Raw genomic sequence first — 288,358 nt, forward strand, 5'->3', positions numbered from 1 at the left:
CTGAGATGCTTTAAATTATTTATTTACTTACACATCTTTTTCCTGTGATGTATAGAGTTATAAAGACATTTTCTGTCTACTTCATAGGATTCTTTAGAAATGTCAAATACTGTCAACAGACTCATACTCATCAATTTCAATCATGAAATAGAAATCTTTTTCTTTACACTTACAACAGGAAAGTATGATTTTGGAGCCAATATAGAGAAACTGTGCTTCACATGTATTATTTATTTCCATGGCTAAGACTGAGGAATTAACTGTAATCCATATACGGTTGTCTGATCTTCATCCTTGCATTTTGAAAGACTTAACCTCCTTTATCCTCGGAAAGTGTTACGGATACTGGCTTACAAAACAATCAGATACTAGAGCAGAATTTATATCTATTTCATTCAAATAAATGCCACCAACTGGATATCTCTGGGGTCTTTCTGAACTTCTTTTATTCTTCCAAATATAAAGGAATGTTTCAGTCATCCCAGTTTTACTTAATGGAGTGTAAATTGCCCACCACTGTAATTATCACAGGCACATGCTGTGTATGTCTAAAATGAACTCCTAGAAAGAGTGCCCACGGGAGTTTTACTGTCGGGGTAACTTTATTCTGTGCACTTAGTTGCCACTTTTGCAGAGCACATGGCAGCTGAGGGCAGCTGAGTGCTCACAATGCAGGCTCTTGACTCAGTGGCTCGTTGCCTCTTTAAATCTTGGCTCTGATTTTTTTTTTTCCCCCAGCCTTGTGATTATGAGCTAATTACTTACGTGCTCTGTGCTTGCTTCCTGAAGCAAGCACAGAGCACGTAAGTAATGCATGCATTACTTACAATACTCTGTTTCTCCTTGTAATATAGCATGTAAGTAATGCATTCCTAAGTCTATTACCATCCAACTGGGGATGATAATATACTTACCTCATAAGGTTGTTAGAAGGATTAAGCAAAATAGTAAATGTCAAGAATTGAGTGGAGTGCCTAGCATATACCAGGGGTTCACTAAATGCTGGGTGTTACAACCTGCCTTAATAAAGTGATGGTGCAAAGGCACATGGATTAGATGGTATGTATGGAAGAGACTCTAATTAAAAGGAAAGTATGTCATGAGCCAAGCTCATACTAGCCTTAGACATTATTTTTAACTTTTCACATGGAAATACTATCAGTATATTCATTTGGAGTTGGAGACATCCTCACATTTCTATAGTAACTTCTAGCTCTGTGTTTTTGTTTGTTGGTTGCATAATTGGAGTTGCTGTATTTTCTCAGCCCAGTGTCTGGAACGCCCTCCTAGATTTTATCAAGTTGTGAGGTAAGAAGCCTAGCCAGCTGTGGCGAGCTACACTTCTTGGTCACGAGCCACTGTGGAAGGGGACAAACCACACATTTTAATGGACCGTGGTCCCTCGTCCCAGGAGAGTGCCCTGGCTCTGGAGTCCTCGCAGAGGGGAAGTTCATGTCAGGGTAGTTCCAGGACCTGCACCCCGTCCTCAATGCAAGTTAGCTATCAACACTTAAGGACCACGAGGTAAAATATAAGAAAGGATATTTTGTTTTCCAAACAATAGACTTAGTTTCAAGAGGTTTGGATCTCTTTTTACAAAATGAATGTTGAAGTCGAGTGTGAGTTTGAAAGACAAATAAGAACAAATACATCCTTTTCCATGCTGGTGGAGTGTCTGGTGTTTCTAGGGTTCCTGAAATGATTAATCATTCATGAAAATGTCTTAGCAAGTCGTTGAAGCTAAAAGGAGTGATGGTTCTGTTCCCTCATCACATCGGGGGTGCTGTCCTTAGGTCACTCTGGAGATTACAGTAACACGGTAAAGACTCAAAGTGGTGAAAATAAATTAAGCACAAGAGCTGAGAACAGGCCATTGTTTATTATTTATTTATTAACATCTCACCATATTCCAAGATCGAAAGAAGATAGAATTTCGTCTCTAGGGTTGAGAAATAGAATCATATATTTATAACTAAACTATATTTACTGTATGTATAAAAACAGAACTCCTGGAATAAGAGAAATATTCTGATACTATTTGGGATGCCCAATATCTCGACTTAAGAGTAACATCCTGGGGGCTTCCCTGGTGGCGCAGTGGTTGAGAGTCTGCCTGCCGATGTAGGGGACGCGGGTTTGTGCCCCGGTCCGGGAAGATCCCACATGCCGCGGAGCGGCTGCGCCCGTGAGCCATGGCCGCTGAGCCTGCGCGTCCGGAGCCTGTGCTCCACAACGGGAGAGGCCACAACAGTGAGAGGCCCGCGTACCGCAAAAAAAAAAAAAAAAAAAAAGTAGCATCCTGTCTGCATCTCTCTGCATGCTCCATACCAGGACTAATGCAGAAAGCTGTAATTAGTTTATATCTCTTAAACTCAGATTATAATAATTTAAAAAAATGCCACCAACAGAGAGTATTTTAGTGAAGGAACTAAAAGCTAAGTGTAAAGATGCTCATTTTTAAAGTGCTATTAAGGTTGATATGTTTATAAATTTGCTACTCATTTTAAGTAAATCATGAATAATTTAGGTTCCCCAAATCCTCCTTTGGAATTTTAAGGCACTCACTGGGGAAGTTTAAAAATTCAGTAAAGTAATTTGGGATGACTGAATTTCTACTTTCTGAATGATATTATATGTGGTAATCCCTCCTGTTCAGTAAAGAAACAATGATTATGGCTGTGGTTCTTCTTATTTTTAAATTTTTATTGGCGTATAGTTGCTTTACAATGTTGTGTTAGTTTCTGCTGTACAGCAAAGTGAATCTGTTATATGTATACATGGCAGTGGTTCTTAAACATTGATGGAGGGCTTGATCCAACACAGATTTCTGGGCTCCACCCCAGCTTTTCTGATTCTAAAGTAGGTCTGGTGTGGGGCCCTAGAACATGTATTTCTAACAGTTCCCTAAGATTTGCTGATGGCCTGGGGCCCACATTTGAGAACCACTGCTTTACATCAGAGACAATTGAGGTTAATGTTATCACTGTAAATCTGGTTGCTCAAATGGATTGGCTATGGAACACTTAACTACGGACTAAAAACAACAGAAGTTCACCAACCAGTTAAACAGCTACAAGAGAAATTACATTAAAATATCCAAAGAAAATATTACAAATTCAGAGTGTACACCTATGAATTATAAAATGGAGTTTGATGTCTTGAATGTTAGATTCATATTTACTTTTTACAAGCTTTACTTCCTATTAGTAGTTGATTTTTTTTTTTTTACATCTTTATTGGAGTATAATTCCTTTACAATGGTGTGTTAGTTTCTGCTTTATACCAAAGTGAATCAGTTATACATATACATATGTTCCCATATCTCTTCCCTCTTGCATCTTCCTCCCTCCCTCCCACCCTCCCTATCCCACCCCTCCAGGTGCTCACAAAGCACCGGGCTGATCTCCCTGTGCTATGTGGCTGCTTCCCACTAGCTATTTTACGTTTGGTAGTGTATATATGTCCATTCCACTCTCTCACTTTGTCACAGCTTACCCTTCCCCCTCCCCATATCCTCAAGTCCATTCTCTAGTAGATCTGTGTCTTTATTCCTGTCTTACCCCTAGGTACTTCATGACACTTCTTTTTACTTAAATTCCATATATATGTGGTAGCATACGGTATTTGTATTTCTCTTTCTGACATACTTCACTCTGTATGACAGACTCTAGGTCTATCCATCTCATTACAAATAGCTCAATTTCGTTTTTTTTTATGGCTGAGTAATATTCCATTGTATATATGTGCCACATCTTCTTTATCCATTCATCCGATGATGGACACTTAGGTTGTTTCCATCTCTGGGCTATTGTGAATAGAGCTGCAATGAACATTTTGGTACATGACTCTCTTTGAATTATGGTTTTCGCAGGGTATATGCCCAGTAGTGGGATTGCTGGGTCGTATGGTAGCTCTATTTGTACTTTTTTAAGGAACTTCCATACTGTTCTCCATAGTGGCTGAAACAATTCACATTCCCACCAGCAGTGCAAGAGTGTTCCCTTTTCTCCACACCCTCTCCAGCATTTATTGTTTCTAGATTTTTTGATGATGGCCATTATGACTGGTGTGAGATGATATGGCATTGTAGTTTTGATTTGCATTTCTCTAATGATTAATGATGTTGAGCATTCTTTCATGTGTTTGTTGGCAGTCTGTATATCTTCTTTGGAGAAATGTCTGTTTAGGTCTTCTGCCCATTTTTGGATTGGGTTGTTTGTTTTTTTGTTATTTAGCTGCCTGAGCTGCTTATAAATTTTGGAGATTAATCCTTTGTCAGTTGCTTCATTTGCAAACATTTTCTCCCATTATGAGGGTTGTCTTTTGGTCTTGTTTATGGTTTCCGTTGCTGTGCAAAAGCTTTGAAGTTTCATTAGATCCCATTTGCTTATTTTTGTTTTAATTTCCATTTCCCTAGGAGGTGGGTGAAAAAGGATCTTTCTGTGATTTATGTCATAGAGTGTTCTGCCTATGTTTTCCTCTAAGAGTTTGATAGTTTCTGGCCTTACAATTAGGTCGTTAATCCATTTTGAACTTATTTCTGTGTATGGTGTTAGGGAGTGATCTAATCTCATACTTTTACATGTACCTGTCCAGTTTTCCCAGCACCATTTATTGAAGAGGCTGTCCTTTCTCCACTGTACATTCCTGCCTCCTTTATCAAAGATAAGGTGACCATATGTGCGTGGGTTTATCTCTGGGCTTTCTATCCTGTTCCATTGATCTATCTTTATGTTTTTGTGCCAGTACCATAGTGTCTTGATTACTGTAGCTTTGTAATATAGCCTGAAGTCCGGGAGCCTGATTCCTCCAGCTCCGTTTTTCGTTCTCAAGATTGCTTTGGCTATTCAGGGTCTTTTGTGTTTCCATACAAATTGTGAAATTTTTTGTTCTAGTTCTGTGAAAAATGCCATTGGTAGTTTGATAGGGATTGCATTGAATCTGTAGATTGCTTTGGGTAGTAGAGTCATTTTCACAATGTTGATTCTTCCAATCCAAGAACATGGTATATCTCTCCATCTTTTCTATCATCTTTAATTTCCTTCATCAGTGTCTTATAATTTTCTGCATACAGGTCTCTTGTCTCCTTAGGTAGGTTTATTCCTAGATATTTTATTCTTTTTGTTGCAATGGTAAATGGGAGTGTTTTCTTGATTTCACTTTCAGAGTTTTCATCATTACTCTATAGGAATGCCAGAGATTTCTGTGCATTAATTTTGTATCCTGCAACTTTACCAAATTCATTGATTAGCTCTAGTAGTTTTCTGGTAGCATCTTTAGGATTCTCTATGTATAGTATCATGTCATCTGCAAACAGTGACAGCTTTACTTCTTCTTTTCCGTATTGGATTTCTTTTATTTCCTTTTCTTCTCTGATTGCTGTGGCTAAAACTTCCAAAACTATGTTGAATAAGAGTCGTGAGACTTGGCAACCTTGTCTTGTTCCTGATCTTAGTGGAAATGCTTTCAGTTTTTCACCATTGAGGACGATGTTGGCTGTGGGTTTGTCATATATGGCCTTTATTATGCTGAGGAAAGTTCCCTCTATGCCTACTTTCTGCAGGGTATTTATCATATGGGTGTTGAATTTTGTCAAAACTTTTCTCTGCATCTATTGAGATGATCATATGGTTTTTCTCCTTCAATTTGTTAATACGGTGTATCACGTTGGTTGATTTGCATATATTGAAGAATCCTTGCATTCCTGGAATAAAACCCACTTGATCATGGTGTATGATCCTTTTAATGTGCTGTTGGATTCTGTTTGCTAGTATTTTGTTGAGGATTTTTGCATCTGTGTTCATCAGTGATATTGACCTGTAGTTTTCTGAGTTTGTGACATCCTTGTCTGGTTTTGGTATCAAGGTGATGGTGGCCTCACAGAATGAGTTTGGGAGTGTTCCTCCCTCTGCTATATTTCAGAAGAGTTTGAGAAGGATAGGTGTTAGCTCTTCTCTAAATGTTTGATAGAATTCGCCTGTGAAGCCATCTGGTCCTGGGCTTTTGTTTGTTGGAAGATTTTTAATTACAGTATCAATTTCATTGCTTGTGATTGGTCTGTTCATATTTTCTATTTCTTCATGATTCAGTCTTGGCATGTTGTGCATTTCTAAGAATTTGTCCATTTGTTCCAGGTTGTCCATTTTATTGGCATAGAGTTGCTTGTAGTAATCTCTCATGATCTTTTGTATTTCTGTAGTGGCAGTTGTTACTTCTTCTTTTTCATTTGTAATTGTATTGATTTGAGTCTTCTCCCTTTTTTTCTTGATGAGTCTGGCTAATGGTTTATCTATTTTGTTTATCTTCTCAAAGAACCAGCTTTTATTTTTATTGATCTTTGCTATCGTTTCCTTCATTTCTTTTTCATTTATTTCTGATTTTTATGATTTCTTTCCTTCTGCTAACTTTGGGGGTTTTTGTTCTTCTTTCTCTAATTACTTTAGGTGCAAAGTTAGGTTGTTTATTAGAGATGTTTCCTGTTTCTTAAGGTAGGATTGTATTGCTATAAACTTCCCTCTTAGAACTGCTTTTGCGGCATCCCATAGGTTTTGGGTCGTCGTGTCTCCATTGTCATTTGTTTCTAGGTATTTTTTGATTTCCTCTTTGATTTCTTCAGTGATCACTTCGTTATTAAGTAGTGTATTGTTTAGCCTCCATATGTTTGTATTTTCTACAGATCTTCTCCTGTAATTGAAATCTAGTCTCATAGTGTTGTGGTCGGAAAAGATACTTGATACAATTTCAATTTTCTTAAATTTACCAAGGCTTGATTTGTGACCCAAGATATGATCTATCCTGGAGAATGTTCCATGAGCACTTGAGAAAAATGTGTATTCTGTTGGTTTTGGATGGAGTGTCCTATAAATATCAATTAAGTCCATCTTGTTTAATGTATCATTTAAAGCTTGTGTTTCCTTATTTAATTTCATTTTGGATGATCTGTCCATTGGTGAAAGTGGGGTGTTAAAGTCCCCTACTATGAATGTGTTACTGTCCATTTCCCCTGTTAGTATTTGCCTTATGTATTGAGGTGCTCCTACGTTGGGTGCGTAAATATTTACAATTGTTATATCTTCTTGGAATGATCCTTTGATCATTATGTAGTGTCCTTCTTTGTCTCTTGTAATAGTCTTTATTTTAAAGTCTATTTTGTGTGATATGAGAATTGCTACTCCAGCTTTCCTTTGGTTTCCATTTGCATGGAGTATTTTTTCCATCCCCTTACTTTCAGTCTGTATGTGTCTCTAGGTCTGAAATGGTCACTTGTAGACAGCATATATATGGGTCTTGTTTTTGTATCCATTCAGCCAATCTGTGTCTTTTGGTGAGTGAATTTAGTCCATTTACATTTAAGGTAATTATTGATATGTATGTTCCTATTCCCATTTTCTTAATTGTTTTGGGTTCATTATTGTAGGTCTTTTCCTTCTCTTGTGTTGCTTGCCTAGAGAAGTTCCTTTAGCATTTGTTGTAAAGCTGGTTTGTTGGTACTGAACTGTCTCAGCTTTTGCTTGTCTGTAAAGGTTTTAATTTCTCCCTCAAATCTGAATGAGATCCTTGCTGGGTAGAGTAATCTTGGTTGCACATTTTCCTCCTTCATCACTTTAAATATGTCCTGACAGTCCCTTCAGGCTTGCAGAGTTTCTGCTGAAGTACCAGCTGTTAACCTTATGGGGATTCCCTTGTGTGTTATTTGTTGGTTTTCCCTTTCTGCTTTTAATATGCTTTCTTTGTATTTAATTTTTGACAGTTTGATTAATATGTGTCTTGGTGTGTTTCTCCTTGGATTTATCCTGTATGGGAGTCTCTGTGCTTCCTGGACTTGATTAACTATTTCCTTTCCCATATTAGGGAAGTTTTCAACTATAATCTCTTCAAATATTTTCTCAGTCCCTTTCTTTTTCTCTTCTTCTTCTGGAACCCCTATAATTTGAATGTTGGTGTGTTTAATGTTGTCCCAGAGGTCTCTGAGACTGTCCTCAGTTCTTTTCATTCTCTTTTCTTTATTCTGCTCTGCAGTAGTTATTTCCACTATTTTATCTTCCAGGTCACTTATGCGTTTTTCTGCCTCAGTTATTCTGCTATTGTTCCCATCTAGAGTATGTTTCATTTCATTTATTGTGTTGTTCATCGTTGCTTATTTCATCTTTAGTTCTTCTAGGTCCTTGTTAAATGTTTCTTGCATTTTGTCTATTCTATTTCCAAGACTGTGGATCATCTTTACTATCATTATTCTGAATTCTTTTTCAGGTAGACTTCCTATTTCCTCTTCATTTGTTAGGTCTGGTGTGTTTTTATCTTGCTCCTTCATCTGCTGTGTGTTTTTCTATCTTCTCATTTTGCTTATCTTACTGTGTTTGGGGTGTCCTTTTTGCAGGTTGCAGGTTCATAGTTCGCGTTGTTTTTGCTATCTATCCCCAGTGGCTAAAGTTGTTTCAGTGGGTTGTGTAGGCTTTCTGGTGGAGGGGACTAGTGCCTGTGTTCTGGTGGATGAGGCTGGATCTTGTCTCTCTGGTGGGCAGGTCCACATCTGGTGGTGTGTTTTGGGGTGTCTGTGGACTTATTATGATTTTAGGCAGTCTCTCTGTTAATGGGTGGGGTTGTGTTCCTGTCTTGCTAGTTGTTTGGCATAGTGTCAGCTTGCTGGTCATTGAGTGAAGCTGGGTGCTGGTGTTGAGATGGAGATCTCTGGGAGATTTTCGCCATTTGATATTATGTGGAGCTGGGACGTCTCTTGTGGACCAGTGTCCTGAAGTTGGCTCTCCCACCTCAGAGGCACAGCACTGACTTCTGGGTGCAGCACCAACAGCCTTTCATCCACACGGCTCAGAATAAAAGGGAGAAAAAGTCGGAAGAAAGAAACGAAAGGGAAAGAAAAGAAAGAAAGAAAGCAGATAGAGGAAAATAAAGTAAGATAAAATAAAATAAAGTTATTAAAAAATAATTATTAAGAAAATAATTTTTCTAAAAGAAAAAAAGAAAGGAAGAAAAAAAACAGACAGATAGAACCCTAGGACAAATGGTGGAAGCAAAGCTATACAGACAAAATCTCACACACACAGAAGCATACACATACACACTCACAAAAAGAGGAAAAGGGGAAAAAATCATAAATCTTGGTCTCAAAGTCCACCTCCTCAATTTGGGATGATTCGTTTTCTATTCATGTATTCCACAGATGCAGGGTACATCAAGTTGATTGTGGAGCTTTAATCCGATGCTTCTGAGGCTGCTGGGAGAGATTTCCCTTTCTCTTCTTTGTTTGCACAGCTCCGGGGGCTCAGCTTTGGATTTGGCCCCGCCTCTGCGTGTAGGTCGCCCTAGGGCGTCTGTTCTTAGTTCAGACAGGACGGGGTTAAAGGAGCCGCTGATTCGGGGACTCTGGCTCACTCAGGCCGGGGGGAGGGACGGGTATGGGTGCGGAGTGAGCCCGCAGAGGCAGAGGCCGACATGACGTTGCAGCAGCCTGAGGCGCACCGTGCTTTCTCCCGGGGAAGTTGTCCCTGGATCCCGGGACCCTGGCAGTGGCGGGCTCCACAGGCTCCCGGGAGGGGAGGCGTGTATAGTGACCTGTGCTCGCACACAGGCTTCTTGGTGGTGGCAACAGCAGCCTTAGCGTCTCATGCCTGTCTCTGGGGTCCGGGCTTTTAGCCGTGTCTCACGCCCGTCTTTGGAGCTCGTTTATGCAGCGCTCTGAATCCCCTCTCCTCGTGCACCAGGAAACAAAAAGGCAAGAAAAAGTCTCTTGCCTCTTCGGCAGGTCCAGACTTTTCCTGGACTCCCTCCCGGCTAGCCGTGGTGCACTAGCCCCCTGCAGGCTGTGTTCACGCCACCAACCCCAGTCCTCTCCCTGCGCTCCGACTTAAGCCTGAGCCTCAGCTCCCAGCCCTGCCCTCCCTGGCGGGTGAGCAGAAAAGCCTCTCGGGCTGGTGAGTGCCGGTTGGCACCGATTCTCTGTGCGGGAATCTCTCCGCTTTGCCCTCCACACCCGTTGCTGTTTTCTCCTCCGCGGCTCCGAAGGCCCCCCGTCTGCCACCCGCAGTCTCCGCCCGCGAAGGGGCTTCCTAGTGTGTGGAAACCTTTCCTCCTTCACGGCTCCCTCCCACTGGTGCAGATCCCGTCACTATTCTTTTGTCTCTGTTTTTCCTTTTTTCTTTTGCCCTACCCAGGTACGTGGGGGGTTTCTTGCGTTTTTGGAGGTCTGAGGTCTTCTGCCAGTGTTAAGTAGGTGTCCTGTAGGAGTTTTTCCACGTGTAGATGTATTTCTGGTGTATCTGTGGGGAGGAAGGTGATCTCAGCCTCTTACTCTTCTCCCATCTTCCCCTCATCCTAGTAGTTCTCTTTTTTTTTTTTTTTTTTTTTTTGCGGTACGCGGGCCTCTCACTGCTGTGGCCTCTCCCATTGCGGAGCACAGGCTCCAGACGTGCAGGCTCAGCGGCCATGGCTCACGGGCCCAGCCGCTCTGCAGCATGTTGGATCTTCCCAGACTGGGGCCCGAACTCGTGTCCCCTGCATCAGCAGGCGGACTCTCAACCACTGCGCCACCAGGGAAGCCCAGTAGTTGATTCTTAAAACAACTTAGAGCACTTTCATATTAAATGAAAGACAAATAAGAGGCCAACATCATTTCCTATGTGTCAATCATATTCCACTCAAGGTGGAGGGTACTTCCCTGTCTCCTTCCTCTGAGCTTGACCCTTTGAAGTAACTCGGCCCAGGCATGTGGGCAGGAGTAACAAACATTGTGTGATTTCTCAGCCGAGCCCTTTTGCTCTTGCCCAGGGTAAGCACATGTGGAAGAGAACAAAGCCCAATCTATAAAAAGGAACCTTGCCCAGTGGGAGGTGCCAATGCTGGAGAGTTTTCCAGCAGAGCCCAGATGAACTGACCCTGTAGCAACCTACAGATAGCTGAGAAGAAACACTTATTGCTGTATACTACTAAGATTTTGTGGTTCTTTGTTACATAACAATAGCTGACTGATACATTTTGTTTCAGTATTATAAAAAACGTTTTATCTTTTCTAGTGATAGAAAGCTAGAAATAACTCCACAAATGTGTGTCAGATAATGATACAATTTTATATAAATTGTTTCTTAATACCAATGACATTCAGGAATGGTAATTAACTTATATACAATATCACATACAATTAATAAAGCAAATTTGTATTTGTTGTGCCTTAAATTGCACTATAGGAAAGTAAATAATGTGTTCTCATTAAGTTAGTTGGTTATGATTTTAATAATTGAATGAAAGTCAATGAAATTGTGTGACTGGAAAATTCAACGAATACGTTCATAAGTATAAATATACTTTCAATAAATATAAAGTCTATTTCTAGACAGATGTTAGACTTAATTACACATAACAACTACATTTTAACAACAGGAATATTTTATATAATCAACAGAATCAAAACATACAATTTGTGGAAAACCAAACAACATTTTTAGCAACTAGTACTTTCAAAAGGACTTGACAAATATGTTGATTATATGAAATTAAAGGCCATTAGGTTTACAAATGTTAAGAACTTTTCTCCTTCTACATTGAGTCCCCTCTAAGACAACAGAAAATTATATAAGTGAAACTATTTAAGAAAGAAAAGCTAAAAAAAATCTCATTGGGCTTTCCTGGTGGCGCAGTGGTTGAGAGTCCACCTGCCGATGCGGGGGACGCAGGTTCGTGCCCCGGTCCGGGAAGATCCCACGTGCTGCAGAGCGGCTGGGCCTGTGAGCCATGGCCGCTGAGCCTGCGCGTCCAGAGCCTGTGCTCTGGCAACGGGAGAGGCCACAACAGTGAGAGGCCTGCGTACTGCAAAAAAAAAAAAAAAAAAAAAAAAAAAATACTCATTTATAACCACTTATTTTAAATGCTCTGTTGATAAAGTAACAAAACATAAGATCTCTTCTGTTACCTTTTAGCATCTATTACATAAAAATCTTTTAAAATCTATTTTAAATAAAAGACAATGGTCCATTTTAGAGAATAACAGAGCTAGACTGTATTGAGTAACATATTGTAAGATATCGTTCCGTAAGAATAAGGAGGGCATTCTCAATTGAAACTGGCTGATTTTAGTATAGAAATATGACTCATAATCTTTTATACACAATTTAAGACTATTAAATTGAATTAATGATTATATTTAGAGATGCATTTAAAATGCTCATTTAAAAATATTCTTGAAAACCTGTTAAGCACAAGATCTTCATAATTTCAACTTTAGTATGCTTCTGATATTTGGTAAATTGCTAAGGACGTGAGTTATTTTCAACAGTTCCTATCTCTACTGAGTTCAAGAGAGTGCCCAGTCTCCATAAATAAAAAGTAAATAAAGGAAATGCATCAGAGAGTTGCAAAATAGTTTCATCATGCTTCTGAAGAAATGTCTTGATTTCTTGGTCCTCATGCCCCATTCTTGAAGCGTTGCCTTCTTCGGTTTCCTTCTGAAGAAGTTGTTCCAGAACGCAGAAAACAGAGAAAATATTTTCATAGCGTGTTACGTTGTAATTGCCTTGCACCTACAGATAAACAACAAACTAATGAGAACCTACTGTATAGCACAGGGAACTCTACTCAGTGCTCTGCAGTGACCTAAATGAGAAGGAAATCCAAAAAAGAGGGGATATATGTATATGTATAGCTGATTCACTTTGCTGTACAGTATAAACTAATACAATGTTGCACAGTGCCGTAAAGCAACTGTACTCCAATTAAAAAAACTCCTTTAAAAAAATATTGGTTGTAGCTCAGATCAGCAAAAGCCAAATAAAGAGATCAAATTTTTGAACAAAAAGTAAAATACTTGGCTTAGTTAACACCTTCTATCTTCCCATTCCTCTGATTGGAGTGGGGGGAGAGAGACCAAAAGAGAACATTTCCTCTTCCAATCTTGGTGAATGACTTTTTCTTCTCATGGTTTGCAAAGTTCTGAATCCTTTCTCTACGGTGCTGCTATAATTCGTTACTGAGATGAATCTGCGAATACTCGGTAGAGAGTCTAACACACAACAAATCTTGTGTGTTGAATTCAATGTTTCACCAAAGACTTCCAATACTCCTGTCAACGATAACAAAAGGCTCTTTGGCGGTAGGATTTTAGGAACATGTTTTGAAGTGTAACTCAGTCCTAAAGCAGTTAGGGTTATGACCTGTAAGTGACTAGATGTGATCTCATCCTGAGACTACACAAACTGGGGAAAAGGAGGATTAGATTGTGTGGAATCAGATAGATGGTCATGAGAAGAAATGCAGATGTTTCTTGTAGAAATTATTTGGCCTAGATGGCTGAAAGTGAGAAAAATCAAAGCAAGGCCTAAAAAGTGCACAGTGGAAAGCAGAACGTGAGGGGATACAGGAAGCATGTAAAGATATAAACTGGCTTTATCATTTGCTTATTAAGAAATATGTTGGAAACATTCCAACAAATTTATCCACTGTAATAACATAAATGAAGAAACATTCTGTTAGAGCCCAGAGGAATTATCTTCAACAAGGTTATCTGATAAAAGAATAAAACATATACAGATAACTGATACTTTCTTTTTCTTGACTAAGGTATAATTGACATTACATTATATTCGTTTCATGTGTATGATGTAATGATTCAATATTTGTATATGCTGCAAAATGATTATCAAAATAAGTCCATTTAAAATCCATCATCCTACATAGTTACAAAATTTTTCTTGTGATATTTTAAGATTGACTCTCCTAGCCACTTTCAAACATGCAATACAGTATTATTAACTATAGTCATCATGTTGTATATTACATCCCCATGACTTACTCATTTTATAATGAAATCTACACCTTGTGACTCCCTTCACCCATTTTGCCCCCTACCCTCACCTCAGGCAACCCCCAATCTGTTTTCCATATCCAGGAGCTCAGTTGTTTATTTTTCAGTTTCATACATAAAAGAGATCACACAGTAATTATCTTTTACTATTTGACTTATCTCACTTAGCATAAAGCCTCAAGGTCCATCCATGTGTTGCAAATGGAATGACTTCATTCTTTTTTACAGCTGAATAATAGTCCACTTTACATACATATATATGTGTGTGTGTGTGTATATATATGTATATATGCATGTGTATATATACCCCACCTTTTCTTTATTCATCCATCGACAACATTTAGGTTGTTTCCATGTCTTGGCTATTTGGCTAAATAATGCTGCAATGGACACAGGGGTGCAGTGCATATATCTTCTCTAATTAGTGTTTCAAATTAGTTAATACTAATAGAAGTGGAATTGTTGGATCCTACAGTAGTTCTTTTTTTTTTTCATTGTATATTGATTCAACACAGAGTATTTTATTTTATTATTTTTTTATTTTTAAACATCTTTATTGGGGTATAATTGCTTTACAATGGTGTGTTAGTTTCTGCTTTATAACAACGTGAATCAGTTATACATATACATACGTTCCCATATGTCTTCCTCTTGCGTCTCCCTCCCTCCCACTCTCCCTATCCCACCCCTCCAGGCTGTCACAAAGCACCGAGCTAATATCCTGTACCTTGCGGCTGCTTCCCCCTAGCTATCTACCTTACTACGTTTGTTAGTCTGTATATGTCCATGACTCTCACCCTGTCAAAGCTCACCCTTTCCCCTCCCTATATCCTCAAGTCCATTCTCCAGTAGGTCTGCGTCTTTATTCCTGTGTTATCCCTAGGTTCTTCATGACATTTTTTTTCCCTTAAATTCCATATATATGTGTTAGCATACGGTATTTGTCATTTTCTTTCTGACTTACTTCACTCTGAATGACAGACTCTAGGTCTATCCATCTCATTACAAATAGCTCAATTTCATTTCTTTTTAAGGCTTAGTAATATTCCATTGTATATATGTGCCACATCTTCTTTATCCATTCATCCGATGATGGGCGCTTAGGTTGTTTCCATCTCCGGGCTATTGTAAATAGAGCTGCAATGAACATTTTGGTACATGACTCTTTTTGAATTTTGGTTTTCTCAGGGTATATGCCCAGTAGTGGGATTGCTGGGTCATATGGTAATTCTATTTGTAGTTTTTTAAGGAACCTCCATACTGTTCTCCATAGTGGCTGAACCAATTCACATTCCCACCAGCAGTGCAAGAGTGTTCCCTTTTCTCCACACCCTCTCCAGCATTTATTGTTTCTAGATTTTTTGATGATGGCCATTATGACTGGTGTGAGATGATATCTCATTGTAGTTTTGATTTGCATTTCTCTAATGATTAATGATGTTGAGCATTCTTTCATGTGTTTGTTGGCATTCCGTATATCTTCTTTGGAGAAATGTCTATTTAGGTCTTCTGCCCATTTTTGGATTGGGTTGTTTGTTTGTTTGTTATTGAGCTGTATGAGCTGCTTGTAAATTTTGGAGATTAATCCTTTGTCAGTTGATTCATCTGCAAATATTTTCTCCCATTCTGAGGGTCTTTTGGTCTTGATTATGGTTTCCTTTGCTGTGCAAAAGCTTTGAAGTTTCATTAGGTCCCATTTGTTTATTTTTGTTTTTATTACCATTACTCTAGGAGGTGGGTCAAAAAGGATCTTGCTGTGATTTATGTCATAGAGTGTTCTGCCTATGTTTTCCTCTAAGAGTTTGATAGTTTCTGGCCTTACATTTAGGTCTTTAATCCATTTTGAGCTTATTTTTGTGTATGGTGTTAGGGAGTGATCTAATCTCATACTTTTACATGTACCGCTCCAGTTTTCCCAGCACCATTTATTGAGGAGGCTGTCCTTTCTCCACTGTACATTCCTGCCACCTTTATCAAAGATAAGGTGTCCATATGTGCATGGGTTTATCTCTGGGCTTTCTATCCTGTTCCATTGGTCTATCTTTCTGTTTTTGTGCCAGTACCATACTGTCTTGATTACTGTAGCTTTGTAGTATAGTCTGAAGTCAGGGAGCCTGATTCCGCCAGCTCCTTTTTTCGTTCTCAAGATTGCTTTGGCTATTCGGGGTCTTTTGTGTTTCCATACAAAGTGCGAAATTTTTTGTTCTAGTTCTGTGAAAAATGCCATTGGTAGTTTGATAGGGATTGCAATGAATCTGTAGATTGCTTTGGGTAGTAGAGTCATTTTCACAATGTTGATTCTTCCCATCCAAGAACATGGTATATCTCTCCATCTATTTGTATCATCTTAAATTTCTTTCATCAGTGTCTTATAATTTTCAGCATACAGGTCTTCCGTCTCCTTAGGTAGGTTTATTCCTAGATATTTTATTCTTTTTGTTGCAATGGTAAATGGGAGTGTTTTCTTGATTTCACTTTCAGATTTTTCATCATTAGTATATAGGAATGCCAGAGATTTCTGTGCATTAATTTTGTATCCTGCTACTTTACCAAATTCATTGATTAGCTCTAGTAGTTTTCTGGTAGCATCTTTAGGATTCTCTATGTATAGTATCATGTCATCTGCAGTGACAGCTTTACTTCTTCTTTTCCGTATTGGATTCCTTTTATTTCCTTTTCTTCTCTGATTGCTGTGGCTAAAACTTCCAAAACTATGTTGAATAAGAGTCGTGAGACTTGGCAACCTTGTCTTGTTCCTGATCTTAGTGGAAATGCTTTCAGTTTTTCACCATTGAGGATGATGTTTGCTGTGGGCTTGTCATATATGGCCTTTATTATGTTGAGGAAAGTTCCCTCTATGCCTACTTTCTGCAGGGTTTTTATCATAAATGGGTGTTAAATTTTGTCAAAAGCTTTCTCTGCATCTATTGAGATGATCATATGGTTTTTCTCCTTCAATTTGTTAATATGGTTTATCACATTGATAATTTGCGTATATTGAAGAATCCTTGCATTCCTGGAATAAAACCCACTTGATCATGGTGTATGATCCTTTTAATGTGCTGTTGGATTCTGTTTGCTAGTATTTTGTTGAGGATTTTTGCATCTATGTTCATCAGTGATATTGGCCTGTAGCTTTCTTTCTTTGTGACATCCTTGTCAGGTTTTGGTATCAAGGTGATGGTGGCCTCGTAGAAGGCCTCGTAGAAGTGTTCCTCCCTCTGCTATATTTTGGAAGAGTTTGAGAAGGATAGGTGTTAGCTCTTCTCTAAACGTTTGATAGAATTCACCTGTGAAGCCATCTGGTCCTGGGCTTTTGTTTGTTGGAAGATTTTAAATCACAGTTTCAATTTCAGTGCTTGTGATTGGTCTGTTCATATTTTTTATTTCTTCCTGATTCAGTCTCGGCAGGTTGTGCATTTCTAAGAATTTGTCCATTTCTTCCAGATTGTCCATTTTATTGGCATAGAGTTGCTTGTAGTAATCGCTCATGATTTTTTTTATTTCTGCAGTGTCAGTTGTTACTTCTCCTTTCTCATTTGTAATTCTATCGATTTGAGTCTTCTCCCTTTTTTTCTTGATGAGTCTGGCTAGTGGTTTATCTATTTTGTTTATCTTCTCAAAGAACTAGCTTTTAGTTTTATTGATCTTTGCTATCATTTCCTTCATTTCTTTTTCATTTATTTCTGATCTGATTTTTATGATTTCTTTCCTTCAGGTAACTTTGGGGTTTTTTTGTTCTTCTTTCTCTAATTGCTTTAGGTGCAAGGTTAGGTTGTTTATTCGAGATGTTTCCTGCTTCTTAAGGTGGGCTTGTATTGCTATAAACTTACCCCTTAGAACTGCTTTTGCTGCATCCCATAGGTTTTGGGTCGTTGTGTCTCCATTGTCATTTGTTTCTAGGTATTTTTTTATTTCCTCTTTGATTTCTTCAGTGATCACTTCATTATTAAGTAGTGTATTGTTTAGCCTCCATGTGTTTGTATATTTTACAGATCTTTTCCTGTAATTGATATCTAGTCTCATGGTGTTGTGGTCAGAAAAGATACTTGATACAATTTCAATTTTCTTAAATTTACCAAGGCTTGATTTGTGACCCAAGATATGATCTATCCTGGAGAATGTTCCATGAGCACTTGAGAAAAATGTGTATTCTGTTGTTTTTGGATGGAGTGTCCTATAAATATCAATTAAGTCCATCTTGTTTAATGTATCATTTAAAGCTTGTGTTTCCTTATTTAATTTCATTTTGGATGATCTGTCCATTGGTGAAAGTGGGGTGTTAAAGTCCCCTACTATGAATGTGTTACTGTCGATCTCCCCTTTTATGGCTGTTAGTATTTGCCTTATGTATTGAGGTGCTCCTATGTTGGGTGCATAAATATTTAAAATTCTTTTATCTTCTTCTTGGATCGATCCCTTGATCATTATGTAGTGTCCTTCTTTGTCTCTTTTAATAGTCCTTATTTTAAAGTCTATTTTGTCTGATATGAGAATTGCTACTCCAGCTTTCTTTTGGTTTCCATTTGCATGGAATATCTTTTTCCATCCCCTTACTTTCAGTCTGTATGTGTCTCTAGGTCTGAAGTGGGTCTCTTGTAGACAGCATATATAAGGGTCTTGTTTTTGTATCCATTCAGCCAATCTGTATCTTTTGGTGGGAGCATTTAGTCCATTTACATTTAAGGTAATTATCGATATGTATGTTCCTATTCCCATTTTCTATATTGTTTTGGGTTTGTTATTATAGGTCTTTTTCTTCTCTTGTGTTTCTTGCCTACAGAAGTTCCTTTAGCATTTGTTGTAAAGCTGGTTTGGTGGTGCTGAACTCTCTCAGCTTTTGCTTGTCTGTAAAGGTTTTAATTTCTCCATCAAACCTGAATGAGATCCTTGCTGGGTAGAGTAGTCTTGGTTTCAGGTTTTTCTCCTTCATCACTTTCAGTATGTCCTGCCATTCCCTTCTGGCTTGCAGAGTTTCTGCTTAGAGATCAGCTGTTAACCTTATGGGGATTCCCTTGTGTGTTATTTGTTGTTTTTCCCTTGCTGCTTTTAATATGCTTTCTTTGTATTTAATTTTTGACAGTTTGATTAATATGTGTCTTGGCGTATTTCTCCTTGTATTTATCCTGTATGGGAGTCTCTGTGCTTCCTGGACTTGATTAACTATTTCCTTTCCCATATTAGGGAAGTTTTCAACTCTAATCTCTTCAAAAATTTTCTCAGTCCCTTTCTTTTTCTCTTCTTCTTCTGGAACCCCTATAATTCGAATGTTGGTGTGTTTAATGTTGTCCCAGAGGTCTCTGAGACTGTCCTCAGTTCTTTTCATTCTTTTTTCTTTATTCTGCTCTGCAGTAGTTATTTCCACTACTTTATCTTCCAGGTCACTTATCCGTTCTTCTGCCTCAGTTATTCTGCTATTGATCCTATCTAGAGTACTTTTAATTTCATTTATTGCGTTGTTCATCGTTGCTTGTTTCATCTTTAATTCTTGTAGGTCCTTGTTAACTGTTTCTTGCATTTTGTCCATTCTACTTCCAAGATTTCGGATCATCCTTACTATCATTATTCTGAATTCTTTTTCAGGCAGACTGCCTATTTCCTCTTCATTTGTTAGGTCTGGTGCATTTTTATCTTGCTCCTTTAACTGCTGTGTGTTTTTCTGTCTTCTCATTTTGCTTATCTTACTGTGTATGGGGTCTCCTTTTTGCAGGCTGCAGGTTCGTAGTTCCTGTTGTTTTTGATGTCTGTCTCCAGTGGCTACGGTTGTTTCAGTGGGTTGTGTAGGCTTTCTGGTGGAGGGGACTAGTGCCTGTGTTCTGGTGTATGAGGCTGGATCTTGTCTCTCTAGTGGGCAGGTTCACATCTGGTGGTGTGTTTTGGGGTGTCTGTGGCCTTATTCTGATTTTAGGCAGCCTCTCTGCTAATGGGTGGGGTTGTGTTCCTGTTTTGCTAGTTGTTTGGCATAGGTTGTCCAGCACTGTAGCTTGCTGGTTGTTGAGTGAAGCTGGGTGCTGGTGTTAAGATGGAGGTCTCTGGGAGATTTCCGCTGTTTAATATTATGTGGAGCTGGGAGGTCTCTTGTTGACCAGTGTCCTGAAGTTGGCTCACCTACCTCAGAGGCAGAGCCCTGACTCCTGGCTGGAGCACCAAGAGCCTTTCATCCACACAGCTCAGAATAAAAGGGAGAAAAAGTAGAGAGAATTAGTAGAAGTATGAGTAAAGAAAGAAGGAAAGGAGGAAAGGAAGGAAGGAAGAAAGAAGCAAAGAAGGAAAGAAAGGAGGGAGGGAGGGAGGAAGGAAGGAGGGAAAGAAGGAAAAAAGAAAGAAAGAAGATACAGTAAAATTAAATAAAGTAAAGTATAATATAGTTATTGAATTAAAAAATATTTAGAAAAAAAAAAAGGGACGGATAGAACCTTAGGACAAATGTTGGAAGCAAAGCTATACAGAGAAAATCTTACACAGAAGCATACACATACACCTTCACAAAAAGAGGTACAGGGGGAAAAATCATAAATCTTGCTCTCAGAGACCACCTCCTCAATTTGGGTTGATTGATTTGTTGTCTAAAGGAGGGAAGGAAGGAAGGAAAGAAAGAAAGAAAGAATGAAAGTAAAGTATAATAAAGTTATTAAAACTAATTATTAAGAAAAAAAATTTTTTAAAAAACCATGGACGGATAGAGCCCTAGGACAAATGGTGGAAGCAAGAGTATACAGACAAGATCTCACACAGAAGCATACACGCACACATTCACAAAAAGAGGAAAAGGGAAAAAAATCACAGATCTCGCTCCTAAATTCCACCTCTTCAATTTGGGATCACTCCCTTTCTATTCAGGTATTCCACACATGCAGGTACATCACGTTGATTGTGGAGCTTTAATCTGCTGCTTCTGAGGCTGCTGGGAGAGATTTCCCTTTCTCTTCTTTGTTCGCACAGCTCACAGGAGCTCAGCTTTGGATTTGGCCCTGCCTCTGCGTGTAGGTCGCTGGAGGGCGTCTGTTTTTTGCTCAGACAGGACGGGGTTAAAGGAGCCGCTTATTCGGGAGCTCCGGCTCACTCAGGCCGGGGGTTGGGGGATGGGGGAAGGAGGGGCACTGCGTGCGGGGCCGGCCTGCGGCGGCAGAGGCAGCGTGACGTTGCACCAGCCTGAGGCCCGCCGTGCGTACTCCCGGGGAAGTTGTCCCTGGATCCCGGGAACCTGGCAGTGGCGGGCTGCACAGGCTCCGCGGAAGAGGGGTGTGGAGAGTGACCTATGCTCGCACACAGGCCCCTTGGTGGCGGCAGCAGCAGCCCTAGCGTCTCCCATCTGTCTCTGGGGTTTGCGCTTTTAGCCGCGGCTCGCGCCCGTCTCTGGAGTTCCTTTAAGCAGCGCTCTTAAACCCCTCTCCTCGCGCACCAGGAAACAAAGAGGGAAGAAAAAGTCTCTTGCCTCTTCGGCAGGTGCAGGCTTTTCCCCCCCGAACTCCCTCCCGGCTAGTCGTGGTGCAACTAACCCTTTCAGGTTATGTTCAAGCCGCCAACCCCAGTCTTCTCCCTGCGCTCCGTCCAAAACCGAAACCCGAGCCTCAGCTCGCAGCCCCACCCGCCCCGGCGGGTGAGCAGACAAGCCTCTCGGGTTGGTGAGTGCTGGTCGGCACCGATCCTCTGTGCGGGAATCTCCCCGCTTTGCCCTCCGCACCCGTCGCTGTGCACTAGTCCGCGGTCCCGAAGCTCCCCCCTCCGCCTCCCGCAGTCTCCGCCCGCGGAGGGGCTTCCTAGTGTGTGGAAACTTTTCCTCCTTCACAGCTCCCTCCCACTGGTGCAGGTGCTGTCCTTATTCTTTTGTCTCTGTTTTTTCTTTTTTTCTTTTGCCCTACCCAGGTACGTGGGGGAGTTTCTTGCCTTTTGGGAGGTCTGAGGTCTTCGGCCAGCCTTCAGTAGGTGTTCTGTAGGAGTTGTTCCACGTGTAGATGTATTTCTGGTGTATCCGTGGGGAGGAAGGCGATCTCCGCGTCTTACTCTTCCGCCATCTTCAAGGTCCCCCCCAGTAGTTCTATTTTTAATTTTTTGAGGGATCTCCATACTGTTTTCCATAGTGGCTGCATCAGTTTTCATTCCCACCAGCAGGTGCACAAGGGTTCCCTTTTTCTCTACATCTTCACCATCATTTGTTATTTCTTGTCTTTTTGATAATAACCATCCTAACAGGTGTAAGGTGATATCTCATTGTGGCTTTAATTTGCATTTCCCTGATGACTAGTGATGTTGGGAATCTTGTCATGTACCTATTGGCCATGTGTACCTCTTCTTTGGAAAAATGTCTATTCAGCTCCTCTGCCCATTTTTTAATTGGATGGTTTTTTGCTATTGAGATATATGAGTTCTTTATATATTTTGGATATTAACCTCTTAACAGGTATATGATTTGCAAACATTTTCTCCCATTCAGTAGGTTGCCTTTTCATTTTGTTGACTTTCTTTGCTTTGCTGAAGTTTTTTAAAAGTTTGAAGTAGCCCCAGGTTGATTTTTGCTTTTGGTGTCAATCCAAAAAATAATTGTCAAGACCAATGTCAAGGCACTCACTGCCTATGTTTCTTCCAGGAGTTTTATGGGTGTAAAGCAGGCAGAGTATGTCTTGGTCCCTTTCCATTTGCTTGGAGAATCTCACTTTGGGCGTGTTTAGCTCTGCTTCCAGGTGGGCTGGGGTTCCCTGTAGTGTCCCATTTCTCTACGTTGTTTGGGACTTTGCTTTTACCAGAATTTATCTGTCTTGGGTTCCACCTTTATCCCAAATGCCTATTCTCATAATATTAATTGGATAAACTCTTTTGCTCCAAGATATTTACATCTCATAGAACATTAACTTGAAACGAGCTCCTCCATTTAGAGACAGTATACATTTAACTTAGACCCCTTAGCAGCCCTCCGGCTCACTGTGACTCAGATGGCATGTCTGTGGGGGAGGTCTTTCCTGTAGTTCCCGAATTTTATCACACTGGCAGCCGTCTGCTCCGCCTAATCATATGTTCAGACACTTTCTGAAATAGTGCATAAGCTGAATAAAAACTAAAATAAATGGAATTAAGATGACAGCTGATACCCTTCTACTATATTTTGGTGTAATTTTTACATTCTCACTGTCAAATTAGACTGAACCAGCACCAGTGCTGGAAAATCCCCAACACAGATGAAACATACTCACCTGGAAAATGCCCACGTGTTTTGCCTGAACACCTACCAGAAGACTGAATGAAGCCCAGTACACAAGCATGATGGCTCTGTACATCCAATAGAAAGCTATCAATTTGTCTCTCTATCTGGGTCTTTCTGAACTGAAGGACCCCTGAGAGGCAGCTTCGATAGTCCCATGACTACTTCTTATACCTAATCCCATTTTATACAGTAGGGGACCTTCAGAAGAGGAAATACTTTCCTGGTAGGAAAATCACCATGTATTTTTGTAGGTCACTTTTAGAATTAAATATATCTTATGATTATTTTTCTATTTCTGAGTTGGGCTTGAGAAAGTCAAAGTATCCAAATATTTATTTAAATAGTAAAAAAAAAATTTCTTTACATGCTGCAAAATTTTACTTCAAAACTTAAGATTATGAAATTAAGGCTATAGACAAATGGTGCCAGTTTCCTCAGTTGAAATTCAGTCAAGGTTAACTTGATATTTTTAGAAAGACTTATTATCCTTGAAGCAGACATATCTACTTGCTTACTCCATACCCACTTCTCCCTCATTTTTCATCAACAGAACCCCAGTTTTGTTCAGAATGACAACGGATCAACAAAAAATGTATATTTTCCAGTCTCTCTTAAGGCTAATTCTGGTCAAAGAAATGGAAATATAAGTAACTGGGTGGGGCTTCTGGGAAAGTGCTTTAATAGCAGGCAAAATCTGGTGGAATGCACTTTTGCCTTCTCTCTTCACCATTGGTCCTGCTTGGAAATACACATGTAATGCTTGGAGGTCCAGCAGCCTTGTTGTGAGCCTGAGGATGAAGGCTGCCCATGGATAAGTAGGAAGGGCCAGATTCTGGATGGCATTGTGCATACCCACGCAGGATGGCTGTACCTTCCTGCACGGGGCTCCCTTCTTCCGTTTTGGTCTTTTAAAATCGGAAGCTTGAGACTTGATCTGGGCAGGAAGGAAACTCTTAAGTTTCCTTTGTCTTGGAAAGGTACTGCTTGCTGCTGTCTCTGACACAGAAGGGACAGAGATGGCTAAAGGGACAAAAACAGTCACACTCCTTGGCAGCTGGTCATGTAGCAAAAGGACTGTACATGTAAGGTGTGGCTTGCAGTTTGGATGCTTATATATAATGCTGAAAAATATGAAACTGTAAATAGTTCACTAAATTCAACACTTTGACAATTTAAGTGTGCTAACCAAGGGCATGCAGAAGTGCAGTCTGACTCTTTCAGAAATAAGCATGCTGCTACAGAAAGGGTAAAAAAAAAAAACCACGACATTTTTCTTATTGCTCCAAATGTAAGAGATGAAGGAGAAAACTGGATCGTTAAAGGGCAGAAAACCAAGTCAAAGAGCATAGGTGCATGGCCTAAATGTTAAATTAAATGTTCACGGAATACAATAGGCCATTGGCTCAGTATCCCACATGCCAGATTTTATTAGACAGAAGCAATAAGTAAGATACAATTAAAACAAGCAGTTTCTGAAAGAATGAATTCAGCACAATACTTCAAAGGAAAAGGTCAGTTGTCTACCTGATAATTAAGTGAAAAACTTACCCCTAAGTTTTAATAACTTAGCCTTCTTTATCTACTAGAAGGCAGTAGATTTCAGTCAAGGAGCTGGAGGATAAAAGTTAACTCTCTAGCAGCTGTTTACTAAGCAGCTTGCAGCTTCTGAAGCACACGAGAAGGTACTGAAAGAGCCCAGTGCGACACTGCACGTGACCATGCTAGCAACAGTGCCTGAGAACAGAGTAGGAGAACCACATGCATATTACATATCATCTATATAAAACATAAATCACACACACACTCAATGAACTTATGGTTACAACAGAACCCTGGCAACCTGGGTGCCAGACCCATACCGAGGGAGTATAAGGCAAAAGGCTGATCAGAGCAGAGTGTAGTTAGCTAATTAGGGAAGATTTCCTAGGGATGAATCGTGGGCCAAGGCCCAAAGGGAGTGAGGGGTATAGACGGTGAATCACCTTTTGATCAAAGTGTCAGGTCAAAAAGAATAAAAAGGAGTCAATGGATATTAATCCATTTTGCTTTAATAGATAATGGTATAGTTATCTGCCTAAAATGTTGCATCCTAGAGACTGGTTCTAAGAGGCTAATGTCTAATTTGTAGGTAACTTAGATGAAAAATCCTAAACTATTAAAATGACTAGCATTTAGGATCTTGATATTTTGCCATGTTTCCAGTGGGAAGTAGTTTAATCTTTCAGTATAAATCTGAAAGATTTATACATAAAAGTATCAATGAAAGGAATAGACATAACAGAATTTTTTAAAAATCTGTCATAATTAGCCTTGTTTAAAGATGATGGTTTTCTCATTAACCAGTTTTACCTACTTTTCTCAAATCTGTTTCTTGAGGCTGAATATTAAGAACACAGCACAGGATCACAAATTTTCAAATAAGTATTATCATTTATCATCATCGCCATCATTGTTGTCGTCATCATCATCATTACGTTTTTACCCAAAGTGAAAAAGATATCATCCCTATCCATAAGGTACTCTGAACCTAGAGGAAAGCTACTGGTATTATTTGAGTACTGTACTATGGTCAACTGTTGGGGGCGTTTCACGTTCACTGTGAACTGTTCCTGTAGAGATGTGTAAGAACCTTCACCTACTTTCCTCTACCAAGAAAATCCTTCATGAATAGCAGTCATCTAGCAGACAATTCCTTTTTGCATAGAAGGGTGGTAACAAGGAACCTAAATGTGAGACGATTATTTTAAAGTCTTTCTGATATGAGAAGGCCCTGAAGTAGGCGTAGGTGTGGGTTAAACACGGCGTCTTACAGGAAATAGGAAAAGGTCCAGTTAATTGGCTAGTGTGAGATGAATCAACTTGTTCATCTATTCTAGTGGTAGGTTGGTAAAAATGACCTTCTAAGCAGTACGCCCTTTTGGTGACTAACTCAATAACATCACAGATTAAACCCCAAGTGCTTTAAATTTTATATTTGCACATTTCTCTGGGAAAATCTGTGGTTTGACTCCAATTCATCCCTTTCTTGGTCATCAGAATAGCAGATTGTTGGACATAATAATAAGATAGATCCCACGTCAATTTTAATTCTCAAATCTCTTTGTGTAAAGAACAGAGAGTTCCCAATATAGGGACAAAGCATTTCTTTATTCTATGAGATCCCGAGTCAACTTGAAGTAGCTTTACCCGGCATCCCCACTGCTTTCTTAGGATCTGCACCCTTAATTATGGGGTCATCAACCCCACTCAGAGAAACTTTTTCACTACTTTATACAATATGAAACTTAGTCTCAGGCTGGAAATGCCTTTCAGGCATTTTGAGAAGCAAACAGATCATTTATTTGTCTGGACTTCCATCACAGTAGTTCTTGACAAAGCAGTACCAACCGGATGACTTTGTTATTATTGTAAGAGTCTATTAAGTGAAAGAACAGGGCTCACAGACTGGAATAAAAGTAGCTGAATTCACTAAGGATGAATTTAGCTGCGAACACTTAGCACTTTATGACGTTATGTTTCTGCCTGCCTCACGCGCGCCTCCTCTCTTGCTTCAGTCCTGTTACAAGCACTGATTGGGTACCTGCAAACGCCAGACCCCACGGTGAGTGCTGAGAACGCAGAGGTGAATAGGACAGGATCCCTACCTGTAGGAGAGCTCCTCGTAGGCCTCTAGGGAGACAAAGAAGTAGAAAATAATGGCAATGCAGAGTGCGTGCATGCTATACGGGCTATAGAGGAACTCTAAAGATAGCTGAGTCACCTGTGTGAGACGACGCTGAAGGGCAGGAAACGAGTTAGTCGTGAATGATCACCCTGTAGGCTCAGCTCCTGCTGGATGGGATGGCAGGATTCTTTTGCAGAGATGACTTGAAAGTTATCGTCAGCACAGGCCAACACCTGTTTGGCTTCCACCACAGGGCTCTCAGTCTCTGGTCGTTCAGTATGTGCTGGGGCAAGGGAGCAGCAGAGAGCTTAAAGGGGGAGTTGGGGGGTGTCAGCATTCTCTGCAACAGCTCACTCGGCACAGACCCCACCTCTCAGCCTTCTTTAAGGCAGTGGAACCAGACCCATCTGACTGGTACATGCAGTCAAAGGCCAAGTCAGGCCTATATGTTAAGAAAATCTTACAGACTGTGTTTGGTTCCGTGAGGCCTATGGTTACTTTCATGCCTGACACTTATCTTCCTGAAGGAAGGCACGGAGAACAAGAGAAATGACGAAAGTATAAGTTGTCATTATTACACCTTATAGCAGGGAGAATACACTGCTTTCACTAAGTGAAGCCACCACCACCATGCCGTTCAGACGCCGCGTGAGTAGAAGAAATCAGAGCTGGTGAAACGTCTGATATATATTAGAAACAGAGATCCAGATGGCTGCTATTTATGGCAAACACAGGTCCGAATAGGCAGTGGGGATAAAATCAACAAGAAACTTTCCTCTTTAGGACTCTAAAGACTATCCAAGACAGCATCGAAACCTGCGCAACCGGGCAGAAGGCAGAAACCAGATTCGCTGGAGTAGAATCGACGACCACCCAGACTGAAAAAGAATCTAGAGGCTACGTAGCTAAGCACTGATACACGTGCCAAAGTAAGCAAGAAATGTAGATAATTTTTAAGAGCACTGGATCCAAAGCCTAAGATGAGTGACAGCAGGGGGTGGACTCATAAGTGACCAGATCTTTTCCAATACTTGTGTTTGGAAACTGAAAGCTAACTTTGGCCTCACATCTATCTACTAATTATCTCCCAAAGCACAACTGAACGGGGTTGTATTTACAGAAATGAAAAGCCAACACATTTGTCCCTTTTTCTTCCTATGTTAAACATGTGTCACCACTGATTCAATGAAATCATTTTATCAGAACTTGCTTTCAAGGGCTAAGTGAAACGGCACAGCACCCAGGAAAGTCTGGAAACACAAAAGAGAAAAAACTGAATGTGTTCTCATGAACATTTATTGACATAGAGATTGTGTCTGTAGCAAAGTGAGTACTGCATTTCTTGTTCTTTTGTTCTTTTTAAAAAAATCAACTGACCACCATTTCTCTTTTTTTAAAAATCAGATTTTTTGAGATATAATTGACATACAGTAAAATTTACCCTTTTTAAAGTGTTTGGTATCATGAATTTGATAACTTACTTTTAAGAACAAAGAAATGTCATAATAGAAATAATCTTTGAATAAAAGAAAAAGCAATCATGCTATAGCCATGTGATATTGTTTAACAACATTTTAAATGTTTTGCTAACTTCTAGTTGATTTATTAAAATATATATAAAACATTTAGTGGTTTTTTTACTACTATATGAAATACTTCTATAACCATGATTATAATAACTATAATTTGTTACTTGAAGATACTCTAGAGAATTTTTTTAAAAGAAAAGATCCATATGCAATGCAGAAAGTTTAGGACAAGGCACTAGACTTCCAACTATGAGACAGTTATCTGGTTTGACTATTTTCGTTACCTTTGTGCTGAGAGGCTGCTGGGGAAACTTATCTGTTACAAAAGTGCTAAGTGGTTCTACAGAAAGCTTTGGTATGTTAGTGCTGGTGAAAGTCGCTACCTGATGACAAATGTAAAGAAAGGAATATAGAACCAGAGGACCTAACCTTCCGTGTCTCCTTCAAAGAACATCTCCTCAGTAACTACAGCCAACTGCATGCTGAGATGGAAATTATACAAAGATGACTAGAAGTATGGCTTCATATCCTTTAGGCATCACGGTTCAAGGTAAAATTACATATGGGAATAAGCATAATACAGTGGGATGTATATTGTAAGAGTGTTCTTGTATTTGCATTGCTCCTGGATGAGTTACAGTCAAAAACATGAAGAATGCGCTCAGCACATAACCTCAATGGAGAATGCTAAATGCCTCTGTTTTAAACTAGCAATGGCTTACAAGGAAAATTGAATACGTTATGGGGAATTAAGTTAACTTAAATGCACTGAAAATAAAACAAGTGGGAGAACAACTCAGTATACATATATTAATACACAGGTTATAAAAGTGTTTCTCATCTTTTTTAGATACATGTTGCAAAACGAAAATCAAGTATTCTGAGGAGTACCCACATTTGTAAGACAGATCAGTTAGTTTGCTTAACCAGCACTGTATGGACCTGGTTATATGCTTTATAAGCAATTATTTTCAGGGAAAAAAAAAGTTCCCAAGTAAGTCGACTATCATTGGTTAATTTCAAAGAAATGTTTAAAATAAACACTGACCACATTTTAAATGTAACTATTTGTTTCTGAATTTTAGCCTGAAATTACAATAAATTTTACCTTTTTTAGAAACTAAACTATGCCGCTAACATTAGAAAAGTGATGGATTCTTTATTCAAACTTAACCCCAAAATGTAATATCTGGATCTGATATAAAAATGACATTAAAACTTTAAGATGATATATTTCACTAATACAACCAAAAAACTCTCCAAATACTTCAAGAAAGTGGCTTCAGCAATGAACAATGAATATTTCATTCAAAAACTTTTTCATACTCTAATTTTATAATGTAAGGAAATACAGCAGTTTCTTGTAAAATGTTCCACTTTGGGGGAATAAGAAGCCAACTTCTCCGGATGTCTAACTTCCAGACATCAGGTATCTTGGAATTTGCAGACCCTGAGACAGTGAAATGTCCGCTAGGAGACAGTTCCTGGTGGACTGTGAATGTGATTCTGCAGGAGGGTCTCGGGTCCTCACTCAGATCCTCTCAACTCACCTCAGGGGCTCATTCTGAAGGTGACAAGGACAGAGGAGGAAGTCCTGCTACAGGAAAGCAAAAGAAGTGAGAACTGACAGCAAGGGAAAAACTATAAAACTCAGACTGGGTCTCCTAAAATGGAAAAGGAGCTCCGTATGCTTGAATGTGCCTCCAAGGACATAACTAACAAACACTGCACAATTCAAAAGCAGATGATGGGTATGACAAATGGATAAATGATGCTTGATACATTCAGTTTAATAAATTGAATTTACTATAGCATTCCATTAAAATGTTAAAGTTTAAAAAGTATCTTATTCATGTGGGAAATTTTCTTATGCAGAATAATTAATTTTTGTAGTGATTTTAGAAGACGTGATGTACCATCAAATAACGTTACTTATTTTAGCGTAACTGATATGTTCCTGAGCATTATCCACAGAAAATTACTACAAAATAGTTTTTCTTGGCAAGTATACTAGAAAGTTTAGTAGCAGTGTCTTTTCAAAGATACACAGCATTTTAAGAAAACTCAGAGAGGAGGCGGAGGGGAAAATGGCATAAGAGTAAGACGCGGAGATCACCTTCCTCCCCACAGATACACCAGAAATACATCTACACGTGGAAAAACTCCTACAGAACACCTACTGAATGCTGGCAGAAGACATCAGACTTCTCAAAAGGCAAGAAACTCCCCACGTCCCTGGATAGGGCAAAAGAAAAAAGAATAAACAGAGACAAAAGGATAGGGACGGGACCTGCACCAGTGGGAGGGAGCTGTGAAGGAGGAAAGGTTTCCACACACTAGGAGCCCCTCCGCGGGTGGAGACTGCGGGTGGCGGAGGGGGAAGCTTCGGAGCTGCGTAGGAGAGCACAGCAACGGGAATGGTCCAGGCAAAGCGGAGAGATTCCCGCACAGAGGATCGGTACCGACCGGCACTCACCAGCCCGAGAGGCTTGTCTGCTCACCCACCGGGGTGGGCAGGGCTGCGAGCTGAGGCTCCGGCTTCGGTTGGAGCGCAGGGAGAGGACTGGGGTTGGCGGCGTGAACACAGCCTGAAGGGGTTAGTGCGCCATGGCTAGGTGGGAGGGAGTCCAGGAAAAGATCTGGAGCTGCCGAAGAGATGAGACTTTTTCTTCCCTCTTTGTTTCCTGGTGCGCGAGGAGAGGGGATTAAGAGCACTGCTTAAAGGAGCCCAGAGACAGGTGTGAGCTGCAGCTAAAAGCACGGACCCCAGAGACGGGCGGGAGACGCTAAGGCTGCTGCTGCCGCCACCAAGGGGCCTGTGTGCGAGCACAGGTCACTGTCCACACCCCCCTTCCGGGGAGCCTGTGCAGCCCGCCACTGCCAGGGTCCCGGGATCCAGGCACAACTCCCCCGGGGAAACGCAAGGCGCGCCTCAGGCTGGTGCAACGTCACGGCGGCCTCTGCCGCCGCAGGCCCGCCCCGCACGCCGTGCCCCTCCCTCCCCCAGGCCTGAGTGAGCCAGAGACCCCGAATCAGCGGCTCCTTTAACCCCGTCCTGTGTGAGCAAAGAACAGACGCCCTCTGGCGACCTAAACGCAGAGGCGGGGCCAAATCCAAAGCTGAGCCCCTGGGAGCTGTGCGAACAAAGAAGAGAAAGGGAAATCTCTCCCAGCAGCCTCAGGAGCAGCGGATTAAAGCTCCACAATCAACTTGATGTACCCTGCATCTGTGGAATACATGAATAGACAACGAATCATCCCAAATTGAGGAGGTGGACATTGAGAGCAAGATTTATGATTTTTTCCCCTTTTCCTCTTTTTGTGAGTGTGTATGTGTATACTTCTGTGTGAGATTTTGTATAGCTTTGCTTCCACCATTTGTCCTAGGGTTCTGTCTGTTCATTAAAAAAATTTTTTTTTTATTTTAATAACTTTATTTTATTTTACATTATCTTCTTTATTTCTTTTTTCCTTCCTTCCCTCCTTCCTTCCTCCCACCGTCCCTCTCTCCCTCCCTCCTTTCCTTCCTCCCTTCCTCCCTCCCTTCCTTCCTTCTTTCTACTTTTTCTCCCTTTTATTCTGAGCCGTGTGGATGAAAGGCTCTTGGTGTTGCAGCCAGAGTCAGTGCTGTGCCTCTGAGGTGGGAGAGCCAACTTCAGGACACTGGTCAACAAGAGACCTCCCAGCTCCACATAATATCAAATGGCGAAAATCTCCCAGAGATCTCCATCTCAACACCAGCACCCAGCTTCACTCAACGACCAGCAAGTTACAGTGCTGCAAGCCCTAGGCCAAACAACTAGCAAGACAGGAACACAACCCCACCCATTAGCAGAGAGACTGCCTAAAATCATGATAAGCCCACAGACACCCCAAAACACACCACCAGACGTGGACCTGCCCACCAGAGAGACAAGATCCAGCCTCATCCACAAGAACACAGGCACTAGTCCCCTCCACCAAGAAGCCTACACAACCCACTGAACCAACTTTAGCCACGGGGGACAGACACCAAAAACAACGGGAACTACGAACCTGCAGCCTGCAAGAAGGTGAACCCAAACACAGTAAGATAAGCAAAATGAGAAGACAGAAAAACACACAGCAGATGAAGGAGCAAGATAAAAACCCACCAGACCTAACAAATGAAGAGGAAATAGGCAGTCTACCTGAAAAAGAATTCAGAATAATGATAGTAAAGATGATCCAAAGTCTTGGAAATAGAATAGACAAAATGCAAGAAACATTTAACAAGGACCTAGAAGAACTAAAGATGAATCAAACAATGATGAACAACACAATAAATCAAATGAAACATACTCTAGATGGGATCAATAGCAGAATAACTGAGGCAGAAGAATGGATAAGTGACCTGGAAGATAAAATAGTGGAAATAACTACTGCAGAGCAGAATAAAGAGAAAAGAATGAAAAGAACTGAGGACAGTCTCAGAGACTCTGGGACAACATTAAATGCACCAACATTCGAATTATAGGGCTTCCAGAAGAAGAAGAGAAAAAGAAAGGGACTGAGAAAATATTTGAAGAGATTATAGTTGAAAACTTCCCTAATATGGGAAAGGAAATAGTTAATCAAGTCCAGGAAGCATAGAGAGTCCCATACAGGATAAATACAAGGAGAAATACGCCAAGACACATATTAATCAAACTGTCAAAAATTAAATACAAAGAAAGCATATTAAAAGCAGCAAGGGAAAAACAACAAACAACACAGGGAAATCCTCATAAGGTTAACAGCTGATCTCTAAGCAGAAACCCTGCAAGCCAGAAGGGAATGGCAGGACATACTGAAAGTGATGAAGGAGAAAAACCTGAAACCAAGACTACTCTACCCAGCAAGGATCTCATTCAGATTTGATGGAGAAATTAAAACCTTTACAGACAAGCAAAAGCTGAGAGAGTTCAGCACCACCAAACCAGCTTTACAACAACTGCTAAAGGAACTTCTCTAGGCAAGAAACACAAGACAAGGAAAAGACCTACAATAACGAACCCAAAACAATTAAGAAAATGGAAATAGGAACATACATACCGATAACTACCTTAAATGTAAATGGACTAAATGCTCCCACCAAAAGACACAGATTGGCTGAATGGATACAAAAACAAGACCCATATATATGCTGTCTACAAGAGACCCACTTCAGACCTAGAGACACACATAGACTGAAAGTAAGGGGATGGAAAAAGATTTTTCATGCAAATGGAAACCAAAAGAAAGCTGGAGTAGCAATTCTCATATCAGACAAAATAGACTTTAAAATAAGGACTATTAAAAGAGACAAAGAAGGACACTACATAATGATCAAGGGATCGATCCAAGAAGAAGATAAAAGAATTTTAAATATTTATGCACCCAACATAGGAGCACCTCAATACATAAGGCAAATACTAATGGCCATAAAAGGGGAAATGGACAGTAACACATTCATAGCAGGGGAGTTTAACACCCCACTTTCACCCATGGACAGATCATCCAAAATGAAAATAAATAAGGAAACACAAGCTTTAAATGATACATTAAACAAGATGGACTTAATTGATATTTATAGGACACTCCATCCAAAAACAACAGAATACACATTTTTCTCAAGTGCTCATGGAACATTCTCCAGGATAGATCATATCTTGGGTCACAAATCAAGCCTTGGTAAATTTAAGAAAATTGAAATCGTATCAAGTATCTTTTCTGACCACAACGCCATGAGACTAGATATCAATTACAGGAAAAGATCTGTAAAAAATACAAACACATGGAAGCTAAACAATACACTACTGAATAACGAAGTGATCACTGAAGAAATCAAAGAGGAAATCAAAAAATACCTAGAAACAAATGACAATGGAGACATGACGACCCAAAACCTATGAGATGCAGCAAAAGCAGTTTTAAGAGGGAAGTTTATAGCAATACAAGCCCACCTTAAGAAACAGGAAACATGTCGCATAAACAACCTAACCTTGCACCTAAAGCAATTAGAGAAAGAAGAACAAAAAAACCCCAAAGTTAGCTGAAGGAAAGAAATCATAAAAATCAGATCAGAAATAAATGAAAAAGAAGGAAACAATAGCAAAGATCAATAAAAAAGCTGGTTCTTTGAGAAGACAAAATTCATAATCCATTAGCCAGACTCATCAAGAATAAAAGGGAGAAGACTCAAATCAATAGAATCAGAAATGAAAAAGAAGTAACAACTGACACTGCAGAAATACAAAAGATCATGAGAGATTACTACAAGCAACTCTATGCCAATAAAATGGACAACCTGGAAGAAATGGACAAATTCTTAGAAACGCACAACCTTCTTAGATTGAACCAGGAAGAAGTAGAAAATATGAACAGACCAATCACAAGCAATGAAATTGAAACTGTGATTAAAAATCTTCCAACAAACAAAAGCCCAGGACCAGATGGCTTCACAGGTGAATTCTATGAAACATTTAGAGAAGAGCTAACACCTATCCTTCTCAAACTCTTCCAAAATATAGTAGAGGGAGGAACACTCCCAAACTCATTCTACAAGGCCACGATCACCTTGATACCAAAACCAGACAAGGATGTCACAAAGTCAGAGAACTACAGGCCAATATCACTGATGAACATAGATGCAAAAATCCTCAACAAAATACTAGCAAACAGAATCCAACAGCACATTAAAAAGATCATACACCATGATCAAGTGGGGTTTATTCCAGGAATGCAAGGATTCTTCAATATACGCAAATCAATCAATGTGATAAACCATATTAACAAATTGAAGGAGAAAAACCATATGATCATCTCAATAGATGCAGAGAAAGCTTTTGACAAAATTCAACACCCATTTATGATAAAAACCCTGCAGAAAGTAGGCATACAGGGAACTTTCCTCAACATAATAAAGGCTATATATGACAAACCCACAGCCAACATCGTCCTCAATGGTGAAAAACTGAAAGCATTTCCACTAAGATCAGGAACAAGACAAGGTTGTCCACTCTCACCACTCTTATTCAACATAGTTTTGGAAGTTTTAGCCACAGCAATCAGAGAAGAAAAGGAAATAAAAGGAATCCAATACGGAAAAGAAGAAGTAAAGCTGTCACTGCAGATGACATGATACTATACATAGAGAATCCTAAAGATACTACCAGAAAACTACTAGAGCTAATCAATGAATTTGGTAAAGTTGCAGGATACAAAATTAATGCACAGAAATGTCTTATATTCCTATACACTAATGATGAAAAATCTGAAAGTGAAATCAAGAAAACATTCCCATTTACCATTGCAACAAAAGGAGTAAAATATCTAGGAATAAACCTACCTAAGGAGACAAAAGACCTGTATGCAGAAAATTATAAGACACTGATGAAAGAAATTAAAGATGATACAAATAGATGGAGAGATATACCATGTTCTTGGATTGGAAGAATCAACATTGTGAAAATGACTCTACTACCGAAAGCAATCTAAAGATTCAGTGCAATCCCTATCAAACTACCACTGGCATTTTTCACAGAACTAGAACAAAAAATTTCACAATTTGTATGGAAACACAAAAGACCCCGAATAGCCAAAGCAATCTTGAGAACGAAAAACGGAGCTGGAGGAATCAGGCTCCCGGACTTCAGGCTATACTACAAAGCTACAGTAATCAAGACAGTATGGTACTGGCACAAAAACAGAAAGATAGATCAATGGAACAGGATAGAAAGCCCAGAGATAAACCCACACACATATGGTCACCTTATCTTTGATAAAGGAGGCAGGAATGTACAGTGGAGAAAGGACAGCCTCTTCAATAAGTGGTGCTGGGAAAACTAGACAGGTACACATAAAAGTATGAGATTAGATCACTGCCTAACACCATACACAAAAATAAGCTCAAAATGGATTAAAGACCTAAATGTAAGGCCAGAAACTATCAAACTCTTAGAGGAAAACATAGGCAGAACACTCTATGACATAAATCACAGCAAGATCCTTTTTGACCCACATCCTAGAGAAATGGAAATAAAAACAAAATTAAACGAATGGGACCTAATGAAATTTCAAAGCTTTTCAATCAAGACGAAAAGACAACCCTCAGAATGGGCGAAAATATTTGCAAATGAAGCAACTGACAAAGGATTAATTTCCAAAATTTACAAGCAGCTCATTAAGCTCAATAACAAACAAACAACCCAATCTAAAACTGGGCCGAAGACCTAAACAGACATTTCTCCAAAGAAGATATACAGACTGCCAACAAACACAAGAAAGAATGCTCAACATCATTAATCATTAGGGAAATGCAAATCAAAACTACAATGCAATATCATCTTACACCAGTCAGAATGGCCATCATCAAAAAATCTAGAAACAATAAATGCTGGAGAGGGTGTGGAGAAAAGGGAACACTCTTGCACTGCTGGTGGGAATGTGAATTGGTTCAGCCACTGTGGAGAACAGTATGGAGTTTCCTTAAAAAACTACAAATAGAACTACCATATGACCCAGCAATTCCACTACTGGGCATACAGCCTGAGAAAACCATAATTCAAAGAGTCATGTACCAAAATGTTCATTGCAGCTCTATTTACAATAGCCCGGAGCTGGAAACAACCTAAGTGTCCATTATCGGATGAATGGATAAAGAAGATGTGGCACATATATACAATGGAATATTACTCAGCCATAAAAAGAAATGAAATTGAGCTATTTGTAATGAGGTGGGTAGACCTAGCGTCTGTCATACAGAGTGAAGTAAGTCTGAAAGAGAAAGACAAATACCATATGCTAACACATATATATGGAATTTAGGAAAAAAAAAGTCATGAAGAACCTAGGGGTAAGACAGGAATAAAGACAGAGATCTACTGGAGAACAGACTTGAGGATATGGGGAGGGGGAAGGGTGAGCTGTGACAAAGCGAGAGAGAGGCATACACATAGATACACTACCAAACGTAAGGTAGATAGCTAGTGGGAAGTAGCCGCATAGGACAGGGATATCAGCTCGGTGCTTTGTGAGCGCCTGGAGGGGTGGGAAGGGAGGGTGGGAGGGAGGGAGATGCAAGAGGGAAGAGATATGGGAATATATGTATATATATAACTGATTCACTTTGTTATAAAGCAGAAACTAACACACCATTGTAAAGCAATTATACCCCAATAAAGATGTTAAAAAAAAAAAAAAAGAAAACTCAGAGATACCGTATGCTAACTCATATATATGGAATCTAAAAAAAAAAAAAAAAAAAAAATGGCCATGAAGAACCTAGGGGCAAGTTGGGAATAAAGACGCAGATATATAGAATGGACTTGAAGGCACGGGGAGCAGGAAGGGTTAGCTGGGACAAAGTGAGAGAGTGGCATGGACATATATACACTACCAAATATAAAATAGATAGCTAGTGGGAAGCAGCCGCATAGCACAGGGAGATATGCTTGGTGCTTTGTGACCACCTAGAGGGGTGGGATAGGGAGGGTGGGAGGGAGGGAGACGCAAGAGGGAAGAGATATGGGAACTTATGTATATGTATAACTGATTCACTTTGTTATAAAGCAATACAATAGAGCAATACAAAGCAATTGCAACCATTGTAAAGCAATTATAGTCCAATAAAGATGTTAAAAAAAAGAGAAAACTCAGAGAAAGAGTACCCAAACTATATACACAACTTATTTTAGAAAAATTGTGTGTGTATACATGTACATGCATATATATGTTTATATTTGTGTATACAATTGCATATAATTAATATGGACATAAATACTTATTTTAATGATTCATAAGTATGTATATAATATCTTTGCAGCAATAATGTTTTATATAGATAGTCTTCAAGGAATTACCTTGAAGGAAAAACATGCATAGGCTTCCATTAAATAAGAACTTTGGTTTAAAGGTATATTATTTTTCATAAAAGTGTAGGAAAAAAAGTTCAGTAAGCACATATTGTATAATGAAGCATTTGTCTGATCTCTGTCCTTGGACTATCCTGAGTGTCTTTGTTATTCATGGTGGGCCTTTGGCTCCTACTTGACATTATGCTAATGAGATGAGTCAGTATCGGGGTTGGTCACCTGCAACACCAGCCATGTAATCAAAAGATTGAGGCTTTGAGCCAGCCTGACCTCTGGGGAGCTGGGGACTGAGTTCAATCCTGTGGCCAATCATTCAGTCAGTCACAGCTACATAAGAAAGTCCAATAAAAACTCTGGAAAATGATGCTGAGTGGAACTTCCTGGTTGGTGAACACACTGATATACCTGGAGGGCACCGCACCCTGATTCCAGGAGGGGAGGGCACGTAAGTTCTATGCTTAGGACCCTCCCAGACCTCACACCGTGTGTCTCTTCATTAGGCTGATCCTGATCTGTATCTTTTATAATAAAATAAGTGTAATACTTTCCTGAGTTCTGTGAGTCATTCTGTTAAATTATCAAGCCCAAGGGGGGAGTAGGAACTCCCCCACATATGTAGCCAGTTGGTCAGAAGTGCAGACCCCTGAACCAGTGGCTGGCACTTGAAATGAGGGCAGTCTTGTTGGAGACTGTGTACCCTGTGAAGTCTGCACTGAGTCCAGGTGGCTAAGCATCGGAACTGAACTGATCTGGAAGACACCAGTCTGTCTTGAAGTTGAGGCAAGTTACACGAAGGTATTCAAAAGATCTAAGAAGTCACAAGAATGTAAAATAAATTTCCCAAGATTTCTTCCTCATCTTTCACACTTGTTTTTACTGAGGTGTAACATATAATGGTATATTAGTTTCAGGTGTACAACATAATAATTCAATATCTGTATATATGTGAAATGGTCGCCACAATAAGTCTAGTTAACATCCATCACCACCATACAGTTAAAAATGTTTTTTCTTCTGATGAGGACTTTTAAGACTTACTGTCTTAGCAATCTTCAAATATGTAATACAGTATTATTAACCATAGTTACCATGCTGTACATTACATCCTCATGACATGTATTTTATAACTAGAAGTCTGTACCTTTTGACCACCTTAACCAATTTCACCCATCCCCACCGCCCTGGCCTGCTGTATCTATGAGCTTGTTTTTTTGGTTTGCTTATTTTGTTACCATCCATCGCCATACAGTTGACCCCCTTCGCCCATTTTGCCCACTCCTAACTCCCTTCCCCTCTGATAACCACTAATCTGATCTCTGTTATCTATGAGTTTTTTTTTTGTTTGTTTTGTTCTTTTAGATTCCACACATGAGTGAAATCATACACATTCCACTTAATATAATACCTTCAAGGTCCACCCACGTTGTGGAATATGGCAGGGCTTCATTCTTTTTAATGGCTGAGTAGTATTCCATTGTATTCATATACCACATCTTTATCCATTCATCATCCATCAGTGAACACCTAGGTGGTTTCTGTATCTTGGCTCTCATGAATAATGCCACAATGAACATTGGCATGCATGTATCCCTTTGAATTAGTGTTTTGTGTTCTTTGGATTAACACCCGGAAGTGGAATAACTGGGTCATTCTTTATTTTTCGAGGAATCTCCATACTGTTTTCCATTGTAGCTGTACCAATTTACAGTCCTTCCAAAATGTACAAGCATTCCTTTCGCTCCACAGCCTACCAACATTTGTAATTTCTTGTCTTTTTGATAATAGTCATTCTAACAAATGTGAGGTGATCTCATTGTAGTTTTGATTTGCATTTCCCTAATAATTGGTGATGTTGGGCATTTTTTTCATGTACCTGTTAGCCATGTGTATATCATCTTTGAAAAAAAAGTCTACTCAGATCCTTTCCACATTTTTAATCAGATTTTTTTGGTTGTTGCTGTGTTGTGTAAATTCTATATATTTTGGATATTAACCCCTTAACAAATATGATTTGAAAATATTTGATTCAGTTGGTGGCCTTTAAATTTTAATCACGGTTTTCCTTCACTGTGCAGAAGCTTTTTAGTTTAATGGAATCTCATGTTTATTTTTGCTTTTATTTCCCTTACTTTTGGAGCTAGATTCACAACAACATCGCTAAGACCAATGTAAATGAGTTTCTGCCTATGTTTTCTTCTAGCAATTTTATGGTTTCTGGTCTTACATTCAAGTCTTTAATCCATTTTAATTTTTGTGTATAGTGTAAGATAGTGGTCTAGTTTCATTCTTTCACATGTGGCTGTCCAGTTTTCCCAACAGCATTTACTGATGAGATTGTCCTTTCTCCACTGCATGTTCTTTGCTCTTCTGTTGTAAATTAATCGTCCATACATGTGTGGGTTTATTTCTGGGCTCTCTATTCTGTTCCATTGATCTGTGTGTCTTTTTTGTTGCACCAGTACAATGCTGTTTTTATTACTATAGCTTTGTATTACAGTTTGAAAAACACGGAGTATTAGTATCTCCAGCTTTGTTCTTTTTTCTCAAACTCTTTCACCTACTCAGGGTCTTTTGTGGTTCCATATGAATTTTAGGATTATTTGCACTAGTTCTGTGAAATATGCCATTGGAATTTTGATAGGGATTGCACTGAATCTGTATATTGCTTTGGGTAGTATGGGCAACATTTTAACAATATTAATTCTTCTAACCCAAGAACGTGGAATACCTTTCCATCTACTTGTGTCTTCTTCGCTTTCTTTCATTAGTATCTTATTTTCAGGATACAGTTCTTTCACTTCTTTGGTTAAATTTATTTCTAGGTATTTTATTCTATTTCATGCCATTACAAATGAGATTTTCTTAATTTCCCATTCTGATAGCTCATTATTAGTATATAAAAACAACATGATTTCTGTACATTGATTTCGTATCCTGTGACTTTCCTGAATTCATTTATTAGTTCTAACAGATTTTTTGGTGGAGTCCTTCAGGGTTTTCTATACATAGTATCATGTCACCTACAAATAGTGGCAGTTTTACTTCTTCCTTTCTGATTTGGATGACATTTAATTATTTTTCTTACATAATTAGTGTAGCTAAGACTTCCAAAACCATATTGAACAAAAGTGATGAAAGTGGGCATCCTTATCTTGTTTCTGATCTTAGAGGAAAAGCTTTCAGCCTTTCATCTTTGAGTATGATGTTAGCTATTGGTTTTTCATATATGGTCTTTATTTTGTTGAGGTACATTCCCTCTGTACCCAGTTTGTTGACAGTTGTTATGATAAATGGATGTTGAATTTTATCATATGCTTTTTCTGCATCTAATGAGATGGTTTTTACTCTTCATTTTGTTAATTTGACGGAGCATGACGATTGCTTTGCAGATGTTGAACCATCCTCGTATCTCTGGAGTAAATTCCACCTGATCATGTTGTATGAGTCTTTTAATGTATTGTTGGATTCGGTTTGCTAATATTTTGTTGAGAATTTCTGCATCAGTGTTCATCAGGGATATTGGCCTGATATTGTTCTAACTAAGTGACAAGAATACAAATAAATTTTGCAAAATTTTCACCTCATATTTCATACTCTAGTGACCTCACATGGTACTGTTTAATCAGGGGCCCCTTGCTGTTTAAAACCCTTTCACACCATCACTTAGATGTCTCTTCCTCCAGCTCAAAATCTTTCAATTAGATCAAAACATGGCATAAGCAGTCCAAAAGGTAAATATTTATAACTAACAAAGGTAAATATTCCCACAATATTTACGTCTGCTTGTTGTTCTGCTTCTCTGGAGCTTTTCTGTTTTTCATCAATAATAAAATCTATGTCATTCTAAGGCACAGCTGCCCCACCAGAATAGCTTTTCTGGGATAGTGGAAGTACATCAAACAGTGTCTGTTCTCTTTGCTCTGGGTTTGCTCTAGACACTTTCAGGGTCCAAATATGGATTCTGGGCGATCGAATGTGAAGCCTCAACTACTCAGGGAAGAGCAGTCCTTAAAACAGACCCTGAGGCCCTTGTTCTCATGAACTTCCACAGATCATTCCTAGCATGGCATGTCTTCGTTGTACAGATCGAATCCAAGACAACTTCTAAAACAGCAGCACAAGTCTACACTGAAGATGGCTACAAAGGTCACTGGTAGGAGGGCATTCTTTTTTCAACCACTAATGGGGCAACTGCAGCATGTAGAGAGGGACTTCTCAACCTTTATATGAGACAAGGATGCTGTTTACTGTGAAATGCTGTGAGGATGCTATGAAATCAAAGATGTAAGTTTGCATGGCCTATGTGTTCTAAATGCAGCCTTGGCACAGTTTCAGAGAAGCTCGATTTAAAGGGGGAATAAAACACTTATGATTAATTTCGAGTTTGGTTGAATTTAAGCCATGTGACTTGGTGTTTTAAGTGTCGTTGATGTGCATGGTGTTTTCTCTACATAATACAAGACAATCCCTACGTGTACTTTTCATGTCATCATTTTCTAATCCCAAATGTTTGACTCAGTTTTAGAGATGCAAAAACAGGCAGTTGATATTGAAAATTTAAAAATTTGATAGCCTATAAGTATAAAACAGCATCACATTTTGTTTAATACATTTACTTAATATGAGGAAATATTATATACATATTTTATTTTGAATTCAAAAGAAATAAAGTGTTTTGTGTGTGTGTTAATTTGTTTTGGTTAATTTGTTTTCCCAGGTTACTCATGTTTAAAGAGACATTATAGCCTTGTCATGCCAAAGGAATATCCGGTATCCTGAAAAATTCTATCCTCAGTATCACTGAATAAATTTGGATTCTAATTGTTTTTAAATGACGACAATTGTAGAACAGATATTTAGGTTACTGACTGTGGGATCCTCATGAGATTTCAAATGTTTTCCACCTTAAATGTCTATATGTTGCCACATCATACAGATTCTTACACAAAAACCTGGAGTGTAACCTAACCTTTAGGAGGTCCAGACCTAGACCTATATCCTTGTTGTATTAGGTTAAGCCGTATCAAATTTTCTATATTTGACAGTTGTGACCTACAAAAACAGCAGTTTTATATGGTTCAATGTAATACTATATGTATGTATCCCTATACCAGTAAATAAAATTTACTTTAATGGTTCGATTAAGAACAAAATGAAAACAAAACGAAAAGACAGCCTACGGACTGGGAGAAAATATTTGCAAATGATGCGGCTGATAAGGTCTTAATTTCCAAAATATACAAATAGCTCATACGGCTCAATATCAAAAAAACAAACAGCCCAACTGAAAAATAAGCAGAAGACCTAAATAGACATTTCTCCAAAAAAGATATACAGATGGCCTATAGGCACATAAAAAGATGCTCAACATCACTAATTATTAGAGAAATGCAAATCAAAACTACAATGAGGTATCACCTCACACTGGTCAGGATGGCCATCATTAAAAAGTCTACAAATAACAAATGCTCAAGAAGGTGTAGAGAAAAGGGAACACTCTTACACTGTTGGTGGGAATGTAAATCGGTACAGCCATTGTGGAAAACAGTATGGAGGTTCCTCAGAAAGTAAAAATAGAGTTGCCATACGATTCAGCAATCCCATTCCTGGGCATATACCCAGACAAAACTATAATTCGAAAAAATGCATGCACCCCTATGTTCATAGCAGCACTATTTACAATAGCCAAGACACGGAAACAACCTGAATGTCCATTGACAGATGAATGGACAAAGAAGAAATCGTATGTATATACAATGGAATATTACTCAGCCATAAAAATGAATGAAATAATGCCATTTACAGCAATATGGATGGACCTAGAGATTATCATACTAAGCGAAGTAAGTCAGAAAAAGACAAATGCCATATGATATCACTTATATGTGGAATCTAAAATATGAAACAAATGAACATGTCTATGAAACAGAAACAGACTGACAGACATAGAGAACAGACTTGTGGTTGCCAAGGGGGAGGGGGTGGGGGAGGGATGGATTGGGAGTTTGGGATGCACAGATGCAAACTATTATATACAGAATGGATAAACAACAAGGTCCTACTGTATAGCACAGGGAACTATATTCAATATCCTCTGATAAACCGTAACAAAAAAGAACATGAAATAGTATATATATGTATAACTGAATCACTTTGCTATACAGCAGAAATTAAAAGATTGTAAATCAACTATACTTCAATAAAAAATGAAATAGAAAAAATAAAATAACAAACCTCTGATCAAATATCTGTAGGTCATCTGAAATTAAAACATCCACTATAAAGTGACTATTTCTGACTTAGCTAGCTAATGGTCAACAATTAATTGCATGAAACTAACTTTTAAAGAGATTGCCATCTAAAGATTTCACCATGTCCCTTTACAATGTATTATTATGCTTACCTTTTCTGAAGACTTCTATGCTCATCTCCTATCTATTAATTGTGCATTTTAGAAATCTATTTCAAATCATTTCAAGTATTCATTAGGAAGAGTCCTATGATTATTATTTATTGTTGAACACTTCAAGTTTGGAATATTGACAATCAGTGGTACTTAATTTACTAATTAATTCCTTTTTATTTGTCACCTACAGGTAGTCAGGCTTTCAAATCAGGGGGTTATTTATTTATTCTAGTAGGGTGTGTGTGTGTGCGTGCATCTGTGCGTGCGTCTGTGTGTGGGGGGGGGTGGGGAGAGAGTGCGTGTGAGCAAGAGAGCTATAAATGACAAAACACAGGCAGAAACCCATGGAATCAGCTATTCTCCACCCAGTGACACAGTAGTGCTGCCCATGATGACCACTCAGGTCCCGGTGCAAAGCAGTCTTTCAAAAGTGGTCACAGCAAAGGAATTAATTGTTTGATGCATTTTATTGCTAATTTGCTATATTAAATTTTAATTATTAAAGAGTATCATTAAATGCTCTCTTTCCACTTACTTGCATCAGGTTCAACATGTTATGACTTCACCTCTATTTCACGGTGAAAGTAGTAATGCGGTTTTCAAAAAAGTCATACCATGGATTACCTTTTCCAAGCAATCTTCTGATTCTCACATCTTTTTTTTTTTTTAAATGGTGTGTCAATAAGAATAAGAGATTTTTGAGAGGAGGGAGAATCATTCTCACATTTTCCAGTGCCTTTTCCAATGCTCCTTACCCAGTGAGTTTTCCAGAAAAGGGGAGCACAGCGTTTTCAGCTCTCCAAATCAAACCCAGCAGGGGGACAGATTGAGTCAATGCTTCCCTCAGTCATAGCAACTGATATTTTCAAAACAGTCATTTTTCAAATGGCTAGATTTTCCATTTCTGATAATCAGTATTTAAGATGGTTATTCACGTCCTGAACTATAAGCCATCTACTTGAGTATGTATGTGAATTAAAAAGGTTAGCAAACCTAAGCGTGTGAGGAAATCTTCCCTTGTCAGCCATCAACTGTATGACGCTCAGGGAAAACGGCATAATTTCTTTCCTTTTGAATACTGGCATTTCAACCATCGAAAGATTATCTTCCTAAATATTTGGCCAAGGAAATCTGAGCAACGCCATCTGCTAATGGGCTCTTATCAGTACAACCTGGAAGAACCGTAAGAAACTTAGAAGGAAAGATATATGTATCTTCTGTTTGTAGCTAGTAACACTAAGAGTTAAGTGTGATTCCATTTTATTTGCTTCAGACAAAAAATAAGTATATAATATATATATAATTACTTATATATTATATATATGAATATATAATATACTTGAACAACATGAATAAATAAGCAGTTAAAAGCAAAGTGGGTATTTCTAGGATTTCCATCGGAATGTACTTTAAAACTCCATTTTTCCTTACATGTTCCACATTCCGTCCTGAGCCTTAAATCAGTGCTGCTTCATAAGTAGTATCCATTCTACAAAAGATTAATAGAGTCCTTGTACTGATGGGCATGACCCTAACATCTGACAGTTTCGCTGTGCACTTCCGTTTTCCTTTCTCCTCCTTCTTTCTCTCCTCTTCCCCCCCTACTCCACACTTTTTCTATTTCTCTTCCTAATTTGAGAAGCACTGCCCGAGACACTTTGTCATTGAAGTTGTTACGGTATTTTGTCTCATATTTTGCTAAGTCATTATGTTTTATATTTTTAATGGCTTTAACTGATCAGTAAACAGATTGTCTTGGCAGCAACGTTGTGGGGTTGCTATTACTGGACATGGTATGAGGAGAGGTAATATTTAGGAGAAGGCAGAGGAAACTAGTATTTATTGTCAGGCTAAGGACCTGACATATGAACTCTTATTTAAACCACGCTGGGTTAGGCAGTTAGTATTATCATTGTTATTTTATAGACCAAGAAACAGTGCAACTGACCTGGGTCATGATATAGCTGTGATCCTCCCCAGGTCTCTATGGCTCTGAAGCCTGTGTTCTTTTATATCCTGAACTCCAGTATCTGGTGGTGAGACCCTGATTTACATCATCACATTGCAGAAAAAGGATTTGAAGTCGATACATTACCTAGTCTCTCTGGATTACAGTTTCTTTGTCAAAAAATGAGGATTTCCATTCAACTATCCCTTGAATACTGTGGTTTGATCACTTCCATATGGACTAGTGGTCCCAAAGTGCCCAGATTAAGTGGTACAGGCATCTCTTATGCTGGATAATTGGCATCTTACCATGAAATACATAATTCAACGCAACTCTTAATTCTTTGAGCAGTCCTAAGATCTGTTAAATTCTGTTGCCACGGAACAGTATTGCAACATTTATTTAGTATAAAACTATATGGGTCAGTATTAATCCAGTGCCTGTCACTTCGTATAGAAATCCCTTCCAAGATTCCAAATTGCTGGACTTCTGAAGCCCGAAAAATCACTGACAGTGGTTAAAACTACTCTTTGTCTAGTTTGCAGACCATTTGCAAAGCTTGTTTCACAATTTCAGAGACGTATAGTGGGGTTTAAAGGCTCCTAGATCTTTAGCAAAAAACTAAAGCTACTGTTAAACTATGCTTTGTTCATACTTACCACACAGTCAGTTATTCAAGGAGTCATTCATGTACATAACATTTCCTAACTGCCTATGGGCCACATAGAATTCAGGGCCTCTAGGTAGTAGTGAACCAAAAAGATGTAGAATGTGCCTCGTGGAGTTTACAGTCTAATAAAGGAGAAAGAAAGAAACAACTAAATGTGCACGCACGCACGCACACACACACACACACACACACACACACAGAGTGATGAGCACCACGAAGAAAACAAGTGGAACGCTGTGACAGGTCGGCTTAGGAGATGGGGAGCTACCCATGGTGGGCCCAGTAGCGGAGGGGGAGCCTATGGAGGGGCCACCTTTGTGAAGGACGTGGGCCGAGCACGCCAGTAACATGAGCTGGGCTGGGTACCTGGGCCCATGTACACACCTGGACAAGCTGAACCCCATCCTTTAGCCATGACCCTTCAGCTTTTAAAGGAACCAGATTGATAACAGGCAAGACCTTCTACCTCCCTGCCTTCTTGAGGGCTCACAGAAGACAATTTTGCCTTCCCGTGTAACATTTCTCCTGAACGTAACTTTTTATGTTATGGTGTAACATCTGTATCTAAATCTACAAAATTAAAGTGAAGTTAAAATGAGTATATTCTACAGCATGATTATAATTTCTCAAGGTTTTTCTCAACGGACTTAGGGTTCTTTCTGGTCTTTTTTTTTTTTTTCCTAGTGGGACAAAAGAGCACCAGATGTCAAAAGCTTACAGTCCTAGCCCTGACTTTGCCATTTGCTCGATAAAGTCCTTTCTCTCCCTTGAGTTTTGTCTCTTCATTTGTAAAAAGAAGGATTGGCTGTGAGGTGTGTAAGTACTTCAAGCCATCTCCAGCTGTAAATTCTATGATGATCAGAAACGAGGTAAGGCTCTGAGTGTTAAGGAATCCAACTCACAGTGCTAAGTCTACAAATATGAAAATATGTGTAGGAGGTGTGTTATTATTACTATAGAAGTCTTCTTTAAACACAATTCATAGGCATTTGCCAAAAAAATGCTTAATTAACTGATGAAATCTCCCTCAAAGGAAACCTACAGTTTTGAACCTAATCTAAAACGACGGTATTTCAGTAGTTAATTTAAAAGGAAGAACTAGTTTCAATAATTTATTATCAGAAAGCATTACGCTAACCAGATATTCACTACAAATTCAGGACACGTTTTAGAAACTACACTTCCCTGCTGTAAAAAAAAGAACTTTTACTAACGCAACTACCTGATGAAAACCAGCATATCACGGCTTCGCTCAGTGTAATTATAGTTTTGCTGGCTCTGTAACATTCATGTTTGTAAACTGTTTGAATGGCGTGTAATTATCTGTTTGCTCCTAAAACTCTCCCTGAACCTCTCTGTTAATGTCAAAAAAAAAAAAAGTTCCAAAATTAAAGGCAGTCAAATTAAAGCGACATCCATGTAACTTCACAGTTTGGGCACATCGCCTTAGGAAGTAAAGTGAGATTCAGCAGTATTGCATAACTCACTCTACACTTCATTGACGATTCTTTTGTTCATCCCCCTTGGCATTTAAAACGTGGGTTTAGGGCTTCCCTGGTGGCACAGTGGTTGAGAGTCCGCCTGCCTATGCAGGGGACACGGGTTCGTGCCCCGGTCCGGGCATATCCCACATGCCGTGGAGCGGCTGGGCCCGTGAACCATGGCCGCTGAGCCTGCGCGTCCGGAGCCTGTGCTCCGCAACGGGAGAGGGCACAACAGTGAGAGGCCCGCGTACCAAAAAACCAAAAAACAAACAAACAAAAAAAACACGTGGCTTTAACACGCATCATTAAAATGTTTACATTCAAAGGGAACCAATTTACCCACGTCCCTTCTGTCTCTCCTCACCCCATCTGTTCTTCTGCCTGTAGCCCCTGCCCATTTCCTCTCCGGGGGATGGCAGGATCGCCCTCAGAAGCCTCCCTGCGGAGCAGTTCCACATTGTGCCCAGCCTGACCTCCGGAGCCCTCACCAGGTGGCGTGTCCGGCAGCGGGGGAGAGCGGGGGCTCCACCAGCCCCATAAATCCCGATTCGGCAGGTACGCACTGCATACCCACGTCACCCCATCCACTCAGCCATTCCCGTGCTCACCAAACATCTACCCCCTGCACTCTGCAGCCTCAGGACTTCTGTGCTTGCTGCCCCCTCTCCCTGATGGTCCCCTCACTGAATAGTCACAGGAGTCCATTCCTTTGCTTCATCCAGGCTGGTGTTCCAATGTCACCTCTGCAGGGAGGTCCACCCTTCCTGATGACAGGGCCCCATTCCGTTCCATCTCCTCACTGCATACTTTTCTTCATAGCACTTACTATGGGACATTATTTATATGTAGCTTTTTTTTTCATGTAAGGTCCAGGAAATACTTTGTCTGGCTCACTGCACAGTATTCCCACCATGTAAACTGGTCTCCAGTACGGAGTCACCATTCAGAATATAAAAGCTGAATGGGGAGTGACTTTTCTGAGGACCTCCACTGCCTAAGTCAGGGGTCCCCAACCTCTGCGTTGTGGCCTCTTAGGAACCGGGCCGCACAGCAGGAGGTAAGCGGCGGGCGAGGACCGAAGCTTCATCTGCCACTGCTTATCGCTCGCATCGCCGCCTGAGCCGTATCCCAGTCCCCCCACCGGCCCCTTTCCGTGGAAAAGTTATCTTCCACAAAACCAGTCCCTGGTGCAGAAAAGTTTGGGAACCGCTGGCCTAAGACACTGGGCCAAGTGGGAGATGCAGCCAAGAGGAGGCCGCATCCCAACAGGAGGGGAGCAGAGCCCAGACAAGGACCGGGGCTGCACCAAGCACAGGGCTCCCTTCAGGTGCCAGTCCCTGCTTTTCCACACCGGGGGCCTCACTGTGCTGCATCTGGGCACTGCTGGTGGGGATCTTGGGATGACCCCAGAGTCAGGGCAAATGTGAACACCTCCTTCATACGTGGCCTAGACGTTAATCCAGTCTTAGATTCTTTCTCTAGAGACTTTGCTCAAGAGCTCTGTGTTTTGACTTACAAGACAGGGGACAAGAACTTTGGAGGTGGGTTCTTACCTTCCTTTCTTTCTCATTACCTTCAACATCTATACTTTTTCCACTTTTGAGTAGAAATCACGTAACTGTTCTTTTGGAGAAACAAGGGGGCATTGAGAGGAGAACTGATTGCACACTGCTCTAGACTGTGCCTTTAATAGCTTGTTGGATTAATTTTGCAAAGTAAAAAAATACAGTTTTAAATATATACACACACACACACACACGTATGGACGTGGAAGACTTCATTTACATGTATATTACTGCTGGTGTGTAAGGGGTTAAGCTACCCAAGTTTTCCTTTTCTTCAAGTGTGTGCAGTGCTGCTCTGTTCACAGAGGCCCTGCAGTCTGATTGCCAAAAGCACCTAATATCAGTGTCTGAACATACACTGCTACTAGGGAAAGCAAGGCAAACTGATAAATGTTCTGTATCCTGAGTTTTCTTATATAATCTAAAAAATTAAAACTACTGTACTTACTTGCATAATTAATGAAATTAGTATAATATTTGTAACCAGAAAAATGCTACCTCTACTCATCAATTGCGTATCTTTCCCGCTATTGGCAACTTTTCTTTTTAAACTTTTCCTGCACATGTGCCTTCTGAAACTCACTGGCCACAAAACATGTCCTGGAGTAGTGTTTCCCAAGCTGTGTTTGATTAAAAGATGCTTCATCCCAAGAAAATAAAAATATTTCATGGTCAATAAGCTTGGTAATATTCATAGTAAAGGCTCTGATAAGTTCTTCAGCAAATACATATGAATAACTTTCTTTAAACCACCGTTTCCTATACTTTTATTTTGAATGCCTTATTCACAGAACAAGATCTAGTGAGACAATGATCTGTGGGGTACTGATTTGGGAAACGCTAGTTTCCAAGCCTTTTGGGTCATACTCTTCTTTCTGTTATCCTTCCCCTTTTTCCTACTCCCAAGTCTTTGCATCTGCCATGACACTACCCATCACTTAGAGCCCATTACGAACATTCTCCTGGGGGACTACCCTGCGTTCCTTCCTCCACCCTCTCTGCCCTTCCTTCCAATAATTATTTTTCCCACATCTACTGTGTACCAGGCTCTGTGCTTGGCTCCCATGATGTAAGATCAACAGACTGATTACCCTTGAGGAGTACTGGGGATGTAGAGGAACATGGAACCCAAGCTAAGCTGATAACTGGGCTGAACAAGTATGAATTAGGGAAGTGATCCAGATAAAAGGGGATACAGGACTGTATGTGTGTGTAGAGGAGTAACTGGGGGAGGGTTATTTGGTGCACATGACACATTATGTGCAAAAACAGCCTGACCTATAGGGATCTGCAGATTCCCCTCCCTCTCTAGAACTTTCTCTAGGGAGAAAGCAGGGAGGTGGGCTGCGAAGGAGAACGATGGAGAGGTAAGAATTCGTGTGATCCCAGAGGGCTCTCTGCATGTTAGGCATACTGAATTTATCCTCTAAACCAGAGGTTCTCAACCTAGACTCCGCTTTTGCATTACCTGGAGCTTTCAAGAAATGCTGATTCATGCAGCCGGCATTAATTCAGGGGGCATCGAGAGGAGAGTCTACTGCATAATGCTCTAGATCTTGTCTTTAACAGTTTGTTTAATTTTGCACAGTTAAAAAAATAAGGTTCTATGTATCTTTTTTGGCATGGAAGATTTATTTTATTTACATGTATATTATTGTTGGTATATAAGGGCTTAACATACCCAAGTTTTTCCTTTGCTTTTAAGTATCTGTATCGCTGCTCTGTTCACGGAGTCCCTGCAGTCTGACTGCCAAAAGCATGTTATATCACTGTCTGGAGTAGGGCCTGTTTTTTTTGTTTTGTTTTTCAAACTTCACAGGTGATTTAATATGCAGCCAGAGTTGAAACCGCTGTTGGATGCCTTGGAAACTTTGAAAGCTATTGAAAGATCTTGAAAAGTATGAAACATGATCAGATTTATATTTCAGAGATATTACTTTAAAGGAAAACAAAAGATGTCTATGATTGCAGAAGGATGTTTAACCCTGAGAATCCCTGGCACGCAGAAGCTATCCAAGAAACATTTGGTGCAAGAATAAATAGGAAACAAACAAAACGTTTGTGGTAGACACTGGAGCCCTTGCTTTCCAAGCTGGTCGAGGGAGGAGTGGCAGCAGCAGGAACAGAGCTCTCTAATAAGGAAAGAGAGCGGGACAGTATAATCTCAAATCTGACCCTTTTTGTCAAAACCTTTCTCTAAGGGCTGTCTGGTACCCAGGGTAGGGGCATGAGGTTGGAATCAAACAGACCTGGTTTCTAATTCCTACCTATTACATACAACTGTTTACTTTTGGATGAGCTATTCATTCTCTTTAAGCCTCAGCTTTAATATCTGTAAAATGGGGATGAAGATAAGACAAATGAGGTAATGGTTAAGAATCATTTAGTCTAATGCCTAATATAGAATGAAAACTCATTAAGTGTTCACAGAAAAAAAACCTTATGACTGACACGTACTTCCTGGGAATTCATCAAGGAGTTTCTCCCCTTTCTGTTCTGTGTGTAGCCACCAAACACACCAACTGTAAAGAGAAGTTTCACCTACAAAGTATAGCTGTTGGCATACCCTAGGCATATGCTTAGTCTTTCTTAAAGCAAACATCTTGGGATGCCAATATGGCAACACAAAAACATGTACATAGCTCAGAACTTCGCCCAAATGCACTTCTAGGTGAACAGTGAATGAGTAGCATGGTATAGAGATTGTGGAAGGCCTGGAGAGGTCAGGAAAGTAGATGGTATGGCAGGCTGCAGGACCCACTATCAAAGGGTCTAAACCAAAGAAAGCTATAGAGAATACGAATATTATAAAACTTTGTGGCTGTTTTAATCATTATAAAATGTCAACCTCATAGAAAATATAGTATTTATTCAATTGTCTATGAAATATTCACAAAAGGTGATCATATATATTATATATGATTCAATATATAAAGTAAACACAAAAAGAAATACATAGGCCGCATGATCTAACCAGAACACAATAGAAATAGTAATTAATAATAAAAATATAAATAACCAAAAATAATAGTTAAGATTAACTAAATACTACAAATACTGCTTTGGGCATTTTATACGTTTTTGTTAATTTAATGCTACCAAACACCCCTTGAAGTATTTATTACTATTGTCTGCATTTTACAGATGAAGCTTAAAAAAGACGAATGACTTGTCCAGCTAATTAGAGGTGAAGACAGCACGAAATTCAAGAAGTCTTATGTCAAAACTTTCAGTTTAACTGCTATTCTACACTGCCTCTCAAACTCTTGGAAATGAAATTTTCTTTCTCAGAGTGAAACTTTAAGTTAAGATAGTTTTTTTTTTTAAAAACAAAAGAAATGCAATTCAAGAAAGAAGAAAAAATAAAGTCAAAAGCAGCAGTTAATGAACTAAAGAGTGAAAACCAATACACATACTAAAGATTCAACATGGTTTTTTTTGAGATGTGCACAATAATAAATGACCACATACTCTGATTATAGAAAAAATAATTAGCAATACTGCTTCTACTAGTAAGAGTGATGACAATACGAGAGCCAACTGTTACGCAGAATTCACTATGTGCCAGGCACTGAGCTAAGTGCTTCAATTTGTACTGCATCAATTAATCCTCACAATAAACCTTTATGATAAATACTCTAAAAAAACTCATTTTACAGATGAGGAAACTGAGTCTCAGAGAAGTTAATTAACTTGCTTAAGTTCACGCAATTACTAAGTGCCTGCATCAGGTTTTGAACTCATGTCCTTTTGATTCCAGAGCCCAATCTCATATGATTGATTATACATGTAGCTACTCAGAGGAAACAAATATCTAAAATGAAGAACAAGAAAGTACATGTAACAAAGTAAGTGAAGAATATTAAAATTTATTAGAGAATACTAGGAAAAAAAAATTTTGTGGCACAGAAGTCAAAATCTCTATTAAATGAATGATTTTTACCAGGAAAATGGTATTGACTCAAGCTGATGTAAGAAGGAGTTTAAAAATGCATAACCATAAAAAAATGGGAGCTGCTGTTTTAAAATAAAACAAAACAAAAACCTTTCAATAAAAGAACCAGGCCTAGATCGTTTTATATGTAAATTTTATCAAGTCTTAAGAGGCAGATAATTCCATTACTATGTAAATCTTTGCAACCCATCAAAAGGGCACTAGGGAACAAGAGTGACAAATGAAGATGGCATTACAGAGGGTGAGGCAGACAATAAAGTAACCGTTACAATGAAGTAACTTTAGATAAGTTCTATGGAGGTGATGCGGTTGAGAGGAATTCTGCTTCAGATGCTACTGCCAGTACAGCCCCCTCCGAGTATGTGATATTGCTCTCGGAGCAATGATGGGACAGGCAAGAAGCGGCTGGACATGACAAGATAGGCAGAAAGCGGCATTCAAGGGAATAACAGAGAATAACAAGGAAAAACACCCTGTGGCAGGAATGTAAGGAACATGAACGAGAAACAGAAAAAAGGACAGAACAAAAATATTAACAGTGAAGAGGGAGAAGGGGATGAGATCATTCTGGAGAGGCAATTTCAGTCATCCAAGTGACAGATGGTGGTAACGGGGGAGATGGTGAGATGGGAAAGTTGTGAATTGTATTTTGGAAATGCCGACATTCAATATACATGTGTAATATGTTATATATATTGTATATGTATATATACACACACGTATAACTATTTTACTCTGTATATGGTCAGGGAGGCATAATGAAATGCAAAAAACTATTCTTCTATAAGTGGTCTGATATAATGATATGAAATGTAATAAAAGAAACTCTGAGTTTAGACTGAGAGATGTGGTTTCTTAATGAAAAGACGCTTCTTTATGAAACAAAATCATTCTATAGCATTTCAATCCATCATGATGACCCCTGTTAACCCCAATTCATCAGTAACAACTTCCTATCCCTTTCTTCCAACTATTTGCTGAATAGCAACCAAAACTAAACTGTATCTATATTTAAAAATAGGTCTTTTTCTTTTTTTTGCGGTACACGGGCCTCTCACTGCTGTGGCCTCTCCCGTGGCGGAGCACAGGCTCCGGACGCGCAGGCTCAGCGGCCATGGCTCACGGGCCCAGCCGCTCAGCGGCATGTGGGATCTTCCCGGACCAGGGCACGAACCCGTGTCCCCTGCGTCGGCAGGCGGACTCCCAACCACTGCGCCACCAGGGAAGCCCTAAAAATAGGTCTTTTACGAAGTCCGTGATTACCAAAATGAGAAATTCTGTCCTGAAGATGACTCATTGTATTATAATTTTGAGATATAGAGATGTTCCAAATTATCACAGCATAATCTGAAATTTCTGCTCATGAACCTTCTTTAAAAGAATTGCTTGAGGATGTGCTTCAGCAAATGAAAAAAGGATTCTAAAAAAAATGTGGATATAAAAATGGAATACACACTAAGGAAGGCTCCGATGACAGTATTTTTCGGCAATAAAGTATTTTTAATTAAGGTATGTACGTTGTTTTTTAGACATAATGCAATTACACACTTAACAGACTGCAGTATAGTGTAAACGTAACTTTTATATGCACTGGGAAATCAAAAAACTTGTGTGCCTGGCTTTACTGCAATTGTCTGGAATTGAACCAAGCTGGCTGTAAAGTTCACTAGGAAGAGAAAATTAAACTTATCAGTAAATAGATGAGTGAAGTTAAAAAAAAAGAACCATATTCACATAACAGCAGAGTTCTACAAAGCCTCATGCTGTCCATCAGATACATGGCAAGTCAGCTGTATTCAAAAGGCCACACACCATTTAGGATTCAGTTTGAGACACCTTTTATTCCCTCTATAAAAGCAATAACAGTAACACCAATTGGTTGTAAGATTTAAAATTTTAAAATATTCTAAAAATATCAAAATTAGTACTCTCTTTGAATTCTATATAGCCTGATTAAGTAATGTGTCTATTAATTTCTTGAATTTTCATTATTTGCCAGGTATTTTCTCCTTTACACTTAATGACCTTCATTTGAATCTTACTGTAGGGTGTCCAATGTCCTTTCACATACCTGATTTTAGCATCTGCATGCAATAGAGGCATTAAGATTATCCTGCTTTATAAAGAAACAAACAGCCCCAAAGTTTAGTTTGTCCAAATCTATGTAGCTGTGAGTGACACAGGTCTAAGCCTAGGTCTTGCACTCCACACTCCGAAGCGCTGAGGGGCCAATGCAGAAGACCTTGATTTATGGTTGGAGATCAAAGGGCATTCCCCAAACCACATAACATGCTCCTGGGCTCTGTCTCTAAATGGGTTATCATCAGTCTGTTTCCCTTCTCCATCTCTCAAATAGTTACCAATGTTAATTTCATGAAGCCTGTCCTTCCTGATACATCTGGGTAACCCTTCATGTGTACAATGACATAAATAGATGGGCTTTCATGGGAACATAAGACAGGGGTACCCAACAGAGTCTGGGGAGAGTCAGGTAGGCACCTGAGTTGAATTTGAAGGATGAAGAGTCAGCAAAGAGAAGGAAGGCTGGGGTTAGGGAATGACATTCTAGCAGCGAGGGAGTAACCAAGGCAAGGATGTAAGAAAGAGAACACCGCCGGTCAGTACACACTGTGCCAGACTGGCTGGAAAGGCCAGTTCACACAGCAGCTTGTCTATCACGCGAGGGAGCCTGGGTTTAACCACGGGACTAATGAGGTGCCGGGGGAATGGATGCAGGTGCAAGAGAAGTGCTGTTTATCGATAGAGCCCTGTGGGAGCTGGGTGAAGAACTGATGCCCAGGGTAAAATTATGAGAGTAAGGAAATCCTATTAGGAGAGAAAAAGCAACTTCTTCTCCCAAAAATACAAAGCGCCTATTTTGAATTCTAATTCTTTGTTAAAGTTATAGTTAAGCCAGCTGTCTCAATCACCAACTCCTGATTCTACTGAGATGAGTAAACCATTACAGTTATGTTTCCTTGACAGTGTGATTTCTTTCCAAAGGGAGAGTGGGGAGACTTTTTTGAAACTACCTTTTTAGTGATCGCAGAGTTTTTCTCCATTTTATCTTAGCAAAACAGAAAGTCTTGTTAAATTTATCTGCTTTGAACTCTCCCAAGAAGAAAGCTTACTAGTTAAGGGCCCTGAGTTTGGAGTCACATAGACCTGAGCCTTACTATCCATGTGACCTAAAGCAGTTTATCCACCCTCTCTGAACCTCAGCTCCTGAGCAGTAACGCGAAAATAATATATATCTTGGGGGGCTTGTAATGTTTAAATGCAGTAATTTTCTTAAGTACTTAGCACAAGTCCCATACATAGGAAGGGCTCAAAAAAAAACAGCAGCTATTATTATTATTATTATTGAGGTAGCATAGATTGATACCTAAAATCACGAGGGTTTGAAATTAGTAAGGTTTGAATTCCAGCTCAGACACCAAGTTTCTGATCTCAAAAGTTATTTATCATCTCATCTGCAAATTGGAAAAAAAATTATACCTACACCAGAGGGTTGTTTTGAAGATTAAACGAGACAATGTAAGTCAAGCGCATCTCTGGGCTGGCACACAGCAAGCAGTCAGGGCATGTTTACACTACCATGTTCACCACCACTACCACTACCCCTGTCATTAGTAACCTCTTCTCGGCTCAGTCATGAGTATTACAGGCCAGACACAAACGTCTTCACACAAGCCCTTTACATAAGCTACTGAAATATGGCTATTACTGGGGCAAACATGTATTTTGGCCAAAATTTCTTCCTTTCCTTCCTCCTTATCTTTGTTTATAACCATGTGTCTTAGTCTTTAAAGAAAAATACTACTTTTTTTCCTTATTAAAAAAGACATACCACATGATCCATGAAAGAAATAATTGGTGAGCTGGAGTTTATTAAAATTAAAACCTCTGCTCTATGAAAGGCAATGTCAAGAAAAGACAGCAAGCCAGAGGCTGGGAGAAAATATTTACAACAGACACATCTGAAAAAGGACTGTTATCCAAAATATACAAAGAACTCTTAAAGCTCAACAAGTAGAAAACAACCCAATTAAAAAATGGGCCAAAGATCTTAATAGACACCTCACAAAACAAGACACACAGATGGCAAATAAGCACATGAAAAGATGCTCAACATCATATATCATCAGGGAAATGCAAATTAAAACAACAAGAGATCGTTATGCACCTACTAAAATGGTTAAAATCCAGAACGCTGACAACACTAACTGCTGATGAGGAAGGAATCCTCATTCACTGCTGGTGGGAGTGCACAGTGGTATAGCTACTTTGAAAGACAGTTTGGTGGTTTCCTACAAAACTAAACATATCCTTATCACAAGATCCAGCAATTGTGCTCCTTGGCATTTATCCAACGGAGTTAAAAACATGTCTACACAAAAACCTGTACACAGATGTTTACTGCAGCTTTATTCATAAATGCCCAAACTTGGAAGCAACCAAGGTGTCCTTTAGTGAGTGAATGGATAAATAAACTGTGGAACATCCAGAAAGTGGAATGTTATTCAGCACTAAAAAGAAATTAGCTATCAAGCTACGAAAAGACATGGAGGAACTTAAATGCACATTACTAAGTGAAAGAAGTCAATCTGAAAAGGCTACATACTGTGTAATTCCAAGTATATGACATTCGGGACAGGGCAAAACTATGGAGACAGTAAAAAGATCAGTGGTTTGGGGAAGGGGAAGAGATGAAGAGGCAGAGCACAGAAGATTTTTAGATCATGAAACTACACTGTATGATGCTACAATAGTGGGTACATGTCATTATACATTTGTCTAAACCCACAGAATGCACAACACCAAGAGGAAATCTTAATGTAAACTATGGACTCTGGGTAATAAAGATGTGCTAGTGTAGGTTCATCAATTGTTTTTTGGTTTTTATTTTTGTGGTACGCGGGCCTCTCCCGTTGCGGAGCAACAGGCTCCAGACGCGCAGGCTCAGCGGCCATGGCTCACGGGCGCAGCCGCTCCGCGGCATGTGGGATCTTCCCGGACCGGGGCACGAATCCGCGTCCCCCGCATTGGCAGGCGGACTTCCAACCACTGCGCCACCGGGGAAGCCCTAGGTTCATCAATTGTAACCAACGTACTACTCTGGTGGGGGCATTGATAATGGGGGCGGCTGTGCATGAGTGGAAACAAGGGGGTATATAGGAAATCTCTGTACCTTCACCTCAATTTTGCAGTGACTGTATAACTGCTCTAAAAATAAAGTATATTAAAAAAAGGCATGCATAGTATAATGGAAATTTAGAGAATGTAGATTAACAAAGAATAAATAAAAATCATTCATAATGCATCACTCTACAATTACTGCTGACATTAACATTGTATTGTACATTATTTCACTCATTTTTACATTTGTTTCTGTTTTTTTCTTATTTTAAAAAAAGATTATTTCTTGGGCTTCCCTGGTGGCGCAGTGGTTGAGAGTCTGCCTGCCGATGCAGGGGACGCGGGTTCGTGCCCCGGTCCGGGAAGATCCCACATGCCGCGGAGCGGCTGGGTCCGTGAGCCATGGCCGCTGAGCCTGCATGTCCGGAGCCTGTGCTCCGCAACGGGAGAGGCCACAACAGTGAGAGGCCCGCGTACCGCAAAAAAAAAAAAAAAAAAAAAAAAAAAAGATTATTTCTAGACAAAAGCACGATGGCCAAGGCTTTCATCTCAAACACTGAAGCAAACAGTTGGGGTGAGTGATACCATCTCTCGTTTAGATTTAAAGGGTAAATTTAATAACATGTCTTTAATAGAGCAAATTCTCAAACAAAAACCTTAACTAGAATCCAAAGGATTTAGAATCCTCATTTAACTTGTTCCCCCCTGCCTCCATGCTGTGCTTTTAGGAGAAATATTAAAATAAGAATAAGAAAAGAACACATGATTTATGTTTTAAGTGGAAGTTCACGGTCACAAAGAATCACTATTAATGCAGTCTCTTTAGTTCAGCTAAAGTCCAAGGACAAGTGATATTCACCAGCATCACACTCTTCAAGATTATCTAGAAAATATTTAATTATGTTGAATTGATTTGTAGCTAAACATAAAATCCAATTACCCAGAATAGCCCATTACTTGAATATTCCAATAAAATATTACATAGTCTTTGAAGAATGAGAGTCATCAAAAATGGATCTTCTTTAACATAGCTACCTTTTAGACTGTACTTTCTAAGACTCTCATTATTTCATTTGCTAATCTTCTAACAGAACCTATTTATTTATTTTTGTCTGTGTGCCATGCAGCTTGTGGGATCTTAGTTCCCTGACCAGGGATTGAACCCATGCCCCTACCCAGTGGAAGCAGGAGTCCTAACCACTGGACCACTAGGGAATTCCCTAACAGAACCTAATTTAGACCCTGAAATAGAAAATTCCTGAGACATACATTCAAGGATTCAGGCCAGCCTTCGGATTTAACTCTTCTGGAAGAGACTGAGCTTTAGTATTTTGACAGAGAATAAGAATTCTGCAGACCTTGATCTGTCACAGAGTTTCAGTATAGTTTTCAAAGCACCCAGATACACACTGTCTCATGTGCTTTTCACAGCCATTTAAGTTATGTAGTGAAGATATTGTTATCTTTCACTTACAACAAAGACACAGATTCAGAGATATTAAATGGCTTTTTTCCTATGGGCGCAAAACACTGAAACTGCAGGGTTAGCACAGTATTCTTGTTTTTCCTACTGTGAAAATGAGCAACCTTGGGCATGTCACAGAGTCTCCTCGGAGTTCTTCTTTCACTAGTAAAATGCAGGGATCAGGCTAGATGACCTTTTATTTCCCATGAGCTATCACCCTCTAGAGCACAACGCTCTTGGGCCCTAACAGTTAGGTAGTAGGAAACCTTATTTTGCTGGAATTGACCTTTCTTACTGACTTTATGGATCCCTTTTCCTCTCAAAGTGTGGTTCACAAACTCCTGGGGGCTGAAGACTCCTTCATAGTGTCTGTGAGTTAAAACTATCAGAATAAAAGTAAGAAATTATCTTTTTCACTGTGTTAGTATCTGTTAAAATTATACAAAAGTGATAATGGGTCAAATTGTGAGCACCTAAGCACCAAATCAAAGCACCAAACTATCTAAGCAGGTACTGTTTTCTTCATCATCTAGCAGTCCAAACAAAAGTAAAAAACAAAACAAAACAACAACAACAAATGCTAGATTCAAGAATGTGCTTCATGGAGCAGTAAAAATTATTCATTTTATTAAATAGCCATGCTTGAGTGCACATCTTTTTAACCATCTATATGACAAAATTGGAAGCATGCAAAAAGCACTTCTGCTGCATGCTTAAGTATGATGATTTTCACAAGAAAAATGACTTGGGTGATTGAGTTGCAAGCTGAACTAACTTCTTTTTAGATGGAACAAATTTTTACTTGGAAAAATAGCTATTAGAAAACTATGAATGACGTGAAACCACCATTTCAAAGAAAACAAATTACAGTATTTGCTGCTGATGCTAAATTCTAGCTTTCAAGCAAAAATTAGACGTTTGAAAGATTTGTGTCCACCACAATGGGCTGGAAAGTTTTCTAATATTTAGAGACTTTTCTGATGAGATCAATGGTAATATTAACAGATATAATGGTTTCTTAGTATTGTACGATGAAATGTGTCAACATTTAGAAAGTTTATGTAACTCAGTGAACCAATATTTTCCAAATAATTAATGCATGGGTAAAAGGTCCATTCAAGGTGCAAGCTAGACCAAAGGATTTGAAGATAACACAGTATGAAAAGTTCACTGTTGTGATTTCTAATCAGTTGATGCCCAGAACAAACACGTCTGGTGTTTCTCATCTTTTTTCTTGTGTGCTTCCCCATTCCTACAATTCCGTCCCATTTTTCACTGTGTCTCTATATTCTCATTCTTTAAGGTCTATCAAATCTTGCATATAGGAAGCGCTAAAGAAGTATGTATTAATTTGTGTTAAATTATAACACAAATACACAACAAGCCAAATCTTTGAAATCTCAACCTCACTCAAGAAAAACAAGTACTTATTGCCCATTTCCCATAAGGAATTGGGGACCCAGAGGTGCATGTAATACACGTTCTCCCTGGAGGACAGACATGCTTCCTGCACACTCTCTACCTGGGAACCTCCCACAGCAGCCCAATCCCCTGTGGTCTCTTACTCCACATCTTGGGCAGCAATCACTTGAAGCCTCTGAGTTCTATGTCTATGTCTGTATGTTAATATATGTTGGCATACACTTCACTGCTCGGGAAGACCAAGCCCTTTGAACGCTTGCTTGACTGGTATCTAGTGCAATGAAAAATTCACTTGCTCCTTGCCCACGGTTGAAACGTGGAGACTTTTAAATTACTTAGTTGCTGTCTTTCTGTAAAAGTTTTTGCATTTATTTGTATCGCATCTTGATTCAAAAAGGAATCAAAGCATACCAAATTGTTACATATGTATGCTTTACACATACTTTGAATTGCGAACTTCGACTTTTTCCCAGGTAGGGACACGTGCTACAACACTCTCACGATGCTGTGCAGTGGCTGCTAGTCCCGTTCAGTTGGCCGCACCATCACAAGGGAAAACAATCAGTATACTTAAAACCATTCTGTGTCCATACGACCCTTCTGGTTTTCACTTGCAGTATAGTATTCAACAAATTATGCACGAGACATTCAACAGTGTATTATAAAACAGTATATTCTGCCAACTGTAGGCTGGTTTAAGTGTTCTGAGCGCATTTAAGGTGGGCTGGTCTAAGCTCTGAGGCTCCGTAGGGTAGGTGTCTGAAATGCATTTTTGACATACAACATTTTCAACTTATGACAACCCATCATCAGTCCAGGAATATATGTACCTCCTCCTCTGTGACCCCAAAGAAACCTGGCTCTGAACTAACAGTGGCACCTCCAGAGTTTCCCTGAGAGAGGAGCTTAGACAAAGAGAAGGGGGTGGGATAACATAGCAGATCTGGATGTGCTGTGTCATGGCCACCAAGCTCATCTTCCCAGACATCCTAGCAGAGCTGAGCCCAACGCCCACAGCAGCGACCTTCATAACGCGCCCTCACCACCCTCTCTTCTCTACTTCTCATCCAAAGATTTTTCATGCTTTCATTCATTTTCTGAGCTTAGACGTACCCAGCACTCTTGCAGGCACTGATCAAAGAGTCAGGCACCTGTCTCTCAGGCCCCTTTCCTTCTGTTTTTCTGTCATTTGACTGATTCCTTTGCCCACTGAATGAACCACCTAAGAATAATGAACCATACCTCGAATAATTTCTTTGCCTAGTCAACTGCGATAAACTTCACCACCTTCGCTATAACCAAAAGCTACAAGTGGGTGCCCCAATTCTAAAATCTTAAACTCTAAACTTCCACACGCAGGACACAGCTTTCCTTCTTTCTGTTTCTTTCTTTTATTCACCAGACTTGACACTTGACACCCCAGGCCATCCAAAACACCTCTCCTTATCACTGTACCTTTTAGTTGCTTTTGTTTTTTCCCTGTTTTACTGTGATATAATTGACATAACTTTGCATTAGTTTGTTTTGCCTATGATTTGATATATATTTTTATCGTGAAATGATTACCACAGTAAGTTTAGTTAACACCCACCACCTCAAAGTTTTTTCTTCTTCTATATATATATATATATATATATATATTTATTTATTTACTTATTTATATTTTTGGCTGCTTTGGGTCTTCATTGCTGTGCACAGGCTTTCTCTAGTTGCAGTGAGCGGGGGCTACTCTTCGTTGTGGCGCACGGGCTTCTCACTGTGTTGGCTTCTCTTGTTGCAGAGCACAGGCTCTAGGTGTGCGGGCTTCAGTAGTTGTGACACGTGGGCTCAGTGGTTGTGGCTGGTGGGCCCTAGAGCGCAGGCTCAGTAGTTGTGGTGCACGGGCTTAGTTGCTCTGCAGCATGTGGGATCTTCCCCGACCAGTGCTTGAACCCGTGTCCCCTGCACTGGCAGGCGGATTCTTAACCACTGCACCACCAGGGAAGTCCCAGTTTTTCTTTTTATGATAAGAACTTTTAAGGTCTACTCTCCTAGCAACTTTCAAATATACAATAGAGTACTGTTTACTATAGTAACTATATTGTATCTTACACCCTAGGACTTATTTATCCTGTAACTGGAAGTCTGCATCTTTTGATCACCTCTCCTATTCCCCCCAGCCCCTATGTGACAGTATGGTATTTGTCCTTCTCTGACTTATTTCACTTGGTATAATGCCCTCAAGATGCAACCATGTTGTCAAAAATGGCAAGATTTCATTCTTTTTTAATGGCTGAATAATATTACATTGTGTGTGTATTATATGTATATGTACACTGTATCTCTATATATTTATACCCTGTTTTCTTTATCCACTCATCCACGGATAGACACCTTGTTTCCATGTCTTGGCTATTGTGAATAATGCTGTAAAAAACATAGGAATGCAGATTCCCGTTCGAGATCCTGATTTCATTTTCTTTGAACACATACCATAAGTGGGATTGCTGGATCATATGGTAGCTCTATTTTTAGTTTTCTGAGGACCCTCCACACTGTTCTCCATAGTGGCTGCACTGATTTACATTCCCACCAACAGCATACATTTTCTTCACGTCCTTGCCAGCACTTCTTATCTCCTGTCTTTGGATGATGGCCATTCTAAGAGGTGTGAGGTGATGTCTCATTGCAGTTTTGTTTTCCATTTCTATGATGATTAGTGATGTTGAGCACCTTTTCACGTACGCATTGGCCATCTGTACGTCGTCTTTGGAAAAATGTCTATTCAGATCCTCTGCCCATTTTTCAAATCAGATTTTTTTTTTTGCTATTGCATTGCATGAATTCTTCATGTATTTTGGATATTAACCCTTTATCACGAATATGATTCACAAATATTTTCTCCCATTCCATAGGTTGTCTTTTCGTTTTGTTGATGTTTCCTATGCAGGAAGCTTTTTAGTTTGGTGTAGTCCCAGTTTATTTTTAATTTTGTTGCCTTTGCTTTTGGTGTCAAATTCATTTCTTTCTATTTCTTCAATAAGTACTTTTTAAAGTACCAAATATGTACCTTCTCAGAAAAATACAGAGAGCCATAGATCAGCCTTTCACCTGAAATCATTCTTTTTAGATCCTCAAAGGATTTTGGCACAAAGTGAACATGGCGAGGAGATTTAGATTCCAACATCCTTTTCTTTCTTTTTTTCCTTTTTAATTTTGAGTGAATCACAGCTTAGAAAACAAGTGGTGTGTGTTTCAGGGTCAGTGAGAGTTGCTGATTATGGGTTGATTCCTTTCTACTTAAAGTGAAAAATCCTGATTTGATCGACACATTTCTTTCTTTCATAGGTGAGTTACAGAGAGAGAACAATGGATAAGACATTGTCGCTAACCTCAGTACATTAAAAAAAAAACATGTGAATGATACTGGATTCTAATTATTTCCAATAAAATGTGTTAATGTCTATCATACAGAGACAGGAGTGGGAAGGATTTGGGTGCCCTTGCCCTTGGTGATTAGAGAAGACTTCCAAGAAGGCATTAGGTTTCATTGCATCAGAAAATTGTTCAGAACAAATATAATTGTACTTGCCACAGGGAGCAAAAGCAAAACAATCAGGAAAGGATACATTATTGAAATACATTTGGATTTTCTCATGACACTGAAGTGACTCTTATAATTTCTTTTCAGTACTGATAGATCTCAGTCTGACAGCCGATAAAACTGCAGCAATACATTCTCCCGCTTATGGAAAAAAGAAGTAATCATATTTAATTGACATTTTATTGCTAGCCTAGCCAAGTAGAGTGGAAAGAACTGGCTTTATTTTCGGTACTTACTCAAAACTTCTCTTATATTAATTGTACTGTAAGGCACAGAATTGTTGTGACAGTCACTGTTCACCTGGTCTCCCCACAACTTTTTGCTCCTGCATATAACGAATGACTCCATATACCGCCTCAGAACTTGTAGGAAGAGCCCCACTGATTCTTTTATTTAAGCACATTTAAATTTTTTTATTAATTTTCCAAAATAAATGAATAAGGAAATCTTCCCTCACTCCTTTCAACTCTTTATAAGGGCACAGAACCTTTAAAGGTGATAGAAAGTCATGTTAAAAATGACTCCCCCAAGAGTCCTCCAGTTTCGCACTGAAGAATCTGTGATGGCAAAAGAAACTCTAAGCAAGAAGCTGACTCAGCAGAATAGAGAAACATAATCCATAACCTCCCCCTAAATTCTCCCGTACTTGCCAAACAACAGGCTGGGGGATTCGGGGGCACCGGTGCCATGCACATGGCAAGATGTGGCAGAAGCTCTGGGAACCGTCAGTGCTTGACACTCTAGTCCTACTGTTTCTGGTAAACTCATCCAAACGCTATGGTCAAGGCTACCGGAGTCTGTGTCGGGTCAACAGAAAAGCACTGACCACAGGTGCCACAATCTGCTCTCCAGGACAGGAGTGGGAGGGGTGTTTCTCCTGTCATCGAGTGCACTGACCAGGGACAAAGGACACAGGCAATTGTGGGAAAATTCTGGTCAGATCCAATGATAGTTTTCTCATTAGAAGACAAGGGAAAAGGAAAAAGGCAATCAAACAAACGAAAATATAGATCCCATGAGAAACACTTAGGTGACACAAGAAAAGGGATAGCATCCTAAATACAAGGAGGAAGGGCACGACAGAAAAGACTGACTAAGGAGACCAGACTAAACAGAGGGAAGCGGATGTGGTAAGCTCAGTGGTAGGCAAGGATGTGTACCATTATGAGAGGGGGAAGCCAAGAGAAGATAAAAAGGCAAGCATATGTAATTATGGAAAGCATATAAAATCTGAAATAAAAATGGAATGTGGTGAAATGATGAAAATTTATGAGAACTAAAATTCCAAAAGGAAAACTGAAATCCACCATTGAAGATAATAAACTGAAGAAGCAATACTACAGAAAACCAAATAAACAATGAAGGAAGAACTTGAAAAGTTCCACTTGACGTATAACGGGTAAGGACAAAGAAATTAAAATAATAATAAAATATGATACATATAGAGAATGTCAACTATAAACTACAATGACTGGTCTTTTTGAAGACATAATTTTTAAAAATGTTTCCTCGAAAAAATTCTCAATGAAAATCTATACAGTTTTATTTCTGAACTTGAAAAAAATTATTCTCAAGGTCATTTAGAAGTATGAACAGGAAGAACACCTAATAAAAAGTAGTTATAACAACTGGGTATTAAAATAGCTAATAAAGCTAAGGTAACTAAGTTAATGTGGTGGTAGCATAGGAACCTACAGGTTCGATTAATAAACAAACGCTGTATGTGAAAACAAAGTATAAGCTAAAGGAGGCATCACAAACCGAAGGAAAGGCGTTAGAGTGATTCGGCAAATAACTGGGAAGTTGAATTCTTTTTCCACTTTGAGCCTCAGTTCACTCTATGCATCAATATATTTTCCAAATATATTAAATAAAGGTAGAAAACTAAGATACGAGATGAATCAATTTTTAGCAATATGATGAACCAGGCTACCAAATTAACCCTCATGCTACAGAATACCTAAGAGTATTAAATAGATACATTCCCCCTCGTAGACCCATACAGACACACAAACCTAGAATTAGCAAGAGGAGGAGAGGGGCTGAACTGTCTAGAAAATAAGGATCAGCGGTGGGAGTCCGAAATAACACGAAAGAGCCAACACCAAGAGCTGATCTGCCTGACACTGCTGAAGCTGTGCTACTGGGGAATTTACCAATTCCTTGCTGACAAACATTTTGGGTTTTACCTGGCTACCTCCACACAGGATGGAAGACAAAGGCTGCTGCCTGTACAGGGTGAGATTTTGGAACTGAGGCAACCACACGAGACTGAAGCCATCAAAAGTCACCGTAAGTAGGTGAACTAGGGGAGAAAAACAAAAGGAGAGTGTGAAATCTTCTCTGCTTCACTTGGTTCCCAGTGGATAAGACAAAAGGAAAAAGAATTTCTGAAAAGTCGGAGTTGTAAACCAACCCTCACCCCGGTTGAAGACGAAGTTCGCATCTATTTTAACACTAATATGGACTGTCTTATTCCTTGAAGGTTACGCAGTCGTAGGTCCTAAAGCCACTTGCATGTTGCTTTGTCCAGGAGTCTAGGAAAGGGTGTGGAGATCTTGGCTTCCCTTTCATTGTTTACTATCCATATGATATAAATATATTTATGGATTATATTAAATCCATATAATATAAACCTATATAATAAAATATAAAACCATTGCCTTTAACTTCCTTCCTCAACGTGTGGCAAGGAGTGGGGGATGGATTCAGGCATGGTAAGTGTTGTAAATATAACAATAAATAAATATACTCTGATATATTCACTGCGTATTTAAAATTTTTGCATCAAAAAATTTACCAAATTACCGATTTCTGTGTAATTATTTAGTGTTTTGTATTTGTCCCATCATTCTTTAACATAAAGATTTCAATTTACAATACACACTTCTGAATTAATAAGCAAAACTTTAGAGAGCTGAGAAAGCTTGATCAATTATGGAGAAATGACTAGCCTAGATCTTCAAGACAGAGGAAATTAACCCCAATGTGTTCATGTATTGCTAGAAGGCTTCTGTTAGGTTTTCAGGGTTTGAAAGATTGTGACCTTTCAAGGTAGATGGAGAGATTTGGTTTGCAGGTGTGAAAATACTCAGAAATTCCACATTTAAATTTTAGGACATGGCTTTGTGATCACGAACTCTACTCTTAAAAGAATTATTCATAGCGTGATTCAAAAAGTTATGAACAATGATTGTGTCAAGAGAAAAACAAACAGAAACAGATTCATGATCCGTTCTAACGAGCATCAGTAACGTCGCTATGCTTTGTGTGGGCATCTGCTCTATACAACCCTTGAGATGTTCTCCAAACTAAAATGGTAAAACGGCCAGAAAGGTGGAGTGACCATGATGCAATCTGGTTGAACAATACCCATAAACCACGTGTTGGATTGGCTGCCACTCTAAGTCTTTGATTCAACTGCCTGAACACAAAAAAACATACTTCTCACCAAACAGCAACGGCATCTGATTTTAGAATTAAGCTCAGAGGAGTGGATTTTCCAAAGCCACTGAACGAGTTAATGATGGAGCCAGACCAGAACCCAGGGCTCCCAGCTGGCACTCTGCTCTATGTCCCCGCATTTCCCCAATTCTATTACATCTCCGTCTTCATTATGATCAAATCATGAGTAAATTAATAATTACTTGAAAATGTCATTTCTTAAGAATAACTCATTTTCATACTTTGAGTTGCCTTTTCACAGCCTCTTCAGATACGGCTTCTGAAATTAGAACATAGAGGCCATCAAAATACTCACAAGTACACAGTAATGTATGGCCTTTAGTGATAAATCACCCTGGCCTTTATCTTTCTTACAAATTGATTACGCCCTCTAGCATGAACTAGACAGGGATTCAAATGGTTATTCTGAACTACTTGTTCTTTAATAGGTTTTTTAAAATAAAGACGTCTGCCTATGTTTTCATAGCTTTCTCCTTGGTTGTTTTTTCTCAACAGGCCTATGGCTTTGAATTTAAACAGAAAAAATGGGTAATTAAAGTTACCAAACGTTTAATGAGGACACTATGGTAATAGAGAAGATTTTGCAAAATAAGGCATCTTAAATAGATCTAAAGAAATTTTACTTTTAGACAAAAATAAAACATCCACTTATTTATCCAGTGTTAACTTCTCAGTAATATTATCTAAGGGGAAGCCATACTCCATAGAAATGCTGTAATGGTGTTTTATTTTAAATACTCACCACCTGCATGCCATTCTACCATAAAGCATTTATTTGAAGTAAGCAGTGTCCAAAACTTTAGCAGGTTTCTAAAAGGCTAATTATTTTTACATCCCACCACCGCAGAAACTTATAATAGTCAAACCTGTGAAACCAATCTTGGAAATAGAAAAAAACAAAAACAAAACACATGCTACCTAATTTCTGTCAAAGACAATCAGAATTTATGTTTGCTCCTCCCATCTCCCCCCTATCCTCTCCTGCTCTCGTTTCTCACTGCTTTTTGCCAGAGACACTAGGTGTCTCTCAGTTGTAACCACTCATGCTACTGGTGCACACTGACATGACCGTGACCATTACAGAAGGCACTGGAGAGAAAGCAGATACAAAACCAAACATCTATAGGATTCCTACCACACTTTCCAGCTCATCAAGGCCCTGCTCCCAGTCTGCTTGCCAGAGATGTTTCTGCCCAAGCTTTTGGGCAGACACTGTATTTTTTTTTTTTTTTTTTTTTTGCGGTACGCGGGCCTCACTGCTGTGGCCTCTTCCGTTGCGGAGCACAGGCTCCGGACGCGCAGGCTCAGTGGCCATGGCTCACGGGCCCAGCCGCTCTGCGGCATGTGGGATCTTCCTGGACTGGGGCACGAACCTGTGTCCCCTGCATCGGCAGGTGGACTCTCAACCACTGCGCCACCAGGGAAGCCCCCTGTCTTAAAATATAGCCTCCTTATTCCTCTCTTTCTCCCCCTTCCACTTCTTCTCTCTATAATACAATCTATTTGTTGGGAAAATAAGTTGTTTTTCCTATACAGGCTGGATTTTACCAAAGGTTTCCTCATGGTTAATTTAACATGTTCCTCTGCATTGCCTGTAAGTTTGTAACTCATTGTAGAGCCTTCAAGTTTGATGTGTTGACAAGACAGACTACTTCAGAAGTCACGTGGCATTTTAAACCAGGCATCTGATTCCAAAGCTCACGCTCTGAGCCAAAATAATTTCACTTACCCTTGGAGCCATCTCTTAAAAAGATCTAGCCTCCATGTGGCAAATGCCCCAGATAATGTTCATCTTTGTTGCCAGTTGAGCTGATAGATAGGTTTTTCTTAATAAGAAATAGCTACAAAAAGGCATTCAATGATGTGGAAACGTTTAGGCCAACAGTATATTTTGACAAATTTTAAGCCTTATTTCATCCTTACCTAATAAATTATTATTTGCATCAGAAACACTGGTAAAGGAAAAACTGCGCTAAGCTAAAATAGAGCTCATTATTGGGAATTTCTAAGTCCTTGTTAAATAATTCAAAATAAAAAGGGAAAAGCCATACTGAGGACCCCTCATCCCTATATTGTCCACTTGAGCACAGTTTGATGCAAACTCTATTCTCGCTGATGGATTGACTGCTGACTGCACCAGGCTTCCCAGATCTTAGAGATGATCAAAATATGCATCATCTGAGAAGACAATATGGTTTCTCTCTCAACTGAAATAGGTCAGCCGTTTCTTGCTCCGAGCTATGATTACTTTTCTCTTTATCTTACTAAAAACGATGATTTTGTTGCCACATTTTGCCCTGATATAAAAAGTTAGTTTACTTTGGAGAAAGTGCGCATAAACTCATTCCAGATTCAGCATCTTTAATTCTAGTTTCATAAATGAGTTGCTTAGCTTTCATTTTATTTAACAAGTTAAACAGACATTTGAAAAGTAAAAATGCTTCCTGATGTAAGCAGGTGAGCTTTTCAGCTTTCTTTTGTTAATAGGCTTTACTTCCAATTAAAAAAATCTGTTTTCATGTAGAAATTTCATTTACTTTGTAAACATTAGGCTTATAAAGTATTTAACATGAGTAGGCATATAATACTCTAAATTCAGATTTCACCCCAAGCTTATCAATATTCCAAAAGCATTGCCATTTCTAATAGCTTGGCTACTACACCCCAAAACATGCTGAGAGGTATGAACTGTACATAAGGAGGAAATATTTCTGTAAAAAAGCCATTAAAAGCTGAAGTTTCATTGTAAATGAATATAGTTCTGATGCTCAGAGACTTTTTCTTTTAGAATCTATTTTGTCTTTTTAATTGTGAAATATTTTTTCAACATAAAAATATGTCACAATATAAAAAGCATAGCTCTTGAGTACACAAACTATATATTTTCACCACTTGCTGATATTTTTCTTATATTTACTTCAGATTCTGTATTTTTAAAAGAAACTTGAGAAGTATGAATATACTGGAGAACTGTTTCGTGTGTGTGTGTGTGTGTGTGTTTGTTAAAGTTGCTTTGTGTATATAATTTTCAAAACTGGTTTATGTGAGTATCTCTCCTCCTTGGATACTTCCTTCTTCCCTATAAGTCAACATTTATGCTTTCAAAATTTATCACTGTTGACACACGAAGACCTAATTTATTCATTTTAACTGCCACAGAATATTCATTTTTGCCATACCACATCCAGCCATCATTTGAAAAGGGACAATGTTATTTCCAAGTTTGAGCTACTTCAGAAATGTTAACATGCACAGCCCTGTACAGGTGTCCTTTGTACAGTATACAAAGTATTTTAGAGCATAGATATCTTTAACTTTACCCGGTGATAAACTCCATTTCCCCACACAATCACTAACACCTGATATTGTTGCTAAGTTATCTTTTTTTTTTAAAGTTAATATCAATAGAATTGGTATGAAACATGTCATTGTTTTCTAGACTTGCATTTCCTGGAACCGCTGAGGTTGATCATCATTCAGGTTAATTTTCCTTCTGCGTTTTCCCTTCTATTAAAGTGCCTTTTCATATTGTTACCTCACTTTCCTATTGGATTGTTTAGCTCTTCTTATTGGTATGCAGTTCACTGTATAATATATAATATTATATAATTATAATGATAAATTTTACAGATTTTTTGAGGGAAATACCATAACCCTATTTACCATGTGAACAACTGAAATATATCTTTATAAAAACATTTTCTTTCTCAGCTGTCTTGGTTCCATAAACAATTCTAGCACACCGAGGCCTTGGGAACGTGACAGCCAGTTGGGAGGAAGAAGACAAAGCTGCTGGTACTTACTGGGAATATGCCCCCCGGAGAAAGACAAGAAGCTGATGACTAGGCCTATCTCCTCCTCAGGTGGACCTCCTGTATTTGCTAGTAGGAGGAAATTTTATCTATGGAACATCCTTAGTTGGACATTCCTAGCAAAAGAATTACTTATTTAAATGGACCCAGAATCTATGAGAGCTCCTTGAAGATGGTCATACAAGCTGTAAAATTCTCTGGGTTATAAAATGGAGATGCTTAACAACTTAAAGCTCCCTCTGTGTGAGACACCCCACAAAATCTCGCTTGGAGACCTCGTCTACTGTTCGAGGATAGAGAGACACATCTCTCCACAAGGACCCTGGGAAACACAGAGAATGTCCCACATCTCGCTCTGATCCACCTTTGCCCTGTGATTTTCTATCTCTTTGAAATAATTAGTTACGCTGGTATTGAATGAGGTCTCTCTGATTCACAGGATTCAATGTGACAATCCAGTCATGGGCGTGCTCACACGTATGGGTAGCGATTTCGCCTGGATAAGCCTGACCCTCACTGGACCTCTGTATTGTCTACTTTCTGCCTTGTTTCTGGACTCTATCTCTGCCTATCTGATTTTACTTGAAACAACATAGAAATGGTCTTTCTATTGATTTCAGTTTCTTCAAAAAATACTATCTTTGCCACCTTCCTACTTATTCTCGCCTCAAGGCAACTGGTTTGTTAATGAGGCCCAAATTGGAGCCAGGATTGGAGTTAGGATTCTTCAACGTTCATATAAAGTATAAACTAAAGAGTTATGCCTCTTTTTCCATGTTGCCTTTCTGCATTAACAAAACGCTCCACTTTTGTTAAAATTTAAAAATAAAATATACTGATAAACCAGCTTTCAGTAGTATAATATTTTTGTAATGCCTGATCAAAAGGATGATTCTGTGAAAATCAGGTACCATCTAGATCTAGACAAACCTATAAACTTATTAATAAAATTCTAATAAATAAAACAGAAAACTCACTAAAAACATGCATATTGTTTTTTATAGAGATATCCACCCCGTGCATTCTCTGTAACTATTTGTGTACCGGCTGGCTTTTCCTAGATGGCACCTGCTTGAATTCTATCTGAAAAGAGGAAGAAAGCTATTCAAAGGAGTTACAAAATTTTCCAACACGAAGTCCCGATGGTATAAGGATAAAAAAATTAAAATCAATGTCTTGATTTTGTTCTCTGTTTTGAACAAACAATGCAGGCCCTTAGAAAATCAATATGTCAGCAGTCTATGGACTCCTATGGGAGCCACCTTTTCAAAGTTATTTTAAAAACAAATAGAAAACCAGGGTGATTATGTCACAAGGTGGTGAATATACAGTAACTGTGGTGAGAAGATTCTGTCACTCCAAAAATGAATGACAGACACAAATTCTTAATTTTAATCAATTGATAAAGAAAAGACTCCAACAGGAGAATACAAAAAACATAATTTGTCAAGATATTAGGACAGTTTTATGCTCAGCATCATGTAAACAATTTTTTCAAGACCTAAGAAAACTGCATTCAAATAAGCAAAGCTATAGAAAAGGATAACAAAATAAGAGGATACAAGCCCACTTTATCATAAATCTGGTTCACAGATTACAGATGAAGGATATATTAAAATTGACACAAATATATTATCTACTATAATTTTACCTCTATAAAAATAGGTGAGGCAATATACATATCAGATGAAGACAAGTTAAAATAAAAACTGTGTCAGTGAAATACAAAGAACTAAGGTGGGCAGTCAGTGGCTTATTTATTTTTTAACTGGAGGTTTGTACCTCTTAATCTTGTTCACCTATTTCCCAGCTGCCCTGGCAATCACCCATTTGTTCTCTGTATCTGTAAGTCTACTTTTGTATTGTATTGTTCGTTAGTTTTTTAGATTCTCTATATAAGTGAGATCATATGGTATTTGACTTATTTCACTTAGCATAACACCCTCTAGATCCATCCATGTTGTCCTAAATGGCAAGATTTCTTTTTATGGCCAAGTAATATTCCATTGTACTGGCTATTTTAAACAAAAAATATATGTAAAAGCCCTGGAGGAGTATGAAATGTTTAGAATAGTGTTTGATATACAGTAGGGCTCAGTAAATATCTACAATAGTAATTATTATTGAATTTCCACTAATTATATAAAACAGGATCTCTCCTGCTTCTGATATACAAATACATTGGAAATTGAATCAGATTCATATCCACTGAATTATATATATTTATAGTTTTTGACTTAATGACCACTTAGAAAACTTTCTATCACTAAAATGTAGAATTGTTTCTCATGAAGTCCTTGGTGACATCTTTGCATTCGTTATGAAATCAACAAAGAAATAAAGTCTTTAGAGTGAGCTAAAGCACTCACTTTATAAAAGCACTGAGAAAATTATGTTATTATAGTTATTTTGGATTCAGAAAAAACTCTTAAATTTCAAAGAATGTATTTTAATTGAGGTATAGTTTACACACAGTGGAATGCCCAGAACTTCACAGTGCCTGTTTTGATGAGCTGTGACACTTGCAGGCGCCCCTGTAAGCACACGCCAGTCCTTCCTGTCCCTTTTTAGTCAATCCCAGGCCCACCTTCGAATCAAGCACTACTGTGGCATCTTCTGCCATACATTAATTTTGCCTGTTTCAGAACTTATTAGAAATTTAGTCAAACCATATATGTTCTTTTGGGTCTGGTTTATTTTTCTTAGTCTAGTATGTTTTAGGTTGATTCACCCTGTTGTGTGCATCACTGACTCAACACATTTTATGGTTGAATAATATTCTATTAAGTATGTTTAAGATAATTTACTCACTGATCCTCCTGTCAGTGGAAATGAGGCATTTTCAGATTAATACTCAAGATTAAAGATACTATGAACATTCACAGACAATTGTTCTTGTCAACGTAGCTGCTGAATTGCTAGGCCATGTGGTAAGCGTACGACTGACTTTCTGAGGAACTTCCAGTCTGTTTTATGTGCTCACTAGCAATTTCTGACTTCCTACAACCCCAGTAGAATTTGGTATTGTTAGCCTTTTAAATTTTAGCCATTCTTGTAACTGTCCGTTGTATTTCTCTTCTGACTAATCAAGCTGCACATTATTCATGTATTTACTGTCCATTAGTATATATTTTTTCATGTGTTTAAATCTTTTGCTCATTTTTTTATTGAATTGTTGATCCATTCTTTCCTGATCGAATTACCTTAAGATATGTCTACAACCAACTGGCTGTATGTGTGTGCTCTACTGCAGGATTATCTACTTGGTAGCTTTTTGGTAAACTCTAGGATTTTCTCTGTTCCTGGTCATGTTGATTCTACATATAGTTTTACTTCTTCCTTTCTCAAAGTACCGCAGCCTTACTGCAATGGCAAGGAGGTCCAGTACAGTGATAACTAGAAGAGATGAGAGAGGACATCCCTCCCTTGTTTCTCATCTTGGGGGGAAAGTATTTGGTCTTTCACCGTTGGTATATCTGTAGGTTTTTCATAAAAAACAAAATTTCTTAAGTTGAGGAAGTTTCCTTCTATTCATACTTTTGTATTTTTTCTAAAAAATCATGAACGGGTGGTGAATTTTGGCAACTGATTTTTCTGCATATACTCGGATAATATGGGTTCTCTGTTAATATTATGAATTATATTGATTGTTAATGAATGAGAAAACAACATTGCATTCCTGGGATAAATACCACCTGATGATCATGTAGTATTTTTTTGTATGCTGCAGCATTCTATCTATTAATATGCAGTAAGGATTTTACTTCTGTGTTCATCTGAGATATTCTGAGTTTGTTTTTGTTTTTCCTTGTAATGTGAGTCTGCTTTTGATACTGAAGTACTTATGGTCTCATGAAATGAGTTAGAAATGTTCCCTATACTTCCATTCTCTAAACAGAGTTTGTGTAAGAGTGCTATTATTTCTTTCTTAAATGCATGATCATTTGGTCCTGGACTGGGCTTTGTAGGGAAGTTTATAAATTTAAATACTTTATTTAATCAGCATAGGGTAATTTAGGTTTTCTATTTCTTCTTGAGTCAGTTTTCATAATTTTCAAATTTCAAGGACTGTGTGTTTAACCTAAATTGTTGAGATTACTGTCAAAATTTTTTTCATATTTATATTTATCTATTATATTTTTAACAGCTTTATTGGTATACAGTGCTTTTATATTTATGTTGAAATTTTCTATTTTCTCCTTATTATTCATATTTTCCTTTTTTTAATTGAATGAAAGGTTCCTTAAATTCTATAATGCTTTACAATTTTCAAAAGTTTCATACACATGACTTTAGGTAATCCCATAATAACCCTTTCTTTCTTCCTACCCCTATACTGCCGCTACCCCTTCCTTCTCCCGATTGGTAACCACTAGTTTGTTCTCTATCTGTAAGTCTGCTTAGTTTTTTTGTTTTATTCACTAGTTTTTTTCTTTTTTCGGTTCTTTTTTTTTAACATCTTTATTGGAGTATAATTGCTTTACAATGCTGGGTTATTTCTGTATAACAAAGTGAATCAGCTATATATATACACATATCCCCATATCCCCTCCCTCTTGTGTCTCCCTCCCTCCCACCCTCCCTATCCCAGCCCTCTAGGTAGTCACAAAACACCGAGCTGCTCTCCCTGTGTGATGCAGCTGCTTCCCATTAGCTATCTATGTTACATTTGGTAGAGTATATATGTCAATGCTACTCTCTCACTTAGTCCCAGCTGACCCTTGCCCTTCCCTGTGTCCTCAAGTCCATTCCCTACCTCTGTGTCTTTATTCCTGTCCTGCCTCTAGGTTCTTAGGAACCATTTTTTTTTCTTTTTTTTTAGATTCCACATATATGTGTTAGCATACGGTATTTGTTTTTCTCTTTCTGACTTATTTCACTCAGTATGACAGTCTCTAGGTCCATCCACCTCACTACAAATAACTCAATTTCATTTCTTTTTATGGCTGAGTAATATTCCATTGTACATATGTGCCACATCATCTTTATCCATTCATCAGTCGATGGACACTTAGGTTGCTTCCATGTCCTGGCTATTGTAAACAGTGCTGCAATGAACATTGTGGTACATGATTCGTTTTGAATTATGGTTTTCTCAGGGTATACACCCATTAGTGGGATTGCTAGATCATATGGTAGTTCTATGTTTAGTTTTTTAAGGAAACTCCATACTGTTCTCCATAGTGGCTGTATCAATTTAAATTTCCACCAAAAGTGCAAGAGGGTTCCCTTTTCTCCACACCCTCTCCAGCATTTATTGTTTGTAGATTTTTTGATGGTGGCCATTCTGACTGGTGTGAGGTGATACCTCATTGTAGTTTTGATTTTCATTTCTCTAATGATTAGTGATGTTGAACATCCTTTCATGTGTTTGTGGGCAATCTGTGTATCTTCTTTGGAGAAATGTCTATTTAGACCTTCTGCCCATTTTTGGATTGGGTTGTTTTATAGATATTGAGTTGCATGAGCTGCTTGTAAATCTTGGAGATGAATCCTTTGTCAGTTGCTTCATTTGCAAACATTTTCTCCCATTTTGAGGGTTGTCTTTTCGTCTTGTTTATGTTTTCCTTTGCTGTGCAAAAGCTTTTAAATTTCATTGGGTCCCATTTGTTTACTTATGTTTCTATTTCCATTTCTCTAGGAGGTGGGTCAAAAAGGATCTTGCTGTGATTTATGTCATAGAGTGTTCTGCCTATGTTTTCCTCTAAGAGTTTTATAGTGTCTGGCCTCACATTTAGGTCTTTAACCCATTCTGAGCTTATTTTTGAGTATGGTATTAGGGAGTGTTCTAATTTCAGTCTTTTACATGTACCTGTCCACATTTCCCAGCAACACTTATTGAAGAGGCTGTCTTTTCTCCACTGTATATTCTTGCCTCCTTTATGAAAGATAAGGTGACCACACGTGTGTGGGTTTATCTCTGGGCTTTCTATATTGTTCCATTGATCTATATTTCTGTTTTTGTGCCAGTACCATACGGTCTTGATTACTGTAGCTTTGCAGTATAATTTGAAGTCAGGGAGCCTGATTCCTCCAGCTCCATTTTTCTTTCTCAAGATCGCTTTGGCTATTTGGGGTCTTTTGTGTTTCCATACAAATTGTGAAATGTTTTGTTCTAGTTCTAGGAAAAATGCCAATGGTAGTTTGATACGGATTGCACTGAATCTGTATCTGTAGATTACTTTGGGTACTACAGTCATTTTCACAATGTTGGTTCTTCCAATCCAGGAACATGGTATATCTCTCCATCTGTCTGTATTGTCTTTAATTTCTTTCATCACTGTCTTATAGGTTTCTGCATAAAGGGTTTTTGTCTCCTTCGTTAACTCTACTCCTAGGTATTTTATTCTTTTTGTTGCAATGGTAAATGGGAGTGTTTCCTTAATTTCTCTTTCAGATTTTTCGTCGTTAGTGTATCGGAATGCCAGAGATTTCTGTGCATTAATTTTGTATCCTGCTACTTTACCAAACTCATTGATTACTGTAGCAGTTTTCTGGTAGCATCTTTAGGATTCTCTATGTATAGTATCATGTCACTGCAAAAAGTGACAGTTTTACTTCTTCTTTCCTAATTTGGATTCCTTTTATTTCTTTTTCTTCTCTGATTTCTGTGGCTAAACGCTTCCAAAAAGATGTGGAATAACAGTGGTGAAAGTGGGCATACTTGTCTTGTTCCTGATTTTAGAGGAAATGCTTTCAGGTTTTCACCATTGAAAATGATGTTGGCTATGGGTTTGTCATATATGGCCGTTATTATGTTGAGGTAAGTTCCCTCTATGCCCACTTTCTGGACAGTTTTTATCATAAATGGATGTTGAATTTTGTTGAAAGCTTTTTCTGCATCTATTGAGATTATCATATGGCTTTTATCCTTCAGTTTGTTAATATGGTGTATCATATTGATTGATTTGCTTATATTGAAGAATCCTTCTATTTGTGGGATAAACCCCACCTGATTATGGTGTATGATCCTTTTAACGTGCTGTTGGATCCTGTTCTACTAGTGTTTTGCTAGAGGAACTAACAGAATGAGTTCCTCCCTCTGCTCTATTTTGGAAGAGTTTGAGAAGGATAGGTATTAGCTCTTTGCTAAATGTTTGATACAATTTGCCTGTGAAGCCATCTGGTCCTGGTCTTTCATTTGCTGGAGGATTTTTAATCACAGTCTCAATTTCAGTGCTTGTGACTGGTCTGTTTATGTTTTCTGTTTCTTCCTGGTTCAGTCCATAAGGTTGTGCTTTACTAAGAATTTGTCCATTTTTTCCAGGTTGTCCATCTTATTGGCATATAGTTCCTTGTAGTAATCCCTCAGGATTCTTTGTATTTCTGCAGTGTCAGTTGTTACTTCTCCTTTTTCATTTCTAATTTTGTGAATTTGAGTCTTCTCCCTTTTTTTTCTTGATGAGTCTGGCTAATGGTTTATCAATTTTGTTTATCTTGTCAAAGAACCAGCTTTAGTCTTATTGATCTTTGGTATTGTTTTCATTTCTTTTTCATTTGTTTTTGATCTGATCTTTATGATTTCTTTCCTTCTGCTAACTTTGGGGGTTTTTTGTTCTTCCTTCTCTAGCTGCTTTAGGTGTAAGGTTCTGTTGTTTATTTGAGATTTTTCTTGTTTCTTGAGGTATGATTGTATTGCTATGAACTTCCCACTTAGAACTGCTTTTGCTGCATCCCATAGGTTTTGGGTCGCCGTGCTTTCATTGTCATTTGCATCTAGGTATTTTTTGATTTCCTCAGTGATCTCTTGGTTATTAAGTAGGGTATTGGTTAGCCTCCATGTGTTTGTATTTTTTCCTCTAATTGATATCTAGTCTCATAGCACTGTGGTCGGAAAAGATATTTGATACGATTTCAAATTTCTTAAATTTACCAAGGCTTGATTTGTGACCCAAGATGTGATCTATCCGGGAGAATGTTCCATGAGCACTTGAGAAGAATGTGTATTCTGTTGTTTTTGGATGGAATGTACTATAAATATCAATTAACTCTATCTTGTTTAATGTGTCATTTAAAGCTTGTGTTTCCTTATATACTTTCATTTTGGATGATCTGTCCATTGGTGAAAGTGGGTTGTTAAAGTCCCCTACTATTACTGTGTTACTGTCAATTTCCCCTTTTATGGCTGTTAGCATTTGCCTTATGTATTGAAGTGCTCCTATGATGGGTGCATAAATATTTACAATTGTTATATCTTCTGCTTGGATTGATCCCTTGATCATTATGTAGTGTCCTTCTTTGTCTCTTCTAATAGTCTTTATTTTAAAGTCTATTTTTTCTGATATGAGTATTGCTACTCCAGGTTTCTTTTGATTTCCATTTGCATGGAATATCTTTTTCCGTACTCTCAATTTCAATCTGTATGTGTTCCTAGGTCTGAAGTGGGTCTCCTGTAGACACTATATATATGGGTCTTGATTTTGTATCCATTCAGCCAGTCTATGTCTTTTGGTTGGAGCATTTATTCTATTTACATTAAAGGTAATTATCAACATGTATGTTCTTATTACCATTTTCTTAATTGTTTTGGGTTATTTTTCATAGGTATTTTCCCTCTTTTGTGTTTTCTGCCTAGAGAAGTTCCTTTAGCATTTGTTGTAAAGCTGGTTTGCTGGTGCTGAATTCTCTTAGCTTTTGCTTATTTGTAAAGATTTTAATTTCTCCATCAAATATAAATGAGATTCTTGCTGGGCAGAATAATCTTGGTTGTAGGTTTTTCCCTTTCATCATTTTAAATATGTCCTGCCACTCCATTCTGGCTTGCAGAGTTTTTGCTGAAAGAGAAGCTGTTAACCTTATGGTGATTCCCTTGTATGTTATTTATTGCTTTTCCCTTGCTGCTTTTAGTATTTTTCCTTGTATTTAATTTTTGATAGTTTCATTAATATGTGTCTTGGCATGTTTCTCCTTGGATATATCCTGCATGGGACTTTCTGCACTTCCTAGAGTTAATTGACTATTTCCTTCCCCATATTAGGGAAGTTTTGAACTATAATTTCTTCATATATTTTCCCAGACCCTTTCTTTTTCTCTTCTTCTTCTGGGACCCCTACAATTTGAATGTTGGTATGTTTAATGTTGTCCCAGAGGTCTCTGAGATTGTCCTCAATTCTTTTCATTCTTTTTTCTTTATTCTGCTCTGTGGTAGTTATATCCACTATTTTATCTTCCAGGTCACTTATCTATTTTTCTGCCTCAGTTATTCTGCTCTTGCTTCCTTCTAGAGAATTTTTAACTTCATTTATTGTGTTGTTCATCATTGTTTGTTTACTCTTTAGTTCTTCTAGGTCCTTGTTAAACGTTTCTTGTATTTTCTCCATTCTAGTTCCAAGATTTTGCATCATCTTTACTATCATTACTCTGAATTCTTTTTCAGGTAGACTGCCTATTTCCTCTTCATTTGTTTGGTCTGGTGGGTTTTTACCTTGCTCCTTCACGTACTGCATATTTCTCTGTCTTTTCATTTTGCTTAACTTACTGTGTTTGGGGTCTCCTTTTCACAGGCTGCCAGTTCATAGTTCCCGTTGTGTTTGGTGTTTGCCTCCAGTGGGTAAGGTTGGTTCAGTGGCTTGTGTAGACTTCCTGGTGGAAGAGACTGGTGTCTGTGTTCCGGTGGGTGGGACTGGCCTTGTCTTTCTGGTGGACAGGGCTGGGTCTGTTGCTGTGTTTTGAGGTGTCTGTGAACTTAGTATGATTTTAGGCAGCCTCTCTGCTAATGGGTGGGGTTGTGTTCCTGTCTTGCTTGTTGTTTGGCATGGGGCGTCCAGCACTGGAATTTGCTGGTTGTTGGGTGGAGCTAGGTCTTAGCATTGAGACAGAGGTCTCTGGGAGACCTGTCTCACCGATTTATATTATGTGGGGCTGGGAGGTCTCTGGTGGTCCAATGTCCTGAACTTGGTTTTCTCACCTCAGAAGCTCAGGCCTGACACCAGGGTGGAGCAACAAGACCCTGTCAGCCACACGGCTCAGAAGAATAGGGAGAAAAAATGAAAGAAAAATAAAAAAAATTTTAAAAGATAAGTAAAATTTAAAAATTAGTAAAAGAAAAAAATAATTAAAAAAAAGAAGAGAGCAACCAAACGAATAAACAAATCCACCAGTGATAACAAGCGCTAAAAACTATATTAAGATAAACATAAAAGTCAGAAACACGTCAGTCGCTGACAGCAAACCACAAGTCTACAGTTGCTCCCAAAGTCTACTGCCTCCATTTTGGGTTGATCCGTTGTCTATTCAGGTATTCCACATATGCAGGGTACATCAAGTTGACTGAGGATTTAATCCGCTGCTCCTGAGGCTGCTGGGAGAGATTTCCCTTTCTCTTCTTTGTTTGCACAGCTCCTGGGGTTCAGCTTTCGTTTTGGCCCCGCCTCTGCGTGTAGGTTGCCCTCAGGCTTCTTTTCCCACCCAGATAGGATGGGGTTAAAGCAGCAGCTGATTAGGGGGCTCTGACTCAATCAGGCCGGGGGCAGGGAGGGGTACGGAATGCAGGGCAAGCCTGTGGCAGCAGAGGCCAGAGTGAATTTCAACAGCCTGAGGCACACAGTGTGTTCTCCCGGGGAAGTTGTCCCTGGATCATGGGACCCTGGCAGTGGCAGGCTGCACAGGCTCCCCGGAGGGCAGGTGTGGATAGTGACCTGTGCTCACACACAGGCTTCTTGGTGGCGGCAGTAGCAGCGTTAGCATTTCATGCCTGTCTCTGGGTTTTGACCTGATGGCCGCGGCTCGCGACCATCTCTGGAGCTCATTTAGGTGGTGCTCTGCCTTCTGTGGGCAGACAGGGAAGGAATCCCTTCTCCTCGTGCACCCTGAAACAATGGTCTCTTGCCTCTTAGGCAGTTCCAGACTTTTTCCTGGACTCCCTCCTGGCTAGCTGTGGTGCACTAGTCCCCTTCAGGCTGTGTTCACGCAGCCAACCCTAGTCCTTTCCCTGGGGTCTCATCTCTGAAGCCCGAGCCTCAGCTCCCAGCCCCCGCCCGCCCCGGTGGGTGAGCAGACAAGCCTCTCAGGCTGGTGAGTGCTGGTCAGCACTGATCCTCTCTGCTGAAATCTCTCTGCTTTGCCCTCTGCACCCCTGTTGCTGCGCTGCCCTCCGTGGCTCCGAACTTTCCCCCTGCCCACCCCGTCTCTGCCAGTGAAGGGGCTTCCTAGTGTGTGGAAACCTTTCCTCCTTCGCAGTTCCCTCCCACTGGTGCATGTCCTGTCCCTATTCTTTTGTCTCTGTTTATTCTTTGTTCTTTTGCCCTACCCAGGTACGTGGGGAGTTTCTTGCATTTTGGGAAGTCTGAGGTCTTCTGCCAGCATTCAGTAGGTGTTCTGTAGGAGTTGTTCCACATGTAGATGTATTTCTGATGTATTTGTGGGGAGGAAGGTGATCTCCACGTCTTACTCCTCCACCATCTTGAAGGTCCCTCCCTGTTGTATTTTTTAGATTAAGTGATATCATATCTGTCTTTCTCTGTCTTATTTCACTTAACATAATCCTCTCCAAGTCCATTCATGTTGCTGCAAACGGTAAAATTTTATTCTTTTTTTATTGTTGAATGGTATTCTAGTGTGTGTGTGTGTGTGTGTGTGTGTGTGTGTGTGTGTGTGTGTGTATGAGATCACATCTTTATCCATTCATCTCTTGCTGAACACTTAGGTTGCTTCCATAACTCAGCAATTATAAATAATACTGTTATGAGCATTGGGGTGCATGTATCTTTTCTAATTATTGTTTTTCAGATATATACCCAGGGGGGTTATATGGTAGTTTTATTTTTAGTTTTTTAAGAATCCTCCATACTGTTTTCTATAGTGGCTGCACCAATTTACATTCCCACCAACCGTGCACGAGGGTTCTCTTTCCTCCACATCCTCACCAACATTAGTTACTTGTCTTTTTGATGATGGCCTGTCTGACAGGTGTGAGACAATATCTAACTGTGGTTTTGATTTGAATTTCCCTGATGATTAGCTATGTTGAGCACCTTTTCATGTGCCTGTTGACCATCTGCATTTCCTCTTTGGAAAAATGTCTATTCAGTTCTTCTGCCCATATTTTTATTCCAGTTGTTTGGTTTTTTTGATGTTGACTTTTATGAGCTATTTATATACGTTGGATATTAACCCCTTATCAGTCACATCATTTGCAAACAGTTTCTCCCATTCTGTGGGGTTTTTTTTCATTTTTCTTTTAACACACATATATATGTGTGTGTGTGTACGTATGTATATATATATAAATAACTGTCTTTGTCCTTATATGCTGATTCCACTATTTCTGTCATTTCTGGTTCTATTTCTATTAACTAATGCTTTTTCTCATGGCTATGAGTTACACATTCTTTCTTTTTCACATGCGTGATGTCTGAATGGACGTAGACATTAATGATATCATATTGTTGAGCTTCTGTATTATGTTGTTCCAGCAGGCAGCTAATCTAGCTGTGAATCAGCAAGAATCTTCAAGGTGTGTTTCCAAGCTCTGTTAGAATCCCTCCAGCATAGCCTTTTCCTAGGACTGTAAAGTACTGTACTGCTAAGTTGTAACATTTTAAGGTCTCTACTGAATGCCTTATTAAGTAAGATCTTGCCATTATATCTGGATAGAATTTGGATGGTCCCAAGCACTGTGTGAGGTCTGGCCATTATGCAGCTCACAATTTCTTTGTAATATTTCTTTCCTGAGTAGTTTTTCTTTGCTTGGCCTTGTGAAGTGTCCTCCTACACATGTACAGCTTAGTATTCAACAAATGATCCAGAAAACCTCTGTTCAAATTTCCTGAGTTCTTCTTTTCAGGGTTTTCTTCTCTCCATGACTCTGATCCAGAAATTCTCTGCATCAGTTCTCTGGAACTCCAGTCTCTGCCCCATCAGTTCAGTGAGACTGCTGGGACTTGGCTAGGCTTCCTGTGCCACAGTCCAGAAAGGGCCTCCAGGCCCAAAGTCAAGGCAATCAGGGGGCTCACATAGTTCGCTTCCCTTATTTTAGGAATTGCAATTTTGTACTGCCTGTTGTCTGAAATTCACTAAGTCATAAATTTTTCCAGAGTTTTAGCTGTTTACATTGGGAAGGCTACTCTGTTAACAATGAACTTTATGACTTTTTAAATACTTTTTAATAAGTTCCAAGAAATTTTATTTTTTAAAAATAATTAGACATTTTATTATGCTTTTTCCAAAAAGTCATCTTAATATGCAAGTTTGAGATGCAAATCACCAATAAGAGTTGAATGCAGTTAATGCAATCAAGTCAACTTCTGAAATGTATCTCCATGAATCAGTTTCAGAAAATGGTTAATGTTAAGTTTTATATCAGAGGTCAAAATGTATACAGCAATGACCTGTATGTCCAACAATAAGACTACGTCTAAGAGACATAAAGAAAACTGGAAAGTCAAAAAATATGACTTCAATATTTATTAGATTTTTTTTGCATAATCCATATTACATATAATATATATTACTGTTTATATCTGATGAAAAATTAAATCATTTAAGCCTGACATTTATAATAGTCAGCTAACATCTAATATTACAATAAAGCTTGTCTTCTTTCCTTGTTTGTACATCTGCCTCTCCCATTCCACAGTACTTTTCCCTGAGTCCCTGTTCTCTTTCTGACTATGATTTCATGATTGCCATATAGTGATATTCCCCTAATTTTTGTGTATGTCCCCTCCTTTCCCTCAAGTTTTAATTTCATATTTCCATCTGCCTATATTTAGATTACTTCAATGTTTCCTCATATTCAATATATACAAACTCAATTTTTTCTGCTCACAAAGAAGCATTGCTTCCCATTTACCTAATTCTTCTTAGTGATATTTTTCCTATCTCTTAGTTTTATAATATTAATTTTTGCACTGATTCTTCTCTCTCCTTCACATTAAATCTTTTCTTGACTCCTTTGGATAACACTTCTTATATACAAGTGGTTATTTCTACTCCTGCTTGTGGAAGACTTATTACATTGAGAGTCCCGAATAAATGGCTTCCCTGCATTCACACCCTTTGCCCTGTATTCCCTCCTATTCTGACGCCATCTCTTACCACCATGTTACTGAATTTCTGAGCCTTACATGTGATAGACACCTTGGATTGACTACATCATTAGTCATTCTATCATCCTTTTAGAGTAAAGAAGCTGAAAAAGCATAAAACTACATTTTCTGTACTTCCTTGATGCTAGGGTTCTGAATATGTTGTTGGCTTAGAAATAAACGCACTCACAAAAACTGAATTAGTTGAAACTGAATCACACAGTGAGACTGGACAACACAGGGCATATATCTGGCTGTTGCACCTTGTAGCAGGACTGTTTTATGGACGCTGTGTCTGTAGTAGTAGCTCCTTGAGTCAGCAGGCAGCTTCCTGGTCATGACAGCAAAGGCAGCAATTCCTTCGGAGCCTATTCCTATTCAGCTGGGTAGTTGCGGAGGTCATTCGTGAAAGTACGGCCTAGTCTCTTCTTCAACTATTCCATAGCTATTCATGTATCCTTTTCTGCTTAAATTGGCTGGAGTGAATTCTGTTATCCATTGTTAAGAATGCTGATGAACAGTTTCCTTGTCTTTAAACAAGGATACTAGTATCTTGAAGGGTTACTAAAAGGATTGAATGGGACAATTCGGGTAAAGCATAACACATATTACCCGCCAAAAACTAGTTCTTGTTGTTGTGTTATTGTTACTCTTATTCTAAAGTGGCTTAACAATCAGAATGCCTGGGTCTGAATTATGGCTCTTAGCATATGTTCTTTCTGCAACCTTGGTCAAGTTGCTTGACTGCTCTAAGGCTTGACTTCTTTATCTATAAACTAGGTAAATAATATAACTACTTCATGTATTTTGGTAAAAATTAAGTGAGCATATGTAAATAAAATTTTCTTTTCTGTGTTTTGTTATTTTCCACACAAATCTGATTCCATCAAACTAATTTCCCATATTGCTTCCTATTTTTAATGCCATGACCTTACCTTGTTTCCTCAGAATTCTGAGCACACTTTTTAAAACTAACACCCAAGCGCCTCAACATTATGTATTCACTCCTTTTCAATTCAAATCCATTTTTCAAGCTGTTCCTTTTTCATGAAATCTTTTCAGGGACTTGCAACCTACCTTGATCACTTCCTTGATCTTGGAGCTCCTACAAACGGCACCATGCATTTTAACACTTCACTGTTTTTTTTCCACTAGTAAATGTGCCTTATTTCTTTCTCAAATGGATTTTTAGCTCCTTGAGATCAGTAACAACTACCTTCTAAAAATACATCTACAGGGGCTTCCCTGGTGGTGCAGTGGTTGAGAGTCCGCCTGCCGATGCAGGGGACACGGGTTCGAGCCCTGGTCTGGGAAGATCCCACATGCCGCGGAGCAACTAGGCCCGTGAGCCACAACTACTGAGCCTGCGCATCTGGAGCCCATGCTCCGCAACGAGAGAGGCCGCGACAGTGAGAGGCCCGCGCACCGCGATGAAGAGTGGCCCCCGCTCACCGCAACTAGAGGAAGCCCTCACACAGAAACGAAGACCCAACACAGCCAAAGATAAATAAATAAATAAATTAATTAAAAAAAAAATACATCTACAGAGCTCTTACAAGGGTTCACCATTTAACAGTCACTTGAAAAACTGCTGACTAGATGATTTACCATGACACTGATTGAATTCAAGTAGATTATATAATATTTTGGAATATGTTATTAAATATAGAGAACTTAGATATAAGAACTTGGTTAAAAGCATTTAATATTATATAAATATATATTTCTCTTATTTTTTCTCTTTACCAAAACATTTCTGTCTCTGGTTTCCTTTATTTGTGTTTAATTCTAACCACAGAAAGAATAATATTAAGTGAGCTGAGAAAGTGAACACGTAATATGCCACTGTCAACATTAGAACACGGGAATGACTTCTGTTTCTTAGACACATTTGTCAGCAGTGACATAAGAGTTTGCACAGATAAAAGAGCATTGTTTTCAACCTTGGTTGCACACTGGAATCACCTGGAGAACTTTAACAGTACCAATACCTGCGTCTTAACCCCAAAGACCTCCGTTTAATTGGACTGGCATATGGCTTGGCAACAGAATATTTACAGTTAGCCACATGAGTGTCATGAGCAATTAGGAATAAGAACCACTGGTCAGAGGCTGTTCTCCATTTATCATCCTCTCCTGTTCACTTTTCTCTCACTGCTTTGCTTTAGGAACACACTGCCTTCTTGGAGAGGTTTAAGGCCATTCCTTTGCCATCACTAGTGACACCTGTGGCACATATATACCAGTAAGGACGATAAAATGGCATTATTTTGAAAACTATTTTCTGAAAATACCTTTCTGTAATTTCAGCAGGCAGCAACAGTATTCATGTACGTTAGAAATAAGGTAACGACTAAAATATCAGCCTGGCAAAAAGAGAGGGGAGGAGAAAGGGAAAGAAAAGTCTACAGCTGCATTAACTATAAATGAAAGTTACAGTGTCAAGTTATATGTACCTGATTGATGGCGCCCAGATCATCAGCGAAGCTGTTTACTTCTGACAGAAGCAGAGATATTATAGATTTTCTCAACAAGCTGCAACTTCCCAGGGTTACCAGACTCTGAGAGACATAATGCTGCACCTGAAACTAAAGATCAAAATGAGTAGATTTCTATTTTCTATCAAGTTAGCTCAAAATATATTTAATGGGCACTTTCTAAAATTTACTATTGAGCTCCATGCTGCAGGGAGTACAAAAAGTGTCAACATAATTCTGGGTCAGTCTCAAGCAAAACTGTGAAACAGACAGATTATCATAATAGAAGTAATGAAATTTTATAGCAGTTAATATTTTGAAATGTGTGACAAGGTGCTAAAATGGAAGTTTTAGCTGAAGAACCAAAAGATCATTATCATTTAGATAGAGTACATACAGAATGAATCAAGATGATAAAACAGGGCTTCCCTGGTGGCGCAGTGGTTGAGAGTCCGCCTGCCGATGCAGGGGACATGGGTTCGTGCCCCAGTCCGGGAAGATCCCACATGCCACGGAGCAGCTGTGCCCGTGAGCCATGGCCACTGAGCCTGCGCGTCCGGAGCCTGGGCTCCACAACGGGAGAGGCCACGACAGTGAAAGGCCCGCGTACCACAAAAAATAAACAACAAGATGATAAAACAAGACTCTCAAGCCCTTACCCACTAAATATATTGGGTGGGCCAAAAAATGCCTTCGTTTTTTTAAGTAAAAATAAAAGACACAGCTTTCCTTTTCGCCAAGAACTTCATTGAACAACATATTCACCCTTTTGCTCCACTACCTTCTGCCATTTTTCAGGCAACTTCATAATTCCATCTATCCAAAACTTTTAATCTTTTTGAGCAAAGAACTGTTCCAGGTACCTTTTACAGTCTTCCAGGGAATGGAAATTTTTTTCCATTAAGAGAATTTTGTAAAGACCTAAATCAATGGAAATCTGAAGGTGCGATGTCTGGTGAATACGGTGGATGAGTCAGAACTTCCCAGCCAAGCTGTAACAATTTTTGCCTGGTCATCAAAGAAACGTGTAGTCTTGCGTTATCTTGATAGAAGATTATGCGTTTTCTGTTGACTAATTCTGGACACTTGTCATTGAGTGCAGCTTTCAGTTGGTCTAACTGGGAGCAATACTTGTTGGAATTAATTAATTGTTTGGTTTTCTGGAAGGAGCTCATAACAGAGGACTCCCTTCCAATCCCACTATATACACAGCATCACCTTCTCTGGATGAAGACCTGCCTTTGGTATAGTTGGTAGTGATTCATTTCACTTGCCCCACAATCTCTTCTGTGCCACACAGTTGTACAGTATCCACTTTTCATTGCCCGTCACAATTTGTTTTTAAAATGGAACGTTTTCATTACATTTCAGTAGAGAATCGCATGGGAAATATGGTCAAGAAGGTTTTGTTCACTTAACTTATGTGGAACCCAAACATCAAAGCGATTCACATAACCAAGCTTGTGCAAATGATTTTCACGCTTGATTTGGATAAGTCGGACTTGAGTATGTCAGCTATCTCCCGTGTGGTATAACGTCTCAATTATTGTTTCGATTTGATCGCTATCAACTTCAAATGGTCTACCCGACCGTGGAGCAGCATCCAGCAAGAAATCTCCAGCAAGAAACTTCACAAACCACTTTAGACACGTTCAATCAGTCACAGCACCTTCTCCACACACTGCACAAATCTTTTTGTGTGTTTCTGTTGCATTTTTACCTTTCTTGAAATAATAACGCATAATATGCCGAACTGTTGCTTTTTATTCTTCCATCTTCAATATTTAAATGGATACACAAAAATTCACCAATTTTGATGTCTTTGTTTTTTTTAAAGCACGCTGATATGACAGCTGTCACATACAGTCTTAACAACATTGTTTCGAATGAAGTTAAAGACAACTAAGTGCTACTAAAGCCATCTAACGGAAAAAAATCAAACGAACCTTTTGGCCCACCCAATAGATACGGAGATACAGAGGCAGAGGTGGATAAACAGGGTAAGAGGAAAAAGTTTGAAGACGTTTTTGAGGGGAGTCCCACCTCCACGTTGCAGAGGGACAGGTGTGGGTGTGGGTGTGGGTGTTTATTCTCCACTAGTCAAAAGTCTAAAGTCATGGGGCTTCCCTGGTGGTGCAGTGGTTGAGAGTCCGCCTGCCTATGCAGGGGACATGGGTTCGTGCCCAGGTCCGGGAAGATCCCACATGCCGCGGAGCGGCTGGGCCCGTGAGCCATGGCCGCTGAGCCTGCGCGTCCGGAGCCTGTGCTCCGCAACGGGAGAGGCCACAACAGTGAGAGTCCCGCGTATTGAAAAAAAAAAAAAAAAGTCTAAAGTCACAATGTTTTAGAGTGAGGAGAAAGAAATGTGGGACTCTGAATTTTCATCTAGAGGCAGCAGAAGATTTCGTCATTAAATAAATTTCAAAGGATTGTGGGAGACAATAAACTATATCCCCTATAGTTAGTCGGAGAAAGGCCATTTGATTATAATTCACATAAAGTTGCATATAACTCATATCTGGAATTTCATTAAATCTTTCCTTTAATATATCTGGGACAAAGGAGGCTTCATGGAGTATCTCAGAACACAGAAACAGCATCTGCCTTGCCATTGTTCTCTATGGGCTTAAAATCAGATTGAGGAGACACTGCTTTTATATGTAAAATGTTTAAATGACAATGCTTAAATAACTAATGCCATATGAAACTAGGAAATGCCATCTGTGTCCTTTACGATGTATACTTAATATAGATATTTCTCAAACTAACATTTTAATAGTATACTTTAACTTTAAAAGTTAATCAGTGACACTAAGAAAGTGAATGGATTATAGACTTCAAAAGAAATTTCTATTATAAATCTGGACACGCATAACTAGTTGTTAATTTTTGAACTCTACTTACCAAATTTAAAACTAAAACCACATCAATTTATTATCATAGAAAATCATAGTTATTTATCATTGTTATTTCCTAACAATGTAATTAGCGAAGACTCCCATCTTTTATAACTCTCCAGTATGACTTATTAGATGTCACATGTCTTACAACATTTTATTTTGTACCTGAAAAAACAGTACTTTTACCTAAGTCCTAAAAAACTTCGGTTGAGTATTTCACTGATGCTTTGTTTATTTATCTTTTTTCCTCAATATTTAATCTTTAGGAGATAACATAAAGAGAAGAAAAATTTCACCATAAACTGAAAGGGACTTTACAGAATGGGGATGAAATGAAAGTGTGACGGGTAGGCTAGACTCTGGAGCCCAACACCGCCTGAGTCAAATCCCAACTCCATGCTTACTAACTTGTACTAAAACAACTGACTTAACCTTTTATGTCTCAGCTTACACATCTGCAAAACAGTGTCTGGGACAGCACCCACTACATAGAGTCGTGCATATTAAGTTAGACAGCAAAACTGATTAACATAGGGTCAAGCCCCTAGCAAGTGCCCAATAAGTGTTAAATGTTATAATGTAGGATAATAATGTAAAAGCATTGAAGGTTATACGTGTAATTCACTGACCCTTAAGAAGTTTAATACTAGAAATAAAATCCATTTGTCTAGAGTTAATACGGTCCTTTTAGAGGACATTGCTGAGAAGGAAATTTCACCACAAAGAGATTTTCCACAATACAGCTATGAACTGTGACTGTCTCCCCAGTATGACTGAGGTTCAAACGAGAGCAGACTAAGTATAGAGCCATTAAGGTGATTTAAAATTCTGTGAATATTATTATAAAATGGCCTCTCTTCTTCCTTACATTTTAATTGTCACTTGCCCTTTTGTAAATGCAGTGGAACTTTGAGAGAGGCTGACATGGAGGCCTGGGCTCACATTATGCATGCGTCAACTGCAGCGGAAACCGTGGAAGGACCTGCCAACACCCATGCCATCATTTTCTACTCTAGCACATCTTTCTGCATTTCAGGGACAGAGGAGCTAGAAATAAATTTCCCTAGATTCCTCTGCAGTTAGGATTTTGGATGAGGTTTGAGTTCTGCCAATCAGAGCACTCATTTGAGAACCGGATTTAGCAGTGTATTACGGAAGAAGAGAAGCGGGCTCAGGGCATGCGTTTTGCTAGCGCAGACTGTAGCAGAGGCGGCACAGTTCTGGCTTATCCTGCAGCTGTTTCAGAGGCTTCCTGCGTTTCCAGGTTCTTAATCCTAGTAGAAGCAGCGGGATGCTATCTTGGTGACCCACTGGTTTAGGGAGTCATTGCTGTAAACTCCGTCTTCCCAAATGTGCTTGGATCTATATATCCACCTGGAAGATTCACAGAGCTCCGTGCCGCATAGAAGTCTTGAAATATTCAGGGGTGGAAATTCCTACCACATGCCCAATAAATTTGCCTATCTGACCTGTTCAGGACATTGAAGGATCTTGGAGAATAACAGTGAATTATCACAAAATTCATCGGGTGGTGTTTGTAATTACACAGTGCTAATTCCTGTTCCAGATGTAGCTCCCTGCCTCTGATGCATATTAGACAGGTCTTGATCTGGGGGGTTGCATTCACCTAGGAGACAGCAGGGCACTTTTCCTGTCCTATTAAGGCTATGTCAACTTGCTGGCTCCGGGCCATTATTTAATAGTTCGTAGGATTCTGGACATTGAAACGTTCCACAGGATACCGTGCCAGTGCACTGTGCTGATGACATCATGCTGATATGGCAGGGGTTTTGAGGGCCCCGGTAAATCACATGCATTCCAGAGAGGGAACCCCAGAATTCAGGTGCCTGATACACTTGGGCGGTTTCTGGGTCTTAGGCATGTTGGAATACACCCCTAAAGTGAAAAACATGTTGCTTTAGATGTACTTACTATCACTAATAAACAGTGATGAGTCTCTGGATTGATGAGTCTCTGGATATTTGAGGCAACATATATTTCTTTGGTTTTCTACTCAGATGCATATATTGAGCAACCACAAGGCTGTGAACTTTGAGAAGGGCCCAGAGGAGCATATTAAGATCTCTAGCTGGTCTACGCTGGGGAACAACAGGCTCTGCCACATGGACCTTATGAACAGTAAGAGCCAATATTCCTGGAGCTAATCAGTACACCTGTAGCTGACCCTAATGAGACAATCACAAGGGTGGGGGGCACTTGGGTTTGGGAAGAAAGTCATAACTTTCTTTCATAATATTACCCTTTATAGAAAAAAGAAAAACTCCTTGCTCATGCGATTTGGCCCCAGTAATGACTGAATGAGTGCCTGATAGTGGGACACCAAGTGACTATACGCCCAGAGCTGCTCATCTGAACTGGGTGTTACCTAAGGTTAGGTATACACAGCGGTACTCCATCATCAAGTAGCTGTACTAGATACAAAATTGGGATCAAGCGGGAACTGAAAACAGAAGTAAATTTTCCTTGAACAGTTAGTTCCAACTAGAATACCATTTCTTATAAGGTTGAGTGATAGGAAACTTATGTTCTAAACCAGTGACCGATATCCGATACTCTTTCTCCCACATCCAGAATATACAGGTTCAGGAGCCAAGCTATGAAAGTCAGACTGGGAACTCCCAATATTACATCTAATGATTTATTGGCAAAGTGTTATTCCCATCCTTGTGGCATTGGATTTTGTCTTAGAGGTCTACATAACTAAGTGAAAATGGTTCCGATCAAAGGACCGAACAATGGCTTCGTGAACTGGAAGCTGAGATTTCCACCTCGCTACACGGATTTCTTTATGCCACTGTACCAATGGCAAAAAAGAAGTTCCTGTGTTGGCTGGTGCAATTGACCTCTATGGTGGAGGAAAACAGGCATTTACAATGCCATGTCAGCAGGGAAGATTACATCTGGAAGCCAGGGATTGCCCTCTATTTCTGAGACGTCCAAGTGGCAGAAATAAATAGGATACTACAGCAACTTCATGAGGCAAGATGACCAAAAGGTCAGATCCTTCAGGGATGAAACTCTGGGTAAGCCAACTAAGTGAGGTTCTGGCTGACAGCAAAGGGAGAATGTAATTGGCAGTGGAGGAAGAAAATCAATACAAATTATGGAATTATAACCAGTTACAGAACCGAAGGCCATGATGGGTTACTTTATTCCTTCTTTGTGGGTATGTGTGTGTTTATTTTATAATTTAGTCCATGAATTACAAAGTATCAAACTAGAATTGTGACTGAACTAGCACAGGGATGATCATCACATCACACTATATCACACGAAAAGATCGAGATTGAATCCTTCCTTTTGATAAGAGGTCTATAGATTTTTGTTTCTATAGAGCACTGGTGCATTATGTTTTCACAGCACGTTGCTGTTGCTACTGAGATTTGGTGGAAGTTTGAATATGGGAAAAAGGGAGTATATGAACACTGAATAACTAGAGGAGCAGTCCACAGCAGGTAGACTGGGATCACCACTCAAATATTCTTCAAGCATGCTTCCAGTGCTAAAGAGGCTAAAACTCTCTTTTAGGGAGGGTTCTGGATATAATGTAAATGTTTGTAATAAGTCGATCTTATGTAAGACATAGTCAGAATTACTTGAGCTGAAAGGCAGGTTGCAGGGCATCCCTTTTTTTTTTAAAGAAGATGTTGGGGGTTGGAGTTTATTAATTAATTAATTAATTAATTTTTTGCTGTGTTGGGTCTTCGTTTCTGTGTGAGGGCTTTCTCTAGTTGTGGCAAGCGGGGGCCGCTCTTCATCGTGGTGCGTGGGCCTCTCACTATCGCGGCCTCTCTTGTTGTGGAGCGCAGGCTCCAGACACGCAGGTTCAGTAGTTGTGGATCACGGGCCTGGTTGCTCCGCGGCATGTGGGATCCTCCCAAACCAGGGCTCGAACCCGTGTCCCCTGCATTAGCAGGCAGATTCTCAACCACTGCGCCAGCAGGGAAGCCCCAGGGAATCCCTTTTGAATGATGATATGGTTCCTAGAAGATGCAGCAGGATTCTGGAACAGATGGCAGAAGTGTTCCTGATTCGGGAGATTCCTGATGATGACAGAAGTGCTATCGGTCTGGGACTGGCAGCTTTGGTGACTTCTATCTCTGTGCTGCCTCGATCATGGCAGAAGCAGCAGCAACCCTGATTCTGTGGTGTGGTTTACAAGAAGAGATTTTAAGACAAATTTCAGAACTGTGCTTAATGTGAGCACTGATCCCAAAGATACAAGTTCAGTAGAGAAAGAGAAAAGAGTAAAAAGAACCAAGCAGAGATTCAAGAACATGTGAAATAAAAACTCAAGGCAGATGAGCTCAGGAGCAGAATGAAGATGACTGAGGAAAGAGTCTATGTACTTGAATACAGGTCAGTAGAATTTATGCAGCCTGAGGAGTGAACAGAATCTCAGGGGTGCATGGGACAATGTACACAGGTCTATCAAGCGTAATTGGGATCCAGAAGGAGAAATGGGTCAGAGAAGGCAGAAAATGTTTGAACAAATAATGGCTGAAAACTCCCTGAATTTGGCCAAAGACATACATTAAAGAATCTCATTGAACCCAAGCAATAAATATAAAAAGAAAAAATAAAGCCTAGGCATATCAGAGCCAAACCCTTAAAACTGTGGATAAAGAGACAAAGTTGAGAGCAATCAGAGAAAAATGACACCTTACAGGGCACATAATAACAAATAACTGTGGACTTCCCATCAGAAACTAGGGTGGTTTGAAAAGACTAGATTATTATCTTTAAATTGCTGGAAAAAAAAGAAATGTCAACCTAGTATTCTATATCCAGCAAAAAATCCTTCAAGAATAAAGGTAAAATAGATATTTTCAGATAAAAAGTAAAAGTAAGAAAATAGGTAACCAACAGAGCCACAGCATAAGAAATGCTAAGATAAATTATTTTTATGCTTAGTAGAAATGATACTAGTGGAAAATTTGAATCTTCATGAAGAAACGAAGGGCATCAAAAATGGTAACTATTTGGGTAAATGTAAAAGTTTATTTTCCCCTTAATTTCTTCAAAATACAAGTAAAATATATATACAATATTGTCTTAGATGTGGATTAATATATGTGACAATTATAGCATAAGAAATAAGGGCATGAGCCAATGGTCAATTTATCGCCTCTCAGCTCCAAATTCACCCTTCAATATATGATCAGCGACAACAGACAGCATTCTTTTAAATATCTCTCCTTTACATGAGCAACACAGCAGGTTTCTTAGCAGAGGATACTGAGAAAGGATTAACTGCAGGAGAAAGAAGGTTTCCTGCTGTTTCTGGCTGCTGCACAGCGGGCCGGCGGCGTGGATGGGAGGACATCTGGTGGAGCTCAGCCCCAGCTGCCCATCCAGAACATCAGGTCCCCTGAAGACCTTGCAAGCTCACCCTAGCCTGGCGATAATCCTCCCATAACCCTCTCTCCACAGAAACCAGCAGCCTGAAGTCCTCCTGCCTTGGATGCCTGCTGCAGGCATCAGGGTGGCTCGTCTGCAGCCCAGAAGGTTCCTGCCAAGCTGAGCCTTCCTCTGTGGCTTTCCTGTGACCTGGAGGGTTTCCTCTGAGCCCTCACTCCCTGTGTACACTCACTCCACTAATTGCTGACCACCTGAATCCTACTGCGTGAAAATACAACATATCGACACTTGTGTAATACAGCTGAAGATGCTCTTGGAGGCAAATTTAGGGGGGAAGCACGGGAAGAAAAGCCTATATCAAAGTAACTGATCGTTCACTATTTCTTACCTTCATTCATCTGGAAAGCAGAAGCTAAGCTGCCTTTGAAGGTCTTAGAGATTATATTGCCCACCTCTCATCAGCCAACAATGACTTTTGCAATTTGATCTTTTTTTTTTTTTGGATAACAGCTCTCCATTTGCCACCCTCCCCCAACAGCCCCTGGCAACCACTAATCTACATTCTGTCTCTACTCTGCCTCTATAGATTTACCTATCTGGACATTTCACATAATAGAATGATACTACACGTGGTGTTCGTGTCTGGCTTGTGCCATTTAGAATATTTTTTCGAAGTTCATAGATTCTGTAGCATGTATCAGTATGCCATTCTTTTTAATGGCCAAATAATAGTCCGTTGTATTTATGAATATACCATTTTTGTTTATCCACCCATCAACTGACGGACATTTGGGTTCTTTCCACTTTTTGGCTATTAGGAATATTGCTGCTATGAACATTCACGTACATGTTTTTAGATAGATCCATGTTTCAACTCTCTTGAACACACACCTAGGAGTGGAACTGCTCAGTAACATGATAACTCTATATTTAACTTTTTGAGGAAATGCCAAACTGTTTTTCAAAGTGACTACACCATTTTGTATTCCCACCAGCAACGTACAATGATGAGTTTCTCCACATCTTTGTTACATCCTCATCAACACCTGCTATCTTTTTTATTTTAGCGATCCTACTGGATGCGAAATAGTATCTCATTGTGCTTTTGGTTTGTACTTCCCTTAAGGACTAATGCTTCTGAGCATCTTTTCATGTTGTTTATTGGCCATCTGTATATTTCCTTTGCAGAAATATCTACTCAACTCATTTGCCTATTTTTATTGGTTTATTTATCTTTTTTTATTATTGAGTTTTAAGAGTTCCTTATATAGTCTGGATATAGGTCCCATATCAGACATATGACTTGCAAAAATTTTCTCCCATTCTGTGAGATGTCTGTCTATTTTCCTGTTATCACTAATAGCACAAAAGTTTATTTATTTTTTTTCTTTTGGCATCTCTGTTTCACATCTAAGAAACAAATGCCTAGCCCTAGGTCAGAAATAATTACTCCTATGTTTGCTCCTCAGAATTCACAGTTTTAGTTCTTTAACCTATGATCCGTTTTGAGTTAGTTTTGGTATATGGTCCATTTGCATGTGGATATCCAGTTCTTCCAGGACCATTTGTTGAAAAAACTATTTTTACCACACTGAATTGCTTTAGTACCCTTGCTGAAATCAACTGTCTACAAATTTAAGGGTTTACTGACAGATCCTCAATTCTATTACATTAATATATATACATATCCTTAACCCTTACTCTTTGCTATAGATTTGTATTTAGGACATGTGAATCCTCCAACTTTGTTCTCCTTTTTGAAGATTATTTTTGTTATTCTGGGTCCTTTTTTTTGCGGTACGCGGGCCTCTCACTGTTGCGGCCTCTTCCGCTGCGGAGCACAGGCTCCGGACGCGCATCAGAGGCCATGGCTCACGGGCCCAGCCACTCCGTGGCACGTGGGCTCCTCCTGGACCGGGGCACGAACCCGTGTCCCCTGCATCGGAAGGCGGACTCTCAACCACTGCGCCACCAGGGAAGCCCTCTGGGTCCTTTTTATTTCCATGTGAACTATAGTGTCAGCTTGTCAATTTCTGCAAAAAAATGTGGCTGGGATTTTAATAGGGATTGTGTGGAATCTCTAGATCAATTTGGGGAATATTACCATCTTAATAATACAATCCCTGAACATGAAATATTTTTCTCTTTGATTTCTTTCAACAATGTCTGGTAGTTTTTAGCAAGGATATCTTGTACTTCTCTTGATAATTTATTCCTAAGTATTTTGTTATTTTCATGCTAATATAAACAGAATTATCTTAATTTCATTTTAGAATCAAACCACTTTTTGAATATGTATTTTATATATAACTTCCCTTAATATATATTTTTCTTAAACATGTGCAAGAAACAACTAAATTATCAATACATACTTCCTATAGTATATAAGATAAATCAATAAACCTAAGAATTGTGGGTGGGAAGCAAAAAAAAATTACATACAGCATCTCCTTTGGTTCCCTTTTTGCTTCAAAAATATTAACTTCAGCCATTAAAGATAGGAAATGAAATTTGTAACAGAATTATATCATCAAAGTGGTACTGCTGTGTAGCATTTTCATGAATATTTGGGATATACAATACTATGGATTCTGTAATCATCTCTATATTCTCTAAAATGTCCATCACATAACCTCTCAGGAGGCTCCCATAACTTGGGGTATAACTTGCCTATCCCTCTGCTGCTACTATAGCTACTACTAAGATACTTAGAACTATTACTACTACTATCCCCACCTCTGAGAGGTGCGATAATCTGGTCACTAAGAGTTCAGACTCTGAAGCCAGACGCCTGTTCAAAACTTGACTCTGCAAAGTACTCCCTATGTGACCATTGGGAAGTTACCACACTTCTCTTCACCTCGGTTTTCTCACTTGTAAAAGGGGGATAAGAGGAGTTAAAATTTCATAGGCTTGTTTTGAAAAATAGATGAGTTAATATACATAGGTACTTGTAACAGTGCTTGGCACATAGAAATGCCCAATAAATGTCAGCTATTTTCAACTCCAAGAAAAGAAGATAACAAAATGGAATTATGGAGATGTTTTTTTTTTCATCTCACCTGCAGCTTTATGAAGCACTTACATCTCCTCTACCCTATTTCTTCTCTCAAGGAGGAGAAGTGCAGGAATGACTGGGTTCTGGACTGAAGTGCCAAAGAAGGAACAGGTTGGGTAAAGAAATAACAGGATCTGTGCCTTTGGCTCTAGCTCTCAGGGAACATCATCTCTTTGCGACTGCAGTGATAAGAGACTCTCAGAGGGTGCCTATCTCCTGACTAGGAGTACACCCCAGTTAAAAAAAAAAAAGAAGGCGGCTTCCCTGGTGGCGCAGTGGTTGAGAGTCCGCCTGCCAATGCAGGGGACACGGGTTTGTGCCCCGGTCCGGGAGGATCCCACACGCCATGGAGCGGCTGGGCCCGTGAGCCATGGCCGCTGAGCCTGCGCGTCCGGAGCCTGTGCTTCACAACGGGAGAGGCCACAACAGTGAGAGGCCCGCGTACCGCAAAAAAAAAAAAAAAAAAAGGGAAAAAGGGTGACAGGAGGAACACAGTATGGCCAAGAATGCCTAGATCAAGCAAGATTGTTGACTAGAGATATGCACATATGCCTGACGCAGGTACATCCCAGTCCTTTAAGGCAACGTTACAGGTAGGCCTTCATTATAGTAGGGCTTTTGCTCTAAAGACAGTGCATAGGTCTGTGGGCAGAATTCTGGAAATCTTCTCCTCAGAGGCGCCACTAAGGAGAAATCTACAAACTAGAGCTTAGCAGGTTTCCAGAGGAGAGACCTAGTGTTGGATAACACTGGTCGGCAGGAGGGATAACTCCAACGAAGTGTGTTTAGAAAGACAGTAATAGTAGACAAGTTCAGACCTCGTCAGAAGAACAGCAAGAAGTGACAGGCACCCTGGCAATCAAGTTCAGTACAAGAGAGAAGGGTCTGAGCAGAGGTCGTGTTTGAAAATCTATGATCAGCTGTACACTGCAGGATCTCAGTGTTGAGGATAAAGTAAGAAATTGGGAAGGCTGACAATGCAGGGAACCAAGCAGAGAGAAATAAGACAGGAACTCAGTTCCCATGCCTGCCAGACATGGGCAAAGCACAAAATATGCTTACTGGGATTAGAATGGGAGGTCTGCAGTTCTAGAAGCACTACTGATTTGAGATGAAATTATCCAGTGCTCCTCGAATCCTCGCCATGGAACAGCCGGGAGCCCAGGGCTTGAGGAAGAGTTAAGCACACAGATATGGGTCAACTGACTGCTGGGGAAATAGGTAGAAGGGGCAAAGTCCCACTATGTGAAGACACTCAAATACTTCGTGTATCACGGAGCTTCAAAATAAAGCAAGGCTTTAAAAACAATCAAAAGGTAGGCAAACGTTTGATTAAGTTTAGGGCAAGGAGTAAAAAATGTAAAAAATGGTGGTACAGGGCTAACAGATGACCCCAAAAAACCCATTTTTCCCATTCAAGGGGATGATCTTCAATCTGGAGATAATAAAAAACAGTATAAAAAGAAGATAATATAATGCAGAATTAGAAGTTCAAATTCAGTGATTACTGGGTAGAGCAGATCTAAGAGCTTTGTAAAGCTATAGATGTGATGAAAAAAAAGACATACTGTGAGAACTGAACTACTTGAACTGAGCTCAAAGTTTAAAGAATTTTATCCTAAAGTACACAAGGTACTTGTAAATGTGACGGATGATATATTCATGATAACTGTTGAGAAATCAGAAAAAAAGGCCCTAAGGAATAGAAATGGGCAAGTGACACATGGATTTAAAAAAAAATATGAGAGTAGACGTCTTGATTCATAGAATAATACATATGTGGATACTATGTAGAAAATTACTATGCAGAAAAATTTTGACAACTAAGGGAGCATACAGAGTCCAGGAGAAAAGTGCATCAGTTAATAAATGTCAGGCACACTAACCTTAATTCCTGTCCTGTTATGATAGAGTTGGTATACTCAATCAAAAGAAGTCCCAGACGTAGAATGTATTGATTTCAACAAAGGCTCTGAGCAAGCCTTTAGGATTTCTTGTGGTTATAATAGGGGCCATATGAGTTTCAGGCTGGTTGAATGAACTGCATATGAATTGCATGTGTGGATTGTAACTGCAGGGGCTCCTCTAACATCATGCCACAGTATTTGGTCCTTTGGTCACATTTTTAATGAATAATTTGAACAAAATCTTGCAAATCAAAATTTAAACTATGCAGTACTGGAAGAGACAGCTAGTGCTGTGGTAGCAAAATCAAAATTCAAATGAACTCCCTCAGCTACAATAACTAGCCCTAATTAAGTGAAATTTAATAGGGATATGTGAAAAGTTATGTTTATTTAAATTCCTATAACTGCTGAAAACAAGAATTGTAGCTAGAGATATTGAAAATATCTTTTTTTAATATGCTAAGTACCTACTCAGGTTGGTGCTAAAGACAATTAACATTCAGAAGAATCCAAAAGGTCCCAAAAGGGAACAGTGGTACCTTCATAAAGGTCTTCATATTTCCTATAAGATTTCTCACGTAGGCTCAGACATGGGATAGGCAGTGACTTGTTAGACTTTGTCATTTTGTTCAAGCCAGTGTGACTGAGAATCTGGAAAGGTGTGGGGCCCTATCCAATAAACTTTAAAACAGCCATCTGCCTAAATGCAGATGGCTTATTTATGAAACTTCTCAAAGGCAGCAGATTAACTGAACAAAATTTCATTTCCTTATCACTGGGGACGGTGTGACATTTGAATGGAAGTCAGAAGTAAATAATAATAATAACATGGCATTTTATACGCCCGAAAGGATCTGAGGGGGTTGTATAAATTCTATGCTTTGTCATTTATTCAAATGGTTCCTATCCTTGAGTCACTGACATGTGTTTAAAGATGTACATGCTAGTAAGAGACACATCATATCACACTTTACAAAAGAATAACAGCAAACATGTGAGTGCTAGCAAGTTCACACTGAATTCTGGGAAACAATCTGAAGAGAACAGTTTGAGATCAAAGGTACATAATTATCACTGAATAACCAAACAAGCAGTAGAGATTGGTTATACGGAAGGACTGCCTTGGAAATGCATTAGGATGCTGAACCACGCCTTCTATTTCTATGATATCTATTTGTATAACTCTACTAATGAAGGAAACTAAGTTAAACCAACTAAAAATGTCTATTAGAACAACAAGAACTATGCTAGTTTCTTCTGCCTAAGAATTTAGGCAAAAGAATTGGGATACTCCATTTGGTATCCTGACAACACTGATAATGGCATTCCCTATTTTTAAAAGAATTTGAAAAATGAGGCAATTAAGGCTCAAAAATGTTAAGGTAACACGGTGAGTGGTAGAGTCTAGTACTAGATTTAGATTTTTTTTTCAACTTGAATGCCTATTATCTCTGCTGCCAGTAAAGTAAAACTTACAGGATAACATGGCAACAGAGTAGCAGAAAATAATATCAGTAAAAATACACTGCAACTTATTAAGCTTTTATGTTGCATTATGCACAGTGCTTAGTGTCTATATATTATATCATTTAATCCTCAAAACAATCCTAGGAGGAGGTGTAATCTCAATCTAAATAATAGGAATTCGGTTGAGAGAGAGTAATCTGTTCAAAGTTAGATCAAATACACATTAGAATCAGAATTCTCTTGTGCTCTTAACCATTGCATACCTAAAGCTATCATATTCCAATCTCTCATGGAGGCATAATTAATCCGAAAGCCTCCAAAGAGCATTCATAGAGAATGTTCAACCACTTGCCATATATATATATATATATATATATATATATATATATATATATATATATTTTGGTTTTTTTGGTACACGGGCCTCTCACTGTTGTGGCCTCTCCCGCTGCGGAGCACAGGCTCTGGACGCGCAGGCTCAGCGGCCATGGCTCACGGGCCCAGCCGCTCCGCGGCATGTGGGATCTTCCCGGACTGGGGTACGAACCCACGTCCCCTGCCTCGTCAGGCAGACTCTCAACCACTGTGCCACCAGGGAAGTCCACTTGCCATATTTTGATAAGAATGTTATTACCACTTTGAATTAAAGATACAATTGCTGGACTATAAAGTATCGAATTCTGTTACTAGACCAACACGGGAAACAAGCTGAACTATAAGGGAAAAGAGACTGAAATACACAGGTACAGATGGTATCAGCCCTAAATCTGGGTAGACAATGCAGTGATAACTGTTTCCTACTTCCTGAAACATCTAACATTATACTTCACCCCTTTATTTCCCTAGTATTCTATAGTTAACATGCATTAATTGTATAAAACAAGAAAACCAAAGTCTATGTAGAACAAAATATATATATTCTAGGGAATGTTACTCCAGGAAAGCGGGGGAAATAAACAGGTATGAAAACCCTCTTCCCATAAATGTTACAAGCACACCTATGAAACTTCTGAAATAACCAAAATATTCAGCAATATAAACTGTAGCTATTAATATAAATCTGTATTATCAGAATGGAGGTGACCACAGTAGTCAAGTAATTTAGAGGTAGAAATGTCCAGAGGAAAAAAAAAAAAAAAAAAAAAAAAAAAAGAAATGTCCAGAGAATTGACCTCTGGAACTAATCACGGCTTTACACAAACCATATGAAGGACCCTGCCACCTCCCTAGCCCTCCAGGATCTGAGCAGTGCTGATCTGTGGAAGAGAAGCTGTTTTACAAAGATCTTAGAACTTCAGCGCAATAAGAGTGAAGGTAAGCCACCCAAACTCAATCGAAAGTAAATCACAGTAAAACATTTTCAAGGCTCTCACTCATATGAAAAAATATATACTACAAAAGTAAATACGTTGTAGAGTTTAGAGTAAAAGTTGCTGCAATTAATTACATAAAATGATTATTTTTAAACAACTGCACGTGTTAAGATTTCCTATGAGGTAGGAGATTATTCATGAAAATGCCATGATTCTAAACAACAGGACACAACAAAATTAAAGCTATAATAGTCAAAAGTAAATGGTCATACATTCATTCATTCTTTATAGCAAACTTCGACTGAGTGTAGACCTTGTGCAAATGACTGAGCTAGTCCCCACGGTCACTTAGAATTCAACAAAGAATAAAATAAGATTACTTTTGCTTTAGTGGTTACTTCTGCCTATGGTGGGCAAGATAATTTAAAAAGCTTTCAAAATGCAATCCGATTTGATCCTGATGTGAAAGGATTCTTTTCAAAAAGTTTAAAACGTGACTCCTACAAATTTGGAGTGAACACATCAGTGATGTATTTGTATCATTAATGAGAGTAAATAACATTTGAGGAATTGATCACTGGCTTTAAAGAAAGAATACTGTAATAAGACTGCTAGGTTAGATACAAAACTGGTTAATACCTTACAGAATAAATCCCTAACGTAAGCTCCAGGCTAATCTTTTTCTTTTCTTTTTATAAGGTTTGAGAGAGTTTATGCATTTATGCATTAACACAAATGGCTGTGCCTAGTAGGGCTTATCTTTTCAACTGTACAGAATCATTTGCATCTATACTAGACAAGAATCAATGTGTTAATACGGAACTTTACAGAGTTAGGGCTCTGATGAAGTACATTCCCAGACATTTCAATACTCCTTGGGTTACCCTATTAGATAAGGCCCTAGTATGTCACTAAGAGGATGATCAGCCAACCTCTTGTCTTATTTCTAGCTCTTGATAATGTATCTTAACACTAGATAGAGCAGTATATGTTAATGCATTGTTGAATTCTTAAGAAAGAAAGAGGGATCCTCAGAGGCCAAAAGACAAAGAGGAAAGAAATAAAGAGAAAAAAGATGAAATCAGACAATTAACTTTTAGAAATGGATAAGCTGGGGCTGCCTTGTCAGTAAACAAGTACTAACAGCACAGAATTCTCAACTAATGACTGGGCACTTCTGACGCAAGTGAAAGCCTGAGATTCCCTAGATTAAGTCTAAAGGGCTAAAGTACTAATGAAAGGCATCCTGGGGAACATCCACTAGCGAAAGAAACTTCCAAATTAGTAATAATAATACCACTGGAAGAACTAGTAATAATCACCTCTAAGGACGTGCAAAGTCAGCTATGTCTACATGGGGTCTGCAGTTCAAATTTATCCTACTAAGTATTCCAGGACCCCAAGCTGAGAAAGTCAGCTAATTTCTTCTGGCAACTACAAGATGCAAATATAAAAACACTTTTTTTCTAGCTTTACTGAGATATAACTGATATATAATCTTGTGCACGTTTCAGATATATAATTTGATGATTTGATGCACTTACATATTGTGAAATGATTACCACTGTAGGGTTAGTGAACACCTCCATCACCTCACATAATCACCATTTCCTTTTTTGTTGTAAAAGTTTAAGATCTACTCTCTTAGCATCTTTCAAGTATATAATACAATATGATTAACTATAATCACCACACTGTACATTAGATCTCTAGAACTTGTTCATCTTATAGCTGAAAGTCTGTACCCCTTGACGAACATCTCCCAGTTTCCTCCACCCAACAGCCCTTCATAAACACCATTCTACTCTCTGTTTCTATGAGTTCAGCATTTTTAGAATTCACTTATAAGTGATATCATATGGCATTTGTCTTTCTCTGTCTGACTTATTTCACTTTGCATAATGCCCTCAAGCTCCACCCATGTTGTCAAAAATGGCAGGATTTCCTTCTTTCTTGTGACTGAATAATATTCCATTATATGTATATATGCCACATCATCTTCACCCATTCATCTATAGACAGACACTCATGTTGTTTCCTTCCTTATCTTGGCCATTATGAATAATGCTACAGTGAACATAGGAATAAGGATATCTCTTCGAGATCCTGATTTCACTTCCTTTAGATATATAACCAGAAGTGGAATTGCTGGATCATATGGTAGTTCTGATTTTAACTTTTTGAGGAACCTCCATACTATTTTCCCTACTGGCTGTACATTTTACATTCCCACCAACAGTTCACCAGGGCCCCTTTTCTCTACATCCTCATCAACATTTATCTCTTGCCTTTTTTATGACAGCTGTTCTAACAGGTGTAAGGTGATATCTCCTTGTGGTTTTGTTTTGCATTTGCCTGTTGATCTGTGATATTGAGCGTTCTTTCATGTACCTGTTGGTTATGTTTATGCCTTCTTTGGAAAAATGCCTGTTCAGTTCCTCTGCCCATTTTTAAACAGATTGTATGTTTTTTCGTTATTCAGTTGTACAAGTTCTTTATTTTCTCCCATTCTGTAGGTTGCCTTTTCATTTTGGTGATTCTTTCTTTTGCTGTGCAGAAGCTTTGTAGTTTGATGTAGTCCCACTTGTTGAATTTTGCTTTCGTTGCATGTGCTTTGGTGTCATATCCAAAAAAATCACTGCCAAGACCAATGTTAAAGAGCTTCTTCCCTGTTTTCTCCCAGGAATTTTATAGTGTTAGCTCTTATGTTTAAACCTTTAATCCATTTCAAATTAATATTCGTGAGTGGTATAAGATAGGACTAGGGGTCTGATTTCATTTTTCTGCATGTGGTTACACGGTTTTCCCAACACAATTTGTTGAAGAAACTATCTTTTCCCCATTGAGTCCTCTTGCCTCCCTTGTCAAATATTAGTTGACCATATATGTGGAGGATTTATTTCAGCTCTGTATTCTGTTCCATTGGTCTCTGTGTCTATTTTTATGCCAGAACCATACTGTTTTAATTACTATAGCTTTGTAGCATGGTTTGGAAATGTGTGATGCCTCCAGCTTAGGATTGTTTTGGTTATTAGGGGTCTTTTGTGGTTCCATAAGAATTTTAGGATTGGGGTTTCTATTTCTGTGAAAAATACCATTTGAATTTTAATAGGGATGCCATTCAATCTATAGATAGTTTTGGGTAGTATGGACATTTTAACAACATTAATTTTTTCTGACCCATGAATATAGAATATTTTTCTATTTATTTGTATCTTTAATTTCTTTCCCCAACATCTTTAAGTTTTCAGTGTACAGATTTTTCACTTCCTTGGTTATACTTATTCCAAACTATTTTTTTGTTAATTAATTTCTGGCTGTGTTGGGTCTTTGTCACTGTGCATGGGCTTTCTCTAGTTGTGGTGAGCAGGGGCTACTCTTCATTGTGGTGCACGGGCTTCTCATTGTGGTGGATTCTCTCATTGTGGAGCATGGGCTCTAGGCACACAGGCTTCAGTAGTTGTGGTGTACAGGTTCAGTAGTTATGGCTTGCAGGCTCTAGAGCACAGGCTCAGTAGTTGTGGTGCATGGGCTCAGTTGCTCCGTGGCAGGTGGGATCTTTCCAGACCAGGGCTCAAACCCGTGTCCCTAACATTGGCAGGCAGATTCTTAACCACTGTGCCACCAGGGAAGTCTCCAAACTATTTTATTGTATAATACATTTGGGAGTGTTCCAGCCTCTTCAATTATTTGGAAGACTTTGAGAAAAATTGGCATTAATTCCTTAAACATTTGGTAGAATTCACCAGAGAAACTACTACAAAACCACTCTTGAGGAAAACATTCCCAACTTAGTTCTTCAGGATACACACAGATTAAATTCAAATATGGGCTTATAATAAAAACTGACTAAATAAACTTGAAAATAAGCCATCATCCATTAAACAGCAATAACAATGTAACAAATTTGGATCTCTGAAGACTTCAGACATAACTAGATTTATGAAATATAGGCTATAAAGTAACTATGAATAAAATGAGATTTGAAAAAATAAAAGTAATTGAAGCTGAAAAATAAAATATTAAAATTATACACAGTTAATGAGAGAAATAGCAGTTTAGTCACAGTTAAAGGGAAAAGTAGTAAGTTAGAAATGGATATAAAGAAACCATCCAGAATATAGAAATACAGAAAAGAGAAGATTTTTTTTTGGCCATGACACATGGCTTGTGGGATCTTATTTGCCTGACCAGGGATTGAACCCGGGCCACAGCAGTGAAAGAACTGAGTCCTAACCAGTGGACCACCAGGGTATTCCCAAGAAAGGATGTTTAATATGTGAATAAAGATTAAGAGACATAGAGAATAGAATGACAAGATATATATTTATAGAGTTTTGATTTTTTTTTTAAAGAGAGAAATCTGGACAGGAAATAATATAGGAAAATATAAAGGAAGAAAGTTTTCCAGGCATAAGGAACAACAAGAATTTATAGATAAGGGAAGCATAACGTATACTAACAGAAAAGAACAGACTGACAACATACTTCCTCAATAGCAACAATTAAAGCCGTAAGTATTTGGTATATTATCTTCAAGATACCTAGAAATAATTGTCTTATTTTCTCTTTGTTCTTGAAGAATAGTTCTGCTAGGTACACAATTTTAATGACTAAAACATGATTTCGACACTTAATTGTACTTAAGGGACCTCTGAAGGTTGGACTTAAAGAAAAAGGAAAATGGTTCCAGGAGTCTCTTTTTGTTTAGTATTCGGAAGAGGTCTGTTTCCCTTTTCTTATGTCTATTTATTTTAAAGATTTTTTTAGACATACTTTTATATTCATTTTAACCTGCATCCAAAGAAAGCTTATCGCAATACTGACATTTGTTGGATGTGTTAAGTAAAGCCACACACTGCGTAGTGAGCAAAGGGATAACATGGTAAAAAAACAAATAAGGTTATGCTCTCAGAAAGCTCAGTAAAAAGCAAATACAAACTTAAATCATACATGGAGGAAATAAATGAAGAAAAGAAAATAAGAAAAGCAGGTACATATAAAGGTTAGATATTGTGAAAATCAGACTTTCTTGAAGAAGAAAATAGAACAAATGAATCAGAATGAATTTTCAAAGCTCAAAGTAAATAAATCTTCCTAGAAAAAAAACAAAAGATCAGATATAGGAAACCAAAGGACCTCTTCTTCCAAACAAGATCGATACATTAAAACCAACACCAAGATATATGTAGGAAATATTAAATCCCAGTTAAAAAGAAAGGCCATTATTATTTCCTTCCTAAGGCAGTTTTTGGATCTCTTTAATCGAGGAAAGCTACCAGCCAATTTCCAGTTCTCGAGCATCACTTAAAAGTATTTCTCACATCGCAGGTTAATGTATTCATAGGGGGAAGACAAGGGCAAAGTGAAGAAAACTCTGGATGGAAAGAACTTGGGGTGATCAATGGTTAAACTTAGCCTTTTGGGGAAGAGCCTGGACTCTAGAGCAGGAACTCGCACCTCTTCATTCTTTGATCCATGAGTAAAGCTTTCCTTTGCTTCTCAACCGAACTTGGTCTCATTCTACTGACACAAGTGACACCAGACAGAAGGACCAGCTCAAGAGGATCCCATTAGACCACTGCATTTATTTTTCTCAAGTTTGTTTTTCCCTTCTGAGAAGTTCTCTTAACAAGCATGAGCACCAAAAGTACTTGTTTTTGACTTTAGTCTTCACTAGCTCTTTAAAAGAGCCATTATAGGGGAGAGACCTTCAAGATGGTGGAGGAGTAAGATGTGGAGATCACCTTGCTCCCCATAAATACATCCAAGATACATCTACATGTGGAACAACTCCTACAAAACACTTACTGAACACTGGCAGAAGACCTCAGACTTCCCCAAAGGCAAGAAAATCCCCACGTACCTGGGTAGGGCAAAAGGAAAAAACAGAGAGAAAAGAATAGGGACAGGACCAGCACCTCTGGGAGGGACCTGTGAAGGAGGAAAAGTTTCCACGCAGTAGGAAGCCCCTTCACTGGCGGGGATGGGGGGAAGCTTCAGAGCCACGAAGGAAACGCAGCAACAGGGGTGCAGAGAGCAAAGTGGAGAGATTTCCGCACAAAGGAATGGTGCCAACCAGCACTCAGCAGCCTAAGAGGCTTGCCTGCTCAACCGCCAGGGCAGGTGGGGGGTGGGAGCTGAGGCTCAGGCTTTGGAGGTCAGACCCCAGGGCGAGGACTGGGGTTGGCTGCATGAACACAGCCTGAAGGGGGCTAGTGCATCACAGATAGCCAGGAGTGTGGCCGGGAAAGAGTCTGGACCTGTGGAGAAGCAAAAGACCTTTGTTTTGGGGGTGCACGAGGAGAGGGGATTCCTTCCCAGTGTGCCAACACTAGCAGAGCACCAACTAAGCGAGCTCCAGAGATGGGTGCGAGCCACGGCTATCAGCTTAGACCCCAGAGATGGGCATGAAATGCCAAGACTGCTGCCGCTGCCACCAAGAATCCTGTATGCAAGCACAGGTCAATACCCACAACATCCCAGGAGCCTGTGCAGCCCGCCACTGCAAGGGTCCTAGGATCCAGGGACAACTTCCCCGGGAGAACACACAGCGCACCTCAGGCTACTGCAACGTCACTCCGGCCTCTGTTGCCTCAGGCTTGCCCCGCAGTTCAATTTGACAACTGTACCCCTCCCTCTCCCTGGCCTGAGTGAGCAAGAGCCCCCTCATCAGCTGCTGCTCTAACCTCCTACCGTCTAGGTAGGTAAGACTCCTGCATGCAGCCTACACACAGAGGCAGGGCCAAATCCAAAGCTGAACCCAAGGAACTGTGCAAACAAAGAAGAGAAAGGGAAATTTCTCCGTGCAGCCTCCATGCAGACTCAGGAGCAGCAGATTAAATCCCCACAATCAATTTGATAAACCCTGCATCTGAAGAATACCTGAATAGACAACGAATGTTCCCAAAACTGAGGCAGTAGACTTTGAGAGCAACTGTAGAGTTGGGGTTTGCCTTCTGCATCTGATTTGTTTCTCGCTTTTTATTTATCTTAGTATAGTATTTAGTGCTTATTATCATTGGTGGATTTGTTTATTGATTTGGTTGCTCTCTTCCTTTTATATATATATATATATATATATATATATATATATATATATATATATATATATATATATATAGTGCTTTTCCTTTTTCTCTTTTTTTGAGTGTGTATGTGTAAGCTTCTTTGTGTGATTTTGTCTGCAGAGGTTTGCTTTTACAAACCTAGGGTTGTCCTAGGTTTCTGTCTGTTCTTTTTTGTTTGTTTCTTTTCTCTCTTCCTTTTCTTCAGAGCAACGTAGCTGGCAGGGTCCTGGTGCTCCAGACCAGTGTCAGGTCTGAGACTTCGAGGTAGGAGGGCCACATCCTGGACACTGGACCACCAGAAACCTCCCGGCCCCACGTAATATCAATCAGTGAGAGCTCTCCCAGAGATCTTTGTCTAAACACAAAGACCCAGCTGCATCCAAGGGCCAGCAAGCTCCAGTGATGAACGCCCCATGCAAAACAACTAACAAGACAGGAACACAACCACACCCATTAGCAGAGAGGCTGCCTAAAGTCATACTAAGTTCAAAGAAACTCCAAAACACATCACCGGACATGGCCCTGACCACCAGAAGAACAAGATAAAGTCCACCCAGCAGAACACAGGCACAAACCCACTGGGGGCAGACACCAAAAATAACGGGAACTACGAACTTGCAGCCTGCCAAAAAGGAGACGCCAAAAACAGTAAGTTAAACAAAATGAGAAGACAGATATATATGCAGCAGATGAAGGAGCAAGGTAAAAACCCAATAGAAAAAAAAAAATGAAGAGGAAATAGTCAGTCTACCTGAAAAAGAATACAGAGGAATGATAGTAAGGATGATCCAAAACCTCGGAAACAGAATGGAGAAACTACAAGAAACGTTTAACAAGGACCTGGAAGAACTAAAGAGCAAACAAACAATGATGAACAACACAATAAGTGAAATTAAAAATATTCTAGAAGAAATCGATAGCAGAATAACTGAGGCAGAAGTACGGAGAAGTGACCTGGAAGATAAAATAGTAGAAATAACTACTGCAGAGCAGAATAAAGAAAAAAGAATGAAAAGAATTCAGGACAGTCTCAGAGAACTCTGGGACAACATTAAATGCACCAATATTTGAAGTATAGGGGTCCCAGGAGAAGAAGAGAAAAAGAAAGGATCTGAGAAAATATTTTAAGAGATTATAGTTGAAAACTTCCCTAATATGGGAAAGGAAATAGCCAATCAAGTCCAGGAAGCACAGAGAGTCCCAAACTGGATAAACCCAAGGAGAAACAGGCCAAGACACATATTAATCAACCTATAAAAATTTAAATTCAAACAAAAAATATTAAAAGCAGCAAGGGAAAAGCAACAAACAACACACAAGGGAAACCCCATAAGGATAACAGCTGATCTTTCAGCAGAAACTCTCTAAGCCAGAAGGGAGGAGCAGGGCAAATTTAAAGTGATGAAAGGGAAAACCATACAATCAAGATTACTGGATCAAGATACCCAGAAAGCATCTCATTCAGATTCGACAGAGAAATTAAAACCTTTACAGACAAGCAAAAGTTAAAAGAATTCATCACCACAAAACCAGCTTTACAACAAATGCTCAGGGAACTTCCCTAGGCAGGAAACACCACAGAAGGTAAAAACCTACAATAACAGACCCAAAACAATTAAGAAAATGGTAATAGGAACATACATAATGATAATTACCTTAAATATAAATGGATTAAATGCTCCAACTAAAAGACATAGACTGGCTGAATGGATAGAGAAACAAGACCAGTATATATGCTATCTACAAGAGACCCAATTCAGACCTAGGGACAAACACAGACTGAAAGTGAGGGGATGGAAAAAGATATTCCATGCAAATGGAAATTAAAAGAAAGCTGAAGTAGCAATACGCATACCATACAAAATAGAATTTAAAATAAAGAATATTACAAGAGAAAAAGGAGGACACTATATAATGATCAAGGGATCAATCCAAGAAGAAGATATAACAACTGTAAATATTTATGCACCCAACATAGGAGCACCTCAATACATAAGGCAAATGCTAACAGCTATAAAAGAGGAAATTGACAGTAACACAATAATAGTGGGAGAGTTTAATACCCCACTTTCACCAATGGACAGATCATCCAGACAGAAAATTAATAAGGAAACACAAGCATTAAATGACATAATAGACCAGATAGATTTAATTGATATTTATAGGACATTGCATCCAAAAACAGCTGATTACACTGTCTTCTCAAGTGCACATGAAACATTCGCCAGGATTGATAACATCTTGGGTCACAAATCAAGCCTTGGTAAACTTAAGAAAATTGAAATCATATCAAGCATCTTTTCCAACCACAACGCTATGAGATTAGAAATCAATTACAGGGAAAAAAACATAAAAAAACACAAAAACATGGAGGCTAAACAATACAGTACTAAAAAATCAAGAGATCATTGAAGAAATCAAAGAGGAGGTCAAATAATACCGAGAGACAAATTACAATGAAAGCACGATGATCCAAAACATATGGGATGCAGCAAAAGCAGTTCTAAGAGGGAAGTTTAGAGCAAATAAACTGAATCTAACCTTATCAAATAAAAAATAAAAATCAAATATATAATCTAACCTTACACCTAAAGGAACTAGAGAAAGAAGAACAAACAAAACCCAAAGTTAGTAGAAGGAAAGAAATCATAAAGATCAGAGCAGAAATAAATGAAATAGAAACAAAGAAAACAATAGCAAAGATCAATAAAACTAAAAGCTGGTTCTTTGAGAAGACAAACAAATTTGATAAAACTTTAGCCAGACTCATCAAGAAAAAGAGGGAGAGAGACAGACACCACAGAAATACAAAGCATCCTAAGAGACTACTACAGGCAACTCTATGCCAATAAAATGGAAAACCTGGAAGAAATGAACAAATTCTTAGAAAGGTATAACCTTCCAAGATTGAACCAGGAAGAAATACAAAATATGAACAGACCAATCACAAGTAATGAAATTTAAAGTGTGATTAAAAATCTTCCAACAAGCAAAAGTCCAGGACCCGATGGCTTCACAGGTGAATTCTATCAAACATTTAGAGAAGAGCTAACACCTATCCTTCTCAAGCTCTTCCAAAATAAAACAGAGGGAGGAACACTCCAAAACTCATTCTATGAGGCCACCATCACCCTGATATCAAAACCAGACAAAGATGCTACAAAAAGAGAAAATGATAAACCAGTATCACTGATGAATATAGATGCAAAAATTCTCAGCAAAATACTAGCACAAATAATTCAACAACACATTAAAAGGATCATACACCATGATCAAGTGGGATTTATCCCAGGGACGCAAGGATTCTCCAATATACGCAAATCAATCAATGTGATACACCATGTTAACAAATTGAAAAATAAAAACCATATGATCTCAATAGATGCCGGAAAACATTCTGACAAAATTCAACACCCATTTATGATAAAAACTCTCTAGAAAGTGGGCCTAGAGGGAACCTACCTCAACGTATTAAAGGCCATATACGACAGACCCACAGCAGACATCTTTCTCAATGGTGAAAAACTGAAACCATTTCCACTAAGATCAGGAAAAAGACAAGGATGTCCTCTCACTGTTATTATTCAACACAGTTTTGGAGTCCTACCCACAGCAATCAGAGAAGAAAATGAAATAAAAGTAATACAGATTGGAAAAGAAGAAGTAAAACTGTCACTGTTTGCAGATGACATGATACTATACATAGAGAATTCTAAAGATGCCACCAGAAAACTACTAGAGCTAATTAATGAATTTGGTAAAGTTTCAGGATACAAAATTTATGCACAGAAATCTCTTGCATTCCTATACACTAACAACGAAAGATCAGAAAGAGAAATTAAGGAAACAATCCCATTCATCACTGTAACAAAAAGAATAAAATACCTAGGAATAAACCTGCCTAAGGAGACAAGAGACCTGTATGCAGAAAACTGTAAGACACTGATGAAAGAAATTAAAGACAATACAAACAGATGGAGAGATACACCATGTTCTTGGTTTAGAATGATTAATATTATGAAAGTGACTATACTACCCAAAGCAATCTACACATTCAATGCAATCCCTATCAAACTACCAAAGGCATTTTTCAGATAACTAAAACAAAAAATTTCTCAATTTGTATGGAAACACAAAAGACCCCGAATAGGCAAAGCAATCTTGAGAAAGAAAAACAGAGCAGGAGGAATCAGACTCCCTCACTTCAAACTATACCACAAAGCTACAGTAATCAAGACAGTATGGTCCTGGCACAAAAACAGAAATACAGATCAATGGAACAGGATAGAAAGTTCAGAGCTTAACCCACACACATGTGGTCACCTTATCTTTAATAAAGGAAGCAAGAATATACAAGGGAGAAGAGACAGCCTCTTCAATAAGTGGGGCTGGGAAATCTGGACAGCTACATGTAAACGAATGTAATTAGAACACTTCCTAACACCATGCACAAAAAAAAACCTCGGAAGGATTAAAGACTTAAATGTAAGGTCAGAAACTATTAAACTCTTAGAGGAAAACATAGCTAAAACACTCTATGACATAAATCATAGAAAGATCCTTTTTCACCCACTTCCTAGAGAAACGGAAATAAAAAGAGAAATAAATTAATGGGACCTAATGAATCTTAAAAGCTTTTGCACAGCAAAGGAAACCATAAACAAGACGAAAAGACAACCCTCAGAACGGGAGAAAATATTCACAAATGAATCAACAGACAATGGATTAATCTCTAAAATATACAAGCAGCTCATGCAGCTCAATATCAAAAAAACAAACAACCCAATCCAAAAATGGGCAGAAGACCTAAATAGACATTTCTCCAAAGAAGATATACAGATTGCCAACAAACACAAGAAAGAATGCTCAACATCGTTAATCATTAGAGAAATGCAAATCAAAACTACAATGAGATATCATCTCACACCAGTCAGCATGGCCATCATCAAAAAATCTACAAACAATAAATGCTGGAGAGGGTGTGGAGAAAAGGAAACCCTCTTGCACTGTCGGTGGGAATGTAAATTGATACAACCACTATCAGAACAGTATGGAGGTTCCTTAAAAAACTAAAAACAGAACTACAATATGACCCAGCAATCCCACTACTGGGCATATACCCTGAGAAAACCGTAATTCAAAACGACTCATGTACCACATGGCTCATTGCAGCACTATTTACAGTAGCCAGGACATGGAAGCAACCTAAGTGTCCATCGACAGATGAATAGATAAAGAAGATGTGGCACATATATACAATGGAATATTACTCAGCCATAGAAGCAAATGAAATTGAGTTATTTGTAGTGACGTGGATGGACCTAGAGTGTGTCATACAGAGTGAAGTAAGGCCGAAAGAGAAAAACAAATACCATATGCTAACACATATGTAATCTAAAATAAAAAACAAATGGTTTCAATGAACCTAGGCACAGGACAGGAATAAATATGCAGAGGTAGAGAATGGACTTGAGGACACGGGGAGGGGGAAGGGTGAAGTGGAACGAAGTGAAAGAGTAGCATTGACATATATACACTACTAAATGTAAAATAGATAGCTAGTGGGAAGCAGCTGCATAGCACAGGGAGATCAGCTTGGTGGTCTGTGACCACCTAGAGGGGTGGGATAGGGAGGGTGGGAGGGAGGCACAGAAGGGAGGGGATATGGGGATATATATAGACATATAGCTGATTCACTTGTTTTACAGCAGAGGCTAACACAACATTGTAAGGTGACTATGTTCCAATAAAGATATTAAAAATAATGAAAAGTTTAAAAAATAAAGTAAAAAAAAATAAAAGTGCCATTATCAAAAAAAAATGGTTAATCATAATATCCACATCACATTGAATTAAGAGTAGATTAAGGAGTTACTTTTTTAATCCTAGGAATAATACCAGAATGTAATACTAATATCCATTAGAGTTCTGATCAGGTAATAATTTTTCTAAGTTTTGAACAGTAATATGATTAAGACAAAAAAATCACCTATATAAAATGTTTAAACTACAGTACCACAACTTTAAGTAAACTAAAAGTGAAAAAAAACTGTGAGAAAAAAAATCTACTAAACATGACAAAAGAGTTAATGGTGCTAGTCAAAAAGCACTTAAATCAGTTAAAATATTATTGAGTACCCAATGATTAACAGCAAAATATTAATAGATAATTCATACCGAAGTAAACAGAGATAATACAGCCTACTATATATAAAATAGATAACTAATAGGGACCTACTGTATAGCACAGGGAACTCTACTTAGTACTCTGTAATGGCCTATATGGGAAAAGAATCTAAAGAGTGGATATATGTATACGTATAGCTGATTCACTTTGCTGTACACTTGAAACTAACACAACATTGTAAATCAACTATACGGCAATAAAAATATTAAAAGAAAGAAGTAGACAGAAATAGTAAATACAGTAAATATATATTAAAAAATGTTCTACACCTCAAAATAACCAAATTTAAATTAAAACAAGGTATCACCTCATTAAATTGGAATATAATATTTAAATAATGTGAATGAATGAAAATACTGTATATTTACACTGAAACTGTATTTTCTTTTTTTGCGGTACACGGGCCTCTCACTGTTGTGGCCTCTCCCGTTGCGGAGCACAGGATCTGGACGCGCAGGCTCAGCGACCATGGCTCATGGGCCCAGCCGCTCCGCGGCATGTGGGATCTTCCCAGACTGGGGCAGGAACCCGTGTCCCCTGCATCGGCAGGCAGACTCTCAACCACTGCGCCACCAGGGAAGCCCGAAACTGTATTTTTTAAACAGCTAAATACCCAGCAATGTAGGAACAGTAAGAGTAGGTTGTATCCATTAAATAAGTACCATAAATATTAAAATTATATAATAACACAGAATACTTATAATACACAGCAGAAAAGTATAAAAAATAATGGTGTAAAAAACTAACTGATGGTTTTAAAAATAAATTTTTTAAATGTGTGTATATTAACAATGACCAGGAAGGAAATTTTAAGTTTCTAAAGAAGGATTGTGAAAATTAATTCAGTGTAATTTGAGAGTTGTATTGATGTTGACATTTCTGTTTAAAAAGCTCAATAAATCATGAATTTAAGAAGCCAATTAGATTGATATAAATGTAACTCATATACTGCTATACGTGAGACATACAAATTTTTACCTTATGAAAAGATATGAAAGATAAGACTCCTATTTTGACAGATCCTCTAATGCATTCCAAATATGATATAAAGGAAAATTAGATTCTTACACACTGGCTAGGGGCTCTGCAGCCCATGAGCAATGAGGTTCAAGTCATTATCAAGACGACAAGGCCAGTGAGCAGCAGGAGAAGGCACTGCCCGAGTGAGGGACAGGAGCGCTGCCTAGTGCAGCCCTGAAGAACACGGTAAGCCACGGGATACGTGAGATCGCTTCCCGTGTTACCTGAGCTCTGGGCCCTAAAAGCCAGTCTGCTTGCATTATTCTGGCCTATTTCAGGGAGGAAAAAAAAAGAAAAAGAATGAAAAAGTAAAATCGAGTTTCAAGAAGAATCAAAACATTGTCAGAGTAGTTAAGAGTAAGACTAGAGAAATAAGAAGAGGTTGTAGAGCCTACAAAGGCTAAGCTAATTATTGCTCTGAATATGGCACATGGCAGACTTCCTTCAAGATGGTACAGATTCATGGGGAATGAACAGAGAGCAGGCCAAGTCCAGAGACAACCCAGCTGGCCATTAATGACAGTCAGAACTCAGGTCTGCAGAGGTGTAAACAGAAAGGCAACTCTGATGAGGATTCAGGTGGCTAAGGTTACCCTGGATGTACGAATTGAAATCTAGGGATCCTAAGCTCAAGGATGCCCCTCGCCCCTCAGGGAACTTTAGCATTCAATCCTCACAAAGGGAGACATCTTTCAGAAGGATGCAGGAGACCATCAGGAAGGTCAACTTAACCCACAGGGTGCGAGAAAGTGTTGTCTTTATTACCTATATTTTTTTCAGTACCTGAGTTATACCAAGGATAATGTACATATAGTAATAATAAAACTGAGCTACAGATAAAATGCTGGAAAGCAGGAATATTTTAAAAAGTAAAACCAAATAAACAAGCACACACACACACACACACACACACACACACACACACACACACACACACACACCAGTGTCATCCAGCGACAAATACAGGATGAATTACAGCTTCACTCAATAACATGATCAGATCTTACAGACATAACATTTTTCTCAACACATTAAAGAATATTTATGGTATTTTATTTGCAAAAATGTTCAAAAACAGACAAAGCTAAACTATATTCTTTAGAAACACGTGCATAGGTAATATAACTATTTCAAAAAAGAAGGTTATTGGTGTAAAAGTCAGAAAAGTGTTTATGTCTGGTGGAGAGGGGGTGCCAGTCAAATTTTATTTCTTGACCTGGGGTGGTGGTTACATGGGTGTTCATTTTCTAACCATCTGTTAAAATGTGAATGTGTGTGTGTGTGCGTGCGTGCGTGTGTGTGTAACAAAGCACTTTTCTGTATATGTTATTTGGAAAGAAGAGGCCTAAAATTTAATAATGCCGCCATCATACTCTTGCAAATGCAAGAGAACATGACAGAAACTGAGCCCAGGAATGTGTGGGTCAGTATAAAGGGCCAGCCACTAAGAAGCTTGGTAGAAGACCCGGGCCTTTAGCACATTCGACAGTGAGTCTTCTTGTGAGATGACACTGAGCAGCATTTTAATGAGGAGAATAAAATAGGAGTCCCTGTCTACTAAACTCAAGTAGAAAACCATATGGGAAAAGCATGTACAGATCTGATGTTTGGGTGTACACTCTTTTGGATACTTCTGACAGATTTTACCCATGGTCTGAATCTAGAATTTTGGCTGACATGGTGTTGTTTCACTTAGCCACTCCACTGTCCCTTCGCCACCCCACAGGGAAAGGGAGCAACTAGGAATTTGTTTACAGCTGGAACACGGTCTAGCTCTTTTTAAGACTCCACCCATCTTTTAATCAGCATTCCCTGTAATTGGCCCCTTGTTCTTCTATAGATGAGAAAACAAAAGATAAACTGATAGTGATTATAAAAAATGGAAGCGATGTTGGCTTCTCTAAGGTACTGATAACTTCTTTTATGTATCCAGGATGCAGGAAAGTCAGAGTTTGGGGTCAAGGTAACAGCAGTAACAGTCTGGGACGTTGTGTCAGGAGAGGGGCATGGGAATGCCTGGGATGATTTCCTCTGACTCCTGGGGCTTGATCTGATTTTGTTTTTCCTCATCTGGGTCTCCACTTTAATTTGGTCTGTGGGCTGATTTCTACTGAGCTGAAGGAGATTCATTGTCCATCAGTGGCCAAAACTAATATCCAAATGTGCCCTCACTATGTACAAGACTGCTCAGAGCTCTGTAGGGTGTCTCCATAATACCTTTTAGGTCACATCTTTGAACACTTTAAGTATGGAGCTAATATTTTATGACCAAGACATTTTTATTAACAAAAAGTGTTACTGCTTCTTTTTCTTAGTGATATTTTAGACTATGAAATTCTCTTACTTATAAAAGTTTGCTTCGTTTTGCTCTTGATTTCCATTTATTCTAGTGTAGCAACTCATCACTTACTCCTTTCCATTCTCACAATTTCTGTATACTATCTTGCTGTCTTCATTAGGTAGCTTCAGTTTTATGGTTTCCTCCTTGCCCATACATAGCAATGTGCGTTGTTATTCTCCCTTCTGTAGGCACTTAACTGTAAATACAATTAACTTCCTAAATAATATAAGTAGCTGAACTAAGCTAAAATACTACCTTGCCTAGATGTTTTAATACATTGTCAACCTGACTTTGGCTTCTTATTCATTCTCTTGTAAGCAGATATTTTAAATTATTAATAGTAAATATTTAAACTACTGTTGGCAAATTTTGAGCCTAAAATTTATCATTTCATAATTAAATAACCCATATCCAATTCAATTCAATCCAAGATTCTGTTATTTAGAATACTAAATCAAAGCTTTACATCAAATAAGAGCCAAAGATGGATTGTCAATACAAGTACTCTAACATGACTTCAAGTAAGCGTTTAAACAGTTTATTCCCTAAGTGATGTTTTGAGCTGTAAACTTATTGCAGTTGTGAATACCAATGCTTGGAATATTCTAGTGTTTAATGTTCAATTCCAACTTGTCCTAATGAAATTCTCACCATCATCTGAATACTGTCATCATCATATTTATCTTTTAAAGACTACATTTGCTTACTCCTTCAGGCCATAATTCATATAACAGCTCTTTTTCACAAAAAATCAAAGACTGTACTTATTACCTGGTTAGAGAGTACAGAGAATAAAAAATAAACATTAACTTTGTTATTCAACGTAAACTCCCAGGCACCATTATAATTCTGTGCATTATTACAGATCTTCCTTGACTTACAATGGGGTTACATCCCAATAAATCCATTGTAGTTGAAAATATCATTAAGTTGAACATGCATTTAATATACCAAACCAACCAAATATCATAGCTTATGCTAGCCCACCTCAAACGTGCACAGAACATTTGCATAAGTTTACAGTTGGGCAAAATCATTTAACACAAAGTCTGTTTTATAATACAGTGTTGAATATCTCACGTAGTTTATTGAATACTCTACTGAAAGTGAAAAACAGAATGGTTATGTGGGTACAGAATTGTTGTAAATCACTAAGAACTTCAACAAGGAGAAAATATGAGAAAGTTCATAACAGAAGTAACAGACCTGAAGAATACAATAACTGAATTGAAAAATACACTAGAGGACTATATGAAGGACTATATGAACCAGCAGACTATATGAACAGCAGACTATATGAACCAGGAAAGGATCATGAAGGCAGAGGAACTCACCCAATCAGAGCAAGGAAAGAAAGAAAGAGAAGGAAGGAGGAAGGGAGGGAGGGAGAAGGTGGGGAGGAAGAAAAAAAGTGAAGATAGCCTAAGGGACTTATGGAACAACATCAAGAGGACTAACTGTCAAATTAAAGGAGTTCCTTAAGGTGAAAAGAGAAAGGGGCGGAAAACTTATTTAAAGAAATAATGGCTGAAAACTCCCATAACCTGGAGAAAGAAAAAGACATCCAGATCCAGTAAGCTCAGCTAGTCCCAAATAAAATAAATCCAAGGAGGCCCACAACAAGATACATTATAATGAAAAAGTCCAAATTTAAGGACAAGAAGAGAATCTTAAAAGCAGAAAGGAAAAAAACATCTTGTTACAAACAAGGGAATGCCCATAAAACTATGGGCAGATTTCTCAAGAGAAACTTTGCAGGCCAGAAGGGAGTGACACAATATATTCAAAGTGCTAAAAGAAAAGAATTCCAACCAAGAATATTCTACCCGGCAAAGATAAGAGTTTTCCAGCCAAGCAAAAGCTAAAGGAGTTCATCACCACTAAGCCTTACAAGGAATGTTAAAGGGATTTCTTTAAGGTGACTAGCTAATAAGTAACAAGAAAATATATAAAGTGTAAATCTCACTGGTAAGGTTAAATATATAGTATATATAGTGTATTAATCACTTATAAGGCTAGTATGAAGGTTAAAAGACAAAATTAGTAAAAGTAACTGTAATTACACACTTAGTTAAGGAATATACAAGGTAAAAGGGGCAAAGTGAGAGTAGCATTGACATATATACACTACCAAATGTAAAATAGCTAGCTAGTGGGAAGCAGCAGCATAGCACACGGAGATCAGTTCAGTGCTTTGTGATGACCTAGAGGGGTAGGATAGGGAGTGTGGGAGGGAGGCTTAAGAGGGAGGGGATATGGGGATATATGTACGCATATGGCTGATTTACTTTGTTGTACAACAGAAACTAACACAGTATTGTGAAGCAATTATACTCCAATAAAGATTTATTAAAAAAAAATAAAACATGATTGGGGGAGAGTAAAACTGTAGACCTTTAGAATGTGTTCAAATTTAAGTTTTTTATGAACTTAAAATAGACTTTTATAAATATTAGTTTTCATATAGAAGCCTCACATTAACCACAAAGGTAAAAGAATGGATAAACAAGAGATAATGAGAAAGAAATCTAAGCATACCACTAAAGAAAGTCATCAAACCACAAAGGAAGAAAACAAGAGAAGAAGGAGCAGAGAAACTGCAATACAGACAGAAAACAATGAACAAAATGGCTATAAGTACATACCTATCAGTAATTACTTTAAATGTAAATGGACTAAATTCTCCAAACAAAAGACAGAGTGGCAGAATGGATAAAAAAAAACAAGACCCATCTATATGCTGCCTATAAGAGACTTACTTCATATGTAAGAACACACACAGACTGAAAGTAAAGGAACGGAAAAAGATATTCCATGCAAATGCAAACCAAAGGAAAGCTGGGATAGCTACACTAATATCAGATCAAACAGACTTCCAAACAAAGACTGTAATAACAAAGAATGACACTACATAGTAACAAAGGGGTCAATCCAACTACAGAATGTAATATTTGTAAATATTTATGCATCCCATACAGGAGCACCTAAATATACAAAGCAAATATTAACAAATCTAAGGGAGAAATAAACAGCAATACAATAATAGTAGGGGACTTTAACACCCCACTTACATCAATGAATAGATCATCAAGACATTAAATCAATAAGGATACATCACATAATAAATAACGCATTAGAACAGATTAACTTAACACGTATATACAGAAAATTCCATCTGAAAGCAACAGAATACAAATTCTTCTCAAGTGCCCTGGTACATTCTTTAGGATAGATTATATGATAGTCCAAAATTATATGATAGTCCAAAATTATATGATAGTCCAAAATATATGATAGTCTTAACAAATTTAAAAGGAATGAAATCATATCAAGCATCTTTACCATTGTGGTAAAGATGGTATGAAACTAGAAATCAATTAGAAGAAAAAACTGGAAAATTCATAGATATGCAGCGATTAAAAAACATTCTACTGAACAATCAATGGATCAACAAAGAAAAGAAAATCAAAATTTTAAAAATCTGAGACAAATAAAAATTGAAATACAATATACAAAAACTTATGGGATGCAGCAAAAGCAGTCCTAGGAGGGACATTCATAGTGATAAATGCTTACCTCAAGAAACAAGAAAAATCTCAAATGAACAACCTAACTTTACACCTCAAGGAACTGGAAGAAGAACAAGCAAAGCACAATGTTAGCAGAAGGAAGAGAATTACAAAAATTAGAACAAAAATAAAGACTGAAAAAAAAATAGAAAAGATCACTGAAACAAGAGTTGGTTCTTTGAAAATAAAAAACTGACAAACACTTAGCTAGATTCACCAAGAAAAAAAGAGAGAGGACTCAAATAAATTAAATCAGAAACAGATGATGAGACATTAAACTGATACCACACAAATACAAAGGATCATAAGATGGTACTTTGGTATCAACAATGGTAAGATAGTATAAACAATTATATACCAACAAACTGGACAACCTAAAAAATGAAAAAATTCCTAGAAATAGACAATCTTCCAAGATTAAATCATGATGAAGTAGAAAATCTGAACAGACTGATTGCTAGTAAGGAAACTGAATCAGTAATTAACACTCTCCCAACAAACAAAGGTCCAGGACCAGATGGCTTCAAATTCTACCAAACATTCAAAGAAGAATTAATACAAATTCTTCTAAAAAGCATTAGGGAAGGGAATACTTCCAAACTCATTTTATGAGGCTAGTATTACCCCACTACCAAAACAAGACAAGGACACCCACCAGAAAAGAAAACTACAGGCCAATATTCCTGATGAACATAAATGTAAAATTCCTCCAAAAAATACTAGTGAACTGGATTCAATGATATATTAAAAGGATCGTACACCATAACCAAGTGGAATTTATTCCCACTTGGTTATTAAGATTTACTCCTAAGGTGACTTATTTTAAATGCCCTTCTAGAGAATACTTTGAAATTACTTCATTATCTCTAAATCAATAGGCTTATCATAAACAATAGCATCAAAATACACTGTAAAGAATTCATTATGCTAGATAGCATTTTGAGTATCCTCTCTAGATTAACACATTCAATCCTCACAGCAACCTTATGAAGTAGATATGATGATTTACCCTCTTTTACAAGATTAAGGAATTGAAGTTCAGAGGGGTGAAGTGACTTTCCCAAGGTCACACAGTAAACAAACGGTGAAGCCAGGATTCAAACCCAGACCATCTGACGTCTGATACAAGAGTCTCTTTTCTTAACTACATGCCAACCTACCAAATACATAAGTATACTTGAACAAATCTGTTTTCCAACACTGGAGATGCATCTATAAACAATGGAATGATGTCTCTGATACCTATTTACACAGCTTTAATCAATTGTTAAAAGAAAATTGGAGTACAACTGAGCTTTAATTAAACACTCTTGAATAACCAATCATGCAATCAATTTCAATATAAGCAGTTCTGATTTTAAGTAAATAGATTTTTTCCCTTCTCTTCCCGCTCACAGCAAGAGATCTAATCAAGAAGATATATTCAAATGCATTAATTTGGAGACAGATCATCGATTGTTACGATATAAAAGGAAACCATTTGTCACATCCAAAGTACAAACAAGGATAGATTCTGCTGCTTGTGCACTAGAACAAAAATGTATTTCATTTCTGGACCCTTCCTTCTATATTTTGTGACCTACTTATGTATTGACCTTTGAATATTAAGAATTCAGGGTGTCTATGACTTGTATTTTCCCTTTGATAGCAGTAAGACTCTACTAATGGGGCCAAAGTGAAAAAGGCCCCCCAAAATCTGAGTTTTAATTACCTTTTACATTATAAAAATAAGAGCCTAGGAGCTTCGTATAAGCTTGACATTAACAATGATGTTCAAACAAATGCTTGTGAAATGTACTGACTAACTTGCCTTTACCTTTTATTCCCTGGCACTAGGCAAATGCCTTCTTTCCCTCTTGCCACGCTCATAAACAGCTGTATTCCTATGATCATACCCCTCAAGATGCCTTCCCTGGCAGCAGCTGGCCTAGAGATCAGTGTCCAATCATGGTGTACCGAGACACACTGCTCCTATTCCCTTCTTTCCAGAACAGTTACGGTTCTGAGGTCCAAACAAGGCTGCCAGAGTCTCGACCAGGTGGCCTGAAGGAAGACTTGGAGATCCACTCAAGCGTTAACCACAGAGTTTCTCTGCTTGGCACTAAAAATGCTAGATCATCTGCCAGGTACACCTCCACACTCATGAAAACGATTTTGTCATGTCTCCCCTCACATGGGAAGGTTCGGTGGACATTAATGAGATTCCACATCTGATTGCAGGCAACACATACAAGCTGGACTTGCTCAGCATGCACTGACTTAACTCACTCTAACTTACATTCATTTATGCATGTCCAGCAACATGGCTCTTCTACTTTGCAGGTGTTACATTTCTAATGTCACCAATTGCAACTGCATATGTTATGAGGGAATTCCTTCCTCCCTTCCTCCCTCATTTTTTTTTTTTTTTTTTGCCACAGACTGTAAAGGCAGCAAATACCATCGTGTCATACAACCAGAGCTGCCAGACTTAGCAAATTAACAGAGGAAACCCAGTTACTTTGAATTTCAGGTAAACAAGGAATAGTGTTTTAGGATGAGCATGTCCCAAATATTGCATTTCATTTGGTAACTCTGAATTTAATAAAAGATATTTAAGCCCTGGTTAGTAGGTCAGCTTGATTTAACAGAAAGACTAGTGGACAATATGTCAAAAGATGGGTCTCTCAGCCTCATTCCACCTCCTCCCATATGCTAACTCTCAGTTTATCCCCTCCCTCTGTGAACTCCAGTCTTCCTTATAAAATAGGCTGAATGATGCTTTTCCTGTCAGTCTTACAGGGCAGAAAGTCAACTAAATGAACAGATGTGAAAGAATTCTAAAAATTGAATGTAAGACAACCTTATCTATGAGTCATTATTAATCAGTATGTTTTTAATAAGAATAGTTGACATATTATCTTTCCACATAGAAACAATTCATAACTTACCTGTTTGAAAATAAAGCTAGCACATTAAATGCTCAAACTACTTCAGTCTGTTTCTCTCCAAACCATGCCATCCAACTACTATTGTAAAGGTCACAAGGGCCTCCTTAAATACGCTAAGTAAATCCCAACCCAGTAGTCTCCATTACTTATCTCTGTTCCCTTCGTTCACTACAACTTATTACAATGTGTGAAATTGTTTTATGTATTTATCCACAAGCACGAAGCACACTGCCTGGCACACTAGAGATGTTCAATAAATATGTTAAGTAAGTAAACAAAGGTCACTAATGGGTCCTCATCTAGCTTGTCCTCTGTAGTCGACACTAAGATGGGTCCCCAGATCCCCGTGCAATGAAACAGCTGTTGCCCCAGCTGGTAGGAATGCTCTTGGCAGATAGCCTTCAACGGACAGTGTCTTCAGACACTGCCTCAGCTACAGGGAGCTACCTCACCCAAAGTATCAGCCCTTCTCTGGGCACCCACACTCCAGTGGGAATACAATGACCTGGCCTTTTGGCCCAAGCTGGGACAGCTCTGAAGGACCATCCTAGCTGCGGAGCTACACTGAGGGGTCAGCCAAGGTTGCTGTCGGGCCTACACAGTGGCTTCACTTCTCTTGTAACCCTCCTTCCTAACCTTTTCTTCCACAGATTCTGATCCCAAAGACCTCCTGGATAAACACCCTGCACGTTACACTTCTCCTCAGAATTTGCTTCCCAGAGAATTCAACCTGCGATAGTCTCACAATAGCTTCTAACAGAGATGGAACTCTCTCTTAGAAACAACCTCCTCCCAAGATTTTCATCTTTTGCCAGTTCTCTTTTCCCCTCTTACAAACATGAAGGTGCTAGAATTACCAGAGCCAGTCCTCCTGGCTCTCTTGCTTTTAATTTTATTTTTTAAATTGTTTTACATTCTCTCTTTAGTTGATCTCAACCATTTCTATATTTCTTGATGTTAAGGGTTCCCACACTGATCTCTAATCCACACTGCTCTTCTGAATTTCACATTTGTACACTTCATCTGAATGGCATCCCCATTTGGAACCGTCATCTGGAAGCAGGGACACCCTTGCTGCCTTTCAATTGATTCTTCACATGCCAACCACTGATCTTTAAAAAACAAATCAAACCACATTATTCTTCTACTTCAGTGGCTTTCCATTGTACTTTCAGGTAAAAATTCAAACTACTTTCATGACCTAAAAGGAAGCTGAGGGCTTCCCTGGTAGCGCACTGGTTGGGAGTCTGCCTGCCGATGCAGGGGACACGGGTTTGTGCCCCGGTCCGGGAAGATCCCACATGCTGTGGAGCAGCTGGTCCTGTGAGCCATGGCCGCTGAGCCTGCGCATCCGGAGCCTGTGCTCCGTAACGGGAGAGGCCAACGTATCGAAAAAAAAAAAAAAAAAAAAAAAGAAGCTGAATACTTTTCATATCAGTGAACATTTGCTCTTCATATTCAGTAAGATTCATAATTACCCAAACTGGGATGCTTTAGAGAGTGACACAGAGTGCTGTTAACAATTACTCCAAGACAACAGACAATAAGCAGAACAAGCCCAGGCAATCGGAGATGTATGTTCAGTCTATGTATAAGATGTCCACTACATTGTTTTCAAACTTTCTGAAGTTAGAGAATGCCTACAGCTACTTTTAGTGTCCTCATGTTCACAGCTCTTAGTACTGATTTAGGTCCCAAATGCAGTAGCTACATACATTTTGTGTGTGAAACCATAAAGATAAGATGTCTCATGGAGGCATGGTGTTTAACTAAGCTGGTGCTTCACAGCCTTTGGTGCTCTTCAGCATCACTGCTGGGACATTTTCAAAATGTATGACCGTAGGATCTTTCCAGAACCACAAATTCAAAATGTCTGGGGATAGGGCCAGGCATGTGCATTTCGGAAAGCCTTTCCAGGGTGAGAACCATTGCACAACTCTATGACTGCTTCAGCCAGTTTTGAAGTTAAAAGGCAAATGCACTAAAATTGATTGTGAACCCTTATCTGCAGTGAGAGTATTACTAGACTTAGCAGTACTGTTTACGCTTAGACTAATGCTTGGTTTTGCTTTAGAATACTCCAGCAATAGTATTTTTTAGGAGTGAAGACAGAGAAAACATGACTGGCAAATGTTGATTACTGTTGAAACCGGGGGCTCATTACATGGCTGCCCACCCTTACAGTAAGTCCCCTACATATGAACCTTCAAGTTGCGAGCTTTCAAAGATGCGAATGTGTGTTCGCATGTCCAATCACATAAGTTAGTTCACATGTCTGGTGTATGTTGTCATGTGTGTGCATCCTCTACAAGTGGTTGTGCTTTTCTGTACTTTACGGCACAGTACTGTATAGAGTACAGTAGTACAGTATCTTTATTTCAAGCCCAGGATGTCCAGAAGCAGCGGTGATGAGGCTGGTACTACTGTACTTTTCAAGGCACTGCACTGCAAGATTAAAAATGTTTTCTTTACTTTTTGTGACTGTTTGTTTTTTATGTATTATTTGTGTGAAAAGTATTATGAACCTATTACAGTACAGTACTATATAGCCAATTGTGTCAGTTGGGTAGCTAGGCTAACTTTGTTGGCCTTACCAACTGGACTTACGAACACGCTCTTGGAACAAAACTCCTTCTTATATAGGGGACTTACTGTACTTTTGCGTATACTTAAAGCTTTTGATAACTAAATGCTTAAAAAATAAGATCCACTGGTAAAAACGAACAAATGACTGATTTACTAAAATGAACAAGCAAAGTCCAGCTATTTCTATTTCTCAAATAACTAATTTAGACCCTCTCTTTACTACCTCTCTTTCCACTATCCTTATTTAAGGCTTTTATTAACTCTCACCTGAAATCTGAATTTACTTTTTAACTCACTCTAATATCCCATAATGAATACAGTCATTCATTTTCTCATTCATTCTTCAAAATGCCTCTATGAAGCAGCATATCTATTTGCAAAGAACTAGGATATGACAAGAAGCTACTATCCTCTTAATGCTGCCAACCTGATAAGTCATAAATCTGATGAAGCCATTTTCCAGGGAAAAGAAAACAAACTATCATCTGTGAAAGAGGTGGGCAAACCTTTACTGTAAAGGGTCAGATAATAAATATATTAGGCTTTGTGGGCCATAAGAGCTCTCTTGCAACTACCCATTCTGCCATTATAATGCAAAAGCAGCCATAGATAATATATAAATATATAAACAAATGTGTTGTATTTCAATAAAACAAGGTGACAGGCTGAATCTGACCCACTAGTATAGTTTTCTAACCCTGACCTGTATTAAACAACCAAATTTCTTTAAAATAGTAATCTAAGGTACTTCATGACTACCCCAAACCACATTTATAGTTGTATTTCCTACTACTACCCCATGTCTGGAAGCTCACATTTTTTACGTTGCCACAGATCTGGGTAACTCTTTGGTTGAGCACATATTAATACTCCAATACCCAGAACAAATATAACTCTGTAGGTGAATCCTGCCCCATATTTTAAACATTCCTTGAATTTTGGTAGCGTTAACAGCACCCCATAAATGTATATATAAAATGCTGTGAAAGTATTTATTACACATTACAGATTCTCTAAGTTCTTATCTCCACCACCACTGACCTGGTTAATCTGTAATCATAGGGTCTCTGAAGGGAATTTCTGGGTGTTTTAAAACATCAATAAATATAGAATCATGGACAGTACCACTTCCGCCTCTCAGAGTAGATACTGCACTTCTTCTAGGAAAAGACAACCAAACAGTACTGATAAAATTGAACTTTATTTCTCTTTCTTAAAGTCCAAAGCAATATATATGCAGAAATAGGACTTCATGGAAATTAACAGCATGGCACATGTGTACTTTATGTATGTGCTTTCTAAAATCATTCCTTTAGTCCTGTTTTTTTTTTTTTTTTTTTGCCAAGGCCCTAATGAGGTTTCTGAGCATGTTTTATCCTCACACTCAGTAACCTGAAACAGGCCAGATGAAAGGGACAGTTAGAGTCAGGTTATTCATCCCTCTTCTCTTAGGAAGAAGCATTCCTAACATACCAGGAAAAGGAGAAATCATTCTATTTTTAGGGATCTCAAGAGAAAGCGATTTTACAACCTCCTCTGGTAATCTGTTCTAACGCTTAACAAATTTTGCTGTCAGAAAACAATCTTCGTAAGTCCCTTATGCTACAGAATAAAATGATTTTTTTCTTGCTCTGTTCTTGGGGGAAATGGAAAACAGTTTATATTACCTGTGTAAGAGACCTGAATATGTTTAAAACCTGTATGAAATTATCCCTAACCTATCTGCCATCATCCTTATAGAATTTTTCATTTCTTGAAGCAATAATCCTGGTTCCAAACTGCAAGGTTTTTGAAACTTAATTCCAAATATTTATTTTTCTTGTCTAATGTACTAGTACTAAGTAACAGCTTATACTGGCTTTCTTTCCCTACATGTTATAAAAATAAGAATTATTCATCAGACTGTAAAGTTCTAATTATTATTTAAGAGAAATTTTAAAAATTAGAATTTAAAATTCACCTCCTATCTTTTGCTTAGCCCCTGAGCAATAATGTTCCCCCAGCAAAGTTTTTTTTTAACTTGAGAAGATTCTTCAAATATCCATTTTTATATAATAATATCTAACTGAAATAAATGAATATGGCATTATCTAAAGTAAGAGGTTTGAAAGCACATGAAATTATAACGATTCACCTTGAATAAGAAAAACATATAGTGGTAATGAGATAGTTTGCAGAATACTATTTCATTCATATTCAAGACACCATTGTTTGAGTTAATCAGAAAGCTAAAGGGATGACGGGGGAAGGAATTCTTACTTGTGTCTAAGTCTTATCATTCTTCACTACTTATACTTTACTTTTCCAACCTGAAGACATTTTCTTTATCTTTCGCATCCAAGATCAAAATATCTTCTATTATTTTATTCTACTTTATTGTATAATAACAAAAGTTACAAATAACACACTGCTCAACAGGATTTCAAAGTGTTTTATCATTAAAATGTCATATGCCTAATAGTGATGCTGAAAGCACAGATAAAGCCTGCTGATCGATGACCCATAAAACATATTTGATTGGCATATTATACCAATATTAAGATCTATAGGATCTCTATGAAATAAAATTGACAGATGATTCTTATCGTAGGAGACTAGAAAACTATCACGTGTAGATCAGTGCCTCTCAACCCTGGATATACTTCAGAATCACTTGGGAAGCTTTTAAAAGCAGATTGATACCTGAACCACATCACCCAGATATTTTTATTTCTCTGAGATGCATCCTAGACATCAATATGTTTAAAAATTGGCCAAATAATTCGAATACACAGCAAGGGATGTGAACCACTGATGGAGCTACACAACAGAGAAAGCACTATATTAAAAAATGGAAAAAGAAAGGAAGGAAAGCAGTAGAGAAAAAAAAGAGGAGAGAAAGAAATGGTCTGGTAGAAAGGGGCAGTGTGCTGAATTGAATAGACAGGCCAGTGAGAAATGAAGTTGTCAATGGCTAGTTTCTCTGTCTCTGCTGGGAACCACTGCCTTTATTGTTTCTACTTTTCTGTTTACTCCATTCTCCTCTGTAAAATCTGGATGCTACCATTTTCCCACAACTCAACATTCTGATTAACCCTTGGATTGTATAACCCTAAAGTTCTAGTATTCACCATCAGCTGACTTCAGTATCTTGTTCCAGTTCTAAATTCCTGGAGAGCAAACCTGTCTTTACTCACTTGAATTAAGCATCCTCTCCTGGTCAACTTATTAGTTGTAACCAAGAAGGAAGCAGGTACAAACATGGCTACCTACACCTATCCATCACCATGATCTGTGGCTAGGGGAAGATTTTCTTAAATGATGTTAGAGAGATGAACTAGAATCTAAGGACTGTTTTCTATTCTGAATATATTATTATATATTTTATTATTATATATATTATGTATAACATATTATTGTATATTATTTTATATACATATAATATAGTATATTATATATATTCAGGTTTAGCCTGAATAGGTTTGTCCACTTTGCCAAACTTTGCTATTTATGGCTGACTCTAAAACTCACAGAGTGCACAATATGTATGATCACCTTGAATTCTGCAAGCTCAAACTGCAATGTTCGCAACTGGTCCATCCGTAGTTCAGCATTCCCAAGGGTCAACTGTCTCTAGCTTGATTCTTTGGCTTTTATTTCTTCTGCTTATATTCTCAGTTATTACACTCCTACTAACTGCATAAAATCTAGTCCAATAAAGCTGGAATAAAACCTGAATGGCTGTAATTTTGGTACACCAGGTGAACTAATGCTCAAGTAATCACACTGACAGCGCAGATAACAGAATATTTCCATCATTGCAGAAAGTTCTACTGGACAGTGCTGGAATCCTGTTCTATTATCCAGACATCAGTATTTTACTGTATTGTAGGTTTTCTATGCTGTACGTAGGTATCCACAATTATTTTCTTCAATTTTAGTTTTGGTTACCGTACCAGAACATTATGAAAATACAAAATGTTTCAAATGCTTGGTCCAGATATGATCAACTCCTGATTTTTTTTTAAATTTTTTTTTTAATTTATTTTTGCCTGCACTGGGTCTCCGCTGAGGTGTGCAGGCTTCTCACTGCGGTAGCCTCTTCTGTTGCGGTGCGTGGGCTTCAGTAGTCGTGGCACATGAGCTCAGTAGTTGTGGCTCGCAGGCTCAGTAGTTGTGGCCCACGGGCCCAGCTGCTCCACGTCATGTGGGATCCTCCTGGACCAGGGCCCGAACCCACGTGCCTTGCACTGCCAGGCAGATTCCCAACCGCTGTGCCACCAGAGAAGCCCTCAACTCCTGATTTTTTGTGTGTGGATATCCTGAGAGCTTTGCCCAAAAAAACCTGTCCAATTCATCATCACTGCTTCTGATAGAACATGCGAGCAACCTGACCATCTCATATCTTGGTTTAAATTGTTTCTTAAAAAACTATGGCTTCCTCGTGTTTGGAAGCTTTAAATAAAAACGTTTTTAAAGAAAGCTTTAAGCAAAAATACAACATCTAAAATAACAGCTAGGAAATAAGCAGTCATATTATTTAAAAGTCTTTTCAATACTCACCATATATTCTTCCCAAAGTATCACAAGTCATGGCTACCTTTCTGCAACTAGAATGCAAATGTCATACTATTCTAAGTCTACACTAAAAACTACACTAAAAAAAGAAGTTTTCTTTTTACATATCTCAAATGTAATATATAACAGATGCTAATGTCCCACTTTCAAGTTGGTTTGTAGCTTGGAAATACTGCATGGAATTTTTACCACCTACGTATTTCTTTTTTTAATTATTGAAGTATAGTTGATTTACAGTATTGCATTAGTTTCAGCTGTACAACATAGTGATTTAGTACTTTTATAGATTATACTGCACTTAAATTTATTATAGGGCTTCCCTGGTGGCACAGTGGTTGAGAGTCCGCCTGCCGATGCAGGGGACACAGGTTCGTGCCCCAGTCCGGGAAGATCCCACATGTCGTGGAGTGGCTAGGCCTGTGAGCCATGGCCGCTGAGCCTGCGCGTCCGGAGCCTGTGCTCCGCAACAGGAGAGGCCACAACAGTGAGAGGCCCGTGTACCACAAAAAAAAAAAAAATTATAAAATATTGGCTATATTCCTTGTGCTGTACAATATATCCTTGCAACTTATTTATTTTATACATAGTAATCTGTACCTCTTAATCCCCTACCTATATTTTACCCCTCCCCCTTCTTATATCCAGAATAATATTCAGAAACTTGCCAACTTGATTTCATCAATAACAGGTAAATGGGATCACTCTGAATAAAAGTGTCAAAAATCTATAGATCCCTAGTGAATAATTTAAATTATGGAAAAAGATAACACATAACCTGTATATTCTGAAAGGTAAAAAGAAACTACTTAAGAGGACAGTGAATTTAATTTGGTTACTCATTTTTAAAGCAATTTCTTCTAAAACATATAAGAAGTATATTTTGAGCTGAATTTTTTTTTTACCAATGTGAGTGATATCTTCCTATTTTGAATTTGGTAACACCATTAACCATGTCAGAAATAAAAACAAAATAATACTAAAACAGTAAAGAAATATTTGTACAAAACTGATACTAAATGAAAAGGCATACATATGGTAAGTTAACCATAGACAATTTTTAAAAACATCTAAAACTGAGGAGAGGGGTTGGAGCAAATCAGTAAGACTAGTCTCATTGATTTGAACCTGCAAGTAATGACTATTGAAAACAATGTTATAAAATTCATAACTGTCTTAGCATCAAAATAAGCATTTTTATCCCAAACAGTTCTGTTAAAGACATAAAGTATTCAATCCACACTCCCTCACCACCATCCCCAGGTAACCACTAGCCTTCTTTCTGTCACTATAGTTTTGCCTTTTTCTAGAAATTTCATATAAGTGGAATCATACAATACATAGTCTTTTTTTGTATGGAATCTTTCACTTAACATGATGTTTTTAAGATTTATCTATGTTGTAACATACAAGTAGTTTGTACCTTTTTATTGTTTAACAGTATTTCATTGTGTGGATATACCACAATGTGTTTGTTCATTCACAAACAAATGTACATCTGTGCTGTTTCCATTTGGGGGTTGTTATGAAAATTCACAAGCAAGCACTATTATGGTCTAGCATATAGCCTATGTTCATGAATGTATCATGTGTACTTAAAAAGAATGTGGAGTCTGCTGTGTTGGACAGAGTTTTCTATATAAGTCAGTTGGGGTTGGTGTTTGATAGGCTTATTGATTTTCTACCTACTTGTTCTATCATTTATTGCAGGAGGAGTATTAACTTTTCTTACTCCTTTTAATTCTGAAAGTTTTGTGGTTCTGTTATTCGGAGCGTATACATTTATAAATGTTATATCTTCCTGATGTACTGACACTTTTATCATTACGAAATGTCCCTCTTCTCTCTAGTATTATTCTTCCCTTCAAGTCTATTTTGTCTGACATTAACGTACCCACTCCAGGTCTTTTATGCCTACAGTTAGCATAGTGTATATTTTTTAATCTTTACTTACAAACTATTTATGTCTTCGAATTTAAAGTGCCTCACTTATATTATAGATAGCATACAGTTGAATCTTACATTTTTGCCTAGTCTGATAATCTCTTAATTAAAATGTTTAGTCCTTCACACTTAATGTATTTAAGGTTATTTATTAATAATATTTAATAAATTTATGTTCAATGTTTAATGTAATAGTTAAATGATATTAAATATATAAAATAAATTATTATTTAACTATTCAGACGTTGGGATTTAGTACTGTCATCTTGCTTTTTGATTTATATTTGTCTCATCTCTTTTTTTGTTCTACTATTCCTTCTTTATTGCCTTCTTTGTGTCAAATGTATAGTTTTTTATTTACCTGTCAATTTTTTAGTGGCATTTATGTGTTTGTTTTTAGTGTTACACTGAAAATTATAATATGCATCTATAACTCACCATGATCTTCAAGTTACTACTGACATTTCCAGTACAATACAGTAAGCTTCCTCCAGTTTAGCTCCATTTTCCCCTTCTTGTACTATTGTTAAAACATACATATTTACTTATATTAGAAACACATTTACAGTATTTTGTACATAAGTGTGTGTTTATAATTTTTACTTTACTGAGTCATTAACAGAAGAAATTAACAGAAGAAAAATATAAATATATTTCCTCACACATTTGATACTTCCAGTACTCTTAATTCCTCCTAGGATCTCAGTTACATCTGTAGTCACGTCCTTTCAGCCTGAAGAATTTCCTTTAGTGATTCTTTTTTTTAATTGAAATACAGTTGATTTATAATATCATGTTAGTTTCAGGTGTATGGCATAGTGATTCAGTTATTTCTTCAATTTATATTCCATTATACGTTATTACAAGATATTAAATATAATTTCTGTACTATACAGTAAACCCTTGTTGCTTAGCTATTGTTTGTATCTGTTAATCCTATATTCTAATTTGTTTCTCGCTATGCCCTACCTTTGGTAACCATAAGTTTGTTTTCTGTGTCTGTTTCTGTCTTGTATATAGTCTCACTTGTATTATGTTTTTAGATTCCACATATAAGTGATATGATATAGTATTTGTCTTTCTATGTATGACTTACTTCACTAAACATAATATTCTCTAGGTCCATGCATGTTGCTGCAAATGGCAATATTTCATTATTTTTAATGGCTGAGTAATATTCCATTGTGTGTGTGTGTGTGTGTGTGTGTGTGTGTGTGTGTGTGTGTATACCACATCTTCTTAAGCCAACTGTCTGTTGATGGGCACTTGGATTGTTTACAGTTTTTGTTTTTTTCTGTATATATACCCAGGAGTGGAATTGCTGGGTCATATAATAGCTCTATTTTTAGTTTTTTAATGAACTTCCATACTGTTTCCCAATAGTGGCTGCACCAAATTACATTCCCACCAACAGTGTAAAAGGGTTCTTTCTTTTCTACACTCTCTCCAGTCATTCTGACAAGTCTAAGGTGATACCTCACTTTGATTTTGATTTGCATTTCTCTAATAATTAGTGATGTTGAGCTCCTTTTCATGTGCCCATTGGCCATCTGTATGTCTTCTTTGGAAAAATGTCTATTTAGATCTTCTGCCATTTTTTGATTGGGTTCTTTTTTCAATAGTGAATTGGATGAGCTGTTTGTATATTTTGGATATTAACCCCTTGTCAGTTGCATCATTTGCAAATATATTTTCCGATTCTGTAGGTTGTCTTATTGCTTTCGTGGAGGTTTCCTTTGCTGTGCAAAAGCTTTTTTGGTCCATTAAGTAATTCTTGAAGTGCAAGTATGCTAAAAACAAATTCTCTCCAGTTTGCTTTATCTGTAAACATATTTATTTTACTCTAGTTTTTAAAATTCTGTTATCTCCTAGACATAGAATTTTTGTTGTCAGCTTTTTCCATTCAACACTTTAACTATGTCATTCCATTGCCTTCCTGCCCCTTATTTTTGATGAAAAGCCAGATGTTCAACATGTCATTGTGTCTTTCTTCTCTTGCTGCTTTAAATATTTTTCTCTTTGACTTTGCTGACAGTAGTTTGACTATATTGGGTCTATGTGTGTTTTTATTTATATTTATCCTATTTGACATTCAGTGAGCTTCTTCAATCTGCAAGGTAATGTTTTTTTCATCAAATTTATATTTGTTTTCTACAGAAAGCCTCCATTAGCAGAAATAAGAAGTGGTTCCCAAAATTTTAACTGGAATCATTTATGAGTTGATGAATCTAGTAACCAAAACATAAATCTTGAACAAATATACATAATTACAAATCAACTGGAGAGAACTGACATCCTTCCCATATTGAGTTTTATTATTCATGAATCTGGTATAGCTGTCCATTTATTTTACTTCCCTTGTTAATGTTAATCTTTTTTCCACAGAGATCTTACATAAATCTGTGTTTCCTCCTGTTTGTTTTTTGTTGCTATTGCAAGTGGACTTTTTTCCTATCTAATTTGTTAATTAATCATTACTGGTATAAAAACCTTTGAATCTGAATAATGACTTTACATCTAAGAACCTTCCTAAATTCTGACTTTACATCTGAAAACCTTGTTAAATTCTAATATTTCTAATCTGTACATTATCTTGTATTTACTACACAGATTAATCATATTAACTACAAATATGGACAGTTTTGCCTCTTCCCTTCTAATTCTTGGTACGTATTTCCTTTTCTTGTCTTACTACATTACTTAGCACCTCCACTAAAATGCTGTATAGAAGCAGTGATACGATTTCTTATTTTAAAACAGGCATGTTTGAAATTGATTATCAAACACTTCTACTTATAGCAATGTTAGAGTGTTTATTAATATAGATTTATTAACAAATTTTTGACTGGAGACATACTCCAGCCATAGGCATTAGTTTCTGCAAAAATCCCCCAGTCAATAATGTGTTAAGGGAGACCTTCAAGATGCCGGAGGAGTAAGACGTGGAGATCACCTTCCTCCCCACAAATACATCAAAAAGATATCTACATGTGGAACAACTCCTACAGAACACCTACTGAACGCTGGGAGAAGACCTGAGACTTCCCAAAAGGCAAGAAAATCCCCACACACATGGGTAGGGCAAAAGAAACAAGAATAAACAGAGACAAAAGAATAGGGACGGGACCTGCACCAGTGGGAGGGAGCTGTGAAGGAAGAAAAGATTCCAAACGCATATATGTGGAACCTAGAAAAATGATACAGATGAACTGGTTTGCAGGGCAGAAATAGAGACACAGATGTAGAGAGCAAATGTATGGACACCAAGGGGGGAAAGTGGCGGGGGGTGGTGGTGTGATAAATTGGGAGATTGAGATTAACATATATACACTAATACGTATAAAATGGATAACTAATAAGAACCTGCTGTATAAAAAAATAAATAAAATAAAATTCAAAAAAAAAAAGTTTCCACACACTAGAGAGCCCCTTCACTGGCGGGGACGGGGGGTTGGGGGGAACTTGTCTAGGCAGGAAACACAAGAGAAAGAAAAGACCTACAAAAACAAACCCAAAACACTTAAGAAAATGGTAATAGGAACATCCATATTGATAATTACCTTAAATGTAAATGGATTAAATGCTCCAAACAAAAGACAAAGACTGTCTGAACGGATACAAACAAAAGACCCGTATATACGCTGTCTGCAAGAGACCCAATTCAGACCTAGGGACACTTACAGACTGAAAGTGAAGGAATGGAAAAAGATATTCCATGCAAATGAAAATCAAAAGCAAGTTGGAACAGCAATACACATACCAGACAAAATAGACTTTAAAATAAAGACTATTACAAGAGACAAAGAAGGACACTACAGAATGATCAAGGGATCAATCCAAGAAGAAGATATAACAATTGTAAATATATGTGCACCCAACATAGGAGCACCTCAATACATAAGGCAAAGCCTAACATCCATAAAAGGGGAAATCGACAGTAACACAATAATAGTAGGGGACTTTAACACCCCACTTTCACCAATGGACAGACCATCCAAAATGAAAAAAAATAAGGAAACACAAGCTTTAAATGACACATTACACAAGATGGACTTAATTGATATTTATAGGACATTCTATCCAAAAACAACAGAATACACTTCCTTCTCAAGTGCTCATAAAACATTCTCCAGGATAGATTATATCTTGGGTCACAAATCAAGGCTCGGTTAATTTAAGTAAACTGAAATCCCATCAAGTATCTTTTCCAACCACAACCCTATGAGACTAGATATGAATTACAGGAAAAACTCTGTAAAAACTGCAAATACATGGAGGTTAAACGATACACTACTAAATGACCAGGAGATCATTGAAGAAATCAAACAGGAAATTTAAAAAAACCTAGAAACAAATGACAATGAAAACACGATGACCCAAAACCTATCAGACGTAGCAAATGCAGTTCTAAGAGGGAAGTTTATAGCAATACAATCCTACCTCAAGAAACAAGAAACATCTCAAATAAACAACCTAACCTTACACCTAAAGCAATTAGAGAAAGAAAAACAAAAACCCCCACAAAGTGAGCAGAAGGAAAGAGCATAAATAACATACCAGAAATAAATGAAAAAGAAATGAAGGAAACGATAGCAAAGATCAATAAAACTCAAAGCTGTTTCTTTGAGAAGACAAAATTGATAAACCATTAGCGAGATTCATCAAGAACAAAAGGGAGAAGACTCAAATCAACAGAATCAGAAATGAAAAAGGAGACGTAACAACTGACACTGCAGAAATACAAAGGATCATGAGAGACTAGTACAAGCAACTATATGCCAATAAAATGGACAACCTGGAAGAAATGGACAAATGCTTGAAAGGTACAACCTTCTGAGACTGAACTAGGAAGAAACAGAAAATATAAACAGACCAATCACAAGCACTGAAATTGAGATTAAAAATCTTCCAACAAACAAAAGCCCAGGACCAGATGGCTTTACAGGTGAATTCTATCAAACATTTAGAGAAGAGCTAACACCTACCCTTCTCAAACTCTTCCAAAATATAGCAGAGGGAGGAACACTCCCAAACTCATTCTACGAGGCCACCATCACCTTGATACCAAAACCAGACAAGGATGTCACAAAGAAAGAAAACTACAGGCCAATATCACTGATGAACATAGATGCAAAAAACCTCAACAAAATACTAGCCAACAGAATCCAACAGCACATTAAAAGGATCATACACCAGGATCAAGGGGGTTTATCCCAGGAATGCAAGGTTTCTTCTATATATGCAAATCAATCAATGTGATAAACCATAATAACAAATTGAAGGAGAAAAACCATATGATCATCTCAATAGATGCAGAAAAAATTTCTGACAAAATTCAATACTCATTTATGATAAAAACCCTCCAGGAAGCAGGAATAGAGGGAACTGACCTCAACATAATAAAGGCCATATATGACAAACCCACAGCCAACATTTTTCTCAATGGTGGGAAACTGAAACCATCTCCTCTAAGATGAGGAACAAGAGAAGGTTGCCCACTCTCACTGGTATTATTCAACACAGTTTTGGAAGTTGTAGCCACAGCAATCAGAGAAGAAAAGGAAGTAAAAGGAATCCAAATTGGAAAAGAAGTAAAGCTGTCACTGTTTGCAGATGACATGATACTATACATAGATCCTAAAGACGCTACCAGAAAACTACTAGAGCTAATCAATGAATTTGGTAAAGTAGCAGGATACAAAATTAATGCACAGGAATCTCTTGCATTCCTGTACACTACTGACGAAAAATCTGAAAGAGAAATTAAGGAAACAATCCCATTTACATTGCAACAAAAAGAATAAAATACCTAGGAATAAACTTTCCTAAGGAGACAAGAGACCTGCATGCAGAAAACTATAAGACACTGATGAAAGAAATTAAAGATGATACCAACAGAGGGAGAGATATACCATGTTATTGATTTGGAAGAATCAACACTGTGAAAATGACTATCCTATCCAAAGCAATCTACAGATTCAATGCAATCCTATCAAGATATGAAATGCAATTTTCACAGAACTAAAACAAAATATTTCAGTTTGTATGGAAACACTAATGACCCTGAATAGCCAAAGCAATCTTGAGAAAGAAAAACATAGCTGGAGGAATCAGGCTCCCTTACTTCAGAGTATACTACTCAGCTACAGTAATCAAGACCGTATGGTACTGGCATAAAAGCAAAAGTATAGATCAATGGAACAGGATAGAAAACCCAGAGATAAACCCACACACATATGGTCACCTTATCTCTGACAAAGGCAAGAATACACAATGGAGAAAAGACAGCCTCTTCTATAAGTGGTGCTGGGAAAACTGGACAGTTACATGTAAAAGAATGAAATTAGAACACTTCCTAACACCATACACAAAAATAAACTCAAAATGGATTAAAGACCTAAATGTAAGGCCAGACACTATAAAACTCTTAGAGGAAAACATAGGCAGAACACTCTATGACATAAATCACAGCAAGATCCTTCTTGACCCACCTCCTAGAGAAATGGAAATAAAAACAAAAATAAACAAATGGGACCCAATGAAACTTAAAAGCTTTTGCACAGCAAATGAAAACAAGCCAAAAACAAGACAAAAGACAAGCCCTCAGAATGGGATAAAATATTTGCAAACGAAGCAACTGACAAAGGATTAATCTCCAAAATTACAAGCAGCTCATGAAGCTGAATATCAAATAAACAAACAACCCAATCCAAAAATGGGCAGAAGACCTAAATAGACATTTCTCCAAAGAAATACAGATTGCCAACAAACACATGAAAGGATGCTTGACATCACTAATCACTAGATAAATGCAAATCAAAGCCACAATGAATTATCACCTCACGCCAGTCAACATGGCCATCATCAAAAAATCTACAAACAATAAATGCTGGAGAGGGTGTGGAGAAAAGGGAACACTCTTGCACTGCTGGTGGGAATGTGAATTGGTACAGCCACTATGGAGAACAGTATGGAGGTTCCTTAAAATACTAAAGATAGAACTACCATATGACCCAGCAATCCCATTAGTGGGCATATACCCTGAGAAAACGATTATTCAAAAAGAGACGTACCATAATGTTCACTGCAGCACTATTTACAATAGGCAGGACATGGAAGCAACGTAAGTGTCCATCGACAGATGAATGGATAAAGAAGATGTGGCACATATATACAACGGAATATTACTCAGACATAAAAAGAAATGAAACTGAGTATTTGTAGTGAGGTGGGTGGACCTAGAGACTGTCATACAGAGTGAAGTAAGTCAGAAAGAGAAAAACAAATACCGTATGCTAACACATATATATGGAATCTAAAAAAAAAGAAAAAAAGATGTTGTGATGAACCTAGGGGCAGGACAGGAATAAACACGCAGACGTAGAGAATGGACTTGAGGACACGGGGAGGGCGAAGGGTAAGCTGTGACAAAGTGAGAGAGTGGCATGGACATATATACACTACCAAATGTAAAATAGATAGCTAGTGGGAAGCAGCTACATAGCACAGGGAGAGCTGCTAAGTGGTTTGTGACCACCTAGAGGAGTGGGATAGGGAGGATGGAGGGAGATGCAAGATGCACAAGTTATATGTGTACATATAACTGACTCACTCTGTTATACAGCAGAAACTAATACAACATTGTAAAGCAATTATACTCCAATAAAGATGTTAAAAAAATTAATGTGTTAAGATTTATTAAGATTGCCTCTTAAGAAAGATGCTGATAATTTATTGAACATATATTATTGTGTATATTCTACAATCAAGCTTACCATTATTACAATTTTCTGTTAATGAGAGCTTGTTGATAATTACGTAATCATGCATGAACTCACTGTCAGTTGTCACCATGACAGTCACTCAAAATTCAGTTAATTTACATATTCCTCATAAAAAATTCTTCTCTCCACTATTTCTCCCTATAGTGAATTGTCTCCCACAGTTCCAATTTTAAAAAAAATTAAGGAAACAGTTTAACTAAGTAGTTTCCAAGCTATAAGTTTTTTTGTTTGTTTTTTCTACTTTGAAACAGAAATAGTGGATACTTGAAGAGCCATTTCGGTTTGTTGAGTAAGAGACATCAAAGGCAGAAACAGGATGAAATACTGGCCGTGCATCAGATGTTTTAGTGCCTCTCATTCAAAAGTAAATATGCCACAGGTACTAAGATCCTAAAACTGTATATCTAATGGGAACTATGAGGGTGATTCTGAGGTACAGTGAGAACTGGGGATCTCTGGGCAAACCAACAAAGCTGATGATGACTTATATCAACCGCAGGAAGAATGACAGCTCCTTGCTCAATTACCTGCTTTCTATCTAGCTGCTTATTTCTCCACTTTCTCCTAATCCATTTCCTCCAAGCTACGTTTGCTAGGTTATTCTTACCCTAGGGCCAAAGATCTTCCTTATAAAGAAAACTGAAAAGTCTACTCACCTCTCCTGCCCCCAAAATACAAAACTAGTAATTTCTCCCATATTCTCACAAAAATAAACTAGCAGATGTCCAGTGGTACGTGCATACACAATCTCTGTCACAATGTCTTGCTTTTGCTTGTCCATTCTACCTAACTCCTTTATAGAATCATGTAGCAGAGTCTGATAAGAATGAAGGAAGGAATAGTGAAATGTGAGAAATTTCTAGCCTGTGTCCTACCGTTTTCCTTCTCAGTGACCTCTTATTCTACTTGCTATGCCTTCCCTCATTCCTTAGAGTTTACTGAAAATGTGTAAAGTATGATACCTCTGGATAGCAACTTAGGCCTATTATCCCCAAGCTACGACCTGTAGTTGTGATTTGCATTGAAACAAATCCTCACAAGGATTTTAATGATGAATTAGCTTTTATGTATCATCTCTCACTCCAGAGAGAGCTGCATTAATAATAAAATAATAGAATTTGCATAAAGCTTCAAAAATTTACAAAGTGCCACAGCTACACCATTTTATCCTTCTCTAATCCATTTTCAAATGATAAAATGCAATGACACAGAGGTTACTTGACTTTCTGAGAAGTGAAAAACTCTCTCACTTCCCACTTCCAAATCCCTAGTGACTTCCTATATTCTATCCTAACTTAACCCAAATGTTTATCTGTCTGAGAAATTGTAGAGCCAGTATGTTATTCATAAAGGTAACTGGGAGAGAAGGAAAAAGTATGGACAATTTCTAATATGCCTCAATCCTGAGTCAGCAATGTGCCTTGCCACTGATTTCTTGGAAATTCTGGATAATTACCTCATTAGAAAGTAAGAGGAAGAAGTAGGATTTATGAGTTGCCTAGAATGAAAACTTAACAGGACCCACGTGGTGGGTTACATTCACTCTTCTATTTATCACGGGGTATAAAGGGAGAAATAATGCATGTAAATATGGTACTCTGAAAAAACAACCTAGGGCACGTCAATTTAATTCAACATTTACATTTAACAATGCTCTGCATCCAGTCGTTTGCTGTTACTTACCAGGTTGCAAATTTTAAAAGAGCTTCTTAATAACCCCTGTGATTGAACTGTTGTTCTGCCAGCGTTAACTGACACTCTTGCACCTAAGAATGTACAGTGTTTCTTCAGCATTAATTCCCTTGGTATTTAATTAATTCATGGAGAATGAAGCCTCATGTTCATAAATTTGAAATGCATCAAGGGCATACATTAATCTATTTTTAAATAGCATTTGTCCATGAACAGAAAATCTCTCCTGGTTGCTAACTCAGGTTTTGTCATCGCAGTAGCTGCCACAACCAACCAGCATGAGATGGCTCACAGTGGCGGCTTAGTAACAGCTTTAACCAGCCAACACACAAACACAGCATTGAGAGATCAGTGTTCATTTCGGCATCTGAAAACTTCAGGACCCACAGCCCATCATCTAAAAATAAATGTATCTGATCAGTTACTAAATGGTGTGTGTGTGTCTGTACGTTTGTGCACGCACGCCTGCATTTTGTTTTTTAAATAGACCACCCCTCTAGCTCAATGGTTCTCCATCATACTGAGTGTTAGGATAATCTGTGAAACTTTTAAAGACATCAGATGCCCAAAATTCCATTTCAATGGGTCTGGCATGGGATTCAAGCACCAGTATTTTTTTAAAAAACGGGTTAAGGACCATTGTTAATTTCATGTCAGTCAGTAGAAATTATTTGAAGATGAATTCTACACTCAAGTTCTCTATAATTCTGTCCAACTTGATTTCTCTCACGTCAATTATTTAAGATTAGTTTGCTATAAAAAGGAAGTCTCAGTACTGTTTCTAGGGAACTCATCTCTTAGCAAAAGACTGAAACTAAGCATTAGTAAACATATTTATAAGTAACTATGTATAAATCTTCATTTAAATGTAGCATGTATCAGTGTTTAAGTGTTCTTATCTTATTTTATTATTTGATTTTACTCTGAAGCAATGAAAACAAGATCCGACTGATATTTACTTTCTAGTATTTTCCTCAATTTTGTGTTCTTTCTCAAAAAAAATTGCTTTGCATAAAATAACAGAAATATCCATGAAAATGGCTAAAATAAAAGAAAATAATACTTTGGATAAAAATGTATGTCATATTTCTGAATAACTCTCTTCCACAGTACAAGGTAAAACTCCTGGTGAAGGAAATTAAGAGACCTTTCTAAACCTTTTCTGGTTTCAATTATCTGAATATATATTATTTTTATATTTCCTGTTTGCCTTATGTTGAGAGATCAGCTTCATCAGAGTTTTTCATGGCTTTTATTAAGACTCATGGAAAAAAACTGAACGCATTTGAGAAGTAAACCAAGCTGTTTATCATGAAGGAAGGCGTGGGGTTTTTAAAAAACTATTTTGCCATTTTCCCCTTTTATACCCTTAGGTCTATCACAGATTAAGTATATATTATTACATATATGCTCACCTGTAGTCCAATTCATCCAACTAACTCCTTCTCTTAGATGAACCTAAATTCATTGTTCTGTGATTGCTAGGGAACAGGTTGGAGGAAAGCCCCCATCTTTCAGACAGTGATCCCAGGAATGTACATGAAAGCTCAAGTCTTCTGTTTCCCAGACAAATACATCTCATGGTTTCCCTTGAAAGTGCAAAGCTGCAATGGACAGCGACACAGGAGTGCAAGAAAACAACAGATTTACAAAGAAATATAATGACTCCTTCTGAGTTTCAGGTAAATGCCCTAAGGAGAAATGAAGTCAACTAAGATGGAGGCTTACTACTATATGTGCTATACTAACTCAGCAATAGACTGATATGAATTTGAAGTTGCTAGGCCTTTGTTGGTGAAAAACAGTAAGCAATTTTACATATGCTCAGTAAGTTACTCATTCAAAACTCATAATTAGTTACTTTTATGTGCAAAGCAATGGGTGAGCAATGGTCATGCTTCTAGTTCAGCCACAGCTACATGCAAGAACCCTTTTGTTTATACACCTGATAATAAATGGACTAAAACTGTTAAATTAGAGAACTGGCCCCAATCTTCCTTTATTCCAATTTCAGGTGCACCCTGTTCCTTACCCCTTGAAGTCAGCCTGTGACTTCTCTCCTCTAGACCTCTTCCCTTATCAAAACAAAAAGATTCAATATCATTTGGCCAAGATCTCAACTACTGTGGTATAAACTTTCCCACGTAATTCTAATTTTATCTTTTGTGGTATAAGAGTGTTTGCCTCCTGTGAAAAGAATTGTAGACAAAACCGAAGAGATGAAAGTTTATCAAATTGGGTATTTTAAGCACATGTAGTTTACTTTACAACTCAGTCAAGCTGTTCTAAAAACCTGAGTAGATGAAGATATTTTTCTGAGATGGAAATCCTTTCCCTTATTGTAAAATCACGTCTTAGGCTGATACGGAAGATTCATCTACTTCCATGGTTTTAGGGTATCTAGACCAAAAGGCACTCAGACTCTCTCCTCGTTTCTCATCTTTCCCTTAAGCCTAACCAACAACTCCCTAAGGGAATTATAAACGCCAGAATCCCGACCGACCGTATTCATAACATTCCTCCCTCTCCATTCTGCCTGCCTCCTGAGGGCTAACACACAGCAGGTACACAATCCATGCACGTGGCTCCAAAACCCTCAGGAACCAGGGCAGACAGAAGGTGAACATTCTCCTCAAACACTTCTGCGCTTAGGGTATGGGGAGGAAAGAGATTCTCTGAGCTTAGAGGACAGACACCATACAGGTGGAGCACAGGTTACTAGGAGCTGGGCATAAGCAAAGCACAGCTTTGGGAAGGCAGCCACTGTCTTGATGAAGAACAGAGCCGCTGAGCAGGACTGCCTGGGTCAGATCCAGGGTCTGCCTAGCTCTGTCTATAGAAAAGTTCTTATACCTCTTTATGCCTCAGTTTCTCCATCTATAAAATAAGGAAACACCCTTCCTGGGTTGTTACAAGGATTACGTGAAATGATCTATGCAAAGAACTTAGCAAGAATTCAATAATTACAGGACTTCATTACTGGAGAGTTAGAATCAGAATTTATTTTTTAATTCAGTGCACCTCACACTTTCATATGTATATGAATTACCTGGGGATCTTGTTAACATGCAGAATCAGATTCTGTAGATCTGGGAGGGGGGTTGAGAGTCTGCATTTCTAACAAGTTCCTAGATGATGTCAGCATGGCTGGTCCCTGGAACACGCTTTGAGGAGTAAGGCTTTAATGTATTTAGGAACAAGCATTCATGTGCTATGGGGGAGAACGGCACACAGTATTTGGAAAATCTAACTGCACTGATGTGAACAGATCAAAGGCATTAGGAAAATAATACAGAAGAGGGAAGGCAATGTCTGTCCAGCTCTATAAAAACAATCTTGAATTATCACACAACACAATATCAGTATAATTTTTACCATGATTTACCTTAAGAGTACATTCTGCATATAAATATTAATCTTCATATGTGATGATTATTTGAGCACATTTGGTGATTCTGGCATGATGGTCTTGACATATACTTTTAACAGAAGGAACATTAGCTACTCACTCATTCATTATTCAGTTCAATAAGACTACATTAGAAATAGAACTATTTAATTCAATTAGACTATAATATGCCAGGGACTGTGCTGAGCCCTCAACCTAGTTTCAAGCACAGAACTGAAAGGTCATGATCTATAGAGAAGAGATGAACAGTAAGCCAAAATTACAAGTGAGCTAGAGAAGCAGACGAGCAGCTTTAGACCTAGATGGCCTGAAAAGAGCAACCATGAGAGGGTCACAGAAAGCACCTTGCTTTGAGCTGAAGGGGTTGAGGTTGAGCTTTAAGGAGTCAACCTCCCGAGAATGCTGTTACTTTCCAGGACACATCCCTATCAGGCGACTACTACCTAAAACTCTAACGCCCAGACGTCCCCAAGTCACTTCAAGTAGCTACCATGCCATTCCAAAACGGTCATAGGTGTTTCTTCACTAAGACACAATACTTTTCATGTGAAAGTGTTAAGAATTCCTCCTATGAACATGAACAACTATAGCCAGCTCAACGCCATGTTCTTCTGTTGTGTGTTTCTAAGAGTTTCTGAATAAAAGTGTAGAACTAAAGAATTAAAGTGTGGAAGTAAGGGGTGTGTGTGAAAATAGCACTTGACAGAGAGAACTGAGAGACAGAAGCCCAGGAAAGCGGCAAACTGTGACCAACAAAAAGACAGCTGTGGTAAACGTCGTAACATCTTTCCTTACACACTAGTCACAGAAAGAGCAATCAACAGGTTCCAGTCAAAAGCCCGCCCAAAGTTAAATCCAAATATAACAACACATTTTAGAAGAATGCATAATTTTAAATTATTATGTTGAATTATCCATAGTATGTTTCCCCAGCATTAACTCCAAAATTAAGGTGTCTGTGTACAAGTAATAAAGTGACCACCAGTACATTAAGATTTGAGAGCACCCTCAGTAAATGCATGGCAACGGCACTAAGTTTATCAAGTTACATACGAACAACATGAGCTTATGATGGACACCTTTCAGCTTCCCCGTCCGAAAGCTCTGAGTATCACGCAACAAGACAACCAACCCCTTCTCTTTGAAAGGTGCTCTTCTCTTCACTTCCAGGACAACACTCGCTAACTTTTCTGCTACTGCTCAGTGCTCTAATTCTTTATCTCCTTTTCAGGATCCTTCCTGGCTCCTAGCACACCAAACGCCCAGGGCTCCTAGGGCTCTCCCTAGGCCCTGCTCAATTTCTGCTTATGAGCTGTCTCCCACAGCTTTAAATAACCTCTATACGCTGATGAAGACTCAATAATCTCCAGGCCGGTTCTCTCCTTTGGGATCCAGGATGATAAAGCCCACTCTGCCTTGCTAAGCACATATCTTACAGTCATCATAAAACTCAGTACTTGGTCTGCCCATCCCCGCTCCTACCCCACTCCTCCTCCGGGCTGTCCTCCTTGAATCTGTAAATGGCACCTCTATTCACCTGGTTGTTAGCGACCAGAAACCAAGGAATACTGCTGAATGACTACTTCTCCCTCATCCTCCGTGCCGTCCACAGCCAAATCCAGTGGATTCTCCCTCTAACATACTTTTTTCAGTTTTAAATTTTTTTAAAGTGTTGCAAGCAGATACTGTCCAAGAGTTGTACAGCATTTATCCCAAAGACAGTGGTACCCTACCCCTCTTCACCATCATTCTCATTTGAAACTATTCTAGCTGATTCTTTTGGTATTTACCCTCATGATTATAAATAACATACTTCCTTAAAAACACTGATTTTCCACTATAGAAGGGACTATCTTTCTTTGCCCTGCACTCATCTCCATTCTCCTCCTCTCTCTCTCTCTCTCACACACACACACACACACACATTCACACACACATCCACTTTTCATCCATGATTTTGGATAGATATCCACTCTGTGTTTACATTATTGTAACTACATAAATGCTATGCACAGCCAAACCACGTAGATTACTACACATTTTTCCTTTTCTGCACGTTCTTCCCTGTAATTAATAACTGTCTAGTTTTATTCATTGGTTAATTTTTTTATGCACGTAATAAAAATTCACCCCCACACTCTTCTTCAATTGTCTTAATCTGCTCTGAAGATGTTCCTACATACTCCACATTCTGTCAGTCTTGCTTTCTTAAAGGCTCGTGCCTGGAACCTCTGACCGACTCCACCAGGTTGCTCTCTAGGCCTTGTGCCACGCTGCCGTCCTGAAACTGCCTTCAGCGTAACCTTCCACCATGTGTTGTTTTCCGTTTCCTGTGTTTCCTGCCTTCTACTCCTGGTTCACTAGCTCATTTTGTGACAGGACAGCATCAATAGTGTCTTGAGAGAAAATACATACATGGGAGGTATAATCTGAGACCTAATGTGCCTGAAAATATCCCCATTTACTCTTATACTTGATTGATAGTTTGATCAGGTACCAAATGCTGAGTTGGAAATCAATTTCCTGGAAAATATTCGGTAAGATTTCATTGTCTTCAATTCTTCCACTATTTTTGCTTTTGAAAAATCTGAAATATGTGTATTCCTGGTATTTGGCTCATAAAACTGTAAATGTGTTTCCTCTTCTCTCTGGAAGCAGCTTTTTTCTTTGAGATAATATTTAGAAATTTCACAGTGATGGCCTTAGTTTAAGTCTATTTTCATCCAAGTACAGGGTACTTGGTAGTCTGACAACCTAAAAATACAGGTTTTTCACTGTTAGGAAATTTCTTAAATTGTATCTTCAATGATTTCCTCTCATTTTCTTATTCCCTCTTTCCAGAACTCTATAATTCAAATGTTCGATTCCAAAAATTGGCCCTCCAGCTTTCTTTCTATCGCTCCATTATTTTCTATTTTCTTTCTTCCTTTACTCTCTGGAAGATTTCCCTACCTAAACTTCCAAACCTTTAGTAATTTTAATTTTAAAAGTCTTATTTATTCCCTGAAAATTTTATTTTAAAGCACCATTTTCTTTTTCGTTACAAAACATGCTTTTACCTTTCTGAGACCATTAACTATATATATAGATATATAATACATATATGTGTGTGTGTATGTGTGTGTGTGTACACACACATATATACATATATATTTTACTTCTAAATTTAACTTTTGCCTCTCTGCCTGCTCTCTGAATCCACCAAATTGTTTTCAGGAACTTACTTTCATATTAGACACTTTCCTCAGAAATCTGCTAATTCTGCATCATAAGAGCCACGACTGAAAGCTGACTGCAAGCTCCCATTTGTGGGTGGGGCTAGTGCACTATAAGCTTTAGTACAGGATCCACTGCTGTTTCCCTTAGGGAAACTTTGATTTCAGTGCATTCGTGCTTTTCCTCTTGGGATGTTCAATTTCCCTAGAAAAGATTTCTCATTTGCCGTCTGAGAAGTAAAGGTCTTGTTGCCAGTGTTCTGGAGCCAAATGGGAGAAGAAAGTTGGGGAAGTATCAGCAACCGTACACGTAGGTTTATTTAATCCCCGTTTAAAAAGAGTACCTTTACCCTCAGCTCTAATTTCCAGAATAAGATGCCTTATCATTATTATTACTACTACTGTTTCCAGAGAATAAATCCCCAGGCTTTTGCCGGTTGTGGGAGTGGCACATCCCCGCCATGTGTGGTAGGGGAGGGGATCCAGGGCTCTAATGCTTTCAAAGCACACTTCTGACCAAACCTCCTTATTCTACCTACCGCCACCTGGTCTCCATTTCCTCTTCCAAAGGTAACTAGCAGAGTTACTTTCTGAGTCTTTGGCAAGTCTACTGTGTAAACTAGTTTGGATAATAGCTTTCTCAAATGCTCCTTTACAATTCTGTTTTCTTGGACCCACTAAGGCATTTACCAATTGTCCAAGTCTTCTCCAGCTTCTAACAGTTTGTTGCTATTGTCTGGTTTCCCATTTCCCCCATATGCTTACGCCTTTAAAAAGTCCTTTACTATTGTTTTAATCAGGGTAGAAGCCAAGTTAGATGTCTGTCCTCACTCTACCAACTTTAAGGAGAAATCTTCCAGCACATACTTTTGTCCCCAGTATCTATTTTAAATCTGTGTAACTCTTTTCATTTCTACCTCCACCAACCTAGTGTAAGCCGTCATCCACTCTCACCTGGACTGCAACAGGGCCTAAATGGTTTCTCTACCTCCACCTCTTGTTCCCTTTCTAATCAATGACTTCAGAGGTATCCAGAGTGAGGTTTTGAAACCTAAAGCAATGACTTCCATTGCACAGCAAATAAAATCCAAACTCCTTGCAGCAGCCTATCCAAAAGATGCTGCGGGCTGCAAGTTGCAGAAAACCCAACTCAAACCACTTGAAAGGCTAACGAAATGCACTGACTCCTGTGAGTGGAAATCCAGAGACTGAGGAGGCTGCTCTGGCTGCTGACCGGCTCTGGTAGGATTTCCTGTGGTTTTTCTGGACTGGACCCTCCTTTATGTAGCTACTCTGCCCTTCAGATGCTGCAGGATGATTGTGAGTCCCAGCTTTACATCTCCTCAAGACAGTAGCCAGAGGAAGAGATGGAGAATTGCTTCTAGGAATCTCTCAGAGAATGAGAAGAAACTTCCCCAGAAGCCCAGAGAAACACATGCATGACCTGTACATAGGTAGGGATAGACATTTTAATAAAATCAAAGGGTAATAAGAGTGGAAACGAACAGTGGGTAGGTGCGGTAGGCTAGAGCATGGCCCTCAAAAGATATCTACATCAAGTGCCTGTAACCTGTGAATGCCACTATCTTATTTAGAAAAAGGGTCCTTGCGGAGGTGATTAAGTAAAGGATCTTGAAATGAAGAGAGAATCCTGGATTGTTCAGGAAGTCCCTAAATACCATCACCAGTATCCTCATAAGTAAGAGGCACAGAGCTTGGACACACAGTGAAGATGAAGGACAGCAGGATGCAGCCACAACCCAGCAATGCCAGAAGCCACCAGGAGCTGTCAGAGGCAAGGAACAGACTCTCCCCTAGCCATCTCTAGACAAAAACACCTTTATTTCAGATTTCCGGCCACCAGAACTGTGAGAGAATAAATTTCTGTTGTTAAGCCTTCGAGATTATGGCAATTTGTTTCAGCGGCCCCAGGAAATAAACACAGTAGGCATCCTACCAACCCATTAGAGTCCATACTTTCCCAAACTCATTACGCAGCTCTCCGCCCTTCTCTCTCTCAACTCGAGCACACGCCACCCTCCAATCACTCCCCCATCCTGTCTCAGGGGCACATGCTGCAACCACTGTCTCAAAAGTCCTTACTCCAAATTCCCTCTCATTTTATTTAAATGCTACTTCCTCCATGAGGCCTTTCAGGTCCCACCGATTTAAATTAGATCTTTTCTTTCATCCTCTCCCATTGCACCCTGCTCATTTCTTTTCTGCATACCTGTTACGTTGGTTTACAGTTTATGGCTATCTCATTAGCTCCCTAAGTCAGTGACTGTGTCTCATTAGTCAACCACAGTATATCCAGTATCTCTGACAGAATCCAGCCCATTAGAGGGGTCCGTGTTTCACATTATAGACCTCACACTCAAAAAATACCATGGGAAAAACAAATAAATGAGTTAATGGTTAATTATATGCTCAAAGTAAAATGTTCTGCTTCAAAGTCATCGTTGCCTATAAATAAAGGAGAAGCAATTTAATGTTCTCAGAATTCTTCGATTTTTCCAGGTCTCACATTTATGATTTAAGCTTTTCCAACCCTTATGAGCACTGATAACTAAGTGCGGTGGGTACTTTAAGCAGATTCTGAACTCAGTGGGAAAAATAAACTATATAAAAAATGATAGCTTCAAATTCCTATTTACAAATTTATAAAGAGCAAAATTTAAATGTATTTCACAAAACTTATTAAAACAGGAAGGAAGATATTTTAATTTTTATGTAGACACAAGCAAAACCACATAGTTTATATACTCAATTAGCAATTAGTGCTATACGACTCAATACACAATCATAAAGTCTCCAACAGACTGTTATTTATAGCCAATAAAGAAAAAAAGGAACAAGTGACCCTATATTATAATGCAGAGCAGTTTTTTCTTTCCATTATTGCTTTCTATAAACATAAACCTTTGTACAGAATAAAATGCAGCAACTTACCCAAACTATACATATTCTTCTTATAAAACTGAGAGAAATATTGCTAAGGTCTTTGATTTCTAATGAATATTTTTTTATCCCATAAATTGAAGTCAGTTTACTTCTTTTGCATTTAGGACAAAAACGTATAGATATAATTTTTAAATTAATGATGGAAATAATATATAGTAGAAAAGGGGAAAAATCTGTGGTCACATCTATAGGTTTGAGACACAGGTGTTCCATGACTGTTAATTAAGTAACTTTACTGAGTCCTTTAACCTACCTATCCTCAATCTTTTCCCCTATAAACTGAAGATAGTAATAACAGCCATGACACAGAGCTGTTGACAGAAGAGATAATAAACTCCATGTGAAACCGCTTCACAAGCTATGAAGTATAATATGAAGATAGACTGCAGTTAATTATCTTAGGAAGAGATAAACTATACCTTGAAGGTAAACTGAACCAAGTTATGCTCTGTCTATTCCTGTTTCCTCTGAATGAGTGCTGAAAGTTAAACACTACTTACAAAATCCAAGGAATGTCTGATTTATGCAGTGGTCAAATGAGTATTAAGATTTTAGTTTATGACACAACTTGTTTCAGTAAATGCTTATTAAATTAAACTACAACTGCAGCAATATTAGCCTAGAATTTTTTTTTGAAACACAGCTCTGCAAAAAAGATGCAAAGGGGCATGGAGGCTTAACCTTAGACACAACTTCTGTTTCCCCAGGAGTGTCCAAAAAAAAAAGCAGACTGTGAGTAGCCTTTAAAATCTGGCAGGTAGGGCTTCCCTGGTGGCGCAGTGGTTGAGAGTCCGCCTGCCGATGCAGGGGACACAGGTTCGTGCCCCGGTCTGGGAAGATCCCACACGCCACGGAGCGGCTGGGCCCGTGAGCCATGGCCGCTGAGCCTGCGTGTCCAGAGCCTGTGCTCCGCAATGGGAGAGGCCACAGCAGTGAGGCCCGCGTACCGCAAAAAAAAACAACCAAACAAACAAACAAACCCCCAAAACTAGGAAACACAGATTGGTGAAAAATAACATCTGATTTCATGAACCGTACGTATCTTCAGATTTACCTAAAAACTGCCTGAAGGCCACATCATTGGTGATCTAAGCAAAAAGGACGATCTGAGGGGAATCAACAGCTAGCAAATGTGAGAGCAGAAACATAACCTAGACAGGAAGGGATGGGTGCAAAGAGTAAGTGAAACCAAGACACTCAAATAGTTAACTTACATTGGATTTTCTTGTTTTAAGATTTTTTTTTTAAGTGGACCACTTTTTAAAAAAAATATGTTTCTCGGAATATAATTGCTTTACAATGGTGTGTTACTTTCTGCTGTATAACAAAGTGAATCAGATATACATATACATTTATCCCCATATCTCTTCCCTCTTACGTTTCCTTCCCAACCTCCCTATCGTACCCCTCTAGGTGGACACAAAGCACCAAGCTGACCTCCCGGTGCTGTGCGAGTGCTTCCACCAGCTATCTATTGTACGTTTGGTAGTGTATATATGCCCATGCCACTCTCTCATTTTGTGCCAGCTTACCCTTCCCCCTCCCCTTGTCCAAAACTCCATTCTCTATGTCTGAGTCTTTATTCCTGTCCTGCACCTAGGTTCTTCAGAACTTTTTCTTTTGATTGCATATATATGTGTTAGCATATGGTATTTGTTTCTCTTTCTGACTTACTTCACTCTATATGACAGTCTCTAGGTAAACCCACCTCACTACAAATAACTCAATTTCTTTTCTTTTTAAGGCAGAGTAATATTCCATTGCATATAAGCACTACATCTTCTTTATCCATTCATCTGTTGATGGACACTTAGATTGCTTCCATGTCCTGGCTATCGTAAACAGAGCTGCAATGAACATTGTGGTACATGACTGTTCTTGAATGACAGTTTTCTCAGGATATATGCCCAGTAGTGGGATTGCTGGGTTGTACGGTAGTTCTATTTTTACTTTTATAAGGACCTTCTATACTGTTCTCCATAATGGCTGTATCAATTTACATTCCCACCAACAGTGCAGGAGGGTCCCATTTTCTCCACACCCTCTCCAGCATTTATTGTTTGTAGATTTTTTAATGATGGCCATTCTGACCGGTGTGAGGTGATACCTCATGGTAGTTTTGATTTGCATTTCTCTAATGATTAGTGATGATTAGCATCCTTTCATGTGTTTGTTGGCAACCTGTATATCTTCTTTGGAGAAACGTCTATTTATGTCTTCACCAATTAGTGGATTGGGTTGTTTGTTTTTTGATATTGAGCTGCATGAGCTGCTTGTATATTGTGGAGATTAATCCTTTGTCCGTTGATTCCTTTGCAAATATTTTCTCCCATTCTGAGGGCTGTCTTTTCGTCTTGTTTATGGTTTCCTTTGCTGTGCTAAAGCTTTTAAGCTTCATTAGGTCCCATTTGTTTATTTTTATTTCCATTTCTCTAGGAGGTGGGTCAAGAAGGATCTTGCTGTGATTTATGTCACAGAGTGTTCTGCCTATGTTTTCCTCTAAGAGTTTGAAAGTGTCTGGCCTTACATTTAAGTCTTTAATCCATTATAAGTTTATTTTTGTGTATAGTGTTAGGGAGTGTTCTAATTTCATTCTTTGGCATGTAGCTGTCCAGTTTTCCAAGCACCACTTATTGAAGTGCTGTCTTTTCTCCAATGTACATTCTTGCCTCCTTTATCAAAAATAAGGTGACCATATGTGTGTGGGTTTATCTCTGGGCTTTCTATCCTGTTCCATTGATCTATATTTCTGTTTTTATGCCAGTACCATACTGCCTTGATTACTATAGCTTTGTAGTATACTCTGAAGCCAGGGAGCGTGTTTCCTCCAGCTCAGTTTTTCTTTCTCAAGATTGCGTGGGCTATTCAGGGTCTTTTGTGTTTCCATAAAAATTATGATATTTTTTGTTTTAGTTCTGTAAAAAATGCCATTGGTAGTTTGATAGGGATTGCACTGAACCTGTAGATTGCTTTGGGTACTATAGTCATTTTAACAATGTTGATTCTTCCAATCCAAGAACATGGTTTATCTCTCCATCTGCTGGTATCTTTAATTTCTTTCATCAGTGTTCTATAGTTTTCTGCATACAGGTCTTTTGTCTCCTTAGGTGGGTTTATTCCTAGGTATTTTATACTTCTTGTTGAAATGGTAAATGGGATTGTTTCCTTAATTTCTCTTTCAGATTTTTCAGCATTAGTATATAGGAATGCAAGAGATTTCTGTGCATTAATTTTGTATCCTGCTGCTTTACCAAATTCATTGATTAGCTCTAGTAGTTTTCTGGTACCATCTTTAGGATTCTCTATGTATAGTATCATGTCATCTGCAAACAGTGACAGCTTTACTTCTTTTCTGATTTGGATTCTTTTATTTCTTTTTCTTTTTCTGATTGCTATGTCTAAAACTTCTAAAACTATTTTGAATAATAGTGGTGAGAGTGGGCAACCATGTCTTGTTCCTGATCTTAGTGGAAATGGTTTCAGTATTTCACCATTGAGAACAAGGTTGGCTGTGGGTTTCTCATATATGGAGTTTATTATTTTGAGGTAAGTTTGCTCTATGCCCACCTTCTAGAGGGTTTTTATCAAAAATGGGTGTTGAGTTTTTACTAAAGCTTTTTCTGCATCTATTGAGATGATCCTATGGTTTTTGCCCTCCAGTTTGTTATTATGGTGTATCACATTGATTGATTTGCATATGTAGAAGATTCCTTGCATTCCTTGGATAAACCCCACTTGATCCTGGTGTATGATCCTTCTGATGTGCTGTTGGATTCTGTTTGCTAGTATTTTGCTGAGGATTTTTACAACTATGTTCATCAGTGATATTGGCCTGTAGTTTTCTTTTTTTGTGACATCTTTGCCTCATTTTGGTATGGGGGTGATGGTGGCCTTGTAGAATGAGTTGGGGAGTGTTCCTACCTCTGCTATATTTTGGAAGAGGTTGAGAAGGAGAGGTGTTAGCTCTTCTCTAAATGTCTGATAGAATTCACCTGTGAAGCCGTCTGGTCCTGGGCTTTTATTTGTTGGAAGATTTTTAATCATAGTTTCAATTTCAGCACTTGTGATTGATCTGTTTATATTTTCTACTTCCTCCAGGTTCAATCTTGGAAGGTTGTGCTTTTCTGAGAATTTGTCCATTTTTTCCAGGTCATCATTTTATTGGCATATAGTTGCTTGTAGTAATCTCTCACGATCCTTTGTATTTCTACAGTGTCAGTTGTTATCTCTCCTTTTTTCATTTCTAATTCTATTGATTTGAGTCTTCTCCCTTTTTTCCTGATGAATCTGGCAATGGTTTATCAATTTTGGTTATCTTCTCAAAGAACCAGCTTTTAGTTTATTGATCTTTGCTATCGTTTCCTTCATTTCTTTTTCATTTTTTCTGATCTGATCTTCATGATTTCTTTCCTTCTGCTAACTTTGCAGTTTTTTAGTTTGTTTTCTCTAATTGCACTATGCATGAGGTTAAGTCGTTTATTTGAGATGTTTCTTGTTTCTTGAAGTAGGACTATTACTATAAACTTCCCTCTTAGAACTGCTTTTGCTGCTTCCCATAGGTTTTGGGTCATTGTGTTTTCATTGCCATTTATTCTAGGTATTGTTTGATTTCCTCTTTGGTTTCTTCAGTGATATCTTCGTTATTTAGTAGTGTACTGTTTAGCCTCCATGTGTTTGTATATTTTACAGACTTCTTCCTGTAATTGATATCTAGCCTCATAGCGTTGTGGTCAGAAAAGACACTTGATACAATTTCAAGTTTCTTCAACTTACCAAGGCTTGATTTGTGACCCAAGATATGATCTATCCTGGAGAGTGTTCCATGAGCACTTAAGAAGAAAGTATATTCTGTTGTTTTTGGATGGAATGTCCTATAAATACCAATTAAGTCTATCTTGTTTAATGTATCATTTAAAGCTTGTGTTTATTTATTTTCATTTTGGATGATCTGCCCATTGGTGAAAGTGGGGTGTTAAAGTCCCCTACTGTTATCGTGTTACTGTCGATTTCCCCTTTTATAGCTGTTAGTATTTGCCTTATGTATTGAGGTGCTCCTATGTTGGGTGCATAAATATTTGCAATTGTTATATCTTCTTCTTGGATTGATCCCTTGATCATTAGGTAGTGTCCTTCTTTGTCTCTTGTAGCAGTCTTTATTTTAAAGTCTATTTTGTGTGATATGAGAATTGCTACTCCAGCTTTCTTTTGATTTCCATTGCATGGAATATCTTTTTCCATCCCCTCACTATCAGTCTGTATCTGTCCCTAGGTGTGAAGTGGGTCCCTTGTAGACAGCATATATACAGGCCCTAATTTTGTATCCATTCAGCCAGTCTCTGTCTTTTGGTTGGAGCATTTAATCCATTTATATTTAAGGTAATTATCGATATGTATGTTCCTATGAACATTTTCTTAATTGTTTTGGGTTTGTTATTGTAGCTCTTTTCCTTCTCTTGTGTTTCCTGCCTAGAGAAGTTCCTGTAGCATTTGCTGTAAAGCTGGTTTGGTGGTGATGAATTCTCTTAGCTTTTGCTTGTCTGTGAAGGTTTTAATTTCTCCATCGAATCTGAATGAGATCCTTGCTGGGTAGAGTATTCTTGGTTGTAGGTTTTTCTCCTTCATCACATTAAATATATCCTGCCACTCCCTTCTGGATTGCAGAGTTTCTGCTGAAAGATCAGCTCTTAACCTTATGGGGATTCCCCTGTATGTTATTTGTTGCTTTCCCCTGGCTGCTTTTAACATTTTTTCTTTGTATTTAATTTTTGATAGTTGGAGTAATATATGTCTTGGCATGTTTCTCCTTGGATTTATCCTGTATGGGTTTCTCGAGCTTCCTGGACTTGACTATTCCCTTTCCCATATTAGGGAAGTTTTCAACTATAATCTCTTCAAATATTTTCTCAGTCCCTTTCTTCTTCTCTTCTTCTTCTGGGACCCCTATAATATGAATCATGGTGCATTTAATGTTGTCCCAGTGGTCTCTGAGACTATCCTCAATTCTTTTCATTCTTTTTTCTTTATTCTCCTCTGTGGTAGCTATTTCTGCTCTTTTATCTTCCAGGTCACTTATCCGTTCTTCTGCTTCAGTTATTTTGCTATTGATTCCTTCTAGAGAATTTTTAATGTCATTTATTATGTTGTTCATCATTGTTTGTTTGCTCTTGAGTTCTTCAATTTCCTAGTTAAATGTTTCTTGTATTTTCTCCATTCTAGTTCCAAGATTTTGGATCATCTTTACTATCATTACTGTGGATTCTTTTTCAGGTAGACTGCCTATTTCCTCTTCATTTGTTTGGTCTGGTAGGTTTTTACTTTGATCCTTGATCTTCTGTGTATTTCTCTGTCTTCTCATTTTGCTTAACTTACTGCATTTGGGGGTCTCCTTTTTGCCAGCTGCAGTTTTGTATTTCCCGTTGTTTTTGGTGTCTTCCCCCAGTGCGTAAGATTGGTCACTGGGTTGTGTAGGCTTCTTGGTGGAGGTGACTGGTGCCTGTGTTCTGTTGGATGAGACTGGACCTTGCCTTTCTGGTGGGCAGGGCTGCATCCGGTGGCGTGTTTTGAGGTTTCTGTGAACTTATTATGATTCCAGGCAGCCTCTCAGCAAATGTGTGGGGTTGTTTTCCTGTCTTGCTAGTTGTTTGGCATGGGGTGTCCAGCACTGTAGCTTGCTGGTCGTTGAGTGGAGCTGGGTCTTAGCATTGAGATGGAGATCTCTGTGAGAGTTTTTGCTATTTGATATTATGTGGGGCCAGGAGGTCTCTGGTGGACCAATGTCCTGGACTCAGCTCTCCCACCTAAGAAGCTCAGGCCTGACACCCAGCTGGAGCACAAAGACCCTGTCACCCGCACAGGTCAGAAGAAAATGGGAGGACAAAGAAAGAAAGAAAGACAAATAAATAAATAAAATAAAATAATTAAAATAAAAACAATATTAAAAATAAAATTTTAAAAGTAATAAATAAAAAAGAATGAAAGAATAGAGCAACAAACCAATAAAGAAATCCACCAATGATAAGAAGCACTAAAAACTATACTAAAAAAAGAAAAAAAAAATGGACAGAAAGAACCCTAGGACAAATGGTAAAAGCAAAGCTATACCAGACAAAATCACACGATGAAGCATACACATACACACAATAAGAGAAAAAGGAAAAAGATATATATATGTTAAGAAAAAAAGAGAGCAACCAAATCAATAAACAAATCTACCAATGATAATAAGCTGTAAATACTAAACTAAGATAAACAAAACCAGAAACAAATTAGATGCAGAAAGCAAACCCCATGTCTACAGTTGCTCCCAAAGTCTACTGCCTTAATTCTGGGATGAATCGTTGCCTATTCATGTATTCCACAGACGCAGGGTACATCAAGTTGATTGTGGAGCTTTAATCTGCTGCTCCTGAGGCTGCTGGGAGAGATTTCTCTTTCTCTTCTTTGTTCGCACAGCTCCCGGGGTTCAGCTTTGGATTCGGCCCCGCCTCTGCGTGTAGGTCGCCTGAGGGCGTCTGTTCTCCGCTCAGACAGGACGGGGTTAAAGGAGCAGCTGATTAGGGGCCTCTGGCTCACTGAGGCCGGGGGTGGGAGGGGTACAGAATGCGGGGTGAGCCTGCAGTGGCAGGGGCCGGCGTGATGTTGCAACAGCCTGAGGCGCGCCATGTGTTCTCCCGGTGAAGTTGTCCCTGGATCACAGGACCCTGGCAGTGGCGGGCTGCACAGCCTCCTGGGGTGGGGTGAGGTGTGGACAGTGACCTGTGCTCGCACACAGGATTCCTGGTGGCTGCAGCAGCAGCCTTAGCATTTCATGTTGGTCTCTGGTGTCCGTGCTGATAGCCATGGCTCACGCCTCTCTCTGGAGCTCGTTTAGGCAGTGCTCTGAATCCCCTCTCCTCGCACAGCCCAAAACAATGATCTCTTGCCTCTTAGGCAGCTCCAGACTTTTTCCCAGACTCCCTCCTGGCTCACTGTGGTGCACTAGCCCCTTCAGGCTGTGTTCACACAGCCAACCCCAGTCCTCTCCTTGGGGTCTGACCTCCAAAGCCTGAGCCTCAGCTCCCAGCCCCCACCTGCCCCAGCAGGTGAGCAGACATGCCTCTCGGGCTGGTGAGCTCCAGTCAGCACCAATCCTCTGTGCAGGAATCTCTCCGCTTTGCCCTCTGCACCCCTGTTGCTGTGCTCTCCTCTGTGGCTCCGAAGCTTCCTCCCCGCCCGCCCCCCGTTTCCACCAGTGAATGGGCTTCCTAGTGTGTGGAAACATTTCCTCCTTCACAGCTCCCTCCCAGAGATGCAGGTCCCATCACTATTCTTTTGTCTCTGTTTTTTCTTTTGCCCTACCCAGGTATGTGGGGATTTTCTTGCCTTTTGGGAAGTCTGAGGTCTTCTGCCAGTCTTCAGTAGGTGTTCTGTAAGAGTTGTTCCACATGTAGATGTATTTCTGATGTATCTGTGGGGAGGAAGGTGATCTCCACATCTTACTCCTCCGCCACCTTGAAGTTTCCCGCTATGTGGACCATTTTTAAAGTTTTTATTGAATTTGTTACAACAGTGCTTCTGTTTTATGTTTCATATTTTTGGCTGCAAGGCATGTGGGATCTTAGCTCTCCAACTGGGGATTGAACCCACACCCCTGCATTGGAAGGCAATGTCTTAACCACTAGACCACCAGGGAAGTCCCTAAAATTGATTTTCTATAATTAAAATAGGAAGAAAAATCCATGATACCTGCTAATAAGCTCATCGGTCAGTGGGAAGCTGTGGCCATTGGAAGGGTATGTTTGTGACACCACAAAATGAGGCCCTGCTGCCTAGTACATGGAGGTGCTTCAGGAATGTCATTACAGTGTCAGCAAGACAGAGCTGCTCCTTGGGAAGGTTTTATACACAGAAAAATTTGACCAAAAGACAGAAGATGGTATTTAAGTATATAGGAGTATATGAAGTATAACCTGTCATTTACTTTCATTCTCTTATTTTCAATTCACAAAATACTTCACTTTGCTCCTGGAATGAGCTCAGCATTATATCAGGAATAGTAGAGAAAATAGGATATGGCCCTTCCTCAGGAGAGCATATGATACCTGATATTATGCTAATAAGCACTTCATTTGCATCTACACACTGAAAATTCCCAACAGCCCTATGAGGTAATCACATTTACTGTCCCCATTTTATAGATGTGGAACTCGATATCAGTTATCTAAGGCCAGCGCTAGTAAATAAAAGTTTGGGCGTGCTAACCTAAGCTGTTAATCTCTGTGATAAAAACATTTGACAGGTTTAATAAAACATTAAAAAAAATTCAAGCCATACTAGATAAGCTGAAATAATACAGCATATGGCAAACAGAAAAGTGAATTATGTAGACAATAATCACTACAGAAGTTCAGAAGAGGAGCCCATTTCAGGATCAAATTGAAAAGACAGAATTTATGAGTGAAGTAAGATTTGAGTCATGTTTTGACGTATTTATTTGGGTGGGGTGTGCAAGTCAATCTCAATGGTTTTCCCAGATGTTGTTTACTTTGGGGATCACAGCATCGTTTTGGAATCACATGAAAAGGATGAGCGCCCTCCTAGGAAAAAGAGCACATGCTCCAACACACAAAATTGTGCACATGATTTTAAATTGTACACCTTATACCTCAGGGCTGCAGAAGAAACTCGAGTTATTTAACAAAACAATAGAAGAAACTTCACTACCTGGACCTTCTCATCTCGTTAGGCACATGTCTTCCAAAGCTCCACTCCTTCCCAACCGAACCCCCCAGACTGCAGCAGTTCCAGGGCTCTCCAAGCTTCCCCCTGCCTCAGTGTCTCTCGTCAAGCAGCTGGCATACCTCTCCCAAGTTATCTTTCAGGGGGCCCTTCTAAATCTTGCCCATCTTTCCAGGTTAGTTCAAGGCACTGGAAAGCCTCAAGTATGAAAAACAGTGATCAACTGAGATGGGGAAATCAAGACCAGAAGAAAATAGAGGCAAAGCAGGGAACAAGGAAAATATAAAAGTTTTACACATTACTGTACATAAAACAAGAACTGGGAACTATGAAAAGGAACAATCAAGAGAACAGGAACTCATACAAACGAAAAATATTTCAGCAGAAATAAAAATTCAATAGAATGGCTAAAAGAAAAAGTTGAGGAAATCTCCCAGGAAAAAGAAAAAGGAAAAGAATAAACAGTACAAGAAAAAAAGATAAGAAATCTAGAGGATCAGACCAAGAACTGTTCTAGACAAAGGATACAGAGAAAAGGCAGAAATATATGAGAAAAACTATTCAAAAATTTTTCAGAACTGAAAGATGGAATCCCAAATTCAAAGACCCACCAAGGACTCAAGAAAAAGACCCACACTGAGGTACACCATCTGTAATTACAAAACAATGGAAACAGGAGAGATCCTAAGTGCTTCTGCGGGTGTGCGAGGTTGAGGGATAGATCACATTGAAGGAATTACAATCAGAATTACACTGGAAATCTCATTAGAAACACTGGAATCCAGAAGTTAGTAGAAAAATGTTATAAATTCTACGGAAAAAATGATTTCCAACCAGAAATCTATCCTAATCCACCAATAAAGTTTAAAGTTGGAATAAAATATTTTAAGCAAACAAATATTTTTCAAGTTTACATCCCAGGAATCCATTCTAAGTGAGCTCGTAAACAATGTGCATCACCTAAATGAAGTTATAAACTAAGGAAAGGAATATATGAGATCTAGGGACTCAGAGACACAGCACAAAAAAGCAGCAAAGGGAATTCCCAGGGTGGTGATTAAAGAAGTCCATGGAATAAAGCTGATCAGAGACACAGGAAGCTCAGTCCAGATGAGAACAGGAAGATGAAGGGCTCCAGAAGGTGTATCTTAAAATAAATAAAAGATGGAACTGATAAGTGACTTAATTTGTTTGGCCATACTGAGAGGATGTTTACAACCCTGTCAAAGTATATGAAAGAAGCATCAATTATAGGTATGCAGAAAACTAAGCAAGTGGACAAAAATATCCTAAGGAAAAAAAAGCTGTAAAAATAGGAAATGAAACCATTGTATATTAGATGTGTTGGTGTTAAAAATTACATCTTTATAATAATATAAATATGCAGTAACATATTTATAATAATACAAATACATCATGGCATGTTTACAATAGTACAAATACGTCTTGGCATGTTTATAATAATACAAATACATCTTGGCATGTTTACAATAATACAAATACGTCATGACATATTTATAATAATATGAATATGTAATATTTACTTAACCAAAACTATGACAAAATTATGATTGAGAGCAGCCACATAAGACATAAATTTTTGTCTTCTATGATAAAAAGTGAACAGATAAAAAAGAAAATAACTTGAGAAATAGGAGCATAAGCATTTTGTTTAAAAGCACAGGTGTAAGTGGGGGCAGAAGAGGAGTACAGACCTGGCCATGGTGGTCTCGGGTTAGCTCTTTGTCTCGGTGGACAGAGGGTTAGCTCTTTGTCATTATAATATGGAATAGTACATATTTTAAAAATACATTTACAGGTTTCCACTTCTGGAAAGTGGACCTGCGTACCTCTCATCCTCTCACTAAGTACTAAAAACCCTAGGCATTATATCTAAAACACACCCAAGAAGACTGACAGGTGGACAGGCTATGAACCTTAGGACCAAAGGAAGGACTAGGTGGTGAGTTCTCCGGTTTTCTTTTTTTTTTTCTGTAATTACTTAGGTTTTTGTTTTGTTTGTTTTTTTAAATTGAAGTATAGTTCATTTACAATGTTGTGTTAGTTTCAAGTGTACAGAAAAGTGATTCAGTTATACATATATATACATGTACATATACATATATATATATTCTTTCTCAGATTCTTTTCCCTTGTAGGTTATTACAAAAAACTGAGTATAGCTCCCTGTGCTGTACAGTAGTTCCTTGTCGGTTATTTTACATATAGTAATGTGTATATATCAATCCCAAACTCCTAATTTATCCCTCCCCACCTTTCCCCTTTGGTAACCATAAGCTTGCTTTCCATGTTTGTGGGTCTATTTCTGTTTTGTTAATAAGTTCATTTGCACCATTTTTTTTTTAGATTCCACATATAAGTGATATCATATGATATTTGTCTTTCTCTGTCTGACTTACTTCACTTAGTATGACAATCTCTAGGTCCATCCATGTTGCTGCAAATGGCATTATTTCATTCTTTTTTATGGCTGAGTAATATTTCATTGTGTATATATACCACATATTCTTTATCCATTCATCTGCCAATGGTTAAATATTTAGGTTGTTTTCACGTCTTGGCTATTGCAAACAGTGTTGCTGTCAATATTGGGGAGCATGTATCTTTTCGAGTTATGGTTTTCTCCAGATATATGCCCAGGAGTGGGATTGAGAGGGTGTGGAGAAAAGCGGGAATGTAAATTGGTGCAGCCACTATGGAAAAAGGTATGGAGGGTCCTCAAAAAATAGATCTGATTTCCTTTTTGTCTCGTTTATCCCACATTTGGAAATAAAAAAGCCAACAACCCAGAAATGCCAATGAGTACGGACAAAAACAACAACAACAACGATAAAAGTCTGCTCCCCTAGCCAAAGGACAGAAAAGGGGCATCCTAGCAAGATGGAGAGCTTTAAAAGATAACCTCCCTAAAGCTACCAAACATCACAGGAAAAGACTGTGGCCCAGCCCGCTGTGGGAGCAAAGGCCACGGGAGGAGCCTAGATCCCACCTGCACCAGCTACAGTGAGACCCCCAAACCCACCCCACCAAGCACAACATGGAGCCCTGAGGACACAGAGTGAGGACAGCCTGGCACTGGGCCAGAGACTGGATTCTGATGGAGGATAAATCCGAGTCAGGAGCCCCTGCACAGTGAGACGTGTGCTGCGGTGAATTCATGGGAAGGGTATTTAATCAGCCTTTGTCAGCCAAAGGGAGACGGAGGCAGGGGACGAGGGAAGCTTCTCCAGGGAGCTGAGCCTCAAGCTCCGTCTGGAAAGCCAGGTGGAACTGGCTGGACAGCAGAAGGGCCTGGAAGGTCCTGCAGCACAGAGGGCAGGGACAGAACAGCAAGTCCTCGGACAACCACAAACACGCCTGCCTGACCGGGTGAAGAAGGTTTAGGATGGAATGGAGAGAGCTAAGGCCAAAGAGGCTGGATGAGGCCGTAGGAAAGGGCCCCACGGGCTGCGATGAGGAATGTGCCTCCTCGCGGATCCAGCGGGGCCACCGCCGGACTCCCAGCCGTGAGGCGGGGGATCAGACGGGGCCAGACGAGTCAGGACTCTGGCAGGAAGGGATGAGCATCAGGGAGCCGGCAGCAGGTGGGAAGAGGACTCTGCAGGCGATACCTGCAGACATCTGGGTCGGTCTTCCAGATTTGAGGATTGTGAGGAGAGAGAAGGGAGCAAGCAAGCACAGCCACACGCCGTCCTCATCGAGGGGCTAGTGTGCACAGCACTGCTAACTAGTTTTCTGAGCCTCATCTTCCCTATCTATCAAGTGGAAATAAGAATGGCAACCACACGTATCTCACAGAGTTACCATATGAAAATGGGGAACACAGCTTATTACACCCCGTGGTTGCTGTAGCAAACTACCGCAAACTTAGTGGCTTAAAAGAACGTACATTTATTCCGTTACAGTTCTGGGGGTCGGGAGTCTGAACGGGTCTCACTGGGCCAAAGGGAAGGGGCTGGCAGGCCTGCCATCCATGCGGAGCCCATTTCCCTGCCTTCTCCAGCCTGCATTTCTTGGCTCTCGGCCCCCTCCTCCACCTCTACAGCAAGCAGCATAGCATCTTCAAAATTCTCTCTGATTTGGACACTGACTCTCCTGCCACCCTCTTTCACTTACAAGCACCCTTGTGGGTACTGGGCCCAAGGTGGGTAATCCAGGAAAACCTCATCCCAAGGTCAGTGGATAAGCAACCTGAAATCCCACCCACCTGCTGTCATGTAAGGTAACATATTCACTAGCTCCAGGGATTAGGATGTGATTATTCTGCTTACCATACATACAAAAGATTCTAATTTAATGTCTATTTGATAATCAGTTTTTTTTCAATTTCACAATTAATATGTCTGAGAGTTGTTTTATGGTTTAAAAAAATAAGAAATCTGAAGAATATGTGTTCTAAGTAACTCACTATTATGTCTCTAAGATTTAGCAATGTATGCTAAATATCTAAAAAGCTCAATGATAACTATAGGTTTCGATTATTTAACTTAATATAATCATTCCCATCTCTTTAAAACAAATGAAAATTTAAGACGAAGATACCACTGCAAAATCTAAATAGAACTATAAGCATTCTAGTGTTAAACTTCCATGATAGTAGAAATAGGTGGCCATACAATGCTAGAATTAGCTCATGCTGTTTCTAATCACAGAAATAAACACATGTCGAAGTCTGGAAGTATAGGAAAGGTCAGTTTGTCAGTCAAACAAAGGGCATTAAATAACTCAAAGGGAAACCTTCCTGATCCCAAGCAAGTACCCAGAGGAATGAGGAAGGCGCCATACTGGAGCCTGTAAGTAGGAGACAGTTCAACCCAAGTTAAGTCACCATTGCATCCCAGGACCCCTAGAACAGGGCCACTGCAGACCCCTGGAAGCCATCTGGTTTCAAGATATGTATCTTCCATGCCTGTCAAATGTCACACTATAGATTATACCTTCAAGTCCTACACCTAATGGTTATCCTAAAAATATAATACAGACATGGAACTAAGATAACAATTCCTAAAAAATTTGTTATTAAATAAACATAATATAAAGTTCCTTAAAAAAAAGCACAAAAATAAATAGGATTTATCCAAATCTAAAAAAATCAGAAATCATATACTTTCCCCTAAACTTATTAATAATTTCAACCAAGCTAATATCAGAGAATTACTCAAAATAATTTCTAAGATATCTCATTTCAATCTATTTCTTGAACATATGTGTATATATATATATATATATATATACACACAGACACACATATATATATATATGTATATGCAGCTCTAATATAACTGATATTCAACATGATGACCTCAAGATTTTGAAAGATACCAAGTTCTTATTGGTATCATTAAAGAAAGACTAAGTTATGGTCAGAATAATTTTACTACTGAATGTGTTGAGGACATGTTGTTGAATATTTAGATTTTATTTAAAACCTGACTATACGTGAATTATAGATACATGAAATCCCTCAGTCAGAATATTAAAGTATTCATACCACACCTTTTCCTGTCACATTGCACAAACACAGTTTCACTTTAATGAAATCAATAGCAGGGCTCACGTTTTTAACCAGTATAATTTAATTAAACACTTCCAATCTATGGAAACAAGGTTTTGCAAAAGAAGTACTTTTTCCCCCTAAACTGGGATATTTTGTTTTAATAAATCAAGAATAGTATCAATAAAAAATATAATAGTAGGAGCTATCCTATATTTCGTGTCAGAATATATTCTTTCTTGAGATTTTGTTTATTACTCAAGGAAAGCTAAAAAAAAACACAGAAAAGCATTTATAAAGAGTAATTGTTAGTCAATTTTTCTACTAAAGAAGTTTTGTGAACATATCTGGAACAAGATGACAATGGTAATAATAATAATGACGGTAGTAATAACGACAAAAGTTTGAATGATTTAGTCTAAGATGCTTTTGCTGGGGAGAAGAAAAATCCCCAGAGATAAAGTCATTAAAACTTATTTATGAACCATCATCCTAACTGTGAACGCAGTGAGCAATTTTATGATCCTACTTTCTCTAAATGGCAACAATGACCTCTCCAAGAAAAGTAGAGGTAATTGCAAGCAGAGGACAGCTTAACCTTCCCAGACAGACACAGGACCAAGACAACAATTAGATATTGGCTAAACAACAAAGCCTCTCATTCACTCATTCTTCCACTGCTGACCAACTATTCAACAATGGCTTGTACCATGATAAATGGTATGAAAATACACTTCAGACCCACCTGCACCATCACAAGTTTCTTCTATACATACAGTTCCCAACTCTACTCTTGTGTTGGCCAATCCTTCAGTAAGAGAAAGACTAGACTGAAAAAATATTTGCATCATCTGGTAACTGATAAGGAATATGAATGCTAGTATCTCGAAGGCTCCAAGTCACACAAAACCTGTTTAAAGTAGTTTTAAAAGAAGAGAGCAAACATATGCAAAAAAACAGATTTAGGAATATTAAGTATTCGAGGTATTTATTGATGGCTAAGAAGCTGATTATATAACGCAGATAGATACCATGGAAAATCTGATATTTAATTTCTGATTGACCATATGAGGTAGAAAAAATTTTCAGTTTGCTAGACAGAAAATTCAGTATCTTTCAAAAATGCCAAAAGCTTAATTGTAAAGTTTTCTATAATAGTGATCAAATCATACCTTAATAGAGAAGGAAAGAACAGATGGACGTGCAACAAATTAGCTTATTAGTTCAATTTTGTCAGAGTTTTGAAAATTCAGGTAAAGCCGATATTGTACAAAAACTCTGAGCATTAGATAATGACACTGGGAACAAACATGAGACAGAGAGGTATCAGAAAAAACAAGGTCCAACAACCTTGTGAACCTTTACCCAATGAAATGTAGTAAATAAGTTAAATGGACCTTTTGGTCTCCTCTGATATTTTTAGTAGTCAATTAAAAAAGATTAAAATATGAAGGCATTTACAACCATCCCAAAGGATAAGATAGTGAAGAAGATAGAAAGTAATACCAAAAAGAAACTCTCCATTATGTCTCAAGAGCCAAACAACAAAACAACTTGAGGTTACCTCAATGTCACCTGTAAGAAAAGAATCCCTGAGTCAACTTTTCTAAGCCATGTTAAGTAAATAAGAAAAACAAAAACCAAAACAATGCCATATAGCATCTGTTCCTCAGCCAATGTATTCTATTAACCCACATCTGCAGTGGGTCCATGGGGTATTATGCCACTTACAAGGGAAATTCTAACAGAAGAGAAAAACAGTCTTTGACCTTCAGGCATCTGCTAGTCAATGCCAGAGAAAGAACAAACTCTACAGTACAGGTAATCCATTCTGAGGAATTTAATGGTCATAGACATTACAGATTGGAAAACCATAAGTATAAGTGGTGTTCTGAAAAGCATTGAGACTTTTTGAGCAATAGGAAGAAAATGTAGGCAGGGGAAAACAAAAGAGAAGCATCCAGGGCTTCCTTGGTGGTGCAGTGGTTGAGAATCCACCTGCCAACGCAGGGGACACAGGTTCGATCCCTGCTCTGGGAAGATCCCACATGCTGCGGAGCAACTAAGCCCATGTGCCACAACTACTGAGCCTGCGCTCTAGAGCCCGTGAGCCACAACTACTGAGCCCGCGTGCCACAACTACCGAAGCCTGCGTGCCTAGAGCCCATGCTCCACAACGAGAGAAGCCATGGCAATGAGAAACCCACACACTGCAACGAAGAATAGCCCCCACTCGCCGCAACTAGAGAAAGCCTGCGCGCAGCAACAAAGACCCAACACAGCCAAAAATAAATAATTAACAACAAAAAAGAGAAGTATCCAAAGATACCAATAAAAAAACAGGGAAGGTAACTCAAAGTGGAGAAGCATAAACTTGAAAGCATAGGCATCTATGGAGAGAACAAAGCTGTGGCATCAGAGGCCATAGCTGGGTCGTGAGGACCCAAGCAGATGTTGCTGGGTCAGAACTCCACATGGCTGCCAAACAAGGTCCAGATGGAGACTGAGCCACGAGGCCAAGGGACCACAACAGGCACTACCCAGTGGGCGTGCTTGCCCAAACTACTGACATGGTATTTCATACATAGAAAAGATGTATTACTTACCCGATTGATATGGTTGTTGCTTAAAATAACCTGTAGCAGGGTCTTCTCGAATTCTTCCAACTTCTTGGAACACTTTTTAAGAATATGATTAGATAAGTTACAATCACCGATCAGTCTAGCTAAAGTATCCACAGCTTCGATCCAGAAGCTTGAACAAGGAAGTTTGGGTTCTCGGTAAAAAGTGATCAAGCCATCCAGCAACTGAAAAACAGAATCGGATACTGTGGAAGAGGCGTTTTCAAAGTGGCTTAAGTCTGTTTTCAGACTCTCTGACTCGGTCAAGGTCTTCAGTCCAAGCAGATGTTGCAAGAACTGCATGTGAGAAGACAGAGGCTTTTCCAGAGGAGCACAAGGTCTGTTCACAATGGACAGTGGTGGGAAGGGGGTGGAGATGCAGCTCTCCCCAGAATGCTCGGTCATCTCTGAAGGTTCAGTTCTCTGATCATTTGATAAAACGCACCCAGAATCTTCCAGCAGAGTCGAAGTGTTTTCAGAACTTCTAGGTTCCTGAGCCTGCAACTGGGAAGATGGACCTCCTGAAATAGAAAGAAACAGAAGTGTTATCTTTCTGTATCTTTTTTTTTTTTTTTTGCTGCTGCACTGCACAGCATGTGGGATCTTAGTTCCCTGACCAGGGATCGAACCTGCATCCCCTGCTTTGAAAGCACAGTCTTAACCACTGGGCCACCAGGGAAGTCCCTAACATTTCTTCATATAAAAACTAAACATTGATTTTTCTAACTTAAAATACTAAATGAAGCATGAAATATGTATTAAACATCTGAAAAGCACTAGTATAAAAATTGATAGAGGAGAAACTGTGAATGAAATTGCTTAGACTGACTGCAGACAAGGTCTTTATCTGGTAGAAAGCACAGATGATTCACCCATGTTTTGTCAAGTCACTATCTCCCAGTCAAGGCCATGCTTGAAAGATACAGAGAAGAGACCACGAAACCTGAAGGAGGTCACTGTCTGGTATAGATTCCAACAGGTATCTGCAAAAACAACAGGTGTATGTAAGATAGAGATATGCTCAGGGCACTATGAAAATAGGAGGAACACTGAACAGCCCACCCCAGTTAGATCAGTGCCTCCTGGAAGAAGTGATGGTAGAACTAATTTATAACACATAAGCAAGAATTCCAAGTTAAAAAGTTGGGGGAATGGAGGAAGAGAAGAGAATTCCATCTACCGAAGGGTACGCACAAAAGCACAACTTAAGAAGGAAAAGAAAAGCACTGTATATATAAGGACCCACCAGTCGTTTCATGTTCCTTTTACAGAAAATATAAGGCAAGATATTAAGTTGGAGAAATATGTAGAGGCCGGTCACAAAAGATCTTAAAAGAGATATTAAGGACCTCAGAATTTATATGTAGAGTGTAGCGTGAGTGTAAGTTGGAAAAATTATCTATATACCCACACATATACCTAATATATAAAAATAAATATATAAACAATGTATATATGTATGTGTACTTATTTATAATTATTAAGTATATCTGTCTGTATCTATGTATATATATGTATGTGTGTGTGTGTGTGTGTATGTCACAGATCCTTGAAACTATATATATAACCACCAGAATTTTCTGACATCAGCTGAGACATACTGCAGTTCAGGTTTAACTTAGTAACTTCGGGTCATTTTGTGACAGAGATGCCATCGTAAACACAAAAAGGCTGTTGTTTGTAAAATGATTATCAGTAAAACGTACACACAAAATTCTCACTGAATGTTCTACAGCACATGCATACATCTATGCAGCCACATCTGAGAAATACTGACGTCAGCAGTGGAAGCAGAATGGGACAATAAACAGTGTATCGTAGGAAAGTGAAATGGTCGCATTTTCATTTCACAGATCACTCTATGGGCTTTGTGAAGGGCACACTGGAGAAGGACCCAGTGAGACACAGAAAGATCAGCTCAGTCACTCCTATCAGTCCTGATATCAAGTGATGAGAGAAATGAAACAAGCAGTTACAGTGGAAGACTGGAAAGGAAACACAAAGGGAAGCCAGCTGACTGACTGACAGGCATTAGAGTAGAGTAGGAATAAATGCATCCCGTGATTCTGAATTAGGTGACTGGGTGGACGACGGTGCTACCAAGTGATCAGTAAAAATACAGACAGAAAAATGGCTTAGGAGAAACAAAGAGAAGCTAGTCTTGGCCATGTAAACTTGGAAGCAACCAGAGGAAATCTAGGTGAAGATATTCACCTGGAAACTGGCCACACGAGCCAAAGGATGGGGAAAAGGTCTAGACTGAAACTACATTTTAGGAGCCATCAGTGTGCAGGTGGGATGTGGAAGGATGAAAATGGTAATGATCACTTGGGGAGGGGATGAGCAGTGGCCAGAGCAGAGGCTCCAAGAGGGACCCTGAGAAGCATCAATCTGAGGGCTGAGTACAGAAAAGACAATCACCAGGGAGACAGAGGAGAAACAATTAAAGAGGTACAAGCAGAATAAAAACAACAGTGTCATGAAAGGCTAGGGAATAGTTTCAAGGAGAATTACATGCTGGAGGGAAATCCAATAAAATGTAGAGCTAAAAAAACACATCGGAATTACCAGCTAGAAAATCACCAGCGATCAAGTCCAAAGCGGCTCCGGTCAGTCGGGGCGGTGGGCAGAAGCCACAGTGAGCAGACTGAAGCGTGATGGGGAAAGTCACAAAGACAGTGAAGAGTGGCGAAGGCCTCTGAGGACCTGGGTCGGGACAGCTTAACACAGAGAGTAACTGCAGGCAAACATGGCCGGACACACTGGGAGAAACATGAGCAGCTATAGATTATGAAGAAAAAAGCTGGAGAGGCAAAAGCTGGAGGCAGGAGAGAAAATAGGTGGGGCGGGACTCGGGAGCAGGCGGAAGGAGACTGAGTCGAGGACCAGTGGATGGGTTGCACTTACTGATGAGGAAGGAGTTTTCCCACACCCAGCCCCCCGCAGGCTGAAGGAAATAGGATGAGAATGTACAGGGATGTAAAAATACCCCTGGCACATAGGAAGTGAAAGGAGATCTCATCCAAGTCTTTAAAAATTTATTTTTTATTTTGGAGATGGGGGACACTAGCTGAACAGGACATAAAAACAATGGCAAAAGCAGCATCCTCTCCCTGCCCCAGCATAAACTGGAAATCTATCTAATTTACTGCTCTTTTTTCCTTCAGTAAAATGAGAAGCTGATGAGGCAGAAGCAGAGGATTAAGCTGTAATTTAGCATGCATTCATTTAACAAGTGTCTACTATGACCATTACAAGTGTGCAAGTGTGTGCTTGGGAATTATCACTACAGTATCTGTACTCCAAGTTAGGGAGGTGATGCAGCCAATCCCCAAATGTGGTGGTGCCCAGAGCAGTGAACTGTCAGCAACACGTTTAACGACACGTGGCTGTTTCTATATTAAAACAGGCAGACAACATGTTCCTTTGAAGCCAACAGACGTTTCCTTTTTCGTAGGAGCAAAGGAAAAACATTTGAAATCACTTCTCAAGACATCCAGCTCACACTTCACACAAGTAAAACAGGGGGTACTACGGTAATTATTCAGGTAGATTACATATTTCTTTCACAAAATTCAAAAAGGTTCCCCACTAAGAAAGTGAACATAAGTTTAAATATTTTATTAACCTGCTCAATTTTCCAGAAAAGTAAGCTGAACTTCACAGGTGATGATTTCAGGGAAGATTCATAAAATGAATTCTCCCAACAACTAAGTTGGGAAGCAAAAGCTGCTTTCTTGTTTCTGCTTCTCACTCACTCCTCACTGGCGTGCCTTTGGGCAAGTAATGACCATCCCATCTCATCTCCAGGTGCTCACAGGTGCAAATTTGAAGGGAGTAGTTCTAGACGCATGGGCTCTGGTGATAGGAATACACAAAACCGAGTACCATTCTTCCTCTCTGGTTTGTTTCTGTGTCCTCAGAGAAGAGTGATAAGGCCATATGCTGAGGATGACAATTACTAAAGTCATGCTACCAAATCGAAGAAAAGAATCTATATTCACATTTCACTTTACAAAGTAGCTCCAGGGAATAATTCAATTGTTCAGAGGAACCCTGGAAAGTGTGCTGTTATCCCTAATTTACCAATAAGGACATAAAACACAGGCTCAACTTGATGAAGAGGCCTGAGAAAAGCCACACAGTGAGCAACGAAAACCAAGCCTTCTGTTTCAAGGTCTTCCAACCACGGCAAAGAGGCCTCTGTGTTTCCATACCAGCTTCTGTACATTTCCACTATGGCATTCATCAATTTCTTTTTTTTTTAATAAATTTATTTATTTACTTATTTTTAGCTGCAATGGGTCTTCGTTCATTGCTACACACGGGCTTTCTCTAGTTGTGGTGAGCAGGGACTACTCTTCGTTGCAGTGTGCGGGCTTCTCATTGCGGTGGCTTCTCTTGTTGTGGAGCACGGGCTCTGGGCACGCGGGCTTCAGTAGTTGTGGCACGCGGGCTCAGCACTTGTGGCTCACAGGCTCTAGAGCGCAGGCTCAGTAGTTGTGGCGCGTAGGCTTAGTTGTTCCATGGCATGTGGGATCTTCCCGGACCAGGGCTCGAACCCATGTCTCCTGCACTGGCAGGCGGATTCTTAACCACTGTGCCACCAGGGAAGCCCCCATCAATTTCTATGTTATCCACTTGTTTCTGGGCTCCTGAATGGCAGAAGTCCTGTCTCTTGTCATCTTTGTGGTCCCCTCACTGAGGAATGTTATCATCTGTAGAAGACACCTTATCAGGGGAAATGCTTAGGGCGACAACCTGCTGCTGGCTGAGACAGACCTCCTCTCATCCCTCAATATTCATGGTGCACCGCGATTTTACACCAAACTGCGACAATTACATACACAGATAAGAGAAATCAAACAGCACAGATAGAAAGACAGAAAGAATATGGTTATTCCAATAATAACTGATAATGTCTCAGAGTACTTGCTAACAAAAAGCCAATAATTTACTTTTTATAGTATCTACTACTTCTGGTAACCAATAACCAATTAATTTCCTCTTCTATTTGTCCTCAGTGATGAAACTGTAGAAATGCAAACAGCATTAGCACTGGAAACCAACACTTTCAGGGTGGAAACCCCTCACTGCCTACTAAATAAAGTAAATAATAGTGGGCAAATGTTCCTATTGTATATATTCTTATAAAATGGAAAAGACAAACGGGGAAAAAGCTTTCCTAGAGAGGATTAAACATTTTCAGTGATACTGAATATATTAACAGGTTATAATCTTGCAATAGTCATAAATGAAATATTTATTCATAAAACAAGATTTTTAAATATCCACCCTTATTTGGGTAACACAGAGCATGGAAACAGAAAAGGATTCCTGTCTCTTTAAATGAATCTTACATAACCACAATCAGATTTCACTCATTTGCTTGGATGACTTTTCTCAACATAAATCGCAAAGCATGGCTAACAAAGGAGAGGAGAGAAAATGAAGCCATGCTCCTGCATCTTTTTGTAATTCCTGTTGTTCCAGGAGGGATTAAGGTAAAGCAGAAGTCAAATGATGCTTCTTTCTTAACTTGTTATTGGGCTGAAGGGACTGAGGACTGTAATTTCCCTTCAAGTCACTGGATATGATCTAATTAACACGTGTGTTATTAGATTTAAAAGAGATAATAAACTACACACACACACAAACTGATCAAGCACAGTCCAGTACATATGAAATGCAAAAATTATCTATTATTGTTAAATGATTATAGATGTCAAGAATCTAAATTATGCTGAAGTGTGAAACCATATACAAAAGTACATGAAATAAGACAGCAATTAAAACTACAGATTCTGCCTAAAATATTCTATAGTCTCTCCCATACACTGGATCCCACAGACCTTCTATTCCACTTTACTGGACCCTTAACTCTTCCATTTTCTTGCACTTGTTAACTTCCACTTTAATCCACTTACCGTTTCAGAGTGGATCGCAAGCATACTTAACAAAACAGAGCCAGTGCCCTCTTGCCACACATCCTGCCCTAGAAATGCTCACCCTTGAACAGTAAATATATATTCTGCTGCCCCCCACAAAATATTCACACCCACATCAACTTTCATGCCTTTTCTCATCCATTTCCATAGTTCCTACTTCATTTATAAAAGAACCAGCTGTTTAAAATGCATCTTTACACCTTGCAAACCCCATGAACTCTATGTTTATAAAACTGAACAAGTCATCTTCACACTCGCACACACACACAACACAACTTATGTTTCTCCTATGTGCTATCTATGTCAGCTGACAGCAGGACTATGCCTCCAGTCACCAGGCCTGGGGAGAGGGACCAGCCTCACCCCCCTCTTTTTCCTATCCTACACACACACTGCAATGCCACATTATGTTGGTTCTACCTTCTGCACGTGTGTAAGTCAGGACCCTCCAGAGAAACAGAACCAATAGGGTAGAAAGAGAGACAAAGAAGTAAATTTATTATGAGGAATTGGCTCACATGATTATGGAAACTGAGAAATTCCTAGATCTGCAGTCAGCAAGCTGGAGCCCCAGGAGAGCTGAGGTGTGAGTTCCCGTCTGAAATTCAGCAGGTTCCAGACCCAAGAAGAGCCAAGGTTTCAGTTCAGATTGAGTCCAAAGGCAGGAAAATACAGACATCCCAGCTCAGAAGCAGTCAGGCAGGAGGACTTCTCTCTCAATTTTCTTAAATTTACCGAGGCTTGATATGTGACCCAAGATGTGATCTATGCTGCAGAATGTTCCATGTGCACTTGAGAAGAAAGTGTAACCTGCTGTTTTTGGATGGAGTGTCCTATAAATATCAATTAAATCTATCTGGTCTATCGTACCACGTAAAGCTTTTGTTTCCTTATTAATTTTCTGTCTGGATGAGCTGTCCATTGTGTAAGTGAGGTGTTAAAGTCCCCCACTATTATTGTATTACTGGCCATTTCCTCTTTTATAGCTGTTAGCAGTTGCCTTATGTATTGAGGTGCTCCTATACTGGGTGCATATATATTTATAATTGTTATATCTTCTTTTTGGATTGATCCCTTGATCATTATGTAGTGTCCTTCCTTGTCTCTTATAACATTCTTTATTTTAAAGTCTACTTTATCTGATATGAGTATTGCTACTCCAGCTTTCTTTTGATTTGAATTTGCATGGAATATCTTTTTCCATCCCCTCACATTCAGTCTGTATGTATCCCTACGTCTGAAGTGGGTCTCTTGTAGACAGCACACATACGGGTGTTGTTTTTGTATCCATTTAGTGAGCCTATGCCTTTTGGTTGGAGCATATAATCCACTCACATTTAAGGTAATTATCGATATGTATGCTCCTATTACCATTTTCTTAAATGTTTGGGGTTTGTTTTAGGTCCTTTTCTTCCTTTTTGTTTCCCACTTAGAGAAGTTCCCTTAGCATTTGTTGTAGAGATAGTTTGGTGGTGCTGAATTCTCTTAGCTTTTGCTTGTCTGTAAAGCTTTTGATTTCTCTGTCGAATCTGAATGAGATCCTTTCTGGGTAGAGTAATCTTGGTTGTAGGTTATTCCCTTTCATCACTTTAAATATATCGTGCCACTCCTGGCTTGTAGAGTTTCTGCTGAGAAATCAGCTGTTATCGTTATGGGAGTTCCACTGTATATCATTTGTCATTTTTCCCTTGTTACTTTTAATAATTTTTCTTTGTCTTTAATTTTTGCCAGTTTGATTACTATGTGTCTCTGCGTGTTTCTCCTTGGGTTTGTCCTGTCTGGGAGTCTCTGCACTTCATGGACTTGGGTGGTTATTTCCTTTCCCATGTTAGGGAAGTTTTCAACTATAATCTCTTCAAATATTTTCTTGGGTCCTTTCTCTCTCTCTTCACCTTATGGGACCCATATAATGCGAATGTTGTTGCATTTAATGTTGTCCCAGAGGTCTCTTAGGCTGTCTTCATTTCTTTTCATTCTTTTTTCTTTATTCTGTTCCGCAACAGTGAATTCCACCATTCTGTCTTCCAGGTCACTTATCCGTTCTTCTGCCTCAGTTATACTGCTATTGATTCCTTCTAGTGTATTTTTCATTTCAGTTATTGTATTTTTCATCTCTGTTTGTTTGTTCTTTAATTCTTCTACGTCTTTGTTAAACGTCCTTGCATCTTCTCAATCTTTGCCTCCATTCTTTTTCTGACGTCCTGGATCATCTTCACTATCATTATTCTGAATTCTTTTTCTGGAAGGGTGCCTATCTCCACTTCATTTGGTTTTTTCGGGGGGGGGGGTTTAACTTGTTCCTTCATCTGGTACATAGCTGTCTGCCTTTTCGTCTTGTCTGTCTTTCTGTGAATGTGGTTTTTGTTCCACAGGCTGCAGGATTGTAGCTCTTCTTCTGCTGTCTGCCCTCTGGTGGATGAGGCTATCTAAGAGGCGTGTGCAAGCTTCCTGATGGGAGGGACTGGTGGTGGGTAGAGCTGGGTGCTGCTCTGGTGGGCAGATCTCAGTAAAACTTCAATCCGCTTGTCTGCTGATGGGTGGGGCTGAGTTCCCTCCCTGTTGGTTGTTTGGCCTGAGGCAACCCTGCACTGGAGCCTACAGGCTCTTTGGTGGGGCTAGTGGCGGACTCCAGGAGGGCTCAAGCGAGGAGTATCTCCCAGAACTTCTACTGGCAGTGTCCTTGTCCCTATGGTGAGCCACAGCAGCCCCCTCCACCTCTGCAGGAGACCCTCCAACACTAGCAGGTAGGTCTGGTTCAGTCTGCCCTGGGGTTACTGCTCCTTCCTCTGGGTCCCGATGTGCACACTACTTTGTGTGTGCCCTCCAAGAGTGGAGTCCCTGTTTCCCCCAGTCCTGTCGAAGTCCTGCAATCAAATCTCCCTAGCCTTCAAAGTCTGATTCTCTGGGATTTCCTCCTCCCGTTGCCGGACCCCCAGGTTGGGAAGCCTGACGTGGGGCTCAGAACCTTCACTCCAGTGGGTGGACTTCTGTGGTATACGTGTTCTCCAGTCTGTGAGTCGCCCACCCAGCGGTTATCAGATTTGATTTTACTGTGATTGCGCCCCTCCTGCCGCCTCACTGCAGCTTCTCCCTTGCGTTTGGATGTGGGGTGTCTTTTCTGGTGTTCCAGTGTCTTCCCGTTGATGATTGTTCAGCAGTTAGTTGTGATGTCAGTGGTCTTGCAAGAGGGAGTGAGCGCACGTCCTTCTACTCTGCCATTTTGAACCAATCTCTAAATTTAATAATAATCACTCACTTGTACATTGAACAACTTAAAAGTAATGTTTACACTACCTGGTGGCCAATTTGGAAAAGCTATTTTAAAATGAATTCATCTTCTAATAGACAATTTTCAGTTTAAAGGAACTGTTTGACTTCTGCCTCTGGAAGGGTATATTTTAGCATATGACAAAGCATGTTTAAGAAATTCTGACCAAGAAAAGGCTGCAGTTTTGTTTAATCCCTCTCTCGAAGCCTGCATTACAATTCTAAATTTGAATACACCAAGACAGGCAGTAATATCAAATGCATGAAATTATAAACTAATGAAATAACTGTCTTAGCTGGACTGTCTTCGCTGCATGAGAGTCACAAAACAAAACAGTGTATTTGTGTGCCTGGCTGGTTCAGGACCATATGACGGTATGATTCCTCCTGCCTTCGATGCTCAAACTCTGGACTTTCCTGGTTATCCCGAAACTCGTTCTCCCAAGTCATCCTCTAGTTCCCAAAGTAAACCATCCTCATGGCTGTGCCTTTGGCTTTCCCCCCCTGTTCTAACTTCCTAGACATCCCCACCTTTCCTACAGCCTCAAAGAATTCCTTTGAGCAGATGACTCCCAAATCTCTATCTCCAAATCCTACTCCCCCTCCCAAGCTCAAGCCCCTAGGTATCTTGATGTGACCTGACCTCTCAACATTAAACCACAAATGTCCAAAACAACTCATCACCTTCACCTACACTTGGTCCAGCTTCCAAACAATGGTGCAACGACTTTCCAGTCTCCAATGTTTGAACCCCAAGAGTCAACTCTGACTTCTTCCTTGACCCCCCCCCCCTTTACACTCCACTGACAAATAACATGACCCTGCCTCGCCCTTCTGCTCCTCAGAATCACTAAATTGGTTCCCCTTTTAGGGCCTTTATGCTAAACATTCGCTCTGCCTCGGTTGCTCTCCCCACAACCCATTCCTAATTTTCTCAAGGCTGGTTTCTCCTTACCATTCAAGTGTCTGTTTAAAGTCACTTCTTCCGGGAGGTCTTCCCTGACCACTCAGTCTAAAGATGTCACCAGATCAGCCTCTGTCACATCTCCCTGTTTTCATTCTCTGAATCTCCTTGTCACTGCATGATCATTTCCTGCTGGTAAAATCTGTCTCACCCACAAGAATGTGGGCTCTATGAGAGTCTTGGACTGCCTGGTTTACTGCCATAGCCCAGAGCCTGGAATACTGAGTAAGAGTCCAATAAATATTACTCAGTAAATAAAAATCTTTTTATATCACCTCTTTATTTCTATGCCAAAATAATTACATGTCAGACGTGGGCTATGACAATGATGTTCCAATCTCTTCCCTCCCCAGACAATTCTAAACACGCAGCCCAATTACACTGCCTGAATAATAATATCCCTCAGGTCACCTAGAGGAATCACTTTCGGAAAGAATACTGCTTGGCACGTGCAGAGCACACACCCAATAAATGTTGGTTTCTCTTCTATTCTCCTGCTGGAAAATCTCCAAGGCCCCTTACTGCCTATAGAATAAAGTACGTTTCCCACTGGCTGTCACACCTCTTCTTAATAGGCTGCAACCTGGTTTTTCATCTTATTTTCCAGAATACCTCTTCATGCCCCACATGCCCTAGTCAAATTAAACCATTTGCCAGTAGTAGATTCTTGTGTCCCTAATTTACACTGTTCCTTCTTGCCTGAAATACTCTAGTATCCATAGCTTTCTAAATCCTACCTATCCTTCAAGGTCAGCAACTTCCTCCAAAAAGACATTTAAGAGACCTAGTTCTCTAAGGCAAAAGAATCACTTTCTCTCTCCTCTGAACATCAGTATCAATCTCTGGACCACAGAGTCTCCCTGGGTACAATACGTGATACGATTTTGCTCCCAACAGACTCAGCAGGGCTCAGACCTTATCCCTCTCTGTCATCCTCACTTCGTCTGTAACCGACAGCTAGTGAATAAAAAGGGGCTGATTAAATGTACAAGAGAATTTCTCTAAAGAAAAGAATTACTGGGATAAAATTAGGAGCTGATAAGAAGAAGTGCCTTCTCTTTGGATGCAATCATTTAGGGGTCAGAGACATGCAGTATAGGGAAAATGCAGAGTCCTAATTCCTAACAAATGGGAAGTGTGAGGCTGAGAGATGGTGGATACTTCTACTGATGCCAGTATCACAGCCCCATAGAATAACATGAAAACTATGAAAAGACAACTCACTATCAAGTGAACTGATGACTCTACTGGCATAACTTCCACTCATCAGTGTGTGGGTGTTATGAACACCACGGGGAACTGGCAAAAATAATAAAATGACTGAAGTCAGCAATATACCACATTCACTGGCCTCCTAATACTGCGGATGCCAAACCACATAGCTCTCTACCATCTCACCCGTTACCTTTCCTGTTGAGATCCCACACACCTTCGATCTCTCCTTGACCAAGCCTCTTCCAAGAGAATTTGCCTGAATCTGTCTTCCACCAAACTGCTGAAAGCACTGCTTTGACTTCAGCTCTTGGCCTCAGGGCTCCCCCTGCTCACAGAGTACACTCCTGAGATGGCACCTTGAAGCTGGCTTGGTCCCCTAGCCTTCCTGCTAGACAACTGAAATTGACATCCATTTCCACCAGATGTGTCCTCTTCACTCTCTTCATCAGAAAACAAAAGCACTGAGATCTTTTACCCAGTTCAATGTTTCCACAACCATAAAGGGAACACACTAAACACAGGCCTTCCTAGGTACGGTAATCAGAGTTTCCATGGGAGGACTCTAGGAGCCTGGGTTTTACATGAACATCTCAGAGGAGTCCCATAATTGAGAAAACTTCAAAAGCACTGCTGTGCTCTGCTCCCAAATCATGCACTCAGCCCGCTTCGTTAGTTTTTTGCTGGGCTCAAAGCCTCCCGCCTGTGTCTAAGAAGCTACACTGACGATCCCACAGCAGTGGTTTTCAACCTTGCTGAACATTACAGTGACGTGCGTGCTAGACCACACCACATGCCAAGGACATCAGAATCTCCAGGGCTGCGGACCAGATATTGATATTTTTTAAAACTCCCCAAGTGATTCCAGTGTCAGGAACATGACCTTAGATCAATTCATGTTTGTTCTGCTTTCTTAGGAGAGCAGGGGAGTGGGCTGTGCCCCCTTTGTGCCATCTCCACCCCTGCCATCCAACCTCCTAGAAAAGTCTTTCTCCTTCCTCTCTACACGTTCATGTTTAATTCATGTTGAACCTTTCAGAGTTCAGCTGGGATGCCACTCCCTTTTCAGGGTTCACCTTTACCACAGAATTTTCTCTTTTGTAATTGGAGAGCCTCATATAGCCTAGCTGTCTGCTTCCTGCCTTATCCTAAGACAGTGGCACCTGCCTTACGGACTGCAGCCTTGGATTCTACCCAGCAGCCCTGCCTCTCCTCCCATTTACGTTCTCCACACAGCAGCCAGGGCAAGAAGCTTCAAACTCCTGCTCAATACCTACCAAAGGATTCCACTCTCCTTGAAGTCCCACCCACTGGAACAAGCCCGACATAACCTGTGCTCCTGCCGTGCCTCAGGCCTCCTCCCCCGCCTCTATTCCTCACTCTGCTCCCCAGCCATGCCATCCACTTTCTGCTAACTGAGTACACATGCTACTTCCTGCCTCGGGGCCACTTGGATGACCCTGCTCCTTCAGGATTCAGTTCCATCTCCTCTCCTTCTCACGAGGTCTCACTGACAACACAGTCTAAGTCGGCAGCCCTGCCCCATCCCCAGACACTACATCACTTCAACCTGGTTTAGCATCTCCACAGCTTTTAACACTCTCGGAATTTTTCTTGCTTATAGGTTTACTTGCTATTGTCTGTCCCCGCCCCCACTCCATAGGAATATAAATTCTATTTCTTCTGTTATTTTCATCACCACTCCAGAAATTAAGTTTCTGTGGAATAAAGAAATTAATGAATTAATCAACGAATGAATAAACATGAATAAATATAACTTAAAACAAATTTATATACATCACATGTAGTATCTTTACAAGTGACTATCTCAAGAGCTCTTGCCTCTCTAATCATACCATAAACTCATAATGGCACCAAGTAAACGTCTTCTCCTTTTCCAGCCTTGAAAGTCAAGCACTGTACTGAGCAAATATCATCTTTAGTATGTACAAGTTGATATCTCTTGCTATTTTAGAAGATCCTCTGTACTGTATTCAAAAAGATATGTGTTTTTCAGCACATTACACTTTCTTCCCGAGTGCTCATGGAACATTCTCCAGGTTAGGTCATATCTTGGGTCACAAATCAAGTCTCAGTAAATTTAAGAAAAATGAAATTGGATCAAGTATCTTTTCCAACCACAACTCTCTGAGACTAGATATCAATTACAGGAAAAAATCTGTAAAAAATACAAACACATGGAGGCTAAAAAATACACTACTAAATAACCAAGAGATCACTGAAGAAATCAAAGGAAAACTAAAAAAATACCTAGAAACAAACAACGAAAACATGAAAACCCAAAACCTATGGGATGCAGCAAAAGCAGTTCTAAGAGGGAAGTTTACAGCAATACAATCCTACCTCAAGAAACAAGAAACATCTCAAATAAACAACCTAACATTACACCTAAAGCAGTTAGAGAAAAAAGAACAAACCCCCCCCCCGCAAAGTTAGCAGAAGGAAAGAAACCATAAAGATCACAGCAGAAATAAATAAAAAAGAAATGAAGGGAACGATAGCAAAGATCAGTAAAACTAAAACCTGGCTCTTTGAGAAGATAAACAAAATTGATAAACAACTGGCCAGACTCATCAACAAAAAGAGGGAAAAGACTCAAATCAACAGAATTAAAAATGAAAAAGGAGTAGTAACAACTGACCCTGCAGAAACACAAAGGATCATGAGTGATTACTACAAGCAACTATATGCCAATAAAATGGACAACCTGGAAGAAATGGAAAAATTCTTAGAAAAGCAGAACCTTCTGAGACTGAACCAGGAAGAAAAAGAAAATATAAACAGACCAATCACAAGCACTGAAATTGAAACTGCGATTAAAAATCTTCCTTCCCAGGACCAGATGGCTTCACAGGCAAATTCTATCAAACATTTAGAGAAGAGCTAACACCTATCCTTCTCAAACTCTTCCAAAATATAGCAGAGGGAGGAACACTCCCACACTCATTCTATGAGGCCACCATCACCCTGATACCAAAACCAGAAAAAGATGCCACAAAAAAAAGAAAACTACAGGTCAATATCACTGATGAACATAGATGCAAAAATCTGCAACAAAATACTAGCAAAGAGAATCCAACAGCACATTAAAAGGATCATACACCATGATCAAGTGGGGTTTATCCCAGGAATGCAAGGATTCTTCAATATACGCAAATCAATCAATGTGATAAACCATATTAACAAATTGAAGGAGAAAAATCATATGATCATCTCAATAGATGCAGAAAAAGCTTTCAACAAAATTCAACACTCATTTATGATAAAAACCCTCCAGAAAGTAGGCATAGAGGTAACTTACCTCAACATAATAAATGCCATATATGACAAACTCACAGCCAACATTGCTCTCAATGGTGAAAAACCAGAATCATTTCTGCTAAGATCAGGAACAAGACAAGGTTGTGAACTCTCATCACTATTACTCAACATAGTTTTGGAAGTTTTAGCCACAGCAATCAAAGAAAAAGAAATTAAGGGATTCCGAATAGGTAAAGAAGTAAAGCTGTCCCTGTTTGCAGATGACATGATACTATACATAGAGAATCCTAAAGATGCTACCAGAAAACTACTAGAGCTAATCGATGAATTTGGAAAGTAGCAGGATACAAAATTAATACACAGAAATCGCTTGCATTTCTATACACTAATGATGGAAAATCTGAAAGAGAAAATAAGGAACAAATACCATTTACCATTGCAACAAAAAGAATAAAATACCTAGGAATAAACCTACCTAAGGAGACAAAAGACCTGTATGCAGAAAACTATAAGACACTGATGAAAGAAATTAAAGATGATACCAGCAGATGGAGAGATATGTTCTTGCATTGGAAGAATCAATATTGTGAAAATGACTATACTACCCAAAGCAATCTACAGATTCAATGCAATCCCTATCAAACCACCAATGGCATTTTTCACAGAACTAGAACAAAAGATTTCACAATTTGTATGGAAACACAAAAGACCCCGAATAGCCAAAGCAATCTAGAGAAAGAAAAACGGAGCTGGAGGAATCAGGCTCCTGGACTTCAGACTATACTACAAAGCTACAGTAATCAAGACAGTATGGTTCTGGAACAGAAACAGAAATATAGATCAATGGAACATGATAGAAAGCTCAAAGATAAATGCACGCACATATGGTCACCTTATCTTTGATAAAGGAGGCAAGAATACACAATGGAGAAAAGACAGCCTCTTCAATAAGTGGTGCTGGGAAAACTGGACAGCTACATGTAAAAGAATGAAATTAGAACACTTCCTAACACCATACACAAAAATAAACTCAAAGTGGATTAAAGACCTCAGTGTAAGGACAGACACCATAAAACTCTTAGAGGAAAACAGAGGCAGAACACTCTATGACATAAATCACAGCAAGATCCTTTTTGACCCACCTCCTAGAGAAATGGAAATAAAAACAAAAATAAACAAATGGGACCTAATGAAGCTTAAAAGCTTTTGCACAGCAAAGGGAACTACAAACAAGATGAAAAGACAACCCTCAGAATGGGAGAAAATATTTGCAAATGAATCAAGGGATAAAGGATTAATCTCCAAAATATATAAACAGCTTATGCAGCTCAATATTAAAAAAACAAACAACCCAATCCAAAAATGGGCAGAAGACCTAAATAGACATTTCTCCAAAAAAGACATACAGATGGTCAAGAAGCACGTGAAAAGTTGCTCAACATCACTAATTACTAGAGAAATGCAAAGCAAAACTACAATGAGGTATCACCTCACACCAGTTAGAATGGGCATCATCAGAAAATCTACAAACAACAAATGCTGGAGAGGATGTGGAGAAAAGGGTACCCTCTTGCACACTTGGTGGGAATGTAAATTGATACAGCCACTATGGAGAACAGTATGGAGGTTCCTCAAAAAACTAAAAATAGAACTACCATACGACCCAGCAATCCCACTACCGGGCATATACCCTGAGAAAACCATAATTGAAAAAGAGTCATGTACCACAGTGTTCATTGCAGCTCTATTTACAATAGCCAGGACAATGTTCATTGCAACTCTATTTACAATAGCCAGGACAGGGAAGCAACCTAAGTGTCCATCAACAGATGAATGGATAAAGAAGATGTGGCACATATATACAATGGAATATTACTGAGCCGTAAAAAGAAATGAAAGTGAGTTATTTGTAGTGAGGCGGATGAACCTAGAGACTGTCATACAGAGTGAAGTAAGTCAGAAAGAGAAAAACAAATACCGTATTCTAACATATATATGTGGAATCTAAAAAAAAATAAAAAAGGTTCTGAAGCACCTAGGGGCAGGACAGGAATAAAGACGCAGACATAAAGAATAGACTTGAGGACACAAGGAGGGGGAAGCTTAAGCTGGGATGAAGTGAGAGGTGAGAGAGTGGCATGGATATATATACACTACCAAATGTAAAATAGATAGCTAGTGGGAAGCAGCCACATAGCACAGGGAGATCAGCTCGGTGCTTTGTGACCACCTAGAGGGGTGGGATAGGGAGGGTGGGAGGGAGACGCGAGAGGGAGGAGATACGGGGATATATGTATATGTACAGCTGATTCACTTTGTTATACAGCAGAAACTAACCATTGTAAAGCAGTTATACTCCAATAAAGGTTTTTTTAATGTGTTTTTTTAACCAACTTTCAGTTACCTGTAGTCCTCCAGCCCCTAAACATGTACCTGAATTTTTACATTTACTGTATCACACCTGAACAAGCACAGCAAAAAGTCTCTTATTTTAATTCATCTTCCAATGTTGTCACCTTCAATCCCTCTCTCTAAATTACATCCATCTTATTAGGTGCTGGACGACTTCTGAGTCTGCAATTGCAGGCTTTGCCCGGATGTGGCCGTTGATCTGCCTAATATAGAGCCAAGCACATTGCTGTCTAACTGACGTGCACCTGTTCAGATCAAACAGACAGAGACCTCAGCCAGGAAACTGCTACAGGGATGCTCCAAGTCCGAGCTGCATCTATGGAGATAAGGCCTTCCTCTGACTAGGATATCTCTGAAAGCCTGCCTCAGATAGGCTATTGGTTCTGGTTTCAAGATTTTATTGTATTTGTTAGTTTCCATCTGACATATCAAAACCAGTCTGTGAAATCTAGACTTTATTAAGAAGCTATCAAAAACTTACTGGGCAAGAAGACATCATTTCTTTTCCCTAAAACCTTGCTGACAATCTCAGATACTAAGGAAACTGCTTTTGATGAAATAGAAGGAAGAAAAACCCCACAAAATTCAGGCAATTTTTCTAGGATCACTTAAAATATAGTTTTATTTATACCCATAATGGGCAATACTACCTTCCAATGCCCCCTTCTTATTTACTTCAGAATCAGTAACAGTTCAATCCTTCCCCAGGTAACTGCTAAACATGTATCTTCAAATAACTCAGGCTTCTCCCAGGAAATAATCTCATAGTCCTAGGATACACAAAACATTCATAAAATCCCCTTTAATCTTCAGTTCTGATGACTAAAGATAACGTTTCTCCCTAGGGAAGATGATTATAATACGAGCCATAAAACACACCAGTCCTCCTACTAGTGCCTTTCAGAGCCTTGATGTATGTACTTATCGTCCCCCAGGTTTTGGGAGTCCCCACAAATTCTGTTGACCCAGGTGGGGGGACTCTGATCCAAGACCCTCACTGACCCTGCAGGGCTCAGAAATCAGCACTCACATCTGAGACATCCTCTCTCCCTTTCACATGGAGACGTGACTCCACCAGGACTCTGACAATGGATCTTGCTGGTACCAAAAAGACATTTTTAAATGTTGGTTCATTAAATACATGTTTCCTTTCCCTCTCAAAATGCGAAATATTTTTGACCTCATAATCAACTAAATCAATAAACAGCATATACATGTATCACTGTTAAAGAAAAAGTTCTTTCTTCAAACCACCAAATTTCAAAACGTTGAATCCAACTCTTTTTCTTCTCTCCCTACAGCCAGTTATTTGATAAGCTGTATTATTTTTGTTTGTTTCAAAATGCATCACTTTGCCCCTTTTCATTCCCTGTTCCAGCATCCTAGGCCATGCTCTTCTTATTTCGTGCTTAGAACACTACCATCTTCTCCTATCAGGCTTTCCTGCCTTCAGTATAGTTTCTCCCCCTCTCCTGCAATCAATACCTTGCTGCTGGACTAACTCCAGTCCGAGTGCATAACTTTTAATGTCTCCTCATTATGGAAAATAAAGCCGGAACTTCATAAAAGCAATCATATATTCTGGTCCTGGACACACCACATCCACACCACAGGATGTTCTTTTCTTCCTGGGCTGAAGTTCTACGTGTCCTTCAAGGCTCACTCACATGCTCTCTCTTCCCTTAAGTGTTTCCTAATCACATTATACCAGTTACTTTTCTATTATTATTCACGAAACTCATTGCCTACTGCATGTGGATGGGTTTTTCATATATATTCTACTTCTCTAGGCAAAGATGCTACTGAACAAAGGACCTCCTGGTCACTTGAATAAACGGACAGTCAACAGTTTCCACCTTGCTTGACCTCTCACCTCATACATTTCCTCATTCTCAAATTACTCTCTTCATTTGGTTTATGTGATATTAACTTCAGATTTTTTCAAAACTAATTAGCCTCTTTTCTATTTGCCAACTGCTGTGGTTTGAATGTTCACGTCTCCTCCAAAATTCATAGGTTGAAATCCTAAGCCCCAGTGTGCTGGTTTAGGAAGTGGGATCTTTGGGAGGTGATTAGGTCATGTGGGTGTAGCCCTCATGAGTGGGATCAGTGCCCTTACAGAGAGGCCCCGGAGAGGTCCCTCAGCCCTTCCACCATGTGAGGACACAGCGAGAAGGTGCTGCCTATAAACCAGGCAGCAAGCCCACACCAGACACCAAATCTGCTGGTGCCTTAATTTGGGACTTCTGAGCCTCCAGAAGTGTGAGAAATCAACGCCCACTGTTTATGAGCCACCCAGTCTGTGGTATTTTTGTTATAACAGCCTGAAAAGTCTAAGACACCCACTTTTACTCTCACCATTGTTCTTCATCCCAGCTGACGCCAAGCTGTTCTCCTCTGTTGCCCAGTTCACTGCAGTGCCTCTCAGTGGGTCTGTGCCCACCCAGCCTCAGCCCTCTGCAATCTGTCTCAGGCTGAAGCCCAGTGATCTTCTCCCACAATCATACTGTGTCACCCACCTGCTCAAAATACCTCAATAATGGTTTTCCAAGTATCCAACAGTGTCTCTCAGAATGGGAGTGACCTTTTTCAAACTCTTCAGGTGATTCTAATGTGCACCCAAGTTTGGAAACCACTCCTCTAACTATATTTACCTCCACACCTCTGTGTTTTGTTTTGTTTTTATCTAGAACATTCTCCTACCCCTTATAAACCCAACTATCCTGACTAATATTCAATCTCCAGATTTTAATTTAAATGCCTTCTCTGATGCTTAGTTCAGATCAGATTCCCCTGAAATGGGCTCCACAGGACCTGTTATTACACATTAACTGTCTTCTCTTTGTGACTGTAAACTCCAAACATCAGTCTTACACTATATCCTAAGCACTCAACGCAGTGCCAGGCACAAGGTGGGTGGTCAGAGGTCCCTGCTAAATGGATATTATAACAGCATTACAAGAAAAGGGTTAGGAAAGCTCAGAGGTGAAAAGATTATTTCATCATGGAATCACATAAATTATCCTTTTCTTTAAAAACTCACAAGACTATCTGAAAATATGAATAACAGCCCTAGACTGACAGACAATCCAGAAATAGAAAAACACTGTAATTGGCCAATTCTGAATTTCATTTCACTGTGGAATAAAACATTTGAGGGATGACATAATAGCTCATCATATGCCTTAAGTATGTGAGCTAATTATAGGCTTGTTACAAAGACCAAGAGTCATTCACATGCCACTGTCTGGAGACACACGCATTTTCAGAGCTAACATTCTTTTTTTAAGTACAGTCTATCTGCCAGTAAAGTCCCAAATGACCACTCTGTAAGAACATACGGATATGGCCAAAAGTCACATACTTAATTCTGTAGAGTCTGTTCCCTAGTATAAGGAGACAAGGTAAAAATAGCCTTAATTCTGATAAAAGAGGCGTAACCAGAGAGAGCTCAAATAGTCAATTATTGCACTGTCAATTATGGTTAAAATTTATTCTCTGGTAAAAAGGAAAGCTCAAAGTCAGTTTTCTGCAGACACCTTGTTGCTAACCAAGCAGAACTCATTTCCACTGCTCTTTACTATTGTGATCTTCCTGAAGATAAAGCTCACTCCCAGGAGTTCTGGCTTCCATAACTTGAAAGGCTGAGTTATAAAGCAGTACAGCACGGCTTCAGTCTTACAGTTCATCCACCCATCACTCCTCGTAAAAGTCAGCGGTCTAGGAGATTAAATAAACTCGACCAGAAGCGCAGCACAGTCTCTTGCCATTAAAAAGTGAAATGAACACACATTTTTCAGGGAGGAAATAAACCAAACGACGTATATCCTGTCTTGCCAGATCAGAGGATTTCACAGAGCTTATATTGTATTCAATTTCATTCATCAGATATGTGTTGCGTGCCACTATGTAAAGGCACTAGAATAAGGCGTGAGAGGACTCAAAGGGTAAAGAAGGCAAGGCCTCCTACCATCAGGGAATGAGAAAAAGGCAGGCCAAGAACAAGCTCTTCCACAGGCAAAAATGCATCATTGTCAAACTGAGGTCCATGTGATGCTACAGGAACCTGAAGGAACCAGTTCTGACCAGGGAGACGCCAGAAAGACCTCATGTGGTATGAGTGTCAAGGGATCACAGAGCTTTCCCCAGGGAGTCTTTTGCAGAAGGAAGGAGCATGGAGGAAGGGCACAGAGGTGGGTGCGTGGGCAAGGGCTGTGTGAAGGTAGAGCTGGAGCAGAGGGAATGAAGAGGCACGTAGAGACGGGCACGTGGGGCTGAGAAAGAATTCTGGGTTCACGGCAGGAAAGGACCTGAATTACATCTGTTCCTACACAATGGAACACTATCACTGCTTCAAAACTGATCTTAACTGTGCGTTAGGAAAAACTGCAGAGGCAAAATGGGTGGTAGACGACCTCCAGGGTGCTCCTACAACGTTCAAGGAGAAATAATGTTTTCAGAAAAGACAGAACTCACAGGGCTCCTTGTGGAAGGAGTACACTGAAAATTATATGATTGAGAAATGAGAACAAAAGAATAGAAACGAGATTAGAATTTTTAATAACAATATAGAGACAGGGCAGAGAATGAAAATCCAGTTCCATTAATATAACTCCCAAAATAATGAGACAGGGTAACAGCTAAATTCCTACAGAATGTTCTAAAGAGTTTACTTACTCCTAACAGAATCAGACTTCCAGGCCTTCAGCACATCAAGGAGCTTCCACTTCTGCTACCGGACCAAACTGAAAACATGGCAATGATGCCAATCATTCAATTTTACTACTGGAAAAAAGAAAACTTACACACACCCTTAAACCTTTGTTCTTTCCTTTCTCACCGGAATAACCTGCTAAAAAGCTAGATTCAGGTCTTTGCAAGACAGAATTAAACAATAAAAGTCTCAAGTCAGAAAACAAAACACAAAAAACAAGAAACTTAAGTTCTTCTGCTGTTAAGGAATCAATGACAATTCCCATCAGACCATCAAGCCGAGGAAGAAAACTAGTATTTGTTTTCTGTCTACGTGTCAAGAAGCTTGGGGCCAAGCGCTCCCCATTAAACCTCACCACTGCCCATCACTATCCCCCTCCTCATTTTACAGAGGAGGAAAGTGAGACTCACAGAAGGACAGTGAGTTGTCTAAAGGAACTTAGCCAATGTCGGTAGAACTGAGACTCAACCCAGATTCCTCTAATTCCCAAATCCATGCTCTTTCCAGTAAGCTCTCCACCTCCAGAATTTGTCCTCAGCAACCTTCCCCCCATCAATAATACCTCCTCTTCCTGTGCTGGTTCTTTTTTCATTCATTTATGTATGTTCATTCTTAAATTAATCACTGAGCACCTACTGGGTACTAGACTTGCATGATGACCACTCATTAGTGTATTCAGGTGTTTTACACTAAGCATGGTGCTCTAGGCATTGCCCTTTTCCTCATTCAAACATGTCAGAGTGGATGTTAAAATCGCATCATTTCCACCTGCTTACAAGATGCCTTCTGGTAAACATAAATCCATGATATTCAAGCCACAAAAAGTCGGTGTCTACTACCTTCCAGTAAATATTGAAGATTTTAGCTAGTTGGGGGGGAAAAGCATTTACTTCAGAACTATCTGGAAGATAACATCTTAATTAATTAATTTTCGTAGCTGAGAATTCTTGGTAAAATTGTTCACAGCATTAAAAGCAGAATGTATGAATTAAGACCATGCTGCCACAACGTTTTTAGTGTAATTTTAATTAAAGCATTATGTAGTTGTGTGCATATATATATTAAGTACTCTATTAATTAAATAGTTATTTATGAATCATACAATAGGCAACATCTCTGCACCAACTGGTATAGGGTTTCTCAGTAATATACCACAGTATTGCTAAGACTTCACCTCCAAATGTTAGTCAAAGGGAGGAATAATACTTGATTCTTTCCTAAGAGGTATCTTAACTCATCATGAACTGCAGAGTATTACTGCTCATTCAAGGACCCTGAACAGTACAGTAATTACAGCAATAACCTAAGAAGAGCATTTTAAAAGCATACCACAGATTGTTCAATAAGCCGTATACTAAAGTGAACAAATAATACTGGAGAAAGAGCAGAAGTACAAGTATTCCCTAATTTAAAAATGATATGCCTGTGATATTGCTTTTGGAGCTAGAAGAAGCTGTCTACTACTACTGCTCTCTGCCCTTACAGAATAAAGAAAGAGGAGATTGAAAAAAAATGCCATGTCATTTAATAGTTGCTCACCATCCACACCAAAGAGCTTGTGAACCCCACCAAGGGCCCAACTCCAATCCTAGTCAGGTCACCAGCACATCCAAACACACACACAGGCAACTGGACAGCCCTTCCCCAGCTGCCTACACACCCACCATCCCCTCCGCTGGTATAACCCATGCTCCCAAATATCTCATAATTACGGTAAATTAGTGTGGATTAAGTCTATCACCAGGTAACTCCCGCAAAGGGCCAATATCAGTGTGTTCTACTCTTTCTAGTCAATAACTGCAGCATTCCACAGAGAATATGCCAAGAAAACAGGGGCATTAAAATTACATGGGATTAGTAATGAAAACTGGAAATAAGGGCATTCGGGTTGAACACAGAAAATAAAAGTTGGCCTTAAAGCAGTGTTTCTCAATCTTGCCTGCACTTCAGAATAACATAGGGATAGTGAAAGAATAAGGATACCTCAGTCCAACCCCTAGAGATTCTGACCTCATCCGTCTGTGGCGCAACCCAGGCGTCAAGATATTTTCACAGCTCCCTGGGGATTTGAATGCAGGGGCAGGATTTAAGTCACTACCGGGAACCCTGGCCTGATGTCTACCAGCTCTGAAGAGGAAAAGCCTTTCAGAAAGTCACTTCAAAATAAAAACAAGTTTTAAAACTGTACATTGCACATCTGATTAAACATACTTTACTTTTTTACACAGACCTGTGGGTACAAAACGCCTAGGTGCCTGTGGCATTTGCTGTCTATAAGGGAAGTGAGCAGCTAAGTTTGTCATCACTGTGTTCACCATCACAGATGCCTGTGCACGGACTCAGTGCTTCTTTAAAGAGAAGCTTCGGAAGGCCTGGAAAAGTACAGCTCACTGAGGCCCAGAGCCCTCCGGGCCACCTCCTCTGTCTCCCTCACACCATCAGACATGAGAGAGCTGCGTGACCACACAGAACAGCCACCAGCATGGACTTGGCCTACTTTGGACCAACTCCTGCTTGGAAATTACAGATATGAAGAGACGCTCTGTGGTTCACAGGGGAAAAACGAATCCGATCAGGATGAACACTTCATAAAATACACAGATAGAAATAACTGCAGAGTTATTAAAGGCATAATGATCAACAAAATTAGATATTAAATATGCAAAATGTCATCTTATCTCTATGACCTGGGTTGAAGAATAATGTCATTCTAACAAAAATATTATTTTAGAGAAAGAATGGACAAATTACTCCCTCTTGCGAGAGCACCAGAATCACAACTAACTGCTGAACAATCATCGAAAGGAAGATGGAACTCACCAAAAAAGATACCCCGCATCCAAAGACAAAGGAGAAGCCACAATCAGACGGTAGGAGGGGCGCAATCGCAGTAAAATCAAATCCCAAACTGCTGGGTGGGTGACTCACAGACTGGAGAACACTTATACCACAGAAGTCCACCCACTGGATTGAAGGTTCTGAGCCCCACGTCAGGCTTCCCAACCTGGGGGTCCAGCAAAGGGAGAAGGAATTCCAAGAGATTCAGACTCTGAAGGCTAGCAGGATTTGATTGCAGAACTACAACAGGACTGGGGGAAATGGAGACTCCACTCTTAGAGGGCACACACAAAGTAGTGTGAGCATAGGGACACAGGGGAAGGAGCAGTGACCCCAGGGGAGACTGAACCAGGCCTACCTGCTAGTGTTGGAGGGTCTCCTGCAGAGGTGAGGCATGGCTGTGTCTCACCATGAGGACAAGGACACTGGCAGCAGAAGATCTGAGAAGTACTCCTTGGCGTGAGCCCTCCCAGAGAGCCCAGGTAGGCTCCAGTGTAGGGTCGCCTCAGGCCAAACAACCAACAGGGAGGGAACCCAGCCCCTCCCGTCACAGACAAGCAGGTTAAAGTTTTACTGAGCTCTGCCCACCAAAGAAACAGTCAGCTCTACCCACCACCAGTCCCTCCCATCAGGAAACCTACACAAGCTTCTTAGATAGCCTCATCCACCAGAGGGCAGACAGCAGAAGAAGAGCTACAATCCTGCAGCCTGTTGAACAAAAACCACATTCACAGAAAGACAGACAAGACGAAAAGGCAGACAGCTATGTACCAGATGAAGGAACAAGTTAAACCCCCCCCCCCCCGAAAAAACCAAATGAAGTGGAGATAGGCACCCTTCCAGAAAAAGAATTCAGAATAATGATAGTGAAGATGATCCAGGACGTCAGAAAAAGAATGGAGGCAAAGATTGAGAAGATGCAAGGACGTTTAACAAAGACGTAGAAGAATTAAAGAACAAACAAACAGAGATGAAAAATACAATAACTGAAATGAAAAATACACTAGAAGGAATCAATAGCAGTATAACTGAGGCAGAAGAACGGATAAGTGACCTGGAAGACAGAATGGTGGAATTCACTGTTGCGGAACAGAATAAAGAAAAAAGAATGAAAAGAAATGAAGACAGCCTAAGAGACCTCTGGGACAACATTAAATGCAACAACATTCGCATTATATGGGTCCCATAAGGTGAAGAGAGAGAGAAAGGACCCAAGAAAATATTTGAAGAGATTATAGTTGAAAACTTCCCTAACATGGGAAAGGAAATAACCACCCAAGTCCATGAAGTGCAGAGACTCCCAGACAGGACAAACCCAAGGAGAAACACGCAGAGACACATAGTAATCAAACTGGCAAAAATTAAAGACAAAGAAAAATTACTGAAAGCAGCAAGAGAAAAACAACAAATAACATACAAGGGAACTCCCATAAGGTTAACAGCTGATTTCTTAGCAGAAACTCTACAAGCCAGAAGGGAGTGGCATGACACATTTAAAGTGATGAAAGGGAAGAACCTAAAACAAAGATTACTCTACCTGGCAAGGATCTCATTCAGATTCACTGGAGAAATCAAACGCTTTACAGACAAGCAAAAGCTAAAAGAATTCAGCACCACCAAACCAACTCTACAACAAATGCTAAAGGAACTTCTCTAAGTGGGAAACACAAGAGAAGAAAAGGACCTACAAAAACAAACCCAAAACTATTAAGAAAATGGTAACAGGAACATACATATCAATAATTACCTTAAATGTGAATGGATTAAATGGTCCAACCAAAAGACACAGCCTTGCTGAATGGATACAATAACAAGACTCATATATATGCTGTCTACAAAAGACCCATTTCAGACGTAGGGATACATACAGACTGAAAGTGAGGGGATGGAAAAAGATATTCCATGCAAATGGAAATCAAAAAAAGCTGGAGTAGCAATACTCATAACAGATAAAATAGACTTTAAAATAAAGAATGTTACAAGAGACACGGAAGGACACTACATAATGATCAAGGGATCAATCCAAGAAGAAGAAACAACAATTATAAATATATATGCACCCAACATATGGGCACCTCAGTACACAAGCTATAAAAGCTATAAAATACAAAAGCTATAAAAGGAGAAATCGACAGTAACACAATAATAGTTGGGGACTTTAACACCTCACTTACACCAATGGACAGATCATCCAAAATGAAAATTAATAAGGAAACATAAGCTTTAAATGACACAACAGACTAGATAGATTTAATTGACATTTAAAGGACATTCCACCCAAAAAAGCAGATTACACTTTCTTCTCAAGTGCACACAGAACATTCTCCAGGATAGATCACATCTTGGGTCACAAATCAAGCCTCAGTAAATTTTAAGAAAACTGAAATCATATCAAGCATCTTTTCTGTCCACAACGTTATGAGATTAGAAATCAATTACAGGGGAAGAAAACGTAAAACTCACAAACACATGGAGGCTAAACATTACGTTACTAAATAACCAAGAGATCACTGAAGAAATCAAAGAGGAAATCAAAAAGTATCTAGAGACAAATGACAATGAAAACAAAATGATCCAAAACCTATGGGATGCAGCAAAAGCAGTTCTAAGAGGGAACTTTATAGCAATACAATCCTACCTCAAGAAACAACAAACATCTCAAATAAACAATCTAACCTTACACCTAAAGGAACTAGAGAAGAACAAACAAAACCCAAAGTCAGTAGAAGGAAAGAAATCATAAATATCAGAGTAGAAATAAATGAAACAGAAACAAAGAAAACAATAGCAAAGATTAATAAAACTAAAAGCTGGTTCTTTGAGAAGATAAAATTGATAATCCATTAGCCAGACTCATCAAGAAAAAGAGGGAGAGGACTCAAATCAGTAAAATTAGAAATGAAAAAGGAGAAGTTACAACAGACACCGCAGAAATACAAAGCATCCTAAGAGAGTACTACAAGCAACTCTATGCCAATAAAATGGACAGCCTGGAAGAAATGGACAAATTCTTAGAAAGGTATAACCTTCCAAGACTGAACCAGGAAGACAGAAAATATGAACAGATCAATCACAAGTAATGAAATTGAATCTGTGATTAAAAATCTTCCAACAAAGGTCCAGAACCAGATGGCTTCACAGATGAATTCTATCAAACATTTAGAGAAGAACTAGCACCCATCCTTCTCAAACTCTTCCAAAAAATTGCAGAGGAAGGAATACTCTCAAACTCATTCTATAAGGCCATCATCACCCTGATACCAAAACCAGACAAAAATACTCAAAAAAAGAAAATTACAGACCAATTTCACTGATGAACACAGATGCAAAAATCCTCAACAAAATACTAGCAAACAGAATCCAACAACACATTAAAAGGACCATACACCATGATCATGTGGGATTTATCCAAGGGATGCAAGGATTCTTCAGTATACTCAAATCAATCGATGTGATACACCATATTAACAAATTGAAGAATAAAAACCATATGATCGGGCTTCCCTGGTGGCACAGTGGTTGGGAGTCTGCCTGCTGATGCAGGGGACGTGGGTTCGTGCCCCAGTCTGGGAGGATCCCACATGCCACGGAGTGGCTGGGCCCATGGGCCATGGCCGCTGAGCCTATGCGTCCGGAGCCTGTGCTCTGCAACGGCAGAGGCCACAACAGTGAGAGGCCCGCGTACCGCAAAAAAACCCAAAACAAAACAATATGATCATCTCAATAGATGCAGAAAAAGCTTTTGACAAAATTCAACACCCATTTATGATAAAAACTCTCCAGAAAGTGGGCACAGAGGGAGCCTACCTCAACATAATAAAGGCCATATATGACAAGCCCACAGCAAACATCATTCTCAATGATGAATAACTGAAAGCATTTCCTCTAAGATCAGGACCAAGACAAGGATGTCCACTCTCACCACTATTATTCAACATAGTTGTGGAAGTCCTAGCCATGGCAATCAGAGAAGAAAAAGAAATAAAAGGAATACAAATTGGAAAAGAAGAAGTAAAACTGTCACTGTTTGCAGATGACATGATACTATACATACAGAATCCTAAAGATGCCACCAGAAAACTACTAGAGCTAATGGTAAAGTTGCAGGATACAAAATTAATGCACCAAAATCGCTTGTATTCCTATACACTAACGATGAAAAATCTGAAAGAGAAATTAAGGAAACCCTTCCATTTACCATTGCAACAAAAAGAATAAAATACCTAGGAATAAACCTACCTAGGGAGACAAAAGACCTGTATGCAGAAAACTATAAGACACTGATGAAAGAAATTAAAGATGATACAAACAGATGGAGAGATATACCATGTTCTTGGATTGGAAAAATCACTATTGTGAAAATGCCTATACTACCCAAAGCAATCTACATATTCAATGCAATCCCTATCAAATTACCAATGGCATTTTTTACAGAACTAGAACAAAAAAATCTTAAAATTTGTATGGAGACACAAAAGACCCCAAATAGCCAAAGCGGACTGGAGGGAAAAAAAAGGAGCTGGAGGAATCAGACTCCCTGACTTCAGACTATATGACAAAGCTACAGTAATCAAGACAATACGGTACTGGCACAAAAACAGAAATACAGATCAATGGAACAGGATATTAAGCCCAGAGATAAACCCACACACCTATGGTCAACTAATGTATGACAAAGGAGGCAAGGATATACAATGGAGAAAAGACAGCCTCTTCAATAAGTGGTGCTGGGAAAACTGGACAGTTACATGTAAAAGAATGAAATTAGAACATTCACTAACACCATACACAAAAATAAACTCAAAATGGATTAGACACCTAAATGTAAGACCAGACACTATAAAACTCTTAGAGGAAAACATAGGAAGAACACTCTTTGACATAAATCACAGCAAGATCCTTTTTGATCCACCTCCTAGAGTAATGGAAGTAAAAACAAAAATAAACAAATGGAACCTAATGAAACTTAAAAGCTTTTGCACAGCAAAGGAAACCACAAACAAGACCAAAGACAACCCTCAGAATGGGAGAAAATATTTGCAAATGCATCAACGGATTAATCTTCAAAATATATAAACAGCTTATGCAGCTCAATATTAAAAAAACAAACAACCCAATCCAAAAATGGGCAGAAGACCTAAATAGACGTTTCTCCAAAGAAGACATACAGATGGCCAAGGAGCACATGAAAAGGTGCTCAACATCACTAATTATTAGAGAAATGAAAATCAAAACTACAATGAGGTATCACCTCACACCAGTTAGAACGGGCATCATCAGAAAATCTACAAACAACAAATGCTGGAGAGGTCGTGGAGAAAAGGGAATCCTCTTGCACTGTTAGTGGGAATGTAAATTGATACAGCCACTATGGAGAACAGTATGGAGGTTCCTTAAAAAACTGAAAATAGAATTACCATATGACCCAGCAATCCCACTACTGCACATATACCCAAAGAAAACCATAATTCAAAAAGGCACATGCACCCCAATGTTCACTGCAGTGCTATTTACAATAGCCAGGACATGGAAGCAACCTAAATGCCCATCGACAGACGAATGGATAAAGAAGATGTGGTACATATATACAGTAGAATATTACTCAGCCATAAAAAGGAACGAAATTGGGTCATTTTTAGAGACGTGTATGGACCTAGAGACTGTCATACAGAGTGAAGTATGTCAGAAAAACAAATATCGTACATTAACGCATATATGTGGAACCTAGAAAAATGGTACAGATGAACCAGTTTGCAGGGTAGAAATTGAGACACAGACGTAGAGAACAAATGTATGGACACCAAGGGGGGAAAGCAGCGGGGGTGTGGTGGTGGGATGAATTGGGAGACTAGGTTTGACATGTATACACTAATATGTATAAAATGGATAACTAATAAGAACCTGCTGTATAAAAAAATAAAGAGAATAAAATTCAAAAATTCAACAAAAAAAAACAAAGAAAATATCTCTAAAAAAAAAAAAAAAGAATGGACAAATTATACTAAATTCCAGGGGAAGTTCTAGATATAATCTGTTACTAGAATAACAAGGGAGGGAGGAAAGATGCTTAAAGATGCTTAAATTCTACATATTCTGTTTTATTAATAAGTTAGAAAAACTCCAAATACAATCAGATGTATGTATAAGTAGAAGGATCAGAGGCATTACTTAAAGTTTTACCAGTTTCTTTTTTACCAAGTGGTTACTTTTCAAATTGATACAAAATGTTAACATTTTACTTTTTCACCAAGTGGTTACTTTTCAATTGATACAAAATGTTAACATTTTATCTGTTACATTTTACACAGAAAATCCCACCTTAGCTGGAAAATTATTTCTGCTACAAATATTTACAAGCCTAATCAGAGTCAATAATTTAAAAATCAAGCCAAGGAACGTCTTTGAAAATCGACTGCGTGTAAGGTGGTATTGAGTGAAGCACCAAGGCAGGACACAAAGGCAACTTAGTCTTTGTTCTTTGTGTGACATTAATTAAAAGAGTAATGAGGAATGTTTAGAGCTGGGCGTTGAAAGCATAGGAACTAGCTTGCTCTGGCAGCAATCTTTTTCTTGTTTACGTCAAAGCACAAAACTTGGCAGACGTGGTCTGAATGAATTAAAAACACACAGGCGATATTTCTCTCTGACTCTGAGAGAAATGGGAGCGACCGAAAACAAGAAAAATTATCACACACTTACCATGAAATAACTGATAATGTGATAGGACGGGTCTGCTGGTGCCTGAGAGCAGCTCCCAGCCCCGTTGTCCCCTTTACAGCGCACACCCCAGCCAGGCACTCGTCCATAGATTTAATTTTCACAGTAACTCTAAGAAAGGCTTACAAGAAATTTAATTTTTAAAAATCACAGAAATGAGGTCTCTAAAACAGGAGATTCAACTGAAAAGACCACAGTTTAGGTGCGGTATGAGAAATATGTAATGATGCCCTTCCTCCTGAATGAGGGCTGTACCTGCATCTTCCATTTAGGAATTCATTCAAGTTCATTTGATAACCAGGTTACCTGGTTCGGCCCTCAGAATCACCCAGAATACAATGTAAGTACCTGTGTTTATAGTTGTACATGTGTGACAGACTTTACTTATGACTCAGTGTTTTTTGTCTTGTGGCCTGCACCATGCTAGCATTCATTGTTGGCAATATATTTCTTTTTAGGTATGTTACATTATATTCTTTTTGAAGGATTGGTAAAATATTATCAGAATTTAAGATTTTCTACTAGTTTTTAGAATACAGTATATTGCTTCTCCTATGCAATATTTTCCCCTACAATGTATCTCTAAAATTACTTGAAATAGATATAAGAAATATTTTCCCCTGCAAAAATGGGAGCTGTCTTATACAACTGTACATATATAGAGAAAATATGGCATATATTCAGGATTGCACATAGGGTGCTTATGAGGAAGAGATGAGGGAAGCAGGATGGAGGGAGGAGGAGAGGAGAGAGGGGTAAGGAGGGAAGAGAGAAGTTCTCCTAGAACAAGAATGCACAGTACTCACTCCTTGTATTCCTATTATGAGGAAGAGATGAGGGAAGCAGGATGGAGGGAGGAGGAGAGGAGAGAGGGGTAAGGAGGGAAGAGAGAAGTTCTCCTAGAACAAGAATGCACAATACTCACTCCTTGTATTCCTATTATGAGGAAGAGATGAGGGAAGCAGGATGGAGGGAGGAGGAGAGGAGAGAGGGGTAAGGAGGGAAGAGAGAAGTTCTCCTAGAACAAGAATGCACAATACTCACTCCTTGTATTCCTATTATGAGGAAGAGATGAGGGAAGCAGGACGGAGGGAGGAGGAGAGGAGAGAGGGGTAAGGAGGGAAGAGAGAAGTTCTCCTAGAACAAGAATGCACAGTACTCACTCCTTGTATTCCTATTATGAGGAAGAGATGAGGGAAGCAGGATGGAGGGAGGAGGAGAGGAGAGAGGGGTAAGGAGGGAAGAGAGAAGTTCTCCTAGAACAAGAATGCACAGTACTCACTCCTTGTATTCCTATTATGAGGAAGAGATGAGGGAAGCAGGACGGAGGGAGGAGGAGAGGAGAGAGGGGTAAGGAGGGAAGAGAGAAGTTCTCCTAGAACAAGAATGCACAGTACTCACTCCTTGTATTCCTATGATGCTTACACACATATTTCACTGAACGGTATGGAACAGTATCAAACATGGTTGTTAGAGTCATGTTCATGTTACTATTTTATATTTTTATTCATTTTCTCTAAGTTCTACTACCTGCCTCAGCTCAATCAGGCTCTAAATGAATATCTTCTCAGTTCTTTGGTGACTGAGGGTATCAGCTGGTATTAAGGAAACTTTCAGAGTCTTGCCAGCAAATCCCTTGATGTGTGACATTCGGATGGTTTGACCCCTTTTCTGGAGAGGTCTCACTATGCTCCCTGAACATATATTTCACGTTTATTTGTTTAATTCAGTGGTTTCAGTGGTTCTCAAACTTCAGTTTTCAGCAGAATCACTGGGGGGCTAGTTAAGCCACAGATGCTGGCTCTCCCGCCAAGGTTTCTGATTCAGGTCAGGGGTGAGGTCTGTAAATCTGTCACATCTCCACCTGATGCTGACACAGCTGGTCTGGGGACCACAGTTGGAGAAATACCTGTTTAAGAAAACACTTTCAAGTACTAGAAAGGCATGGTTCAAGGATCCTACGGAAATCCCACTCCATCTACCATCCATTTAACCTCAGGCAAGTTAGCCAACTTGCTTTCCTCATTCCTTTATCTATACAACCAAAGCAAGAGGTAGGGAAAGACGTAGGGAGGATTCAGACCAGAGCTGAAACAGCAGGGAAAGAAATGTGAGAATGAGACTCCAAAGGCAGTTTGAAAAAAGAAACAACACAACCAGAAGTCATTAGGAAGCAGGGGCGCTGGGTGGGCCGGGAGAGCTTTAAAGCGAAGGAACTCCTTGAAGAGCTGCCAGGAACGACTCAGAGAAACACAAATCAAGGGGCAGCGACTCCCTCCTTCAGAAGAGAGGGCGGCTCCTTTTGGGGCCCAGGGCCCGTCTCTCCCTCTCTCCGTGTGTGCTCTGTAATTCTTCTAGGTTTAGGGCCCCAAGCCACCTGGGATTCCTTTATTATCTTCCTTTTGTATCTTCCCCTTTCCTCTCTCTGCCAATTCCTTCCCACCAAAGCACCAGGGGGCTAATGTCTTTTCCATCCTAAAGAGAAAACTTTCCCTCCACCTTGCACGCCCCGCCCCCAACTGCCAACCTATCACTTCTCCTTCCTTCACAGACCAACGCCCCACCAGGGATTCCCCAGCCCCGCGGCTCCTTACCCGGGTCTTCAGACGCCACCTGGGAGCTCATCAGAAATGCACAATCTCCAGCCTACTCCCATTTACCCTCATCATCTGATCTCCTGGCTTTGATAATGGAATTGATATTATTCCATCAATTTTCCCACTCCAAACTGTAGCCCACAGCTACCTACCTGGATTCTCTTCACTGCACACTGAACTTATCCAAAAAAATAAATTTTAGGATGTTTAGGATCCAAGCATTGAATCCAAAATCCTCAAGGTACTTTCATATTTCTAACAGAATCTTGAAATTTGAAAACCAACAGCAGGGCATTCAAAAAACACAAATAAAACCGAAAAAAATTAAATATAATCCTAAATGAAAGGACTAGATGAAAATTTGCTACAGGTTAAACTATTCCAAAAATATCACAATGAGTAAAGACCTAGGAATACACAAGTACTTTGAGCAGTTTTAGCTTTTGTTCCGCAGAGGGGCCCTCAACATTGTCATTCTTTGTTTATTCTGTTCTGATTACATGACTGTGTGCCTGCACAGCTCCCTCAGAGGAAGAGCCCTGATACTCACCCTACCTGAGTCGGTTCCCTTTCCTAGGATGCTGGACCTCCCTCTCTGATTCTCCTTTCATCATTACAGGGGTTTGGTAGATCTCCAGAAACGACAGATCAGCAAGGCCACTTTGTTCGAGGTATTAAATAACACCCACATAAACCTTTTCTAAACATATTCATTCAAAAATGTCACCAAGGAGCCCTTCCATGCCAGGTATTGTGCTAACCTAGGAGTACAGTGGTAATGAGAAAAGACACACTCCCTGAAAGCATGGAGTGTAGGCCCTACAGGGAAGACAGGCTGATTAAACCATTGTAATTTAGCTCAAAAATGCCGTAAACAGTACAGAATATCATGGGGACCCCTAGCAGGGGAATCTGATCTAGTCTAGGGAGGTAGTCAAGGAAGGCAAAAGAGATTTTAAAACTACATCAGCAGAAAAGAATACTGTAGTGCACAACTAGACCAAAAGGAGAGGGAGAACACATCCTCCAAAGAGAAATCACGTGTGTACAAGCCTGGAGCTGAGACAGAACAAGGTGGATTCAAGTAAGTGGAAGAAATTTCGCATGTCGCCGAGCAGAATGTGGAGGGCACAGTGGTGAGAGGCTGGGCTGGAGAGGGAAGCAAGTACCACACTGTGGAGAGGCTTGGAGCCCGTTTTATGGGTTGAGGACTTCATCCTAAAGTAAGTGAGAGGACCTGAGACTAGGCTGCAATATGGACTTGAACACAGCAAGGCTACAACCACAGACATGGAGTCCAGTTGGGATTTTTCAGACAAGACCTAGACAGTGGTACTGGGAATGCAGAGAAGTGGAGGGAATCCAGAGATGCACCCCAACTAGGGCATCACCTGGACATGCCCGATACCTACCTGAAACCCAGCTTAGGCTGCACCACACAGTGACATTCGGAGCCTGGTACAGGAGGAGCATGGGAGGACGGATGGCCTCCACCTGGAACACTCCGCATGTGAGACGCCAGGCTGCCCTGCCCAGTCCCAGCCTCTGCGGCTCCCTCAGGCCTCGTCCGTGTGCCGGGACTTGTTCGGCCCTCCTGATTCCCTATCTCCACCATTCCCACCAGAGCCAGCGTCTGAGATGCTAAGGAAGGTGTTCACATTTCTAAATTATTGCTGTTACTGTTAAAGCCATTTGATACTGAGCTTTTTCAGCCTTAACTTTAATTTCTTTGCATGTTGACAGTGGTCTCTAATATCAAAAGTTTAATTCAGTTTTTATATATAATGAGTAAAGCATTTCTAACGTACAATTATAAATTTACTTTAAATTACTATACAGACTTTCATTAGAATCCCTACTAAATTAAGGGTGTATTCTCTGATGTTTATGTACATTATGCATGTGTGCTTTAAATCAACTGCAATTTTAAGCAAATTCCCATTATTATTATATTTGACAATTTATATTATAGGAGCTCATGTGAAGAAGGAAATGCTATGCATTCATAGTCTATGTTCTTTCAGCATCTGTAAAACAGGGAAGGCCCCAACATATAAATGCTGAGCTCCACAGCTGTGTCTGCAAGTCTGTTATTTGTGGTGTCTCCCCATTATGTGGTCTGGAACAGGGTGAGAAGGAAGGGAGGGGACAGAGGCTGAGCAGGCGGGGCCAGAAGAGTGGCAGCTGGGAGCCAAGACAAGCTCCGAGCAGGGTGGCGGCGATACCCAGCCCCTGCTCTGATACCTCAGCAGCACCAGTCGGCTGAGAGCCTTTGCCTGAATGCAAACTTACAGGAAATGAGAAGTGGGGTCTGGGGTAGGCAGTGCTGCAGTGATGGGAACAGCAGAGGAGGCTGGACAAACTTGAAGAGTGAAGGACGGTGAAGCTTCCACAGCCATCTGGTTGTGCTGGTTGCTCCCCAGGACCCCAAACTGACAAGAGCTGAGTTCAACCTAAACTCATGGTGCTGCCCTGCCCACCACGCTCCCCAGCTCCAAGCCCGTGATAACTGAGCCCCAGATTCAATGAGTGTTTACTAAATAAATAGACAAATCGATGAGTTAATTTGGTTTGATTTTCTTGTACGTTTTAACTTTAGCTAGTTGCTCATCCAGTAACCTATGTATCATTTAGGAAGATACTGAGTGCCTATGTTGTAGGGGAAAAAGCATATGCCTGACAGGACATCCATCTCTGTCCCTCCTGTAAATGCCAAAGCACTGTGCAAGTCTCACAGCAACCGTCCAGATCCCACCAGCACATTCACACACACACTCAAAGCTTAGATCTAAGTCTGCTCACTGAAGTCCTAGGCCAGTCTTCCCACTAACAAGGCCCTGTGCCTGCCGTCACATCCCTTTCAAACCCTGGTCAACATTTAAGAACAACCACTAATGTCTTCCTGGCCAACCTCTATGCTCTGTGTCTCCCTCAACTACCTACTCAGACCCCACCTAAATGCTCGCAACATTATAAGGCCATCATTTAACAGGAAGCTGTTCTAGATAAGAGAACACTTTTCTCTCTCTCTCTCTCTCTCTCTCTCTCTCATTTTCTCTCCTATAAATCAAGAAGATTCTTGGGGAAAAAAAGCTCTCTAATTTATTCATTATCCCCACCACTCCCCCACTCTTTAAGTTAGGATGTGTTCAGTTACAAGGAAGAGAATTATGTGAATAACAGTGGCTTAAACCATTATTTATCTTTTAAAACAAAATTCCTAATAAAGTAATCCCAGAGTTGCTTTGGCTGGTCAGCAATGACAAGAAGGACCAAGGCTCCTCTCACCCTCCTGCTCATCATCCTTACCATGTTGACACTAATTTTTCAATATTGCCACATGGTTGTAAAACGGCTACCGCAGTTCCAGGCATCACATCTTCATGTGGCAGTGCCCATACAGGAAGCAAGTGGTTGAGGTAAAAACATTTTAAAATTCCTACCTTTCACAAGCCTCAATCGCTTTATACAATGAGGTGAATCTTTACCAAAGGCTCTAAAGATTCCTCTTTAGCTTCCACTGCCCAACCACAGAATAATACTGGCAAAACAAGTCTAAGCCTTTCATAGATTAACCCACTAGGCATGGGCACATGTCTGTCAAAACAAAATTGGAGTGTTTTAGTAAAGAAGAAGGAAGCTGGCTATTGAGTAGACAGCTAACCTGTCTGTCACACATCACCCAGAAGACTTTAAGAAGTGTGACACCAGATGTCTGGGCTTCTTTCATCCATCCATCCATCCTCCCTCCCTCCCTCCCTCCCTCCCTTCCTCCCTCCCTTCCTCCCTCCCTTCCTCTAATAAGAAGCATTTAGGTAAAATTAAAATGTGGCATAATTCCAAGAGCAAGTTCTATTTATCCCTTCTCTATATAGGCTAGCCCCTTAACAAATACAATAAAGAAGAATATTTCCCTTTAAGAAACTACAGAAAAATAAATCAGAATAAAGAAATAGCTGAGTTCCTGAAATGCTGTATAAACCATATCATACTTCCTTATTTGTTTACTTTGCCATTTCAGCTCTGCTTTATCTAATTCTGGGTTGTTCGGTTGCTTCAATGGATAGCTAATGCTGTAGATTAAGTTCCCCAGCCTCTCAATCCGTCAGGAAGGATTCCATTCACCGTTTTTTGAGGGCCTGTAGTCTCTGAACACTGGAGAACATCCATGTGTAAAGAAACACATAATATAAATACACAAAATATAAATACGCCTATAAAATAGTTTGATTTTCAGCGATGGAGTTTTCTTAGAGCAAGGCGTGTCAGTCTTTCAAGTCATACATCTTTAAAAATCAACCGTGTTCCTCCTTTATTTTCCTATCAATCTAATAGCCCCCCTTTCTTAGGTTTTTTTTTTCCTTTTCCCTTTAATACTGACTCTATTTATCTGAATCTATCCATTTATTCCTCATTTTTCAAGTTTAAGCTGACAGATGGAGAGTCAGACTACTTCCAAACATCTGCACTGAAACGCTTTACCTGCAACTCTCGCTGCGAGTAAAAGAGATTTTAATTACATGATATTTGAGAATTCCTCTCACAGGCACTGTAAGTGAAAGATTTCAGTGTAAAAACAAGTCATCCTGGAGGCTCTCACCGTTAGGTCCACTCACGTCCCAAACAAATCCCACACCCCACACCGCATCGGTGTTGTAAACAGACCCTTGACGGTAAACAACAGCTCTGACACCATGGATGCTTATGATATTCACAGTTCAATATTACTGGGAATTTTTACATGTGTGCCATTATATCAGTCATATGACTGCACAAAAAAAGTTAAAAATAATTATGTTTGCCATTCGCAGATATTCTCAAAGAGGCCATTGCCTAGAAAGACGAGAGAGACTAAAATGTGGCTATAAATCATGTAACACTGTTTCTGCTCACACAGTGATGAGATTTAGTAACACCATGGGTATCGGGTTAGCAGGGTTTGCCTGAACCTAGCAAGTACCCTACCACCACCCATGGCAGGCACCAGTCCGCTACACCTGCACATCCTAATATGACAGTCACAGTCTTTCCAACGGCTCCTTTCCCTCTGCGCACCCCGCAGTGTTGGAACCTGCAGCCTCCCTGTAGTCTCATCCACAGTGATAACTTCACTATCACTTAAATACCAAGAAATCCTTACTGTCAGTCTATGTTTCCAGTCTGCTCATCCCCTTTGAGATTTAGGACCATACTTCTACCTTCCTTCTAGGTAATGCCTATATACTCAGGGATATGTTCAGAACACTCTCAGACAGACCTGTTATCCTATAAGCTTTTTTCTGTGTTCGCTATCTGGAGTCAAAGCATCGCAATCAATTTAATGAACAAGAACTAGAAACCTCAATTATCCTACACGCCTCCAGCTCCCTTAAAACCCCCTCTTAACTCATTCACAAACTTCTGAAGTTTCTACTCTGAAACTGTGCATTTTGGTTCTCCCTATCACAGATCTAGTTCAACACATCACCCTTCACGTGGGCTTGGTAAACCCTTTTAGAAGCTGCCTCCTTGCCTCCAACCACTGCCACAGCCAAAGCATCCTCTACGCTCCACTTCATTTGACAAATATGGATTGAGCACCTTCTGTGAGGCAGGCTTTGGGGTGGGTCTTGAGTAGAGAGTGGTGAGCAAATCAAAGACCCTCTCCTCAGCAAACCCAAACTCAAGTCAAAGAGATCAAACAGCAACCAAGTAAGCAAACAGATACATAACCCATAGGGGGGTGTTTGGGTAAAAAATAACTGTGAGTGGTTCTATACCTGTAGTGATCACTGAGCAGGGGTCACTTAGAGTAAGACCTCTAGGAAGGGAAGAGGCAGCCACACGTCAGAGAGACGAGCACAGCAAAGCTCCGAGGCGAGAAGAGCCTGCACAGGCTGGAAGGAAGCCCAGGGACACTGGAGCTGTGTGCAGAGCGGGAGGGTATATTCGTGCAGGGGAGAAGTGAAATCACCGTGGCGTCAGGAGCCACAGCCACAAGGGGGAATCTAGTGCTAGGCACTACGGGAAGTCAGGGAAAGGTTTTAGGCAAAGGAGTAACACGATCTGATTTACATTTTCAAATAACCGGCAGAATTACATTTCATAATCACAATGTGAGGGTCAGTCCTGTGAGTTAAAAAGGTGAACGGCTCCTGACGAAGGAGGTGCCCATGTGCTCTGGTTTGTCCTAGCGGGTCCTGGTCTTCCCTGCTGTCCTCGTGTCATTATTACAGTCCCCCTTTCACGCTCTCTCACGGGTTCTACGGAGATCACACGTTGTTTGGCCAACTCATTGATAAGGAACATTCCTCAGGCTGACATCCAAAGCCCTTCTGAGCGTGGTCCCGACTCACCTCTCTGCCTCTCCCTGTCAGATCTCTACCTTACGGTGTTCTGGGCTCTGGGATGTCCCACTGGCCATGGTGAACGGGGCATATATTCTCCCCGCTGCCCAGCTCACGCTCCTGCCTCTTGCTGCAGGCTCTGACCACCTCACTATTATGGACAGACCCGCGAGGGCCAAACCTGAGAAGCCCTTCCAGAAACCAGGCAGAATGAATGGCTTCCTGCTCTGCTCTGCACTTTGTCACTGACTCTATGGTAACGGTCATCACAACTGGGCTAATTATCTATATATAGGTCTTTTTTCCCCGCTGGAATGGTAGGTACTTCACGGTAAGGGCAGCACCTCTCTCTATGTGTTTTTGAGTCCTCATCACCCACTGCATGCCTGGTCCAGAGCTGGTACTTGATACGGAGCTGCTGGATGAATTATGTAATACAAAAGCAACATAAAATACAGAGTAAAATAATATGGATGAGTGAGATTTTTAAATTAATTTCTCCAGTAAACTTAAAGTATTATTATTGCCTTTGCATCTAGACAATTTATTCTCCAACTTCATCCCCATGTGTAATGCAGCCCCATCGATTAGAAAGTGACAATAAGTTTTTCATGAATGATTAGAAATAAAAAATCTTTATAGGGTAAGAAGTAGTATAATTTTAGGAAACTAAACAACGGTGTCCTGGTAACAAATTTCTAAATAACTGTGACGCTGAAATAAAACAGACTGATACATCCCCAGGTTTCATCCACTCACCACTCTCAAATGATCCTGAACAAATCCTGCTCAGAAGTTGTTTTTGACGTAATTGCAGAACTTCAGCTTCCAAGGCTTTGACTTTTGCTCTCCACTTTGATTCCTGCCCAGACACCGTCCTTGCAAGATGCTCTGTGTATTCTCTGCTGCTTTTGTCTGCTGGTTTTGAGTGGATAATTGCCAAGGCCAGAGCCAGCTTTGAAGTTCTCAAATACCATGCTTGATCATCCATCCTGGCTTTTGTCCCTATCATGTAATGAGAAAAAAAAGTTACAGAAATTCCTTGCAGTACATTTCATTTGCTCAAAATTGATTTTGCAGAATAACACTAGTAAGTTTACAACTTGAAACCAAGTGGCAGAAAAATTTCTCAGGAACTGAAGACAGTTTGAAAAAAACACGCAGAAGAGAAATGCAAACACATGCACATTAAGTGTATTAAGATTCAAAACAGTGGGTGAGGATAATCTGACAATTTCTTGGAATTCAAAAAAACACAAATTAATTCATTTAGTGGTTTCTAACCAGAGACACACATTGAAATCTCTGAGGGAGCTTTTTTTTTTTTAACATCTTTATTGGGGTATAATTGCTTTACAATGGTGTGTTAGTTTCTGCTTTATAACAAAGTGAATCAGTTATACATATACGTATGTTCCCATATCTCTTCCCTCTTGTGTCTCCCTCCCTTCTGAGGGAGCTTTTTAATATATATACTTGGTCTCATCCCTCCAAAATTCTGACTCGGCAAATCTGGGGTAGGACTGAGGCTTTTATATCTTACAAAGAGTTCACTGTGTAATCAGAATCACTAAATTATATCCTTCGTTTAAATGTAAGCCCTTCTACTCCTCTAATCCACCCTAAGTCTTGAAGTCAGTGCCCCCCAATCCTGAATTCCTTAGTGAACGTTTACCCACTATTCCTGCTTCTCACCAAGCCCCTCTAATCTATATTTAGAACAATCTTTCAAATATTTGCATCATTTTAGCTATGACTCTGCTCTGACTCCACACCTCCAAAGCTTTCCAATTGCCACCGTGAGGATACTTTTCCAAACCAACACTGTACCACAGTCTGACAATTATGAGGACAACATGACACTACGTTCGTTGGTTTAATACAAATGAAGTATAAGGCCCTGTGGACCTCCGCCATGCTTTACTGAATTTAGGGGCTTTGCACATAAAACATGCTACATAAACATTTTTAATGAATGGTTAAAAAGTACAATGGTGCAGAAAATTCAGGACTTTTAGTTGCCACATCTACATACTAACATAATTTCAAATTCCACACTCCCACCTTCATTTCCTTCAGTTTCTCAAGGCTATTTCTCCACCATGGCTGGATCACAGTCATACAAATAGATGTACACAGCCCAAGGTCATTCCCATTCACTTCTCTGCTCATGAATTTTCCGCAATTATGATGCCCTGACAGTCTTACAGCTGCCAAGGCCCTGTGTGCACCTTTCAAAGAACAGCTTGAAAGGCTGCATATCCAATCTTACCAGATGTATTCCCACCCTCTACAATGAGTACCTATCTGATATCCTATAAATTTTCCTGAAAATATACAATCTAACAGGTAGCATAATGCTGTTTTATTATAATCAGAGATGAACACAAGAATGCGTGTACAATATGTTCATTACAGGATTATTTATAATATTTAAAACTGGGACCAACAACCATTTCAGTAAATAATCATACACCATACAAATGATAATTACATATCCATTAAATACTGAATTTTCAGAGATATTTTTATTAGCATGGGAAAGTGTTAATGACGTGCTGAGGGGAAAGACAGTGAGTTCATGAAATTATATGTAAAACCCAATCATGTACAAAAATTAAGTAGGACTTCCCTCTACTGGAGAATTATCACTGATTTTTTCTCATATTTCTCTAAATTTTCCTGATTTTCTGCATTGAATATATATCTACTATAATCAGAAAAAAATTTATAAAAAATGGATTTCTAAAAGCAAAATACAGCTGCCATTTTCCCAACTTTCGCAGCTGGAGAATACACCAAGGACTAGATACTGTTAAGATGGACAACCAATAAGAGTTACAGCTCCACTTATTTTAGCTGTCACAGCACCCCTTTCACTTGGCTGGCTCATCCTCCATCTGTTGTGTCGGCACGGGAAGCAGGAGAACCCACCTCTCAGCGCTCCACAAAGGCAAGCTGTGCAGAAAGCGCACAGGGACGGATGTCTCTCCCTAAGGAAGGTTAACACGTATATACAACAGTACTGAGAGAAGATAACAAAGGTAATAGTAATTAATAATAAGTGACCTATTTAAAGTGTTTCTGTTAGAAAAGAATCTGACATTCAATTATGAATGGTGGGAATCTTGGCTAAAAAAAAAAAAGAAAACAGTTTATTAGCATAAGAGGACAAACTTCTCTGATAATAAAACACAGCAAACTCCCTGTCATTTTGCGGAAATATTTAATTAACTGATTCAAGAAAGCTGATTAATTAAATGTTCTGATTTTTAAGTCATCATATATGATTTTGTTAATAGTCTTAAAACCATGCTGAGTATCAGTGAATGGAAAAAAAGATCGCATTATAAAGTCCTTCCGGATCAAAAATATCCCAGGGTCACGTTTCTGAACATTAATCAGAAAGAAATGTATCATAAGTAAACAGAATACGACTGCTAACAGACATCTCTGGTGCAGACTCTATGGTATAAATCACACTCAAAACACACACAGAACCACAACCTACACCTAAACAGAGCAAGCTTTTAAGCTCCTTCCTCATATTTGTTTTTTTTTTTTTTTGTACATGTGTATTATAAATATATGCCTTCTTTATTTTAGGATAGCATTCCTATCCTCAAAGTACCATTTGCAAGGTGAAGATAATTCTATTTCCCCTAAAATTTCATGGAGAAAAAGATGAGCTTCCTAGATATATCCTCTGTTTAACTGAGAAAAAAAATCAGAAGTAAATTTCAGAAAGACTTTTGTAAATTCAATTTATGCTCAAATAATTATACTAAATAATTAAAATGAACATTTAATGTTCCTCAATAAGGTATTTAGTGTCTTTGAATTCTTAATAGCTTAAAATATAAAATTTTAACAGTCTTTTTGGAATAGTGCATTTGATCAAATGGGCTTTCTCTTTCTTGCATTTGGGAACAGTCCTCACCATAACAAAGTTCCCCACTGGGCTACTGAAAAATCTAGTCATTTTCCCTCTGTCCTCTACTCTACTCTCCTTCAGGCATGCGTGCAGAAACAGCTACTCAGCAAACAGTATTTTAGCAATTTTTATCTACCCTATTTCTGCTACCCTCATTTTCCCCTACTGAACTTAAATTTGTTATCAACTAACCAATTCTCTGTACTGTCAAAACTATTTGAAATTATAATCCTGAATTCTGAAGTTAGTTCATCTCCAAGATCATTGACGAAAATTCTATGAAGAGCCCCAGATCACTCATATATAAGAGGAATGGAAGTTTAAATTAGATAACCATTCAGGAAAATATTTTCCTAATATGTACCAAACACCTTCAAAACATTTATCCCCCTTTGGCCCAGCAATACAAGCCCTAAGATTTTATCTTAAAGAAATGACCAGAACTACAACAAAACTTTATGCAGATAGATGGTCTTACAGGATTACTTATAACTACTGAACAAAAAACCAAAACCAAAACAAAACAAAATAAAACCTGTCACCAGCTTCAACATCTAACAATCGAAATGTATCAATTAAATTGTCACATATTATACAACTTAATTGAAAATGTTTCTGAAAACATTTAAAAGTATGGGAAAATATTTCCCACATGATGTTAACTACAGATGCTAATGTTAACTACTGAATGCAAAACCACAATAAGATAACACCTCACACCTGTCAGAACATCTATCATGAAAAAGAACACAACAAATGGCAGGGATGTGGAAAAAAGGGAATCCTTGTACACTGTTGGTGGAACTGTAAATTGGTGCAGCCACTATGGAACAGTATGGAGGCTTCTCGAAAAACTAAAATAGAACTATCGTTATGACCCAGCAATTCCACTCCTGGGTATATATCTAAAAACAAAAACGATAATTCAAAAAGATACATGCACCCCAACGTTTATAGCAGCATTGTTTACAATAGCCAAGATATATGGAAAGCGACCTATGTGTCCATCAACAGATGAATGGTTAATGAAGATGTGGTACATATATATACAATGGAATACTACTCGGCCATAAAAAAGAATGAAATTTTGCCATTTGCAGCAACATGGATGGACTTGGAGGGTATTATGCTAAGTGAAGTTAAGTCAGACAGAGAAAGACAAATACTGCATGACATCACTCATGTGTAATCTAAAAAAATACAACAAACTAGTAAATATAACAAAAAAGAAGCAGATTCACAGATATAGAGAACAAACTACTGGTTACCAGTTGGGCGGAGGGGCAGTATAAGGGTAGGAGAGTGGGAGGTATACACTATTGGGTGTAAGATCGGCTCAAGGATGTATTGTACAACACAGGGAATAGAGCCAATATTTTGTAGTAACTGTAAATGGAGTGTAATGTTTAAAAACTGTATAAAAATAAATAAATTTTTAAGAAGTTAAAAAAACAGTAAATGCAATAAAATCAGAAAAAAAATGAAATAATCACACATTAAACATGCTCAGAAATGTTTAACTGTCCAAGTGCTTTCAGAACTGAGGAAACACAGCCAACGGAATGAGAATTCTGCCTCCTAGGTTTTCTAGTCTCCCTTCCTGATCAGCCTTCACCAAGTTCTACTAATGAAACCAAGTCCCCCTAAAGCGGAGTTCCCTTACCGAGTTTATTACTAATCTCTCTATCCAAATCCTTATTCCCTTTCTTGTCCCCTCTGACCTCCGTCCTGTGCTAACTGAACACTAATCAACCAGAGTCAGATGACTAAGATTGCTGCTGCCCATAACAGCGTTAATGTCCTAAAATTGCTCTAACAGTTATCATCATTAACGTACAAACTCAGGTTGTTTCTCCTAACAGGCCCCTAAGCCGTGGACCACCTGGCCAGAGAATAATAAACCAGAGTCATCCTGACCCCTGAAACTATGATTAAGGACTAAGAAATATCACAGCAATGTCACAAAACAATGATTCATCCCTGCACCTTTGTTCTTTGCCTTTAAAACATCCCTAACTCAAAGAGCAAGCTAAAGTGGATCTGAGGCTTGTCTCCCGCTCCCTTGCCTGGTGCCCTGCAATAAACGCCGTGCTCTCCTTCACAGCCTGGGGTCAGCAGACTGGGTGAGTGGACCCAACTTCGGTTCGATAACACTTAGCCTGCGGACTTCAGATCTTTCCAGGTCCATAGGAGATGCATGTCCTTTCGTTAGATGTGTTTTGTGTTCCTTCTAATTCAAAATACACAGTGGATTTTGGAGGTAGTGGGGGCAAGAAAAACTTTCCAGTGTGACTAAGCAGCAAGCTACTAGCCACTGTATCCCCAGTGCCATGATAGCTGACTGGCTCATAGCAGGCATTCTACTGCGTACTCGAAGGACTGAATGAGTGAGTGACTATATCGGTGCGGGTCAGGCAGTCACAGAGGGCTGCTTGGCCAGCTCTTATCCCCGGCGATCAGCTAGTCTTTGTTAATTACATACTAGGGAGAATGGCACTGCAGGGAGAATGGATTAGGAGGGGAATTTAATTAGTTAACCTGAAGGTCACATCTGTCTCTCTTCACTTTACAAAGCATCCTTTCTTGACTACCTCCAATGAGTCTACTCCCTCTAAACTTATGCCTTTCTAGAGTATACCCTTAAACTTTCACCAATATAACTCCTGAGTAAAGAAAATACAAGACAAAATCTAGTTCATGCACAGGTTTAGGTCAGAGGGTAAGCTATAAGGAAGAAAACCAGATTTTAATCTCATGTAAACCCTATGATAAATACTTGCTTTCCCAGTAAAGCAAGAAACTGAAGAACATTGGCTGAACATTCCCTAAATGACTGAGCTGACTACGATAAGACAAGCCTGGATGCTGGAGGAGATCCCAAGGACCATAACGCCATATTCATTTATCAAATACCAGTCTGGGGACAGCTGAGCTATGGCAATGCCAGAACGGTAAGACATTACAAGCCTTTTTCGATAGGTTCCGTAAAGTTTGGACAAGGTCTAACATGCACTTTTTAGATCAGATCCAGCTGACAAATTCTCTAATTACTGTTATAGTTTCAGCACACACTGTACCGTGAATTGTTCTGCAGGTTAACATCATGTGAAATTTTACATAAAAGAATCAGGAGTTCCTCAAGGTTTCCAATCCCTCCACTTTAATTATTAAGGGGGTCTTTAAAGCTTTCTCAGCGAAGAGTCTGTGCATAACAAGAGGCTTAGAAAGATAAAAGGATACTTGCTTTTTTTCTTTCTGTTTCATTCCCATCATTAACAGGCTAACTACCTGTAATCTTCCTTTTGTTGAAAGAATTAATTAAACATAGATTTAAATTGTCTACAGAGTCTCTTAACATGGTTTTCTTTTCATGCAATCCCCCAACTGTCACCTTTGGATTCCTCAATGCTTCTTTTTTGTCATAGAAAAGATTTTCTCTGGATTCTGGCAAGAAATACTGCAGAATTTCACACAGGAAAAGTGCATCACACACATTTCATAAGTCAGCAAAAAGTACACTGATTCAGAAACGCAGAGTCATGTATATTCAGCAAAATCAGTAATCATATTCCACTATGCAAATCCACAGAAGGAATGGGGATCTGATACGTACTATTAACACGTATTTAGAAAATAAATGGGAAGAATTATAGGTATTTCCTAGTTCCTAGCTACTTCACACATTGATAAAGACATAATGCTTAGCACAAAAACAATCATATTGTTCTATTAAAAAGTCTGATAATCTACATAACTCAAATTCACAAACTGCACAAATTTGGAATCTTTTGTTAGTCAGAAAATGAGGAAGACTGCAGAATGAAGCCAGAAACCAAAGAAACCACCAGAAGAGGCAACTGAGAGAGGATCAGTCAATCCCAGGAGAGACAGAGGAGCAGCTGAGACCACGGAGCCAGGGCCTGAGCGTCAAGGAAAACAGAAGACTAAAGAGGGAAGATGGTGAGCACAGAGTACCCTGCAAAAGGTAAAAGGCCCTATCCAAAGAAGTCCCCTTTTGTAAATGACACATTAGGAAATAAGATGTGTTTTCACCACGCCATCTTAGACTTCACTTGTGCACTTGAAATGTGAACTCAAGGAAGCACAAGCAGCAGCACAGAAACATTTTCTTTAAGGCTCATCTTAACTCTGAAGAAGTGTCCTAATTCCCATCTATCTCACTCATGTAAGTCTCACCAAGGAGATCACCACAAATTTCACAGAGCAACTGGCAACGCTTCATGGCCTCTCACAGGGCCTCATTTCAGAAGTAAGTCTCTATTAAGTAGAAAGTTCTTTTACTTTCTACTTAGATTTGCATTTAAAATATTGATAGATTAGCGTTCTACTTTTTTACTTGCCTTAGAATGGCCCACAAAAAAGGGAGGCCGTTTCACAGATACTGAGCACTTTGATGCTAGACATCCTCTAGCACTTGATGTTCTTTGCCCTTTTGTCCATTTAAACTCAGCCCCTCAACTTGCTGCAGACAACAAAAACAGAGGCAATGTAGCCCTTGCTGTAGGGAAGCCATCACTCAGGACTGGTCCTCATGCTTTCCTCTACAGTGTGCATCTCCACCTGCTTCTGCCCAGACTCTCAACCTAGTCCTATTGTTCCTGCAAAATCAGACAGTGACAAATATCTATATCAATATAATGCTCTTCTCTCCCAAGGACCTGTCAATTCACAGGATCCATACTACTTCCCCTCTTCCCCTCTGAGTACAACTGTAACCCTCAACCAACTAAGGAATACCAGAAGGAGCAGCAGGCCACTCCAAAAGATCGGCATGCAACCCTCTACAAGACAGAATAGAGGGAAAAGAACAAGAAAGACAGAATAAGGCACATGTCTCTGGGTACCAGGTGAGGGAATGGGGCAGGAATTGGTTCCCGGCTTTCCTCCCATCATTGTAACCAACACCTACCTCTACCCATGTAACAGGGCCCTTTCAAGGTCAAAGGCATCAGCAATCCTGTGGCCTAACACCTGCTGTCTAATTTTCCCAGGCAACTATACCACACTTTCCAAACTCCCTATTTCTTCTACCGTCAGAACTTGCCTTCCTCCTTAAAGTTTAGACCTGGCCAACCTGAGATTACCAACCCAAACAAGGTCATGATAGCTAAGAACTGGCCTCATGATGACACCATAGCCAGGTCTGAACCTTGGAAAATATAGGCAGAACAGCAGCTGCATAGGCATCTTTTTTTTTTTTTCTTTTAGTCACATCACTTGTATTAAGAATTTCTAGAACCTCTTTTATTACGCTATGCTATGGCCATGAAAGAGGCCTTTTATTGAAAATAATATCAATCTACTTCATCTTCTAAATGGTATACTCCAACAAAAACTAGACTTAGCTGGATCAGGAGTTCAATGTTACTCCAGGGTAATCAAGTAAAGTCATTTCTTTAAAGCCATAGGAATTTCCCATAGTAACCCAGGCTGTAAAAGAAATTCAGATCTTTAACTCATCATGGTTTCTGTATCTATTTGTCCTTTCAATTACTATAAGAAAATTGTAAGATTTCGGTTTTACTCCCTTACTAATTTTTCTGAAATAAAGAAAATAAAGGAGGATCATTAATTTACACATATATTTGGCAATTTATCTCAAAGTAAAACTTCTACCTGGATGCTCTACCTAAGTTATTTGATTTGTGTCCGAAGGGCTAAACTGAAAATACGTAGGTTAAAGCAATTAACTATTTTCAAACAAATACGGGCTGAAAGTAACTGAAAATGCAAACAGTAAACATAAGAAATCTGCAACAGGTATGTTAATGTCAGACAAAAGAAACTTCATGACAAGAAAATATTACCTGAGATGTACAGGAACATTTTATAATAATTTAAAAAGGTCGATTAATCATGAAGATTAACAATCCTAAATCTGTATGCACATAAAAGCAATAACAGAACTTCCAAATATATGATGCAAAAATTGAAAGTACTTAAGGAAGAGAGGACAAATCCACAATCATATGCGAAGATTTTAACACATTTCTTTCAGTAATTGGTAGAATAACTAGACCTTGAATAAAATGATGGTTATATACGATTTGAAAAATACTACCAACCATCTAGAACTCACTGGTATTTATAGAACATTACGACTTATAAATGCAGACGTATGCATATTCTTTGCAAGTTAACATGGGACGTTCAACAATACAAATCATATGCTGAGACAAAATAATTCTCCTTAAATTTCAAGACAGAAATCTTACACAATATGTTCTCTAACCATAAGAAAAACAATTAGAAATTTTCTAGAAAATCTCTCAACTATTTGGAAAATAAACATTTCTAAATAAAACAGGGGACAAAGAAAAACTTGTAAATGTAATTAGAGTACTTTGAAAGCATATTTCAAACTGAATAATAATGAAAACACAGCATATCAAAATTTGAAGGAGGAAGCTAAAAGAGCCTGTAAAGGAAATTTTATTTTAAATAAATACTTATCTTTATAAAAGAAAAGTTTAAATTCAATGACCTACATTTCCACCTTAGAAAATTAGAAAAAGAATAGCAAATTAAAACCAGAGGAAATAGAAGGAAGGATGTCATAAAGATATAATCAGAATGCAGTTAAATAGAAAATAAACAATTTTTAAAAGGCAAAAGCTATTTTTTAAGATTAATAAAATTGATAAATATGTAGAAGGAATTATCAAGAAAAAAGAGAAATAACACCAATCATATCATGATCAGGAGAAACAGAAGTGATTTCACTATATATCCCTTCAACCATTAAAAAAGCAAAATTATGAACAATTTATTTTAATAAATTTGAGAAGTTATGATGAAATAAATACAACTCTTGAAAAAAAAAAATATACTGACCAACACTGATAAAAGAAGACAAAGAACTCTGGGGAGCCCTATACCTATTAAAGAAATTCAATGTTTATTAAAAACCTCACCCACACTCATACAAAAATTCCATTCCCATATGGTTTCACTACTAGATTCTAGTTAACAATGAAAGAAAAAATTGTACTAAGTTTATCTCTTTCAAAAACTATGGGAATTCCCTGGAGGTCCAGTGGTTAGGACTCTGCACTTCCACTGCAGGGAACACGGGTTCAATCCCAGGTCAGGTAACTAAGATCCCACAAACCGTGTAGTGTGGCCAAAACACACACACACACAAAAAAAAAACAAAACAAAAAACTAATGGAAGTAGGGTAGAACAAACCTCACAAACTCTTTCTGTGAAAAATGGAAGAAAGAGAAAACACCACACATTGTTTTATAATTTGATATGTATATTGGTATAACCCTGATACTAATAATACAAAAATATTACAGGGGGAAAAAAGAAACAGTACAAACCAATATATGTAACGAACAAAGATTCAAAAATCCTTTACACAATACTAGCAAATCAAACAGCAATTTATAAAAAGAGTAATCATCATCACCAAGGAGAGTATTTCCAAGAATGTAAGATTACTTTAACATTCAAAAATCAATCACTGTAATTCAACATATTAACAAAATAAGTTATTTTAAAAGCAACTTATGATCATCTTAATAGTTTCAGAAGTAACTTTTAAAAAATGCAAACTGATTCGTGATAGAAAAAAACTTCTTCATAAACAAACAAAAACAAACAAAAGAATAGAACGTTCAGAACTTACTGTGATAAAGTTCTACAAAAGTGCACAGGAAATATTATACTTAATGATGAAACATTGAATGCCTTACCACTAAGACTGGAAATACAACAAGGATACCCACTCTTCTCAACTCTATTAAATACTTTACTGGATATAACAGGGAGTAGAATACAGAAAAAAGTAAGAAGATATATAGATTGGAAATAAAGAGGTAAAATTCTACTTATTAATATAGAGCATGAATGTCTACAGAAAACCCTCAGAAAGCTGAGAACAAACAATTATTAGAATTTATGAATGAATTTAGCTAGGTCTCAGGACACAAGGTCAATATGCAAAAATCTATTTAAGTCAGAATAATAATGATGATGATGAATAAATTTAACAGCAGATGTGAAAGACTTCTACCTTGAAATCTATAAAGCGTCCAGTAAAATTGAAGACGTTAATAAATCAAGAGATGTACAATGTTCATTGACCAGAAGACTTAACATTACTAAGATCTTAATTCTCCTCAAACTGACCCATATAAACAATCCTAAATCAAAATTCTAATCAACTACATTGTAGAACTTGATAATTCTAAATTTTATACTGAAATTAAAAAAAAAAAACTAGAATAGCCAAAATAATCTTGAAAAAGAACAAAGCCGGACAAATCAAACGGCTTAACTGCAATACAATATACAGACAAAGCAATCAAGACAATGTGGTATTAGAATAATGATAGACAAATACATCGATGGAGCAAAATAGCGAGTTTGGAACTAGATCCACACTTTTAGAGTCAATTCATTTTTGACAATGGCAATTGGGAAAGTAAAGTCTTTTCAACACACAGTGCTAGAACAATTAGTTAAATATATGGAAAAAGGAACACTGCCATCTATTCAGATCTTACACAAAAATCATATCTAATTAAACCACAGGCCTAAACATAAAAACTAAAATGAGAAGAAAACAGAATGAATTAGAGAATGAGAAAGATTATTGATAAAAGTCATAAAAAACACTGATCATTGAAGAAATATTGATAAATTAGACATCATCAAAATTAAGTCTGCTACTCATCAAAAGGCATCATGAAGAAAAGAAAAAGCGAAACCACAAACTAGGAGGAAATATTCACTATATATTTACCTGACAAAATACCTGGATACAACTCTATAAAGAACTGCTAAAAATCCTTAAGGAAAAAGACAAGCAACCCAACTAAAAAATGGCCGAAAGACATAAACACATATCATAAAAGAAGCTAGAAAAATAGTCAATAGTCAACCACATGAAAAGGTATTCAAAGTTATAAGTTATTAGAGAAACACAAATTAAAATCACAGCGAGATACCACTTCACATCCATAAGAGCTAAAATTAAGAAGTGTATGAAGTAATTGAGGCTCTCATACATGGCTGGTGGAAATGTAAAATGGCTTAACCATTTTTGGAAAAGGTTTCACAGTTTCTAAGAAAACTGAACATATCATCTCCCTGTAGCCCAGGAAATCCACTCATTTATTTACCCAAGAGATAATATAAATATATGTCAAAAAGACTTGTACAAGAATGTTCATAGCAACTTTAATTGTAATAGCCAAAAACTGGAAATGGCCCAGGTGTCATCAGTAACAGGATGGAATAAAACAAATTCCGGCATATCCATACAATGAAATACTACTCAGCAATAAAAGGTAATGAACTACAGATACACTCAATCTCACGAATGAATGTTAAAACATTATACTGTGTGAATAATGAAAACATACACAGAAGTATACATATTCTGAGTTTCCATTTAAATGAAGTTCTAGAACACTCTTATCAATGGTGGAAAAAATAACAATAATGTTTTCTCTATGAGACGGGGAAAGGGATTAACTGGGAAGAATAATGAAGGGATTTTCCAGGGTGACAGTAATGTTCTATATCTCATGGGGCTGATATACACGGGTGTGTTAATTTATCAGAGCCACCAATGGTACACTTAATCTTTTCCATTTCCTTGTATTTAAATTTTACCCCCATAAAACAGGGGGTTTCTAGCAAAGATGGAGTTTAAAAGGACCAGATTGACACTCCACCTTAAACCACTAGACAGCAAAACAAAACTGGACAGAAAGCATGCAGGGCTCTAACTTCCTAGAGAAGGAAACAAAGGTGAACCCCACACTGCACCAGCTCCTTGCTTGAAGGCAGTTCCCAGGCCACAATGCAAGGAGCTGGAACCCACACAGAGCCTGAGTATCTCAGAGAAATGAGCAGACCGAGGTCGGAATTCAGAAGCCAGAGATACAAGAACTGTCAGGGCAGAGTCCCACAGAGGAGGGAACTGCACAGAGAGAAAGCTCTGGAAATCTGCAGAAGGAGTCCCTCAAAATGTTAGCTACTTATTTGTGCGTGTGTGAAAGCAAACTATGCAAAGGCCAGTGGTTCCAATGTTCTTCCACTTAACGGTAAGTAACAAAGGCAAATCCTTCGAAAGAAGAATATGGAGAAAGGTTAGACAACAATGATAAACACTTGCAGCACTCCACTTTGACCGTGTGCGGCCATCACTGTGGGCAAAACATCTGATAAAGGAAGGTCAAGAAGAGGCAACAGATGAAAAGGCAACCCACGGAAATGCTACCAACACAAAGCAGTCCAAAAAATAACAGAATTGGTGCTTCCTTCTCCTTTATCCTGTTTCAGTAATTCTTACACTTGAAGCTGCCTTGGAATCACCTGGAAGCCTTGTAAAACACAGATCCCTCGGGTCCACAACCAGAGTTTCTGATTCAATAGGTCTGGAGTTGGCCTGATAATCTGTATTCCTTACATGTTCCCAGGTAATAGTGATGTCGCTGGTTTGAGAACGACACTTAGAGCATCACTACCATACTCCCTTCCTGGAATAATACCACTTTCAAAAGTCTATAAATACTTTCTCTAAGCAATGGTCCATTCCAAAACTGTTATGACTCTCAGCCCCAAAACAAGAATAAAACAAACAATAAAAAGCACTCATATTTTAGGTAGTTTCATAGTTTATCTCACAATAACCCTGAAAATATTTCTACCTTCCACTCCTCTCTACCATATTTTTTTTCTTTTTTAACAGATTAGGAATCTGGAATTCAGAGATATTTTTAAGAACCCATCCTTAATCTCACAGCCCATCTGATATCAAAGCACAAGCTCTTTTCTGTATGTCCTGCTGTCATCCTCTGAAATCCCCAAGTGCCAAGCCTCTTATGGGGGCTTTGGCTGTTGATATCCACCCACATTGAGGCTGTACCTAGTACTCTGTTACATGACAAAGTCCAAATTCCACTTTGAATTGGAACAATACATATTTGACTAAACTACTGAGAATGGTAGGTGAGATTCTGTCGCATCTCACAAAGCACAACTTCCTAAAAACTTACTTTAGGCAGACCTTTACTCCTCCCACCCCAAGAACTGATAACAGCCAACATTTAATGAGTATTTCCTGTGTGTCTCTTAGCAACTTTCAAATATACACTACAGTAATTTTAACCATAGTCACTATGCTGTACATTACATCCCCAGAATCAATTGTTATCTCAAGATAAACCTCGTAATATTTCTTATAAAATTTTCTAGGGTAAGTGGTTTAAAGTAATGCAAAGGTCTTAACCACAGTCCAAACAATTTGCCATCCTATAGGCCATTAATTTTATATTTTTACTCACAAAGACTAAACATGTGGTCAGTGCTCTAATAACCATTCTGTGTGGTATAGGGCAACTCGGTGACAGCAATTCAGTTCGACCAACATATTGTAAGTGTGTATAACACTCAAGGCCAAAACTGTATTAGAATTTGACCAAAGATGAATTATATGTATTCTGTTTTTTTAAAGTTCATTAAAACGTCTGTTTTCTTGTGGGGAAGGGGTCAGGGAGAGAGAGAAAAGCATAATTCAATCTGATAAGAGACTTAATCAGAGTCAGAGCACAAAAGACGATACCCATGAGGTCATCATAACCTCTGGCTCCGATCCAAAAGCTCTTAAACGCATACTCAATGGGTCTCTAAGAAAGAGAATGCCTGGAATACCGAAGCCAACATCCAACTACATCACTGCTTTACAGCAAAGCCCGACAAGATCATTTGGGAATCTTACTGAGGGCTTCATTGGGGTTTTTCATCCTCTTCTGAAATCCAGTAGTGGTTTAACTTTTATTGTTAATGGTAACAACAGTTTCATAGTAAACTGTAGCTATACTTTATGACTGATGATAAAAAAAGGAGATAAAACAATAACTGAGACATGACAGATAAATTCAGACACATCAAGAGATACACCAGCGGTTTTTATGAGCATCTCTCCTTATAAGACTTCACACTTGTAAACAGATTCACGAAAGACAAGATTTCAGTTCTGGACACCAAGCATTAAGTCATTGTGCAACTAAGATCAAACTTATCAAAAAAGATGATGACAAGTAAGGAGAGAAGCTTGAGAAGGCTTCGAGAACAGCCATACGAATGAAACACTTCAGGGTCACTCCACCGAAATTATATCCAAAGCCTCTTCTTCCTTCATTACAGCTAGCAATGGCCCATCTGAATTACTTATGGTTACTCTGAGCTTTCTGTACAGGAAGGAATGTGCACATGTGTGAATAAACACTTTGCTATAAATGAAAAATGTTTTATTAATAAATAGACTGATAATTCTGTAAATACTGAGGTTTTACCATGGTTTCCCCTCCCTAAGCTCTCATTTTATAAAATGAATTATTGAGTTTGGACAGAAAATTTATATATACAGTACTTATGGTACAGTGGTGGGCTCTGTTTTGAGTAAACTGGTATTGATAAAAGATATGTCAAACTGCACTGAGCCAGTTTTGACTTTCCACTTTTTAAAAAAATCATGCTTTCATCTTTACATTTAGGGATTACTTTTAAATTAAATTTCCTTCCCTCAATATGGAAGAATTCTTAAATTAGACACATATGGTATAAATGATAAAAGAGAAAATGACAAATTTTACTACATCAAAAGTAAGTCTGTTCATAAAAAGACACCACAAAAAAGCAAAAAGGTAGCCCACAGTCTAGGCAAAGACATTTTCAACACATATAGTCAATAAAGGGCAAATATTCATAACATATTAAAAAGTCTATAAATCAATAAAGAAAAGATCCATTATAAAAAATGAGCAAAAGAGATGAACAAGCAAGTCACAGAAAAGGTAAGAAAATGGTCTGTAAACATACGAAAGACTTGCACATATATACACAAAGAGACATGTTCAAAACTGTTTATAACTTCATTGCTTGTAATAAAAATTACAAACTAAATATCTGCTAATAGAAAAATAGCTAAATAAATTGTGATATACTAATCCAATCAAATACTATTAGGTGATAAAAAACAAATGAACTAAAGCTATACACATCAAAATGAATGATTTCATAGTTAAAAGAAAAAACAAGAATTAAAAATGCATATAACTTAATATAATTATTTAATATAAAGAGTACTATATATTGCTTAGAAATATAACCATATGTAGGAAAAATACAAAGAAATGCATGGGGTGATACATTTCAAATTTAGAACTATGATTACTCCTGCAGGGGAAGGTGAAATCAGAAAGAGGAAGGATTTTTTTCTGCCTTGCAAAGATCTAGTTTTGTAAGCTGGAAGTTGAGTACACTGGTATTTGTTGTATTATTCTTTATGTTTTTTTGTATGTCTTAAAATGTTATAGCATATATGTATTTTAAAGATTATTTTCTGTTGGAATGATTGAATGATTTTATATGTGAGTTAAAAACAATGGTTCAAAGGTGAGATCTGAATAAACAATTCCTGTAGTTAACATAGTCAAGACCAACCCAACTGCTAAAAGAAGGAAGCATCTGCTGTGGGTGTCACCACAAAACATGGAAAGTTGTCTTCGTAAAGCATTGTTCTCTCTTGCAGCAGAATACTACCTTTCAGTTCTTCCTAAACACCTCTCTGAACTCTGTTTCTTCCATATCTATACAGAAGACACCATTACTAAGCTAATATTGTCTGCTTCCACTTTTAGAAGGCACAGCAATACGTTATATCAATTTTCAGAAATGAACTACATCGAAAGTATACACATATTTGAGCTATTTTTTAAAAGTGTCCAAAACTTGTTTAAAGATAAACAAGGCTATAATTTGTTAGGGTGCAGTTCATAAAATTCTTATCAGAATCTGAACACTAAAGGATACAATATGCTGTGGCAAAAAGCTTATTCAGCACTTAAGCGATAAGCCAAAGTCCACCTCTTCCAGGAAGCCTTCCCTAATCAATTCAGCCCAGAGTCATTTTTTCTTTTCTCAGCAGTTGCTGGAGCACTCATCACCTGAACCACTGATTCTGGCTCTTAATCAATAACCGTCTGCTTGTCTTTTCTCTCTGGTAGGATTAAGTTCCTTGGGGATCACGGGCTATGTCTCCTTCCCTTTCTTCACTCCTCCACCAACACCCGCAAGAGGGTCCAAATAAGTAGGTACACATTTTCTCAAATGAATTATACAGCAGAGGGACTAAGAGCCAGATGTCAAAACAGAGGATTTGCATTTGCCCTTTGCCAGCTGAATGACAGAGTAATTTCTACATCTCGTTTCATCCATAAAATGAAAGATATATTAGTAACATTCTCATAAGACTGTTTTAAAGACTAAAGTAAATCATGGTTGAAAAGCACACACGGTAGTATCTGGCACTCATGGCATGGTAGGACGCAAAGAGTTGTTAGTTATTTTTATCACTAATGAGAAATGAGTCTTGTAACCACATAATTCCTAATGTTGTGCTCTCCTACCCAACTTTATCAGTTTAACCATTACTTGATCAGCGTCTTCCTTGACACCCAATTAATAAGCATGAATCCAAATGCAGTTCTGGTGTAACTAGAAAAACAATTATTCAATTCTGTGCCCAAATGTTCACTTCCCTAGACAGGGGTATTCATTTACTTAACAAAAGCTTCTACCATGATTGCTGCTATTAATAAAAGTTTACACTGACCTTGTATCCATGATACATTAATTTTAATTTCAATATCCTTTATAAAATCATAAAGACATTTTCATGCAATTAGTACAATACAGATTCTTCTATAACACACCCCCCTTCCCATTTAAAACAGAATGTGAATAAACAACTTGTTCATTTGTCCATTATTCTCCCATGCCAAGTATATTTGCAACGTTTGGTACTTAGCAATGATAGATTTATATAGCATTCTGCTGAAAGCTCCTCAGTGATTAAAATACACTATAGAGCAAATTAAAAATTAGTTTAAATAAGCAGCTGTGGGACTTTTCAGACACTCTGACCAAACATTATCCTGCAGCTTTAAATTCAGGACAGCTTGGCCCAACACTAACTGCTGACAGCATTATTTGATCTGGGTAGACATGCAAACATTCAACAACAAAAAGGCGTGTGTCAACAATTCACAGCTCTAGAGTCAACTCTCTGGGGGAAGGAAAGTGGATCTTTTTATTTTGGTTTCCCTGTACCCCAAGGCTATTTTTTTTTTTTTTTTTTTTGCTGTGAGTTAATTCTTCCCTCTTCAGTCTGCCAGGAGTCAGATGACCTGCTACAATCAGATGTTCCGTCCAGGACAACCAGGCAGCCAGCCAGTTCAATGTGCAAGTCTCTAAACCACCAAAGATGGCCATCAGTCTGGAAATAGGGCACTCCTTGCACTCCCAGTTACCAGAAGCCCACCACCTCCTTCATGTAGATGAATGAAGTTTTCCCAACCCAAGCCCGAGAACTCTATCTAGGCAGAAAACATGTTTCTAGACTCTGTTCATGCAGGAAGGCAAGCTAAGACCTCAGCACCCTTCTGGTCCCACTTAATCTCCCATTTGCAGGATCTAAATGCATTTGCATTTCTGCCTCCCTTGCTCTGTTAATTCCCCTGCATCCAGTAACTCCAAAAACCATATCAACACAGAAACAGCCAACAAGCAGCAGCTGTAAGACACACTGGCAGTCAGAAACTGGGATGGTGAGCAGCTACAGTGAACATATAAACAGAAAACGGAATGACCTGTTGTTACTTTAAAATAAAAATGTGTATGCATTTACCCATCAAACTGTGACCTTGAGTCATTAGAAACTGAAGCCAGTGATTAACTACATTTTCTTCATTTTCAGTAACATGTTTTAAGTTGAGAATTTTAATATTTCATTCCAGGAGTCCAGCTCAGATAACTGTTCTGTGAGAAAATACCCTCAAAGCACAAGGAAATCAACTGACTAATTTATGAAACTGAAATATCAGAAGAGAAATTAATAACTTTGCCAGCTGTACTTTTTTTCTGTTTTAAAAAAAAAAAACTGAGAAGCACCTCACTGGGCTTTTTGATGGTAAGACCACATGAGAAACATAAACATGACGGTAATTCATTCATTTATTCACCAAGTATTTTTTATGACCTGCTCTGTCCAGAGAATATATAGCAGTGATAAAAACAGATGCATTCTTGAGCTCACATTTTTTTACATTCTGGTTGGGGGAGTCACAAAATAAATACGTGTAAAATAGATGTACATTGAATTGTCATAAACACAGCTGAGAAAACTAATGCAGGTAAGATGGAGAGAGAAGGTAAGGGATTAGTTACCATTTAAAATACAGTGGTTAAGAAAGGCCTCAATTAGCAGATGACTACTGAGGGAGCAAGTCTTGCTGACGCAGAGAGCGTGAAAGAGGCGGGCCGACGAGAGGCAGGGGCTGGGGTACACAGAGCACTCTCCCCAGCACCAGCTTATCTGACCCCCATAATAACGCTGTATTTTAGGGCCATTATCATGCCGGTGTTACATCAGGGTCTGAGGCTCAGCTATGTCACCACCTGCCCGAGGTCACACAGGAAGCAGCAGTGCTGACACCTTAACCCAGGGGTCACAGCTCAGGCCAGAAACTTTTCCACTGCGTCCAATTCTGTTACTACAACTTGTCAGAAATGACCGATTAAACTAGAATGTCAGAAAGGGCGACTGTGTGGTGAGGGCTCTAGGGAACAGCAAGTGGAACTGAAGAAAGAAGCCTCGGAGAAGCACAGCAACTGAAGGGCTGCCAGACAGAAGAGGAGAGAGAGGTGTTCAGCACTTCCCCAGAAGGCCGAACTAGGCCCAATACCTGGAAATTACAGTAAGACAAATTTCCAATAATTAGATGAATAAGAGATCTAGTGGTAGGAGCTGTCCAACGATGGAATGGGTTGGCTTGTGAAGTTATGAAGTTCCAATTACAGGAGGTACTCAAGCAGAGGCTGAACGGCCACCTGCCTGAGAGGCAGACAGATTCTAGCACTGACGTTAAGGCTAGTGACCGATGGCTTTTCCAGTTCTGAGTCTGTGATTATACAAGCACCTGCGCAGTACAGTGTGGCAATGAGAGGTTCCAGCTGTGAAGTCAGACAGCTTGGTTAAAATCCAGTCTCCACCACTTATAAGCTTTGTACACTTAACCTCTATACGCCTCGGTTTGCTTATCTGAAAAAGGAAGCAAATAACAGAAGCTACTTCATAGCGGTTGTTGTGAAAATTAAATGAGATAATCCATGTAAAGGACTTAACACAGGGCCTGGCACACAATCAAAGGTCAGTAAAGTTTAGCTTATACAGACATGTATATTCGGGAGCATGTGTATAAAAAATAAATAAATATGTATATAATGTGTATAAATCTGTTTTTCTATTTCTGTTTTTACTCCTATTCAGTGGCAAGAAGAGTTCAATGTCCAAAGCTGAATTCTTACAGCATATTAAATGACAGCATGATACTAACCATAATAGTTATAATAAACATTTAAACAGTCAGCTTCTTAGCATACTCATTTCATATTAGACCTCTTTTAAATACCAGGAAATATGCAGAAACATTCATCTTTTAAACATCTGAGGTGCCAGTTTAAAACTTATGAAAGAAAACCTCAACATTTTCTCAAATGAAACAACTATTAAAAATTCGGTATTTTAGCAGAAGAAAGAATATCTAACAACCTGCACCTGTATTTAATATGCATTTATATGCAAATACGTGAGTGTACCAGTGTGTGTGTACACACAGATATGCACACACACACACACTCTTACACATGCTTTCTATTTTGAAATTATAAACTAGCAAGCCCACAGTTACTTTTAAATTACTTCTTAATGAGCAAAATGATTCCAGATATTTCTTATCAGGGTCAAGTATTTTATGCATATGTGTCTATATTAATAGAAAATGAAGAAGAAGTAACCACAGAGTGTTGCATCTATATGCTAGAATCTAGAGATGCTTCCAGATGGCAGAGTGTGAATTATAATTTTAGGTTAATTTGCCATCACTCTTTTGTCATTCCAGATAAACTCACATTTACTATTCATTGAAAAAACATTCAAGAATGGACCTGATTGATAAAAGGAAGCCTCCACTTTACGAAAAACTCAAGCAATGTTTTATTTCTTCACTAGGGTACTCAATGCTTTTAGAAAGTGATAGCTGATAGTATTTGTACGATACAACAGTATATGTATGGATGTACATCCACCATCGTACTGATCCTCTCTCTGACATAACTGCTATCATTCCTGCTCTATCAGTATGCAAACAGAGGCTCAGGGAGTAACTTGCTCAAAGCCACACAGGAAGAAATGAAGATACAATCTGACTCTAAAACCTTTCATCTTTCTGTATATACATTAAATTAACACATTTGGGCACAGATAACCTATATTAATAAATGCATTTAGCACCAAAACTCTGTTGAATCTATTTCCTGGACTCTTAAGAGCTTAGTGTCAGAAGGGATGATGCAGTCTGTCACCCAATGACAGCATCAGGAACCCAACCCAGTCTCCACAGACAATACCATGTGGAAAATGTGGTTACCTAACCATCAGTTCTTAGAAATTCCTGCCAGACACTCTATAATGTCTGCTTATATTAATCCCAGGTCCACCCTTGAAGCAAAATAATATAAAGTCCACTTTCCCAAATCACCCTTCAAGGATCTGAAGTGAGCAAACACTGTCTCCCCTTATAAAATCCCCCGGACCCTCTCTCATAACGTCATAACATTTAGCCTCTTTCCATTCTGGCAGCCTCTCCTGCCTGTTCTTTGATTTGTCGAAATCCCTCTTCAGTGACACCTAGCACTAAACCTCCAATTCCGCGATGAACGTTATCAGTTACAACCCTTGAACCTTTCTCTTAATGTCACCCAAGATGGTATTAAGTTGTTGAACTGTCAGGTCTCAGTGATGGCTCAGATGGACATAATGGAAAAACAATTGAAATCTTTTTTCCAAAGTTGCTTTTAAGCTCGATCTCTAGTTGCACAACTGATTCTGCTGAGAACCAAAAACCTGACTTATCGCCAATGCCCGTGGGCAATCCAGCCACAGAGCAACACATCATTCTCACGACCGTGAGCCTCTTCCGTGATCCCTGATGTTCACTCTGGGACAGAAACGCCCTTCCCCAAGCCGCTGTCTGCAGACTCTCCGCTCACCCTTCACTGCCTTGTTCAGCTGCCTGGTCTGAAGTCCTCTGGATTCACCCCTCCTTCCTTCCTCACCCTGGGCTAACCTCTGCTCCTTTACCTGCATTTCCACAGCACTCTGGAAACACAGAAACTTGTTCTTACCACAAGGTAGGATCAATAGCCATCTGGGGGTCCCGCTCCCCTACTAGAACAGAGAGGGAGCTCATCAGACATGTGGACTCTGCCCTCATCTATTATTTCCAGCGCTGGGCTCGGTGGGAAAATCAAGCCACGCTGTACGTGAATAACTCAGAAAGGGTTAGAAGTGGAACAGTTCACAGAAAGGAGAGCTAAGACAGGATAAGTTTAGGAGACTCAGCTACACGGAACTGAGGGCCTGCTTGGATATATGGACAAAGGAAAAGATGTCAGCAGAGGGGAGAAAGCCTTGAGCCTGGAGCATGAGGCATGAGGAAGCATGAAGGCTGGAGCATGAAGCCTCAAAGGGAAATATAAACACCTCCTGGACACCTCTGCACACCAGACACCACACGTTCACTTTACAGCCAGTACCTCGTGTAATGACCTCAGTTAATAATTGTGATTGCATAAACAACAAGGTCCTACTGTAGAGCACAACAGGGAACTATATTCAATATCCTCTGATAAACCGTAATGGAAAAGAATATATGTATAACTGAATCGCTTTGCTGTATAGCAGAAATTAACACAACATCGTAAATCAACTATACTTCAATAAAATGAAAAAAAATAATTCTGTGATGTAGAATTTAGTATCACTTTTTGGAGCTAAGGAAACTGAAGTTCAGAGGGTAGGTTTCTCAAGGATATCCGGTTAACAAATGGTAGAACCGGACTCTTTAATATTTCTCTCTCGGCACGCATTCTTTCTACAACGCAGTTCTGGATAGGACTGGGCCTCCCTGAACTGCCCTGTGTTCTTGCGTCTACCTTCACATGCATCTTAGCTTATCACCACAGCCGCACGCACGCGCGCGCATGCACACACACACACACACACACACACATACACACACACACACACCGACAGGCCCACTAACTCCATAAGCACTGCTAGATAAGGGATTTTTACCCCCAAAGACAGCCCAGTGAGACAGGAAAGAGCAACACTGCATATTAATCAACTCTAAAACACCCCATCAGAAATAATTTCAAATATGTCTTCGAGAGGCAAGGATGACATAGGGAATAGGAGAGCAGGTTCAGGAGCCAGGCTTCCTAGCTCTGTCCTGTATTAGCTGTGTGACCTCAGATAGGTTACTCAACCTCTCTGTGCCTCAGTTTGCGCATCTGTAAAAAGGGACTCAAAAGAGTACTCAACTTACAGTTACTGAGGAGGTGAAACGAGTTAAGGCACATAACCCCTATGAACTCTGCTGGGCACACAGGAAACACTCAGTTCAATGCTTGGTCCACTTGAGACTAGTATGTGGCCATGAGTCAATCCCAGGCCTACTGTCTCCAAAGCCTGTGCCTCTGCACGGCGTAAATCTACTAAGAGCTCAAGGAAAGAGACACGTGTGGGCTGATGTGAACAGAAGAACAGACCTCTGGAGCCAGCGTGGAAGATCTGAAGGATGAGTAGGACTCAAAGGCAAAGAGGAGGCAAAAGAGCGCCCCAGATGGGGTGAACAGTACAACCAGCCAGCAGATAATGGCAGGCATACATGTGGGAGAGTGCACGGATCTCTTTGACTAAAGAATAAGGTATTTTAGGGAAGAAAAGGAAATAATGTAGAATAGGGAAGTTGGGATCTCCAAGGTGAGTTAGAGGAGTCTGAACTTACTGCCGTGGACGGCTGGAAACAGGCATGGTCTTCTGAGTGGATGAGTGCAATGGTCCCAGTGATGTTTCCGGAAGAGAATATTGCTGGGTAGGAAGGACTTAGGGACTGTTGACGCCCCGCAGGGAAGAAGGGATGGAAGGAGAGGCAGGCCAGGACACTAAAGTGTGCACATAGAGTACGACATGCCCTGAAAGATGTTTGTGACATGGTAGGGCTTACTGCCCGATTGGAAAGAGGGAGACAAAGCGAGGGGATACTTGAATATGACTCCAATATTAGGCCAGCAATGTGATGGACTCCAATCAGAAACTCATACTAAAATTACTGGCAAGTAGAAAACATACAAAATAACGTTGATAAAATATTTACTCAGACCACTGGAACTACTCCCGGAAGCTGTTTCCTTAATTCTTTACTGAACCTTCACTTTTTAACAATGAGTGATGAAAAGGAGGGAAGCACATTAATGATGAAAGAAGCCAGCTTCCTGCCAAGTGGTCTGAATCAGTGCCTTTCTCAGTGATCTTATGCAGTCGTCACATGCTGGGAAACTGGGAAATTGTCTATTATTTATCACTAAAGATTTTTACATCAGCAACCTGGTAGGAAATGTACCTTCAGGGTCTTTGAGCTGAAACACTGCTTCATTTGCCATCCACAGTGATGCTGTAGTTCCTTGCCTGTGTGCATGCAGTACTTTTTAAATCACTCCAATTTTGGTTTGGGGAAACTGATTTTGATGAAGAGTTTGTTGGTGATATATGCAATTTTAAAAATCTGTGCATTATATAGATGAAATAGTGCTTATAAATAAATAGACGAATGACGGATGGTGGATAAATTTTTTTTAGTTAAAAGACAAGACAATCTTATAAGAGTGGATGCTTTAGGAGCCATATTTATTAAAAAAATAGTTTTTTAGAAATCAGCGACCTTTTGAGAACTACATAAGCGTTTTGTGCACTGTCATAAAAAGGTGGATTAGCATGAGAAACTTATATTCTGCCAACTAACATGTAACACCATTTATCGGTTATGCCTGGCATTGGAAATAAGGATGTCCCTTCCCTCAGGAGCTTTCCTTCTGGGGCAGGCCAATAAATAAGAAAATCAATAAAATACCAGCTAATGCATAACAACTGTGGATAAAGTATAAAACCGTTCAGAAGAGAAAGAAAGTGGGTTTCTCTTACCATTGTTGCAAGAGATAAAAATAAATGGGTCATAAACAATCAGAAATTACAAACCCATTTGGAGGGGATGTGTAAAGAATCATAAGTATGTTTTGGTTTGCTTTTTAATCTTTCAAGAAAAAGCTATTCATGAAAGTAGAAGGAAGGCGTGGGAGAAGGGGCCATCAGCAAGCAGCCTCTGAAATATATTTCTTAGAAATTATGAAAGATGAAGAAAGTCACATCTCTCTCTCCAACAATCAAAATTACTTTCTAATGGGTTGTTTTCTTTCTTTTATTCATCCAAATTAAACCAAGGCATACGTTAAATACAAAAGGATTTATTTTCCAGAGTTCTGCCAGGGTGAAAGCCATCTAATCAAAAACGAAATGGGGAATGAACTCACTGAATAAATCAGAAGGAAGAATTTAAAAAGCTGACAGGTATTTTGGAGGCCAGTTAAAAAATAAATTGGACTTTCATTATAAAAATTGACTTAAATGAATGATACACTTAAGAACCTACTTCAGAACATTTCCTTAAAGTCAATTTGATTATAGACCCCAAGATACTACATTTCAATATATTTTGGTATATTTCCAAAATGTAAGAGGCACAGTAATGGGCATATACACAGTAAATGTCCAGAAAATAAAAGGAACGAAATACTAAGAAAATCTGAGTCTGCTGATATCTGCTGTTCAGATTTGAAACCTAAATAAAGTTAGGCAAAATACTTTAAATACTGCCTCCAAAGCAATTAAAGGATAATTAAGGTACGTTTGACATCTGAGGAAAAGCAAAAGAAAACGGAATAGTAGACATAGCCCTCTAAAATCTATAATTTATAAACTACTTTACTCTCTTGATAGATAACCTGTAAGTATAGATAAATTTAATAACAGGGACAAAATTAAGCCTTCATCAAAGACATCAAAGTTCATATGACATATGATACTTAAATCAGCAGACGTGGGGCATGTAGAGGGGGGTCGGATCTGTTCCCCTTATATTTCCAAGCAAGGAATGAGGAAATGTAATCTTCTCATAATCACTGGAGGTAGTAAGCCTTCCAGATAAAATTATCATGTTCATGCTCACTCGGCCTGATCAGACGACACACGAGAAAAAAGATTCTGTTCTAGGCACCCTGCTCTTAAACAGACAGAGCTGGAAAAGGAACTCGAAACCTGCTGTCTGAAGAACAGAGGAGTGAAATGTAAACTGGACTTGTTCCATGAAACCCCAAGGAACAGGACAAGGGCAGGGGCTGCAAGCTGTGTATACATATTCTATTAGTCAGATGTGTCTAAAGATGTGTGAGAGGGCTTTAGGTGGAGTGAGTTCCCTGTTGTGGAAGGTATTCAAGCACAGAGAGAGATGACAGGGATGAGGCAGAATGCACCCAAACTCTGAACAGAAAAGTTAAATGCATCACCTTCCAGGACAACTTTCACCCTGAGATCTTGTGATTATAAGAAATAGAAGCCACAGTCACTGACTTTGGGGGACTTAAAAGTCATTCAGTGACAGTGACATACAACAGGTGCCTTTGAAAAAAGTGTTAAGGACGCTGTACCCATCAGGGTCCAGGCAGAAAGCTAACGGTACCTCAATCTGGGTAATATGACGAAAGGCTAATAAAAGAGACAATTTCTAAAGGCGTGGGCAACCTAAGGGGGTAACCCAATGTGCTAAGGGCCAGAAATAACAGCAGTGGGCCAGGGGTATCCTTCACTTCCCCAGGGCCTAAAGGGAAGAGAGGGAGGAGGGAGCAGTTACCAGAACGGGGAGAGACAGCACAGTGGGGACAGGACCACCCGGCAGGAGCTGTGACTTTCCATCCTAGGACCATCCTCATGACAGTAGAGGGATCAGGGACTGGTGTGGACCTGCAGGGTGGAGGGGGGCGGGGGGAGGAGATCTGGAAGGCCAAACAGAAGGTATCCAGCACAAATGCCAGCAAAGCCACAGGAAACAGAGCAGACATGAAAGCCCCAGACTGGGGAAGAGGCTGGACTGCCTTCTCTCTCAGGTCCCTTACAAAGAGAACAACATGCATTTGTACCGGTGGGGAGTCACAGACCTGTGTTCTTTACCATCCTTTTATAGCGCTGGCTCTTTTTCATTCTTCAGGCACCCCCCCCCCACCCCCGTGGATTTGTTTTCTGAACTAAGCACTCAACTGCAATATATTTGCTCTACCCCAAATTGGTAGTGCCATAGAATACATGTTATAGGACCTGAAAATCTGAATATAGAACCATCTAGCCTACCTTAGTCGGGTAGTTTTCCATCTGATATCCTTGCTACTTATTCCTTTATTCAACAGATATGTTTAACGATCTCCTATCTGTCAGGTGCTGTGCTAGACCTGGGGACACAACAGTCAACAAGAAAAGTCCATCACCGCCTTCTTAGAGCTTTCAGCTGACTATCAATCATTCCAATCCACAACACCCTCTGTTCAGTAAAGAAATCTCGTAAGTGCTGTGGATCAGACGATGGCAAACTATGGCCCACAGGTCAAATCTGGGTGGCCTTGCTTCCATCAGCCATGTTTTATTGAAACAGCCATGTCCATTGGCCTACGTGTTGTCTATTGCTGCTTTAGTGCTACAATCTCAGAGTTGCTACACGTAGATTGCAAAGCCTGATGTATTACTAACTGGTCCTGTACAAAAAAAGTTTGCCAACGCTTGCTTTAAATAAAACCTAATGTTTTAAGGACAAACATATGAAAGGATACATACTGTCACTCATAAAACATCCCTGGGGGCCCTAGTTACAAACCAAGTCATCATGAGGGGGTTTGGCTTCCTGCAGGGGTGCATTTCTATTGTAAGTTTTGTTTCTTATTTTTTTTCTTTCCTTATAAAGGCAGATGACAAAAAAGTGTCATGTGGCTAACGTCTTCTATTAACAGCTAGCCTTCTTTAGATGATACTCACATTCTCTTACATTATATCTAGTCTTTTGATGGATCAGAGTTCTTCCACATCATGGAAGGCCCAGTTTTACAAACATCCTTTTCCCTGAATCACACCAAACAAAATTTGACAGGGGTGATTTCAGGCTCTCTTTTAAATTGAACAATAAAATGGATTGTCAAGTGCTGTATAAAGGCAAGATCACAGCAGCAATAGTATTTTCACTTCCCTGCAGAGACAGACATGAGTGGATGCTTATTCCCCAATCACTTGACCCAGAGAGCATTAAAACTGTAGATGTAAGAAAAAAAAAAAAAAAACTAGCTTTCATTGGCTGTTACCAAAAATTCCTAAGAAGAGGTGACAGGATCTGTGCTTGTTGTGGTTCCTCCAAAGGACGTTAAGAGGCTCAGTCCCAAAACCCTTTTCAGCCCCCAATGGGAATCAATGTAGCATGAATAGAATTCAATGGCCATTTAGTCACTGTAACGAAGCAACAGCTGGCTTGAGAAAGATCCTCGCCAAGCCTTGGTTCCTGAAAGTTTTCCCACCCGCTAACCCACGGGTAACGTACATTTCAAGTGTCAAGAGAAGGGAGACTGAGCCCACCAGTGAACCAAGAACCGGGAATAAGATGATTACAGGAGGCAGCATGGGGAAGGCACGGCTGATCTGGTAACCAGGGGGGTTTCTGCTAGGTACCAGCTTAAGCATTCTACCTTGAAAACGGCTTCCTTGATACCCTTAGACCACATCAGTTCCCTTTAATACATACGTTCTTAACATTCCGTATTCTTGCATCGCAATTGCATCTGGGTAATTCATTGGTCGTTTGATGTCAGTGGCCCTCAGGGGCAAGTGAGTTCCACTGAGCTCATGACCTGCCCGGGCAGAGCAGAAATCGCTACCGTGAACACACGATGAGCACTGAAAGAAACATTAGTCGGCTGACCTGACGAATGAACGGATGGGTAAGCAAGCTGGATCCTAGGCACTCTGCTAGCATATAAGAACACCCGGTCGTCCTGTGACATGCTCCTCCAAACTAACGGCCAACGTCTCCTGTCCTTACAGACCCTGAGCTAGGCTCTAGGAATATGCGTGAACTGCATACCAGCCCCTGGTAGCTTCACCCTCCACCATCTCTTCTCTGCTCTTTCAATCTCTTCTTCTGTCCTGACTTCTCTCTCTCAATATATAATCATGCTCAGATTGCTCCCAGCTGTAAAAAATAAGGAAAAAAGAAAAGCTATCCCATCACGCCCACCCCACCCAGCTGCTGTTACTAAGGCTGAAAATAACATCAACCCAGTGGCCAAACCTGATGCCTATTTATAAACTCCCATTCCGCTTCTCCGCAGACCTGACCCTAAGACCACGCCTCTGTTCTTAAAACGCTTCGCTCTCTGCCTTTAGTGCCACTCTTCTCCTGATTCTCCTTCTACACCAAGTCTTGTCAATTCTATAACCCGATATATCTGAAAACGTGTCTACTTTTTCCCTCAAACCATTAACACCTCTTGTCTTCATGACGGCATCAGGCTGCTGCCAGGCCTCTCAGAGCTCCCTTCAATCCATTCTGCACAGTGAAGTCATACGTTCACCTCAATAAGGCTCCAAAGTAATTTACCTGGTTCTATTAAGTTGTGACTCCGCTTCAAGTGCCTTTGGACAGCAGAGTTTAATGTACGTATGACATACACAGGCCCCATGAAAGAGCTGAAGTATTCAGTCTGATCTTCACCACAGTAACCAGTGGACTTGTAACATCTTTACATACGTCAAAACATATTTAAGGTAACGTTTTCTAAATCTTAACAAGGCCTCCAAAATACCGGTTTTGGAAAGCTGGTTCCAAATACTGGTATTCCCACCATCACCCAAGAAAAAAAGAATAAAACCCTTACTCAGAGTCATCAATTTGTGTTCCTGACCTTCATTCCCAAATTTTACCTCTGAATTTTGTCATCTGTCGTCTATTTCCCTGCTCTGAAAGTCATCCGCATTATGCATGTTCCAAATTACAAAGGCTCTTTATTGCACTTGATCTAAAACCCTTCTAAAGCAGTAAGTCTTCACAAAGAAAAACAAGTAGAATGGTAGATAACACACAATTCTCTGCCAAGTGACTGCGTCTCATTGCAACCACGTAACACTGTAAATCTCTCGATTTTAAGTAGAAAAAAGGCAATGCAAACAATCCCAAGAAAGTGATCAATGTGTGTGTAATTAGACACAAATATTGCTCTTGAAAAATACATCCTGCTCATGAACACAGTCTGTGTTATCCTGGGGTTTTTCTACATTATGAGCGTTTTGTGAATATTAAACAACGGTGTCTTTATAATCTACGGATCCTGATGGAACGCAAGTCCAAAATGTGTTTCTGCACTTCCATAATAAAGAGCCTTTCATAATTCGGTACAAACCACTTTCCCACCTTATTTCCTGCCACTTTCGACACTGTAGTTACACTAAAATATTGTTTTCTCCATGCTTCTTGCCTTTCCTCTTACCCTCCGTTTCATCTGTAATAGAGTCCTCACTTCTGCCCCTATTTCCCAAATACCTTGTACTTAGGCCTCCGTTAAGGTGACATCGTCTCCAGGAAGCCTCTCTGTCCCACAGCATTTTATCTGATCCTCCTACTGCAATCCCACCCTGTCCCCGAATGTCTCCTAGCTCTACATCCATCTCCAGCCCAGGCCTGCGAGGTCCTTGAGCGAAGAGGCCATGAGTGTCCCATCTTTGACACCTCCGGCACTTTACACGGTTCCTCCAGTACAATGGGGGCTCATTAAACGGCTCACCAATGGTCTCCAAACACAAGCCTCTCCTTCCCCAGGAAGGAGCCATCTTGGTGGTCAGGCCAGGCTCGAACCCGCCCGGAAGCTGGAACACACCTCAGAAACCCACCAACTTGGGGGCCCAGGCCTGAGTCTAACTCCAGAAGCTCCAGCGCACAGGCGATCGACTTGATTAGGTAGAGAGAGACGCCCACGGTATGTGCGGAGCTCCCCGCGGCTCTGTGAACAGCGCGAACTCGGGTGGGAACCCACAGCAGGGGTGAGGGGCGCCTCCCCACCTACCTTCTGGGCTCCCGCAGAGGAGGGAGGGCACCCCCGGCGGGGAGCTGGTGCAGGCGTGGAGAGGGGTGCGGGGGCGAGAGCTCTGTGCCGTTCCCGGCCGGCGGCTCCCCGGCCAGAGTGAGAACAACGCCCGGCGCCGGCTTCCGCCCTCCGGCAGGAGGCGGGGAGGGCCTGACCACGCGCCCCACAAGGCCCCGCGGCGCGCTCGCCCGTCGGCACCTGAGCTGCGGGTCCCAGGGGCGGGCTCAAGGCAGAGAGCGTGCCTCCTGCGGGGTGGGAGCAGGCCCGCCCGGCCGAGGGTCTGCGCTGAGAAGGCAAGGGAAGAGGAAAAGCCAGGCGCTTTCCCAAGGAGGGCGCCCCCTCGGCTTTTTAGCCGGAAGGGGAACTCGGAGCTTCAAAGGAAGGCCAGAAAAAGAAGGAAAAGGTCCTCTGCGAGACTTCTGGAAAAAGGTACAGTGATTCCACTGGGGGCGGGAGAACTTGGACGACTAAAGACAGCGTGAATTCTAAAACGACTTTTCTTTTTTCAGAAGTGAAATTTAACTTGGATTTCTTCCCCCCAAAATGTGATTATTATAGACTGATTTTGCTCGCTTTTCACCTTTCACGTCGTATTATTTATCTATATTGTCTTTTTTTTTTTCTTCTTGCCTTTCGTCGTTCAAAAATTCTTATTCTGAGGACAGATTCTCCGTAGGCTTCTTTAGTGTTACATACTTGGTTGCTATTGGGTGGAAGTCTCCGCATATAGTTATTGAATAAAATACAGAGGATGTCTACGTGAAGATCTGTTTGGCTTATTTTACTAAATGGATGAACCTTCTTTATTAAGACATCCATTTGCATCCGATCCATTGTAAATTTCTTTAAAATGTTAAGCATCATTGCTCTAGCCATCTGCCCATTAAAGAGAATCAATGATTTTAAGTCCATTGTAATTTGTTTACTGTAGCATTCTTCATTAATCCTGAAGAGGTAAATTTCAGGTAAGCCAAGACAGAATTATCTTGAACTACAAATTAATGAATACTAGATTAATGGTTTACTGTAATGATTCTAGTGGGGGAAAGGGGATTTCGAACTTGGAATACTGTATTTGCTGTTCTTTTGCAGAAATGTAAATCCAATCATAGTTCATTGATCGCAGACATAATCTTGGGTCACATAGGGGAAGTGTTGCAAACTTGTCAGTGTTGCTGCATGTGCGAAATGCATTTCAATTCCACTCATTCATTCATTATGCAAATTGCATTGAACTATTATGTGCCAGGCACTGAGGCATGATTATTGCCTTTTACAACTGTACAGTCTGGTAACTAAAACAAATGGGTAAACAAACTATCAAAATATCGTGCAAGCACTGAAACCCTATTGGAAAACTGCAGAGTCAGTTTTAAAGTCTTATCCTTTCTCATCAAACCGTGGGTAAAATATCTATTAACCTGAGAAACATTTATAGTTTTTTTTAGCTTCTGAAGATGGAGTGGTTATGGATTTTACGAAAATGTATAGTGGAAAATAACTTCCTTGAAAATTGTACAAGTTTTCATACTAGTTTTTGTCTTAGTCATCCCTAGTGGAAATGTATAATAAGTCATCATTAAATATTTGGTGAATAAAGAAATAAGTGGATTCCCAGTATCTTAAAATATTTAATTTGTGCCTTTTAGAAACTACTTTTCTAAAAATATTGTCATCTGGCTGTGTGTACCAGGGCCCAAACAACTTTGCTAAAGGAGTTTATAAAAGACCAAAGGAAGGTGAAAATGTGCAAAGATGCACCTAGGGGCTTCTCAGTCTTCTTTGCACTTCATTTAAGTTCATTGCACTTAAATGCAAAATATTTGAAGGGGGCTTGAGTAGACAGGCAGAATAGAATGTCTTACAAAATCATGCTTCTCTCATGTAAGGTTTCAAGACAGCAATTTCATTGATTGCCAGTCTGTTTATAGAAGAGGAAATTGTTAATGGTACCCACAAATTTTCAGGGTCCAAATAAAAGCGCAAAGGAAAAATGGCTTACCTCTGTGCAAAATATAAAACCTTAGCTGGAGAAGAATACTAAGTTATTATTAGACAGTTTAATATAAATCTAAAAGAAGTTAAATGGATAAATTAAGTGCAAAAAATGTAATCAAGGAACAACACTAATTTTAAAATGGCTGTTTTAACCTCAAAGAGCAGAGAGTAGAGTATCTGATAAAATGTCAAAGGAGAATGTAAATTATATTTTTAAAAGTTAAAAATGTTATTTGTTTAAAAAATATTTGCATTATTTTAAAAAATAAAATTGTGAAAACGGTAGTAAATTGTTCTATCAAGAAACAGAGAAACTTCATCAATAATTCGTAGGCCAACACCCATTTACACAGGAGAAAATTATTAGCTCTGAATTCAATTCAGTAGTTCAAGAAACATTTATTATGTTAGGTCCTAAGTATAAATAAGAAAGTCCTGTTCTCAGTGATCTCACCATGTAGTAAGGGAGCCAGATTTTACAGCCAAGATAATGACTAGCAAACACCTCACACACTGTGCCAGTTAATCATGGATCGTCTCATTTACTTAATCCTCACAAAATTTTTAGAGGTCAAGTACTGTTTTCCAGTCTTATTTTACAAGGAAGAAACTGAAACTAAAATTTAGATTGGTTAACTCATCCAAGGACATTCAGTTAATGGATGGTGGAGCTAGACTCCCACCTCACTCCATCTTACTCCAAAGTGCATGAACGTAACCCCTTCACTCTAGCACATCCAGGAAGTCGGATGCACTCTCTTTAGCTGCTGCCCTTTAATTTCAGTCCCTATACAGAGTGTTCCATCCGCTAGTATCTTAATATTCTCAGTGGTATCTGAGGCAGCAAGCTCTACAATGCCTTTAACCTTCATCAGACTTCTTGGACCTAAGTCTCTTGGTTAGGCTTCTACCTGATCACCTTCACACCTGCTTTAATTTCATATCCATATTTATCAACACTCACTATTCCATCACCCACATTTTCTTCAAGTTGATCTAACAGCATAACATAATTTTCAGCAGGTTATGATCTCATGATCATTAGAATTAATATTCCACAGAATCCTACATAGCATTATCTTTAATAGTTCAGTTACTCTTAACACAAAATTAGTAATTTATTCTGTGGTGTATATAATTATTAGTATTGTCCGGATGGCATCTTGCAACTTTTCCCCCACCTTTGTCAATATGGTTGTTATCTTTAAGAAGAGTAAAATCCATAAAAGTTTCCAAGTGTTTAGCACCATTAAACTACATCAAATGCATGAAAAAATAAAAAGTATGTTTTTTTAAAGCATTTAATTTTGAATCTAAAAGTTTAGAATTCTACAAAAGAGGAAAAATTGAGAACAAGGCTGAGGAAAGGAAGCTTTTGTATCTATGAATTATATCTCTTTTCAATCTACCTGAAATGACATACTGTAAAAATAATTATTCCCCAAATTAAAGTATGCTACCTTACCTAACTATTTATATTTGAGAAGAATTTTTAAAGAGATTTTTATTTAGGATTTATAGAGAATCTTCGGTTTTAAAAGAAACATACCAAAAAACAAAAATCTATTTGTAAAGTGAATAATTTTTTTTCATATGAAAACTATTTCCTAATTTATATGATTGTAAACTCAATTGTTAGCATATTTTATCTTCTCAGAGCAGCACATTAGTGAATTTTTGTGCTTTTTTTAGATGAAAAGTTTCACAGTTTTATCACTTTAATTAATGAAAAGATGCACAAAATAAATTAGACTAACCCACCAGAATTCTAAACAGGACAGAAGGCATTTTAGGTCTGTTAGGAAACAAAGGTACTCTATTAAGTATTCAAGTAAAAAAGAAGCTTGGGCTCATCTTGGAAATCACTTAGGTATGTTAACAATTTGGAAAAGGGGTTTTAGAGGCACTATATATAGAAAGCGTTCTGAGGAGATGAAAGAGAGCTTGCTGAAGTGCAGACTGCTCAGCTGCTGGAGATTCATTGTGATTTTCTGAAAGACTAACAAATGCTAACAAAGAACGTTAAGGCAAAATAGGTGCTATGAAAAAAATGTACTTTCAAAGCATTAATTTTATATAAAAGAAATATAGGAATTAGGCAGAAATATCAAGAAACACTCAGAATGAATTCTGGTAAGGTCAACCATTAAAAATGCAAACAAAATTAATTTAGTAATGGTAACATTTTAAAGTGACAATATTTTGGTCTTATTTAACAACAGAAGTTATTCATCAGTGTCAAACAGCCTGGATAAAATACTATGTTAAAGAAAGGAACATTAAGATTATCTGAAAAAAGGCATATTCAGGGAAGAAAAAATGCACAGCAGTGGCAAATCTACTAGGGGAAGAGTGTGGATCTGACCATGGAGATGCCACAGTAAGAAATGAAAACTGCCTGAGTCAGAAAGATAGGTATTAAAAATACTGAGGAATAGAGAAAAGCCCATCTCATACTGTGTTATCTAACAATACATCTGTTTTATCCTTAATTGAGATGAATTTGTCTTTTTTTTTTCCTTTTAACATTGATAGGAGGCATAGAGGGTAGTGATTATGGGCATAGCTCTGAACTAAGACTGCCTGGTTTCAGCTCCTAGTTTTACCTCTAAGTAGCAAGTGACACAGGATAGATTGCTTGACTTCTAAGATTTCAACTCCCTAATCCATAAAATGGAGATGATGACAGTTGCACTCATATTAAATGATATAATTTATACATAACAGTTCAGTCTGTCGACTGAAGAAAATGCACAACCTAAAAGCTGAGAGTTATGTATTATTCCGTGGACAAAACTGAGGACTTAAGCCCGGGACACAGCATCTCAGATAGCTCTGAGGAGCTGCTCTGAAGAGGCAAGTGCGGGTGAAGGGGGAGCCAGGATACATAGGAGTTTTTGCAACAAAGACCCAGGTAGTCAGAACATCAGAAGATTACTGCTAATTAAGGAGAAACAAACATCTCAAGTTAAGGAGTTTAGTGCTTTTCTATGTATGGGAAAACGCAAGAGTCTGGACTCTGAAATCATTCCTTTTACATGCATCTCAGCTATCTGGGGCCAGGATCCTGTGCTTTCCCACCCTGAGTCTCCTCAGGGTGCACCATCGGGGTGCCTGCAGCAGCTGACTGCTAGATGGGGGTGCATCCTGCCTCCACCCTGAGTTCCCTCAGGGCTCATCGTCAGGCTTGATGGCTGCAACATCCTTTGCTTACACATATAGCAGGCTGTATTTTTCATTCACAAGTCTTTAGCACGCACTAAGTTTTACATAAATATTAGCTATTATTACTACCTGAATTCTGACCTCCCTTGCATACTGATTTGTTTTAGCAGCTCAGATATAAAAGTAAATAGATTACTGTAGTTCATATTGCTGTGTTTCTCTGACCATTAGCAAAGGAGTATAGCAACTACTATCCATAAGAAAACCCTCAACTGCTTTTATCCTCAGTAACAAGAATTCGTAAGTAAATCTGGGTCTCCTAACAGAACACAAATTTTCCAATAAACTTTTCCCAAACACTTTCCTATGCACTGAGCCTCCCAAAATCACTGCCTTTGAGCACATCTTTTTAAATAAGTTTTGTTATAGAAAGGTGCGATAGAAATTGAAAAGATATTCCAACCGGCCAAAATAACCTTCTTCGTAGTATCAACTAAAAAATTATTCACAACCTAAAAGTTGAGAGTTATGTTTCATTTGGCGGATTATTGTTAATTAAAAAAAAAAACCCTGATACGTCAAGTTAAGGAGTTTAGCGCTTTTCTCTGTTTGGGGAAGATGCAAGAGTCTGGGCTCACTGAAATCATTCCTTTGATAGGCGCCTCAGCTATCTGGGGCCAGTATCCTGTGTTTTCACATCCTGAGTTTCCTCAGGGCTCACCGTGGGGCGTGGCTGCAAGTCTGATGGCAGGTATGCTTTCCTTCCTGAGTTTCCTCAGGGCTCACTGGCTTACGTTGGAGGGCTGCAATCGCTGATGACTGTGGCAGGCAATATTCCATTTATCAATAGTGTCCTCCAAATGTAAATTTTAAAGAACTGTGTAAAGATTACCCAAATTCCAGTTTTTATTCAAAGAGAAGTTTACATAGCCAACAGTATCAAATTTTCTATATGACATGCAGCCCAAGAGAAGAGAAACAATTTACACAGTTATGATGTGTTGGAGACAAATTTTGCACATTATTTTCTGCTTCGGCTTCTGTTTGTTGAGTGTTGACTTGGGTACAGACCTCAGCCAAGGCTGTTTAAGCTACACATCTGAAATGTGCACACAATAACAAGTAACCACAATATCTATTGTTTATTGATGCCTCACTCTTCGCTGAGGTCTTTGCATGCCTCTTCTCATGTAAACCTCACCACAACTCTAGGAGGTAAGTACTCCTATTTTCTTTTCCCTCCATTAACAAATCACATTGTGAGGTGAGGAACATTCACAAAGTCACCCAAGCATTTTAAGTAGTAAAACCAAGGCTCCAACCCGTTTCAGACACTCCTTTACCCTCTGAGGAGTCACTTTCAGCCTCAGGTTTATTCCTTCCAGATGAAGCAAATACCCCTCTGGCTCCCCCCACCCCTCCCTGTACCACACACACACACTGAGATTTGTTGACTTTTGTTTGTGTTCAAAGACTTAGTTCAGGCCAGACTTTGTGATGATGTACCTTCAGTGCCAAAACCACGGTTGTATCTCCTGACAAACTGTGAGTCTAACTGTACCCTAAAATCGTATTCCTTTCTATTCTACTAGTTAGCCAGCAAATGATCTTGTATAAAGGGTTATTCATTTGATTCTAATGGTATTGCCTTACTACAGCAGAAGGAATTTGTGTCACAAATGGCGACAGACATTCTCTACTTAAAGCAATAAACATCTGTTATTCCTGTTGCTAAATTGGAGCCAGAAACATGCAGTTTCTACTTTCACTGTTGACGGGATCTGTGATATCCTGAAACAGACAGTGGATTTAGAGCCAGAGCACCTGCGATTTCATCTGTATTCTGCTACTTATTGCACTATGACCCTGGGAAAATCTCTTTACCTCTCTGTAAAAGGAAGGATTTGGGCAAGATGACCTCAGAAATTCCTCTCAGCCCTGAAATTGTAATTGTGCCAAGACCATATTATTAATTTTCAATTTCTGAAATTGCCATTTATCCTTCTGCATAACCTCCACATTTCCCACCGTTTTTCTAGAAAAAAGAAAAAGTATTTCTGTACTCCCTGTTTAAAAAAATGTCACATATGACCTTATTAAGAAAAATGGATAAATGTCTGATACGGATTGTGTATAGAATTTAAGTACGTTCAATTTGTTACTAATCTTCAAGTGTTTGGCATATCGCTTACAAGAATCAGGCTGCCTTAGCTGCTCCTCGAATATATAACTTGCCAGGGGGCTTTGGAGAGACTGAAAACCCTATATTCATTTCTTGGTGGCCCATGCTGGTTAGACTCCTGTGAGGTGCCATGCAAAACACTGGGCAAAGAATGTAGAAATTGCCATTAAGGAACTCACAGCGTCTCAGGGACACAGACAGTTAACAAACATCACAGGGCAGCACGTGTTTTAATGATGGCCAACACTGGATGCTATGGGAAATACGGGAACAGACACCAGACTTACTTAGGGGAGGGAGTTAGGAGTGGCTTTTTAGAAGACGTAATGTCAAAGGTGAATTCTGATAAGATGAGTAAAGTTATGACAAGGGAGGATACACAGTGTTTTGGGAAAAAAGTGCCCGGTCTCAGATCCCAGGACTAATGGGGTCTGGTGTACCAGGATGTATATCAAAGTAGATCTGGTAATTTTTAATTGCTACCTCTTTAAAACAAACAAAACCACTTTCCAGTTAATATCCCTGATGTACATTATCAAAATAAACTGAGCTGTGCTGGTAGATTAATAACAACTGAATATTCGTTTTCTTACCTATATACTACTTAACTCCCTGATGGAAAAGCTGTCTCCAGTTGTTTATTGTGAAAAGACCTTTGGCCTTTTGTATGCTCTTCAGAAATTATAGTATTTTTATTTATTCTAATTCTTACCTGTCCTTTCAAGTTGTACTCCTCAGGCTGAAAATCAGTAGCTTTGGTTCACAAATAATAATTCATTTTAAGAGTTAAAACTGAAGATCTGTTACAGTATCTTGAGATAACTAAAGCTCTTTGTCCTCAATGATTTCACTAGTTGATTATCTTTTAGAAATGCTATGCTATTGAGGATTGCTTTCTATACTATCTAATGCCTCATCCAGATAAACAAATTTTAAAATCCCAGCTGGATGTGAGTGTTTGCCTTTACGGTAGACTCATAAGAGGCTTATTGTCTCCATCCTTTTCTTACTCTAGCTTAAATCCATCCTCAAGCAAATCCTTTCCTTTTGTTTGTCTCTTGGTTTGATGGGACAGATGCAGCAACAGCGTGAAAATGTATTTGGAAAAGCTAAAACTTCATTTATAAATTGTTCTGTGCTAGCACTTCATAGAGCCGCCCTGTCTTTGTGCATTAGGAAAAGAAGCCTCTGCTGTCCATAATGGTCTCTTCCAGTTCTGAGTGACGTGGGGTACGAACGAGCCTTGGCTGTGATCCCTGTTTTACATCTTTACTTCAGCATCTCTAGAGGTGAGAGGGGTAAACCACACAAAAATGTGCATTGAAATCTTTATGCATGTATCTTAGAATTAAGAAGGAGTAAGAATATTCTGGAAGCTACTTTTAAAATCAAATCTGTGCAAATATTAATATGTCAGTGTGCTGCTTCAAGTAAGAGTTCTGTCTTTCAAAAATGCCTAATTTCCATTCAAAATATTCTGATGAAGTAAAATGGAGTGATTCCCAATATAAAGTAATAAAGTCCCTCAGGCTTTTTAATAAAAAATAAGAGGAAATGACAGTGGAGGTTGAAGAGGATGGTAAGAGAAAGTTATGATATTAACAACTCTTTTATTCTGTGTTCATTATGTTAATTCTCATCCGAATATATTTAAGATACGAATAATAGGAGAGAAATGCTTTAAGAGAACAGTAAGGGAAATATGGAAAATCCTTCTTGAAATTCAATCCGGCTTTAATTTAAGCTTGAGGCACATAGATCTTCTATCCAATTAAGTGTTCATTCCCCTAAATGAGTTAAGAGTTTCAAAAGTACTGGAGCTTTTCAGCACTGTGGTTAAAAGTGCAAATTCTAGAGTCAGACAACTTCAACTCCAATGCCAGCTTTTCTACTTACTGGCTGTGTCACCTTAAAAACTTAACTTTTCCAGCTCTCAGTTTTCATATCTATAAAATGAAGATGATAATAGGTTTATTGTGAAAATTAAAAGATAATTCACTTGAAGCACATAGCAAAGAGTCTGGCACACAGAAAATGTCCAATATGTTAACTATTATAAACAGATAAATAAGGCATGTTAATATCTTTACTGTGCTCAAGATTGCCTACAGAGTGATTATGGTGCTTCTTCATTAGAGGCATCAGTGGCATGTGAGTATGTGTCAGGGTGAATGTATGTGAACCAGCGGAGATGGTAGGTAATATCATCCCTATTTTCAGGCCATCTATGATATTCAACTTAATTTTTCTGGGCAACACATTTGATTGTGATTTTTGTTTATTACGTTCACAAGCCCAACTTATTTTAGAAATTTGGATTTGAAATATTATTTCTAAATTTAGAACAGAACAACAGAAGAGAAATTAGGTACAAATGTTCTGTACTTCAGAAATTATCGCCAGAGGCGTATTACAACTACGAACAGAAAAATTGCTGTATTAAATATTCATAACACATTAAGGTTATATATCACCTAAGTAGCTAATTAATTTACTTAATCAATCTAAAATACAGAGATTGTTAAAGGTGAAATATGATGATATAACTAGTCATTTTTAATATCAAAATTGATAAGCTATAATTCCCTCATTTGTGAATTAAGACAAAATATAAATAGTCAAAGAAAAATGTTTCCATTAAAATGTAAAAAGTGAAGACAAGTATATGCTTTAGGGTGGTGTCCTGCACATTGTAGGTGGTTAGTAAATATTTGCTAAATTGAACTGAGATACACAAAATGAGCTTCAGAGGAACCAGAGTAGATTGAAGAGCAAAGTCAAGAACAAAGATTTAAGGGTAAGGGCCTGTTTGGGGAAATTTTAAAACTGGACCCATAACCTTGGTCCTGTGGAGAGCACTGAAATTCCAATTAAATTTCTAATTTTGCAAAGAAAGCCAGCTGCATTCAGCATGTATTATTTTAACTTTTCAGCAATTAACTGTGTTACTTTTAATCATGCGTTTTAACCAGTCCAGGTTTCCGTATTGCCTCATCTTTATTATTATTTTTTTCTACATGGATCATCATAGCATGTTTATTTTTAATAGACAGAATTGTAACAACCTCGAGCACCCATCGACCGGCGAGTGAACAAACATACTGTGGCATACACATACAGTGAAACACTACTCAGCAAAACAAAGTAATAAACTATTGATACCCACAAAAATATGAATTACTCTCAAAATAATTACATTGAGTGAAAGAAGCCAGACAAAAGAGACCTCACTGTGTGAATCCATTTATATAAATTTCTAGAAAAGTGCAAACACATCTATAACGATAGAAATCATATGAGTGGCCACCTGGGGATGTGGAGGGGTGGAATGTGGGGAAAAAAAGGGGGCTTTATGAATGAGGCATAAAAACACTTGCAAGTGATGGATATGTTCCTTTTCTTGATTGTGTTGGCAGTTCCATGGGTATATGCGTATTTCAGAACTTAAATTGTGTTCTTTAAATATGTACAGTTTACTGTGTGTCAGTTATATTTTAACAGAGCCATATAAAAACGCTAAGAACAGACGTTTGTCTCAACAAATAAATGTAGCAAAGAACAGAAAAGTCAAGTACAGTATGATCTCTGTGAGTTGAATGTTTTTGTTTGTTTGTTTTTGTTTTCTTTTTCTTTCACATTTTTATTGGAGTATAATTGCTTTACAATGGTGTGTTAGCTTCTGCTTTATAACAAAATGAATCAGTTATACATGTACATATGTCCCCATATCTCTTCCCTCTTGCGTCTCCCTCCCTCCCACCCTCCCTATCCCACGCTTCTAGGTGGTCACAAAGCACCGAGCTGATCTCCCTGTGCTATGCGACAGCTTCCCACTAGCCAGCTATTTTACATTTGGTAGTGTATGTATGGACTTATATACACTACCACTCTCTCACTTTGTCCCAGCTTACCCTTCCCCCTCCCCGTGTCCTCAAGTCCATTCTCTAGTAGGTCTGCGTCTTTATTCCCGTTTTGCCCCTAGGTTCTTCATGACCAATTTGTTTTTTATTTTTTAGATTCCATATATATGTGTTAGCATACGGTATTTGTTTTTCTCTTTCTGACTTACTTCACTCTGTATGACAGACTCTAGGTCCATCCACCTCACTACAAATGACTCAATTTCGTTTCTTTTTATGGCTGAGTAATATTCCATTGTATGTATGTGCCACATCTTCTTTATCTATTCATCTGTCAACAGACACATAGGTTGCTTCCATGTCCTGGCTATTGTAAATAGAGCTGCAAAGAACATTTTGGTACATGACTCTTTTTGAATTATGGTTTTCTCAGGGTATATGCCCAGTAGTGAGATTGCTGGGTCATATGGTAGTTCTATTTTTAGTTTTTTGAGGAACCTCCATACTGTTCTCCATAGTGGCTGTATCAATTTACATTCCCACCAACAGTGTATGAGTGTTCCCTTTTCTCCACACCCTCTCCAGCATTTATTGTTTGTAGATTTTTTGATGATGGCCATTCTGACCAGTGTGAGATGATATCTCATTGTAGTTTTGATTTGCATTTCTCTAATGATTAATGATGTTGAGCATCCTTTCATGTGTTTGTTGGCCATATTGTCTCATCTTTAAAGGGGGATGGCAATAATGTTCTGTGCTGTTGTGAACCCCCTGAATCAGGGGTGCCTGATGGAGTTTGTCAACAAGCACAACCCAGGGCCTGTATCAGGCCTCCTGAATTGAAATATCAGGCTGGGCCTGGGGAGCTACAATTTAAGAAGCCCCCCATGTGGTTCTTAGGCAGAATCAGCCCTGAGAGTCACTGGTCCTCAGAGTTTCTGTTAATGACAGAGTGAGGAAAGGTGCAAAGACATCCTTTCCTCTTGGAACAGAATTCAGAGACCTAATGCTTTGCTAAAAATTAAAAAATAAAATAATAAAAATACCTCTATAAATGGAAGTAAAAATAAATGATAGTATATAGTAAACTATTATTTACTACCTCCCGAATCAAGGAAAAAGTAATGAAAAATAATATTTTCTTGTGTGATTAGTATATTACAGGTTTAGAAGTTTGTGGTTATTTCTTAAAATTCAGGCCTCATATTACCCGCCATTCATGCCTTTGCTACTGTGTCCGTATTTTTAGTTTTCAGATCCATACAGAGCACATGCTTTGTGGCCAGACATTGTCATAAGCACATTACAAATTCCAACAAATTTAATAATCAAACAGCAGATATGCTGCTTTTTTGATATAATACAGGTTTCCATTCCCAACATATATTCATACTGGCTTATCAAAAGAAGTATTAATAGAAAATGCACTTTCTTCACACAGTATTCTGTCTTCAAAATAGGAATATGAGCAGAAGAATGCATTTCTGTTTGAATCAATCCTCTTTGGCTGTTTGGCTGCCTTGTTACAGTAAAAGTGAAAAGGCTCACACAAAATGATTCATTACATGCAGAAAAGAAATCCAAGATACAAGGGAAAAATAATTTAGAAAGATTTAATCTCAGAATTCATTTTCTAGTAGAAATTTTTAAAAAATTGCTGAGATAATTCAATGCTCCTAAATTTTCAATAACAAATGCTTTAAATAATGATTTTATGTGAATTTTTAATATTTCTTTTCTTTTCAGAATAGAATATACTATTCACTGCCTCAGCTCCAGAAAAAATAAGGGAGAGTCACTTTTCCTCAATGCAGCAAAGGCTTTGAATACAGTTACAAAAATGCTGCACATGTTTAGGGAATCTGACTGCTTTTGAGCAGTAGCATATGAGGAGAAACTTGAAAGTGAAAAGAAAAATATTATAGTTTTGAATTAAATCAAAAGATTTTTCTGCTGGCAAGTTTTTCCTATCTCCTTGTAATAGAAATATATCTGATTTTTCAGAACTTTCAGTGCCTATGTCTATTATCTCTTTTACAAAAGACACGCTTGGGTATTTTGTTCTAATAGATGTCTTAACTGGAGTCTGAAAATCAGGTAGGTTTTTTGTTTTTCGTTTTTTTTTCCCCGCTTTCTTTTTTTTTTTTTTCCTGCTAGTTCTATTGCCTCACAAGTCATTTGGCTCTTTTGATCCTCACTTTATAATCCTATTTATTCACTGATTCAAGAAATTATAAGCTTAATATGTGGCGCTATGTTAGATATAGTGAGTTTTTTAAAAAAAAAAAGATTCATTCCTTCAAAGAGTTGATCCCTCAATACCACAAACCCTTCCAGACATTGCTTTACATAAATCAGGTTGAACCAGTCAGGTTCCAGGACCAAAATATCATATTCTAGTCCATGCTGCTTTTATTCCCAGCACTAATACGATGTATATCTCTGCCCTGTATTTTCATATCCCATGTCCATACATTGAAATTCATTGCTTTTCCAAACAACACCCGTATTTTGTGTGTGGAAAATGTCTCTGAAAACCAATCAGTATTCCTTACTTACAATCTCTGAATGACCTGCAAAATGGCAAACTGCAACCCAATGTGTATTTTTTTGGAATTTTGACATGTAATTAATATATTGACGAGGTTTTTAACCATCTAAGCACATAATTATAAACACTTTTTAATCTATGTTACCAGTCTGTCACTTAAGCTTATTTTCCATCAGTAAAAATACTGCTATTTCAAAATTAATGATAGCTCTTAGATAGCCTCATCCACCAGAGGGCAGACAGCAGACGCAAGAAGAACTACAGTCCTGCAGCCTATGGAACAAAATCCACATTCACAGAAAGATAAACGAAGTAAAAAAAAAGTAAGGCAAAAGTAAAGTAAAAAAAAAAAGAAAGGCAGAGGGCTATGTACCAGATGAAGGAACAAGATAAAACCCCAGAAAAACAACTAAATGAAGTGGAGATAGGCAACCATCCAGAAAAAGAATTCAGAATAGTGATAGTGAAGATGATCCAGGACCTCAGAAAAAGAATGGAGGCAAAGATCAAGAAGATGCAAGAAATGTTTAACAAAGACCTAGAAGAATTAAAGAACAAACAGATGAACAATACAATATCTGAAATGAAAAATACATTAGAAGGAATCAATAGCAGAATAAAAGGCAGAAGAACAGATAAGTGACATGGAAGACAGAATGGTGGAATTCACTGCTGCAGAACAGAATAAAGAAAAAGAATGAAAAGAAATGAAGACAGCCTAAGAGACCTCTCGGACAACATTAAATGTAACAACATTCGCATTATAGGGGTCACAGAAGGAGAAGAGACAGAGGAAGGACCCGAGAAAATATTTGAAGAGATTATAGTCGAAAACTTCCCCAACATGGGAAAGAAAATAGCCACCCAAGCCCAGGAAACGCAGAGAGTCCCAAACAGGATAAACCCAAGGCGACACATGCTAAGACGCATAGTAATTAAATTGACAAAAATTAAAGACAAAAAAATTATTAAAAGCAATAAGGGAAAAACGACAAATAACATACGAGGGAACTTCCATAAGGTTAACAGCTGATTTCTCAGCAGAAACTCCACAAGCCAGAAGGGAGTGGCATGGCATATTTAAAGTGATGAAAGGGAAGAAACTACAACCAAGGTTACTCTACCCGGCAAGGATCTTATTCATATTCGATGGAGAAATCAAAAGCTTTACAGACAAGCAAAAGCTAAGAGAATTCAGCACCACCAAACCAGCTCTACAACAAATACTAAAGGAACCTCTCTAAGTGGGACCACAGGGAAGGGGTTTGTTTTTTATAAAAACAAATCCCAAACAATTAAGAAAATGGTAATAGAAACATGCATATTGATAATTACCTTAAATGTGAATGGATTAAATGGTCCAACCAGAAGACACAGGCTCAATAAATGGATACAAAAACAAGACCCATATACATGCGGTCTACAAGAGACCCACCTAGGGACACATACATACTGAATGTGAGGGGATGGAAGAAGATATTCCATGCAAATCGAAATCAAAAGAAAGCTGCAGTAGCAATACTCATATCAGATAAAATAGACTTTAAAATAAAGAATGTTACAAGAGACCAGGAAGGACAGTACATAATGATCAACGGATCAATCCAAGAAGAAGATATAACAATTGTAAATATATATGCATCCAACATAGGAGCACCTCAATACATAAGGCAACTGCTAACAACTATAAAAGAGGAAATTGACAGTAACACAATAATAGTGGGGGACTTTAACACCTCACTTACACCAATGGACAGATCATCCAAACAAAAAATTAATAAGGAAACACAAGCTTTAAATGACACAATAGAGCAGATAGATTTAATTGATATTTATAGGACATTCCATCCAAAAACAGCAGATTACACTTTCTTCTCAAGTGCACACAGAACATTCTCCAGGATAGATCACATCTTGGGTCACAAATCAAGCCTCAGTAAGTTTAAGAAAACTGAAATCATATCAAGCATTTTTTCTAACCACAACGTTATGAGATTAGAAACCAGTTACAGGGGAAAAAAATGTAAAAAACACAAACACATGGAGGCTAAACATTACATTACTAAATAACCAAGAGATCACTGAAGAAATCCAAGAGCAAATTAAAAAATATCTGAGACAAATGACAATGAAAACACGATGATCCAAAACCTATGGGATGCAGCAAAAGCAGTTCTAAGAGGGAAGTTTAGAGCAGTACAAGCCTACCTCAAGAAACAAGAAAAATCTCAAATAAACAATCTAAACTTACACCTAAATGAGCTAGAGAAAGAAGAACAAACAAAACCCAAAGTTAGTAGAAGGAAAGAAATCATAAAGATCAGAGCAGAAATAAATAAAATAGAAACAAAACAATAGCAAAGATCAGTAAAAACTAAAAGCTGGTTCTTTGAGAAGATAAAAAAAAATTGATAAACCATTAGCCAGACTCATCAAGAAGAAGAGGGAGAGGACTCAAATCAATAAAATTAGAAATGTAAAAGGAGAAGTTACAACAGACACCACAGAATACAAAGCATCCTAAGAGACTCCTACAGGCAACTCTATGCCAGTAAAATGGACAACCTGGAAGAAATGGGCAAATTCTTAGAAAGGGATAACCTTCCAAGACTGAACCAGGAAGAAATAGAAAATATGAACAGACCAAGCACAAGTAATGAAATTGAAACTGTGATTAAAAATCTTCCAACAAACAGAAGTCCAGGACCAGATGGCTTCACAAGTGAATTCTGTCAAACATTTAGAGAAGAGCTAACACCCATCCTTCTCAAACTCTTCCAAAAAATTGCAGAGAAAAGAACACTCCCAAACTCATTCTATGAGGTCACCATCACAAGGTAAGAATGAAAAAGAATGTAATAGTTAGGCAATCTGAAAGACTGACTGGCAATGAATTAATGATTAATGGGAAACATTATTTTTTTTTTTTTTTTTTTTTGCGGTATACGGGCCTCTCACTGTTGTGGCCTCTCCTGTTGCGGAGCACAGGCTCCAGACGCGCAGGCTCAGCGGCCATGGCTCACGGGCCCAGCCGCTCCGCGGCATGTGGGATCTTCCCGGATCGGGATACAAACCCGTGTCCCCTGCATCGGCAGGCGGACTCTCAACCACTGCGCCACCAGGGAAGCCTGGAAACATTATTTTTGCATAGATATTTTAACTACCCTGAAGTTCGATAGCATATATGGCATGAAGGAGAAATTTTTAAGAACCAAAAGGGTAACATTAAAATATGTGTGAAGTTTTCTCAGCAGTTGCTTCATGGAGAAAGGGGTAGATTTCAGAAGTTTCCCTAAGGGAAAAGTAAATTTAGCGAAGTGAGATGAAAGAAAAATGATCGGAGGTTACCCCTGATTTGCTCGCTAAAAGTCAGTAACAATAATGAGTGGGAAAGATGAGAGGAGAAACTAAGTAGAATTTTTTTTTTTTCTTTATGGACAGTCAGAAATACAACCTTGTTCATCTGACAGCTGAAAGGAGAAGTCAAATCTAGAAGTGTAGAATTAATGTGGGCCCTGTACAATTGTGATTAAAATAAATCAAATGATAGAAAATTGTAAGCTTCAGTTTAAAAGATTGTTTAAAAATTTCAGTTTAGAAGATCAACTGTCACAAAATAAACATCCAGATTAAATAATGGAAAGAATAGCGGAGATGACTAAACAAGGGAAATTAAAGAAAAAGGAAAGACAAAGATTGTGGGAAAGAGTCTTAAAATTGTGTCACAATTGAAGTCACAATATTCGAAATCAGAATAGTTGGGATCACTATTTGTTAAACTTGTTGCTAATGATCTTTTTATAACAACACAACACCTATTTAAAAGTTTCTATCACTATAACAATTGCCACTAAAAACCAATAACTTCTTTCTTGTCTGATAAAATTTTCTTTGGAAAAAAAAGACATTATAATTGTTTGTTTGCCAGTATAATAGACTCTTTTTATGTTTATATCGATCAAATCACATGTTATCAAAGTTTCCTGCAGAAGGTATTTCTTAATTTGTGGATTCTAGTTTATGTTGAATCTTGTCATCTTAAATAAAATTTCCAAAGAGCAGATAAATATTCTATTATTTCAGATTGAAAGCAAACTACTAAATTGTTTAAAAATATTTTTACAGGGGACTAGAAAGTTCAATCTGTGGTGTTTTATGAATTTAGCCCTTTTTGGTTAAATTTATTAGATTGATGGGGAAAAAAACACTCAGACAACCCCTCTGGCAGTGATTATGGACTTAATATACTATATTAGTTGAATATTCCAATATGCCACACACATTATTAACAGCAACCCAGAATATAATATCCCTGAAGTACTGCTTCAGTGATTTTTTTTCACATAAAAACTTTATGAACTTCAAAGTAAAACGGATATGTTATTGGCACTTTCTTTCCTCTAATGTAAGAATTTGGGGGAAAAATCAAGACAATTTAGAATGTAATATTACAATAGATAAAATTTGCAAAAACTGGCAACCCTAAATATTCAAATGATGATGGTCAGTTACTTGTGTATGATGGTAATAATAACTTTAAAAACAAGTTTATGCTTTCACATTTTTCCCGTTTGCTTCCCACAGATCATTATCTTACTTGTTTTACACATAGGAAACCAAAGTGTCAAGTGATTTGTCCAAGGTCATTCATACATCTTCAAATTAAACAACTTATGTTGTTTGCAAAGTGATCCCTCAGGGATTATAATTAAAAACACTCCTCAATGGATATGAAAGTCCATAGTTTAATTATATACCTCTATCCATATTTCCTCCTGCACAAGTAATTCAGGCATCTCACCAGAGCGGCCTACTCTGGTAGCAAGAGAAGGGAAAGCCAGTTTCAATTGTAATTTTAATGGCATGCTCCTGAAAAATTCCATGTGTAATGGTATTTCCTAAATTAATGGAAGGTGACAATATTTCCTCAGTTAGTGCCTGTCAATTCCAGAATATTCTGTCTTGCCATTCTGAGATGGGGTAGGGGAATATCTTAGCCGTTTGTACAGAAATTCTTCTTTAATCAGAGCTAATGACTAACATTGATTCTGGAAAACAGTAGGACATACATATTTGCTTTGCCTCTCAAAATAATAGTTATATTGTTTCATATTTTTCCTTATCATGTTTAATTGAAATGTATTTTAATTTTAATTTAATATAATTGTCATTCAACATATTATTACAGTTGCAGTAATTCCACATCTACATAAATAATCAAATACGTGGGCACTGAAGTATTTTTGTACCCTCATCATAGCATGTTGAACAATGCAAAAAATCCTAAGTGTGTTACACTCGAGAGTGGTTAAATAAATCCAAGAGCCCTAAGACATAGAATATTATTGCACCATTAAAAATGATTTCAAAATCTTTTTGTGATATGGAAAAATTCTTAGATTGCAATGTTGGAAATGAAAACCAGGGCTCCAAAGGAAATATACAACATGACGTAAACCATTGTAAAAATTATGTGCATAGAATAAAATACTAGAAACACTCTAATGAAAACAGTAGTTTTTTCTGAGTGGGAAGAATTGTAAATGTTCATCACTTTCTTCTCTGTCCTTATCTGGATTTCCAAATTGCATTGAATGGGTATGCATTTCTTTTATAATCAGAAACACACCACTTTTAAAAAATGACTATTGCTCTTGATATTAACTTTTAAAAAGTAAATCAGTTTTTTTCTGCTAGCATTCGTATTCAGAACCAGTCATTTCTGTGACTACACATAATTTTAGTTCCTTCTGAATGCGGAAAATGAGAGACAATATCAAAGAAAGCCATAATTATTGTTATTTTTGATAAGATCATTTCATACTTTAATACTTCTTGAGCGCTTTCAAAAAACATGGGTCTTCATAAAGTCTGTGAAACATGGTATGAATGATGTACAAAAGGAAAAAAATGTGTTTAGTTTTGAGAGAATAGAGTTCATGCTTTCCCACCTGAGTTACTTACATAGTTTAGTTTACAATATGTTTCGTTGCAAGGACTGAAGGAAGGAATTTCATTTTAAAGTTCACATAAAACATAAGAGATTTTGAAGTTTTTGGAAGAAAATCAATTACTAGAAAAAATGATACAAGATTGCGTACAAGTAATTGAGTAAAAACGTTTATCCCTCCCTGCAAAGATAAATTTTATATTAACGTGGATGCACTGTAAATGTCAACTTGACATTCTTTCATTGCTATATTAGTTTCTTGATGTGGCCCAACAAATTACCACATGCTTAGTGACTTAAAACAACAGAAATTTATTTTTTCACGGTCCTGGAGGCTGGAATATTGAAATCTAGTCTGCAGCGCCATGCTCCTTCTTAAGGCTCTGGGGGGAGATCCTACCTTGCCTTTTCCCAGTTTTTGGTGGTTGCCAGCAATTCTTGGGGCAACCCTTGGAGTTCACTGGTTTATAGCTTTATCACTCCAATTTCTGCCTCTTTTTATTCATGTGGCTATCTTCCCTCTGTGTCTGTCTGTGTCCAAAATTTTCCCTTCTATGTACCCATGATAATCCACATCATCTAAACTTGATTACATCTGCAAAGACCCTATTATTGCCCAGTAAGGTCACATTGATGGGTACCAGGAACTATGACTTCAACATATCTTTCCTGGAGACACAAATCAAAACTGTACTCCTCTCTTTTCTGTCCTTCTGTCTTTCCTTCTCCTTCCTTCCTCCCTCCCTCCCTCCCTCCCTTCCTCACACAAATTAAACACTTTCTTCTCTTGTCATCCTTGAACCTACAATCTCCCAGATGTATTTATACCTCGTTGACTGCTTTCACTCAGTCTCCTTGCTAGAGCCTCCTTTTCTGGTCAGCTCTCAAAATTTGCTGAGTCCAGAACTTGATTCTTAGCTTCTTTACCTTTAGAATCCTTAGATTTTTCCCTAGATGATCTTATCCCATTTCTAAGCTCTAAATAGCATTTACAAAACCTTGTAATTTAGAATTGCCTTAGGACTGGATATCAGACTATCTAACTATGCACTACTATGCACTCATTCCCTAGATAATGTTATTAATTTCAGGCTTTCAGACATTATCTACTAGCAAAAAATTCTCAATTTATCCATCTCCAGTCTGGTTTCTGAACCACAATTCCTTTTCCCACCTGCCTACTGAGCATCTCTGTGTGGTGTCTCACAGGCACTCAAAACGAGCATGTTCAAAATTCATCTTGAAGGGCTCTACCTTTCATTCCTAAGAGGTTTCCTCCTTTAATGTTTTCCATCTCAGGAGTGGCTTCCATTCAGTTGCTGGTGGTAGGAATTGGTCTCACTTAGTTCATACTTTAACCCCATTTCTCCTGGTTTGTTTCTAAGTCTAAGTCTTAGTGGAGAAGAAGAAACCCCAAGGAGCCTAAACACAGGGACCAGAGAGGTAAGAGAGTGGAGAGTCACGGGAGTGAAGGGAAAGGTGTCTTAAGAAGAGATTCATCAGCTGTTTTAAATGGTGCAACATTTAAAACATTTAATGGTGCAACATTCCTTACAATGAAAACATTTTTTTTAATTTTCTTTAAATGGAACAATGTGGAACTCAGTGTTTACATTAAAAGGTGGGCTTTTAATGGAGATGTTGGGATAAAATATGTTGAGGCATAAATGGAGAACACGGAAGTGGAGACAGATGGCATCTAAGAAGCTTGGCTATGAAGGGAGATTGAAAGATAGGGTGATGGCTTGCTAGGAGGTATGGTGTAAGGATATATTTGTGGTTTATTTGTTTTTATTGTTTTTAATTTGAAAGAAAGCATATTTGAATGTTGATAGGAAAGGCCCAGTAGAGCCACCAGAGAGTGACTTAAAGGAAGCAGGATACTTGATGGAACAAAAATCCTAAGAATGCAGATTAGGGTGGAATCTATAAATACATGACAGATTTGACCCCTGGCTGAAATACCTGCACCTGTAAGATTGAGATAGAAGACTCCTGCCCCTGAGATAGTGACAGGTTCAGATAAGTTTGTGGATGAAGTGATAGGAAGGTGAGAAAATTTCTGATGTCTTCTGTTCTTGTTGGGGAGTGTGAGGGAAGGTCATCCACTGAAAGTGATTGATAAGGGGTGAGGCATGATGCTTGCGGGGAGTGAATTAGATGGGAGATAGTTTCCTTAGAGATTGGAAGAGTAATTAGAGAAGCATGGAAGAGTATCTGGCAGTATTGGGGTCAAATTGCGATTGGTAATCATGATTTCAGGGTAATATCAACATGCATGTTTTTAAATATATTGGTGTGACCTGCTAACATACCATGTAGGTGTTTTAAGGAAGTTGAAGAGGTAGTATAATAGCCTTGACAACAGGTACGCTTTTGTCATAAGACCAGAGATACCAGAAAGGTTGGTCCAGGATACTGTCTTTCGGCAGCAATGACTCATGCACAGCCGGTGGGGGCTTGCCACCTTACCTCATTTTCGGCTTTCCTAGCTTGTTCACCTCCTTCCAAATGACACATTTTTTTTTACTTTGGCCTGGGACCCCTTATGTAACACCAAGTGGCTTTGCCTATCTCTACTTTATTCCGTTATGGGCAGATTCGTAATAATTCTCACATGGCAATCACAATTTTCTTTTCCACATTCTTGGAATATATCATTAGCATGATTAAGAAATGTCATAATTTCTAGTTTTCCCCTAATTTTACAATGATCTGTTATTTTGCAGTTTGTGACCATTTAATGAGAAGAAAGGTGATAATCTTAAAATTTACAGGTGATATATGAAGATTAACTTCAATTGTTTTCCTTAACATGCATCAGCAACTTCTAGAGAAAAACTTATGAATAACTTATTGTTAATTAGCTCAGTTTATACAAGTAAATATACAGTACTCTTAACTACAGAACAAGTCACATCCTGTTAATTAGCCTGGTTTATACAAAGTAAACACACAGTACTTTGAACTGTAGCTGTGATAGTTTAAAAATGAAGTGTGACTATATAGCATTTAATCCTTTGAGTTTCCATACTAAAATGCTGAATAAAGAAATCCTGAATCCTCTTCTCCCAGTTTCTCAAACTAGTTCCAACCAAAAGATTTTCAAAAATCCACTTTACAAAATTTAGTGGTTCCTATGACCAAAAAATCACTAAAATCGCTAAAAATCACTAACTTGACCAGAGACAGATTTCTGAAAGTCTTTTGCAGAGGCCTAAAGAATATTTCTATATCTTTTAGTCTTATCTCGCTCTGTTCCTTAAATCAATTCAGATATTTTTATGCTCCAATTATTTCTTTCCTGGATACATGTTCAAAGACTGTTAAGTAGAAATCATCCTTTAAACATTCTCTTCTAGAGGCAACCACAAGACCTACTTTCTGATCTTTTATAAGGCCATTGCTACCAACTAGGCCAGAAGTAGTCAGTGTGGGTTCCCATTTCCACCAGTGACCTCAATATCAAGTTTTTGCACTCTGCTACCTTAAGGACAATAAAATTATGGCAGTCATGATGCTAATGACGCTGCTTTTCACTGAGCACCTGTAAATCAAGAACTTTCCTTGCACTGTTTCATTTAATTCTACTTAATCCTTAAAGCAAACCTTTCTGGGATTCAGTGGCAGAATAGGCCTGGTAGCACAACTCTCAGAGACTTCTGGGTAAACGTTCATCATTCTAGTTCCATACCTGGGAATTCTTGAATCTGCCTGGACCAGACTCTGTTAGCCTAGGAAGGCTGGTAATAAACGATGGGAAGTTCATTCAAGACTGACTATATATATCACACATACAATAATTCTGGGATTGGTGAGGGGTATCTGGTTCAGGTAATAAGGTTTTCAGCATGTCTCCAGGCAAGGCTATTTGTAGGATGACCCCAGTCTTATATATGTAAGATCACATCTGTAAGAAAACACAGAACGGGCTTCCCTGATGGCACAGCGGTTGAGAGTCCGCCTGCCGATGCAGGGGACACGGGTTCGTGCCCCGGTCCGGGAAGATCCCACATGCTGTGGAGCAGCTAGGCCCACGAGCCATGGCCGCTGAGCCTGCGCGTCCGGAGCCTGTGCTCCGCAACGGGAGAGGCCGCAACAGTGAGAGGCCTGCGTACCGCAAAAAAAAAAAAAAAAAAGAAAACACAGAACACTCAACCTCTAGAGGTTCTGATGTTACTTCATTCCCTCACTGTGTTATCCACCCCATATATGCATCCTCCTACCAGCTGCACCAGTACCATGTGGTTGATCATCCTACCTCCAGGGTGAAGCCTCTCCCTCTGCCTTGGATGATATATCCCTGCCGGGTATCTTCACCACACTGCTTCCTTCTGTATCTTTCAGATGAGAAAATTCTATTTGATGAGCCCAGTGTTTTCTCTAATTAGATCTTTCCATTAATCTGAGCCTACTGTTAGCATGTGTATATAGCATGGTTACACAGCATACCTATCCCTCTTTTTACTAATTAAAGGGGAAAAAACCTGGAAGGCAACATGGTTGTGTAAAGTTACAGGTCATCCAGCACTGAAACAAAGGTCTGTGTGCTTTGAATATTGTCACCGTGCACATCACTGGAACTGCAGGGTGATATGAGGCCATGGGACCCTCACTACTGAGGTATCATGAGGGATCACTCTAAGTATACTTTACATTTTAAAGTAACACTCATAGACCTAAAAGAGTGGCTCTAACCAGGGAAAGTTTTGCCTCCCAGAGCACACTTGACAATATTTTTACGGGGGTGCTTCTGGAAACTAGTGGGTAAAAACCAGGAATGCTGCTGAATATCCTACAGTGCACAGGACAGTTTCTTACAACAAAGAATGATCTGGTCTAAAATATCAGTAATGCGAAGTTTCAGAAACCCTGCCCTAAAGATTTTTGGTGTTCTGTAAAATACAACGATACTTTGAATATTTGTGTTGAATATTTGTGAGGCAGCTGTGCTTTATCTCTAACCACTCCTCACCTCCCCATCTGGACATCTTTGCCGGAAGCGCTGTTCTTTCCTCATCTCTCTGGGACAATAGGATGAGTCTCACTTAAAAGTATTCACATTCATGTATTGGATGTTTATTTTTTAGTATTTATTTTTACAAATATTTTTTTAAAGTGACCATAATAAATATGGTTTTCAAACCCTTCAAAAACTGTATGTGGTGGGCTCCCCTGGTGGCACAGTGGTTGAGAGTCCACCTGACGATGCAGGGGACACGGGTTCATGCCCCAGTCCGGGAAGATCCCACATGCCGTGGAGCGGCTGGGCCCGTGAGCCATGGCCACTGAGCCTGCGCATCCGGAGCCTGTGCTCCGCAACGGAAGAGGCTACAACAGTGAGAGAGGCCTGCGTACCGCAAAAAAAAAAAAAAAACAACTATATGTGGAAAAAAATTAATTCTAATTCAGATATTTTCAGTTTATAATCTGTGGCTCTTCTTTTGTTCCAAACATATAACAATAATGGGTAACATGTAAAAAAAAAGAACTAAAAATTCATTACTGTGTTTAAAATAAAATTAATACCTTCATAGATCAAAAATGAGAGGAATCATACAGAGATAAGTGGGCTACTTTCTTACCAGTACAGAAATAAGCAGAGTTGAAGAAAAATTCTAGCCTTGCAGGAAAAAAAGGAGATTAAAAAGTCTTCAGCCCCAACAATAACAAAAAAGCATGCTGAAAAAAAACCAAAAATGAGCAAAGGACTTGAATAAACATTTCTCCAAAGACATTACACAAGTGGCCAATAAGCACATAAAAAGATGCTCATCAACATTAGTCTTTAGGAAAATTCAAATTAAAACTATAATTAGATATCATCTCACACCTATTAGGATGGCTATTATGAAAATAAAAACAAAATAACAAATGTTGGCAAGAATGTGGAGGAACTGTAACCCTTTTGCCTTGGGAATGTGAAACGTGGAATGTAAAATTGAAATGTGGAATGGTGAGAGTGTAAAATGGTGCAGCCACTGTGGAAAGCAGTATGGTAGTTCCTGAAAAAAAAAACAACAACAACATAGAATTACCATATGATACAGCAATTCATTTTCTGGGTTTATAGGCTCCAAAATTGAAAGCAGAGACTTGGGTGGTCGTAAATCCATGTTCATAGCAGCATTATTCACAGTAGTCAAAAGACAGAAGCAACCTAAGTGCCCATCAACAGATGAATGGATAAACAAAACGTAGTATATGCATACAATGGAATATTATTTAACCTTTAAAAGGAAGGAAATTCTAATATATGCTTCAACGTGGATGTACCTTGAAGGCTTATACTAAGTCTTGAAATAAGACAGTTACAAAAGGACAAATATGATTCCACTTGTATGAGTTACCTAGAATAGTCAAATTCACTGAGGCAGAAAGTAGAATGGTGGATGTCTGGGGCAAGGGGAAGGAGGGAATAGGGAGTTATTGTCTAAGGGGTACAGGGTTTTAGTTTGGAAAGATGAAAAAGTTCTGGTGATGGATGGTGGTGATAATTACACTGCAATGTGAATATCCTTAATGTCACTGAACAGTACACATACAAATTTAACACATACAAGGTACACATACATGGTACGTTTTATGCTGTGTATATTTTACCATACAAAAAAGTTCCCAGTCCAAAACTGGAAACAACCAAAATGTCTATCAGCACTCCAATGGATAAATAAATTGTGGTACATTCATACAATGGGATACAACACAGCTACAACACAACAGCATGAATAGATTTCAGACATAATACTGAGTTAAAGGAGCCAAAGAGTACATACTGTAGGATTATACTTCCATTTATGTGAAGTATAACTTCATATAAAACTAGTCTGTGGTCATAAAAATCAGAACAATGTTTACCTTTGTGGGCGATATTGACTGGGAAGGGGCCCTAGGGAAATTCCTAGGGCTGGAAATGAGGTACATCTTGATCTGTATGTTAGCTACAGGGTGTCTACATATGTGTACTTTATTATGTATGTTATACCTAAATTTTAGTAGAAAAAAAAAATCTCACCATGTAAGGCCGAGGACCTAAGTCAGTGTCACTTTCTGAAAAGAGTTATGTGACATTCTTATACTCATGAAAAAGTTGGAAAGACCTACACCTGACTTTGCCTGATACTATAATTAAAGGAGCTGCTGGCATGACAAGGTGGGGATGAAGCCAGTACACAAAGATGCAAGAGGAAATAGACACTACTTGAGGCCAGGTTATTCCACTAGCTTGGTGATGTATAGGCAGAATTCCCAGTGTCACTGGATTGGTTGCCCTTCACCACACACACACACACACACACACACACATATACCTATATACATGTATATATGTATATATATATGTGTGTAACAGGGGCTATAATTTAAAACTTTAATGTATTTTTGCCTTTCTGAGTAATGACCTCCTACCATCTACGTCCACCCTAGAAATCCTTTTGCAGGGAGAGGGTGGAAAAGCTGGAAGAGATTAGAATTTGTTACGGAGTATTGCCATGAGAAAAATATAATAGCTTTTACATCTCAAAGTCGTTTTTTATACATATGGTTCAAGCTGAACTTAAAAAGATTAATAAAATAGAGATGCTATGACTCCTGATATTTTGCTCAGTATTTCATGCCAAGATGTTATTTTGAATATATGCCACTTTTTTTCCCCCAAATATGAGGCTACCGCAATTATAAAAGCTAAGGGGAATTGTTTGCCCAATAGGATGCTGGTAAAAGATTGTGTATTCATAGTCAGAAGGTGTGAGGAGAATTTCAGTAACCTAGGACTAGTGGGTGTTTTATGTTGGCTTCATTAGCCCTTAATGCTTTCTTTTATTGCCTCCTTTTTTTGTGGCAGTGGTGTCTTTGGGCTGACTTTCTGAGAGTCAGCAGTGTGAAGAGCCATTCACAATAAGGTATTCTGCTTCCTAAGGGAAGATGAAGAGGGTAGAATTTAATATTTGTAGTATGTCTTTAATTTCAAAAGTCAGAAGGAAAAATATTGAAATATTCAAATAATTATTAGTTGACACTTTCGTGCTTTATACCCCACATACGAATTTCATACCTGGATTCTGTGAGATTGACTGATTAACTACCAGATTTTATAAATTCTATTTTTTTTTTACATCTTTATTGGAGTATAATTGCTTTACAATGGTGTGTTAGTTTCTGCTTTATAACAAAGTGAATCAGTTATACATATACATATGTTCCCATATCTCTTCCCTCTTACGTCTCCCTACCTCCCACCCTCCCTATCCCACCTCACCGCCTGGTGGTCACAAAGCACCGAGCTGATCTCCCTGTGTTATGTGTCTGCTTCCCACTAGTTATCTACCTTACATTTGGTAGTGTATATATGTCCATGCCTCTCTCTTGCTTTCTCACAGCCTACCCTTCCCCCTCCCCATATCCTCAAGTCCATTCTCTAGGAGGTCTGTGTCTTTATTCCTGTCTTACCCCTAGGTTCTTCATAACATTTTTTTTCTTAAATTCCATATATATGTGTTACCATACAGTATTTGTCTTTCTCTTTCTGACTTAACTTCACTCTGTATGACAGACTCTAGGTCTATCGAACTCATTACAAATAGCTCAATTTCGTTTCTTTTTACGGCTGAGTAATATTCCATTGTGTATATGTGCCACATCTTTATCCATTCATCCGAAGATGGACACAGGTTGTTTCCATCTCCGGGCTATTGTAAATAGAGCTGCAATGAACATTTTGGTACATGACTCTTTTTGAATTATGGTTTTCTCAGGGTATATGCCCAGTAGTGGGATTGCTGGGTCATATGGTAGTTCTATTTGTAGTTTTTTAAGGAACCTCCATACTGTTCTCCACAGTGGCTGTATCAATTTACATTCCCACCAACAGTGCAAAGGGTTTGCTTTTCTCCACACCCTCTCCAGCATTTATTGTTTCTAGATTTTTTGATGATGGCCATTATGACCGGTGTGAGATGATATCTCATTGTAGTTTTGATTTGCATTTCTCTAATGATTAATGAAGTTAAGCATTCTTTCATGTGTTTGTTGGCAGTCTGTATATCTTCTTTGGAGAAATGTCTATTTAGGTCTTCTGCCCATTTTTGGATTGGGTTGTTTGTTTTTCTGTTATTTAGCTGCATGAACTGCTTATAAATTTTGGAGATAAATCCTTTGTCAGTTGCTTCATTTGCAAATATCTTCTCCCATTCTGAGGGTTGTCTTTTGGTCTTGTTTATGGTTTCCTTTGCTGTGCAAAAGCTTTGAAGTTTCATTGGGTCCCATTTGTTTATTTTTGTTTTTATTTCCATTTCTCTGGGAGGTGGGTCAGAAAGGATCTTCCTGTGATTTATGTCATAGAGTGTTCTGCCTATGTTTTCCTCTAAGAGTTTGATAGTTTCTGGCCTTACATTTAGGTCTTTAATCCATTTTGAACTTATTTTTGTGTATGGTGTTAGGGAGTGATCTAATCTCATACTTTTACATGTACCTGTCCAATTTTCCCAGCACCACTTATTGGAGAGGCTGTCCTTTCTCCACCGTACATGCCTGCCTCCTTTATCAAAGATAAGGTGACCATATGTGTGTGGGTTTATCTCTGGGCTTCTATCCTGTTCCATTGATCTATCTTTCTGTTTTTGTGCCAGTACCATACTGTCTTGATTACTGTAGCTTTGTAGTATAGTCTGAAGTCAGGGAGCCTGATTCCTCCAGCTCCGTTTTTCGTTCTCAAGATTGCTTTGGCTATTCGGGGTCTATTGTGTTTCCATACAAATTTTGAATTTTTTTCCTCTAGTTCTGTAAAAAATGCCAGTGGTAGTTTCATAGGGATTGCATTGAATCTGTAGATTGCTTTGGGTAGTAGAGTCATTTTCACAATGTTGATTCTTCCCATCCAAGAACATGGTATATCTCTCCATCTATTTGTATCATCTTTAATTTCTTTCATCAGTGTCTTATAATTTTCTGCATACAGGTCTTTTGTCTCCTTAGGTAGGTTTATTCCTAGATATTTTATTCTTTTTGTTGTAATGGTAAATGGGAGTGTTTTCTTCATTCCACTTTCAGATTTTTCATCATTAGTGTATAGGAATGCCAGAGATTTCTGTGTATTAATTTTGTATCCTGCTACTTTACCAAATTCATTGATTAGCTCTAGTAGTTTTCTGGTAGCATCTTTAGGATTCTCTATGTATAGTATCATGTCATCTGCAAACAGTGACAGCTTTACTTCTTCTTTTCCGATTTGGATTCCTTTTATTTCCTTTTCTTCTCTGATTGCTGTGGCTAAAACTTCCAAAACTATGTTGAATAAGAGTGGTGAGAGTGGGCAACCCTGTCTTGTTCCTGATCTTAGTGGAAATGCTTTCAGTTTTCCACCATTGAGGACGATATTGGCTGTGGGTTTGTCATATATGGCCTTTATTATGTTGAGGAAAGTTCCCTCTATGCCTACTTTCTGCAGGGTTTTTAGCGTAAATGGGTGTTGAATTTTGTCGAACACTTTCTCTGCATCTATTGAGATGACCTTATGGTTTTTCTCCTTCAATTTGTTAATATGGTTTATCACATTGATTGTTTTGCATATATTGAGGAATCCTTGCATTCCTGGAATAAACCCCACTTGATCATGGTGTGTGATCCTTTTAATGTGCTGTTGGATTCTGTTTGCTAGTATTTTGTTGAGGATTTTTGCATCTATGTTCATCAGTGATATTGGCCTGTAGTTTTCTTTCTTTGTGACATCCTTGTCTGGTTTTGGTATCAGGGTGATGGTGGCCTTATAGAATGAGTTTGGGAGTGTTCCTCCCTCTGCTACATTTTGGAAGAGTTTGAGAAGGATAGGTGTTAGTTGTTCTCCAAATGTTTGATAGAATTTGCCTGTGAAGTCATCTGCTCATGGGCTTTTGTTTGTTGGAAGATTTTTAATCACAGTTTCAATTTCACTGCTTGTGATTGGTCTGTTCATATTTTCTATTTCTTCCTGATTTAGTCTTGGCAGGTTGTGTATTTCTAAGAATTTGTCCATTTCTTCCAGGTTGTCCATTTTATTGGCATAGATTTGCTTGTAGTAATCTCTCATGGTCTTTTGTATTTCTGCAGTGTCAGTTGTTACTTCTCCTTTTTCATTTCTAATTCTATTGATTTGAGTCTTTTCCCTTTTTTTCTTGATGAGTCTGGCTAATGGTTTATCAATTTTTTTATCTTCTCAAAAAACCAGCTTTTAGTTTTATTGATCTTTGCTATCGTTTTCTTCATTTCTTTTTCATTTATTTCTGATCTGATTTTTATGATTTCTTTACTTCTGCTTACTTTGGGGTTTTTTTTGTTCTTCTTTCTCTAATTGCTGGAGGTGCAAGGTTAGGATGTTTATTGGAGATGTTTCCTGTTTCTTAAAGTAGGATTGCATTGCTATAAAATTCCCTCTTAGAACTGCTTTTGCTGCATCCCATAGATTTTGGGTCGTCGTGTCTCCATTGTCATTTGTTTCTAGGTATTTTTGATTTCCTCTTTGATTTCTTCAGTGATCACTTCGTTATTAAGTAGTGTATTGTTTAGCCTCCATGTGTTTGTATTTTTTACAGATCTTTTCCTGTAATTGATATCTAGTCTCAGCGTTGTGGTCGGAAAAGATACTTGAAACAATTTCAGTTTTCTTAAATTTACCAAGGCTTGACTTGTGACCCAAGATATGATCTATCCTGGAGAATGTTCCATGAGCACTTGAGAAAAATGTGTATTCTGTTGTTTTTGGATGGAATGTCCTATAAATATCAATTAAGTCCATCTTGTTTAATGTATTATTTAAAGCTTGTGTTTCCTTATTCATTTTCATTTTGGATGATCTGTCCATGGGTGAAAGTGGGGTGTTAAAGTCCCCTACTATGAATGTGTTACTGTCAATTTCTCCTTTTATGGCTGTTAGTATTTGCCTTATGTATTGAGGTGCTCCTATGTTGGGTGCATAAATATTTACAATTGTTACATCTTCTTCTTGGATCAATCCCTTGATCATTATATAGTGTCCTTCTTTGTCTCTTCTAATAGTCTTTATTTTAAAGTCTATTTTGTCTGATATGAGAATTGTTACTCCAGCTTTCTTTTGGTTTCCATTTGCATGAAATATCTTTTTCCATCCCCTTACTTTCGGTCTGTATGTGTCTCTAGGTCTGAAGTGGGTCTCTTGTAGACAGCAAATATATGGGTCTTGTTTTCGTATCCATTCAGCCAATCTGTCTTTTGGTGGGAGCATTTAGTCCATTTACATTTAAGGTAATTATTGTTATATGTGTTCCTATTCCCATTTTCTTAATTGTTTTGGGTTCGTTATTGTAGGTCTTTTCCTTCTCTTGTGTTTCTTGCCTAGAGAAGTTCCTTTAGCAGTTGTTGTAAAGCTGGTTTGGTGGTGCTGAACTCTCAGCTTTTGCTTGTCTGTAAAGGTTTTAATTTCTCCATCAAATCTGAATGAGATCCTTGCTGGGCAGAGTAATCTTGGTTGCAGGTTTTTCTCCTTCATCACTTTCAGTATGTCCTGCTAGTCCCTTCTGGCTTGCAATGTTTCTGCTGAAAGATCAGCTGTTAACCTTATGGGGATTCCCTTGTGTGTTAATTGTTGTTTTTCTCTTGCTGCTTTTAATACGTTTTCTTTGTATTTAATTTTTGACAGTTTGATTAATATGTGTCTTGGCATGGTTTTCCTTGGATTTATCCTGTATGGGACTCTCTGTGCTTCCTGGACTTGATTAACTATTTCCTTTACCATATTAGGGAAGTTTTCAACTATAATCTCTTCAGATATTTTCTCAGTCCCGTTCTTTTTCTCTTCTTCTTCTGGAAACCCTATAATTCGAATGTTGGTGCATTTAATGTTGTCCCAGAGGTCTCTGAGACTGTCCTCAGTTCTTCTCATTCTTTTTTCTTTATTCTGCTCTGCAGTAGTTATTTCCACTATTTTATATTCCAGGCCACTTATCCATTCTTCTGCCTCAGTTATTCTGCTATTGATCCCATCTAGAGTATTTTTAATTTCATTTATTGTGTTGTTCATCGTTGTTTGTTTCATCTTTAGTTCTTCTAGGTCCTTGTTAACTGTTTCTTGCATTTTGTCCATTCTGTTTCCCAGATTTTGGATCATGTTTACTATCTTTATTCTGAATTCTTTTTCAGGTAGACTACCTATTTCCTCCTCATTTGTTAGGTCTGGTAGTTTTTTATCTTGCCCCTTCATCTGCAATGTGTTTTTCTGTCTTCCCATTTTGCTTATCTTACTGAGTTTTGGGTCTCCTTTTTGCAGGCTGCAGGTTCGTAGTTCCCGTTGTTTTTGGTGTCTGTCCCCAGTGGCTAAGGTTGGTTCAGTGGGTTGTGTAGGCTTCCTGGTGGAGGGGACTAGTGCCTGTGTTCTGGTGGATGAGGCTGGATCTTGTCTCTCTGGTGGGCAGGTCCACGTCTCATGGTGTGTTTTGGGGTATCTGTGGACTTACTATGATTTTAGGCAGCCTCTCTGCTAATGGGTGGGTTTGTGTTCCTGCCTTGCTAGTTGTTTGGCATAGGATGTCCAGCACTGTAGCTTGCTGGTCGTTGAGTGAAGCTGGGTGCTGGTGTTGAGATGGAGATCTCTGGGAGATTTTCGCCATTTGATATTATGTGGAGCTGGGAGGTCTCTTGTGGACCAGTGTCCTGAAGTTGGCTCTCCCACCTCAGAGGCACAGCAGTGACTCCTGGCTGGAGCACCAAGAGCCTTTCATCTGCATGGCTCAGAAAAAAAGGGAGAAAAAGTAGGAAGAAAGAATTAGTAGAAGTAGAAAGAGATAGAAAGAAAGAAAGGAGGGAGGGAGTTAGGAAGGAAGGAGGGAAGGAAGGAAGGAAAGAAAGAAAGAAAAAGTAAAATAAAGTAAGATAAAATATAATAAAGTTATTAAAATAAAATAATTATTAAGGAAAAAAAATGGACGGTTAGAACCCTAGGACAAATGGTGGAAGCAAAGCTATACAGACAAAATCTCACACAGAAGCATACACATACACACTCACAAAAAGAGGAAAAAATCATAAATCTTGCTCTCAAAGTCCACCTCCTCAATTTGGGATGATTCGTTGTGTATTCATGTATTCCACAGATGCAGGGTACATCAAGTTGATTGTAGAGCTTTAATTTGCTGCTCCCGAAGCTTCTGGGAGAGGGTTCCCTTTCTCTTCTCTGTTAGCACAGCTCCCAGGGGCTCAGCTTTGGATTTGGCCCCACCTCTGCGTGTAGGTCGCCTGAGGGTGTCTGTTCTTCTCTCAAACAGGACGGGGTTAAAGGAGCCGCTGATTCGGTGGCTCTGGCTCACTCAGGCTCGGGGGGGCGGGAAGGGCACGGAGTGCAGGGCAGGCCTGCGGCGGCAGAGGCCGGCGTGACGTTGCAGCAGCCTGAGGCGCGCCGTGCGTTCTCCCGGGGAAGTTGTTCCTGGATCCCGGGACCCTGGCAGTGGCGGGCTGCACAGGCTCCCGGGAGGGGAGGTGTGGATAGTGACCTGTGCTCGCACACAAGCTTCTTGGTGGCGGCAGCAGCAGCCTTAGCGTCTCGTGCCCGTCTCTGGGGTCCGCGCTTTTAGCCGCGGCTCGCGCCCGTCTCTGGAGCTTCTTTAAGCAGCGCTCTTAATCCCCTCTCCTCGCGCACCAGGAAACAAAGAGATAAGAAAAAGTCTCTTGGCTCTTCGGCAGGTACAGACTTTTCCCCGGACTCCCTCCCTGCCAGCTGTGGCGCACTAACCCCCTTCAGGCTGTGTTCACGCTGCCAACCCCAGTCCTTTCCCTGCGCTCTGACCTAAGCCGGAGCCTGAGCTCCCAGCCCCGCCCGCCCCGGCGGGTGAGCAGACAAGCCTCTCGGGCTGGTGAGTGTCGGTCGGCCCTGATCCTCTGTGCAGGAATCTCCCCGCTTTGCCCTCCGCACCCCTGTTGCTGTGCTCTCCTCCGCGGCGCCGAAGCTTCCCCTCTCCGCCACTTGCAGTCTCTGCCCGCGAAGGGGCTTCAAGTGTGTGGTAACCTTTCCTCCTTCACAGCTCCCTCCCACTGGTGCAGGTCACGTACATATCCTTTTGTTTCTGTTTATTCTTTTCTCTTTTGCCCTACCCAGGTACGTGGGGGGTTTCTTGCCTTTTGGGAGGTCTGAGGTCTTCTGCCAGTGTTCAGTAGGTGTTCTGTAGGAGTTGTTCCACGTGTAGATGTATTTCTGGTGTATCTGTCGGGAGGAAGATGTTCTTCGGTCTTACTCTTCCACCATCTTACGATTTTATCAATTCTAAGATGCATATTAGAAAATATTTTAGTATCTTTAAATTGAGATGCATGTTAAAATCCTGGTATTTTATGATCGTGGTCAGCTAATTAGAAGTCATTACCTTGTTATATAAAATTCTTCAAGAAATACCAATATCAAAGGTACTTTGCTCAATGAAATATGGTAATTCACAGTGGCACGTAGAGTGCCCACTGTGTGCCAGGTACTATGTGAAGTGCTGAGAGTAAAGAAAAAGGCAGACATAGTCCCCGCTTCCCATGGAGTTTACAGTCTGTGAAGGAAATAGTTAACAAACAGTATTAAAGTAAAGAATAATGAGTGCTATAGCAGGAAAAGCATAGTAAAAATTATTCTGTATGTTACTGTGAGGGTTTTTTTTGATGAGATCTACATTTAAACTGGTGGACTTCGAGTAAAACAGATTGCCCTCCATGATGTGGGTGGGCCTCATCCAATCAGTTGAAAGCCTGACTTGAACAAAAGATAGACCTCTTCTGAGCAAGGGGAAATTCTGCAGTAGACAACTTTCATTCTTGAACTGAATTATGGGCTCTTCGCTGGTTTCCAGCCTGCTGGTCTACCCTACAGATTTTGGACTTGCCAGTCTCCATAATTGCATGAGGCAGTTCCTTAAGTAAATCTTTTTCTCTCTGTATATACACATATTATTGACTCTGTTTCTCTGAGGAACCCTGACTCATACAGCAAACTGTTCTCTCAGTCAGGTGTCCTTATATCTAGCAAATGCGATGCTGCATTTTGTAACAAATATATGTTAATACTTCCGTATTTCCTTCCTAAAATTTAATAGTAGACAATATAACCTACCAAAACAAGTGATAAAAGTCAATATGATGTTGTAACAGTACCATAAGTAAATAAAATGAAATATACTTATAAGATATTTTTCACCATGAAAATTCACAGTCTTGACTCCCCTAAAAGACAGAATGAAGTAGGTAAATGCTTGCAGTGATTTACAGTAAGTATAGCTGTAAGATAAATTAAAAGGCCAGAAGTTATTTGGAGCCAGAAACACCAGTCAATGAAGAATCAAAGGTTTTGAGTAGACCCTAAAGTAAAAACTACAGTTAGGAAAGGAAGAAGAAAAAAAAAAAAAAAGACCTGAGTTATTGCTCTATAATAAGGAAAGAGGTTAAGTAACTTTAAGTGAAGTAAGAATAATGTTCCAAACCAAACTGAAGACTACTGAAATAACAGAAATGAGAAAATATGATACTCTCATATCATAAATGAGCTGGACCATATTTATAAAAGTATTGTATCAAAAATATTCTATATGTTATACACATGTTACCACATAAAATACATCTTTACCAAGAAATTCACTAATTGCTTCTAGTATTGAATGAGATCTTGAAAATCCTATTGGCGTTACAGAGAAAAATAAAACATAAAAACCCCACCTCTTTTAAACTGACAGAGAATCCTGAATCTTACAGACATCATTACAGATAGTAAAAAAGCTGGTGTCTAGAAAAGATAAACAACATCTTTCATATCTCTCACCAAAAAAAAAAGGCTTATTTTTTTCTAGATGTGCTATGTATAACATTACTCTTAAATATATCTTCTATAAAATTTCTCATGTAAATAAATCATAAGAAAGTTAAATTTTTCATTTTCAGAGATAGAAAACAAATTAATTAGAATTTAAATTTCTTTTGCATGAGTGATTTTGGTTATTTTCTTCCAAGCAAACATGAAATGACTATATATTTACATACTGAATATATTCAAACTTCTCTTTGTGTTCTTTATTAAGCACAATTGTCTAGGGCAGAAATTAGACATATTCTTTTCAAGAATACATCGGCACAAAACACTATAGACTTCAAAAGACTGTTTAGATTAAGAGATATTTCTAGCTAGAAGCACTTGACGAGTTCATTCCTGTTGGTGGATCAGCTATGACATGGTTCTGAATTTGCTATTAGTAGGAAAACTAAATTGGGCTGAAGGAGGAGTCCAGAGAAGGAAAGTGTATTTCTCAGGATTCATTCTTTGGCAAATAACAGAGACCCAACTCAAACAAGTTAAAGCAAAACCAAAATCTACTTGCTGACACAACTAAAAATATCCAGAGTTCCAGGTGCTCATCCAGAACTCCTCTCCTCTCTCAATTTTTTTTCTATCTTTCATATTTATTGTCATTTTTAAAAATTCAAGTATAATTAATTCACAATATTGTGTTAGTTTCAGGTGTACAGCAAATTGATTCCATTATACATACATATATATATTTATTCTTTTTCAGATTCTTTTCCCTTCTAGGTTATTACAAAATACTGAGTATGCTACACAATAGATCCTTATTGGTTATCTTTTTTATATATAGTAGTGTGTATATGTTAATCCCAAACTCTTAATTTTGATTTCTTGCATGTGGCTCTACTCTCAGAAAAGCTTTTTCTTATAGTGACATATCCACGAGCAACTCCATGCTGATACTCTCATAACTATGCCCTTGCCCTGCCAACAAAGTGAGAGACCTCTTTCCTCAATGATTTCAGCAGAGTCAAGTCAAATATGTATCTCTGACACATAGATTGTTTCCGGCAAGATGGAATATGATGATTGTTCAACTTGGTCACATGTCCATTCCTGGAGTGGAGACTGGAAAAGGGGGAATGGAAAGAATGGGCCATAGGGTCAGGCCAATCTAAATGATATGGACTGAGTGTGGGGAAGGGGCAGTTCTCAAAGGAAGATCCAAGTGTCCTTTGTAGACACAGGGAGGGTGGGCAGGTGAAAACCACCAGTTGGCCATGCTCATCTCACTCGGGGCTTAAAAAGAGCAGATGATGGAAAAAGGGTAGGAGAGTAGAAAAAAAAAAAATGATGAGAGAGGAAACCTCAACCTCCTAGCACAATGGGTGGGAGTTGTCAGAGAAAATAGTTCTGAAACCCAGTTTGGCAAAACATGTCACACGTCAATAAGTCAAGAGACAGGGTGTTGGGGCAAGGAAAGTGACTTTATTCTAGAAAGCCAGCTAACCGAGAAGAGGGTGGACTAGCGTCCTTACAAACCATCTTAACATCTCGGCACAGGCAATGGGCTTTAAAGGCAGAGTGAGGGGTGCGCGAGCAGCTCGTGACAGTTCTGGGATTGGTTGGCATCAAGGTGAATTTTCGAGGGTCACCAGTCTTCTGGTTTCAACCGGTCTGGGGTCTACCTGCTTGTGGTCAGCAGTTTTCATCTGGTGGAGGTCTGCTTCCTATAAAACAACTTAGGAATATGTGTCAGACCTTTACCTACATCTTTCAGGGAATTTGGTGACCTGGCTATGTGGCTGGCTTATAGTCTAAATTGTCACCAGTGTCCTGATCCAACAGCTATTCTTTGTTTCTACACCTTCATGTTTCCTAATTATTAACTCTTGAACCAGCTTTTGACCCTCAGGGGAGGCCTGGGAGACTAAAGCAAAAGCCTTTAACTTCAAAGGACAGGGACACAGGGACTGGTATACGGTTTGAAGGGTTCAATCCCCCCTTTTCTTTGATATTCCTCAGTTTTGAGGGGAACGGGGTTTGGAACAAAAAAGGGAATACAGTTTTGTATGGAGAGGTTAATCATAAACTTGGCAACGGAACTCTGTTTCAAAAGCAGACTTAATCAGCTCAGAAACGAGGAGCATGGGAGTGAAGTTCCCAGAGGAACTAACTTCCATTCCGTACAGTCAGTGTTGAATTAAATGTGGATCTCACTTTTAACAATGATTGCCAGGACTTCAGGAGTGGAAATGGCTGTTAGCGAAATTATTTGAGCTTCCTGCAAACTCACACTTTCCAGATTACGTGGATGATGGCTTCCAGTTTTGTGGTCCAGAGAGTAGTTCCGTAGTTTTTTGTTCGGTTTAGTATAATTATAAAGCAGCCTTCATCTCTATGTCTCCTATAATGTGATGAGAAGCTAGCCTGATTTTATTGGGCAGATCCTATATTACACTTTTGTACATGTAATCCAGAAGAATAACAGGCATCTGCTGGAAGAGTAAACCAGAACCATGTAGGAAGTAAACACATTCCATTGGCTGTGTAATTGAGTGGTTAGGGCCGTGTATCTGTCTCCTGCAGGCTGACTAAACGGATCTCACAAACAGCTTTGCTTTAGGCTACTTGCGGCCACATGCCAGCCTGTCTTAAACTTTCATGTTCTATTTAAAAACTTAAAAAAAGTTTTTTCTGAACCTGAATCCCGCTGCTCTACTAGTCTATATGTGTCTACGTAGCTCTCTCACATACATACCAAGTACTCTAATTTGGTAGAGAATATTACAATGAGAAGAGAATGGACAGTTCTATCAAGTCCAGAAGCTCAGCCTCCCAGACCAGGGAGATTTTCAACTACACTACCTTGAAAGTCTAGACAAGCCATAAAAGGAAAATAACAATGCATTTTTCTTAATATACTATCAACATCCTCTTTCATTATGGAATATGTGTGGACAGCAACAAGAAATATTTTATAATTAAATTTTAACAGCATTTGCATTGTACTTTGGAAACAAAATCAAATATCTGTACGATATGTGGTATACATATAACATTTATGGCAGGCTTTTAATAGAGGTTAATTATTTTTATAATCAACAAAGTTCTGAGTCCAGAAATTTTAGTGGTAACTCAGATACATGTCAGATTTGAGTATAAGATCATTTAAAAGTTGAAAACTTTTATATATGCATATTTAATGAGGGAGAAGCTCAGTTATTACCTTGTGTAAATACTCCTAGTTGATAGTGATTATTTTAAAAGAAGAAATTTGCTGACATAATAAATAGTTTGTTTGTGTTTGGTCAAAGTATTTTGTCTGATTCTACCAGCTGTATGACCTGGGCAAGCCACTGAACTTCTGGGGCCTCATTTTCCCATGAGAAACTTGGATTGTATCATTTCTGTGGATATTTGGAACTCTAAAATTCTAATTTCCTAAAAATGAGAATGTCTCTTGTTTAATCTGCCTCTAGACAGAATGGGACTTTAATAGTTCTGATCAGATAGATATAATATATCATGTTTAAAAGCAAAAACAAAGTAAGTGTGTAAAATGAGAAAAGTTTCTCCTGAACTTCTGGTAACTTTCATCATCTTGAATTTGCTCCCTGCAGGAGGGAACAACTACCGATTTAGTAGCTTGTAGACAAATTTCACGCTTGGCATCTCTGCCCCTCATCTTGGTATCTAAAAATTTAAACTGTATTATTTATGAATATAGTTTGAGTTCTCAGATGCAGCTGATACCAAACATGTCTGGAGAAATAATGGCATTCTTCATATTTCAGAGTTTCAGCCAAGGTTTTTTGGGTTTTTTTTTTTTAACATTTTTTATGGTATAGTTCTGAACCATATACACAATTCAAGAGACTTCCCCCTTTCCTAAGGACTGATCAAACCTAGACTGACAATCCCTAGGACTTCCCTGCAACAAAGTGACATTTTCTGTGTTCCCATATAAGATGAAGCCTTATTTCTCAAACATCTCCATAGCTTCGTGTAAGGCAAAATCATAGCACAACTAGTAAAGACAGTTTATCTCTAAATGGATAAAATATGTGAGAAAAATCAAGGTGAGAAGGAAAATGGCTCTCATTGACTCATACTGTGGGCTATGTTGATTCCTTCTAAGGAAAGCTAAAGTCAAATGATAATTGATCCGTAGAAACCTCACAGGACTAAAGGCCTTATAGAGTAAGAGAGACACTAATAATTTTTCTAGACTTTACCACGTTCTGCTGCAAAGCATCTATTACGGACAGTTGCTACACAGTTGGTTGATTTAAGACTGATTCTATACCTTTTATTCAGTTTCTCCAGGGCTAAATTACATACTAAGCTATATTTCTAGGCAGGACATAAACACAAAATTTACAGGTTTCATGTATTAGTCATTAGTAAATTTTGGAATCTATTTGAGGTAAATTTGATACATTGCAAATGATTTGATTTTATGACTACTTTCCCCACTTATTTTAGATAATGCAAGGAACAAGGGGTGAACTGTGATATTTAGCTTTCTATTACCTGTACTGTTTGAAAGCATGAATATTTTTTGTGGAGACTGGTCAGGAGAACAAAGGTTGCAATTCGTTTTTCAACAATTGTGTTACTCATGTTAAATTTGCCTTTCAATTTTTGCTGCATTTAAAGGTTTTTGATTGTCATAGTGATATGAAAAAAATCAGAATGCTCTCCATAACCTTTGTAAAATTGTCACAAACTTTATAAATCAGATTACATTAATAATGTAAAGTGACGTAGATTTCAAGAAATTTCGTGAAGTGATTACCACATTCAGGTTAATTAACACATCCATCACCTCACATAGTGAGCATTTTTCCTACGCTAAGCCCTAATTATCTCGTGTTTCACTCTTCACAG

The 288,358-nt window shown here is 38.9% G+C and overlaps 1 protein-coding gene across 1 annotated transcript; it reads right to left on the reverse strand.

Annotated features, from left to right (window-relative positions):
- Positions 1-12,257: 12,257 nt before the first annotated feature.
- MEI4 (meiotic double-stranded break formation protein 4) lies at positions 12,258-215,880 on the reverse strand. Its single transcript, XM_065888658.1, has 4 exons — positions 215,649-215,880; positions 174,598-175,133; positions 89,447-89,578; positions 12,258-12,527 (listed from the first exon to the last, which is right to left on the reverse strand). The coding sequence occupies exons 1-4, from the start codon at positions 215,878-215,880 to the stop codon at positions 12,258-12,260; spliced, it is 1,170 nt and encodes a 389-aa protein (XP_065744730.1).
- Positions 215,881-288,358: the final 72,478 nt, after the last annotated feature.

The sequence above is a fragment of the Phocoena phocoena genome, chromosome 12, assembly GCF_963924675.1.
Source record: "Phocoena phocoena chromosome 12, mPhoPho1.1, whole genome shotgun sequence".
In the NCBI taxonomy this organism is placed as follows: domain Eukaryota; kingdom Metazoa; phylum Chordata; class Mammalia; order Artiodactyla; family Phocoenidae; genus Phocoena; species Phocoena phocoena.

Excerpts from the sequence above, each read along its gene's own strand:
- MEI4 (XM_065888658.1), bottom strand. The coding sequence starts at position 215,880 with ATGGATGATCAAGCATGGTATTTGAGAACTTCAAAGCTGGCTCTGGCC. Across the intron at positions 89,579-174,597 it reads GCAACAACCATATCAATCGG|TTTCAGGTGCAGCATTATGT; the intron begins GTAAGTAATACA and ends TTTGATCTTTAG. Across the intron at positions 12,528-89,446 it reads ATCTGGGCGCCATCAATCAG|GTGCAAGGCAATTACAACGT; the intron begins GTACATATAACT and ends GTTTATCTGTAG.